The 281,131-nt window shown below is 54.4% G+C and overlaps 5 protein-coding genes across 12 annotated transcripts; 3 read left to right on the top strand and 2 right to left on the bottom strand.

Annotated features, from left to right (window-relative positions):
* The first annotated feature begins 964 nt into the window (after positions 1 to 964).
* Positions 965 to 152,637, top strand: NHSL2 (NHS like 2). 6 transcript variants are annotated; one of them, XM_073360617.1, is made up of 8 exons: positions 965 to 1,477; positions 128,701 to 128,853; positions 129,993 to 130,129; positions 130,654 to 130,849; positions 133,429 to 133,560; positions 137,137 to 139,440; positions 140,854 to 140,986; positions 142,435 to 152,637. In XM_073360617.1, exons 1-8 carry the CDS (start codon positions 1,213 to 1,215, stop codon positions 142,748 to 142,750), a joined length of 3,636 nt encoding a protein of 1,211 aa, XP_073216718.1. In that variant the 5' UTR covers positions 965 to 1,212; the 3' UTR covers positions 142,751 to 152,637. The 6 variants fall into 6 exon arrangements, with proteins under 6 accessions (XP_073216718.1, XP_073216719.1, XP_073216721.1 ...); XM_073360620.1 differs by lacking the exon at positions 965 to 1,477 and adding an exon at positions 71,810 to 71,970 and having other exon boundaries at positions 128,701 to 128,924; XM_073360622.1 differs by lacking the exon at positions 965 to 1,477 and adding an exon at positions 85,147 to 85,237 and having other exon boundaries at positions 128,701 to 128,924.
* Positions 152,638 to 162,845: 10,208 nt separating this feature from the next.
* Positions 162,846 to 167,947, top strand: PIN4 (peptidylprolyl cis/trans isomerase, NIMA-interacting 4). Its single transcript, XM_073360623.1, has 4 exons — positions 162,846 to 163,130; positions 163,363 to 163,442; positions 164,033 to 164,152; positions 167,617 to 167,947. Exons 1-4 carry the CDS (start codon positions 163,091 to 163,093, stop codon positions 167,773 to 167,775), a joined length of 399 nt encoding a protein of 132 aa, XP_073216724.1. The 5' UTR covers positions 162,846 to 163,090; the 3' UTR covers positions 167,776 to 167,947.
* A 6,327-nt stretch (positions 167,948 to 174,274) lies between these two features.
* Positions 174,275 to 180,438, bottom strand: ERCC6L (ERCC excision repair 6 like, spindle assembly checkpoint helicase). Its single transcript, XM_073360624.1, has 2 exons — positions 180,320 to 180,438; positions 174,275 to 178,469 (listed from the first exon to the last, which is right to left on the bottom strand). The coding sequence occupies exons 1-2, from the start codon at positions 180,352 to 180,354 to the stop codon at positions 174,668 to 174,670; spliced, it is 3,837 nt and encodes a 1,278-aa protein (XP_073216725.1). The 5' UTR covers positions 180,355 to 180,438; the 3' UTR covers positions 174,275 to 174,667.
* A 6,153-nt stretch (positions 180,439 to 186,591) lies between these two features.
* Positions 186,592 to 216,300, top strand: OCRL (OCRL inositol polyphosphate-5-phosphatase). 3 transcript variants are annotated; one of them, XM_073360626.1, is made up of 24 exons: positions 186,592 to 186,743; positions 187,169 to 187,230; positions 189,294 to 189,373; positions 190,224 to 190,262; positions 191,342 to 191,452; positions 191,528 to 191,623; positions 192,167 to 192,290; positions 192,379 to 192,540; positions 193,272 to 193,373; positions 193,906 to 194,020; positions 196,152 to 196,268; positions 196,517 to 196,704; positions 198,350 to 198,461; positions 199,554 to 199,663; positions 201,066 to 201,201; positions 202,683 to 202,793; positions 203,364 to 203,529; positions 203,769 to 204,004; positions 206,146 to 206,169; positions 211,397 to 211,516; positions 211,782 to 211,866; positions 213,443 to 213,570; positions 214,047 to 214,158; positions 214,258 to 216,300. In XM_073360626.1, the coding sequence occupies exons 1-24, from the start codon at positions 186,705 to 186,707 to the stop codon at positions 214,401 to 214,403; spliced, it is 2,721 nt and encodes a 906-aa protein (XP_073216727.1). In that variant the 5' UTR covers positions 186,592 to 186,704; the 3' UTR covers positions 214,404 to 216,300. The 3 variants fall into 3 exon arrangements, with proteins under 3 accessions (XP_073216727.1, XP_073216726.1, XP_073216728.1); XM_073360625.1 differs by having other exon boundaries at positions 186,592 to 186,741; positions 187,158 to 187,230; XM_073360627.1 differs by lacking the exon at positions 206,146 to 206,169 and having other exon boundaries at positions 186,592 to 186,741; positions 187,158 to 187,230.
* Positions 216,301 to 262,509: 46,209 nt separating this feature from the next.
* Positions 262,510 to 271,426, bottom strand: APLN (apelin). The gene is made up of 3 exons (XM_073360628.1): positions 271,167 to 271,426; positions 264,838 to 265,009; positions 262,510 to 264,244 (listed from the first exon to the last, which is right to left on the bottom strand). Exons 1-2 carry the CDS (start codon positions 271,381 to 271,383, stop codon positions 264,843 to 264,845), a joined length of 384 nt encoding a protein of 127 aa, XP_073216729.1. The 5' UTR covers positions 271,384 to 271,426; the 3' UTR covers positions 262,510 to 264,244; positions 264,838 to 264,842.
* Between the last annotated feature and the right edge of the window lie 9,705 nt (positions 271,427 to 281,131).

A 281,131-nucleotide genomic window follows, 5' to 3' on the forward strand; every position in this document is an offset into this window, starting at 1 on the left:
GGATCTGGAAGGGAGGAGGATGTTGCTGAGGGGGGTTTTAATGTTATTTGTATTGTTTCAGATTCCTTGGTATCATCGCAGAACACAGCCATGCTTGGAAAGGAAACAGCCCTAGGAAGGCGGAAATCACTTACCGCCAAGGAGGGAATCACATGGATACCATGACAGGAGTGCTCTGATTCTGCACCAAGCCCTCTTCCTTATGGCACTGGGCCTAACCCTGCTCTGTTGGGTCTCTACTCCCCGAGGGTCTGTCCCCAGAGTGAGCTCAGGGCAGTGTGAGGAAGGATGGCAGCACATGGCCCTGTACACAGCGCTCCAAGACAGTCAGGGTTACAGAAATCTGATCCCCCTCCCTTCCGGCACCTGGTGTCCAGTTACCCCTATGGCAAGTGTCCGGCTAATCTTCACTGAGTCCTTCAAGGCCATAAATGTGTCACCCTCCTGTGTGGTCTTCTAGTAGGGCCCAATCCTGCAGTCACCACCAGGCAAAATCAGTGGGACTCAACACAACAATAAGCACTATGGCCGGATGTATCATAGGATCGGGCCCCTGTAATTTCACTGTGGGGCTGGCTGCATGTAGCATCTGGCACAGCACCAAAGCAATGTTAGAACCAGGGTATGGGGCTCTGGAGAGAGAGCAGGCTGGAGGAGGGGACAGAGACAGCCATCTGGGGCAAGCCCTGGCAAAGCAAACCTCCCCTGCAAGCTGGGCCACTACCTGCTGCGTCCCTGGGCAGGGTAGTTGCTTATTGAGGACCCGATCCTGAAGGCACTTGCACAGCCGGGGAGCCTCGCTGGCTTGAGCTCAATGGGAGGGAGTGCTGCTGGGCAGGGGCTTGCAGGATCGGACATTTGCCCCAGTCCCAGGCTGGGAAGCGCCTCACACACCCCCGGGCTCGGTCGGGGCGCAGAGGGCGCAGCATTTATGTCTCCGCGGATCTCAAAAGGCGGCACAAACACTCCCTCCCCCCCGACCGGGCAGGGGGGATCCCTGGCGCCGCGCCCCCAAGTGTCCCCGGCGCCGGGGGAGGGAGCGGCCCGGCAGGCCCGGCGCTACAGCCAGCCCACACCCCTCCCTCGCCGCGGGGTTGGCTCGGGGAAGTCCCGCCGGCCGGAGCAGCCTGGACTCCGCGCTGCGCGCACCGAGCCTGGGCCAGGCAGGGCGCTGCGCTGCCCTGCCCTGCGCTGGGCACCGGCGCCCCGGCCATGCCTTTCTACCGGCGCACGGTGCTGCCCCGCAGTCTCTGCCCCAGCCGCGCCGCGCTGCAGCTGGTCGAGCTGCGGGACGTCTGCAGCCTGGCCTCGCTCACCCTGCTCCGCCAGCTCGCCGACTTGTGCGGCCACTCGCTGGCGCTGCTCGGCGAGATCGAGGGGCACCTGCTGGCGCTGGGGCGCCGGGCCGGCCGCCTGCGCCACCGCATGAGCCGCCTGCAGGGGCTGCTGCACGGGCGCCCTCACCCCCGAGCTCCAGGTAAGAGACCGGGAGGCGGGGAGGCTCCTGCGTCCCCAACCCTCCGACAGCCCCTCCCCGGCCACCGCGCCCCTGGGGAGCCCCGGACCCGAGCCCCCTCGCCGTTCCTCTTCTCTTTCGGGAGCTGTTTTCCTTTAAAAGCAACTTCCTCTCTCCTCTCCCCATCCCCCGCGTCCGCCGCCCCTGCCCAGCCGCCTCGCGGTTCTCCTTCGGCCGGGGAATGAATCTCTCTTCCAGCTTGGCCGGGCAGAGCTGCCGCCAGCTCTGTTCCTCTCTGCCCCTTGGAAGGCGGGACCCTGCTGGGTCCACACGTCCCCTGCCGAGGGGCTATTCCCCGACGGTTCCCCGGGCTGACGTGTGGCTGCCCTGAACGCTGGACTCGTGGGCATGGCTGAGCCCTAGTGGTGCTGGGCACGGCGTAGGAGGTGGCACAGGGGTGTGCCTGGGTCCGAAGGGGTACGGCTGCATGCAGCACGGCGGGGGCACCCGTGGCCTCCTGGGGAGGGCTAGTTGTCATTTCTCCCCTAGACCTAGCACTCAGGGCCTTGGCACCTATCCCTTTATGAGGTTTCCTGGCCTGGTCCTGGCTTCACCCATAGTCTCTGTTGGAGCAAAGCTGTTACGTTCTGGTGACTAGCCTTCGAGATTTGTTAACCTGCTTTAATTTGTAAAGTGATTAATGTAAAACCTGGAACTGTGTCTGGTGTGGCTAAAAGCAACTGCACAATCCAGTTACTGATCTCCAGGAAGGTGCTGCTCCCAGTGTCACCTCCATCCGGTACTGGCTTTATGATTATTTCTGTATAGTATTCAGCTATCCTGTGGGAACTGGGCTCCTTGAAGTCTCTGTCTGATTGTCCTAAGAATTTACCCTATCACCTGTTGTGGCTCTAGTACAGGGGTGGGCAAACTTTTTGGCCCCGGGGGCCACATCTGGGTATGGAAATTGTATGGTGGGCCATGAATGCTCACAAAATTGGGGGTTGGGATGCAGGGGGGCATGAGGGCTTCGGCTGGGGTTGCAGGCTCTGGGGTGGGGCTGGGTGTGAGGGGTTGGGGATGCAGGAGGTTGCTCCGGGCTAGGACCCAGGGGTTCAGAGGGGGATCAGGATGGGGCAGGGGGGTTGGTGCACAGGAGGGGGTCATGGGTGCAGGCTCTGGGCGGTGTTTACCTCAAGCAGCTCCTGGAAGCAGGGACACGTTCCTCCTTCGGCTCCTACGCAGAGGTATGGCCAGGCAGCTCTGCGGGCTGCCCTATCCGCAGGCGCTGCTCCTGCAGCTCCCATTGCCCTCAGATCCCAGCCAATGGGAGCCGCGGAGGCGGCGCTTGGGGCAGGGGCAGCGTGCGGAGCTCCCTGGCTGCCCCTACGTGTAGGAGCAAGAGGGGGGACATGCCACTGCTTCCGGGAGCTGCGTGGAGCTGAGTGGGGCAATGCCTGCTGCCACTCCCTGGCTGGAGTGCCGGAGCAGGGCTTGCCCTGGACCCCGCTCCCCAACAGGCACTCGAAGGCTGAATTAAAACATTTGAAGGGCCGGATGCGGCCCCTGTGCCGTAGTTTGCCCACCCCTGCTGTAGTACATGAGCGCCTTCTGTGTTGTCAGTAGCAATAGCAAAGTCTCTAATGGGCTTAGTTGTGTCTCTCACCCTTCCCCTTTTTTCAGTGAAAGCTCTTCTACGGTCGGGGTGGAGGGCTTGTTTCCGAGGGATGTTGATGGGTGTTTTTTGAGCACAGGAAGCGGCAGTGCTGGAGGTGGCAAAACTGCCCATGATTTATGTGGGGGCAGGACTGGCCCCTTAGCCCCGGGCTCAGTCCCGCCAGGAAGGAAATCGCATGAGGATTCAAGTGTTGCCCTAGTAAAATCCAAGGGACAGGGCATTGCCCAAGGCGGCTCTGGGGCATCCTAGCCCATGCAATCAGGCAAAGCTGCTGGTGCTGGGAGCAGGGCGAGCAGTGGGAACAGCCTAATGTTTGTTAGTGTGTTGGTGGCCATGTAGATCCGCTGTGTGCTCTGTCATGCTGGCACACGCCCAGAACACCCACGCACCCTGTTCTGGGAGATTGGCAGGACACCCGCCGCTCATCTCCAGGAAGGGCAGGGCCTGCAAAGCCCCATCTGCTCTTTCCTCACTGGCAGTGGAGCTGCATTGGGCCTTGCACAGGTACACACTATGCTCAGACTTTGTGCCTTCCTCTCACGCTAGCACCTGACACCCATCCATCATGCTGGCAACGCCATCTCAGTGAGCGACTGATACACTTACGCTGACGATTCCGATTTGCAGCTTGGCTTTCGCCTTCCAATTCTAGTTCCCAACCTACCTTTACGTGATGTCAAGTGTCTCACTACATGGAAGAGGGAGACGCGCAGGTGTTCCAACACTATCCGGCGCCTGTCCTGCCCCATAACATACCCAGGACCCTGGGCACCTCTCGCCCAGTGCAGTAGCAAGGCCTAATGCGGGTGGGCTGAGGACAGAGCAACAGCAGCAGCCTGAATCCTGCCTTTCCTTGACAGTTGTCCAAACACTGGGCATTTTCCAGGCTGCTGGCCAAATGAACGCAGTACAGGGAGCTCCTTAGATCAAAGCACTGCTAGTGACTCCACAGCAAGGTGTGTACTGTAGCTCTGAGTGTTAATGCTCTGTCTGCACTGCTGGGCATCCATGCAGCCCTGTCCTGCCATGCCCCGGGTGCAGCATAAGGCCTGGGCTGGATTTTATGGGGCTGGTTACTTCCCAGGTTGTCCCAAAGCCCTGGTGTGGAACATGGAGGTAAACTTCTCCCATAGACAAAGCCCAATCTAAATCGCTCTCTTTAAAGACTCTAAGGTCCCATCTTTAGGTATTCCACCTTTAGCTAAGGGCCCTCTTCTACTAAGGAGGACAGATTTTTGCTGGAGTCTTGTGCTGCTGCTTAAAATGGCAAGTTGTACTCTATTTGTCCTGTGTGCCCCATCTGTTCTCTTCTGCACTGGAGCTCTACCAGTGGGTTTGTTTTTATAGTGCTTTTATTTTCACTTTCAAATACTAAGTTTTGGCACAAATGTCTGTGTTGGGGTAGAAATGGGCAGTGTGTTTTGGAGGAGTTTAAATACACTCATTTAAGGTTTGCTTGTAAAGGTTTCTTTGAAAATACTTCTTAAACTTGTGTCAAGAGCATTCCCTCTGCAGACTCTGTGCTTTCGTCAGGCCCTTTGGCAATGGTTGTGCATTTTGTGTTTTCCGCATTCTCTTGCATGTGCTGCCAGGATCCTGCAACTTGTTTCCTGTATGCAGAGAGCAAACCAAAGTTTTCAGAGTTGGCCTTTGAGACACGTTTGTGTTGCAGACACTAGCGTGATAATTAAAAAAGCTACCAGGGCAAGCAGAGACAGAGGCCAAAAATCCTGCATCTTGGGTACAAGCTCTGAGGCAAAGGGTTGATAGATTAATAGATTTTTAAGGCTAATAGCCATTACGGTCATCTAGTCTGATGTCCTGCATAGCACACGTCAGAGAATTTCACTGAGTAGTTCTTGCATCAGAACTCTGATATGCTGCATTTAATTCCAGTGGACCAGGTGAGATTGACCCCAGCCAGTGAGGGTGAGCAGAGGATGCCCTGTGGGCTTAGCAGTCTAACCTATCTTGGGCCAGAGGAGATTCAGACTGTGGTATTGGAGCCTGTCAGCGTTGGCATGAGACAGCCACATCCAGCCCAAAAGATTCTTTTTTAAATTTCTTCTTATAAAGGCAGGTGACCGGCTTGGAGCAGCCTCAGCCGCTGGGGACGGGGATGCTGGGTGTGGAGGTTGCCAGTGCCGCACTGGAGAGCTGCTTGGTGAGGGAGTGAAGGCACCTAGGAAGCATGAGCCTGCTGCTGTGTCCCTGCCTTCAGGAGGACCGGGGAGGTAGGAGGGCTGGGCTGGGCTCTCATTCACTGGGGGAGGAGCAGGGAAGCAGGCAGGACTGTGGGAAACTGGAGAGAGGGCTGGCAGCTGCACGTGTGTGACCCTGTCCCTCACTAGTTCTAGGGATGAATATTCGGACGGTGGTGGAGTCAAGACCGGGCTGTCTCTGGATTGGCTCTGATCACCGCACTTGGCTTTGCAGTCAGAGTCGAGTCACCGCCGCTCTATGTCAGAATTGCACAGCGTGTCAGTCATGAGGCCAAGCCACTTGCAAGCATAGGCGCGATGGCACTTTCTGCATACATGTGTGCATGGTGGTGGATCCTCTCCTGCTAGTGGATGATCACGTTGTAGCCATGACCAGTTCAGCTTATACCACCTGTGTCCCGCCAGGAGGTTGCGACCATTTCTCATGGATGGGGCTTGCTCCCATGACCCAGGCCTTTATCACCTGAGACGAAGCAGTGCAATGCTTAAGAACATAAGGACAGCCATACTGGGTCAGACCAAAGGTCCATCTAGCCCAGTATCCGGTCTTCCGACAGTGGCCAATGCCAGGTGCCCCAGAGGGAATGAACAGAACAGGTAATCATCAAGTGATCCATCCCCTGTTGCCCATTCATGGATTCTGGCAAACAGAGGCTAGGGACGCCATCCCTGCCCATCCTGGATAATAGCCATTGATGGACCTATCTTCTATGAATGTATCTAGTTCTTTTTTGAACCATGTTATAGTCTTGGCCTTCACAACATCCTCTGGCAAGGAGTTCCACAGGTTGACTGTGCATTGTGTGAAAAAATACTTCCTTTTGTTTGTTTTAAACCTGCTGCCTATTAATTTCATTTGGTGTCCCCTAGTTCTTGTGAGCTAGAGTAGGAGAAGGAGTAAATAACACTTTCTTATTTACTTTTTCCATACCAGTGATGATTTTATAGACCTCTATCATATCCACCCTTAGTCGTCTCTTTTCCAAGCTGAAAAGTCCCAGTCTTATTAATCTCTCCTCATGTTTCTGGGTGATGCTGCATTTGGGGTCAATCCAGCAACCTTGAACTGGTGCGGAATGCAGCATCTTCGTGCTATGTGGCACCTCTCAATGCTCCGTGATCCTCACTGGGCTGGCTCCTGGCTTCCGGCTGGAGATTAAGTTGCTGGGTTTGATCCCTGAAACCCTAGGTGGCCTGGGACCTGCCTAGTGGACCTGCCTCCCTGCCCAAGCCGTGCTGTCAGCAGCAGAGGTCATTGAACTCGATCCCCTTGTTGTAACAGGCAGGGTCTGCAGGCAGAGTGCTCTCTGCAAGGGTCCCGTCCTTCAGAGTTCTCCGGCTCCCAGGGTCTGAAATAGACTCAGTCTGTAGGTCTGGCGGGCTCACTGCCAAGCCCATCTGTTTGAGCAGGTGTTGGCGGGGGAGAGGGCAGGGAAGGTGGGTTTTGGGGGTAAGGCGGAGTGTGCTAGGGGTATGACTCACATAGCTGGGGAGGAGCGGGGCGAGGGGGCAGGGAGGAGAATGCTGCTGCTTTACAGGGTTTATGCTCTAACTCCTGCCTTGCTGTGGTTTTAGATGTGGTGTCGCAGAGCCCAGGGCGTCAGACGGGGTCCTTGGAACGGAGTTTCTTTTGGAACAAACTTGTAATATAAAAGCCCTGTGTACGTCGTGTGTGTGTGTGTGTGTGTGTGTGTGTGTGTGATGTAATCAGGCAGCTGCTGTTCTTGGGGTTAATATCCCTTGTCTGCAGATGTGATTGCTTTCTTAAGGCTGACAATCAAGATAAAGAGTATAGATCTGAACTAATCCAATCTCCTTTCTGTTGTTACTAACTCAGACTGTTCAAACGGAAGGGATCCAAGTCACTGTGCACATTCCCTGATCTCCATTCATGATTTCTAAACCTTCTGTCACTTTCACCACTGAGGCTGTTTGCTTGGTTTTCGTACTTCATTCAGCCCTGAGAGGGAATCTGATTGGTGAGTTTCTTGGCTGTTCCTAGTCAATCTGGTGTAACTCCTTCCTACTCTCTGGAAGGATGCTGAGGTATCTGGGAATTTATGTCACCCGGAGGGAGCACTGAAATCCCAGCCTCTCTCCCACTACCTTTATTTCAGTAAAAACCCTAAAACGTGAAATCATTTCTATTGATGTTGGTTTGGGCAGTTTTGTTTTTCTAAAGCTCAAGCGTTTGGTATCTAGTTGCTGGATGCTTTTCAGAGAGCAGGAAGGCCGCCTGTAACTCTGCTAGCATCCCAGCAGTGCAGTAGGAACAGGTGAGAGCTCCAGCATGTCCAGAAATGCTGTACACAAGACGGTGTTGCTGTCTGTATGTTGCCTGAATTAGTAATGAGCCCAGGGGGCCAAGGTGTTTGATTGCAATGCAAAACCTTCCATCTTCAAAGCATGCCTCTTGGTTTTATACCCCAGTGTCCCATCTTGAGGAGGAAGCGCTGGGTGGGAAGTGCGGGGTTCTCTTTTCAAAACAGAGTAGAAAGAACATGTGTTGCTTCCAAAAAACACAGGAAACCATCTCCCTAGGCCACGTTCTGATACACTTGAATAGCACCAGGGATTTCAACAGGACTATGCCAAGGCATGTACTGTGGACACTTAATCTATTTGATAAGTCATTTTCCTGGAACGCTCTTAGGAAGCAGGAGCCTTGCAGCTAAGGAACATGCCCTTCGGCTTTTGCTCCACTGTGCTAAAGAGCAGATTCTGCACCCCATTGCATCGTCAGTGACTCGGCCCTACAGCCCCAACAGACGGGAGTTTGAGGAGAGTTTTGTTCTCTGCACCCTAACCCACCGAGGGCTTTATGCACTGGAGACCGAAACAGCTATCTTTTTATCTTTCCATATGATGCACCAATGTGCACCTCTGCCCTGCCTGTGCACTATTCCCAAAAGGGCAACATTTGAGAAATGAGTTTAGAAGCTCATTGTATGTGCCCTGTCCTGCATGGATTGGGGGCCTGAGGGGGGTGCTGGTGTGAGCTGCTGATTGACAGCTATGATGAATGAAGTCCTCCATGCACAGTGTAGATAGAATCAGGCAGGCAGGCAGCCCACTAAGCTTCCTGGCCATACTCCCAGCACGTGTACACTCTCACTCACCCAGTTCGGGAAGGAACCACCTCTAGGAGAGACAGGGGAGTTCATACAGCTTGCCCTGCATACACTCAGTTCCGTGCTCAGTCAGGCATTTGCTCCACTTCTGGTTTCTGGGAGAATCTCCAGAGATCTCTAGTGGTCAGTTTTTGTCACATCCTCTGGTTCTTAGCTGATCCCATATGGGAATAATCGGATATTTCTGTGGTGTTATACTGTGCATGTTTCTATCCAGATGCTGCAGAACTCTAATTGTAAAACAACAATCACCAAGTACTTGTGAAAAAGCAGGTGGTTTATCAGCCAAGCAGAGATTTAACAATGAGGTTCCCTCTCTTTTCCACTTGATCAGTTTCATACTAAACTTTATCTTCTTCACTTCTCCTAAAGATACTTCCATCCCTTTCCTGTGTGGCTGCTTGGCTCTCTGGGTCCTTCCTATAATTCGGATTCCCCATTAGTAGATATATATGGCAGATCAGAGAGATTCCAGAGGTTGTTTCCAGCAATCTGGACAATTTCATGTTCTTAGCTATGGGATCCAGTCCTCTTGTTACCCTGGTCCAGAATGGAAGTGCATGTGTGTGTTTCTGAAACTGCACTTAAGATTTCATTTGTGTGCCTCAATTGTCACTCCATCATGACTGTTCAACACACAACGGGAGAGCAAGGATCTGCTGCAGAGCTTGAATTCAGCCCACTAGTTAAGAGATTGAAATGACAGAATAGATGCATGGGTGCAGGAGGAAAGAATTGTGCTGCTGAAGGCCAAGCATTTAATCAGAACCAAAGACTCAGAAAAGGCAGGTAGCTGGTTCCACTACAGGGCTGAAGACACTGACTTTGTTTTTATTGTCACTGTTGCTTAGTAATGAGGCTTTGCACTGCTTACCCAATGATCTCAAAGCACTTTACAGACATTTGTTATCTCAGCAGTCCTGTCAATCTACCCACTTTACAGGCAGGGAAGCGAAGGCTCGGATAAGCTAACAGGCTTGCCCAGGGTCATGCTAGTTGGTGGCAGAGCTGGGACCAGAACCCAGGAATCCTGGCTCCCAGTGCTATGCTCTTGAGCCCTAGACAAAGCCTACTAGATGTGGGACTAGAACTCAGGACTTCTGACTCCGCCTCCAACCAGTAGCCTGCAGAGGATAGTTTGTGAGATGGAGGCTATTGTAACGTAATGAGTGCTATGCACTGGCTGAGTTGAAAAGCTGCAATCTGATTGACAGCCCTTCAGCCTGAACTCACCCTTTCAGAAAAGCATGGTGCCTTTAAGCCTCATGCTTTTACTGCAGGTTTCTGCTTGGCTGAGGTTCTGGTCTGCAGGCGGAGAAGCAGGTCCCTTGGCATTGGCTGTGTAACATGAATACCAGCAGCAGAGCAAGCCAGCCATTTGTCCCTCTCTCCCCACTGGAGTGACTGGGCACACAGATTGTCACAGACAAGCGCTTTAAACCCAAAGGCAGCCAGCCCCTAGGAGCCGTGGGGGAGCAGACCCCCAGTCTGTGCTCGCAGAGGTGAGCTGTTTACTGGTTTTGTAGAAAATACGTGATGTTTTGGCTGCCCTCTGACCTCCCAGCCTGGGCCTCGAAGCAAACATTTAAGCAAGCAGAGCAAGAACGAGGGGTCAGCTCCAATGCCCAAAAATGGCTGGAATATCCTCCAGCAGCCGTTCAAGACAGCCTCCCCCAGCCCTGCAGGGTGTGCACCCCAAGGCTAGGGGTAGTCAGGATGGGTTACCATTGGCACCCCTGGCTGGAACCCAGGTGGCTGGTAAATGGGTGACTGTGGAGGTTCTTCCCCAAAAATGCTCTAATTGGCTTTTCTTTAAAAAAAGAAATGGGGTGAGTGTAGTGAATGAATGACATGGAATAACTAACAGAGCCAAATACACCCCAAGCAAACACCTTGCCGACTTCCCCATACACTATCATCTCACCGCATGGCTCCCCTGCTGGTTTACTCCTGCCCAACCAGTTCTGCTGATGTCCCTCAGTCCCAGCCTGAAGCGTCCCTGCGATTCCAGATCTGCGCCTCCCTCCCTCCCCGACCCCCGCCTGTGCGCCTCACTTCCCCCTGCTATTACAGTCCTGTTCCCCAGGTCTGCTGTGCTCCTCACTTCCCCCTGCTACTCTAGTCCTGCCCCCCAGCTCAGCCTGTGCTCCTCACTTTCCCCTGCTACACCAGTCCTACCCCTCAGCTCCGCCTGTACTCCTCACTTCTCTCCTTGCTGCTGCCTATTAATTTCATTTGGTGACCCTTGGTTCTTGTGTTATGAGGAGTAAATACCACTTCCTTTTTTACTGTCTCCACACCAGGCATGATTTTATAGAATTCTATCATATTCCCCCTTAGTCATCTCTTTTTCAACCTGAAAAGTCCCAGTCTTATTAATCTCTCCTCATACGGAAGCCGTTCCATACCCCTAATAATTTTTGTTGCCCTTTTCTGAAGCTTTTCCAATTCCAACATATCTTTTTGGAGATGAGGAGACCACATCTGCATGCAGTATTCAAGATGTGGGCATACCATGGATTTATATAGAGGTAATATGATATTTTCTGTCTTATTATCTATCCCTTTCTTAATGATTCCCAACATTCTGTTCACTTTTTTGACTGCCGCTGTACATTGAGTGGATGTTTTCAGAGAACTACTTACAGTGACTCCAAGATCTCTTTCTTGAGTGGTAACAACTAATTTAGACCCCACCATTTTATATGTATAGTTGGGATTATGTTTTCCAATGTGCATTACTTTGCATTTATCAACATTGAATTTCATCTGCCATTTTGTTTCCCAGTCACCCAGTTTCATGAGAAACTATTTGTTCACTGGTAGAGATGAGGTGAACAGGCTGAGCTGGGATGAGCTCTACAAGTGTAAGGGCATGTAAAAAATGCTTTCATAAGATTGGGCAGTGGTTTTGGTGATACCTTCATGAACATGCAGTCCACTAATGCATATGAGCAGGACTGTAACTCTTCTCCAACTTTATGGTTCCTGCTTTTGTCTGTGACAAAAAAACTATCAGAACATCTCTGAAGATGGAGTTTTAACTCTTTGTTGTATTCTGGTCATTTTCTGAGCTACCCCTTCACTTCCATCAGGGTTTCAGAGGGTTGAAAATGTGTTTCAAATGTCATATAGAAGGGTGCTCTTCAAATGTGTCTAGGCCACACCCAGCACAGACGGGGGCCCTTATCTATTTTTAAGACTTAAATTATTCTTAAAGGTTTTTTAAATTTAAATAGTCTGTCAATTAATCACAGTTAACTCACACGATTAACTCAAAAAAATTAATTGCGATTTAAAAAATTAATCGCAATTAATCGCATTGTTAAACAATAGAATACCAATTGAAATTTATTAATTATTTTGGATGTTTTTCTACATTTTCAAATATATTGATTTCAATTGCAACACAGAATACTAAGTGTACAGTGCTCTCTTTAGATTATTATTTTTATTACAAATATTTGCACTGTAAAAATGATAAATAAAAGAAATAGTATTTTTCAATTCACCTCATACAAGTACTGTAGTGCAATCTCTTTATTGTGAAAGTGTAACTTACAAATGTAGATTTTTTTTTCATAACTGCACTCAAACAAAACAATGCAAAACTTTAGAGCCTACAAGTCCACTCAGTCTTACTTCTTGTTCAGCCAATCGCTCAGAAAAACCAGTTTGTTTACATTTACAGGAGATAATGTTCCCTGCTTATTATTTACAGTGTCACCAGAGAGTGAGAACAGGTGTTCACGTGGGACTTTTGTAGCCGGCATTGCAAGGTATTTATGTGCCAGACATGCTAAACATTTGTATGCCCCTTCATGCTTCGGCCACCATTCTAGAGGACATGTTTCCATGCTGATGACGCTCGTTAAAAAATAATGTATTAATTACATTTGTGTCTGAACTCCTTGGGGGAGAATTGTATGTCTCCGTCTCTATTTTACCTGTATTCTGCCATATATTTCATGTTATAGCAGTCTCGGATGATGACTCAGCACATGTTATTAATTTTAAGAACACTTTCACTGCAGATTTGACAAAACGCAAAGAAGGTACCAATGTGGGATTTCTAAAAATAGCTACAGCACTCAACCCAAGGTTTAAGAATCTGAAGTGCCTTCCAAAATCTGAGAGGGACAAGGTATGGAGCATGCTTTCAGAAGTCTTAAAAGAGCAACACTCCAATGTGGAAAATACAGAACCCGAACCACCAAAAAAGAAAATCAACCTTCTACCGGTGGCAACTGACTCATATGATGAAAATGAACATGCATCAGTCCATTCTGCTTTGGATCATTATCGAGCAGAACCCATCATCAGCATGGACGCATGTCCTCTGGAATGGTGATTGAAGCATGAAGGGACATATGAATCTTTAGCGCATCTGGCATGTAAATATCTTGCGACGCTGGCTACAACCGTGCCATGAGAACGCCTGTTCTCACTTTCAGGTGACATTGTGAACAAGAAGCAGGCAGCATTATCTCCTGCAAATGTAAATAAACTTGTTTGTCTGAGAGATTGGCTGCACAAGAAATAGGACTGAGTGGACTTGTAGGCTCTAAAGTCTTACATTGTTTTATTTTTGAATGCAGTTATTTTTTGTACATAATTCTACATTTGTAAGTTCAACTCATGATGAAGAGATTCCACTACAGTACTTGTATTAGGTGAATTGAAAAATACTATTTTTTGTTTTTTACAGTGCAAATATTTGTAATAAAAATAAATATAAAGTGAGCACTGCATGCTTTGTATTCTGTGTTATAATTGAAATCTGTATATTTGAAAATGTAGAAGACATCAAAAAATATTTAAATAAATGGTATTCTATTATAGTTTAACAGTGCTATTAATCACACGATTAATCATGATACATTTTTTAATTGAGCAATTAATAGCGATTAATTTTTTTAATCGCTTAACAGCCCTAAAGTTAAATGGTCATCAAAGAAGGTGTTACAATTTCTTCTTAACTATCTTTGTATAGGTGGGACTTGGCTTTCCGAGTCTGGTAAGGAGTTGGTAATACTCCAATGGCTTCTTCTGTTAGTAACCAGTTATAGCATCAAATGACCTTGCTCTATTTGTACATAGAACATCTTACTACTCACATACCAATGGTATCAGGCAGTTGTTATATATAGACTTGCATTTAGATACAAAATATTTGCAAATATACAACTCAGAAGATGCTTTTCTCACCTTAAGCATTTGAGGGATGATCACGGGGTTTGCCTTAAGTGAAGCCGGGAGTTAGAAGTAACCAACATCTTCCGTGTAGCATTTCCCTGTCCTAAATGTTCTTCCTGCCAGTTCAAGAATGCACGTACCCACGTGCACACACATGTATGCATACACGCACACCCATAGACATGCACACATACACACGTATGCGTGGACACACACATGCATGTGTGCACTTGCACACACACACGCACATGCATATGCACAATCCACCCATTTGTGAGCCCAGTGGCATTGCAGCATATCCTAGGAGTCAGGGATAGGAGATGTCCACTGCGTCCTGCTTGGGTTCCCTCCCTGCAGTGCAAGCTCTTGGCTGGGTCACAAACAGTGCTGGAGTCCTAAAGCTGGAAGGTAACTGCAGTGCCAGAGATCCCTGCTGGGCTGGCTTTCTAACACCTTGTCCCCCCACCTGACCCCCCACTGCTCTCTAGCCTGCCTCCCACCATACCCCACTGCTCTCTAGCCCTGCCCCCACTCCCTTGCTGCTCTCTAGCTCTGCCCTGTGCCCCCTGCTGCTCTCTAACCCTACCCCCATGCGCTGTCTGCTCTCTAACCCTACCCCCTGCTGCTCTCTAACCCAGGGCTGTGGGGGGAGGAGGGTCAGGTCGGGGGAGGGCACAGTATGGAGGGCGAGGGGGAGGGTTGTGGGGAGGGCAAGTCCGGATTAACTTTTTGTGGGCCCCCATGGGGCAAGGTGCAGGGGAGTGGGATGGTCAGTCTGCAGAGAGAAGGGCGGGCTGGGGGCAATGAGGGACAATGCGGCGGGAGCAACTCCGCTCTGCGCAGCCCAGCAGGAGGGCACTGTTTATGAACCTGCAGCTGCCAGACACACACTGGCCATCCCAGCCCTGTGCTGCCAGCATGCCCCTTCCCCTTGAGGGCGGGCCCGCACCACACCACACCGCCCCCCTGCCCAGTGCCCCAACCGTATGCCCAGCGCCCCTTCGCCCAGAGGCCTCCACCACAGATCTCTATGCCCAGCCCCCACCCCTCCCAGACACCTCCCCTGCTGGCCTCCAACCACGACTGCACAGCACACCACACCACTCACCCAGTGCCCCCTGCCCATAGACATCCCCACTGCCCACCATCTTCCTCACAGTCCCACCATCACAGCTGCACAGCACCCCATATTCCTGAGGGGATTCTGCACCAAAAAAATAAAAATTCTGTGCACAATATTTTAAAATTCTACAAATGTTGTCAATAAATAAATGTGGAGGCTCCAACATGGCAGCAGGGAGCACAGGCCACTAGTTGCAGGTAGGTGGGAGATTACCCTGCAGCCTCCCCCAACCCCATCCCGGGACAGGGACTCGGCAGTGAGGCTGCATCGACCCTGACACAGTGCAAGGGCCAGGTCTGCCCCAGAAACACCCTGGGGCCCTGCCCCTGTGCCAGGCGCACCGGCTGAGGGTGAGCAGGCTCAGCCCAGCAGCAGGATCCAAGTGCAGAGAAACTTAGTGGGGGAGGGATCCAGCTGTGGATAAGAGAGTTCTCTGTGGGGCAGTCCGGGTGTGGGTGGCTCAGTGGGAGATCTGGATGCACAGAAACTCATAGGGGGGTTCCAGGTGCAGGGGCAATGGGACTCTGCAGGGGAGCCAGGGAAAGAAGTTTGAGGCTCAGCAGGGGGAGGTCTAGGTGCAAGGGGGGTTCATTTGGATGGGGGTCCAGGTGCAGGTGGTTGGGGCTCAGTGGGAAGGGTGTCTGGGGGGCTCATCAGGGTTGTACAGATGCAGGGGAGGTCGGGCTTGTCAGGGTGAGGGTTTGATGGGCCTGCTTAACAGGGGAGCCCCAGCTTCTGCCAAGGGGATGCCGCATGCTGGGCTCCAGCTTCCCCCTTACCCCCGCTTCCCCATCCCCTTCTCTTCCCCATCCCATGCCCCTTCTCCACTGCCCCATCTCCACCCCACCCCCTTCCTTCCCCCCCGCCTCTTCCCTCCTGCCCCCGCTTCCCCATCCCCTTCTCTTCCCCATCCCATGCCCCTTCCCCACCGCTCAATCTCCTCCCCAGGCTTGAGGGGCAGGGGGGAAAGCACCCCCCAGCACGAGCCGGCGGAGCAGAGAGGGTTGGGGCCAGGTCACCCCACTTCCTGCCACCCAGTGATTGCAGGGCAGGCCCGACCCCGTATTCATGGGGTGGTCGGAAGTGGGGTGACCCGGCCACAGCCCGCTCCGCTCTACTCCCCTGGCTCCCAGCCTTGGGACTTGGGGAGCAGGGGGGAACTGCCCCCCCACACTGACCGGCAGCGCGGGTGTACTGGGTCACTCCACTTCTTGCCTCACTGTGAGTGCAGGGCGCGCCTGACCCCTGCTGCAGTCCCCCAGGATGCCTAGCTCAGGGGAAGGGGTGGAGTGGGGGTGGGGCTGAGGTAGAGCAGGGGTGGGAAGAGGTGGGGCGGGGGCAGCTTTCCTGGCTTGCTCAGCCGGCTGGGGGATCGGGCTGGCTGGGGCCCCTTCTGACTCTGGACCCAGCGCCATGGTAAACCCGGTACTGGGGGAGAGTGCCCTGGAGAGGGTGATGGAGCGCATTGTGGGATAGTACTGAAATGGTGTTCCAGTTCTTCTACCCCATGGGAAACCCCATGTAAACCGGACATACTGGGTACAGGAGAGATGTGGTAAATGTTCTTGGTAAAAACAGCAGGAGAAGCTCTGCAAACACCCAAGGCCTTTGGAAGAAGTGGCCACTTTTATGTGAACCCAGTTGTTTTGACAAAAAGCCAGTTCCTTGATAGAAAGTGCTTCCCCCCCTTCGCGGGAACAATGTTTCCTGGCTCCGGCCTCGCAAAGTTAATTTTCCCTGCCTTTCCATTATGGGAAGGCCAAAGCCAGTCCTCTGGTGCTATGAGGGAGGGGGCCCTTAAAGAAGCTGTCCAGCCCAGTCCCATGTGCAGATGAGTCAGTGCACTGCAAGCTCAGCATGCTCAGAGAAGAGCAAAGGAACCATGAGCAGAGCCCTGGCTGCTCCAGCTGCTTGGCTGAGCCAGCCCCAGCCAAGTCTGCCCTGCTGCTGCTATCACTGATTGTCCCTGGGCCAGGACCCTGCCTGCTTTTGGATGCCCCTCCCTTCCTGTCCTCTCGCAGGGGGCAGTGAAGAGCACTGTCAGGTGCCCTTCTGCACACACCAGTTCAAGGAAGCCCACTCCCAGCTGCAGTGTAGACATACCTTGGAGGCATGCAGTCAGGGTAAAGATCAGATGATGATATCAAACAAGTACCTACATACAGTCTTGCAGATAACGCCTTCTAGAGAATTATCCCTGACAGGCAGTTAAACAGCTACTCTACTTGTATTGAACTCTATTTGTTCTGTTTTTTAAATGATTCAAACTTGTTATCCCAGCAAGCATACAAAGCAGGGAAATTGAAAAAGAGCAGATGTGAGATCTGGCAAGTGTTAGCTGTTCAAACTACTAGACTGAAACGTGCCGGACATGCCTGCACTTTGGGGAAGATCTGTGCTAAGTGGGTTTCCTGGGGAATCCCTGGGGAGTGATTAATGCAAATTACACAACCCCAATTGTGCAAAACCCCAGCCTTTTGAAGCTATGCCCTGAGGAGAGGGCAACTGACTCGTGATTACCTGGGGATAACAGAAGCATGGTGGAGTAGTAGTCATGACTGGAGTTCAGGTATGGAAGGGTATGTGCTGTTTAGGAAAGACAGAAATAAAGGCAAAGGTGGCGGAGTAGCATTGTATATCAATGATGAGGTAGAATGTAAAGAAATAAGAGGCGATGGAATGGATAAGACCGAGTCTGTCTGGGCAAAAATCACATTGGGAAAGAAAGCTACTAGAGCCTCCCCTGGGATAGTGCTTGAGGTGTGCTATAGACCGCTGGGATTCGATTTGGATATGGATAGAGCCCTCTTTATTGTTTTTAATGCAGTAAATACTAATGGGAATTGTGTGATCATGGGAGACTTTAACTTCCCAGATATAGACTGGAGGACAAGTGCTAGTAATAGTAATAGGGGTCAGATTTTCCTGGGTGTGATAGCTGATGGATTCCTTCACCAAGTAATTGCTGAACCAACAAGAGGGGATGCCATTTTAGATTTGATTTTGGTGAGTAGTGAGGACCTCATAGAAGAAATGGTTGTAGGGGACAACCTTAGTTTGAGCGATCATGAGCTAATTCAGTTCAAACTAAATGGAAGGATAAACAAAAACAGATCTGTGACTAGGGTTTTTGATTTCAAAAGGGCTAACTTTAAAAAATTAAGGAAATTAGTTAGGGAAGTGGATTGGACTGAAAAACTTGTGGCTCTAAAGGTGGAGGAGGCCTGGAATTACTTCAAGTCAAGGTTGCAGAAACTATCAGAAGCCTGCATCCCAAGAAAGGGGAAAAAACTCATAGGCAGGAGTTGTAGACCAAGCTGGATGAGCAAGCATCTCAGAGAGGCGATTAAGAAAAAGCAGAAAGCCTACAAGGAGTGGAAGATGAGAGGGATCAGCAAGGAAAGCTACCTTATTGAGGTCAGAACATGCAGGGATAAAGTGAGAAAGGCCAAAAGTCAAGTAGAGTTGGACCTTGCAAAGGGAATTAAAACCAATAGTAAAAGGTTCTACAGCCATATAAATAATAAGAAAACAAAGAAAGAAGAAGTGGGACCACTAAACACTGAGGATGGAGTGGAGGTTAAGGATAATCTAGGCATGGCCCAATATCTAAACAAATACTTTGCCTCAGTCTTTAATGAGGATCTTAGGGATAATGGTAGCATGACAATAGGAATGAGGATATGGAGGTAGATATTACCATATCTGAGGTAGAAGCAAAACTCGAACAGCTTAATGGGACTAAACCGGGGGGCCCAGCTAATCTTCACCCAAAAATATTAAAGGAACTGGCACATGAAATTGTAAGCCCATTAGCAAGAATTTTTAATGAATATGTAAACTCAGGGGTTGTACCGTATGACTGGAGAATTGCTAACATAAGTCCTATTTTTAAGAAAGGAAAAAAAAGTGATCCAGGTAACTACAGGCCTGTTAGTTTGACATCTGTAGTATGCAAGGTCTTGGAAAAAATTTTGAAGGAGAAAGTAGTTAAGGACATTGAGGTTAGTGGTAATTGGGACAAAATACAACATGGTTTTACAAAAGGTAGATCGTGCCAAACCAACCTGATCTCCTTCTTTGAGAAGGTAACAGATTTTTTAGACAAAGGAAACACAGTGAATCTAATTTACCTTGATTTCAGTAAGGCATTTGATATGGTTCCACATGGGGAATTCTTAGCTAAATTGGGAAAGGTGGGGATCAATACGAAAATTGAAAGGTGGATAAGGAACTGGTTAAAGGGGAGACTACAGTGGGTCATACTGAAAGGTGAACTGTCAGGCTGGAAGGAGGTTACTAATGGAGTTCCTCAGGGATTGGTTTTGGGACCAATCTTATTTAATCTTTTTATTACTGCCCTTGGCACAAAAAGTGGGAGCGTGCTAATAAAGTTTGTGGATGATACAAAGCTGGGAGGTATTGCCAATACAGAGAGGGACCGGGATATCCTACAGGAAGATCTGGATGATCTTGTAAACTGGAGTAATAGTAATAGGATGAAATTTAATAGTGAGAAGTGTAAGGTCATGCATTTAGGGATTAATAACAAGAATTTTTGTTATAAACTGGGGACGCATCAGTTAGAAGTAACAGAGGAGGAGAAGGACCTCGGGGTATTGGTTGATCACAGGATGACTATGAGCCGCCAATATGATATGGCTGTGATAAAAGCTAATGCGGTCTTGGGATGCATCAGGCGAGGTATTTCCAGTAGAGATAAGGAGGTGTTAGTACCGTTATACAAGGCACGGGTGAAACCTCATCTGGAATACTGTGTGCAGTTCTGGTCTCCCCATGTTTAAGAAGGATGAATTCAAACTGGAACAGATACAGAGAAGGGCTACTAGGATGATCCGGGGAACGGAAAACCTGTTTTATGAAAGGAGACTCAAGGAGCTTGGCTTGTTTAGCTTAACGAAAAGAAGGCTGAGGGGAGATATGATTGCTCTCTATAAATATATCAGAGGGATAAATACCAGGGAGGGAGAGGAATTATTTAAGCTCAGTACCAGTGTGGACACAAGAACAAATGGATATAAACTGGCCATCGGGAAGTTTAGACTTGAAATTAGAAGAAGGTTTCTAACTATCAGAGGACTGAAGTTCTGGAATAGCCTTCGAAGGGGAGCAGTGGAGGCACAAGACATATTTGGCTTCAAGATTAATCTTGATAAGTTTATGGAGGGGATGGTATGATGGGATAACATGAATTTGGCAATTAATTGATCTTTGACTATTAGTGGTAAATATGACCAATGGCCTGTGATGGGACACTAGACAGGGTGGGATCTGAGTTACTACAGAGAATTCTTTCCTTGGTGTCTGGCTGGTTAGTCTTGCCCACATGCTCAGGGTTTAGCTGATCGCCATATTTGGGGTCGGGAAGGAATTTTCCTTCAGGGCAGATTGGCAGAGGCCCTGGGGGTTTTTCGCCTTCCTCTGCAGCGTGGGGGCACAGGTCACTTGCTGGAGGATTCTCTGCACCTTGAAGTCTTTAAACCAAGAGTTGAGGACTTCAATAGCTCAGAGATAGGTCGGTGGTTTGTTACAGGAGTGGGTGGGTGAGATTCTGTGGCCTGAGTTGTGCAGGAGGTCAGACTAGATGATCATAATGGTCCCTTCTGACCTTAAAGTCTATGAGTCTATGAGCGAAGCTGGATAAAGAACCAGCTGTGTTGTCCAGGTCAGACTGTTCCTGAGCTATAAGCTGACATGAACTTGTAACCAAGGGGGCAAACCCTTTTGAAAGACTGACACATACCAGAGCACTGTGGTGGCGTTGGAGGTGAAAATAGGAAAATCTATTTCACTAGGAGGGTGGTGAAGCACTGGAATGGGTTACCTAGGGAGGTGGTGCAATCTCCATCCTTAGAGGTGTTTAAGGCCCAGCTTGACAAAGCCCTGGCTGGGATGATTTAGTTGGGGTTGGTCCTTCTTTGAGCAGGTGGTTGGGCTAGATGACCTCCTGAGGTCTCTTCCAACCCTAATCTTCTATGAGTCTATGAAACCTCTGGTAAGCTTTTAGCATGCACGGAGGTTCTCTTCTTGTTTTAAAATGTTGTCTCTATAATGTTTTTTCCCTAAGAATGAAGGCAGTGTGCTCTGTGAAGGCTGGTTGGTAGCTGGTGTGCACAGTGGTAGCCCCTGGGCCTGGAGAAAGAGTTAACCACAGGGGCTGGACCCTGCTCCAACCTGCTGGCAAGTCACTGTGATGCGCAGAGGCGCTGCAAGTGTAAAGGGAGCGAGACCTGGGAAGCCTCAAGTAGGTGCCCTCAAAGGAGACTGTGGGAGGGGGTCAAAGGTGCAGTGAACCCTGAAACTGTGACAAGCTCCTCCTCATTACGGATCCTAATCCATCTACCTTATCTTCACTGCTTTAGATGGCCTCCGTCAACCCCGGAGCCACACACACCCATGCTTCAGGGCAGGGCTGTTATGGGGATGGGGAAACCGAGGCCCAGAAAGACTGAGGCATAGATCCCCAAAGGTATTTAGGGATCTAACTCCCACTGAAATCAATAGAAGTTCAGTGCCCCTATACCTTCCAGGGTCTGGTCCTGCGACCTGTGGAGGAGTCAGAAATTGTCACAGGCTAGTGCTCTAACCACAAGGCACCTGTCAGGTGCCCCACTGCTAGTCGGTGCGGAGGGACGTGTGCAGGCCTCACGCATGTAGAAGGGCAGGGCACGCGGGTGGGGGGGCATTGACCTTTCACTGCTAAGGCAGCTTGCTACCTTTCCGCATTCCGCCTGAAGGGAGAAAATAGTCCACTCAGCACACTTGGCCAGTTTCACTTCAGGGTGCCCAGCCCAGGCCTGTAGTGGGAGAGTTGCGGGGGAAGGTCTGGTTAGTAAAATTTTCATTGCAGGTACACCCCCTTGCCCCCATGGAAACAGGGTTTGTTCTGAGGTTCTGCAAAAACTTCTTCTGCCAGAACTTTGAGCCAACTTTGACGTGAAGTTACCCCTTCAACAAGCTTCCCACTGGTCCCAATCAACTCCCCCATGATCAACATGGGTGGATGTCCTTTGTTCCACCTCTGGGATGCTGTCCCTCCTCTCTCCTCTGTGCTGGGATCCCGGGGGGCATGGAGAGGGGCAGTCAGAGCAGAGCCAATTCACAGCAGCAAGTGAAGTGATGAGTCAGTTCCATGGGGTAGTCCCTGCCTCCGCCCCTCCCTGCAGAGCTGGGAGATAGCCGCTGATAAGTGGCCAGGCACCTGGAGAATGCAGCCGTAGAGGTCTGGAGACCTCTCTGCTTGTTGGTAGATGCTAACGAGGTTGTTGTGACCTCTGTGAATAGCTGGGCCCTCTGGAAAAACACATGCATCAGCAGTAATTGCACCTGCCATGGAAGGAGGCAGACAGCTGGTGTCTGCACACATGGTGCAGAGCCTGGTCCTGCTACTGTGCACCTGCGGCTGCTCTGCTGTGGGATGGGGAGACGGACTGGCCGCAAACTCCTGCCTCCTGTGCAGCTAGAATCCCAGCTGTTTCAACAGGCGGGTGCTGGCCCCCCAAGCACATTGTGCCCATCCCAGCTCACCAGCTTCTGCTGCATAGCTGGCCATAGGCCCCACCTCCGGCCTGGAGCAGGCTGCAGGTTATGCAGAGTGCAGCTCCCAGCATGCACGTCTGCCAGACTGCTGCATGTTGGGAGCTGTGCTCTCCACAGGCTGTGTGCTGCTCCGGGTTAAAGATTGGGAGCTGTGCTCTCCACAGGCTGTGCGCTGCTCCGGGTTAAAGATTGGGAGCTGTGCTCTCCACAGGCTGTGCGCTGCTCCGGGTTAAAGATGGGGCTGGAGCAGGCTCTGTGGAGAAGGTGGCAAGCTGGGTTTGGGGCACAACATGTGCGGGGGGCTGTACCTCCCTGAAAGGCTGTGCCTCCCCCCGCTTCTGCCTGGCTTGGGAGCAGGTCCCCTCCCCACTCGGTGCCTGTTTCCCATCGGATACTGACCCCGTTCCAGGGGTGTTGTGTGGCCTGGCTCTCTGATATCGGTGACGTGGGGTGAAGTATTGGGATAGCTGTGTTTTAGTCTGTATCCACAAAAACAACAAGGAGTCTGGTGGCACCTTAAAGACTAGAAGTGGGTTTTTTTACCCACGAAAGCTTATGCCCAAATGAATCTGTTAGTCTTTAAGGTGCCACCAGACTCCTCGTTGTTTTTGTGGGGTGAAGTGTATACTCCCCCCACCCCGCCCATCTGCCACCTCCTGGGCCACTCAGAGCGCTTGGCTCGCTTGCTCTCCAAGGGAAGGGGCTGCGGACAGGGCAGTGTGCCCGGGGGCCAGGAATGTTGGCCAGGGTTATGCTCACAGAGCCAGTGTGGGCCAGCAGTACCCGTGGCCTGGGGTGTTGATCTCTCTGGCGGCTGGGGTGCCATCAGTGCCAAGGCTCCTTAGCACAGGAGGAAGGTACCCCCTCTGTCTGAGGGGCGGGGGGAGCCTCGCTCCGACCTCGCCATCTGCACCATGGCTCACCCCAGGACAAGGGTCCCTGGCCCTCTCACCAGCCTTTGTCTGGGGGCTCTGCGCCCGGCCCCAGACCTGCCACAGGGAGCCTGGCCTCAGGACAAACACCAGAGGAGCATCCAGACTGGCCTCTCCCCATCTCGGTTCCCCCGTGTCCCCTGGCGCGCCAGGGCCAGGCAGCATGTGCAGCACAGGCACCGGCCCGGCAGTGAGCACAGACAGCATGCTCATAGCCCTGGGCAGCGCGGATGGGGCGTCTGCTCCAGGCGCTGTGGAGGAGAAGGCTCTTACACCACTTGCAGTGGGAGCAGGAGAGGGGGAGAGCGGAGCCCAGTGCTAAGTGTGCTGAGGGCAGCAAGGCAGGGGAAGGTTTTGAACTGGACCCTGAAATGAATGGGGGCAAGTGGAGCTGCGGAGTTGGTGGCTGCATATGTGGGCGGTGGACAGGCTGTGATGGTTACTGTTAACCCCGTAGATTGCAGCAGGGCCAGGGGCACCAAGCACCATCCAGGCCCAGATCCCATTGCACTGGGCGTGTGCCATGGTGGCTGGGCGTGGGGCCAGGGCAGGCTGCAGAGAAGGGGTGCTATGGGAGAAGTTGTGGCAGAAGTCTTGAGGCCCTGGGGGTCACAGGCAAATAGTGGGGGACAGGGCTGGCCTGGCTCCCATGCACAGGAGCTGTCAGGTTCCTGCCTATCAACTTGCTGCCCAGGTCCCTAGAGCAGAGCAGGAGGGAGAGGCCAGCTAGGCACAGTGACCCCCAGGCCTTGGGAGGGAGCCGAGCCTGTGTTCTCCCAAGACTGGAGCTAAGAGTCCGGGAGTGGGAGCAGCCGTGGGCCTCTCGGGGTTGGGCACGGCCGGAGGCTGCAGCTGGGTCGGGGGATTCCCCTGGCAGCCTCATGTGCCTCGCGGTTGCAGGACCCAGCAAGAAGGAAGGAAGAAACGCCACATGAATGAGCTGCAGCTCCCGGGAGGCCTCCCTGGCTGCTCACGGGGAGGGGGCTGCCCAGCTCCTAGCACTGGGGGCTAAGCTGACACCCCCACCAGTGCCAGCCAAACAAGGGGTGCGGTCACCGGACCCACAAGGATCCAGGGGAGGTGGCAGAAGGGGGTTAAACTGCTGGGCGAAATGCAGGCTGCCAGCAAGGCGAGTGTCGAGCAGTGAGATCTGAGGAGCAGTGTCCTTGGGGACATTGCTTGGGCCTGGGCAGAGCCCTGGGCATGACTCCAAGGGAGCAACCCTGCCCTGCTTGGTCCCTCCTGTCTGGGATGCTCAGTGAGGCTGTCCCAGACCAGAGCCCATGAGGCATGGGGGCAGCTGGCACAGAGCCCTGCATAGCATGGAGCGGGCAAGGGTGCCCCAGCAGGGAGGCTGCAGCGAGGGCCGAGCCCAGCAAGGTTTGTGTTCAGGGACAAGGCGATAACCACGGAGCCATGACTGCAGTACAGCCTCTACCACCCCGGGAGGGGCATGTGGCTGGGGGACTCTGCTGGGCGAGGGCAGGCAGATGAGTATGGGGCAGAGTTCAGGGCAGTGTTTGCAGCAGACACATCTGGAATGGGGAGAGCTGGGGGGTGGTTATTTTGTGAGAAGGGCAGGGGTGGGCATGTGCAGTCTGGGCAGCACTGGGGGTATGGGCAGAGATGCATGGTCAGGGCAGTGCCAGGAGAGATGGACACATGTGGTCTGGCCAGTGCTATGAGGTTGGGCTCACGGGTGCGCTCTGGGCAGCGTTGGGGCAGGGGGGTGGGCAGAGACGCACAGTCTAGGAAGTGCCGGGGGTGGGCATGTGAGCAATCATGGAGGCACCTTTACTGGAGGTTTTTGAGAGGAGGCTGGAGCCATCTGTCAGGGGTGGTTTAGACACAACAAATCCTGCGTCTTGGCAGGGGCTAGACTAGATGACCCCTGCAGTGCCTTCTAACCCTCTTGTTTTATGATCCTCCATACAGTCTGGGTGGTGCCAGAGAGGGTGGGCAGGGACGCGCACAGTGATGAGCTGCCAAAATCTTAACAACGGGTTCCCTCCTCACCCCATGAGGGGGTCGTTGCCCACCCCCACCCCCCGGGACTCCTGCCCCATCCAACCCCCCCGAATTCCTTGATGCCCCCCCCGGCCCCCTGCCCCATCCACCCCCCTCCGCTGTCCCCTGACTGCCCCCAGAACCGGGCAGGAGGGTCTCGTGGGCCACCATAGTGGGTGCCCACCCCACCCCTAAGAGCCAGAGGCACATGCCGGGGGGCAAGGTGGGGAGTCCCAGTGGTGCTTACCTGGGGCAGCTCCCAGGAAGCATCTGGCAGGTCCCTCTATCTCCTAGGGGTGGGGGAGCGTAGCTAGGGGGGGGAGCAGGAGGAGCAGCCGCTCCCCCCCACTGATCACATCAAAAGTGGCACCTTAGGTGCCGACTCCCTGGGTGCTCTGGGGTTGAAGCACCCACGGGGAAAATTTGGTGGGTGCAGAGCCCCCACTGGCAGCTCCCCGCCCGGCCCCAGCTCACCTCACCTCCACCTCCACCTCCTCCCCTGAAAGCGCCGCCCCGCTCTGCTTCTCTGCCCCCACCCCCCGTCCCGGCTTCCCGCGAATCAGCTGTTCACGCGGGAAGCCGGGGAGGGCTGAGAAGCAGGCGGCAGCTTCCCACTCAGGCCGAGGGTGGCGGACGTGAGCTGGGGTGGGGAGCAGTTCCCCTGTCTCCCTCCCGGGTTACCTGCTGCGGCGTGGGCGGTCCTTCTCGCCGTCGCTCCCCCCCCCCGCCCCAGCTCACCTCCGCCTCCCTGGGCCTGAGCGGGAAGCCGCTGCCTGCTTCTCAGCCCCCCTGGCTTCCTGCGTGAACAGCTGATTCGCGGGAAGCCAGGTGGGGGAGGGGGGCGAAGAAGCAGGGCAGGGCGGTGCGTTCAGGGGAGGAGGCGGAGGTGGAGTGCAGGTGAGCTGGGGCTGGGAGCTGCTGGTGGGGGCTCTGCACCCACCAGATTTTCCCCTTGGGTGCTCCAGGCTGGAACACCCATGGAGCTGGTGCCTAAGGCGCCACTTTTGGCCGGTTAAATTTAGAAGCCCTTTTAGAACCAGTTGTCCCTCGCAGAACAACCAGTTCTAAAAGGGCTTCTAAATTTAACAACTGGTTCTAGCGAACCGGCTCCAGCTCACCACTGGATGCGCGGTCTGGGCAGTGCTGGGGGGGAGGCAGGGACACTTGATCTGGGCGGTGTCAGGGGGGCAGGGACACGTGATCTGGGCAGTGCAGGGGGAGATGGGCAGGGACACGCGGTCTGGGCGGTGCCAGGCATAATGGGCAGGGACATACGGTCTGGGCTGTGCCAGGGGGCATGGGCAGGGACACTCGATCTGGGCAGTGCCGGGGGGCAGGGACATGTGATCTGGGCGGTGCCAGGGTTTGGGCAGGGACACGTGTCTAGGTGGTGCCGGGGGGGGGGCAGGGGCAGGGGCAGGGACATCCGGTCTGGGCGATGCCAGTGGTGGGCACACTTGGGCTGGGCGGTGCTGGGACACATCAGAAGCTATGCATGTTCATGCCATGAACTAGTCAAAGAAAGGAGCATTTCATCACTGAACTAGGTGTTCCTGTGCACACCCCCATTCCTACTAGCTAGGGGCCCTGTGGGGTGGCTGGGCTTGGCCCCCAGGCCCCACATGGGCTGGCAAGGCATCCCTGGGCAGAGTCCTGTCCTCGCAGGCCATGGTGCTGCCCCCTCCTGCTGCCACGGAGCCGGCTGCTCAGAGCAGCCTTGGGAAGAGCTGGCAGCAAGTTGCCATGGCACCCGGCCTGTGGGCCCCACGTGCTGAGGCTGGGCGAGTTAACGGGAGAATGGCTGGAAGGCACTGGGGCTGTGTAGCCCTGCCTCTCGCTGCCACTTGCTGCTCGCACCCTCTCACCACAGGACACTGCCGGGTGGGACTGGCAGGAGGCAGAGGCAGGGCGACAGAGGCACTGGTGGTATTGACAGTGGGCTGGGGTGGACATAGCCACCTGGCACAAGGATGGGGTGACAAGGGGTCTGGACCAGCCCTGGGCTACCGCCCCCTGCTCTGCCCCTCGGATGCCCCTCAGTCCTGACCCCTAGTCCTCTCCATGCTCCCCCACCCCCGGCTCTACCCCTCGGGTGCCCCTCAGTCCTGACGCCTAGTCCCCTCCATGCTTCAGAGCAGAAGCACATCTGTGCTGAGCTGCATGTTTGTTTTTTGATGTGGATAAAGGATTTCTAAAACTCACAGCGAGCTCATCACCCTGGTATTACTGGTGACACCAGCCTCTAAGCCCAGGCTTGTGCCACCTACCTGACCTACCTTGCACACCGGATGCTGTCCCTCCACAGCTGCTCACGGCTGGACTGCAGCCACCCCACCAGGGCTGGGCTAAGCACGAGCAGCAAAGGTGACTGGTTGAGGCCTGGCTCTCCCCATTCCCTGGCTAACCAGATCTCTCCCTCCAGCTTGGAGATAGCTCCCTGCCCTCCTGTTCATGCTGCCAGCCCTGGGCAGAGGCGAGGGCCGCTGGGGTCGCCCAGTCTCCCTGTGGTGCTGCAGAATGAGTGTGAATGTCTCCATCCCTGGGCAGAATGTTTCTTCACCTGCCGTTATTTTGTGCTCCTCGTGTGGGTGTCTGCAGTTCCCGCTGTGCAGCGCTGGGGAAGTGCCGTGTGTGTTTGCCAGGGGCTCCAGCAGCCGAGCCGCTGCAGCCACCCCCCACGCCGCCCCCAGCCCTCCCGTCTCACCACCCCCTCGTCTCCTCTCCATGTGCTGAGCCAGGCTCACTCGTCTGTGCTGTGAGCAGCAGGTGAATGGAGCCGCAACGCTGAGCCAAGCTGCTCCTTCCTTTCCCTGCCAATCCCCTGAGCAGCAGCGCAGAACCGGGAACCGGATCCATGCGCCGGATCAAAGGTAACACCATGGGCCTGGGGCTGGCAGCCAGTCTGTGGGGCCATGCTAGGAGGACACATACGACCTCTGGCACACACCACTCTGGCCCCAGGGATTCAGTGGGCACCTGTATACTGGCTAGTCCCTTTCCTCCCTGGCAGACACATCTCTGGGCTCTCTTGCTGCGGTGATCTGCAGTTCACTGGGTGGCACTCACCTGTCGGGGGCAGAAGGGTACATGGTACTGGTAGAACAGGCTCCCAAGGCAGTGCTGGCGAAGCTGGGAGCTCTGTGCGGTTCCTGTCTGTGTCAGCAGCACCCAGTGGTGTCGTACTTGGGTGCTCAGTGCCAGGTGTGCAACAGCAGCCCAGCAGGGAGCACTGCTCCTGCTCCTCCTCCGGCAGGGCTCTGTGTAAGAAGCCCTCTGTGCCGTTTGTTACAACAAACAAGCAGGGAGCAGGCCACAGCAGAGGAGTATCTCTGTAGTGGAATCACGGGGCTGCTGGCCTGGGGCATCGTGGTGGCCCGGCTCTTTGGGACGAGCCCCGGGGGCCTGCTCTCCACAGCTAGACCCCCAGCTGAGCTCTCTGACCAGCGGGAGGGCTGCTGCGGTTAGACATGGTGGCTTTGTAAAGTCTCTGCAGGACAGTTGCTGAGGATTCGGGCAAAGGTCTTGACCCCAATTGAATGTCCTGGACAGTCACTGTGCTTTGACAGGGCGCGTACCCTGGCCTCTGCCATTCAGGAGCGTGACGTTCGCCATCCGGACCTTTAGAATAGACACCATGTAGGAGGGGCACAGAACAAGGTGTGCGCCCCCCGGAGGCTCTGGCAGGAGCGTTAGAGTAACTCCCTGTGTCTTGATCAGCCGGGCGGCCTCGCTAACCGGTGCTTTGGGCTGGTATGAGAAGGTGCTAGTCGGGTCCAAGAGGATGTCCAACGCAGAGCATCAATTTCAGCTTCATCTCGCTGAGCAGAGTGGAGTTTGCACTGGCCAAGCGGCAAAGGAGACACTCTGTGGGACAGGGGGCTTGGCTCTGCTCCCTCCTGTGGGTGCAGTCAGGAGGCATGACGCTGCAAATGATGGTCACATTGGGGGAGGTGAAAGCTGACTCTGCTCTGTGGGCATCACAGGCGGTAGGGACTGGCACATGCCCTGAAATGGGAAGCCAAAGGATTTGCCTGTCTCGGACTCCAAGCGCAAAATTTTTGTTTCATCGAGTAAACCATCTGTTCCTGTGCAATGAACGGCTGCGGGTTGGCGGGGTTACTTTGTATTGCAGCACATAGATTATATGGGTCTGTTCCCCTGACCGATGGGCCCTGGGCGCCAGCGTGTGAGAGTCTGCGGCAAATCAGCCTGGAAACAGAAATTGAAATTGACACCTTCTTCTTCCTGACCAGCAGGGAAGGGCAGGAAGTGAGCAGCCTGGTGGGGAAGGATTCACTTGATGGGGGGAGGGGGTCAGTCACAAGGGAACTAGATGATCCATGTGGAAGATGCTGAGGTAGGGCAGCTTTGGCGGGCTGTGCGGTGTGAGCTTGTTCCGTCCCTGTGTCTCGTTAACAAGGCACAAGGGTGAAAGTAACTCCGAAGACTTACCGGTATGGGGGCCGGGACTGGCTCTGGTCCCTGGAAGGGGCAGGGCCTCAGGCTAGGGTTACCATACGTCCGTATTTTCCCAGACATGTCTGGCTTTTTAGTTCTTAAATCACCATCCAGGAGGAATTTTAAAATATCTAAAAACATTCAGGAAAATACGGATGTATGGTAACCTTTGGTCCAAAGTCCCAGGGCTGGTGGCGTTTCCTGGTCCAGCTCCCAGCGCCTGCCTGCCGGCAGGAGCCTCCAATGTGAGTGGCCCCTAGGCACAGAGGCGGAGGGGGTCTCTGTGTGCTGCACCGGCTCCCTCCTGCCAAATCAGAGCTGCAGGGGCAGGGCTTGCAGGTGCCAGCAGCGGGCAGAGAGCCCTCTGACCTGACCCAACCCTAGGAGCCAGAGGGACCTGCCAGATGCTTCCCGGGAGCCTCCCCAGGTAAGCACCGCCGGGACTCCCCACCTCGCCCCCCGGCAGGTCCCTCTGGCTCGTCGGGTCGGGGGGGGCGGTTGGAGGGCTCTCTGCGCGCTGCCAGCACCTGCAAGCCCCACTCCATGGCTCCCGGGAAACAGGAAGTGGGCAGCGGGGCTGAGCACCAGAAGTGCGGGCAGCAGCAGAAGCACCAGCAGCGCTGCACCCCCCAGCAGCCAGCTCAGCTCCATGCCAGCTGGGGCAGGGGTTGCCTGGCTGGGTTGCCCAGGGGTTGCCCGCTCGGCCCGGGGCGGTGCTAGGCGGGGACCCTCGTGGCCGGGCTGCGCCTCCACTGCCGGCTGGAGACACGGCGAAGTCAGCCCCAAACTAAGGTTGGTCCACCAAGGGGCAGGCAGTTAGCACAGCCCGCCCCCTTGCTCGCCCAGGGGAGGGGATCGGCCGGGCACGCCCAGCCCCGCTGTCTATCGCCTCCCTGCCCATCCTCACTCCGGCCAGCCCCTCACACGGGGGGCAGAACCCAGCGCTCTTCCTGCCTGCTGCGGCCGTGCACCTTTGCCCTGCCCCGGTGGGCACTCAGCTCTCCCGGGCCCAGTCCACGCACACTTTTCTTCCCCCTGACACGCTCACTTTTCCCCATGCTCACCCTGACACACTCACTGGTTCTTCTCCCGCTCACCCTGACACATTCACTCACTATTTCCTTCCTTCTGACACACTCACTCTTTCCTGTGCTCACCCTGACACACTCACTCACTCTTCCCCCTGCTCACCCTGACACACACACTCATTCTTCCCTTTCTCACCCTGACACACTAAGTCACTCTTCTGCTCACCCCGACTCACTCACTATTCCCTTCCCCCGACACAGTCACTCACTCTTCCCTGTGCTCACCCTGACACTCTCACTCACTCTTTCCTTGCTCCTGACACACTCACTCTTCCCCCCGCTCACCCTGACACACACACTCCGGCAGCTCCCATTGGCAAGACCAGGGGCGGAGCGGGGGTGGACTGTGGGCAGGGCCGACACCCCCCATGGAGTGTCCTCTTTTTTGGATGTTCAAATATGGTAACCCTACCTCAAGTGGAAGGGTTGGGGCTGGGGGTCAGCGTCCCCCAGCCAGCCCTTCCATGCCGCCTGGCCTGTGCCACCCGGGACTCCAGTAGCGATTTAAAGGGCCCGGGGCTCTGGCCGCTGCGGCCGCAGCCAGAGCCCCGGGCCCTTTTAAATCTCTGGCCCCGGGGCAGCCGCTTCCTTTGCCCCCCCCCACCCCCACCCCCACATCAGCGACCCGGTGTGGGGCGGAAGGGAAAGGGGCAGGGATGTTAAAGCACTGCTGCAGCATCGCTTTAACGTGACTGCCCCTTTTGAGCCCCTCCTCATTGGTGGCCCTGCTGGTAGGGTCCCTACCAGCAGGGCGGCCGACGGTGGGGGCACAGCTTCTTACCGTTACGGGCCGGTACCGGCTCACTTTCACCCCTGACAAGGCATCCGGCCGTCTGGAACTCAGGCAGAAGCCGAGGTGGTCTCTGACATTGCACTTTGTATTAATAACAGACGGTGCCCAGTGTCTGGACTAGGACCTTCAAGCCCCTTTGCCATGGGCACTTGGGGCCTCCCACCTGCTGTAAGCCCTGCCCCTGGGAGTGCCTCGGATGGAGGGGCTCCTGGGAAGGTGATGGGCCGGAGTTGCTGGCTCCTCTGGCACCAGGGGTGGGACAAAGCAGGAGGGGGCTTTGCCAGGACGTGCCAGAGCCCTGGCAATCAGGCAGCTGTGCAGTGCCCTTTGGAGCACATTGCCTCCCCCCTCAGCCCCAGGCTGGCCTGGGCATTGGCACAGCCATGAAGCGGGGCTGGTCTGTGCTCTGGGGGTGAGTTCCTGAGGGCAGCGAGAGCGTTAGCACCTGGCACTCACAGAAACCAAGCTCACTCCAGGGGACATTTCTCTCTCGCTCATCCTTCACTCAGGAGACAGTGCCAGTCCTGTGCCATGCATAACGCTCTGGTGTTGCCCCAGCATGTGTGTGTGTGCTCACACTCCCTGTATACACACCCTGCTGTGCCTTTGAGACCATGCCAAAGTTTCAGTGCTTTGTCTCGAGGGAGCACCTGAAGGCCTCATTGGGGGACGGCTCCAGATAGTGTCATGGCAGCGGGTCAGCACTCCAGCTGCCCAGCCAGTAGAGGGCATGAGGACAGAGGGCATGAGGACAGGGACAAGGCAGTGGCTTTGCTGGATTTTGCAGGGCGCGTGAGGCCATGGCGGGAGGGAGAAGGGGTGCCTGGGGGTATTGGCCCAGAGGGAGCGGAGGAGGGATGCACCATGGCCAGAGCAGTCAGCTGGCAGGGTGGGCACTGCAGCAGTGGATCCCCCACCCCTATGGGTCTGGTGTTGTCAGTGCCACTTCTACAAAGATAGTGTGAAATGCGGCCAAGCCAGTGCCCTCCACCCCCACCGTGGGCATGTCACTCACCTGCTCTGCACAGGTGTGAATGACGACACAGGGTCCCTGATAGGGCAGGATCGGGCCCCAGGGTGGGGGAGGGTTGGTCCCACCATGTACCATCGCGCTCTGTGGCATTAGAGGATGAACCAGTTACACCCACCCTGTCGCCTCACACCAGCTCTTGCCTTTGGTTTCAGCTCTTTTTTTAAAAGGAACAAATTCCCTTTTCTCCCCCACCAGCTAATCCCCACCCAGTCTCTGATGGCCAGGGGAGGCCTGGCCGTCATGCTGCCCAGGGAGAAGATCAGTGGGTCTACGACATCCCTGTTTGTGGTTCCAGGGGAAGAGGTGAGAAAATCCCCCTCCACCCCCGAACACCTACTGAGGACACAGTGGGGTGGCAGCACTTGGCATGGTGTCAGGCTCACCAGGGACCTGTCACTGGGCAGCTTCCCCCCCATGCTAGAGCAGGCACCGCAGTCACCAGCTTGCCGTCCTGCCTGTGCCTGCTCTCCAGTGGTGGGCAGGGCCAAGGCTGGAACCCGGGGGCAGGGGCATAATGAGCCGTGGGAACAGTGTACCCAGGGGTGGCAGGGATGCTCCAGCACTGACAATGGTTTGGTCCAGCTCTGCTGTCTTTCTGCAAGATCTGCTGTAAGGGATTACAGGGGCAGCAGGATCACAGTGGGCCCTCCTGGCCTTGGCCTTTCCGAGGGAGCCAGCAAGTGAGTCAGAGTCTCTCCCGTTTGGAGCCAGCCAAGCCCACCCGGCGGTGCTACAGCCTGGGCATGGTTTGTGCGGCACCGGGATGCAGCATCCCCAAGCATCTGGTGAAACTGTCGGTCGCATTGACTCGCCCGCTGTGACCCGCATTGTCCTGCCCCACACCTCCCGGCCCCAGTGGACACTCGTCTCCTTTGCCACAGGACCCCCTTGGTCAGGCCCCTCTGATGGTGCTTGTAAAGCCCCATGCACTAGGACCCGGTCCGAGTACAGCAGCACTGGGGAAATGGGGAACCACACGAGTGAGTCCAGAGAAGGCTTGAAGGCTACAGCTCTACCGGGCACAGGGGCGGCGGTCCAGGGAGCAATGTGCCCACCAGTTGCACCAGAGAGAGGCCTCCTGCAGGAGGATGTCTCCAGAGAGACTGCAGTGGTGGGAGCTCTGAGTGTCACTAAGGGCTGTGCTGCATCGGGACCCTGCTCCCAGGGGGCAGAGTTAATAATGACTCAATTCAAACCTTCAGGACTCTGACCTGACTCGATTTACCAGTGTCCAGAAGCAAGGGGCTTCCCTCCACAGAGTACCAAGCACAGTGTGCCCGCTGGCCCTGCGCCAGGCAGCAGGCCTGGCTTGGGTGTGCATACAGAGGGCATTGGCTGGCGGCACAAAGTGGGGATTAAGCAGGAGTTGGCTGGCAGGCTCTGCCAGCAGCGACACGCTGAATGGGGACGAGTATGCGCTCCAGAAGAATTGGCTGTTCTTCTCGCATGTGCGTGTGTGTGTCGCGGTTGGGTCCCGTCCTCCGGAGCGGCTCCGGGGGGACTGAATGGGCAGTTGTCAGATAGAGCAGCCTGGCCACTGGAGACACAGCACGTGGGGTGATAGAGAGGACACTGGTCTGCACAGATCTACCAGGCTCGCTGCCCGGCCAGCCTGGGATGCATGTGTCAGGGGAGCAGACTGGCCATGTGCGCTCAGGTGGATCCTGGACTAAAGGTACTTGTGTTTGTGTACAGATCTCTGTGTCTGTGCCAGCACATGCACAGGTCTGTGTGTGTATGTGCAGATCTGTGTGTGTGCACCCATGTGCGAGTCTGTGTGTGTGTGTGTAGATCTGGGTGTGCAAGGGCATGCGTGGGTCTGTGTGTGTTTTTGTGTGCAGATCTCTCTGTGTGCATGTGTGCATTGCCAAGCTTTAACCCAAGTGCCTGTGGTGGGTATAAACCTGGCCCGTTGCTTTGCGGTGCCCGGTGAAAGTCCTGTGCGCTCTGGCGACCGAGAGCAGAGCGGCCCCTCAGCAGCCTGGTAACTCTGAGGAACTTGAACAATGAGGAGATTGCACAAGCAGGGGCCCTACCCACAGCCTGGCAGTATGGCCGGGGGGAGTCTAACGAAGGTGGAACAGAGCCGCTAGCGGGAATGAGCTAACTCCCTCAGTTAACCCAGCAACGCAGCTGCTGATCTCACAACTCCATGAGGCACTGAATTACTGAACTGCTTGATATGGCCCTAGCAGGGTCCAGGGCGAACGCATCTGCTGTGTGCCGACTGCCCTGGGACCCGGAGAGCAAGACCACTGGAGGGACCCTAGGGGGATACTGAAATCAAGAGAACACTGCAGCAGGTCAGTGGGGGTGTATTCTGCTGGGACATGGCCAGCGATGGCAGGAGGCCAAAGGCCGAGTTTCCATAATTCTTAAATGGTAACAGGTTAGCAAATGTTATTTCCCACTCCAGGAAGCAGAAAGGGGTTTTTGTAATAGCCTTTGATGGGCCGTTCTTCTCCCCTCCCTGCACCTGGGGTTGTCTTTGCAAATGAGCGTCAGACCCGACTGCCGGGAGAACTGCAGAAGTCTGTGTGTCCGTCCAGCGTGCTCAGGGGAAAAAGGTGCCCAGCCAAGGGCATCGGGTGCAACAAGTGTAACAGAGCTGTGCCCAAAGTCATCAACCTGATTTGTGAACTAAATGCAGACACACGCATGCACACACATGACCGCACACAAACACACACCGTGTGTTTGCACAGCAGGACCGGGGAGATTCTCCCAGCATCGAAGTCTGGTAGAGGAGAGTTGTGGGGGCCCCTGCACTGTGTCCCTCGTATGGAGATGATCTGTGTGGCGCTAAGTAGGGTCACTACGTCCTGTCTCAATGCAGGGGGCTGGACTTGGGGACTTGTCAAGGTGCCTCCTGGTCCCACATTTCTGTGGTTCTGTGTGCATAAGGGAGTGGGAGCAGCAGTGTGTGTGTGTACTGGAGGGTGTGAAGTTGTGTGCACATGGGTGCAGAGTGGAGGAGTTCTGTGCTGGGTGTGTATACTAGTTGTGTACTCCATGGGGTGCTGGGTGTTGTGTGTGCACAAGCTTTGTTCCCCTTTCACCTTGACAGCTCCCCTTGCTCCTGTGCACACTGCAGTCTGGGGGAGGGGCTGGGAGCACACCCTGGGGGCAGGTACTGACTGGCCACCTTTGTCCCGGACACAATGCTGCGCACACTCTCCCTTGGGCCCCCTTCCCCAGCCCGGCCCCTGGGTTCTGCCCATTCTCCCTGTATTTTTCCCTGGTGCTCATTTTCAGTGACAAAGGCCACCCTGCAGGAGGGGCCAGGCGGTGTCGTGTTGGGGGGAGCTTCTACCTCAGCTCAGCTGCACCTGCAGCTATCAGGAGCAGCTGCAGTGGGGTGGTTCCCACGGACCCTGCTAGGCCTGGGACTGGAGCCAGGACAGACACCATATGGGGCAGTGGCAGCTCTTCCTTGCAAGCAGGCATACGGGGAGAGTTTGCTTTGGGTGAAGCCAGGTGCCCCTAACGTGTCGCAGCTCTCACTTCATGCTGGCGGGGTCAGATCTCACCAGATACGTGGGGTTTGGGCCTCGTTCATGCCTAAAGGCAGGCAGTGGGGCGGGTGTCCAACAGGGGGCGTTTCTCCACGTCCGTGCTGCCCCACCCTGGTGCTAGGGGTGCTGTGCTGCGGGAGATGCCAGGCATCAGGTGAGAGGTGGAATCAAGGGCCTGTCTGCCCATGATTGTTAAAGATCCTGGGGCACTTGCACAAAAGTTGGGGCTGTGAACCCTGCGGTCCTTGGCAAACCCCAGCACTGGTCATTATGTTCTGTCCCGCTGAAGTTTGTGCAGCATCAGCTGGGTACAGTCTCAAAATGGTGCAGTGTTATTGTGCGCTGCTGAACAGCTGTCATGTCGTGCCCCAGAGGCAGTTGCTTTTCAGTGGTGCCTGCCGTGATCCCAGTCCCTCCAGGAGTGCTGTGGGGTCCTGTGGGGTGACAGGTGCTAGGAAAAGGGCAGGTGATGTTGTCCCTGGAATATGCTACCCTGAGGCTGGAGAAAGGGCAGCACCTGCAGGCAGATGCCATGGCCCAAGGCCGGTGCCATGGGATTGAGGAGCCGTGTTTAGCAAGAAGGCACCTGTCCCATGACTGCACCCCAGGCTCCTCCCCTAGCAGGGTCCTCTGAGGAGCTGAGTTTGAAGTGTTTTCTGTTTGGGGCTGGAGGGACCCTCCTTCTCTGGGCAGAAAGTTAGAATCTCCTTCCAAGGGCTGCAAAGTGCTGAGATTTGAGTCAGCTTCTCCTTGCTAGCGGGCCAGGAGCCAGCATTGCCTCTCCCCCGGCCTGGCAACAGGAGGGACTGTGCATCACAGGGCTCTCCAAGGGCAGCACCAGGGCAGTGCACCAAGTGGGAGAGGGATCAGGCTGAACATGTGCGGCTGAGCCTGACAGACAGGCACGCAGGGAATAGCAGTTAGGTCGGTTTAGTGCATTTGAAAGGGACTCACGGGGCCAGGTTCTGATGCGCTGGTGTCACTCTATGTGTCAGCTCGCCACACTACCCTACCATGCTTGGATCTCAGGAAGAGCCCTGGAGGTCTAAGAGACCATCTCCAAGTGTTGGGCTATTTGGGCCGGGGGCGTGGATAATGCCCATCACTCTGTACCATGCCTAGATAGCAAACCGTGGGTTGCCCCAGCATTGTGTCTGTTATGGGGCACCTCAGCTTAAGAAATATGTGGGATTGCTGAGACTGAGAAGGGCCAATGGGCTGGTCTGGCCTCCAGCCCGGTGTTATTTGGCAAACAGGAGGAGACAGGGAGAATTCAAGGGTGCTTAACCAATGCAGGGGAGCTCAAGCGGGGTTCAGTGTTGTGAGCTGGCAGAACAAGCGCTGCTCAGTGTCTCCTCCCTATCATCCCCTGCCTATGAGAACAAGAGGACATAGGATGAAATGAATGGCGGGGATGCTTAGACCAGATCAAAGGAAGTGCTGTTTTGCGGGGGGGTAGTAGTCGGAGCTGTGGAACTCACTGCTGCAGGGGGGGATCAAGTCAAAGGACTCCACTGGAGCGATTCCATTTCCTCTCAGCTGGCTTTGAAAAGGGGTTGGATAATGGTGTGATTAGTCATGGCTTTGGTAGCTGAACAAATCTCATGCTTCAGGGCAGGGGTGATCGCAGCAGGGATCAGGAAGGAATCTTTACTGAGGCAGTTACCCATTCCCTACAATGGAACCAGGATTCTGGACTCAATGAGCCAGTGTCTGATGCAATGTGCTTGCGTGCTGCCATGCTCTGTGTGGCAGCTCCCAGGTCTGACCTGGGGTGGCATAGCCCACTGCTTTGTTCTCTGGGGGAGGTCAGAGGAAGGACTCGTGTTCCCCCCCCCCCCCGGGGCTGGAAGCTGGACCCAGCCCTGATCACATATCCCCAGCCCATACTGAGAGACCCGAATGGTTAACTTCCACTCCTGGGGCCAAGCCTGCTGCTATTGTAAATCAGCCCAGCCCCATAGATGTGTGCCCACTTACACCAGTGCCTTTGTGGACATGGCTGAGGAGCAGCTGCCTCATGCATTAGGTCCAGTCCGTTGTGCAACCACATGTGACAATGATACATGCACGGCCAGCCCAATCCCAGCACTGCACTCCCAGGCATCGTGTGTCCAGCACTGCAGGTGTGCATGGCGCTGTGCGCACCAGCAGCCCAAGGGTTGGACAATATGTGCGAGGCACAGCTCAGGCGAGCGGGTTGTGAGTCCAGCAGGGGAAGCTCATGAGGGGCACCCAGTGGGTATTAGACTTCCTCTTTGCCTGAGAAATGTTGCATGTTACTGAGGTCTATTGAAATGTCTGGCTGGGCTGGGTCTGTCCGTGTCCCGGAGCAAGTGGCGTGAGATGGGTTGGAGCCGAACTTGCTATGATGCTGATATGCAGCTGGCGTTTATTGTAATGTGGTTTGGAGCCTTCCCAGGCCATGTGCAACAGAGTGTCTAGTTCCCCGCTCTCAGCTGCGCGGCGCTGGGACCAAGGCTGCTGCAGGGATACAGGCAGATGCCTGTGATTAGAGCCCCAGAGCGAAGGCAGGGAGGGAGGGAGCCGGCGTGTGAAATCTGCCTGCCTGTGCTAGCAAACATGTGCCATGCAATTGGATCAGGCCGATGGTGTGGGGAGGGTTTGTTTGCCAGATGTTCCTCACCCCTTTGTCCCCCCAGGCAAGGCTGAGCTCTCAGAGCTAGGGCGGGGGGTCAGGAGAATATCCAGTGCTCAGCTCAGTCCTCACTGGGGATTTGTCACTGGTCCTGCTGCCGCTGCCCTCCTCCTTCCCCCTGGCGCCTCACCCCTTAGCCAGAGATGTGGGAGTGGGAAGGCCCATGCAGTAGCGTCAGGGTGTCTTGCAGCTCCATAGTAACCTGCCTGGCGCCATCCCAAAGAGAAGCTGCTGTCTTGTTGAACAGTCAGTAAACAGAGGCTCCCTGTGAGCCCTGGACAGGGTCTGGCTGGGAAGGGGTGAATCTGAGCCTGCCCCCGACTGCCTCTCCACAGCAAGCACCTGATGCCAGGGCTGGGACAGCTTAGCTCCCAGCTGGGCTGCAGCTCTCGAGGCAGGAACCCCCACTCCAGGGCAAGGCAGGTGGGCAGCTGGGGCGCTGTGCTAACTGGGTACGCTCCCCCTAGGGTCCGACACCAGCTGGCACCACCCAGCACACAAAGGACTACAGGGCGGGTACCAGCCACTCCGGCCCCACCTTGGAAAATACCCCCAGCCTGAGCATCCATCTGCAGGAGACAGGTCCGTGCAGAGTGAGTCCAGGGCAGGAGGGCGGTGGCTGAGTCCCGAGGGAGAGCTACCAGCTTCCAGTTCAGTTCCCTGAAGTGTCATTGGCAGCACACGAGCGCTGACCGAGGGTACAAGAGAGAGACTCCACAGAGAGGGCCGCTCTCAGTCTCCTCGGTCCTGCTGGCTCCTCGCTGGGTTCAGCCTGGCGTTGCGCCTCCCAGTTGGCACCTCTGCTCGCTGGTGGCACTGGGGAGAGTCAACGATGGCTTTGCCTGTGGCACTGCAGGGGGGCCGTCTGCCAGCGGGACAGTTCAGTGCAGGGAACCGAACCAGAGAAGCCGAACTCGACAGGCCCACAGGAGTGAAGGTGCCAGCTACTTTCCTTCTCCCCAGCGCTGTCCTCAACACCAGCCCTGCTGTGAGCCTGGCCCCAGCAGAGTCAGAGAGGATCCCTGACATCCCAGGAACAGTCTCCCCCAGCCACCCCCGCGTCAGCTCCATCCCCCTGTGACCGCGCCCCCTGTAATGTGGGGACACTCAAGCCCCTGTCAGTAGTGGGGTGGTGGTGACATGTGAAGTGCCCCTGTCACGCTGACCGCCCTGTGTGTGCTGCCAGCAGTCACTGATTGTGCTGGGGCCGCACCCACAGGTCTGCAGCAGGGCAAGCTGCCTGGGCTGGCTTGGGGGAGCCCTCTGTGGGCCGGGGGAGAGCCCAGCCTTCTTGCCCTTGTTGCTGTGAGTGCCAGTCAGGCGCCAATCCGTGTCTGCTGCGTGTTTGGTGACACGGGTACCTGCCTGCTGGGATGTGGGGACGTTTGGCTGGCAGCTGTCCCATGCTGCGTGAGGGGTGGTCCCTGGCTTAGGTGGGAAAAGGGAGTCTCCTGCCCTGTTGAAGTGGAAGTGCTGCTCGGTGGGAGATTGGGGACCTTTATGTGAAGTGGGTGCATGGGGTTCTTGCTCCCGGGCTGGGAAATGGAACCTGGCAGGACCCTGGTAAGGGCAGCCATTTCTGTCACTGACCAGCTTTGCTGGCTGTGGAGTGGGTGCTGTGCATACACATCGCATGGGAGGCTTGCTGTATTTCAGACCACCGCCAGTCGGCCCCGCTCTGTGGTGAGCTCGAGCCCAGAGCCCAGTCCGACCCCTCTGAACTCCAGGCTGGGCAGAGACAGACCCCCGGGCTGCAGCTGGCCAGTGCGGCCCCATGACACCCAGCACCCAGTGACACAGCTTTGCCTTGAGTGTGGTCAGCTGCTGCCACCGACAGGAGAGTATGTGAAGTGCAGATCTTTGGCACCAGCTGCTCTGTTGTGGGGACAGTTCCATTCCTTGGCATTCGCTGGCCTGTGTCTTGCATTGAGGGCGTGACAGATGGCTGGGAGGCGGGCACAGGAGGGTACTGGCTTCTGGAACTGGGCTGTTAGATGCACACACATACCTTGACAGTGCTTGGTTTGTGCGGGAGGCCAAGCTAGACTTGATTAGCACGGAAGGCAGGATGCATTCCCATTAGCTCTGGCCATGCCTTGGGGGATTGGTGCTGCTTATCTGGACAGGGGGACTCCTCACTCCCATGGGTGCAACTCAGGGCACAAGAGGCTGCCTGATCTCCTGGAGAAGCACCCATCCCCTGGGAGGAAAGGCCTGGTCTAGAGAGAAGACTGGGGAGCCAATGAGCATGGGTGAAACAAAACTACTGTTCTCTCAGGCTGATCTCTTGCTGGAGTTCCTGCCTAAGAACATGAGAATGGGTCAGACCAATGGTCCTTATAGCCCAGTGTCCTACCTTCTGACAGTGGCTAATGCCAGGTGCTTCAAAGGGAGTGAACAGAACAGGGCAATTATCAAATGATCCATCCCCTGTTCCAGCTTCTAGCAGTCAGAGGTTTATGGACACCCAGAATATGAGATTGCACCCCTGACCATCCTGGCTAATAGCTATTGATAGACATATCTTCCATGGACTTACTAATTCTTTTTTCAACCCATTTATACTTTCAGCCTTCACAACCTCCCCTGTCAACAAGTTCCACAGGTTGACTGTGTGTTGTGTGAAGAAGTATTTCCTTTTGTTTGTTTTAAACCTGCTGCCTGTTAATTTCCTTGGGTGAGCCTTGGTTCTTGTGTTATGTGAAGGGGTAAATAACACTTCCTAATTTGTTTTCTCCACACCAGTCATGATTTTATATACCTCTGTCATTTTCCCCTTACTCATCTCTTTTCTAAGCTGAAAAGTCACAGTCTCTTTAATAACAAGGAATCCAGTGGCACCTTAAAGACTAACAGATTTATTTGGGAATAAGCTTTTCTGGGTAGAAAACCTCTTCTTCTTTAATCTCTCTTCCTATGGAAGCTGTTCCATACCCCTGATCATATTTGTTGCCCTTCTCTGCACCTTTTCTAATTTTAACATACCTTTTTTGAGATGGGGTGACCAGAACTGCACACAGAATTCAAGGTGTGGGCATAACATGGGTTTATATAGTGGCATAGATATTTTCTGTCTTATTATCTATCCCTTTGTCTGCCTGGCCAGTGTTCTTCCTGCCGTGCCCAGGCCTTCCCACCAGCCTGATCCCCTTTCAGTGACATTGGTGTAAATTAGGAGTCACTGCTCTGGAGTCCCCCTTGGGTAAAGTCTTTGTGAGAAAAGACTTGGTACTAAGCCCGATCCTCTGTGCCCCTCTGCTCTTTCTCTTACACGCTGCACACCTAGACCAGCGACAGGAGGCAGGCAGTCTGGGGAGGTGAATGACCCTACACTGATGCAGTCCAGGACGCAGCCTGTGTGTGAGTGCCCAGCAACTCCACCCTGCCCCAGCGTGCACTGCCTTGCTGCTACCAGTGCCCACACACGGAACTGGTCCTGGGCCAGCCAACTGTGCTTGACACTGCTATGGGCAAGGGAGGCCACTAGAGGGCGCAGTAGACACAGCTATTAGAGCCAGAGGAACAGCTGGCCTGACTCATAGATTCACAGGCCAGAAGGGAGCACTGTGATCACATTTATGCCTTATTGCCAGTCTGAATTTATCTAGTTTCAACTTCCAGCCATTGGATTGAGTTAAATCTTTCTCTGCTAGGCTGAAGAGCCCATTATTAAATATTTGTTCTCCATGTAAGTACTTATAGACTCTGATCACGTCCCCCCTTAAGCTTCTCTTTGTTATGTGAAATAAATTGAGCTCCTTGAGTCTATCACTGTAAAGCAAAAAGAAAAGGAGTACTTGTGGCACCTTGGAGACTAACAAATTTATTTGACCATAAGCTTTCATGAGCTACAGCTCACTTCCGTAGTTGTTCTTGTGGCTCTTGGCTGACTCCTCTCCAATTTATCAACATCCTTCTTGAATTGTGGGCACCAGAACTGGACAGAGGATTCCAGCAGTGGTCGCACCAGTGCTAAAGACAGGTAAAATCACCTCTGTGCTCCTACTCGAGATTCCCCTGTTTATGCATCCCAGGGTCGCATTCGCTCTTTTGGCCACAGCATCTCTCTGGGAGCTCATGTGCAGCTGATTATCCACCCCACCCCAATCTTGTTCAATCCTGGCTTCCCAGGATAGAGTCCCCCACCCTGGAAGTATGGCCGACATTTTTTGTTCCCAGAGGTACACATTTACATTTAGCTGTATTAAAACACATACTGTTGCTTCCACTCAGTTTTCCAAGCGAGCTACATCGCTCTGTATCAACGACCTGTCCTCTTCATTATGTACCAAACCCCTGATTTTTGTGTCATCTGCAAACTCCATCAGTGAGGATTTATATTTTCTCTGCTTTATGGCTAAATGAATGGGGAGCTGGTTCCTTAGTGTGATTTGGTCTTTAGCAGACGCCAACCAATAGCCCATCTTGTGCTTTCTCCGGTAGGACATTGACCCATAAGCATTCAGGATCCTTTACTTCTGAGTTGTCAGTGACTCAGAAACAGGTAATGCCATTTTTGACACAGAGTGCCCCTCCCCCATCTCTTTTGCCCTCGATCCTTCCTAAATAGGTTGTAACCATTGATTTTAACACTCCAGTCAGGGGAATCCTCCCACCAGGTTTCAGTATCACTAAGTTACCCAGTGGCTGTAAGGACTTTCCCAGGGACTTGGTTGAACTTTGAACTCTGCTCTCAGATCTTCAGGCATCCCCTGTGTTGCTGCCCTGTCCTCCAACAGGAGTTGGCAGCTCTGCGCTGATAGGAACCTCCTGACCCTGAACTTTCCTTCTGAAACAGGAGCTGGGATTTGAAAAGTTGGATCCCAGGCTTTGCCCTCACTCTATGGCTGCATGGCGTGTCCATTTCAAGGATGTACCTGGGACACCCAGTCACAAGAGGATCTAGATGGACCTGCTGTGTCCAGCAGCCTTTAAAGAGGCCAGAGGTCCCATCAGTTGCCTTCTCCTGGCTATGAGTGGCAGGCTTACTACTGGCATGGGCAGACTGCCACAGCCCTTGGATCTGAATTTGTTTGTTCTCAGGCTGTGTTGCTCTGAGAGGCCGGACGGCGTGCATCTCTGCTGGGCAGAGAGGGCTGCACCTGTCTGCAGCTCAGAGAAGGCTGGACATGATCCAGACATACCATGTGGAAAGAAAATCAGTCAGATACTGATCTATTATGGCAGCACACAACAGCCAGCTCTGACCTGAGTTGGAGCCACGCGGCTCTTCCCATATATACCCGGCTTCCCCCGGGATTGGTAGTAAGGGTGAAGTCGCACAAGGCACTGGATTCCGGGGTGTTTGCTCAGGCCGGAGGCCTAGAGGCATTAGCACAGGCACTGATGGCCTGCAGTATCTCCTCAATGGTGCATTTCGTAGGCACAGGAGACATGGGCATTTCAGTGTGGCCAATCGGGACGTTCCAGGGGTCTCCAGTTGTGCCAGGACTTTGGTGTTACAGTTCCCTTTGGGTTGAGATGAGTGAGCTGCACCTTCTTGGCGGGGGGGAGGGGGGCACTCCATGTCTTCATTTCCTCCCAATAACAACGTATGGCGAGCACCTTTCATCACGAGGGCTGCCAACAACATCCCCCACCAAAATACTACCACCTCTGCGTTGGAACCTGCTGCTTGGGACCCAAGTACCTCTTGGTGCCAGCTGGGAGAGGGCACAGGGGGATACAGGGACACCCTTGAGTTCACCAGAAGGGCCGTGCAAGGTCTCTGCTGAAAACCTGTGTCACACTGGTCATCATAACCATTGTGAGACGTCTGTACACAAATACGTGAGGGGTTCTGTATCTATGCTGAACACTGTGTTCTCTAAGCCTTATAGTTAAAGGCAGAGCACTCAAAGGCAACATGCTTTGAGAGAAACCTCTCCAGACAGGAAATGGGAGACACCTTTTCCCCTGTGGACCTTTGTGTATTGGAGCAGTCTGTTAGCCTGCTGAGTTACATGCTAATGAAGAGCTTGAAGTGACTTCAGAAGGAAATGAACAGGCACAGGTGAACAGCAGGGGTAGTGGAGGAAGAAGCCCATTTTCAGATGAAGTTCAGTGGTCTGGTCTGTCTAGGGTGCAGATGAAACCCCAGGTATCCTTCAGTCTGTGAAGACAAGCCTCCAGTGGGCTTGATCTTATGGAAGGGAGATCTCAACCCTCCTGCCTGGAAAATGCTGGGAAAACAACTTGGGGTGTCAGAGATGGGGGGAGTCTTGTGAGTATAGCCCTTCTGCCAGGTGGAGTCGGCAGTGACCAGGGCCAGGTTCAGTATCTAGAGGTTCCTTTTCAACAGTACAACACAAAATCAGCTCAAGCCCCCACCCAGTAACCTGCGACAATTACACACCACCCCCTGGGCACCTCTAAGAGGCAATACGTCCCCTCCCACAAGCACAGAGTCTAAGTGGAGAAAAGAAAGAAACACCCCCATGTGTAATGCTGACAGACCCCAGGTGGTGGCAGCCAGGATCAAACCTTGTACCTTTGGAGCCTAATGCCTGAGCTACAAGACACATCTCTCTTAGCTAAAGCTGTAGCAGGCTCGTCAATCATTATCTGGTCTAGCTGCCACTAGAGGGGTACAGAGCGCCACGCCGAGCAGTCATGGGGGGCACAAGTAACGTTTATGCTGTAGAAAGCATGCTACGATTTTTTTATATGTGACAGTTTGTTTCCAACATTCTCACTTACTCATTTGCTCTTTGATAACAATGTCGGGCTTGTTTTGCTAGAGGTGTAGCTAAGTGTTGTGTGCTAAGGGAAGTGGGGATACTGGGGTGTACTGTACACACAGGAGTAGAAAAATCAATGAGTTCTGTGTGTGCCCAGTGGGTCAGGGGCTGGGCACTCCAGGGGGATGCTGGAGGCTGGTGTGTGCCTATCGCTAACTGTGCAGGGAGTGAGGCCGGCAAGGCCCGGCAGGCAGCACTTGTGCCAGAGGCTGGTGGTGTCAGGGAGATGACCCCCAGCAGGCACAGGCGAGGTGCCCCACAGCCCTGGGGGCCCCAGGAAGCATCATCCTGCTCTTTGATGTGTGGCAGGTCCAGACCGGGAGTGCAGGGGACTGTTGGGGCCTGAATCTGGCCAGATGCTGGAGCTAACGTCCCCATTCCCGAGGACAGCGCCATGGTGTCATTAGTGGCCAAGGCCTTGGCTGTAGGTCTCCTCTGAAGAAGGCCCAGGCTGGATGGTGTCAGGGTGCTGTCTCCCCTGGCTAGTTTAACTTGCAGTGTTTTTTCACTTATCCTGCCCCTCTCCTTCCCAGTTGCTCTCCCTCCTCAGCCTGCCCCTCTGGGCAGTGCTAGAGCCCGGGCAGTGCAGTGGCACCAAACCCCTGCAGGGTTGCAGTGTGCCAGGGTAAAGCACGTGACAGCAGATTTGCAGCGTCGCCCACGGGTACGAGGAGCTGATCGAGCGAGCTCAGCTGGCAGCTCTCTCCTGTGCACAGCTGGCTGCAAGGGCTGCACCAGTGCTTTGGGCACCCCACTTGCAGGCTGCAGGGTGGCAGATGGGAGGGTACTGAGGCATAGACAGGCTCCAGCTGGCCACCCAGGTGGGGAGTTGTGAGGAGAGGGTGGACAATGGTGGTGGCCGCCTGGCATCATCCCCTCTGGCAGCACAACAGGCCTCAGTCAGTGGGTGTGACCTGCCGTGTCCAGCTGCCACACTCACCCCCACAGCCCCTGAGCTGCAGGGCCAGGCTCTGCACCAGCGTGTGCTCATGCAGGCTCTGCAGGCCCGGGGCTGAACCTGGACTGCATTGGGAGTCCCCTGCAGTGCTGGAGGAAGCTCGGCCTGTGCGCCATCAAGTCAGACCTTGTCGCTATGCAGGATCAGCTGTGAGGTCAGACTGAGAGGAGATGGTGGTATCTTATCCCCCACCCTACTCCTCCGAGCAAGGTAGGGCATAGTGCGCAGGCAGCCTCTGTGCAGGGAACCGAGGGCTTGTGGCAAGGGCTTTGGAGGGAATTACCGAGCGGCTGGGGTGCTTGGAATTGTTCTCAGGAAAGTGCTTTGAAGCCAGCCAGGAGTGAAGGCCCTGTGTGGGGGCAGGACTGGGGAATGGCAGGATGCGCCCGCGCAGGGAGGTCATTGCTGGCACAGCCCCCGGAGGGTTAACCCCTCATGCATGGGAGACGCTCTGAGAGCCAGGAATGGAGGTGCTAAGGAGAGGCTGAGAACCCAGCATGGGCTCTTCTCGACTCCAGCTCCCCAGGTGCCATGATTTCCCATGTTCTTTCCCTTCCTCCTCTTGCAAGCCGAGTTTTACCTGCTTTTCTGGTCCATCCTTAGCCCCTGCCGGCTCCCCCCCACCCAGCCTCCTGCAGTGTCAGGGCTGTAGCAAAGTGAGGTCAAGACTCACTGGTATGGCACCTTCTGTTGGTCATCTGGGAATTAGCTCTTTTCCAGCATATGGCACGCCCGCTTCAGTCTGGTGTCTTGCCTGCCGCTGGCCCCCGTGTCCCTCCTGGACCCCAGTGCCCCTTTACCTCAGGGTTCTGCCCCAGGAGTACCCCCACTCTCTAGGTCTCTCCTCCAGGGGAACCCCCAATCCTCTAAGCCCACCTTGCCTCAGTGGCTACTGCTAGTCATCATCTAGCCCCCACTCACTGGGGCAGACTGCAGTCTGTAATGGCCACTCATCATTGGCAAGGGGTTAGGACCTGCTGCCTTTGCCTATCCCCAGGCTGCCCCAGCCTATCCCCAGGCTGCCCCAGTACCTTTTTGGACCTTTAACAAGGCCTGCAGCCTGGGGGTTGCTCTGTTCCAGGTACTTTGCTCCCAGGCAGCTAGCCCTTCCCCCTCCAGAGCTAGAGTAAGACCCCTCCAGCTCCTCACCCCAAGCCTTCTTCTAAGAGCCAGCTGGGTCCTGATTGAGCTGGCCACAGCTGTGACTGCTTCCCCAATCCCCTCCTAGCTTGGCTGCTTTTAACCCCTGTTCTCCAGGAGTGGGGCAACTGCCCCACTATAAGGACCACCAGCCCAGTCCGCTTAGAGTACCAAAGAAACCAGCCTACGCATCCTGTGCCTCCTTTCCTCCCAGCCTGGTTCCCACAGACACTGGTGAGTTGTGCAGGGTCAAGGGCCCTGAACCTCCCTCTGTGAGGCTGGGGGCTCTCAGTGCCTGCTGCTGTCAGGAGAGGCTGTCACCCCCTCCCCTCCACTGGCCTTCTGTTAACCTGGCTCTGTCTGAGCAGTGTGTCCTCATCCCAGTAGGGTAGGTGGGGGGAGCCTGCTGGCTCTCTGGGTGGTCCCTCCAGCATGGAAGCTGTGGGGGTGGGGGGGTCTGTTTGTGTGGGCCAGGCTAGGTTATGGTGTGTGCAGGGAGGCCAGGCAAAGTGGCCCCTGACAGCTGGAGTGGTGTTCTGGGAATGGTCTGTCTGGAGGCTGGGCAGCAGGGACGGGGGTGCAATGAGCTGGGGTCAGCTAGGGGAACAGATAGCTGTGACCCATGTCATTTCTGGAAGGCCAGGCAGGAGAGCAGCAGCTCTGGCCAAAGTTTCTTCCCGGAGGGCACAGCCCCTGCCCCTAGGTGAGAGACTTCGGCAGTCAGCCATGGGGACTGGGCTTCTCTGCAATAGGGGCTGGGGCTGGCTTTTCCTGCCCTCTGGGAAGGAGACACAACCTCTTCTGGTTTGGGTGTGGGGGGAGGGCAGGTTATAGCTGAAAAGAAGTGAGGGGGGTCAAACAGAGGGACGAAAGCATAGCGCCCGGAAGCTACAGCCCATTGTTGGAAGGGCATCGCAGCTCACAGTTTGGGGAAGGCCTTATACCAGCACGTCCAGGAGTGGGTGCTGACACTGGGTACCCGGGTAGGGCAGAGGGCGCGTCTGGCAGAGGGCTGAGCCTGAGGGCGCAGCAACTGCTCCTTGTCTCTGACTTGTCAGGCCCATGAAGGTTTCTCAGGCTGGGCACCCAAAATCTGACCAGCTGACAACCCTGTTAGAGAACACTAACCTTGCCACCCTGCTCAAGGGCCCAGAGCCAGAGCCCGCACTGCAGCAGAGATGCCCTGGCTCCCAGTTCTGTGCTAAGCAACCACCGCTCAGAGCCATTCACTGGGGCAGCAGGCATGTTCTTTGTAGGATGGTCCTGTTTATAAAGGGTTAATGAATACTGAGTAACCATTATAGGCACGTTGCAGCCAGGAGCAGAGTGTGGGCAGGCAGCGTACATGTGCATAGGGTGCAAGCAGCTCTTGGCGCTCCAAGACGCAGTCTGGGCTCTTCAGAGCAGAGTGGCTGAGCTAGAGGAGCAAAGGGAGAGAGGTGCGTAGACAAGACTTTCGGGACACAGTAGTGCGGCCCCAATCCTATCCATGCTGTTGAGGAGGAGGGATTTAACAGTGGCACGGTGGAGCTGGAATGCAGTGCCAATACTATCCACTTCCACCTGAGGAGAGATTGAAAAGACTGGGACTGCTCAGCTTGGAAACGAGGACTGCGAGGGGGTATGATAGAGCAGTACTTAATTTGTAATGAAAAGGGTGCTGGGGCTCAAGCAATTTTTTACATTCGTAATTGATGCAGCAAGTCCAGATGTGCTGGGGCTCCGAACTGCCAAGCCCAGAGGTACCTAATTAAGCACTGGGATAGAGGTCTATAAAATTATGACTGGTGTGGAGACAGTGAATAGGGAGGTGTTATTTACCCCTTCACATAACACACAAACTGAGGGTCACCCAATGAAATTAACAGGCAGCAGATTTCAAACAAACAAAAGGAAGTATTTCTTCATACAAGGCACAGTCAATTTGTGGAACTCATTGCCAGGGGATGTTGTGAAGGCCAAAAGTCTAACTGTATTCAAAAAAGAATTAGATAAGTTCATGGAGGATGGGTCCATCAATGGCTGTTATCCAAAATGGTCAGGGATGCTATGGATGTCCCTAAACCTCTGACACTGCCAGAAGCACCTGGCACTGGTCACTGTCAGAGACAGGACACTGGGCTAGTTGATCCATTGGTAAGACCCAGTATAGCCATTCTTATGCTGGTTGTTATAAGCACGTCAGCAGAAGGGCTTAGAGATGGTTGCAAGTGACCTATCGATTCTTCCCCTTATCTTTGTCGACTCTGTCCCTAGCTCTTTGATTGGAATAAGGGAGGGCTCTTGTTCTCCATGTTCCCATTAGGCTGGCGCATGTTACAGTTTGCAGAGCACAGGGTTGTCCTTGTAGATGGTTAAAACTGGCAGCTGTAAGGCCATGTGCAAAACGTGTGTGCAAAAGGCTACGCACACCGTGCATGAGCAACAAGATTATGTGTGTGTAGATGACTGCTCAGGCATCAGGGAGTTTGTCAATACAGTGCCATTTTGCATGCATCTTCCCCCCCCCCCCCCCGCTTCAGAACTGGGCTTCATATTTCTAAAAATGTTTCTAAAGATCACTGCCAGTGTCTGGGTAACAGAGCCAGCTGGGGGTCAGTGGCCTTTATCATCACATGCACTTTCCTGGCGCTCTTCTGACTCATTAACAGTTTTGCTCCCATCTCATTGATCACCCTATCAGGTGTCTCTAATCTCCAGTGGAATTGTCCGATGAAATATGCCCCAGGGATCCACCGGGATCGGGGCAGAGGGCACACCTGGTGTTGTTTGTAGTACAAATGACTGCAGTTGTGATCAGATTAAAGGGAGAAGGATCAAACTAGTGGTTGTGGAAATGGTTCTTCCCAGCCTGGCCACCCGCACAGGGAACTTCTGAGCCTGGCAGATTTGGGGGTTGGGCTAAAATGTCCACCCATATTGGAACTGGCTGGAGGGAGCCTGTTGGAGATTAGCAGTGCGGGCTTTTCCAGCTCAGCTGGCAGGGGAGTTGATATTTGCATTCAAAATAACTGAAATAGCAAAGCATGTATTTAAAATCTTCCCATCTGTTCCCTCTCTCTCAATGTAAAGGCTGATTTCAGTCTCAAAGCCAAATGTATATGTTGGGAACTGATCTTCAGGCTGGGGTGTTAGTGACCTTTCCTGACCGTTTCCAGCTGGTCCCTTTGGAGGAACAGAGACGGGAGGTTAGTCCTAGCTCCGTGAGCAGCATTATAAGTGAGAATAGTGACCCCTCAGAAAGCCTCTGCCTTCGCTGGGAAATGCTGCACTGCTGGGCAATATTAGATGCTAAATAAATGGCTGATTATTATTATTTATTATGTGTATTACCATAGCACCTAGGTCATGGACCAGGACCCTGCTGTGCCAGGCACTGTACAAACACAGAACTAAAAGACATGCCCTGGCCCAGAGTTTACAATCTAAGTATATAAGACAAGAGACAACAGATGGAGAGACGGTTGGGGGAGTACAAGGAAACAATGAGGCAATATTGGCAGTCTCCGCACAGCAGCAGCCTAGCCATGAGCAGCTCTCACTGGAAAGGAGACTTTCCAGGAGGGAGCTGAAGGAGAGCAATGAGGTGGCTTTGCAGCTGCTTTCAGCAAGCTCCTCTCAAGCGGGTAGGGCAGGAGGGGAGAAAACAGGCAAGGGCTTGTTAGGGAATTTAACAAGTGGGCGATGGAGGCTGGGGTCATGGGCGGGAGCGAATGAGAGATGGTCAGTCAGGTGGGGATCGGTTGCAAAGCGCCTTGGAAGTGAAGACGCGTGGCTCATGTGTGATGCAATGGCGCAGGGGGAGCCAGCGGAGGGATGGACAGAGAAGCATGGCCGTGTCATTCTGAATGGATGTGAGTGGGACAAAGGTACCTTTGTTAAGACCATTAATGGAGACATGAGTTGCTGGGGGTTTAGCTAAGTGAGAGACGCTCTGCAGGAGGCCAGCAAGGAGTCCCATGGCTCCTGGAGGTGAATACCTGGAGAGGGTCCAGTTGAGGGTGAGGCCCAGGTTGCAGGCCTAAGCGGTGGTGCCCACAGTGATCAAGGCAGGAGGTGAGAGCTAGTGCAGCATTGATGGGCATCCCCAATGTATGTATCAGGCCGTGCCCCTGTGTGACTCCCTGCAGCCCTGTCATCAGCCTCAGTCACAGGCCTGCTACCCTCAGCCCAGCGAGGCTCCCACCCTCACCTCAAAGGGCAGCACCTCCAGCAGAGGCCAGCCCAGCCAGATCACACCAGGCCCTATGGGCTGCCCCCATGGTTGATGCTGAGGTGGGGCCCTGGGGCACTAAAGCAGCCAGCCTGCGATGCTTCACATGGACGTGAGCAGGCGTCCACTGGAAACCCGGTGGTGCAGCCTGGCGGTCAGGGTGCGGTGGGAGGGGAGATGCCAGTGTTGCCCCATGAAATCTAGGGATGGAATAAGGGCAGTGCTTATGTACCTGGATTGTGTGTTTTGTAAAGGCGGGCAACACTGTGCAGACTGCACTGTTTTCTAAGCCTCCCATGCCCCCAGATCCCAGCCCTGTTAATGAGGTTTGTGGATGTGCCATGTGCTGCTACCATCGTCCATGGCTGTGCTGTGCTGGGACACACACTGCATGGAATTTGCAACCCGTTCCATGATCCAGGTCGTTATAGCTCGGACGGGCAGGACAGTAAACACAACAATACTGTGCAAGGAAATTGCTCCTTTCCTGTTTACATGGGGCCCTTGGCTAGCTGGATGCAACCTCGGCAGCTGCTGCTGTGCTGAAAGGAGAGGATGTGCTAGTGAAAAGTGCCGGACAGCTGGAGGCCTCTGGTCATCCCAGCGGAGCGGAGTTCATGTAGGGGGAGAAGGCAGGATGGTCTCCAGGGTCTGTTCAGGCCTTGCTGGCCTCTGAGACTGCCACTGCAATCACGTGCAGAGGCTTTTCCTCCACCAGCAGGGCAGCCTTGTGGGGCTGTTTGAACGCAGCTGAGGGGCACTCAAACAGGGGGTCAGGCTAGTCAGCATGGGCCCAAACTGTGCGAGGAGGGTGTTCAACAAACGTGCTCCAGTCTCTGTCCCCACCCAGCTGCTCCAAGGCAGTTTGGGCCCATCTCCAGGGCCAGGCCTGCCTGGCCTAGAGCTTTCTTTGCCAGCGGGGACTGTAAAGATGTGCTTCAGGCAGGTGTGAGCGTGGAGGCAGGGCTGTAAATGGGGTCTCGAGCCCTGTGGTGGCAGAAGCAGGTTTGCTCACCCTTTCCCAGGCTAGACTAGACCGTGACAAGGAACCCATGGGAGATCACAGCTTTCAGCCACTGCTGCCCAGTGTAGATTCACTCTGGGGTCCTCAGGCCTGATTCTCCTGCCCCGTCTTACCCCTTGTGTCGTCACTTCCACCAGTGCAGAGTGGGTGTGAACTGCAACCTCCAGTGTGAGTGGAGAATTCTGCTGTAATTCGCCCTTCCCTGTGTCCAGCTGTAAATGACCACTGCATGCAACCCACAGGGGAGAGCCAGTCTGCTAGAACCTGAAGGCTGAGTAGCCTGTGCCCAATCCCAGACACAGCCAACCCGACAGGACGCCCTGTGAAATAAGGCCACTTCTGCTCTCAGTGTTGCCCTGCTTCCCAATATTGTTGTCACAATTCTGGAGTTCTTTGGGAGCCCTGTACCCACTTGCGTGGATGGGCTGTTGCTTTTGGGGGGGATGATGTTTGGTGCCATTATAAAAGAAAGCCCTTTCTTCACAAGCTGCTACAGTGGGGTGACCTGGAGCAGATCTCAAGACCTGCTCTCAAATGCTCTGTCAGGACATAGGAACGCTGCAGGGAGCAGGGAGTAGGGGAGATCGAAAGGGGCTCAAGGGTGTTTTTAAATTCTATAAGCTGCCTGTCACCTTGATCAGGCAACACAAGTGTAAGGAACCAATGTGCTGAGACCACAGACATAATTACCAGGTAAATCATTGATGCACATCCACCCACCCCTCTACTGGGAGCCAGGACTCAGATGCTGATCCTTCGCTTGCCAAAGCACAGGCCTCTAACACGCAAATTAGAGATTAGCACTGCCCTGAGCTGAGAGCAAAAGCAGAACCCCGGACCTTTCAGTGGGCTGAATGACATCACTCACGCAGTCGTCCAGAGCTACTCTGCACCCCAGGCTGGGTTTTTTTTCTCCCAAGCAGGACTAAGATGCTCTCAGGCTGTGCAGGGACTGCTCTTCATGTGTGTGCGTGCACACAGGTATACAGCATGGAATGTGCATATGGCTAGGTGCACCTGTGCATGGGAATGTGCGTGCATTCCCCTGCGTGCACTCATACAATTCACTTCCATGCAGCTGTCATGTTGCAGGTGCAGGAATACAGCAGTGTTAAAGCTCCCGGGAAGTAGAAGGGTGTCTCTTCCCCACCCACAAACTGCTGGCATTTTACTCCTACAGTACCATGGGGCAAGTGTCTCCATCTGGAAGCCCAGTGTCCCCAGCAGAGGTAGCTCTGGCGTGTGCCAGGCTGCATTAGCCACTCCTGGAGATGGTAGGTGGAGACCCCCGAGACACCCCCTGACTGTTGGCACAGATGACTCGTTGGGCAATTGTTTTTGCACTGCTCCCTTCGCCCCAGAACCCCCTGGACGGGAAGCTTTCCCAAGGCATCAGCGTGGTACCCCAAGTGCTGGAAGCTGGGCCTGATGGGTCTGGGGCAATTGTGTATCGTGTTGTGAGAACAGTGGCCCTGCCTGCAAGGCTCCCTTCCAAGCACAGGCTCCAAGCCCATTAACCCAGAGGTGTGGGGAGATGTATGGAGTGGATGTGATGGCTCTGTGTGTGTGTGAGAGAGAGAGAGAGAGAGAGACGCGTATATGTGGAGGGTAGGTGAGTGTGCAGTGTGGGGGGATAAATGTGGATATGGTAAGGTGTGGGGGGTTGATGTGTTTGTAGATGAGAGGGGGAGGAGGATGTGTTGTGTGTGATGTGATGGGGGAGGCTGTGGGTGGAGGGAGGGAGGATGTGGTGTGTCGGGGAAGATGAGGGGTATGTGGGGGGAGGTGTAACGATGCTGGTTCTGGCGGAACCCAACTGAGAGTGCCAATTCAGGACAAATTGCTTTAAACAGGGCAGTTACAGCCCAAAGCTGGGGTTTCTATGCACACCAAGGCAAACCAAACCAGCCAGGCAGAGAGGACTTTGGTTTTACCCCACTGGCTAACCACAAGTCACACAAGCAATTCCATTAGACACTCCAGTTTCCCAGTATCCCCACCAGTGCCACTCGTTATGGGGACGAATGGTTATGGAAACCAATACCCCAGTAAAAGAAAAAAGGTTCTTTCGATCCCAAAGGACCAAGCCCCCAGACCCAGGTCAATATACAAATCAGATCTTACCCACAAATCACGCTGTTGCCAATCCTTTAGAATCTAAAATCTAAAGGCTTATTCACAAAAGGAAAAAGATATAGATGAGAGCTAGGATTGGTTAAATGGAATCAATGACATACAGTAATGGCAAATTTCAGAGTAGCAGCCGTGTTCGTCTGTATTCGCAAAAAGAAAAGGAGTACTTGTGGCACCTTAGAGACTAACCAATTTATTTGAGCATAATATTTATTTGAGCATATTTGTTGCATCCGATGAAGTGAGCTGTAGCTCACGAAAGCTTATGCTCAAATAAATTGGTTAGTCTCTAAGGTGCCACAAGTCCTCCTTTTCTTTTTAGTAATGGCAAAGTTCTTGGTTCAGGCTTGTAGCAGTGATGGAATAAACTGCAGGTTCAAATCAAGTCTCTGGAGAACATCCACAGCTGGGATGGGTCATTCAGACCTTTGTTCAAAGCTTCAGTGTAGCAAAGTCCCTCCAGAGGTATGAAGCAGGACTGAAGACAAGATGGAGGAGCTGCAGCAGCTTTTTATAGTCTCTTGCCATGTGGTCTTTCTTTCTTGGTCCTAAAGACAAGCTCTCCATCACATGGCCTGGAAAAACCTCAGAGTTCTCTCCATAGGCAGGTCCCTGCATACCTTGCTGAGTCGCAAGGCGTGTCTGCCTTCTCTCAGTGGGTCAGTTGTAGAGCTGATGGTCCTTAATGGGCCATCAAGCAGGCTAGGCAGAGCTGACACCAACTTGTCTGGGGTGTCACCCAGAAGCATAGCATACGTTTGAAATACAGACAGTATAGAGCCAATATTCATAACTTCAACTACAAAAATGATACACACATATTGATAGCATAATCATAATCAGCAAACCATAACCTTGTCTTAGACACCTCATTTGACCCCCTTTATATAAGATTTGGTGCCACTACAGGACCTTGGTTGCAACAATGATCTATACGGTCCCAGATTATGTCAATAACATCACAGGAGGGTCTGGGGTGGTGGTGAAGGGTATGGTGTGGAGGGGGAGGATGGGGTGTATGTGGGGGGAGGGTGTGGGGGGAAAGAAGTGGTGTGTGATGGAAAAGGGTGTGTGTGGCGGGGTGTATTTGGAGGGAAGGGGCGGGATGTGGCATCTGGCTGATCTCCTGGGGTCTGACTCTGGTCTATGTAGTGATGGCAGCTGGCTGGTGCATGACCCTGGAGGGCGTCTCTGTTCCGTGTCAGCCATAGCTTTTGTATTGTCCTGTTTGCAGCCCCAGGGTAGGTGGGGCTGTGCGACCCCAGGGAGACCCCCAAACTCACTGCCTGGCAGTGACTCTACTACAGGGCAGAACTCAGCCTTACTTTCAGGGCCCCGATCCAGTGGCCCCAAGGCCTGTGGGGCTGCTGCTATGCATGGAGCAAAGCGGACACCAAACTGTTTTCCCCAGAGCTCCCATGCGTGCATGCCTGTGCCTGGTTCCGACATCCTTGGAGCCTGCTCTTCCAGGGGCCCCCAGGGAACTCATGTGGGTCTGGTTTCCTCGGCAGGGCACCGGGCTTGCGGGCTTGCTCGCGTCTCCCTCTGCAGATGGAGGTCAGGGCCAGATGAGCATGGCGCTCTCACGGAGATGCTGCCTCCAGGCTCCAGTCACAAGCAGCTGGGCAAAGTCCCAAGCAAATAACTGGATCCTGCTGCCTGATCCCAGTTTATTAAAAATGATGTGGGAGAAAACAAATGTTGTGCCAATATTTATAATGGGTAAACAGGATGACCTGGGTTATTATAGGCCTGTCAGCTGGAAGCTGAAACTAGACAAATTCAGACTGGAAATAAGCAGTACATTTGTAACCGTGAGAGTAATTAACCATTGGAACAACTTACCAAGGGTCATGGTGGACTCTCCATCACTGACAATGTTTTAAATCAAATTTGGATGTTTTTTTCTAAAATACCTCCTGTAGGGATTATTTTGGTGCAGGTCTCTTTGTTATCCAGGTGGTCAGACTGGATGATCACAGTGGGCCATTCTGGCCTTGGAATCTATTGGAATAGTATCAAAAGGCCGATAGCAAGGGCTCCAAGCTCTTGAGAGCTGTTTGCCCTGTCAGCAGGCATATTCTGCTCTCCCTGTTTGGCTTTAGACATTTTGGCCCTACTAGGCCCTGAGCACACTTGTTATAAAATCCATGGAAAAGGTCCCAGGGACATCACTGGGAGCAGCGTAGGGTGCATGGCCAAAGCTTTTCCCTAGTCGAGCTTGTCCAAGAAAATTCAGGTGTATTTTTTTGCACATGGCCAGTGCAGAAATTCATTCCGGAGTTCTGAACGGAACCCTCCAGGGACGTGCTCACCAGCAGCAGGCACCGTTGGAGCTGGAGACCAGCAAAGGGCAAACGTCTCTGTGCTGGCTGCTCCCTGCAGCACCGTCCCATTTCACCTCAGCAGATCCCCTTCTGGCTCTGGGCGTGGCTCATAGTGCTCATATGGCCGTGCAGGCCTGTGGCATAGTGCATGGAGCGGGCCATCGTGATAGAGCAGGGCCCGGCACTGTCTCTGGCGGTATGTGTCTGTGCTGGCGGAAATGCAGAGGCTATATCTTTAAGAAGGGCCCAGGCTAGGGGGTGGGGGAATCAATTTCATGCAGTTTCCCTGAAAGCAAATCTGGATTGAGTTTAGGAAGTGAGCAGAGGGGATAGAGGCACTGTGGCCGTTCCCCCGCCCTGCGCTCAGGCATGGTGAGCAGCAGCCTGCTGCTTCTGTGCATAGGCTCAGTACATGGCCCGGGCTCAGATGGTAGGTTACGTGAACCAGCTGGGCACAGGACAGCCTCTTCCCCCTGCTGCCACTCGCTGCCTGTGCCGGGTTCCTGGAGGGGAAGGCGCTCTGGGAGCTGGGTACGTACAAATTTTCTCCTCCTCCCCTGCCTTCTGAGACTTGGTCCCCCAGATCTTCACCCCCCAGAGGGTTCCGGCCAGGACAGAACGGCTGGCACATGCCTAGGGCAGAACCGCTGTGCCTCACACCTTTGGGCACAGGGGTGAGACCTGTCAGCCAGTCACCCTTACAGAGGGGAGGGGGCACCACGCCCTGACTTTGTAGCTCCATGGCAGCGTCTGGGTGCATTTGGAGCCGCTTGCTCTGGTTTCTTGCATGTTCCCTGTGTGCTCCTCGCAGAACTGGCATGTGTGAGAGAGTCGAGTACTCAGGTGGGTGGGGACGGAGGCTGGCGTTGAGGGGCTGTGCGGGACTCCGGCAGTGTTGGGGCTCACGTGGGGTGCAGTGGGGGCTAGTGAGGGGAGTGGGAGGAGCTGTCGTAAAACGTAGGACTGGAGAGGAGTAGCTGGTTGTCAGGGTTGTGGACTTGGGAGGATTCTTACCTAGCTGTTGTGTGGCTGGAATCTCCAGACAACAGAGGCTCCCAGGCTGGACTGGGCTGCGCAGGGACTGAAGTGACATGGGGCTTGGAAGTGATCACAGAGGGGTCACGTCCGTCGTCTAAACTCAGCTGCTGCTGCTCAGGGCGAGCCATGCAGCAACATGCGCACGTTGTGCGCCAGAGATCAGCCCCATCGCCACATGTGTCACGGGGGGCAGCCTGCATGGCACGTTCCTGTCTCAGGAACAATCCTGCTGTCTGCTATCAGCTGCCACGGGCAGCAGCATCAGCCCGTTGCACTGATGTGACCCCCCGGGGGAAGGGACTTGTCCCAGGTCACACACCAAGTCACCAGCAAAGATGGGAGCAGAACTCAGGAGTCCTGACTCCCAGGTCGCTGGTCTAACCAGTAAAGCCAACTTCTGTGATGGGAGGTGGGGGAGCCTCTGCGTTCCCATGGCACTTTCAGTGTAACATCCCCTGGCACCGTCAGGCCTGTAATGGGTTTGTGCCATGCTGCTTTGCAGACACTAGTCTGTAATAATCGACTCTCGTGAATCCTCTGCAAGACTGGCTCAATCTGGGTTTCCCCCTACATGCGCTGTCCTCGCTGGGGATCCCTTTCTGACCTATCCCTGGGAGAGGACAGGAAGCCCCTCAACACAGCTACTGGTATTGCTGCCTCCCCTCCCCATGGCCTCAGCGAGCATGAGGCTAGCTCCTGGCACACGTCCTCCCTGTTTCCAGATGCTCGTCACTGGGGCCTTTCAGCAGTGCTGGGCTTCCACCAGGAATGCGGCACATTCCTTCTTTTCTCCCTCGCTGCAGGGGGGCCCTGTGTGAGTCTTGGGGGCTTGCATGCTGGGAATTCAGGGGGCTCAGGCACTAACACCAGCCCCAGAACTGGCATGCATCTGGCCTGCCCTGGCACCCACAGCAGGACCAGCTTGGCCATGGGCACAGGCGTCCTGCTGCATGCTCTGCAGGTCAGGGCTGAGGCTTGTTGGCAGGGGACACCGTGGGGAAGCTGGTGGACAGAGGCCCGACTCTTGGTGGTTGGGAGTGGCTCCCAGCCTCGGTGCTGGAGTCCCAGTTGCCCTCTTGCAGCCCTCAGGTTGGTGGAATCAGGCTGTGTTTCCTGCTGTGCAGTTGCTGGATGCAGGTGACCTACGCTGCCAGCACCGTGCTGTCTTGCAGGAGGAGTGATGGGGTGAGGCACCGACTTCCTCGCATCCCAATGGCCATCCGAGGTGCGCCCCTCTCTGGATGGGGAAGGTACAGCTGCACCCAGTCAGCAGTGCAGGGGATCTATGCGCTACCCCACCAGAGAGAAGCTTACAAGGGGGGGCGTGTAGAGTGGGTCTCAGTGCAGGGAGCGGGCCGCATTATCACAGCTTTATGCCTTAGGGCTGAGCGCCTCCATCCCCCAATGGGAGTGGTGGGCAGCTGTCTCTGGGTGTGGGTGGCTGAGTACAGCATGGCCCTGTAGCAGTGGGTCCAATGGTGATTCCCAGTGCCAGCCTTTGTCTCTGGGCTGTGAAGCCTGGGGGCGAAACAGGAGCAGCTGTCACCACCATCAAAATAAGCTGGGATTCCAATTAGCATCACACCCTGCAACAGCTGGCTGGGTCTGTGCCTCCCATATATACAGCCCCCTTCCACGGTTACAGACACGGCTCACCACGCAACAGGCCCATAAACCCCAGTCTGACTGGTGATCAGATCGCAGTAAGCTGTGGGAGTCGGGGTCTGTAATTATTTGATTTGCCTCAGATTTCATGGTACATTCATTATTCCCTGGCAAGTGGCAGCTTTAGCTGAATGGTTGGATCAGATGCAGGGTTATTAGCAGCCTGGCATAGCAGAGACAATTGACAGCTCTGCCTGTGCCTAGTCTTAGCTGTGCTTTATTTACATGAGTAAGGATTGTGCCTCCAGGTACACTAGCTAGGGGACAGGCTACAGGGCTCTGGAGCCTCATGCGTCATCATCAAATGTGCATAGTCAACGGACCATTGTGCCAGTCAGAGTGACCACGGCTGATGGCGTTGCACCGGGTATCGTGTAGTAAAGTTCCAAACTCTGGCTCAATCCCGTGACTCCCTTCTCTGGGGTGGCCCTTCAGGCAGAGTCAGGGCGTGTGCCCGATTGCGGGCTGATGGAACGTTTGAAAGCACAGTGTGCTGGGTATGCAAGGTCACTTTCGAATATGGTGAGCGACTGAAGGAAGGCCAGAGCTCGGCGAGACTGTAACATTTTGCACAAAGTCAAACCACTTTATGTTCAGGATTTGGTGCTGACAGCTCCTCTGGAGGGCCTCTAGCTGTGCCAAGTCTGCCTGTAAGAGGATCCAGGTTTCTGACTCATATAGCAATACAGGAGCCTGGCTTTGGGGTGTAAATAGATCCCCCAGCCAGGGCCAGGGAGGAACCCCTCCTTGTATACTGCACATACGTGGGGCTTCTCCATACACAAGAGCAGCCGGCTGATTTCAGCATGAATGACTCATTTTACATTAAAAGAATGTCAGTCAAGTCTGGATGAGAGAGAGCACAGTGTGTGCGTCAACTTAGGAACAATCTGTGCTGAACTCAATGGAGTGGGGCTGCCTGTCTGCAGACAGCAGAGGCCTTTGAGATTTAAAGGCCACAAACAAAAAAATAATGAAACCAATCACAGGGTTAAATAGACACGAACTATGGGAAGCTGACAGCATTAGACACTGTCCCCTCTCAGTCTGAATGAGTCTGGTCTGCTCTGAGGTGAGTCTACATTTCCTTTTATCCCAAATATCCAGTGAGCTAACAGCAGGGCTGTCCCTACAGACAGCTGTCAGCAGAAGTGCTGAGCCTGGAGAAGTTCTCTCCAAGTTACAGAAACAACCCCTTACTGGTCCCTGTTATTGACTCCTGCTGTACATGCTGTCCGCCTGGTCGTGGGGTCTCGGACACAAGTATAAACAGCCACTGTGATACCCAGGTGTCTCTGAAGTGTCAGAGCCCTAATTCAACTGCAGTGAACCCCAGAGGATATGCCTGTATGCTCTCTCAGACCGGGGCTGGCCAGTGATACCGATCAGGTCTTTGGCTGGGAAAGCAAGTACTATTGTAGTCATCAGCATCCTTATTACTGACGATCATAGAATTCCAGACCATTTGCCAGCTGGGTCAGTGGCTCAGTCCATATCACAGACAAGCAAAGAAAGGCAGGAGAACAGCTCATTCCTGGGAAACCACTTCCAGATTTCTGGCCTGAAACATGAGTTTTCCCCCGTAATAAATATTCTGTCATGTGATAATTCAGTGAGGCTGTTCCTGAAATGGATGCAGCCTGTAGCCGTGTGTTTGGAACATGGATATTTTCCTCCTCTTGCTAGGATCTTGTCTAGTAAAAACCAAAACAAATTGGAAACAGCTGCAGTTTGCAAACTCTTTCGGAGATGCTTAAAGCAGGACTGGTGTTAGGGCAGGGGGACAAGGGGCTGGCAGGAGAGGGCCCATGGAGGAGTGGCCTCAGAAACATGAGGTGAGATCCCATCTCAGCTCACAAGTGAAGCGAGTTTGGCAGTCTTGGTCTAGTCACTAGTGGAACTGTGTCTGTGTTACTAAAGCAGCACGGCATCTGGTGTGATTATAGCTCTCTGTTCAAGAAAGGCCCTGGACTGGAATAACAGCTATTAGATGCTACCAGGCGTGAGGGGCATCAGCAGAGCTCTGGGTGCGGGGAGCCCAGGGCTGGGATAGCAGAGTGGGGCTGTGAGTTTGGACTGACAGGCATCAGCAGAGCTGCATGGTGCTGGCATTTGCAGGACTAGGGCAGTGGGGGTGCTGTCAGGGGACGGGTCACTGTGCCAACACCTAGCAAGATAACGCTACTAGTCCTTTGCTTACTTCATCACCAAGTCCACGGAGCTTTCTTTCCCCTCCCATCGGCACTCCTGAGACCCAGCATCAACCGGAGCGCCCCTAGCTGGTGGAATCAGGCTGGGGCTGGGAACCGACTGGCTAACCAGCAGTTCTGCAGAGAAGGACCTGGGGATTTCAGTGGATGAGATGCTGGATATGAGTCAGCAGTGTGCCCTTGTTGCCAAGAAGGCCAATGGCATATTGGGCTGCATTAGTAGGAGCATTGCCAGCAGATCAAGAGAAGTGATTATTCCCCTCTCTTCGGCACTGGTGAGGCCACACCTGGAGTATTGCGTCCAGTTTTGGGCCCCCCACTACATAAAGGACGAGGACAAATTGGAGAGAGTGCAGTGGAGGGCAACGAAAATGATCAGGGGGCCGGGGCACATGATTTACGAGGAGAGGCTGAGGGAACTGGGGTTATTTAGTCTGCAGAAGAGAAGAGTGAAGGGGGATTTGATAGCAGCCTTCAACTACCTGAAGGGGAGTTCCAAAGAGGATGGAGCTCGGCTGTTCTCGGCTGTTAGGAAAAACGATTTCACTAGGAGGGTGGTGAAGCACTGGAATGGGTTACCTAGGGAGGTGGTAGAATCTCCATCCTTAGAGGTTTTTAAGACCTGGCTTGACAAAGCCCTGGCTGGGATGATTTAGTTGGGGATTGGTCCTGCTTTGAGCAGGGGGTTGGACTAGATGACCTCCTGAGGTCCCTTCCAACCTTGATATTCTATGATGCTATAATAATCCAGGAGTGCAGAACCCCAAGGTAGCACAAGGTGGCAGAGCAGCCTCTGCCTTTGGCTACAGCTTCTCCTTCGACCAGCTGGTCCCCTGCAGACTGGGCCGGATTTAGGGGCAGGTGACTTCCTGGGGTGCTGGGCCTGGGGGGCACCAGGCTCGGAGTGCTGTTTTTGTTGTACAGATCCTAGTGTGCAAATTTATCATCTTATATGACAGGGATAAAATTGACATGCATGCAAATTGTGCATTGAAGTTGTGAAATGGGTTACAGTTGCAATTAAAAATAAGTATTCAAAAGTTTAACAAATGGAGGGGGGCACTGAAGATGCTCCTTGCCTAGGGTGCCATTTGGTCTAGGGATGGCACTGTCTGCAGAGCAGGTACAAGAGAGGACAGATGTACAGCTCTGTCTGGAGCATGTTCCTGCTACATCAGGGCCGGGGGGAGGGGAGGCTGCTCTGTGGCTAAGCCACAGGACTCAGTCTGGAGTGCTGGTTCCATTCAGAGCTCTGCCACTGATTCACTGCCTGACCCTGAGCGAGTCCAGTCCCCTCTGTGTGTCTCAGTTTCCTCCTCTCTAATGCAGATTATATTTGAGGTGGAATGGGGTGAGCATGGCCTGAGTTAGGTCCAGGGGAGGAGGGGTGGGGCACGGCCCTGAGGGATAGTGTGGGTATGGGGTGGCCTCAGGGAGGTGGGGTGGAGTGCAGCCTGGTGGAACAGGGCAGGGCAGGGTTCCACCAGGCTGGTCCGGTTGGGTGCAATCCAGGGAGGTGGTCTCTGGTGGGGATAGCAGGGCACAGCCAGGGGGAGGTGGGCTCTGGGGGATTTGGCTGGGAAAGGCAGATTCTGGAGGAAGCAGGTCTGCCCATCACTCCCCAATCTCCACTCCCTCCCTCCCACCACCCGGGGTGATGCCGGGTCTCGCACCTCTACCCCAAAGGCCAGAGCATGCTGGAGTGCGGTCCTTTCCCTTCCAGGAACACGTGTGTGGAATTCTGCTTTCCAGGCTCTTTCTCTGCAGCGCTTGGCTCACACCCCAGCCCATTGTTCTCCAAATGAGCTCATTTCACTCTCTGTTCATTTTTAACATCGTTTCTTGGCAGAAAATTCTGCTTGTGCACGTAGGGGGTGTTTATGACTTCTTCAAAGACGCGGCTTTCTCCATCAGCTCAGGGGCCTGCAAGGCTGCTTTTGACACGGCGGTATGTGGTGGGGAGCGCGGGGCCTCCTCTGGGCCTACTGACATACAGAGTCAGACCCACCCACTCTTGCTCCATCTCGGCCTGGGGGTCCAACTGTCTGCAGGGGAGAGGCTCTGTGTATCTCCTAGCTGCCAGGTGGGAGCTGTAGAGGGGATGATCTCTGCACATTCAGTGCAGCGCTGGACTTAATACAACCTTAGGTCAAGATCAAGTGCTCAGATGTCAGGTAAGGTCAGGCCGCTCCAGCCTGGTTCATTCAGGCCTGTTGCATTTTGCTAGTCCTCTCCCCCTGGCTACCTGCAAGCTGCCATTGGGCAGTGGAGTTCCCCTGTGCTCTGACAGGTTTCAGAGTAGCAGGCGTGTTAGTCTGTATCCGCAAAAAGAAAAGGAGGACCTGATCTCATGGCTTCAGTGTTGCATTAACAGCTTATTTGCCCTTAGTTGGCTCAGTTGCATTACGGGGTAGGGAAAGGCTAGGGGAGGAGGCAAATCTGAGGGCTAGTCTACACGGACAAGACTAAAGTGCTGCTGTGGCAGTGCTTTAATGTGCCTTGTGTAGTCGCAGGGCAGTGCTGGGAGAGAGCTTGCCCAGCACTCTAACAAAACCACCTCCACGAGGGGCACCTCTCCCAGCGCTGGTTCCCTGTCTACACTGGCGCGTTACGGCGCTGAGACTTGCTGCGTGCCGGGGGGTGTTTTTTCACACCCCTGAGTGAGAAAGTTGCAGCGCTGTAAATTGCTAGTGTAGACAAGTCCTGGCGTCTGCGGCTTACTGACCTGTTGGCTTCACCATCACAGCATGCAAGTCCTTCCAGGACAGAGAACAGCTCCCTCCAGCCAGGACCTGAAGTAGGGAGGGATGTCTGCCAGATGCTGGGTCACATGACCAAGAGTCTAACTCTAGCCCCTGCCTGACTGCACTTCTCTCCTGAGCTGTGGGAATCCCCCGGCCTGCACCTGTCTAAGAGCACCCAGCTGCCGAGTTCGCCCAGTGGCTTCTGCCTGCCAGAGAGCCAAGATCCTGGCCAGCTGCGAGGGGCTCCCCAGTCCTTCATGTGCATGTCCCCTCACTACAGCCCCTCTTATTTTTCTGGGCAATGATTGTATCATGCACAGTGCGTGTTGCATCCGAACAGCCTGAAGTCATACTGGGTCTAGTCAGATCCCCACGTCAGGAGCCCGCAGTGCACGTTCCAGGGCTGGCCTCCCGTTCTCCTGCAGCGGCAGCACTTTGGCTCCCTGCTGGCCCTCCCCATCGCTTCTCCACTGCCAGGAACCTGCTCTCCAGCCTCGTCTCATCTCAGACACCAAGGCTGAGATTCAGGCCACTCGTGATCCCAAGCACGGGGCCTCTGTCGGTAGGGGCTTATCCGCAACCCCATCTGCCAATATATGGCCAAGGCAACCTGCCAGGGGTCGGTGCTGCTGGAGACAGGGTGAGGACATACTGACCCAGAGCATCTCCCTAGCAGCTTCTGCCAGCCGGGCCGCTTCCTTAGTACAAACTCCTGTCATGGTGCAAGGGGCCAGGCCTGTACAGTAAGGTGACTGGGCTGGATGGGCAGATGGGAGCTGCCTGCGTCTCATTCTCTGCAGTGTCTCCTGGCTCCCACGGCACATGGGCAGCTGGATGGATGGAGGCCAGGAGGAAATCTATTTTCAGATCAAGCAAACAGCGCTTCCGAAGACCTATCCCGGCAGAGGGCCCATCTCCTGGCAGAGAACCAGTGGTTCAGGGACACCAGGGGAGGCTGGCTGGATAAGGGTCATATGAGCAGCAAGTGCCCCTTCCTGCGGGCAGGAAACACCGATCTGTTGTGATCCGATTGTCCTTCCAGCAACTGGTCTCTCAGCCCCAGGATAAGCAGCCAGCTGAAGGCAGTAGGGTTTCCTGAGCCAGTGAGGCTCAGACATGAGCTTGGTATGTTGGGGGCAGGAGCTATGTAAACACTGCACGGCCTGTGACAATCTGGAACCAGGCTGGAAAGCTCTGGGTGAGCAGCCCTTTGCCTCCCAGACGCTGTCCCATGTTCTCCTGTAGCCACTAGAACGCAGGTGCACACAGAGGCAATTGCTCTGCCCCGCGGAGCGTTCCCAAGCACTGCCAAACACGGACAGAGCCGCAGTCCCGTGGAAATGGTGGATCAGTGCCATCCGCCCTGTGGGGCCAGGAAATTGGCACCGATGCGTGGAGTGACTTGGCTGAGGCTGCATGAGTCCTTCTTAGAGCTGGAGTTAAAGCACGGTCTCCCGACTCCCAGTCTTGTGCTCTGATCCCCTCTACCAGCACAACCAGCCATTGATTCCTGCTTTCTTCTTTTTATTTCCAGTCCCCTTCCTGATCATTTCTTCTAGATGAAACAAATTGCTTGGCCTTACAACGGGGTCATCTCTGGTGTGGGTCCCGCCTCCCTCTCGTCCCTAGGCATTGCTGCACCAGAGCTAGCTGGCTGGGGCTTTGCTGCCAGTCCCCAAGAGTGCTCTCCTGGGGCTGGCAGTGGGGCATCAACAGCAGAAAGCCCTCGGTCCAGAATTCCTTTCCCCTCTTCTTCCGCAGAGATGGTTCGTCTGTTTCAGGTTATGTGCTGAGTTATGTCCATTCATGCAAGTTTGTGCCCCAAAGGGTGCCATGGGGTGATGTGCTGGGTCAAACTGGGGTGGACATGGCTCCTTGGGTTCATGTCCTGCCAGCCCGTTGTGTCACAGAATTTTCCTCCACGTGGGAGGCATCACACAGTCAGAGTTCAGGATGGGGAGGGGCTGAGCTCAGACCCTAATCACATGTGGTATGTGATCTCCAACCTGTATGGCCTGCAGGACCCAGGGAGTTGGTTTTGGGCAAGCACCAGCATGTGACTAAATAGCACCGAAGTGCTGGGTCTACCTAGGTCACAGGGCAGGGAGGGCCAAGGGCTGCATCTGAACCAAAGAATTTTTATGATCAGAGATGATGCATGAGCCCAAAATAACCCAGCTCGGCTCTGATCCCAGCACTGTTTGCACCCGTACGCTGAGCGCGTCTGATCTGGAGTCACTGGGAGGTGAGAAACTTGGAGGCCATGAGGATGACAATTATAGAGTCACTTATCAGAGAGCAGCGCATGCCTCAGAGCCTGTTTGGGGTGGGGCCAGGGGGAGACAGGAGAAAGATGTTTCCATACTGGTCAGGTCCCTGGTTGTAAATGAACTGTCCCAGACGTGTCCAGGTGGCTCATCCTCCTTGAAGCCGGGAGCGCGCTGCAGGGTTCCAATGACCAACTGATTTTTGGTTTTCCCTGCTCCACCCGTGGAGTCTGATCAATCCCAGTTACTTTCTGATGTTCCTACAGCCAGTGAGTCCTAGTCTGTTCTATGGAGGTTCTCATACCGCACTCATCACTTTCGTATCTGAGCCCCTTTCAGACATGCATTAAGCAATATGACTAATATCTGTCTGGTCTCTCATCCTCTGCCCAGTGGAATGTTTCGGTTTGGAATTTGTTTTTATAATGTAGAGCCACACACAGACTCTCACAGGCAGAGAATCACATGCATATTGCTATGTGTTTAGATTAGAGGAGGCAAGGTCAAGGAAATGCACCTGGCTCTTGGAGTGGAAGGTGGGGAAGTTTACGGTGGCCCTCGCTTCCTGGGGGAGTTTGTTTCCCGGTCTTGGACTGACTCCCAAGAAAGTTATTATGGAGAGTTCCATCAGAGGAGCGGAGTTCGCAACCACAGTCTTCATCCTGGAGCTTGAGGCTCTTTTAGATCCCCTGGGCCTAGGCCAAGGAGTCCCTTGAAGATCAGGACGGAGACCTTGACTTGCTATTCTATGGGGAGCCAGTGTTAGTCTATGGGAGGACAGCTCAGAGAAAACTTGTGCTGCTGAGGAGATGCTCTGCAGCGCTCTGTATTAGTTGGTGTTTCCTAAGTGCTGTTGGCTTCCTGCCCAGGTGCCCCACATTGCTGTAGCCCAGCCCAGTGGGGATGAAGGCATGAATGACTGAGCCCGGGTCATCATCTGGCAGGACGGGCCGGAGCATCCTTGCCAACCGGAGGTGACAGAAAGCATTCCTTGCAGGTGCTACTATGTGAGAGCTCAGCACCAGCGAGGAGTCCAGGGGCCTCCTGAACTGCAGACTGAATTGCCCAATTGTGTGGGGGTGAACCTTCAACAACAGGATGCTGCACCATGGCTGCAAACTTCTCAATGTGCAGAAGGTCCACTTAGCTGATGACCTCGCAGGGCAGCATGACTCTTTGCTCCTAGACTGTCCACAATGGGCCCTCTCCCCTGTACATTGCCCCCAGGGGTAGAAACCTGTAACAGATGAAGCGTCCGGGGCAGAGGGGAGAGCTCCAGTGGACGCTGTTCCCGGAGGCTGATCAGTCATGGCCTAGAGCAATTGTCAAACTCTGATGATACGAGGGAGGCAGAGGCAGCTTCCTCTCCTCCATGCAAGCATCTGCGCAGATTTGTCTGGGTGGAGTCCCCCAGGCACTGGACAGCCCAGGGAGTTGTGCTGCCCTCGACTGGAAGCAGGTCTGAGTATTTCTTGCTGTAAGGAGTGGCCGAGTGGCTTGGGCTGAGACTGGCCTTGACTGGGACTGGTATGAGCCTGCCTGCAGCAGGGTGAGCATCTTCCCTGCTTGAGTGTTGCTCAGTCTCAAGGCCTGAGTGTTTACATGGGACATACAGACTGTCTAGGCCTGGTGCTGCCTTCTTTCCGGGGGAGAGGGAAGGTTCCTGCAAAGATGGGTAATTGTTGTTGAAATCTAGTTGCAAGTTGCTTTACTGAAGTATCCTGGCGGGGCAGTGGGTTGGTGCAGCATGTCCTGTGGCTGGGTGACATGGCCGCGCCCACGCCCAAGTGCAGGTCTGCCACGCACACCTGCAGCCATTCACGCCCACCTGTGCCCACGTCAGTCAAAGAGGAAATTTCTTTTGCCAACTTATGCTAAGTACTGATTCAATTTGTTCCTGTTTCCATAACAACCTCCCAGTGCTTTCTGGTCCTCTGTTGTTACACAGACATTGAGATTTGGCATGTAAGTGCTCCACAAAATTCATCACGTTGGGAAAGAGAGTCGGGCTCTGATAAATAATAATTGCCAGACCCTGCAGGTTGGGAATGGGCCCAACCTCTGCCAGTGAGCCCCCCATCTCCTTGCCCTATGGGGCGGTGCTGGTGAGTTCAGATCACTCTGCTGCACCGCCCCCCTGGAAGGCATTAGTCTAGTTTTCTCCCCTGCATGCCTGAGTGAAGCTGATGAGTTTTAGGGATTGTGAAGATGGGAGGCTAATAGCAGTGATGTGTGCCCAGCTTTCCAGGGGCAATGGGCGCTTCCCCACCAACAGAGCTGTCAGTAGACTCCCTTCCTTACCTGCAGGCCCCTGGGCTCCCTGCAACCCTCAGCTCTGCTGGTGCCCCTCAGTCCCAAACCACAGCCACCTGCTGTCCCAGCCCTGGGCTCCCCACAGCTCTGCCAGTTCCCTCAGTCCCAACCTGCAGTCCTAACACTGACCTCCCCTCCCCCAGCTCTATGAGTGCTCCTCAGTCTTGCCTACAGCCCCCTCTCTGAGCGCAGAGTTTTGTCTGGTGTATTTTAACTCTGTAACTGCCACATAGGCGGTCGAACAGCTGTTGGAAGTGGGAGGGTTAAAACAACTGATGTTTGCATAGGCCTCCAGAGTTCCTCTGAGCGTGGGGGTGTTTCTGTCTATATGGGGGGGGGGGGGGACTATAAAATACATGAGTCCCAGGCAGTGACCGGGCTCCTCCAAGAGGCAAGTGATGTCTCCTGGGCTCTGTGCCCAGCTCACTGCATGAACCAGAAGCCCCCTCTGTCTGCATGCCCCTATCTCTGAAGGGGGTGCCGATGCAGATCTTCCCAGGGGTCGCTAGGAGGGGGCGCTCAAGAGCACTAAGGATTCCTGTGCTCCGCAAGGCTCCTGTGCTCAGTGATCTGTGCTGGCTGCCTTCTCCTAGCCCAGGCACAAGATGAGCTCTTGGCTCACATCAGGCCCAGGCTGGGCAGCCTTGGCCATGCCTCCGGCCAGTGACCCTGCTACAGTGAGGATGGGGGTGCTGGCTGGGCATGCGCAGCACCAGGCAGGCTGGATGGCAGGAGGCTGGCACCTTTAAATGTATTTCGGTTGCTCCTGCAGCATGTGCTGGGCCTGCCCCCGAAGTCCACTGAGATACCAGGGCACCCAGCAACGGCACTAGTGTTGGGCGGGATAGTCCCCAGGTGCAGTTCTTAGGGACCCTGGCACCTTGCGGTACTCCCCAGCACAGGCCCACCATTAACTCAACACCCACACAGATGTAGGGATGTCCATTTTTATTTGCAGGGTATTAGCTCCCGCAGGGAGAGAAGACTCCAGTGACCTCCAAACCCACCCGCTGCCTTAACCCTGAGCTCATGGACTCAGCTGTTCCCCATGCCAGTGGCAGTACACCCTCAGGATGGGCTCCCCAACCGAAGGGGTAAAACCCCAGAGAGCCATCCCTTTGTCTCTAGCTGCTGATGCCTCTTGGCATGGGCTGGTCACAGAACAATCCTGCCATGCGGGAGCACTAGAGGGGGCCTCTTGACACCGGGCTCTATATGCAAGTCACTTCCCGTCTCCATTTCCCTTCCTCCCCTTTGTCTGTTAAAGTGGAAGCTCTTTGGGGCAGGAGCCCTGGCTGGGGGCCTGTACTGGGCCCTGGTCTCACCTGACTGCTGCTAGACAAATGATTAACCTAGATACCCTGATTTCTGTTCAGTCCCTAGAGGCTGAGCAGCTTGATCCCTGTTCAATTCAGTTGTGCCTATGCCCTGGGGGAGCAGCAGGTGGGGCCATGGGACTTGCTGCAGGGTCGTCCCCCCCCTTTCCCCAGGGCAGCACAGGCATCTCCAAGCCCAAAGCCTGGAAGAGCTGCCAGGGCAGGCAGTAGCTGAACCTCCCAGACCCCTGAGAGCCTGCAAAGCCCGCAGTGGCCCCGGGGGAGCAGCGCTCCATGTGGGGGGGTGCACACACGCTCGCACGTTTACATTCCTAAAGGGGCTGCTGAACGGAGCCATGCCATTGGCTGCCAGCGATGCAGCTCCTGGGTATCCGGCTTCGCAGCTCCTCGAACAGCAGAGACCCCTCGGCACAGCAGTGGCCGGCCTGTCTCCCCGGAGAGGGGCAGGGCCTGGTTCCGATCTCACTCCAGTTCCACATCTGATTCCCCTGGGGTTCCTCCCGCCTCCCAGGTGTCCCTGGCCGGAGCGTGGCCATGGGGTGTCAGTCCGGAGCGGCTGCTCCGGCGCCGTGGGCGTGAGCGCTGCAGGGACCCCCGCTCCCGGCGCGAGTCTGGCTCGGCGGCAGGTCCCCATGGTGTGAACGTGCCGCGGCCGGGGAGCCGCAGCCTGGCGGGCCCCCTGCCTGGGTCCGGCGCGGGGCCGCCGACGTGCCGGAGCGCGGCGCGGGGGCCGGGGAGCGCGCCGCGGGCCACCCGAGCCCGGCCTGGCCCAGGGCGGCATGAGGGCCGGCTGCCCGCTCCGCGCCCTGGCTCCCGCCCGCCCCGGGGGCCGCTCCCCTCAGCCCGGCGCAGCGCTACAGGACCCCCCGAGCGCGGGGATGCTGGAGTCGGGGCGCAGCGGCGCCGAGGCGCGGTGACCCCCGGGCGGAGCCGCCGGCGCCCAGGTATGGGCAACTCTCAGCGCAAGCCGCCGAGGAGCCCCCGGCCAGGCAAGATGGACTCGGCAACAGGTACCGCCGCGGCGCCCGGGCTGGGGGGGGTCCCTCTCCGTGCCCGGCTCCCCGGGGCCCTGCCTGGGTGCGCTCCGCAGCCCCTGTTCCGCCCCACCACGCCCGCGCCCTCTGGCTGTGTCACCCCCAGCACTCGGTAGTCTCCCCTCCCCTCGTGCTGTGGGTGCAGTGTAAGCCCCCGCTCTCCCCTCTCCGGCATGAGCCATGCAGCTGGGATCCTGCATCTGCCTGGGGGAGGGTGTGGGCAGCACCATAATCCACCTCTTATATTGCCTCTGCCATGCTGTGCTGCCCAGCCCCCTGCCAACCCAGTGTCAGGGCAGGATGAGCCTGCCCCAGCCCTGGCAGCCCAGGCACCGGCTCTTTCTGCTAGCCCCCTGCCAGTGCAGCGCCAATGCAGGGTGAGCCTTGGCAGCCTGGGCACCGGGCTCCTGCCAAGCAGCTTCTTGCCTGCCGTGCACTCCCAGCCCTGCGCCCTAATCCTCCTCCTGCAGCCTAGCTTGCCCTCCTGTTGCTGTCACACATGTTCCTGCCAGGTCACAGGCAGAACACTTCCTCTCCTCTCCCTGGAGACCCCTCCTCCACCTCCTCCTCAGGCCAGGCAGGGGCAGGTGGGGAGGCTGCCTAGCTGGGCTGCAGGCTCTGTTCCCTGGAGTGCTCTGAGTTGCGGTGGTGAGGGGGGGCTGACAATACATGCTGAGTATCTGCAGGTGCTCTGGGGTTTGCTATAGCAACAGGAATGACACTGGGCTGTGTGCTCCAGCAGTTCCCCAGGGAGCTTTCATTCCCCCTGGCTGGCCCAGAGTGTGGGCCTGCTGCATGCAACCCCCTGTTCTAGCTGTGTCACATCTGGAGAAAGGTTAAGGGACTTGCCCAAGGTCACACAGTGAGTCAGAGCCAGGACACCTGGGTTCTGCTCTTGGCCCAGCTGCTAACTAGAATATGTCACCTTCACTCCAGGTTGTGTGTGTGCAGGTGCTGGCTTGCTGCTGCCCTCTATTGGCTGGAATGTGGGTGACTGGCTTCAGTGGCTCGGGGGCCCCCCTGTAACCAGCCCAGCTGTGTTAGCCCAGTGGAGGGAGGCAGGCTTCTCGGTGTTGCACTGTAACGCTGTGTGTGGGAGAGAGACATGCACTGCTGATGCCCTCTGGTGTCTGGGCCTGCAGAGAGGATAAGGCACTGGTGTTGCTGCCAGCTCAGGGAGCTCTCCTACGTGTTTGGAGCTGACTGAGACTGGCTGTGTGTTGGGGCAGTGGCGATTTGGAGAGGAGTTGGACCATCTGCGGCACTTGAATTTGTTGCACATGTGTAGTGTGATATGGGGTCCATATCTCAGCACCCACTGCTCATTTGCAGGGAAACTCCAGCTGGAGGGCCTGGGGTCTGTTCTCTCCCCTCACTGCATGGGTGCAAGTCTCTTACCGACTCCTGGGCTTGAGTCAAGCACCGTAGAGGGTGCGTTACGACTCGCTGTGTCACTGGAGAGACCCAGGCAAGGAGGCAGTGACAGAACCTACCCCCAAGGGACCTGTGCGGGTTACCAGGATTCACTGCAGAGCTCTTGGACTAGCAAACTAGTCCAACCTTGTCTAGCCCTGACCTTGCTTCACACAGGGCTGTCTATTCACTCCTCTGCCCTCCCCTGGGCTGACCTCGGCAATTCAGCTACTTGGGAATCTTGCCTCCATCTCTTTCTGACCCCTGGCTCCAGGAGATGTGAGGATGTGCTCTGCACATGCTCAGATCTTGCCGTTTTCCCAGTGCTTGGGCTAACCTTTGTCAGGTCTCCTCAGACTATTCCGCATTCAGTTCAGCCAATCCTTAGAGCTCAAAATGCTGCCCTGTCTCTTACAGATACCTAGTGAATGGGAATATGACAGCTCAGGGAGAACTTCATGCCTAGGAGTCCTGGCTGATGTTAGCCCTGCAGAGCCCACACAGCTGAGAGAGGGGGAGCTGGAGGCTAGTCTGGCTAGATGCAGGAGAAGGGAAGGCCCTGGCTTGCCCCAGATCCCTGGGGAGCATGCAGGGCCAGCTATTTAGAAAACAAACCTGTATCTCTTTACTTGTTAACTGAGTGCATGTATACCATGGAGTCACCCCCACTAATATGACCCCTCTCCAGTGCTGCGGTTTAATTTTGGGTAACTTCTCACAGCAAAGCTGCCCTTGGATCCTAGTCGATGTGCTATGTTGAGGGTTTTAGCTAAGTCATAATTGCGAATTTGCCTGCTAGAGAATTTTCACACTCATCTCATATGTAAAGTGGGGACAACTGAGACACACCCAGTCCTGTTAGTGCTAGAAGGCTGTTGGGATTCTGATGGCCCAGGCATTCCTCCTGGAAAGGTACCGCCCTAAAACCAAAGCTGAAGGTGAAGCCTTATCTGCTGAGTAAGAAGCCACTGAAACTCGATAGCCCTTAGTGCCTGCTATCCCCAGAAAAAACCAGGCCTTTGGTGGGTCCCCTCCCCAGACAGGTCAGAACCAGATCAAGTGATTGCAACACTCAATCACAGGGCTGGGCAGTGGGACTGCAACCAGTCTCAGATAGGCTAGAAGGGCTGCGGAGGCTTCCATGGACCTGCTGGGTGGGGACATGTTTCCTGACCTAGGAGGGTTTTTTCCAGCAGTGTGGGCAAAGCCTAAGTCAGCCCCTGGGAGCAGAGGAAAGAGGATCCATTTTGGGAGCAGCAGGGCAGGATGCATGGCTGGAGTCCAACCTGAAGCTGACCACTACCCTGGGAAAGTCCAGGCTAAGGGTAGGAAATGCCTTTGTTGGCCTCCCCTATCCAGTGAAGTCCTGTGCTCACACAAACAGCCTGTGCTGTGTGCTGTGCTTGCTCCTTGTGCTCTCCTTAAACAGCTCTTTGTTCTCATCAAATACGCATTGGTTCTGACTCTTCTATGGGGAGCAGCCCTGAGAGCTTGTCAGTCACCTGCCTCCTTTCCAGCAGAGGTGGGGAAGGAAGGGGCTAAGGCCTGCGGGCTGCGGGGGACCCAAGTCAGAACCGACCCACCACCACCACCAAAAAAAAAAAAAAAATACTGTCGTAGGCCGGGTTCTGACCACGTGGGCAACAGCAAGTATGTGGCAGGGGAGGACTGCACTGAGGTTCTGTCTGGTCCGGTGCGGCAGGGCGTGGCCGTGCCGATGCTCTGACCTGGTGCAGCAGGGGCTGTCTATGGAAATGGCCATCCTGAACTTCTGACCCAGTAGGGCAGGGGGGACTGTGCCGATCATCTGATCCGGTGGGGCGGGGGTGGCTGTGCCGATGTTCTGACCAGGTGTGGAATTTCCTATGTCCTTATGAAGACGAAGTGACTGGCAGGGAAAGGCCAAAGCTTTGCAGGGGAGGGGCTCTGTAGTGAGCCAATCTGTCTGTTGTAACTGGTCGCAGTAATAAGGTCTGTGGGAGTTACTAACCATGGCTCCAGAACTCTCACTAACATGCAGCCCCCCCAGTACTGTGCAGTGACTGCCAGTGTGAGGGCAGGGAGATGCTGGTGACGTCCCCCAGGACAGTGGCCGAGATGAATGGCAGTGACATCCAGCACTGGACGTCTGACCTCAGTCCCTGCAATTCAGGTTTGTGACACTCCATCAGACCCTGCATATATGCTGTGGCCTCATTGCAGAGTGACACAGTCTGCATGGACAGTGACTGCACACTCCAGGCACCTGTGTGCAGTGTCTGTGTAATCCAGTGCTGCACAGAGTGACCCTGGTTACCATGTGTCACCCTGGGGACCTAGGGCTTTAAGAGCACGTCTGCACTGCAGCTGGAAGTGTAATTCCCACCTCAGGCACATGTGCATGTGCTAATTCTGCTCACGCTAGCACGCTAAAATCAGTGGTATAGCTGTGGCAGCCTGGACTAGCCACCGGAGTCCAATCCACCCAATCCGTGGGGTACGTACTGGGTGCCTAGCCTGACCCACTTGTGCTGCTGCGGCCATGCTGCTATTTTCAGTGCTCGAGCAGAGCTATCACGGGTATGTCTACCCAAGCTGGGAATCCCACCTCTGACTGTTGTGTAGGCAGGCTGTAACTGTCCTGAGAGCCCCCAAAGTGAGACAGACCCATGGAGACTGGTGGGTTTGGTGGAGGCCTCTGGCCCTGACGGGTGAGTGAGTGAAGCAGAGCCATTTTTTGACTGTGACACTGTCATCTGCGGCTGGAGCTCTGGGCCACAGTTCACTGCCTAGTGTCAGCAAACAGTCTTGAGATGTCTTGGCTGAGCAGGCTGGAGATTGCTGACCTGATAGCGCATGAAGCTGTCTGCTCCGCTGAATGATAGACTCTGGGGCGGAACTGTACCGCTGCCGTCAATGGAGGTACACTGGTGGAACTGAGCAGAATCAGGCCATCTGCATCTAGCCATGGCTTAATCCCTTTATGAGGGGGAGTGGAAGTGCACAACAGCCTCTGCAAACAGCTCCTCTGTTCATGCCTCACCCCAGGACAGAGGGCAATGCAGGAAGGAGTCTTTATACCCACTCACGCTTACAGCTGTTCCCCAGTAATGGCTGGCTTAGCCAGGAATACGTGCTCAGACACAGCCTCCACAAAGTGGAGCTAACATTGTTAAATACGTATCCTAGTTAAAGGTAAAGCATAGGTCTTACAAGAATGCATTGGGGTTAAAAACCTCTGTTGGAAAGTCAGGACACTCTAAGTTAGCGTAACACCTTAAACAAATGTCACTGTTTGGGACCCTTTGGTAACCTTAACTCTGCCCTTCTCCATCTCCCCATGTGTCCTCAGTATACGGTAGAGAGATGTCTGAAACAAGCATCACAGATTGGCATAGGGCCTGATGGCCTAGTATACCCACAGCTCCTCCCCATTTCACCAGGAAGTAAGTGTGTGTGTGTGTGTAAGTCTCCTTAAATTTCTTAGTGTTTTTCACAAATTCCTCTGTGATGCCTGGATGATTCCTAGGCTGGCTTTGTGAAGCAGGAGTGCCGAAGGACAGTCCTTGTAATGGATCTAGTGTTGCCAGGGATCCTGTGTAGATCTGCAGGAGACCTTGTATCAGCTTGACTCTGCATCAGCTCTGCAGGAACCTCCCTTTGAGGTTCCACACACCAATCTGTTGTATTGCAGAGGCTCCCTCTCCTTCCCACTTCTGTATGAACCTGAAACTTCTCTCCTGCATCAGGGTCCTGGACAGCAAAGCTTCTGCAGAAAGGCTGGAATAGAGAGTACAGTGTATGCCCGAGAGCCAAACCCAATCAAATCTCTATTCGACATTGGTGAGGCCTCATCTGGAGTACTGTGTCCAGTTTTGGGCCCCACACTTCAAGAAGGATGTGGATAAATTGGAGAGAGTCCAGCGAAGGGCAACAAAAATGATTAGGGGACTGGAACACATGAGTTATGAGGAGAGGCTGAGGGAGCTGGGATTGTTTAGCCTGCAGAAGAGAAGAATGAGGGAGGATTTGATAGCTGCTTTCAACTACCTGAAAGGGGGTTCCAAAGAGGATGGCTCTAGACTGTTCTCAATGGTAGCAGATGACAGAACGAGGAGTAATGGTCTCAAGTTGCAGTGGGGGAGGTTTAGATTGGATATTAGGAAAAACTTTTTCACTAAGAGGGTGGTGAAACACTGGAACGCGTTACCTAGGGAGGTGGTAGAATCTCCTTCCTTAGAGGTTTTTAAGGTCAGGCTTGACAAAGCCCTGGCTGGGATGATTTAACTGGGAATTGGTCCTGCTTTGAGCAGGGGGTTGGACTAGATGACCTTCTGGGGTCCCTTCCAACCCTGATATTCTATGATTTACATGCATTGCTGCCCTCTACTGGACTCAGCTCTGCTCGTTCTGGGTAGAATCTGTCTCCCTCTGGTGGCTGGAGGCCTGCAAAGAGGAAGAGGCTGAGTGAGAAGCATTGGTTTTGGAGGTTGTGGCCTGGTTCTTTGGCTGATGTCATGCATGCTGTTTGTTTGTAGATTTGCTAGTGTGTGCTGGGGCTGATTAGGGAAAGCTGCCTTTCTCCCAGACTGTTTGCAGTAAGCAGTTCATCAGATGAATTAGCCCCTCTCCTTGTTTGAGGATTAGCCCCAAACAGGCTTTGGTTTCATGGATGTGTTGATTAATCCACAAGTGGCTGTGCAAACCTATTTCAGCCTGTGGAATGCTCGTGAACTCTTCACTGCCACTATTGCTGAATATTTGTGCTGTGAGATTAGTCACAGAGTTGCATGGTATTGTTTCCACTTCACAATTTGAGAGTTGCCAGATCTGCTAAGAACTTTTAAGCTGGCCTGGGGAACATGGCCATTGTGAATAATGATGCACACACCCTCATGTGCAAGTATGCCCGATGCTTTCAGTTTCCACAGGGTTTCTTGAGGACAACATTTTGCTCACAGAAATGTGTGCAAAAAGTGACCGAGGAAGGTGGTGGGTCCGGGAAGTGATGTGTGTATTCTGTCCTGAGCGTCTGAGTGTTCACCTGCTGCCTGGGTGCAGGGTCGCTCGATTCTAAGAGATTGATTGCAAAGGTAAGCCATGCAGCTGTGGAGCATGACGGCTCGTGCAGGGTTGGAAATGGAATTCCGGCACTGCATTGTGAAACCTGCAGAAAGGTCACATCCAGAGAGCTGCTTCTCTTCTCTGTATTTTTCACATTTTGCTTGTCATGTTTGTTGGTTCAAAGAAAACGAACAAAGAGCAGCAAGGAAGATTCAGTCCTGCAGCTACGTGGAGTGTCAGGCCTGCCGTAACCTGTGGAGGAATGCTGGGGAAACGGCAGCAAACACTAGCTCAGCAACACCAAGTCAGCAGCAAGCAGGGGCTGTGCTGAGAGTCCATTCCAGGTGGGCAAAGGAATCCAGTTCCAGTCCCTAGTCTATCTCCACATGAATTGCAGGACAAGAGCCCCCCTTCCTGTCCGACACTTGCGCAGATCCTGCTAGCTAAACAGTTTGATCTCTGGTGGTCACATGTAAACTATGGCCTGGCTAACCTGTGTCTATGGGAAATGGGTTCTGCCCATATTTCCCCACACCTCGGCCACTACACTGGTATTTCTTTGTATTACTGTAGCACCTAGGAGCCCCAGTGATGGGGCAAGACTCCATTATGCTATGTGCTGTGCAAACAGAGCAGAAAGATGGTGTCTACCTCAGAGAGCTTCAAGTAGGCATCTTGGCAAAGGAAAGCTGGGAGGCAGGATCTGAAGGAAGAGAAGGGGTCACTTCTGCAGATGTTTACAGTGAGCTCCTCCCAGATGTGGGGACAGCACGGGGGAAAGCGTGAAGGGGCTTGTTTGAACATGTAACTCATAGGTTACCCATGAGTGATGGAGTCTGGATTCATGGCTCGGCTGGAGGTGAGCCTTGTCATGATGAGAGGTCGGGTGGGGATGGTCTGTGGAGGGACTTGGAAGTGAAAACAAGTAGCTCCTGTCTGATGCAGTGGAGAAGGGGGAGCCCGTGGAAGGATGCAGAGAGGATGATGTGGTCAAAGCTGCGGGCTAGAAGAAGGATCCTTGCAGCAGAACCCATTGTTCTGAATGGGTATGAGTGGGACGAGGTGACATTGGTCAAGGCTGGAGAGAAGGATGTTGCAGTGGGTGAGATGCAAGATGAGATGAGAGCCTGGGTGAGGGTTTTAGCTGTGTGGATGGCTCGGAAAGGCATAGCTTAGACATAGCCTGGATGTGAGGACCTAGAGAGAAGGCCCTGGCAAAGATGATGCCCAGGTTATGGGCCTGAGCGCCAGGCAGGGTTGTGGTGTTGTCCACAGTGATCGAGCAAGGCAGAACAGGGAGGGACTGGGGGACATGAAGAGCTCTGTTTCAGCCATGTTGGGCAGCTAGACATCCCCGAGGAGCCATCAGAGACAGGCTGCGATGGCAGTTTGAACAGACGGAGCCAGGTCTGGAGAAGAGAGGTAGGGCTGGGAGCTGTCAGCGTAGAGATGAGAGCTGAATTTGTGTGTGGATGAGATGACCCATGTCCCCAGCTTACTCAGGCTATCCCTGGGGGCTGGGTGGCAGGGGCGGTTGCTGAATCTGTGGTGCCTTAAATACCGGCTCTCTGGGAGATGTGATGCCCTGGTACCTCATCTTCCGCTTGTAGTGGGCAAGTAGCAGCCAATACCCAGTTTGGGTTGCAGTGGAGTTTCCGTCAGCACCCCTGGGTTGGCTCCTTTCTGAAACCCACAAACAAAGGAGCACTGGGCTTGATTTTGAAAGTGCCTGCGTGATTTAGAATCCACGTCCTAGTCTCAGAAGTGACATGGGCACTGAAGGGCCTAGCCCCCGTTAAAGCCAATGAGATGTAGGTGCTGCAGTGCCCAATTCTCTTTGGAAACAGGCCGTAGACACCTGAATCACTTAGGTGCTTTCAGAAATGTTGCCTGTTGGCCTTACAGCAGGGTGGTTAGTCTGTGGCTGAGGCAGGATCAGGGGTGAGTGGGTTCTGGCAGCCTAAAGATAGAGGAGTTGGTCAGAGTTCAAAACTCAAAACTTCTCCTGTCTTTTTGCCACTTTTGTAGGAAAAAGCCCCATGAGAAGGCGGCTCCCTGGCCTGGCCCCCAGTGGGACTGAGCACCCGGCCCCAGCGATCAGGGACTGGGCATTTGCTGCCCACGTTATGAAAAGGGAGCGTCAGCCCAGGTAGCAGGAACTGGTGTGCTGGCCTTGGCAGGACTGGAAGCAGGAGTCAGCTCTGCGTGGGGGCACCACTGAAATTAGCAAAGGAAAAGGCCCATTTGGTTCCTGACAGTTCAGGAGTATCCCTGACTGTACCAGGGGACTGCATTGTCCAGCCTAGTTTGAACTGTCCTAAGCATTGGGGCTCCTGGAGAGACTTCCCCAGTATTCAGCCTAAATTTCCCTTTAGTTCCACCCTCCTGACCCACCCCAAATAATTTCTCTCCAATTCTGCGGCTTGCACCTTCCAGCATGTGCAGCCTGTTCCCATGTCCCCACCTAGCTGTGAGTCCTCCAAGCTTGTATTTCCTGTACACACACACACACACAGATAAGCATGCACGCTCTGCCTGGCGGTGATGTCTAGTAGCCAAGAAAGAACAAATACAAAGTTTCCAGAAGAGTGAGTGAGAGCACAGTGTGTGGTCACCCTGCCTGCACCCCCTCCCAACTGGCTCTCAGTCTCACATTTAAAGGGGAACGACACTATAAAGTACACATGCCCCGTGAAAGGATCTGAGTCTGCATCACTTAACCAGCACACATTCATCAGTCCCTCCAGATCCCAGTGACATGTGAGTGATGTGCTCCATGCCCACCCCCCACATCTCTGCTACAAAAGTGATTGACAGATACAGAGCTGGCAAGGTCCATGCCCCTCTCTTCTCACTGCACAGAGCAGAGCAGGAAGCATGGATTCACCAAGGGAAGGTCATGCCTGACTAATCTAATCGCCTTTTATGATGAGATTACTGGTTCTGTGGATGAAGGGAAAGCAGTGGATGTATTGTTTCTTGACTTTAGCAAAGCTTTTGACACGGTCTCCCACAGTATTCTTGTCAGCAAGTTAAGGAAGTATGGGCTGGATGAATGCACTACAAGGTGGGTAGAAAGCTGGCTAGATTGTCGGGCTCAACGGGTAGTGATCAATAGCTCCATGTCTAGTTGGCAGCCGGTATCAAGTGGAGTACCCCAAGGGTCGGTCCTGGGGCCGGTTTTGTTCAATATCTTCATAAATGATCTGGAGGATGGTGTGGATTGCACTCTCAGCAAATTTGCGGATGATACTAAACTGGGAGGAGTGGTAGATACGCTGGAGGGGAGGGATAGGATACAGAAAGACCTAGACAAATTGGAGGATTGGGCCAAAAGAAATCTGATGAGGTTCAATAAGGATAAGTGCAGGGTCCTGCACTTAGGACGGAAGAACCCAATGCACAGCTACAGACTAGGGACCGAATGGCTAGGCAGCAGTTGTGCGGAAAAGGACCTAGGGGTGACAGTGGACGAGAAGCTGGATATGAGTCAGCAGTGTGCCCTTGTTGCCAAGAAGGCCAATGGCATTTTGGGATGTATAAGTAGGGGCATAGCGAGCAGATCGAGGGACGTGATCATTCCCCTCTATTCGACATTGGTGAGGCCTCATCTAGAGTACTGTGTCCAGTTTTGGGCCCCACACTTCAAGAAGGATGTGGATAAATTGGAGAGAGTCCAGCGAAGGGCAACAAAAACGATTAGGGGACTGGAACACATGAGTTATGAGGAGAGGCTGAGGGAGCTGGGATTGTTTAGCCTGCAGAAGAGAAGAATGAGGGGGGATTTGATAGCTGCTTTCAACTACCTGAAAGGGGGTTCCAAAGAGGATGGCTCTAGACTGTTCTCAATGGTAGCAGATGACAGAACGAGGAGTAATGGTCTCAAGTTGCAGTGGGGGAGGTTTAGATTGGATATTAGGAAAAACTTTTTCACTAAGAGGGTGGTGAAACACTGGAATGCGTTACCTAGGGAGGTGGTAGAATCTCCTTCCTTAGAGGTTTTTAAGGTCAGGCTTGACAAAGCCCTGGCTGGGATGATTTAACTGGGAATTGGTCCTGCTTTGAGCAGGGGGTTGGACTAGATGACCTTCTGGGGTCCCTTCCAACCCTGATATTCTATGATTCTATGAAGCAGATTACCCCAAATGAAAGAGCTGGGGGAGGGGAAGGGGAACGTCTTTACTGGGTGCAACCAAACCCCAGGTCTGACTCTGTCTGCCTGCAGCAAGCTGGAATCCTGACCCAAATCAGCACCCCTCCAAGGGAGGCTTTTGAGCTGTGGGTTTGCATATGGTCCCCTCTCTACTAATGAGCCACAGCTGGAGCTCAGATCCCGGCCCAGGGCTCGGACCCAGCCCTAGCTGCTGTTGGATGTAGGTGTTTGTTTTGCTGGGAGGTGAGCCGCTGTTCCCCAGCTCTTGCAGCAAGAAGGCCCCAGGCTCACTCCTGATCCCCACCCACCCCAAGCCGAGGGGCTGTAGGAGGAGGAAGTGCAAAGAGAGCTTGGGAATGGGCTCTGGGCCTCTCACCGCCCTGGGCCTGGCCTGGAGTGACTTGTTGGAGGGCTGTTCTGAGCTCTGTGGGAGCTGCACTGGAGCAGTCTCCAGCCACACCTCATGCCGACAATAATCAGGTTCTTTGGGGGTAGCATCATGCTCCAGAGCCCAGACTCCTACTCCCCAAGACGTGATTCCTCGGCAGGAAAGCCATGGAGGGAGGCAGAGTGTGCCCTGCCTGTGCTGTCCCTGCGCTAGGGATTCACAGGCCTTTCCTCTCCAGGGCTCGCAGTCTGGCTTCCTCCCCAGTGCTCTGCCCCTTGCAGTGCAGTCACTCTGGGGTGAGGGGCCTGCGGGCTGGGTGCTGCTAGTCGGCGAATGCTGGTAGGGAGGCAGTTGAACACCCTGGCTGGCTGGCTGGGTGGTGGCAAATGGGCCATGCGATGTGGGGCTAATGAAGAGCGAGGGCTTCGTTCACTGCCCCACGGAGCTCCGGGTCCTTCTCCTTTGAAAGCTGCACGCTTTTCCAACCACTTCCTCCCTCGTCTGGATTAGACCTAGGACAGGGCCATTTGGGTCATGGCTTTGCCAGCCGGGCTCTGCTGCGCCCTGCGTTTGCAGCATGCCTTTGGAGTGACTGGAGGGGGGCTGTGACTGCCATCCTGCGTGGAGGGACAGCCTGGCCGGCAGAGGCCCTGGGGTTCTCCCAAGTGGGTGAGTTGCCAGCACCAGCAGTACTAGGGGTTCGGCAGGGATCAGCCTCCCAGCAGCACGCTTCAGGCAGAGGCCTAACCCTTTGGCAACTCCAGAGCTTCATGGAGTGCCCCCTCCTCCTCCCCCCCCTTCCGCTCGCCCAGGGTTGAAGGTGGCGCCTGCATCTCTCTAGGGGCTGCCTCGTGCTCTGCAGGCCAACAACTCTGCCCCACGGAGCAGGAGCCCTGAGCCAGCCTGGCCAAGTGAACACTGCAGTGCCCCTGCTCCCTCCAGCGCCATGGACAGCCCACAGGGCGGTCAGGCATGTGCAGATGGGGTGGGACAAACGGGGAGTGGCAAGGGGGCTGAACCGCTGGGAAGGAAAGGGGTGGTTGGGCTGCAGTGTGACTCCCCACATTGGCCCAGAAGTCTTTGTGCCAGTCACGCGGTGCTGCCTGGGGTAGGGTCTGCGCCTGTGACCCAACCGCCGCCCCCCCCCCACCTCACCCCACCCCCTGTACACACAGTGCTGGGCAGCCTCCTCTCCCACTGACTTTTGGGGTTGAGGGTGCTCAGCACCTGGCAGCACCCAGCCCCTGCCTAGGGCACCCATCACTGTGGCAGCTGGGTGCAGAGAAATGGCCCTGGGAGTCGACAGGAGCATTCTGGGGCACTGGGAGGGCTCCAGTTCCAAGGGCTGGCATTAACCTGTGTCTCTGGGAGCTGGCAGTGGGCTCCTTGGGGGAGAGCCACAGCCCAGGAACTATTGCCAAGGGGGGAGTTTTAGACGACAAACCTGCATCCCTGATCCTCCGCTGCAGGCCGGGCCAGCCCCTTGGTGCTGCTTGGGGTGGGGGGTTTGATATGGCTGTGGTGGGGAGCAGCTGAGAGGCAGCTCTGCTGCCTTGGGTGGAGCTTCTCCATTTCCCAGTGGCTGGGCATCTGGCCATCAGCGTAGGACTATAGACAGGCCCAGCCTCCCACAGGGGCTGGCTCCAGCTAGGAACCCTGGGAGGGGTTTCTCTGCCTGGGGATAACAGTCCAAAGCAGGGTCCAGATGTGTCTGAGGAGGGAGGGAGAGAATGCAAAGCAAGGCCCCTCCCCCAGCCTCCTGTGCACTTGGGAAGGAAGAGGGGACAGGGCCAGGACAATGGGCTGCAGGGAACTGACTCCAACAGCCGGTTCCTGGTCATTTCCTCCCTCTGTCGCTGGAGCGGGGTGGGGAGGCAGAGGAAGTTCACCCCTCGAGGTGTTTATGACACAGGACCCAGTGGGCACCAGAGGCAAGCGCCGTCCAGCCTGTGAGCGGAGCTGTGGGGACCCCCAGCCAGAGGAGCCTTGGCTGCCGGGGCCGGCTGGGGGACCCGCCCCCTCCCCTCCACGCCTGGCTGGAGCGAAGGCACTATTTGGAAGCAGAGTTGACCCGAGCCGTGGGGTGTGGCCAGGGGTCTCCGGCGCAGACTCTTCTGTTGTTTTGGTTGGATGTTCCCATAATCCCTGCTCTACCGCGGGGGTCGGCACTTTATGTGGAGTCATGGGCAGCTGCCGCACGGCCATGGACTGGTCTGAGTCACTGGTCCTTTCCCGGCACAGGGCAGGTAGGATGACAGCGCGGTGAGTCCCATGCCAGTGGGGTGGAGGCCAGCTGGGCGTTTGGTGAGGAGCACAGGCAGGACACCAGAGAAACCCTGGAGCATTGGGGATGGTTTGGTTAGGTGCCAGTGATGAGCTTGGCACTGGACATGGCACATACAGGGGCATCTTGCTCTCCAGTGGGGCAGCATGGACTTGGGGCCCCTCCAAGAATTCTGAGGTAGACTCTGAATCTGGTGGGGTCCCACCTGTCTGGACTGGGCCCAGGGCAGAGATCACTGAACCTGGCCTGCATATTGGAGGCAGTTTCAAAGACGTCAGGCTGGTTCTGACCACTGATGTGGGGGCTGCAGCACGGGGCGGCAGCCTCTGCCTTTGCCAACAGCTTTTGGGGCTTGTGACATGGCACTGGGTCCTAATGCAGGGGTTCCCTTAGCAGGGCAATGGGGGCGTTGGTGTGCACAAACCAGCCCCCCTTTATAAAGCTATTCTGGGGTGTGCTCAGCACTGGGCTGGAGTCCTGGGCAGAATGGTGCTCACTGTGTGCTAAGGGCTGCACCTGGTGGCGAGTAGCTGGGTTAGCGAGGTGAACTTGATGCCAGAGGCAGCTCTGGAGCCAGGCACAGACATCCTGGTCCACAGCTGCGCACCCAGCACGTCACCCCTTTGCAGGGCAACAGGTAAAAGAGACTGGAAGCCCCCACTCCCAGGGACACTGCGGCGCTGCTGGGTAGACAGAGCAATAATGGTCCCTTGCTTGGGTGTTTCTCTGTCGGGGAAAGTGAGGAGATGCAATGAGTGAGTCGCACACCCAGAGTGCAAACTGCCTCTGCTTCCTTCTGCCCCTCTAATCATGCCCAGACTCAGTGAGCAGCCCTCCCTTCACTGGCAGCCAGGGCGGGGAAGCCACCTGCCCTCAGCCTGGCTCACCTTCATCTCTCCAGTGGGCTGCTGTCTCCAGAGTGGCCTGTGCACTGGGGGCTGTGGCCATGCTGACACACTGTAACTTGTGTTCATTCTGCCCCACTGATCCTAGGGGGTGGGGACAGAGCCGGGATGTGGCATGAGCAGCAAGGAAGTGCAGCGAAGCACCACTTGGAGAGTGTCCTGTCTGGCTGGGACCTGGCAACTGCTTCCAGAGCCTCTCTCCTGCATATGCGATGGGAATATCTCAGGGCCAGATGGTTGGTGGGGCGGGGCATAATACAGCTTAGAACCAGAGCTAGAAATGGGATAGTTGAACCCGCCAGAGCCCAGCCAGGTCCATTCAGCTCCAGCGTTGCCCTGTCAATGGGCAGTTGGTCTGGCTAGTTAGCTTTAGTTACTGTTGGTGACACTGTGCTGTGGACACTCAGGATTTTGGATGTTCCAGCTAAATGAGGGTTCATATTTAGGGTCCAGCTGCTCTGGATTCTATGGGGCTCTCCTTGTTCTGGTACAGGTCCCTGCCAGAGGAAAAACATTGAGCTACGTGGACCAGGGATCTGATCTGACGTGGCAGCTGGTGGGGTGCAGGGCGGATGGACCAGGAGTACGGTCTGATGTGGCGGCTGGTGGGGTGCAGGGCGGATGGGTCAGGCGTCTGACCAGGACTAGACCACATGGAGTCTGGTCACTTGGCAGGAGGCAGGTTTCCAGTCCAGCTGTGTCAGCGATCTGATCGGGAATGGTTGGAGCTAGCTATTGGGCTGGAGGGCCAGAGGTCTGATCTGTGCAGGAGCTGAGAGATCAGTGGGCATGGAGCAGCAATTAGTGCTTCATGCAACTGCTGTGGTGCATCCCCTGGATTGTCCATTGTGCTTTGGGGACGTATTTGGTGGCCAGGGCTCGCACTGATGGATTGTGCAGGGTTCTCCAGCTGTGCTGCCCTCCTCCACAGCCAGGTGATGGGGCTGGTGCCTGGCTGTGCAAGCCAGCACTGCTGTAGTCCTTGCCCTGCTTTCTAGTGCTACCCCCATGCCCCGGGGTTGTAGCTCAGTGCTGCCTTGCTGAACCTGGCCAGGAGCATGAGGTTTTTCCTTCTCCCTCAAGTGCTTGTTTGAGTTTCCCAGCCCCTTGGGATGTAATTACTCTGCTGGCAGCTGTGAAAATGGCAGGGAGCCCTGCTGAGCATGCATTTCCATCCATCCAGTGCTACAGCAGGCTCACAGGCGGGTGTCTGAGAGCTCTGAATCAGGAACTGGCTCCCTCCAGCACTCGTGGCTTCTGCCATTGTACTGTTTGGATGTGCAGTAAAGTACAGGGCAGCACCGTGACCGGGAGAGGAACAGTGACTGACTCCAGGACTCCTGCGTCCAAATGAATGGGAGCACAAGGTGGTCTCCATGACCCATGGTCTGTGGGGCACTAGGAGGAGGGGGATACGGAGTGGAGGGGGATATGGAGCAGCCAGAGGGAATGGAGTGGGTGTCAGAGCTGAAATCATATTGGGAGGATCCAGAGCTGGAAGGCGAGAGAAGGAAGCTCTTTATAGCTATGGGAATGTGCCCCCTTGTTGCTGAGAGGAGGGTGGCACTGCCCTATTGGCACTGAGGCCATGTGAGCCGGGAGGTTCTTGGGACTCCAGGCTTCTGCCCCAAAACAGCTTACACAATACACTGAAGAAAATGGAGAACATGGCTCCATGAAAGAGACCCAAATGTCATTGAAAGGCAGGCGCATTCCCGCTGGGTACGTGGGACCTGCGCTGGGGAGTGCAAGGGCTGAGCAAGGAGTTTGTGTGATCACCAGTGGCAGGGGTGCTTGTGTGATGGCCAATTGGAAAGGCATGTGGGCATGAGTGGGGTATCCTGGGCTGGGTGTCGTCTGGCTTACCGGACAGGTGTGTGTGTCTGAGATGCTGGCTGGCTGCCTGGCCCGTGGGAGGTAAATGCTGGGGTCCCAGAGCACAGGGTTTGCATCCCCTGTGTTCCGGCTCCCCTCCTGGGCTGGGGTGGGAGTTCAGGGCTGCATTATTTGGGTGGGGAGGGGGTGCTGGGAAGGTGCAGGCAGTAGAGCGTCTGCCATGGGTGCTCTGGATGACTGAGTTCTGGGCATTGCTAATGGCTTCCAGCCGATTGTCCTTACAGCTGGGTGCTAACTCTGTGTGCTCTTCCCCACAGGCCCCGCTTCCCTTTCTGTTGGGTAATGGTATTCTCTTCCTGCCCTGCACTGTTGAGCAGTGGTGCTACGTGCTGGTGACAGCCATTGCATCCCCCAGAGGCAGCTGCAGGGCTGGGAGGGGTGGGGGTGGGGCCAGGACCTTTAGGCAGAGCCCTTTGCTATAGACTTGGGGATCGATGTTATTTCAGCAGCTGCGTGCGGGGTCAGGTGTCTGCCCTGCCCTCCCAAGCCCTTTCTGATCCCACGTGTCGTGTCGTGCCTCTTGGTCCCCTTGTGCAGCCTCATTCCTCTAACACACAACTTCCTTACATTGCCCTTGGGGACGGAAGAACCTGCATTGCCGTGAGGGTAGCGAGGTGCATGGGGAAGCACCATCTTCCTGGAGTCTTGGGTTCCCCGCAGCATGTTAGCGCCTGGGAGCTGCAGCTCCCCCAGTCAGCAGCCGTCAGCACTTCTGCAAGGGCAGAGCTCAGCAGCGACTGTGACAGCAGCCCTTCTCTGGGGGACCCTTCCTTTGTGGCAGGGCAGATATAGTGCTGCCCACAAGCGCAGCTGTCCTCCCCCATCGTGCCCACACACTGCCCTGCCAGTGCGCCTCAGCCATGACTGGGGGCATCTCTAGGGGGAGAGGGGAGTCCAGCCTCTGCCAAGACTGACAAAACAGCCAATGGTGGACACCTGCCCTCTAGGAACTGCACTGAGCCCTCCCCTCCCCAAGGCCACTGGGATCCTGAGCAGTGACTCCAGCCTGGGCTGGAATTGCACCAGGGCCTCCATGCCCTACACCCAGCCCCGGGTGTGCCTCACCCAAGTCCCTGCCCATGAGCCTGGGTCTTCAGCACGGCAGTGGAGAGCCTGTGTTGCTGCTAGGCCATGAGGCTGGCCCGTGGCCCATGCCCATCGCAGCTGTCAGCCTCCCCCATTCCATCATGACAGGAGAAGCCAGGCTTTCACTGCTGGCTGGTTTGGTACCGGCATGATGGGGCGTGTGCCGCTTGGAAACTGGGCAGTGCAGCCTGCAGGCAGCTCCCACATCCTCTCCTTCCTCTGTCTGCCCTCTATGGACGAGTTGACAAGCTGCCCTGCTGGCTGCTCCCTCCACACCAGCATGCTTCCACTTTCCTCTACACTAAGCTATTTGGGGATTCTGTGCACTGGAGGGGCTCTTCTGTCTTCTCTGTGCACTTGAGACACAGACAACATTGCTGACCACTAGGGAGGGGGTGCAAAGGGGAAAACTAGGAAGAGCCCCCTCCCCACAATAATAAACCAGGCCTAGGACAGTGAGGCCTGGCTGGGACAGCCTGAGCTGGTCTGTGCTGTGTGACTGAAAGCGCGATGCGGTGAGTTAGGAACCCAACAGCTGTCTTTTTATTAAGTGCTACAAGCACCTGAGGCCTGGTCTCTGTGCAAAGTTGCTCCAGTTTCCCAGTGAACTGGTTTTTATAGAAAGCAATCAAGTGAAGCTAAGTCGATAGGAGCCAGATTTAAATTGAATTTGAATGTCCACACAGGGCTTTGCACCATGGTACCGAAACCGCTTGAAAATCTTGGTGGTAGTGAAAGCAGTGCCGCAGGGATTGCAGGCGAGGCCTGAGGTGTGCCCAGGCGGAGTTCAGATCTAGATCCAGATCCACCCTGAGCGGGTCACTTCTCTCTCGCGGCTGGGCCCTGGCCCTGTGACAGCATGCTGCAGCTAGAAGGCTCTCCGATGGCAAAGTTGTAGGGCTCTGTAGGCTCCCCTGGAGCTCTTGCATTCATCCCCTGGGGTGACTGTGCGTACCTGGCCATGGACTCTTACTTTTGATCTGGGCTTTGGTTCTGGTCCGTTTCGAGAAGTTGGTGTAAATAGATGGCTGTTGGTTGGGGGTGCGGGGCAGCGCCTGAAGGCCCCCTGGGGAATCAGGGCCCCAGCGTGCTGGGCTTTGCACATACAGTGCATAGAGGCAGCAGGGGCCGCTGTGGGAGGGAAGGCGGAGGGCAGTGACCGACAGTTTCCCTGGAGGAGATGGGAACCTCTTGGTGGCGCCAAACCAGCGGGAAGTGTGGGTGTCGGGTTTTTGTTTTAAATAAATAAAATCAGTTGCTCCCACTGCCCCCCCCCCAGGGCCATTCTGGGGGGATCCCTGGGGCCTGATCTGGCAGAGTGGGGACCTGAGCTTGGGGGCAGGGGGCAGACTGACCCTTTTATCCCATTCAGTTTCCAACAAATTCAGCTCCCAGAGCTGCCGCAGAGTGTGAAGTGACAGCGCCCTCAGACAATGAGAACGCAAGCTGGCCTCACTACCATTGGCCCAGCCCTGACCCTGGCAGCTGGTTAGCCCCTTCCTGGGGCCGGTCTGGGGCTCCCAGGCAGGCCCTTCAGCACGGGTCATCCCTCGCTGCATTCTTGGCCCTGGCCCGCTGTTGGCTGGATGGCAGTCATTCTACCAGTGTTTGTGGGTGTCATGGAGTCCCCGGGCAGACTCCATGACACCCACAAACCCAATGCTCTGGAACTGCTCCCTACGAAGCCAGGCAGGACTCTGGGGAAGTCTCCTTTCTGTGAGCAGACTGTCTGCAGGACACACAGCTCACACAACTTCCACCTTCCTGGGTCTGACCTCGGAGCATTCAGCATCCTCTGCCCCTCCGTGCACTTCCCACAGCGAGTCCGCCCAGGCAGGCTCCTGGGGAAGCCAAAGGATCCTGCACCCCAACTCCGCAATCAGACGTGACTCTCAGCCAGCCAGTAAAACAGAGGTTTATTAGACGACAGGAACATGGTCCAAAACAGAGCTTGCAGGTGCATAGAACAGGACCCCTCAGCTGGGTTCATTTTGGGCGGCAGTGAGCCAGACAACCACTTCTGCACTTCACTCCATGTCCCAGCCAGCCCCAAACTGAAACTCCCTCTGGCCCCTCCTCCTCTGGGCTTTCCCCTTTCCCAGGCCAGGAGGTCACCTGATTCCTTTGTTCTCCAGCCCTTTAGCTCTCACCTTGCAGGGGGGAAGGGCCCAGGCCATCAGTTGCCAGGAAACAGGGTGTCGCCCATTCTCTGTGTCTAGACCCCTGCACACACCTGCCCTCTAGGGCTCTTCTATGATCATACACCCATATCCCACCCCTAAATACTTAAGAACTGCATAGGGGAAACTAAGGCACCCCCACACTATTCAGAGGAAACATTAAGGACAGTCCCAGTTCATCACAGTGAGCAAGAGCTGAATGGGGCTGCCCACACCCTGCGCTGCGGGGCTGCCGCCAGCCCTGAGCACGGGCTCGTGGCCTCCCAAAGGGGGGGCAAGTGGGGCAATTTGCCCCGGGCCCCCACAAGAGTTTTCAGGGGCTCCTACAAGAGTTTTCGGCAGCAAGGGGTCCTTCAGTGCCGCTGAACACACCCAGAGTGAAGGACCCGCCGCCGCTTCTTCTGCTCTGGGTCTTCGGCGGCAATTCGGCAGCGGGGGTCCTTCCCGCTCCGTGTTTTTGGCGAAGTGCCCCGAAGACCCGGAGCGGAAGGACCCCCGCCGCTGAAGACCCCAGGCCCCCTGAATCCTCTGGGTGGCCCTGCATGGGTTACAGCTCAGCAAGGTACCCCAGGCGGGGCGGCCAGCAGGGTGCCTACCGCCGCTCTGTGCCAGGCACTGTCCAGCTCTTCGTGCAAAGCTCTGGAGCCCCCTAGTGCACTGCTGCCTGGTAGGACACGTTATCCCCCTACCCCCAGGGATTGTTCCCCAGCAGCTCATGGCAAAGCGTTGTTCTGTATCCCTTACAGAGGACTGGCAGCAGTGGTACAGGTGCCTTCCCTGTGCATGGAAAAGGGGGCTGCTTGGTGCTGGAGATACCAGGGGTGACCTGACCTGCCTTGCCTGTTTCTGCTGGAGCTGTCCTTGGAGGATCAGGGGTCTGAGGAGGTGCTTTCCTTGCCGTCCAAGGGCTGGGGGGCTAGAATCTGTCCCAAAGAGCTTTTCTCCCAAAGGGGCAGTTTAGGCAACAAACCTGCTAATAATAAAACAAACAGCTTGAAACAGCCTGAAAAAAACTACTCCCCCTCTGCAGTGCTCAGTGAGATCCTGCTGCTCTCTGTTTGTCCACAGGGTCCTTCAGCAAAGACAGTCAGGCCTAAAGCCTCCAAGAGTTAAAAGGGCACAGATCTCATTCGTTTCCTTTCCCGGTGATCCTTCGAGCCTTGGGTCTGTGGATCCAGGAGGTAGCAGGAGAGAGTACAGGAGATGAGTGGCTCGATTTGGCTTTCCTGTCTTGGGGGATTGCAGCACCTGGTACCTGCCCAGGGGACAGGAGAGAATGAGAAACCAGGGGACAAAGAAGTGGTAGCTCCTTGCATACACAGCCTCCCTTCGCACTCGGATGAGAGTGGCACAGAACTGCCCCGTCCCAGCACTGGTAATACTCGGTGTGCAGCTCGGTCTTGCCCGGTATTTGTGAGCCATGGTGCCATTGGCAGCCCTGCACCTGGCTATTCCGGTTCTGGCTGACAGAATCAGGCCCCCTCCTCGTAGCTTTTGGCCGTTGCTCCCTCGAAGGGGCTGAGTGAGTTAATTTGATTAATGGCTGAAGTACTAGGTCAGGCTGCATGCCACTTCCATCTCACACAGCAAGAGCACAAGACATGCTGGGCCTGATCCTGTGCCATTGGCTGACTGGGCCAGCTGCTCAGATGCGGTGAAGCCATGGGAATGCGCTGACGTCAGTGGATCAATGGCACTTCACCCCAGCCAGGGTCTGGCTCTGTGGCTCCAGACTCAAATAAGCCAGCCGTGGCATTTCAGTTAGCTACAGGGACTCTTAATGGGATCTGAGCAGCAGGCAAATTAATGCCCAACTTGTTAGCATAAGTAGAGGTGGGCGTATTCCCAAGCTGTACCCAGCCCACTTCCTGCCTAGTCTCAGCTACCAGTGCAAGCTGCTAAGTGCTTCATACTCTACCTACAGCACTCCTCCTTAAAGGGGCAGTGACCATACAGCCACCAGCGTTCCCCTCTCTCCGCCCAGCAGCACATCCTCACTGCCCATCACTCCTGTTACAGGCTAAGGTGCACTAATTTGCCTATGGGCAAATCTCCTGCTAACCCAGGAGGGTTGTGGCTGGCTTCTGCCCTACAGCATGAGGCTTGTGGTTGAAAGTTGTTCAGATCTAGGGGTGAGGTCTGGCTAGGGTTGCCAACTGTCTAATCACACAAACCCAAACACCCTTGCCCCGCCCCAGGCCTGCCCCTTCTCTGAGGCCCCGCCCTATTCAGTCCATCCCCCCCTCCCTCTGTTGCTCACTCTCCCCCACCCTCACTCACTTTCACCAAGCTGGGACTGGAGGTTGGAGTACAGGAGGGGATGCAGGCTCTGGAAGGGAGTTTGGGTGCAGGATGGGGTTCAGGGCTGTGGCATGAGATTGAGGTGTGGGAGGGGGTTTGGGGTGCTGGCTGTGGGAGGGGGCTCAGGGCTGTGGCAGGGGGTTGGGGTGCAGGAGGAGATGCGGGGTGCAGGCTCCGGCCAGGAGGTGCGTACCTTGGTCGGCTCCTAGTTGGTGGTGCAACAGGGCTAAGGCAGGCTCCCTGACTGCCTTGGCCCCATGCTGCTCCAAGAAGCAGCTGGCACATCCCTGCGGCCCCTGGGTGAGGGGCCAGGGAGGCTGTGCGTGCTGCCTCTGCCCACAGACACCACCCCTGCAGCTCCCAATGGCTGCAGTTGCCAGCCAATGGGAGCTGCGGAGTTGATGCTCGGGGGGAGGGCAGCGCAAGGAGACCCCCTCCTCCCCTGCCCCAGGGCCACAGGGATGTGCCAGCTGCTTCCGGGAGCGGGGCCAGGGCAGTCAGGGAGCCTGCCTTAGCCCCGCTGCGCTGCCAGACTTTTAGCAGCTTAAAATCTCCTGGTTTGGCTTCATTGGCCTCCAGGAGATAGAGCCCGATTCCGGGAGACTCCTGGCAAAATTGGGAGGGTTGGCAACCCTAGGTCTGGCTCATTTACAGAGATAAGGGTTATCGGTAAAGTCTGGGCTGAAGGTCAAACATGGGGGGGTCTCTGGAACTGGGGTTTTGCTGGGCCAATCTGTGGTGGAAACACCTGGGTTGGGGAGAGCCTCCAGTTCCCAAAGTATGCAGGGCTGCTTATCTACATACGGATCCCTGAAAGTGGGGTCAGCTCACAGCTAGTCTCTGCCAAGCGGGGGTGTCAGTGGTGGGAGCAGGCAGAGGCATGCTGAGTTCTTTCCTACACTGTGCTGTGTGAGCACCTGGAGAGAATGGTATTGTGGTTAAAGTACTCTTAGGTTCAAGTCCTGGCTCTGATACTGATTTGCCTGTGGCCTTCAGTGGGTCCCATTGCCTTCTTGTGCCTCAGTTTCCCCACCTGTAAAATTCAGCATGCACTGGGGCATTACAGGGCTCATTGAGGACTAATGTTTGTGAAGCATGAAGATTGTACTGTTTGGAGCACCATTCAAATGCCTAGAAGTAAACGACTGTTTTCCTCGTTTTGGCTGTCATCTTCTTACTGGGGTGGGTGCAGCGTCCAGCAGCCTAGGTTACAGGGCAGGCACAGAGAAAATGGTTTGTGGCTTGCTGTCCCACACATCCCCCATGCTGGAGCGAATCACCCGGCTTGGCATGGGAACAGAATCTGGAGTCCCATTTCCTCTGCTATCCAGATTCAGGAGGGTGAGTGTGAGAAAGTGCATGACTTCACCTCCTTCCCCTCCCCGCAGGGGGAGCGGAGCTGCAGGAGGGGTTTGGACAATGTCAGAAGGCAGTTCTCTGAGTCAGGCCAGTCACTGCCCTCCCTAATCCAAGGGCTGAGCAGAGAGTGGTGGAAGAAGTGCTCACAGCAGGCACCGAGGGGTCCAGGGAGGATGGTGGGGCTTTGCCACAGTCTACACAGGGCCCGTGAGCTTTGCCAGGCTTTTTGTAAAAGTGCCACGTTTGATGAGGGGGACAACCAGATTTCCCCTCTCTAATGGTGACCATGGAGCATCTGGAGCTCTGCAGAATGGATCATTCTGAGACCCGAGCAGGATCTGGGTCCTTTAGAAGAGCTGCCTCATGTGGAGCATCCCCAGAATGGAAACCTACCCTGGTTTGTTTTGATTTCCTGACTTCCAGACAGGAATAAATGAATTCTCCTGACTCTGTGAGGTAGGATGGAATCACAGTTTCTCCATGTTACAGGTGGAGATACTGAGTAGGCAAGAGACTCTCACGCAAGATCACCCAGGGAGTCAGTGGTGGAGCTGCGGATAGAATCTGGGCCTCCTGATTCACTCATTCCAGCTCTAACCACAAGACCCCACTCCTCTCCCAGAGCCAGGAGAGAACCCAGGAGTCCTGACTCCCAGCTTTGCCCTCCCCCCCGGCTCTAACCACTAGACCCCCCTTCCTTTCAAAGAGATTAATCTTCACTGTCTCCTTTATGATAATCTCCTTTCCCACCCTCCATACCCCGCACTGTGCCTCCCCTAGGAAGTCGCCCAGCTGGCCTGCGTGGGGCCGTGTCCAGCTGCGCTGTGCTGTGGGGTCTCTAGGACTGTATCCCAGCAGGTTCCCAGCTCTTTGACTGGCAGCGCCTCTTTGGCTGTTGCTGTTTTCACCTTTTATGGCTGTTCTGTCCCTGAGTAGGTGACAGTGCTCCCATTGCCATGGTGACCGCTCCTGAGTACTGGGGAGCAGGGGAGCCTCTGGGCATCCATTGCTCCTGCCAGGGCTCTGGGAAGGAGGGGCTGAGCTGGTGCAGGTTTCAGGCCAGCCCAGTGGATCCTGAATGTAGGGCACTGCCATTGGAGGCCCAGATGGCTTGGGGCATTGGGGATGCACAGGGGGCTGAGGCGCAGGCCAGTACAGCTGGTCAGGGATTGCTAGAGACAGTTGAGGGGTCAGTGGAGGAGGCACTCAGTAGCCCCGTGTCAGCAGAGAGGCCAAGGACTCACCAGGCCGTGGAGACCGAAGTCCTAGCTGAGGCTCCCTGGTAGGGTGGAAGCTGACCCTGGCCCATAGATAAAGACAGACTCCATGTCTCCCGACCCCTGAGCTGAATCAAAGCTTTCATTGAAAAAAAATTGTGTGTCTAGCACAAAGGAGACTCTGAAAAATAGGAGTTTGTATTTACAAATCAAAATAATGGTCTCTTCCCGTTCCCAGGCTGGAGAGGAAACAGTGGGATGCGCCTCTGCGGGGTGGAGGGTGCAAAGGAGTTAGTGAAGGAAAGTTAAATCAAAGAACAAGGTGAGCATTGCTTTCCTGGATCTGTTAACTGAGTGTAACTGCTACCATGTCACCTTCATGAATCTGCAGCTTGAGAAGGGTGAATTGCCCCATTCATCTCTATGATCTGTTAACTCTGAACCCTAACAATGATACTGTACATACTAACATTAACTATTGATGAATATTTTAGCAGAAACAACAACCAATATGCTTATCTCACAATCCCAATTTGTCTCCTACCTACTAAATGCCACAAATGTCCCTTACTCAGCTGCCAAAACCATTCACTCCTCCCACGACAGCTTTGCCAATGCAGTTCTCTCCTGCAAGGGAAAAATCTGCTGCACAGTGAACAGTGGAAATGTGGGACTGGTATAAACTCCATTGAATTGAACAGTAGATTAAATAGCACAGGGCCCACTGTTTAGATTGTATTAATTATTGTCATTGAATTCCATCAGAAGTGGCATTGTTTAATTGAAGTGAAGCCGGTGCAGAAGTTCCAGCCCACTGCATCGGAGTGCTGCAGCATGCAGTGATTTTGCCCTGGAATGATTGGTGCTCCTGGCTGTCCCCCTGGTTGCTGCCTGAGACTTTCTAAGACCGTGTTTTCAGTTGCTTATACCTTTGCAAGGCTTTAACCAGCCAGGCTGAAATGTCCCATGCCGGGGATCTGACTTAGGCTGGCTGAGTTTCAGCTCAAACAGTGCAGCCATTTCTGAGACCAACATTAGGGGAAAATATGCTATTTTGCCCATGCTAAAACCATTCTTCCAACTTTCACAGAGAAGTTCTAGCACCTCCATGCTGTTAAGCAGGGGCTTGAAATTTGGTGGAGGAGTTTCCTTTGTGTCAGGGATGTGCGTTAACTGTCCCCTTGGGAAAATGCCCAAACTAAGTCAAGCCTTTGAAAAATCTCAGTTTTCACATACTCAGTAGAAATTTGTTTAGAGTTTGGTAGCTAAATTCTCCCAAAAGTCTCCCTGTGCCAAGCGTGCTCTAGCCCCTCCCATCTCCTAGTGCTGATCAGACTGTGCAGGCCTGCTCCATCCCCAGGTCGGGACAGAGCATGCTCCAGCCTGGGAATGCAGGGGCTGAATGGGGCTACTCTACAGTTGCTGTCATGTTGAACTGACATGTTGACTGTTGAACTAAGAGCAGGGAGTCTGTCTCCTGTGTTCTGAGACCTCCCACCCCCAGCTGGCACCCAGGCAGCCTGGAGAAGGGAGAGGAAACAGTTTTGATGGGAATGCAGAGAGGTGAGGAATGGAGGGGAAAAGATGAAGGGGACGGGGGAATAGGAGCCTGAAGAGGAGATGGGTTAGGTGAAGGAGTGCGGGGGGAGTATGGGGGCAGAAGCTGGGATGGGGGTTGTAATAAGGGTTTGGGGGGAGAAGGGGCAGGATCTGGGGGTGGGGAAAGGATAGGACTAGGGGGAGAGAGGAAGGATAGGTTGGTGATGGGGCAGGAGTCAGGGAGAAGGAGATGGGAAGGGTAGGAGCAGGGGGGGCAGGAGTTGGGCATGAGCTAGTGGGGAGAGGAGCAGTGAAGGGACAGGAGCAGAGGAAGAGGCTGATGTGCAGGGGCAAAAGGGTCTGTAACCACCAGAGTGCACTTCCCTAACCAGTCTGGAATTGAATGTAACATTTCTGAGTCTCACCAGTCCTCTGCTGTCAGCAACTAGCAGGGAAAGCCCAAAGCAGTGTGTGTCTCATCCCTCTCTAGTGGCAGGTCCCAGCCTTCTCCTGCTACCCGTCACTCCCTTAGCTCAAGTCATGTATCTAAAGATTCTTGCCCTGTCTGTATGGTTCACAGTATGACAGTTTGGGGATTAAATAAAACCTTGGAAATTGCATCCAATACACCTTCATTAAAGAACATTATTAAGGTTGCAAAGCCAAACACTGAAAACATAGGAAATGCCAAATGAAGGTTGCCCAACAGCCTTAATTTGGCCCCTTTGTGCGTGAGCATTATGATATGATCTTCAGCATCCAGAGCTGTTAACTTGGCACATTTAAGTGGGGCAGCTGCACCAGCCTGTGTGTGAGTTCAGTGTGAGTCAGGCTTCAGATGAGAAACGTTCTGTGCAATCCCTTCTAAATCCCGTTGGTTCCTATTTTCTGCTGCTCTCCCAGTGGGCACTGCCCAGCATGCATTTCAGCTCAGGTACCACAGCGAATGTCACCCAGCTCCTCTGACAGAGCGCTGGGGCTGCTTCTCTTCTCACTTACGCTGGAGGAAGCTGAAATCAGTGAGGCATACCAGAGGAGGAGCAGGCCTGTTATTGCCTTGGCATGCCCAGTCAGAGCGAGTGGCAGGAAGGGGGTGAGCGTAAGGCTTGCCATTTTGGCGCCTTTTGTTTCCAGTGCTTGAATTCAGATTGTTACCAGGACTGAGGTCACCGAGCTCCCTGTAACCGTCCTCCAACTGCTCTGAAAATCGGCCATTGTGTTACCATTGCGTTGCTACCACACCACCTGCTGTGGCCACTGGTGCTTTGTTACTGGTGCTCCACCAGCTGGAGCCACTGCAGAGTTTGTTTGTATGTCTGTGCCACCACTTGTTGCTAGTGTCTGGCCACTGTGTGTTACCACCTTCCATCAGCGAGGACCAGAGTGGCAAAATCTGCATTGCTATTGCTTTGTGTTTGCTTTGAGACTATTCAGTGAGGAGAGTTTTGATGGTGCCATGGATTTTCTCATTCTTTGCGCTCTCTGCTGTCTGCTCTTGTTCTCTCCCCACCAGGACTGGCGCCTCAGGTACAGGCAACCATTGTAGAGTGACGCCACCAAATATTAACATTACCCAGAATTAAAATGACTCTCAGGAACTCTGCTGAGCTTTTCTCTATGAACTGGTGATGCCCAGGCACTAGGGAAAGGCTTGGAGGGTCCTGTGGGTGTGATTCCCAGGGGTACCCTCTGGGGGGGTACACACATACACCAGTCCAGGAATAAGATGGTCACCCAGCCTGTAGGGCATGCCCTTCTCCTAGGAATCTCAGCCCAGCACCAGTGCCCAGCCCCCAGGCACCAATGCCTCCTCAAGGATTGACGCTAATCAGAACCCAAGGCAGAGAGCACATGCACCTGTTGCTAACACAGGTCCCCCTGCCCAAAGCCTCACAAACCGCAGTACAGTACAGGCTGAACATTTGCTTGCACACTGTGATAAAGAACTTGGAAGACTATGTGTAGCAGCACCATCTGGTGACCCCTGTCATGCCAGTACCTATTAAGCAAAGCAGTGCAGGCTGGACTGTTAGCCTGGTAACTCATTTAATGATAGCGATATCAGTGCAAGATCCCCTGGGTCTATGTTTGTGGTTGGTACCTCTAGCATGGCTTTAATCCTTAGCTGCAAGTGTGCGTGCAGAGACCCCCTTGTACACACATTTTGGGTTGTCTCTGGTGACATCTTCCATTTAACCATGTGGAGCCAAGTCCAGCTCTGATGCAAATGGCGGTGAAAATGGGTGTAAGTGCAAAACAAATGTCATTGAGTTGCCTGGGGCTGGGAGGGAGAATTGTGGGTGGGGGTTTGAAACACACAAGCTGTGGTATCTTTCACTGCCCCTGATACCTCCAGGCCCTTGTCTAAGCCACCCCTTCCCCGCCCTCCCCAACTTTGGGAGGGAGGAGGAGGCCCCATGGCATTGGCGACTGTAGCTTGTGCTGCTGCTGGACTTTGTATTGCCTGCCCATGGGGATGAGGAGGAGTAGCCTTTCAGTGAGGTGGGGTAGGATCTGAGCAGGAGACTGGGAGCGAGGAGTCTGGGCTGGCTCCCTGTGACACCTTGGCCTTGTTCTGCCATCAGTCTGTGCCTCAGTTTCCCCTGGGTAGCATTCAGATAGTGAGACTTGACTAAGGACTGTTTGTAAGGCACTTGCGGAGCCTCGGGCTAGGGAAGGGCCTGGGCTATTCTTTGCACACCATATTCCTCTGCCAGGAGGAGGGAGGGGGGAGTGGTCAGGCACTGAACTATACCTCCAGTTAAAGGCCTCCCTGTGACAGCCGTCCCTGAGTGACTGGCTTATTTTGAGCTGACCTGATAAGGAGAGGCCAGGGAAGGGGAAAGATGTGTGAGAAGGAGAGAGTGGTGCTGAGAGGTCACAGCAAGGGGCTGGGGGTTGCTGTGTCAGTGGGCTGAGCCTTGCTCTGTGGGCTCTTTGCCTAACTCTGGGGAGCTGTGAAGGTCAGGACTGTGTCAGTCAATCCAGGGCAGTTCCTTGCTGGCTCTGGCTGGGGTGGACAGGCAGGAGCTGAAGCAGGGGGCAGTAAGCACAGTAACAGGAGGCGTAGTGGGGGAAGCAGCAGCTCCAGTGGGGAGACTGCTGCCCTGCAAGTCTCAGACCTGGGGCCTGTCCCAGCCCTGCGCTGACTTGCGCTGTCTGTGGGTGACTGAGCCCCTCTCTCTGCCTGACTGCCCCTCTCTGTGAACTGTGGGTGACCAGGGCTGTCAGTCTGGCTCTAATTTAAAAGCAAACTGTCCCAGTCTGTTAGCATTTGTTCCTGGGCCTGGGGAGGGTTGGTCCTGCCAGCCCCTGCTCAGACCCAAGCAAGCCCAGCTCTTCTCTGTGACACTACCAGCTCCCAGGGACTCCCTCCCTGCTGGCTGGTCTGATGATGTCCCCTTTGTAAAGAGAGCAGCCAATCTCTTTCCTGGCAGAAAGGCTCACTATTAACCCTCTCCTCTCCCCGCACGCTCAGCGTGCTTTGCAAACATTAGGGCAGTGAGTCTTAGCTGTCCCTGGGAGATGGGAACACTGCGGCACAGAGATTGTCCCAGCCGGAGCCAGTGCCAGAGCGGGAGCATTGCTCCGGGGCCTAACTCACTGTAGCCCCAGAGCCACAGGAGGGTGTGGTGGGACACAGCCATGCTGAGCAGTGTGTTTTGTGTGTGTGTGTGGGGGGGGGATGTGGAATGGTTTGTGTGAGGGTGCTGACACACTAGAAATGATTCAGTTCTGCGGGGACCTGGTGGGTCGTTTGTTTTCAGTGTCCATCACCTGCAGACCGCGCTGCCCCTGGAGGGATGCTGTGCAGAAGGGCCACCTCAGCTGGGAGGGTAGAGTTATGGGAGGGGGAGCCTGACAACCGTGGGGCCACCTACGGTGGAAGGTTTGGGGGGTTTCTCACTGCCTTGTGCACCTGGTTTTCGTATCCCCTTGCTTTGCAGTTGTGATGGCAATCTGGATGGGGAATAAAGCTCGCTGTCTGGGCCAGCCACAGCTCTGACCTGACAAGGCCCCGCAGTGATCTCACACCATCATAACATGGGATTCAGAGCCTCTTCAGCCACACAGACTCTATCCGTCTAGCCAGGGTGGTCTCCCAGGGTCAGGGCAGCTGTCACCACTGCTCAGCTGGGGTTAACAGAACTCTCCATCTCCGCTAGTGCTTTCCAGCCCCTGGGCCCCAGGCTGGGCTGAAGGATGGAATCCACAGCTGCTCTGGGTTGCAATCGGAGCGTAGGGGAGGGTCTGTGAGCAGGGCTGCCGTGTGCCCAGGGGCTTGTAGCCAGCGTCAGCACGACAATCCAGGGTACTCTTCCCCTTTCTCGATGTGACTTCATCTGAGCACAGGCCCCAACATGCAATGTGCCCTCTTGAGCTAAGCACCAATGGCTGGATCTCACCTGCTGCAACTGTCCGCTTGGAGGCTGCTCCTCAGCAGGAAAGACAGGGCAGCTGCAGCCTGCTCCTCATATATCCATAGCTGTAACCGCGGCACTTCTGCTCCATGTGAGGGGCCACTGGGGTTACCAGCTGGAGACAGTTGAACTGGAAAAGCAGGGGGAAGGCAGCTTCCAGGGACACCTTTGAGGTGTGAATCCCCCTTCTACTAACACAAGAAATGCCCTATTTATTGCCAGCTTGTGGGGAGTCAGCTGCAGCCAGCAGAGAGGCTGCTGCTCTTATGGAAACACCCGACAGGATTGGATGGGCTGTATGGAAACCTGTTCCAGCCTCGGGGAGGACACGGAGCCACAGCATGCAAGCCTGGGAAACAGCCTCTGCCCTGGCATTCTAGTACACAGGCGCTCAGCTGTTAGTCCTATTGGCTGGCCCAGTCTGCAGGGCATGGGTGGATGGGCTGACACCCTTTCCCCTGCTGGGTCTGCTGCTGCTTACGGTGTCTGGGTTCCCATGCAGCCTCCCTTCCCATGTGGCTCCGCCAGCCACCTAGCGCACTGTGCCTGGTAGTGCTGTCTGAGGATCAGACCACCTTGGAGTGACGGCAGCCCAGCCCCAGGCCTAAGCCCTGCCCGGCTCCTGGGCTGAGCTGGCGGAAATGGCTCCTTTACTGCACAGGTTCCCACTGGGTTTCCATGGGAACGCAGAACTTGACGTAGTGCTGCAAAGTTGCTCTTCGACTGCGAACCGTAGAAGAGCCTGGCCCTGCTGCGGGAATGGGAACGAAATGGCCTGATGAGCCCTCGGGGCTGGCTGAGGCAGCTGATGGGGCTGTGGTATGGGGAGAAGGGGGCTCCTTGGTGCCAGGCATTGCAGGAGCTTCTGCACTCAGTTAAAAATGAAAGATCTTGCCACGTCCATGTTCCCAGGCAATATGGGCAACCCCTGAGCCTGTCACACACCCTATGAGGAGGGCAGCTCTGCCCTGCTGGCCTCAGAACCGATGGAAACCTGCAACTCTGGCTGGAGATGGCAAGCTAGAACATGTGACCCCTGGTGGCTCGCTGGATGAAGAGAAGGGGACAGCTGCAGATTACAGCTCCGTGATTCTCACACCCATCTGCACTGACTCACTCTTTCCTCTCCTGAGTTAATAACACTCGCAGTGAGGGAAGTGAGTTTGAGCGCTCCCATCTCCTTTCCCCCAGCTGGGGGTGTCTGCTCCTCTCAGTTTGTATGGTGAAACTAGAATCCTTGGTCCCACTGATTTTTCGCTCTCAGGCACAAGCCCAGGGCTGCAGGCTTTGTAAGGATCAACAGGACTTGAACCCAGGCCCACAGGGCTATTTGACAGCCCCCACTGCCACCTGGCACCTGCTATTACCGGGCTTCTCCTTGGGACCCTAGTGCAAAAAAGTTACATGCCACAGCAAGGTCAGCCTCAAGTGGTCTTAGCGATCCCTGATTGGCTCCTTGTCCCTGTATTGGCCCATGGGGTATACCAGAAAATGCCCAGGTAATATTGTTGATTCCTAGCTATCTGTTGCGATTGCCCTGCTTTTCCATTGCCAAGCTCCCTGACTCTGAACCTCAGCTCTGACTTGGAGCCTGGCTCCCAGGAGACCCCAGGACCCCCAACAGGGGCCCTGAGACTTGCTATTGCACCTCAGCCAGATTCCTGACTCTTGACTCTGGCTTGACCTGATAGTGCTCTGTCCCTGGCTTCAGTTACTGCCCTCAGTCCTGCCCCCCTTTGCCCAGGATCCCGACAGGCAGGGGTTTGTCTGGGTATTGAGAAAGTTTGCAACTTGCAGGGGGACAGTAGTGACCGCAGACAGAATTTTGTGGGAGATGGGGTTTGGGGAAGTTGGGTTTGAACAAACCCTGCGCTGCGGGGGAGATGTGCCATGGCCCAGCTCCATAGAGGTGTCGAGGTTCTTCCCTTCCACGCATATCAGTGGGATTTAGGAGCCTGAGCACCTCTGAGGATCTGGGCCCAGGTGACTTCTCCAGCTAATGTGAATTCCCTGCTCTGCCATGTGCCAGGCACTGCCTTCCCCTGCCTGATCCCTAATGAGAGGCATTGTCCCCCCATCTGTGTGATTGATTCGTTAACAGTTAGGCAGCACTGGGAAGGTGTTTTATTACTGACTAGCAATGACAGGCCCCTCCCCAGCATCAGCCGGGTGGAGAGAGTGCAGCTCCTGGGATGCTGGCCCATGGAGAGATAGCAGAGCTAGCCAATGAGTTCCATTCTCCGTAGCAAGCTCAGCTTTTCCCCGCAACCCTCTCTTTGGGCTCTGAACACAGCTGATGGGAGTGGGGCAAGCTCTCTACCGTCCCTGCAGGTCCTGGCGGGAGCTGAGCAGCACAGAGCCATAGCAGGGAGAATGGCCTGGAAAGGAGAGGATGGAGGCTGCCGAAGTTTCCAAGAAGCACAGAGACTCTTACAGCAGGGTGGGGCTCAGCTCTGCTCTTGGCCTGTCTCTGCTGGACATGGGGCTCCCCTGACCTGCAAAGGATACTATTGTCAGCGCCCCCTCTCCTGCACTCTGTGGAGTCAGGCCCAGCCTCCGTCTCAGGGGCTCTCATCCCTCACCACTGTTGGGTTCAGTCAGGCCTGAGCTTCATCGATTCCGAGGCCAGAAGAGACAAGTGTGATCATCTAGTCTGGCGTCTCAGGTTAGAAAACCTCCCTGAAATAATCCCTAGGGCAGATCGTTTAGACAAACAGCCAGTCTGGATTTAAAAATGGTCAGGGATGGAGAATCTATCACTGTGACCTCTGGTAAATTGTTCCAATGGCTAATTATTCTAATCGTTAAAATGTTTGCCTTATTTCCAGACTGAATTTGTCTAGCTTCAACTTCCAGTCACTGGATCATGTTAGACCAGGGGTCGGCAACGTTTCAGAAGTGGTGTGCCAAGTTTTCATTTATTCACTCTAATTTAAGGTTTCGCTTGCCAGTAATGCATTTTAACGTTTTTAGAAGGTCTCTCTCTATAAGTCTATATTATGTAACTAAACTAGTGTTGTATGTAAAGTAAACAAGGTTTTAAAAATATTTAAGAAGCTTCATTTAAAATTAAATTAAAATGCAGATCTTATCAGTTTAGTGCAGTGGTTCTTAACCTGGGGTGCACGCACGCCCTGGGGGGGCAAGATGCCCTTTCTGGGGGTGCAAGATATGCCAGATTTTTTTAGAAGGTAAATCATGGAAAACAAATTAAGCACAAGCACATAAGTACAACTACTTTGTTGCATCAAACCTATGTATTTATTAACATTATACATTTTTTAACGATTACTGTAACATACAAACAAAGTTTTTAAGTTTTCAAATTTTTACGCTAATTGTAGTGTAATTTTTGATAAGGGGCAAGAGAACATATTTTGAGAACTCCAGACCATCAGCGGGCTGAGCAGGGCCAGGTGTAGGGTATTAAATTGTTCCCCATAGGAATGTGCTACTTACAGTGTACTACTTAGGGTTGCCAGTCCTGATGCTCTGAGTGGCATGGTAAGGGGCCAGGGAATAGGGGTGGTTGGATAGGTGTGGGAGTCCCAGGGGGCCTGTCAGGGGTGTGGATAGCGGTCGAGGCAGTCAGGGGACAGGGAGCAGGGGGGCTTGGATGTGGGGGTGGATAGGGGTGAGGGGTCCAGGGAGGGGGAGGTCAGGAGACAAGGAGCCGGGGGGGGGGGAGTGGGGATTAGATGGGTGGAGGATTCTCAGGGGGGCAGTCGGGGCGGGAAGTGGGCCTGCTGTTTGGGGACACAGAGCCTTCCCTACCCTGGTGTACTAAATTTCTCCCTGTAGGAATGTGCTACTTACGGTGTACTACTTACAGCTGCCAGTCCTGGTGCTCTGCAAGTAGCACATTCCTACGGGGAGAAATTTAATACACTACACCTGCGGACAGAACCCCAGACCGGCAGCAGGCTGAGCAGCTCAGCCCGCTGCCGGTCTGGGGTTCTGGCCGCTGGCTCCTGCCAGCCGGAGTCCTGGCCGCCGGCCCCTCTCAGCCTGCTGCCGGTCTGGGGTTCTGTCTGCCGGCTCCTGCCAGCCGGAGTCCTGGCAGCCGGCCCCTCTCAGCCTGCTGCCGGTCTGGGGTTCTGTCCGCCGGCTCCTGCCAGCCGGGGTCCTGGCCGCTGGCCCCGCTGAGCCTGCTTTCTGCTGGGGTTCCGTTCACCCAGGCCGGCAGCGGGCTGAGCGGGGGCAGAGGCTGGGACCCTGGCTGGCAGCAGCGTGCAAGTAAAAATCGACTCACATACCACCGGTTGCTGACCCCTGTGTTAGTCCTTCCTCTGCTAGACTAAAGAGCCCATTATTAAATATTTGTTCCCCATGTAGGTACTTAGACTATAATCAAGTCACCCCTTAACCTTCTCTTTATTAGACTCAAGGAGCTCAATCTATGTAGCTTATCTCTCTAAGGCAGGTTTTCTAATCCTTTAATCATTCTCAAGTCACTTCTCTGACCTCTCACCAATTGATCACCATCTTCTTGAGTTGTGGGCACCAGAACTGGATACAGGATTCCAGCAGTGCTCGCACCAGTGCCAATGCAGAGGTAAAATCACTTCTCTGCTCCTACTTGAGATTCCCCTGTTTATGCATCCCAGGATCTCATTGGCTCTTTTGGCCACAGCATCATATTGGGAGCTCATGTTCAGCTGATTGTCCACCACGACTCCCAAATCTTTTTCAGAGTCACTGTTTCCCAGGATAGCATCCCCATCTTGGAAATATCGCCGACATACCTTGTTCCTAAAGGTGTGCATTTACATTTAGCCACAGTAAAATACATATTATTGCTTGTGCCTCGCTTACCAAGTGATCCAGATTGCTCTGTATCAGTGACCAGTCCTCTTTGTTATTCACTGCTCTTCCAATTTTTGTGTCATCTGCAAACTTCATCAGTGATGATTTTATGTTTCTTCCAGGTCATTGATAAAAATGTTTAAAAGTTTAGGGCCTAGAACCGATTCCTGCAGGATCCCACTGGAAATACAGCCATCTGATGATGAATCCCTGTGTACAGTTACATTTGGAGACCTATCAGTTAGCCAAGTTTTAATCCATTTAATGTGTGACTTGGTAATTTTATATTCTAGTTTTTTAATTAAAATGTCTTGTGGTACCAAGTGAAATGCCTTACAGAAGTCTAAGTATATTACATCAACACCATTTCCTTTATCAACCAAACATGTATTCTCATAAAAAAAATCAAATTAGTTTGAAAGGATCTATTTTCCATAAATCCATTTTGATTGGCATTAATTATATTCTCCTCCTTTATGTCTTTATTAATCAAGTCTCATGTCAGCTACTCTATTATCTTGTCTGGGATTCATATCAGATTGACAGACCTATAATTACCCTGGTCATCCCATTTACTCTTTTAAAATATTGGTACAACATTAGCTTTCTTCCAGTCTTCTGGATCTGGAACTTCATTAGTGTTCTGAGACTTATTGAAAATCAATGTTAACAGTCCAGTGAGCTCATCAGCCAGCTCTTTTAAAACTCTTGGATGCAAGTTTTTTGGACCTGCCCATTTACAAATATCTAACTTTAGTATCTGCTGTTTAACACCCTGCAGAGATACTAGTGGAGTGGAAAGGGTGTTTATCATCGATGACTACATCATCTGTTTTTATTCCCAAATACTGAACAGAGATAAAAAGAAAAGGAGTACTTGTGGCACCTTAAAGATTAACAAATTTATTTGAGCATAAGCTTTCGTGAGCTACAGCTTACTTCATCGGATGCCTGTAGTGGAAAATACAGTGGGGAGATTTTATATACACCACAGAGAACATGAAACGCTCACCTTACCTGATCACTCTTGTTACAGTCTGTATGGTAACACCCATTGTTTCATGTTCTCTGTGTATATAAAATCTCCCCACTGTATTTTCCACTACATGCATCCGATGAAGTAAGCTGTAGCTCACGAAAGCTTATGCTCAAATAAATTTGTTAGTCTCTAAGGTGCCACAAGTACTCCTTTTCTTTTTATCTCTGTTCTGTTCTTGTCAACTGCTGGAAATGGCCCACCTTGATTATCACTACGAAAGGTTCTCCTCCCCCCCTACCCTCGCTCTCCTGCTGGTAATAGCTCACCTTACCTGATCACTCTCCTTACAGTGCGTATGGTAACACCCATTGTTTCATGTTCTCTGTGTGTATAAAATCTCCCCATTGTATTTTCCACTACATGCATCCGATGAAGTGAGCTGTAGCTCATGAAAGCTTATGCTCAAATAAATTTGTTAATCTTTAAGGTGCCACAAGTACTCCTTTTCTTTTTGCGGATACAAACTAACACGGCTGCTACTCTGAAACAGAACAGAGATATTTACTGAACATTTCTGCCATTTCTATTGTTAGGATTCTTTTTCTTCCTAATATATTTTTTAAAAAACCCTCCTTCTTATTATCATTAACTCTGCTGGCCATAGATTTCTCCTTGTGGCCCTTTGCTTCCCTCATCAATTTTCTACAGTTCCTAGCTTCTGACTGCTGTTCATTACTATCAATTTTCCCTTTCTTCCTTTTGTTTATATACAGTTTTTATGGCTGTTTTCACTTTCTGTCTAAACCAGATCAATTTTTTTAACCCATATGGAAAACTTCTCAAATTGTGGGATTGTGGCTTTTTGGGCGAATAGTAAAGAATTCTTAATTCCGAATTATCATTCACATTTTTCTGATTAACTTCTTCCTCGCAGTTGACTTGTCTTATAATTGTTTTCAGCTTTGTGAAATTGCCCCTTTTAAAGCACCGACTATATGTATCACTGGTCTGGAATTTATTCTGTTTACACATTGCAAATGTGATCACATCACTTGTACCTCAGTTACCGTTAACTTTTAGTTCTGTGATCAATTCCAGTCTGCAGTCTGTATTCAAATTCTCCCATGTTGGATGCACCCTATGGAGGTAGAAAATAGGAAATGGCTGCTGGCTGTGGCGTTTCAGCACCTCCTGCCCTATCTCCAGCTGCGCTGCCCCTTCTAATTGTCACACCCTGCAGAGTGAGGGGGGCCGTCCGAATCCAAGCGGAGGAATGGATGGGAGCTGCCACCACAGTGGGAGACAGCCCTGAGCCCTGTCCTGCTTAAAAGGATGGGGTCAGCAGGGTGGGGCTAAGGAGACAGTTGCAAGCCTGTTTTGCTAATGCTGCAGCTGTCGGATGCCTCCCTGCATCCTGTGCAGCGCCCCACTTCCCCCTTCTCCTTGCACAAGAAGGGCCGTGGCTCAGCACTGCGGTTTGCACACATGACCAGAACTGGTCGGTTGGATCAGGCTGAGGGTGGGGCTGGAGGGCGCCCACTGCCCTGCAGCACTTGCCGCCCCTGCTCCAGAGTCGCCCAGAGTGACTAGAGCTCGCAGCGAGTCCAAGACTGAGCGGGATCAGGGGCCAGTGGACACGTAAGCAATATGCCTAGCACTCTCACACCCTGCTCCCTATGGCGGAGGGTGGTTGCTTTCATGTCCCAGCTGTGGTGGCTGCAGCTGCCTTGTTTGTGTCTAGATGTTTGAAGGTAACGGGGTCCCAAGAGGGCATGGAAGGTGGATACCCCTGGCAGCTGGCAGGGAGCTCTGCAGGTTCAAGCAGTGCCAGGCTGCTGCTCTCGGCCAATGAGGAGTTCATTTCTGGAATACGGTCCTATGTCTGGGCACTGGTAAATGCTGGTTCACGGCCCATAGGCCAGTGTCACTGATTTAGGCTCCCTGTGGTCAGCCTGGGTCATCAGTGTGCCTAGCTGCAGAGAGCTTAGCGCAGAATGACTGGGCGTTGCCAGCCTGGGGGGTGCCCTGGGCCAGGAATGTACTGCCAGTCTGCCACTGCTCTCCCTTTGTTCCATGTGAGCTCCCAGCCCCCTGCCTCAACCTCAGCACGCTCTCTGCAACCCCTGCCCAGGGGGCGTTTTTTTGGAACACCCTGCTTGCCTAGATTTGCTGGAGAAAACTGTAAGTAATGCTGTGTCACTGGGGGAATGTAAGACAACACTTCCATCTGTGTTCAGATTGCAGGGAGCCAGGCTTCGGCTAGTCTGTGCCGACTGGGAGGAGAGGCAGAGGCATGGGCTCTCTGTCCCCAGGATGGCATTTGATGCTGCTGCCACCACCCCTCTCAAAGCTGCCACAGGTGCCAGGGCCGCAACCCTGGACTCCACCCCATTCTGTGTCCCACTTGCTTGAATTAAACCCACTCTTCAGGCTCCTAGAGGGTGGGGTTTCTGTTGTGATGCTGAAGCAAACCAGTCACATCAGACAGCATTTCCCATGCCCAGCCTTGAGCATGACCTGAACCACAAGGGACGACTTGGGTGGAGCCCAACAGGGCGGGTTAAGCAGGAGAGCCACCCAGAGATCCCCCAGAGGGGCTGGTTGCAGGAATTTGCCTTGCACAGTGACCACTGGGGCATACCAAAGAACAGCAGGCAGGGCTCAGCACCACTGCTGCCGGGCAACCTGGGAAAGCTGGAGCCAGTGGCATTTAGAGTGATGGTAGCTATATGGTTAAGCTAGCAAGCAGGGCAGCTGGGCCCATGCTCTGACGTGCTGCTGGGGCACTCGCTGACCGGTAGAGACACGTGCCTAGGTGTGATCCGTCCAGCAGAGGCAGGGAGCACATACACGCTTGTCAGTGCACGGCTAGCACAATCAGGGCCAGGTCCATGTTAGTGCTGCGCACACACCAGCCAGCATGCCTGGGGCTATAGTGCATCCCCTCGCAAAGTACCTGCAGCCCTTTCCCCCTGACCCACCAGGAGCCACTGTTCACCTGCCTGTGGGCTGCAACCTGCCTCCAAAGGGTTTGATCCCCCTCTGCACTGCAGCAGCTTCACACATGCCCAGCGCCCAGCCGTGCTGCTGGCCCAGCGGGAGAACATGGCAGCCCTACCTCTGCTTCACTCCGTTGCTGGGAGCAGCACTGCACAGACACACACCGCTCCTCACAAACCTGCGGGCGATGCTCCGTGAGTCTCCTCTTCCTCACCCTGAGATAGTTCAGTTTCCAGAGTGGGACCCCACAAGCTGGCACTGACCAAAGAAGGAAAATGCCTATGTGACGAAGTGGGACTGTTCTTAATGTTTCCTCTGAATAGTGTGGGGGTGCCTCAGTTTCCCCTATGCAGTTCTTAAGTATCTGGGGGTGGGATATGGGTGTATGATCATTGCAGAGCCCTAGCAGGCAGGTGTGTGCAGGGGTCTGGACACAGAGAATGGGCTACACCCTGTTTCCTGGCAACTGATGGCCTAGGCCCTTCCTCCCTGCAAGGTGAGAGCTAAAGGGCTGGAGAACAAAGGAATCAGGTGACCTCCTGGCCTGGGAAAGGGGAAAGCCCAGAGGAGGAGGGGCTGGAGGGAGTTTCAGTTTGGGGCTGGCTGGGACATGGAGTGAAGTGCAGACGTGGTTGTCTGGCTTATTGCCCCCCAAAATGGACCCAGCTGAGGGGTCCTGTTCTCTGCACCTACAAGCTCTGTTTTAGACCATGTTCCTGTCGTCTAATAAACCTCTGTTTTACTGGCTGGCTGAGAGTCACGTCTGACTGCGGAGTTGGGGTGCAGGACCCTCTGGCTTCCCCAGGAGTCCCGCCTGAGTGGACTCGCTGTGGGAAGCGCACGGAGGGGCAGAGGATGCTGAATGCTCTGAGGTCAGACCCAGGAAGGTGGAAGCTGTGTGAGCTGTGTGTCCTGCAGACAGTCTGCTCACAGAAAGGAGACTTCCCCAGAGTCCTGCCTGGCTTCGTAGGGAGCAGTTCCAGAGCATCGCCCGGGGACTCCGTGACAGCCTACCAAGTACTTTCACAGAAACTTACTGCTCCCTGGCACCTTACCCTGCATGCTGTGGGCACTAGCTCTCCCACTGGAGTGACAGGCTGTGGGGCCGGTTAGGGGATGCAAGATCAGGTGCTATGGGGCAGACAGTGAGTGCAGGAGTGGGCGCCAGGGGGGCAGGCGGGTAGTTAGTGCAGGAGTGGGGGGCGGCCGGGTGGGGAGCGGAGGAGTGGGCGCTAAGAGGGGCGGGCAGTTAGTGCAGGAGCGTGCACCAGGGGGCCACCTGGCAGTGCAGGAGCAAATTAATGGGGTTTGGTCACAGATGTGTCAGCAGTTTCCATCATCGCTGGCAGGCAGCTCTGGTTTTGCCCCAAGTGGATGTTTGCAGGGCTACGCCCTTGCCAGGGGTGGTTCTGGCCTCAGCGCGATGCTCTATGGATACCTTGACAGTCCCAGGAGCCGTCCCCGACAGAGGCTCAGCCCTGTACACCAGCCCTCTGCCACATGAGCGGAAGGGATTTCCTGTTAGGTGGTGCCTCCACACATCTTGTCCTCTCGCCACAGTACTGAGAGGGCAGCCTCGCATGCTGCCCAGAGCCAGTAGCTCACTGTGTAAGGCAGACAGTCTCTATGTGTCCCGTGAGAAACCATGTTCCTGGCAGGGGGCCCATATTGAACTATACAGAGCACGTTCTGCCCTTCCCACGCTGCCCCCGGGCAAAGACTCATGACACGAAATCCGGGTCGCCCAACTCTGCTCTGCAAGGCAGCCCAGTACACCTGTGGCAAGAGCACTCACTCTCCCGCGCAGGTCTCATGGACACGTCCCGGCTGGGGAAAGGCCATTCTGCTCCATGTTTTTCGGGCACACGTGTGCACGCACACAGGCATATTGACACATGCACACACATGTCTCCATGCGCACGTGTGTGCACATGTGCGTGCACACATGCATGCACACACGTACACCTACATGTGCACCCATCTCTCTGTTGATATGGAAACGAGTCAAATTATTTAAAGAATAAAAAGTCGTCTGCTAAATGCCGTCGTCATGGGAACATGAATTGTGGCAGTAGCTAGGCACAGGAGATGGCATGTTGCTCTTTGATCCCAAGTTTTGTACAAACTCCATGGCTCAGCAAAACCCCCAGGGAGGTGGGAGGGACGGGGTGGCCTGGTAGGGACGAGGGGAGGAAGGCCCGGGGCGACCTGGATGGTCTCTGGAGCACAGAGCTTCTGATGCTGATTCTCATGTCCACTGTGCCCAGTGCTGGTATGGCAGTGCTTTGAGGACATGCTCCCACCCTGCTGTGAGTCCTGTGCCCCTGGGGAGCAGGAATATAGCCCAGCTGAAGCACCTGCATATATGACAGAAATGACCCACGCACTTGCTCCCAGTGTCAGCCCAGCCCCCCTTCAACCCCCAACTCCAGTGGGAGCTTAGGCGGGTGTTAGTGATGTCAAATGCTGGGGGAGGATGAACTATACAAATCAGTAAAAAGAACAGGAGGACTTGTGGCACCTTAGAGACTAACCAATTTATTTGAGCATAAGCTTTCGTGAGCTACAGCTCACTTCATCGGATGCATATCAGTGCAACCTGTGGGTCTGTGCGTCAGGGTGTGCGCATACACCTGTATGGGTGTATGGTTCTGTGCATCTGTTTCTGGGTGTGTTCCTGTCTCTGTGTCTCCCTGTTTGTGTGTGTGTGTGTGTGTCCCTGTCTCTGACTGTCTGTCCCGTCTTAGGTGTGTGTGTGTGTGTGTATTTGTCCCTCTCTCTGGGTGTGTCCTTGTCTCTTAGGTGTCTCTGTCTTTGCATGTCCCTGTTTGTGTGTCTGACCCTGGCCAGGCCTGGGTGTCCCCGCAGTCAAGCAGAATACCACTTTTGTGAAAACCATGCCCAGGCCAGCAGCTCAAGGTGCCACTCTCTCTCCCAGCAAAGGGGTATGGGAGGCGCTGGGCGCTCAGAGGAGGAGGTTCCTCACATTGCTCTCTAGCAACAGGGTGGCCAGGCTGTGGAGGAACCGTGCCCTGTCTAGACTAGTCGAGTCAAAAAATGGTCACTGCAGGTTGTGGCTCTGGGTGAAGGGAATTAGCAGGGGGAATGTGGAGGAGGGGGTTCTGAGACTGAGGGACCCAAGGGTTCCAGCGTTGGGGTTCATCCATTGTAGAAACAGGGCCAGCACTCCTGGAGTTTGGGTGCACCCCAGTCCTCATGGGGCTGACACACACCTGAGCAGAGGGGCAAGGGGGGCCGGCACTGACAGAGCAGGGTTGGGCCGATTGGGTTTTATCCATCTCAGTGTCCAGAAGCCATTCTGCCTCCCACTGGGTGCCCAGCCTGGGGGAGCAGGGCCTGGGCCGTACAATAGCACCAGTAGCCATTCTCTGGAACTGCCTCCCACAAATGAGTTCTGCCCCACAGCAGCCACTTGTGGAATTGCTTTTCCTCATTTCCTCTCCAGAAGCCTCCCATGGGGTGTGCCCTCACCCAGCTGTTGCGTTCCGCCCGAGAGGCGGGCCCGAGAGGCGGCTGCCTTTCATCTGTGGGGACAGTGACATGATCACCTCATTGGAGTGAGGCTGTAATTCTGCACCTCACTCTGAGGCCTGCGGAGGGTGCGCTGTCAGTCTGTGAATAGGACTGGCGGACTCTCTTCCCCATTGTCATTGGCACTAATTAGGGTCAGGCGTGTGGGGCGGGGAAGGGCTCCCCAACAGGCAGCACAAAGCAGTAGGCTGCCTAATTCTGCTTGCAGTCAGGTGGCTGCATCTGAACTCATTGGTTTCGGGTCAGGGAGTCTGGAAAATACTGGCAGGGTGGGAGCTGGGGTGGGCTGGGTTAGTGACAGGGACCGGCTGGGTCTGCTGAGGTCACGGGGGAAAGTGAGACCATCTGTCCTCCTTCAGGCTTGCTTTAGAGGCCACTTGGGGCGTTCCCATCTCCCTGCTGTGTCAGGCCTGCGTCCTTCTAGGGCTACTGCAAAGTCCTTGGCAGTGGGGAGGGGACTTGCTCTGCACTGTTCTCATGGCCCCTGCCAGCACCGCATCCCTAGAGTCAGTAACTCATGTGAGCTTGGCTGCCATGTGGCTCACTGCAGAGTTCTCTAGCTGTTGTCACCGTTGAGCAGCATGTTTCAGGGGAAGGGTTAGTGGTAGGAGTTCTGCTTTCTGACGGGGAGGGGTTTCCTGCATTCCATGGCACCCAACCCTCCCGCTGCCACCTCTGGGACATTGGCTAGGAGTGATGCAGGACCCGGGCCTAGGTTTAGAGAAGAACCCAGGTCAGGTGCTGAACCAGACGCTGCAAACAGGCAGGCCTGATCCTGTGATGTGCGAATACCTCTCCGACAGGGGTCTGAGCACCCCCAGCTCCCACTGACATCAGTGGGAGCTGAAGGTGCTCAGCACTCACAGGATCAGCCCCTCTGGGATGCTCTTCTTGGATAGTTTTCCAGACTTCTTGCTCCTGCTCAGCAAGGTGTGGGTGGCTGGTAGGACAGGGAACAGGCGCACCCAGGACTGCTGCATCCCAGCTAGTGCAGGCTGGGAGCTGGACAGCCAATGAGCCCCGCAGGTGTGTCTGTGTCCAGCAGCCCCCAGACAGCGCTCCCTTTCTCTTCACTGAAGCCCACCCCTGCTCTACCACGAGGATGCTCCGCGTTGGATGGAGGTTTCGGAAAGCCTGATACCTCTGGGGTGGGGGAGATGCAGGACAGTCCCTGAGGAGGGAACTGGCTCCCAGAGGTGCAGAGGCTCATGACAATGGAACATAAGAAGGGGAAGGGGTGGGGGAATAAACGCAGGAATTTCGGTTTCCAAGGGTGCTGCGGTTTGGGGCAGTTTCCTGCCACTTCCTATTTTATCAAAAGCACCTTCTACCCCCTACCTAGGCCAATCTACATGTGTCTGGCCCCTGTAGGCTCCCTCCACATGGCGGGAGAGCTGGCTTGGGAGCTGCTAAGTATTGCTTGGAGATGGGCTCAGAACTGCCAACCCCAAGTGTGCAAAAACCACGAGTCAGGGCCCCCAGCTCCCAAGATTGGCTTAAAAGTCAGCAGATTTTAACAATAATCAAGGCTGGGTTTTTGTATTGGCCTTCCGATGTCAGACCCGAATGGGGTTCTGTGCAGCCAGAGCGCTAGGAATGTACCCTTCTTAGTGCAACTGAGATTCTCACCTAATCACAGGACTCCCGGAGCTGTGGCTTTCATTAAATACCAAATCCTGCGAGCCGTGTGATAAGATTGTGAGAGGTGGTCATGCTGCTGAACTGATCAGAAACCAGGGTGCAGTGGGGCAGTGGATGTGGACTTTTGTTCTGGCCCATTCTGGAGATAGTGAGCCTGGCCCAGTGTTTGGATTTAGCTCAGAATTCAAGCATGCCCAGTTCTGGCGTTTGTGTTTGGGCCCATCGTTTACATTCTGCCGCACCACAACTGAAAGTCCTATAGGAAAAGGGGAAGAGTCAATGGAGACTACACCAAATATGAGCCCCAGGAGGATACAGGATGGGTTGAAGAGGATTACAAGGGAGAATAGGAATGGAAAGAATTTGCAGCCAGAGGGAACAGGGGATAGAATCGGAGAATCGCATGTCTCCAGAAAAGGCAGGTCCACGTGATCGGGGACTCCTTACTGAGAAGAATAGACAGGCCTGTAACCAGAGCTGATCCAGAGAATAGAAGGGTGTGCTGTCTTCCAGGTGCTTAGATATGGGATGTGGACCTGAGGTTGAAAAGGATCCTAAAGGGAGCGGGAAAGAATCCACTGATTGTCTTTCATGTGGGAACAAATGATACCGGTAGATTCTCGCTGGAACGGATCAAGGGAGACTATGCCAGGCTGGGGACGCTTAAGGAAATCGAGACACAGGTGATCTTCAGTGGGATTCTGCCTGTTCCTAGAAAAGGACAACAAAGGTGTGACAAGATTATGACTATCAACAGATGGCTCAGGCAGTGGTGCTATAAGGAGGGCTTTGGGATGTATGGCCATTGGGAGGCATTCATGGACAGAGGACAGTTTTCTCAGGATGGACTTCATCTGAGTAGGGAAGGAAATAGACTTCTAGGATGGAGGCTGGCACAACTGATTAAGAGAGCTTTAAACTAGGAATTTGGGGGAGATGGCTGGGAGATGTCCAGGTAATCTCCTCGCCGGATTTTAGCACTGAGAGGGAAGAAAACAAAGTAAGAAGGGATACAGCCGTGGGTAGGAGAATGGCCATAAGGAGGAAGGGCAGTGTGGATACCAGTCTAATAGGTGATACTGGTGATAGAATGTCTGTGTGTAAATCGAGTGAAGAATGTGAGTGAGGCCAAACAGCAAAATGAAGATGTTTGTACCCCAGTGCGAGGAGCCTCGGTAACAAAATGGAGGAACTCGAGCTACTGGTGCAGGAAGTGAAACCAGGTATTCTAGGGAGAACAGAACCATGGTGGAGTAGTCGTCATGACTGGAGTTCAGGTGTGGAAGGGGATGTGCTGTTTAGGAAAGACAGAAATGAAGGCAAAGGTGGCGGAGTAGCACTGTATATCAATGATGAGGTAGACTGTAAAGAAATAAGAGGCGATGGAATGGATAAGACCGAGTCCGTCTGGGCAAAAATCACAATGGGGAAGAAAACTACTAGAGCCTCCCCTGGGATAGTGCTTGGGGTGAGCTGTAGACCACCGGGATCTGATTTGGGTATGGATAGAGCCCTCTTTAATGTGTTTAATGAAGTAAATACTAATGGGAACTGCGTGATCATGGGAGACTTTAACTTCCCAGATATAGACTGGAGGACGAGTGCTAGTAATAATAATAGGGCTCAGATTTTCCTAGATGCAATAGCTGATGGATTCCTTCATCAAGTAGTTGCTGAACGGACTAGAGAGGATGCCATTTGAGATTTGGTTTTGGTGAATAGTGAGGACCTCATAGAAGAAATAGTTGTAGGTGACAACCTTGGTTCAAGTGATCATGAGCTAATTCAGTTCAAACTGAACGGAAGGATTAACAAAAATAAATCGGCGACTAGAGTTTTTGATTTCAAAAGGGCTGACTTTCAAAAATTAAGGAAGTTAATTAGGGAAGTGGATTGGACTGAAGAACTTATGGATCTAAAGGCAGAGGAGGCCTGGGATTACTTCAAGTCAAAGCTGCAGAAGCTATCAGAAGCCTGCATCCCAAGAAAGGGGAAAAAACTCATAGGCAGGAGTTGTAGACCAAGCTGGATGAGCAAGCATCTCAGAGAGGTGATTAAGAAAAAGAAAGCCTACAGGGAGTGGAAGATGGGAAGGATCAGCAAGGAAAGCTACCTTATTGAGGTCAGAACATGCAGGGATAAAGTGAGAAAGGCTAAAAGTCAAGTAGAGTTGGACCTTGCAAAGGGAATTAAAACCAATAGTAAAAGGTTCTACAGCCATATAAATAATAAGAAAACAAAGAAAGAAGAAGTGGGACCACTAAACACTGAGGATGGAGTGGAGGTTAAGGATAATCTAGGTATGGCCCAATATCTAAACAAATACTTTGCCTCAGTCTTTAATGAGGATCTTAGGGATAATGGTAGCATGACAAATGGGAATGAGGATATGGAGGTAGATATTACCATATCTGAGGTAGAAGCAAAACTCGAACAGCTTAATGGGACTAAATCGGGGGGCCCAGATAATCTTCATCCAAGAATATTAAAGGAATTGGCACATGAAATTGCAAGCCCATTAGCAAGAATTTTTAATGAACCTGTAAACTCAGGGATTGTACCATATGACTGGAGAATTGCTAGCATAATTCCTATTTTTAAGAAAGGGGAAAAAAAGTGATCCGGGTAACTACAGGCCTGTTAGTTTGACACCTGTAGTATGCAAGGTCTTGGAAAAAATTTTGAAGGAGAAAGTAGTTAAGGACATTGAGGTCAATGGTAAATGGGACAAAATACAACATGGTTTTACAAAAGGTAGATCGTGCCAAACCAACCTGATCCCCTTTTTTGAGAAAAGAAAAGGAGGACTTTTGTGGCACCTTAGAGACTAACAAATTTATTTGAGCATAAGCTTTCGTGAGCTACAGCTCACTTCATCGGAGGCATGCAGTGGAAAATACAGTGGGTAGATTTATATACACAGAGAACATGAAACAATGGGTGTTACCGTACACACTGTAAGGTACACAACAGAACCACTAACCCAGGAACCTATCCTTGCAACAAAGCCTGTTGCCGACTATGTCCACATATCTATTCAGGGGACACCATCATAGGACCTAATCACATCAGCCACACTATCAGAGGCTCGTTCACCTGCACATCTACCAATGTGATATATGCCATCATGTGCCAGCAATGCCCCTCTGCCAAGTACATTGGCCAAACTGGACAGTTTCTACGTAAAAGAATCAATGGACACAAATCAGACGTCAAGAATTACAATATTCAAAAACCGGTCGGAGAACACGTCAATCTCTTTGGTCGCTCGATTACAGACCTAAAAGTGGCAATTCTTCAACAAAAAACTTCAAAAACAGACTCCAACGAGAGACTGCTGAATTGGAATTAATTTGCAAACTGGATACAATTATCTTAGGCTTGAATAAAGACTGGGAGTGGATGGGTCATTACACAAAGTAAAACTATTTCCCCATGTTTATTCCCCACCCCCACCCCCGCTCTCCTGCTGGTAATAGCTCACCTTACCTGATCACTCTCCTTACAGTGTGTATGGTAACACCCATTGTTTCATGTTCTCTGTGTATATAAATCTACCCACTGTATTTTCCACTGCATGCATCCGATGAAGTGAGCTGTAGCTCACGAAAGCTTATGCTCAAATAAATTTGTTAGTCTCTAAGGTGCCACAAGTACTCCTTTTCTTTTTGCGGATACAGGCTAATATGGCTGCTACTCTGAGACCTGTCATTCTTTGAGAAAGAAACAGATTTTTTAGACAAAGGAAACGCAGTGGATCTAATTTACCTAGATTTCCATAAGGTGTTTGATATGGTGCCACATGGGGAATTGTTAGTTAAATTGGAAAAGATGGGGATCAATATGAAAATTGAAAGGTGGATAAGGAATTGGTTAAAAGGGAGGCTACAGCGGGTCATACTGAAAGGTGAACGGTCAGACTAGAGGGAGGTTACTAATGGAGTTCGTCAGGGATCAGTTTTGGGACCAATCTTATTTAATCTTTTTATTACTGACCTCGGCACAAAAAGTGGGAGCGTGCTAATAAAGTTTGCGGATGATACAAAGCTGGGAGGTATTACCAATTTAGAGAAGGACCGGGATATCATACAGGACGATCTGGATGACCTTGTAAACTGGAGTAATAGTAATAGGATGAAATGTAATAGTTAGAAGTGTAAGGTCATGCATTTAAGGATTAATAACAAGAATTTTAGTTCTAAGCTGGGGATGCATCAATTAGAAGTAACGGAGGAGGAAAAGGACCTTGGAGTATTGGTTGACCACAGGATGACTATGAGCCGCCAATGTGATATGGCCGTGAAAAAAGCTAATGTGGTCTTGGGATGCATCAGGCGAGGTATTTCCAGTAGCGATAAGGAGGTGTTAGGCACTGATGAGACCTCACCTGGAATACTGTGTGCAATTCTGGTCTCCCATGTTTAAGAAGGATGAATTCAAACTGGAACAGGTACAGAGAAGGGCTACTAGGATGATCCGGGGAATGGAAAACCTGTCTTATGAAAGGAGACTCAAGGAGCTTGGCTTGTTTAGCCTAACCAACAGGAGGTTGAGGGGAGATATGATTGCTCTCTATAAATATATCAGAGGGATAAATACCAGAGAGGGAGAGGAATTATTGAAGCTCAGTACCAATGTGGACACAAGAACAAATGGATATAAACTGACCATCGGGAAGTTTAGACTTGAAATTAGATGAAGGTTTCTAACCATCAGAGGAGTGAAGTTCTGGAACAGCCTTCCAAGGGAAGGGGGGCAAAAGACCTATCTGGCTTCAAGATTAAACTCGATAAGTTTATGGAGGAGGTGGTATGATGGGATAACATGATTTTGGCAATTAATTGATCTTTAATTATTCATGGTAAATAGGCCCAATGGCCTGTGATGGGATGTTAGATGGGGTGGGATCTGAGTTACTACAGAGAATTCTTTCCTGGGTATCTGGCTGGTGAATCTTGTCCACATGCTCAGGGTTCAGCTGATCGCCATATTTGGGGTTGGGAAGGAATTTTCCTCCAGGACAGATTGGAAGAGGCCCTGGGGGTTTTTCGCCTTCCTCTGTAGCATGGGTCACCGGTCACTTGCTGGAGGATTCTCTGCACCTTGATGTCTTTAAACCATGATTTGAGGACTTCAATAGCTCAGACATAGGTGAGAGATTTATTGCAGGAGTGGATGGGTGAGATTCTGTGGCCTGCATAGTGCAGGAGGTCAGACTAGATTATCATAATGGTCCCTTCTGACTTTAATATCTATGAATCTATCTATATCCATGAATCTATGAAAGGTGGGGCCTGCTTTCTGCATCAGCTGGCCCTGGACTTGCCCTGCTCTCTCCTGGCCCATGCCCGAGGCTGGCAGGGCAGCATGATGAGCATGGCTTTGGTTTGGTTTGTTTAATGCTCACTTGGGTGTCTGTGCCATTAAGACGACAGTGCCCTGGTTAACTCAGCAGCAGAGCAGGTGACCAGACAGCCAGTGACTCGTTAAATGCCCAGCTTTACCCTCAGCTAAGTGGTCTGACATGGAATGGGAGGGGAATTGTCTGGGCCCTGCTGCCGTGGGCTGTGTGCGGGCTGTAGGGGACTGCCAGGGGCTCCCAAGCATCCCTTACCTCGGTTGTGTATGCAACCCTGGCTTGCTAATGCAGCTTTGGCTTCTTTTCCCCCTTGCCTCCTAGTTCTTGTGGGTTACACGGGGAAGTGAGGCCAGCGCGTGGCATCCAGACCCAGCTGCCCCTGTGCTGCTGTCAGGAGCCCTGCATCCCTTGGGCATCCCACGGCAGCCAGCCCTAGGGTAGACAAGGCCTTAGGGAGCAGAGCCTTGCCGAAGGGGCTCGTTTGTGGGAGACACTTACACACACATGCAAATCGTGGATGTGTGTGTGTTTGTGCATACCTGTGTGTGTGTACCTCTGTGTGAATGTGTGTGTATACCTCTGAGTGAGTGGGTGTCTGAGTGGGTGTGTATACCCATGTGTGCATGTGTGTACCTCTGTAAATGTGTATGTATACCTGTGTGTCTGTACACTTGTGTGTGTAAATACGTCTTGGTGTGTGTATATCTGTGTGAACGGGTGTGTGCATGCCGTGTGTGTGTGTGTATGCCGGGTGTGTGTGTGTGAATACATGTCTCTGGGTGTGTGTATACCTCTGTGTGAATGGGGGTGTGTGTACCTGTGTGCACTTGTACACGCAAGTGTGTTCTGTGCATGCATTTCCATGTGCACGTGTCTCAGGACAGGCCTGTCGTGTGCGTGTGTGCAGGGTACATTGTGTGGAGGTGCGTGTAGTGAAGATCTGAGGGCAAAGGAAGGGTCCTTGGAGACTGTCCTGTTCCCCTTCAGGCCTCCCAAGGCCAGCTCTGTGCCCTGGCCCGGGTGCGGTGCATTGTGGGTAGGAACAATACCCTTTTCCTCCTGCTCTGGGCTGGGCAGGGTGCAGACCAGGCCATTTCCAGGTGGCCTCGTGTGACCCTGCTTGCGGCTGTGAGCGTCTGGGCAGGGCAGGGCATGTTGCTCAATGCGCCAGTGGCACGGCGGCTGTAAAGAGGCTGGGTGGTCATTAGGGGAGCCGTGCATGGCAGCCTGGTGCTGGGCTTCCTGCAGTGATAATGAGCCAGGAGCCCTCCCACAACAGCTGGCACCGTGCCTCTGCCCCTCAGAGCTCAGAGCCCACGCAGAGCAGGAAGAGAGCAGCCAGGAGCAGCTCCCAGCTGAGGGACTCAGCATCCTTGGACCAGGCTGGGAGAGGGGGAAGGGGACCCCCAGATACATGTGTCAGCCCCCAGCGCCCCCCAAAGTCAGGGTGCTGGGAGACAGAGACCAGCCACAAAGTCTGGCTGTGGATCCAAACGCTCTCAGAACACAGGGGGCCAGTGCAGGCCCTGAACCACAGGGGCTCCCAGGGTGGGGTGGGGGATCGGTCTCCCAGGCTCAATGCATTGGGCTCCACTTCGGCTGTCTCTGTGCAATCGGACTGGGATCAGGGCAGCCGGCAGCCACCGCGGGCCTCGGCTGAGCTGGGGTGTAACTCAGGCAGGTGACACGAACCCACCTTGAGGTGTGCTGAGTGTGGCAGTGTTCATACCCGCCCTTCCTGTCAGTGCAGAGCCCCCGCCTCTTCCCCACCTCCCACCCCCCCAAGCGAGCGCACAGAGATGTGATGGCCCAGGAGCCGTGGGGCAGCCTCATGCTGCAGAGCTGGGGTGGTCTCCACAGAGCCTGTCTTGGAGAGATGTGCTGGGTTGTGGTAGGTCAGGGGCCACGTTTGCAGAGAGGCTGTGATCTGCACACCTGGCACATGGTGCAGACAGGTCTGGGTTTACCTGGCAGAGGATGCAGGAGGGGGGTGTGGATGCCTGGCAGAGGGGCCTGGGCATACCTGGCAGAGGAGCCTGGCAGTGCCTGCAGAGGGGCATTGGACTGCCTGGCAGAGGGGCCTGGGTGCATGCTGTTAGGATGGGGCCTCTGGCAGAGGGTCCCCAAGGGTCCCCAAGCGGGTGCCACTTTCCAAGTTCCCTCTCTCCAGTCCCAGCCGTGCTTGGGGTGGGCCGGGGCTCGATCCCTGGACAACTCTGCTGGCTCCGACAAGTGAGGATCAAGGGGGAGCTTGCCCTCCCGCCCCCATGGGGGTAGTGGGATTCAGTCGCATGTGAGTGCCCTGGCTGACACTCCCGTCCCTGCTCTGACCTGAGGGTGCGGGTGGCACCACTGAGCCCTGTCAGCCCTGCTTGCCTTTTTAATTGATCAAACCAATGGCACACAAAGCTCTCGCCAGCCTCTAGCCCTCTCCAGCTGCACCACTGACTTGCTTCAAACTTGGCTTGTTTTGTAGATCTTCTTCAGACCCAAGAACCCTGGCAGGTCTGCTTGGGCTGGGCTGGGCCTTACTGGGCCTAAGGGTGCGGGGGAGATTCTGGTTGGCACGAAAGATTAATGAACAATTTCTTCTGCTGTAAAAGAGTCCATGTTTTAAGGCACAAGCACAGGAAGCAGAGCTGGGGCTGAGCTTTCCCCTTGCCTGCAGCTCCTGAGTACTTGGTGTCTCAGGGCGGTGGGTTTTGTACACAGATCCTGTGGATTGCACAGCGCTTTGGGAGCTGACTGTTCTTACTGGAGTTCTACTATCTGGGGTCCACCCAGGCCAGCGGGAGCAAAGTGAGCAATGAATCTCCTCTGGGTCTGGGCCACTGGGGTCAGAGGCATAGCCAGTGACTTGGGCACTGAGCCCAGGGACTGCTGGGGAGGGCTCTCATGCCCTTCCCCCTCTCCCCCGCCCCCCGGCCATCCCTGTGCTAATCACACTGGCAGGAAAACATTCTCAGCAGGAAATCCGCTTCCCGTTCTGTCCAGCCGCTTCCCTGCAAAGAGAGCTCTGTGCTTAGCTAGCCCAGCACCCTGTACATGGTCCTGTCCACTTCCTGGGGCGAAGCCAGTCCCAGGAGTCTCTCCCTGCAGAGGGCAGGGCACCAGCGCTGTTACGGAGAATATCTAGCATGCCAGGGGTCCCAGGGACATGCGCCCACCTCGGGGCGGCGCACAGCAGCTTGGAACAGCCATGCACACAACATGAGCTACACCGAGTTCTTCTTCATGTATGGGAAATGTATTCAGAGTGTCACAGCTAAATACAAGATAGAACACATTGTTTAGCATAAGTAGTTAGTACATATTTCAAGGGACCATTCAAGGTGAAGTGGCCTGTAAACACCCCTGCAGACACAGGGAAGAAAGGAACAGAGAGGAGAAAAATAAGAAATTAAAAAGACAGTTGTTAGTGGGGCGGATATCTGATTGTTGTAATAAGCCATGAATCCAATGTGTCTGTTGAGTCTATGATTTTTAGTGTCTAATCATGAATTTAAGCTCCCGGGCTCGTCTTTTGAAGGTGTTGTACAAGTGTGAGAGTGATACAGTGATTGTTTTGTGAAAAGTGTTGGCCCATGGGTGAGAGGGTGTTTTTGTCTGTGTGAGTTCATTCGAGAGCGCAGTGATTGTCTGGCTTCACTCACCTAGTTGTTTTTATTTGGGGCATTCCGTGCACTGGCTGAGGTACACCATACGTTGTGACAGGCATGGATGGGTAGGACCTATGGATCTTGAAAGGTGTATTGTGGGAAATGATAATCGCAGCAGTGGAGCTACATCTTCAGGTTTTGCATCTGTTGTTCTGACAGGGTTTGGTGCGGCTTTGAGTTGGTGGGTCCTGGACTGTGGGGAGCTTGCTACTGATGAGGAGCTTGGCGAGGTTGGGGGGTTGTTTGAAGGCCAGAAGAGGGGGTTCAGGAAAGATTTATTTCAGGATGGGGTCCCCATCGAGTATGGGTTGTAACTGTTTAATGATACTCCCTCTAGGTTCCAGTGAAGAGTGGAAGGTGACCACTAGGGGTGTGTGATCAGAAGGGGTTTTATTTCCGTATTGAAGGTTCTCTCTGGAAATGTGGGTGGCCCATTCCTTGATGCGATCTTCTCAAGATGGCGTTTCCTTGTTTGGTGAAGGCGATTTTAAGTGTGTTAAGGTGTATATCCGTGACTTTCTCCTCCAAGCATATTCTGTGGTATCTGAGTGCCTGGCTGTAGCTACAAGATTTCTTGATGTGTTTGGGGTGGTTACCAGATCTGTGGGATAAGTGTGGTGATCTATGGGATTCTTGTATATATCTGTAGGGTTGGATAGGTGAAGCTGACTGTGGTGTCCAGGAAGTTGAGGCTAGTGTGGGAGTCTTCCAGAGAGAGTTTAATGGAAGCATGGTGGTTGCTGAAGTTGTGGTAGAAATCTATGAGGGAGTTTAGATGTTCTGTCCAGAACATGAAAATATCATTGATGTTTTTCAGGTTTCGTGGTGCATTTGTCCAGGAGATACATTCTTCCTCAAGGTGGCCCATGAAGACCATGGCCTACTGGGGAGCCATCCTAGTACCGTTGGCTGTTCCCATGGTTCGGACAAAGTGTTTGTTGTTGAATGTAAAATGGTTATGGATGAGGATGAAATGGATGAGTCTGGTGCTGTTTTGGGGGTGGTATCTGAGGGGTGTCTATTATCTTGTAGATAGTTGAGGCAGGCAGTGATGCTGTCATTGTGAGGGTTGTTGGTGTATAGGGAGGTGACATGCATGGTAGCGAGGATGGTGTTCTGAGGAAGGTTATTAATGTTGCAGAGTTTCTGGAAGAAGCCAGTTGTGTCCTGGACAGGGTGGATTTAATTTAAATCAAAATGATTTAAATCATGATTTAAATCACTAGTCAGGAAGACTTGATTTAATCATGGTTTTCTACATAAAAGTGCATTCTTGTTGGTTGTTATAGCCTTAATACATATTCTTCACAACTCAGAGATAGATGTAGGTTTCATTTTTAGAAGGTACACACTGTACATTTTCAAACAGTGATTTATTTTGAAAACTTTTCAGATTAGTTTTACAGCAAAATCAGAAAATGAATGATTGTTTAGCTATTTCATTTCCAAAGGTAATTGAAGCAGATATTTATGAAGTTATTGGGAGGTGAACTATCTCCAATTCAACAGGTTAATAATTAATATTTGGAGGATTTTCTTGCCATGCTGTATTAGGAGGAGAACATCACCAGACAGACATTTAAATCGTTTTATTTAACTAAAACAACAACGTTAAGTATTCTGGATTTTTTTCTTCAACAGCAAACATATAATATTTTAACAAAACAAGCATATGTCCCTCGCGTCTCACATTTCTCTCCAGACTTCTTTTCCTTGTCCAGATCTATTCCGCCACCAACAATCTTCTATTCATTGAACTTTTTGAAACTTTGCACTTTTAGAGAGAGGTAAGGGATTGACTTTGTGTACACAAATTTGCAGAGGCACAATAGAGTTGAGGTCTGTTATTTCTCACCTCTATATAATATTTATTTATTTAAAAACATTTTTGCTGTTAACAAGCATGTTACCTCTGGGGAGACAAATCCACAGTTTGAGAACTGCAAAACTAAGCATCTCTGATGGTATCTTCTAGACTGAGCACTGAGTCCCATTGGGTAGAGAGAAAGATTAACCTAAATAATCTATACAGAAGCCCCTGGAACCCCATAAAATGGGGTCCGTAATCCATGAACTATTGGAACTCATTTACAAAACTTTTCTTAAACGTTACATGAATATATTGTCTCATACTATAGAATTATAATTTATAATCCCTATTCCATGATGAGATATCTTTGAGCTATAGTGTATCTTAATTAAAACTATCTTTAGATAGGTTTTTTTCCTCAAAAAGCATTTTATCAAAAAAATCCAATTTAAGTAAAAAAAAAAATCCAATTTTTTTTTTTTTTTTAAATAATTGATTTTTGTCCACCTTGGTCCTGGAGGAAGCCAGCCCTTTGTGTGGTGAGTGGTCCGAGGATGGTTCTATGAGTCCCCATATTCCTTCAGCAAGGATTCCATGGCCAGATATGATGGGTCTGCCTGGGGTCCCTTGTCTGTAGAAGGTCTCTGGGATGGGTTCATGGGGATGAGGTTGTTGAGTTTCTCTTGGAGTTGTTTGGGGAAAGATTCGATGATATCCCTTAAATTCCTGGGTGGACTGTGGTGTGGGGTCTCTGAGTTCTTTATGGCAGGTGGTATTGGAGAGTTGTTGCTTGGCCTTGTTGCTGTAGTCATCGCGGTTGAGGACTGTGATGGCGCCCCTTTGTTTGCTGGTTTGTTCACTGTGTGGGGGTTGAATTTCAGGGACTGTGTAGCTGGAGAGATTGTGCCCGCAGTTTGGTCTGCTGCTATTTAGTGCCATCTAGTGACGCCAGGATGAAAAGCAGGCAGGAAAACCCAAAGCAAGCTCCAATACCATTGTGGTGTAGGGTCAAACTGGGGTGTCGGGGCGGTGGGGGAGGAGCTGTTTGTTTGCTAGCGAGAGTCCGTACGTACGCTGTTTATTACAGCCCGTGCCTGGCTGGTATGATTGCCTCAAATCCTGTGCAGTTCTTTTCTGTTGACATGAGGCCTGACCCCTGCACTCTAGGAGGGGGCTGGAGAATAACAGCTGGCACTGTCCATCCCTAGAGCCCAAAGTGCCTTGCAAAGCCAGGACAGCCCAGAATCCCCATGCTACAGAGGGGAAACTGAGGCACCCAGTGAGCAGTGGCAGAGCTGGGAACAGAACCCAGCTTTCCTGGCTCATGGTCTGGTGCCTGGTGTCAGGCCATGCTGCTGCTTCAGGTGTTGGGTTAGAGGCTGGTTGGTGGGCAGGGAGGGAGGGGATGTGGGCTGGAGCCAAGGTCCGTGACTCAGGACACCAGGGTTTTGTTCCCAGCTGAATCATCCATTTATCATATGACCTTGGGCAGGTCCCAACCCCTATCTGCCTCAGTTTCCCCCTCCTAGCATGGGGATAACAACACTGACACCACCACCACAGCCAGGCGTAACTTGCCCTTGATGAAGGGCTGTGTCCCAGGTGAGCACATCGGGGCCTTGGGCTCCGGGCTTGCAGCTCACCCTTGGCTGGGGAGGGATGAGAGGGTCTGGGGAGCTGCAGCCCGTGTCTCACCCCTCCTCTCCTCTCTGCAGCCACCTCTAACTTGGACCTGGAGAGCAAGAAAACGCCCCACTCCAAATTGCCATGGCAACAGCCCGTGAATGTGTTCCTGGCTGCGGGCAGGTCGCCCTGCGTGGAGGAGCTGCACCAGGAGGCCCAGTTCAATCTCCAGAGCTTGCTGCAAGGTACCCCGCGCCGAGGGGAGGGCTGGGGCTGCCAGGCTGGCTCTCGGCCAAGACACACCCATGGCATGCAGGTACAGGCTGTTTCCGCAGCTCCTGCCATGCAGGGGGCAGCAGAGAGCAGACTGTCCCATTGCTGACAGGAGGGGAGGGGAGAGCAGGGAGCAGAGTGATCCTTGGGGTGGGGGAAACAGGGAGCAGACTGACCCATCGGACACAGGAGGGAAGGGGGAAGCAGGGAGCAGAGTGACCCATGGGGAGGGGGGCAGGAAGCAGATTGACCCATTGCACACAGGGGGGAAGAGGGGAGCAGGGAACAGACTGACCCATTGCTGACAGGAGAAGGTGGAGTGCTCCCTTCCCCCTGTCCTCTTGTGAGATTGGCATCAGCTGCTCCCTCCTCTCATCCCCCCCAAACCCTCCTGCAGGGTGTGGGGCCATGTGGGTCTGTTAGAAACACGTGGGTCCCAGCGAGAGCCACTTCCTCCAGCCAGGGTAGTTGTCTGGTTCCTCTGCCTGTTAAAGCACGTGGCTTACTAGCTGAGGAGGAAGAATACCCGCTTGGGGCTGGTGCCCAGAGGCCAGAAGCCGTGTCCAGGCCCTGGCACTCCCCCCGTGCAGCTGCACGAGGCCAGCACAAGGCTGCTGTGCCCACCAATTCTCAGGAGCTGCCGCCGCCCCCAGAGAGACCTAGGAGCACCTGAAGCAGTGGCTCCCATGTGCATTGCTGCAGGCACCTGTCCAGTACCCTGGGGCAGGGCAGCCAGGCAGCACTAGGCCAGGCCCTGCCCCACACAGCTCCAGTGGTGACACAAATACAGGCCTGGGGACGGGAGGATGAGGTGTCCAGCACAGGCAGCGAGCAGAGGTTTGCCCGCAGCAGGGCTGCCAGCTAACCAGGCTGGGCGGCGCTTTGTGGAGCACTCGGGAGCAGCTAGGAGCTCCTCTGCGCTCTTCTCCCCATGTGCGGGGGGGGGGGGCAGAGAGCAGGGCCCCATTGCTGTGCAAGGGGCCCAGAGAGTGCATTATTGGCACATGCCCAGTGCATGTCCCACTAGCCTTTGGCTCAGCACTGGGGTGGAGAGGGCAGAGCGCATCCCAAACCGCCAACTGTGGAAATGCCCTGGCTGCTTGTATTTCAGAGGAGTATGAGGAGCAGTACACAGAGGCCAGGGTCACTGGTCAGACCTTCAGGAACGCCAGCCACCTGCCTCTGGACGCGCCCCCTGAGCCCTCTCCCAGGGCCCTGCCCGCCAAGCGCCTGGAGTTCGTGTTTATGGTGAGTCCATCTCTGTACAGAGAGAACCCCAAGGCACTGTGTCTCAGCAGCCTTCCTGCGGCCATGGGCTCGGGGACACAGGGTACCAACTCTGCCTGAGGTCACCCAGAGAGGTTACTGCAGAGCAATAGATGGGGCGGCGGGGAGGTTGTGATTCGGGAGTGAGAGGCATCGGCAGAGCTGATGGTAGGGGAGAGCGACAGGCTGGGGTAGCTGGGGGCTGTGGGTCAGGAGTGAGGGGCACTGGCAAAGCTGGCCCTGAGCTGGGATTGCTGGGGACTGCGGGTCGGGAGTGGCATAGGAGGGAAGGATAATCCTGCCTACAAGGTTTTTGACTCAAGCCATCACTTAGTCCCTCATTCTGAGCACTAGATTCCTCCACACACACACAGTCACTCCTGCTCCCCACATGCCCCCCTTTCTCCCCCACGCTCCCACAATCCCTCCCTTCCCACCTTCCCCACACTTGTTATCACCCCACCAGGACACTGGTGTCTCAATCCATTTCCTTTGTTCCCTGACAGCCCGCGGCCCGGCGAGTGAATGAGGATGAGGCCACCACACTGGGTGTGAGGCCCCCAGAGCCATTCCTGAGCCTGCCCACCACCCCAGACAAGCAGCCGGCCTGGACCCGAGCCTTCCCTCTGCCCACCGTGGAGGAGAAGAGGTGGCACCAATCCTGCTCCACCCAAGCCAACATTGTCCCCATCAATGTCTCTGGTAGGGCTGTGCCCCTTCCAGGCCCCCTGGGAAGCATGTGTAGGAGCATGGGGGGGCAAGGGGTTAAATCTGTCCAGTCAGCTCCCAGCAGCGGCGCTGGGGTTCTGAAGCCTGCACAGGGCGGCTGTGGGCACAGCACTGGCTGGCTTTGAGCCCCGGGCGCTGTGATGCCACCTCCAGGGAAAGTGCAAAGGTCCTGTAAAACCAAAATGCAGCGATGTGGGGAGGCAGGGCCAGGCACAGGGAGGTGGGGCTGGCCTGCAGCAATGTGAGGAGGCAGGGCCAGGCACAGGGAGGCGGGGCTAGGCTGCAGGGATGTGGGGAGGCAGAGCCAGAGCCAGGCCCAGGGAGGCAAGGGTGGCCTGCAGTGATGCTATTGGCCCACATGTGCTGTGGGTTATACAGAGGCCGGGATCATGTTCAGTAGCCAGGCCGTGGAGAGCCCTCAGGGGGCAGTTTGCAGGGCAGCATTTCTGTGCTTTGTTCATGTATTTTACCACCCGTAACATCACCCTTCATTTTTGACCGGCTAGCCACATCATTAAGTTAATCCAGTCTCATCTGCATCATCTAACGAGTATCTCTGAGCTAACCGGTCAGTGTGTTCTGTTGTCACCTTGGTTCTCCCAGTGCTTGGGATCCATCCATCTGTGCAAGGGAACTCATGTGTTCGGCAGGAACACGAGGCTGTAGGGCCCTGGCTGCGGGCAGCAGCTCCGCTCAGTGTGGGGCCTTCAGCAGCACCAAACTACCTGGCTTCTGGAGGAAACTAGCTCCCCCACCCCCCATGCTCTCCTCCCCAGGCACTGCATGAGCACTCTGCCCCACAGCTGGCTGGGAGGACACATACCCCTGCACCCTCCCGCTGGCCTCCCTAGCAATGTCCAGGCTGCCATAAGGTCCTGCTAGAGATCAGGCTGGAGCTGCACGAGGCCTGCAAGGAGCCCCAGAGGAGCTTGCTCAGCCCCCTGACTCCTCCCTTCACACCTCATCGGACGCCTGGAGCCAGGCCCTCAGCCCGGCCCAGGGGGCTCTGAGCTGTGTGGTCAGAGCCCCTCTTGTGGGGAGAACCTGCAGAGCATGTCTCTGCCCGTTTGTCACTGGGCTGCCCCTGAGCCCTCCTGCCCAGCACCAGGGTCCCCAAGCTGGGGGGATGGGTCTCAGTGGCTTCCGATACATTGTGTCTCCAGCAGCGTGTCTCCGTTGTCTCTGTATTCCCCCTGGCTGGCTTGCCCAGCAGCATGTGTGAGGCCCCCCTGGAGTCATTTACCCATCCATCACGCCATCTCTCTCCAAAGGCCTGCGTTTCGCTGCTAACCAGCCCCTCTCCCTGAGCACCAACTTGCTCCTGGCATCGACCCCTCAGCTGCCTGGCCAGTCACCAGCAGCCCAGGAGTGGGTAGGGGGGAGAAATGCGGCTGCACGCCAGGGGTGACCTGCTTCTCTGGCGCTGCCATTGCTGGCCCTTGGCAGCCACAGCCCCCTCAGGCAGCACTGCCTGGCCATGCCCAAGAGTGACCCTCCCCCACCCTTCGGAGCCTGCCCTGGGCCACCAGGGCCGCCTCCCGGAGCAGAGAGCAGGGGCTGGCCTGACCACCTGCCCCCTTTGTCCAGCAGGCAATTATAAAATGGCCATTGGCTTGCCACCTAGGGAGATGGGATGCGGGCGCCTGCCCCAAAGTCCAGTACTCCAAACCGTGGGTTTGGGCCACTTGCTGACACACACCTGAGCTCGATGCCATAGGGAGCCAGCAGTGCCCTTTCCAGTGGGACGAGGCCTTGGTTTCTAGCCCTGTGGCTTGTGACCTGGTGTCTGCCCTGTCAGCGCCTTTCTGGGGATCTACATACTCCTCTCCCGAGGCCATGCAGTAGGGCCCATGAGAGTCGGGCACCTCCAGATAATGTCCATAAACACTCTCTGGCTGAGTGACAGATCTGCAGAGCAGCTTGTCTGGAGTCCCTGGCGAAAGCAGAGTGGGGGTGGGCAGACAGCATGTGGGTGACCCACAGGACTCCCCTGGAGTATATCACTCATGACCGATGCACACGTCCCAAGCACAGGCCCAAAACGCTATACCCCGTCTCTGCCTCACACTCACACGTGTGTAAATACATACATAAGTGACCACACTCCTTGTTCTGTGAGTGTCCCCACCCCTGGCCACATGTGCTGCCCTGCAGCCTGCCTGGCTCCAGGACAGCAGCCCACTGTCTGTGTTGCTGTGCTGGTGCTTGCAGTTTCCTAGTGTGACCCCCCACCATGCCTGGGACCTTCCCAAACACCACTCATGAACCCTGGAACCCCCTCCCTACCCGGGCTTCGCCCCACGGCTGCCTGCGTGCTCCAGCATAGAGCCCTCGTGCTCACGCAGGAACGGGAACAATGCGGGGGAAAGGGCAGAGCCCTTTGTTATAAACCCCAAGAGCCAAATTCACTTTAGTACAACGCAGCCTTAGGCAAGCGAGTTGGGGAGCTAACGCAGGGAGAAGGTGGCCTGAGTAGCTGGGCCAGGGCCGGACCAGGCGTTCTCCATGCCCCCTGCTTGCTGCCATGTACAGTGTGTTTGTTTTGGCTACAGGACAGCTCTTTGATAGGCACGCGAGTGCGCGGCACTCCTTGTTTAACACGGAGACCGCGGTGAACCCCAAATCCACGCTGCGGCGGAGAAGGACCATTATCGGATTCCCTAACCTCGCGCTGCGAGACCAAGGTGACAACGACAACTGTACAGCTTCTCTCCCCTGTCCCAGGCTAGAGAGCACTCAGGGACTGCCAGGAACATGGCTCCTAAGAGCAGGTGTCCCCAGGCCATGCTAGGGGCCATGCAGCCAGAGCCGACTGCAGGCCGCCCTCATTTGTAGGCAGGGCCACTCCTGCTGCCTGAGATGTGCTAGCTGAAGGAGCAGCCTGGGGCTCCACACAGAGCCTTGGTTTACCACCCTAGGGAGCTCAGGCCAGGCTGGGCAGCTTAGAGATCTAATCAGCCTTCTCCAGCTCTGAGGCTAGGCAGCCAGTACCCCTCTTTCAGGGGCATGTCCTCCATTTCCCTGGCTGCCCCAGTCCAGGAGAGGGATCCCAGGAGCTACAGCCTGACACCCTGAGCTGGGGAGCAGGGCTGGCTGGTCCATCATGAAGGGGCCTGGAACAGGTGCCCGGGGTGGGATTCCTGGCCTTGCTGGTGCCTTGCCGTGTGACCGTGGGCCAGTCATTTGGGCCCACGTTTTCTGAAGTGCCCACTAGTTCTCAGGGCCCTGGGTGCGGGTGCGCCAGGTGAGTGCCAGAGGCCTGGCTGGAGGGTGCTGAGCACTGGCAGAGGTGGGTGTGCAGCTCCTCTTAGATCTGAGCACTGGGGAGCTCAGGCTGGGGATGGAGTTCAGGGTCTGCTGCCCTGATGGCCCTTGGTTTGCAGCATCGGCTCCCCGCTGGATTTGCTAGTGCAGTTGCTGGGAGTGCTAGGGGAGTTGTTGCCAGGATGCCGGTGCTTTTGTTCTGGGCTCACACGCGCCTGACAGCTCCTCTGTGAAATGCTCTCTCTTGACAAGCGATTAGGGGTAATTTGGGCTCTGTTCACACTGGCTCTTGGAAGGGAGCGGAAGTAAAATGACAACTAGATCTCTGATGGCACAAGCAGCTTCTTCCCCAGATTTCAGAGTAGCAGCCGTGTTAGTCTGTATTCGCAAAAAGAAAAGGAGTACTTGTGGCACCTTAGAGACTAACCAATTTATTTGAGCATAAGCTTTCGTGAGCTACAGCTCACTTCATCGGATGCATCCGATGAAGTGCGCTGTAGCTCACGAAAGCTTATGCTCAAATAAATTGGTTAGTCTCTAAGGTGCCACAAGTCCTCCTTGTCTTTCTTCCCCAGAGTCACACTTCACAGCCCTGGGGTCCAGCCTCTTCCACGACTCCAGAACAGGATGTCGGGAGCCACCCAGCAGCACTGGCTGGTGCTAAGGAGCTGAGGGAACCTCAGGGGGTGTGTCCTGCAGCCTGGGCACAGAGAATTCCCTTTCCCTGCAGCTCAGCCCAGTCCTGGCTCTGCTCACCACCAGGGCTGGTGCTGCTGGCTGGGTTGGAATGGGCAACAGGTAGCAGGGAGGGAGGGTTCCTCTGGGATGGGAGATCGCTCACGGCTGGCCTGTACTCCATCTCAGAGGGGAGAGGCCTCGGCACCGCCCCCCAGAGAGGCGAGAAGGAGCTGCTAGCCGTGCTGTGGGCTGGCCGTTCAGGAGTGAGGAGGGCTCCCCTCTCCTAGGCACGCTGCAAGCCATGGGAAGAGAGGCTCCTTGGGTCTCGGGACCTGTCCTGCTCCCCACACCTCTCAGGATAACAACATCACCCCACCCACATTGGGCTTTGTGAGGTCCAGGCCCGGCCCTGGAGGAAGCTGTAGCTGGGATTGGGACCCAGCTTGGAGACAGGAGCCTGGGGAGACAGCAGTCAGGCTTCCCCACCCTACAGTCCAGGATGCACTGAGCAGAGCACTGGGTCTGGGGCTGGCACCTGCAATGCCAGTCCCTCTCCATTGTGGGCTGGGGGAAGGTTGCCTCCAGTTCACCTCTCTCCTGCCATTCTGGGTCCAGCTGCCTCCAGTCCAGAGGGGCCCAGTCTCCAGATGCAGGCTGGATTTGGCCAGAACCTGGTGAGAACAGCTTGTGAGACTTCAGCCCAGCCAGATCCTGCGCCTAACCTGACTGCAGCCATAACACCCCCACCGCCCTGGCCAGTCCAGGGGTGGGAGGAGCTCCTGCCCTGCAGCCCTTGCTGGGTCACAGCAAAGAGTCCCTGGGGGAGCAGCAACTACATGGCTCCGTGTGCTCAACCCAGGGAACCAGGTCCTGCGAGGTGCTGCATGCACAGCTGTCACTGGGAGCAGAGGCTGCTCTGTGCTTCTCAGGCCTGGCCCTTCCTTAGCCCGGGTGCTGTTGTGCTATGTGGGGAGCTCTGCCCTGAAAGCTCTAGCGATGAGCGGGGAGCAGAGCACGGGGGGTGTCTCACTTTGCTGGGAGCTCTGAACAGCTAACTCAGGAGTGAGGGCAAGTCTGAGGCTAGTGTCACCAGTGGGGTGAAGTACCTCCGCCCTAGGAGTGGGGGCTGACAGTGAGGGGTGATGCCTTTATCAGGGCTCCTGCCCTCCCCCACCCCCAGTGGAAAGGCCCCTGCTCTGGCCCCGCTGGGGGGAACCCATCTGGCACTGGCAGGCCTGCGTGGATTCACCGTGGGGGAACGCAGGGCCTAGTAGGCAGTACTGGACAGTGGGTGCTCTCCCATCCCTGGGGTTAGGGAAGCGATGCCAAAGCCTGCACCCAGGAAGGGGGCTTGTATCCAGTCATGTTAAATCTGCAACGTTGGGAACACCTGGGGGATTCATTCCTGGGCTCCTTCCTAATGTTCAGGGATAAGCTACAGGTGCCAGTGCAGGGCCCTTGGCTTTCCCCAGCATTCGCTTCCTCTGCCCCTGGTGGATTTGGGGCACTGCTGTTCCCCACCACCTCCAGCAGTGGCTCTGGGAGTCAGCAGTCAGGCTGGGAGTCAGCAGTCCCCAGCCGTGCATTCTGCTGCAAGGCAAGGGCTGGGCACATGCACTTTGGACCCGCATAGCCAGCTTGTCCGGACTGGAACCCACCGGTCAGATCCTCCCCAGAGGAACCCTCTGTGCAGGCTCCTAAAGCTGGTGCATCCCCAAGGGTCTGCCTGGACCCTGGGTAACAGGGTCATTCCTACAGAAACCCTGGCCTTCCACACTGTCTCCACTGCAGCTGACCGAGCAGGGCCAGGGTCTCTTGCTCCACCATGGGGGCAGGAGGACAGAGTGGGTCCCAGGCTGATTTCTGCGGAGCTGGGGGTGGGGGATCCTCTGCCCTGACCCCAGCTCATCCATCCCCCAGCCTGCCCTCCCCCACTACTCCCCCACATGAACGCAGGACTGTGCAGAGTTGGGCACTGATGCTGCAGACGGCTGAGCCCAGCTTGCATGATTGGAGAAGGAAATGATCGCGTGGAGGGTCCCTTCTGTTCAGGGCGGGCCCAGCTCTCGCTCTGTTCAGAGGCCAGACAGAGCTCAGCACCGCGCTGACACCCGGTAGCAGGGCAGAGGCAGGCCAGCAGGGGCTCTGGGCGCAGAGCAGACAGGCGCCCGCCGCGTGTGGTGCGGGTAGGCGTGAGCGTGGTTCCCAGGGCTCTCCGTGGGCAGTGGATGAGTGCACAGCTTGGTGGCCCCTCCTGCGGCTGGAGCTCCACTAGCTGCTTGCTCCGCGCTGACCTGTTCTTGTGTCTGTCCTTCCAGGCAGCAGCAACGGCCCCACGTTCACGCCCCACGCGCCCATTGGGGAGTCAGTGTCCTGCAGCTTTGTCCCCGAGGCTGCAAATGGGAAGAGCGCGCCCCGGCATCCCTGCACCCCGCAGCCGCCGGCAGTGCCACTGAGAAAGACGATCAGTGACCTTGGGGGAGGCCTGCAGGCGCGCTGCTACCAGCCTCCTGCCAGGATGGAGGGCACAGCTGTGGCCTGCACCCGCCCTGCCTGCAATGGGCCAAAGGACGCCACCTTCTCCCCTCCCTGGAACACAGCTTCCTTCAACTGCCTGAGCCCGGCCGAGGAGGACGCAGCGTATCCCTCGCCCGGCGGCTCCCCGGGGTCTCCAGGCCTGGGCTCGCCCGAGCGCTGCGATGGCACGGCCTCCTTCTTCATCGCGAAAGACGAGCAGCCAGGAAGCAATGGGCCCTGTGTGTTCCCCTGCACTGCTCCAGAGTCCCCACTGAACGCTGCCAGCAGCGAGACACCTGAGGGGAGAGAGGCCAAGGTGACCTTCCTGGACAGTGGCGCAGAGGGGGCTGCGCCCTCCCGGCTGGAGCTGGGGGGCAGGGCCTGCCCGTTCCGCGAGAGGTCGCTGTCTGTGCCCACAGACTCGGGCTCGCTCTGTTCTGTGGACATCACCTACCCTGAGAACAGGAGAGGCAGCGGGACCTACGCCCTGAGCTACCCCAGTGCCAGCTCCGAGGGCAGCACCAGCACGGACAACATCTCCCTGGGGGTGGAGCAGGATGCCCAGCGGAGGCGCCGCTCCAAGAGCATCTCTCTCAAGAAGGCGAAGAAGAAGCCGTCTCCCCCCATGCGCAGCGTCTCACTGATTAAAGACGGGCAGGGGCTCAGCACAGAGCCTGGCACAGCGCTGCCGAAGGAGCTGCGGCCCAAGAGCCTTTGTCTCCCCTTGGATCCTCAGGGCTGTGCTGTGGTGCCCATGGACACCCAGGGTAACACAGCAGTGCCTCCTGCCAGGGACCTGGACGGCGGACATTTTTCCCAGGACTGGTGCCTTGCGGACTGGAAAGCCAGCGATCCCTACCGGTCCCTGTCCGGTTCCAGTACTGCCACAGGTACCACTGTGATCGAATGCACAAAGGCCCAGGGCAGCTCTGAGTCCCTCCCATCCCCCTCCATTTCCAGGGCTACCACGCCCTCCCAGCTCTCCGCGGAAGTGGAGCTAAAGAGCTCCTCCCCAGGGCGGCCCGTGAGGCTGATGTCCCCCTCCAGTGGCTACTCCAGCCAGTCGGAGACCCCAACGCCCACCATCCCCACCTCGGCAATTCTCGGGCATTCCCCCCACCAGACCGTCAAGGTGAGGCCGCTGGTGCCCGAAAGGAAGTCCTCCCTGCCCCCCCCATCACCGATGGAAAAAAGCCCCAAATCCCGGCTCTCCTTCGACCTGCCCATCACACCTCTGACACACCTGGACCTTTCTGGGCTGAAGATCTCACTCAAGGGGAAGACCAAGGTGAGCAGGCATCATTCGGACTCCACCTTCGGGACCAAGCTCGGCCCGAAGACGAGCCCGATCCAGCCCATCATGCCCGTGGTCACCCAGTCGGACCTGAGGTCCGTGCGCCTGCGCTCCGTCAGCAGGTCCGAGCCCGAGGATGACCTGGACAGCCCAGACCGCGCCGAGGAGCATGAGGGTGATGCCATACCACTTCCAGGAAGGAAAGCAAAACCGCCCGTGGCAGAGAAGCCACCGCTGGCCAAATGGCCCCCAAACATCATGGCCAAGCCCCCACCTCTGCAGAAGGAGTCTACCCTGGCATCTCCCACCTCCCCGCCCACGCTGCAGGGCACCTCTGCCCAGGAGAGGGGGCTGCAGGACATCTACATGGTCATTCGGAAACCCAAGCCTAAGAGGAGCCCAGAGGCCAGGAGCCCTGGAGAGCTCCCCTCTCCGCTGGCGCCCTCCCAGGGCTGCCCAGGGATCTTTTTCTCAGGACTGCGGCGACTGTCCCAGAGTAGCCTGGAGGAGGAGCCCAGGGCCCAGCCAGAGAGGAGCGGCGCCCCCCGTGGACCCGAGGGGGAGAAGAGGAAAGCCAAAGTCCCGCCCCCCGTCCCCAAGAAGCCTAGCGTTCTGTACCTGCCGCTCACCCCTCCTCCGCCCCACCTGGGAGCCTGCCTGGGGGATCCCAGGCTAACGCCCAGCCCCATCATCACCTTGCATGAGGACACCAGCTGCTGCGACCCAGACGCGGACTACCTGCCATCACCCGAGGCCATGGGGAAGAACTCGAGCCCCCCAGCTGCTGCCATGCCTGGGCAGAGTCCTGCAGGTCAGTGTCACAGCTTCTCTGCCCCCCCGGCACCCTGGGCATGCCTTGGGAATCACTGCCATGTGCAGCTCGCCGGGGCGTCTGAATGGCTCACTGCACACCTGGGTGCACAGCCTTGGCCAGGCAGCTCCTTGCGGCGTGGCCAGACCCCTCCCCCCCCCAAGAAACCATGCCGACAGCGTCGGTGTTAGACCTCAGAGCTCTACCCACACCGCTGCCCAGGGATCGTCCCACCCAGCCCTGAAAAGCAGTTAACTCTGGGGCAGAGCGTGGCAGCTGCTGATCAGCCCAGAGATGTAAAAGACCTGGTAGAGAGTGGAATGTGTCTGCAAGGGAAGTGGGCTGCCCCGAAGGGCAGGTTGGGGTAAGCACCGGCAGGCAGGTAGGAGCTGACTAGTCTAGCCCTGGTCCTGGCACTGGCTTGCTGGGCTCCTGTCAGCAGGTCTCTCCTGGCCTGCCCACCCCAGGGGCACTGGCAGGCTCCATTGGCTGAGGAGGGGAAGGGGGTATTATTAGTTAACGCATCCATTGCAATGGTGCCAACAGGCCCTGCTGTGCTAGACGCTGTACAGACACAGCATCGCAGACAGTTCTCACGGACCAATAGCCAGCGCAGACTTGGGGAATGGGCAGAACACCCCAGCAAAGCGACCAATGGCAAGGCAGCAAGTGGGGGGGCACTTAAGAGGGGTGCAGCTACTTGGGAGGGAGGGGGAAGGTAAGGGGGCGGATGTGGAGTGAGGCTGCGGGAGAGAAGGGGGGTTGGACAAACAGCTGGTGAGCACAGGGCAGAGAACGTCCAGCCGTGCTGCAGCGAGTTCTGCGCACGTGAGGAGCCCTGGCTTTGGCTGCAGCTGCTGCAGCTGGCTCTTCTCTGCTGCGTTTCCCCGCAGCCCATAGGAGGTGGGGTGCATTCCCCAGAGCCGGTATAAAAGTGGGAAGTGCTCAACAGAGCTGGCAGGCGGCTACCCATGCCAGGACGTGGCCAGGGCACCCTGGGACGCCCAGCCGGAGACCCCATGGCCAGCAGCCAGAGCTGCCTGTGCGAGGACTGCAGGATCGTTGTCTGAGTCTCATTGTAGCCCAGGTGTCTCCCGGGTGGTGCGTGCGTGCAGGAAGGGGAGCTGTGCGCTTGTGCCGTCTGGTCCGTCGCAGCGCCCGGGAAGGCGGGCAGGACAGGTGCTGCTGGTACTAACTCTGGGATTCTGCTCCTGTTGAGCCACAGGAATGTGCAGAGCCAGGTTACCTAGGGGTGCCCCAGTCCGGGCACACACATGGATACAGATATCCTCAGCTTGTTCCAACGGGCTGATCCCACGCATCTCCTGGGAAAGGCCCCCGCCATGCTGGGAACATTTCCCTCCATCCTGCTCTCAACAAGCCCAGCTCATGGCTGTTCTTCCCTCTGTCTAGGGGATTCCGTGGAGCTCAGCGCTGATGAGAGGAGTTTTGTAAGTGACAAAACAGCCGAGTCGATCGTGGAAGAGGATGATGATGTATTTGTGACAACCCGTACGACAGAGGATCTATTTACCGTCATCCACAGGTACCAGCCCATGTTGTGAACGGAAAACTCACACCCCCATCGCGTTTACCCACTGTTGGCCTCTGGGAGTCTCCAGCCCAGCAGGCAGTTATTGGGGGCTGGTCTCCGCAGAGCTGAGGACTGAGCAGGCCATGGGGCTAAACTCATCTGGGTGAGGCCAGTCCCAGCTCTGAGGATAAACAAGGCCCCTCTGTCTCCAGGGCTACTGGCTTGGCTCCCACCCCACGCACTGAGTTCCCTGAGCAGACCAGAGCAAGAGAGATGACCATGGCATGGCACCCCGGTTCCAGTTGTGTGTCTAAGTGCACTCGGGGCCTTCTGCTGCAAGCCCCGACCACTCTGGTGGTGCTGGGCCCATTGCTCACCGAGAGGCCGGCTCTAAAATCTGGACAGATTTCTCTCCAGGACGCCGGGCGGTGCTGCGGCTCCACAGAGAGCCCTGGGCAGCCAGCTGCCTTTATTTCAGAGCTTGTGTTCCTGGCCTGCTGTCAGCACAGGGCTGGACGCAGAACCCGAGTCTCACCCTGTGCCCCCAGCAGCCCTTTGTGCCTGGGACTGGCCCAGCCGCAGAGCTGACCCTGGGAAGTGCACCAGACAGGGCCTCCCGTCTGTGCTGGCTGGGGCAGCAGCCCTTTAGCCAGGCCCCTTTCAGTTCTGCCAGGGAGCCAGGGCTTGTCACAGGAGCTGGACAGCTCTGTGCTGGTGGGAGTGGGGGGCACCACTGGACTGGGGAGTCTATAGCTCCTCACTGGTCATCGCCACCTGCTGGCTGCTCTGTGGCTTCTTGGAAGGGAAGTGGGTGGATTCAATGCAGTTCCTGCTATCCACAGCGCATCCCCCCATCACCAAGTGGCACCAGTTGTCCCCCTTGCTGGCCAAACACTGGATGTGCCAAGTGCCCTGGAGGCTGAACTCCCCTCCCCTCCTGGTCTGGGCACTGGGACGAGCGGGAGGGTGGCACCATGGCAGAATATAGCACTTCCTGCTTCTGCCTCTGCTCTCCTCACTCCAAGGGGAAGAGGGTCAGGGTCCAGAGCTGCCAGGCCAGGACCTCTCACTGGCCTGAGAATCCTTTGCAGGCAGTGTTGGCCCAGATTCTTACCTAAAGCAGCTCCACTGACTTCAGGGGCTGGCACCAGGGGTGAATTTGGCCTATTCTCGATGATGTTGTGCAATGGAGCTCAGTGAAGTAACTGGGTTCTGCATCTCTCTGCACTGATTGGCCGTGCTGTTGGCTGTTATACGTAAGTTTCCAGTGGATGGAACATTTCCGGGTCGCAGTGAGGGCACGGCCACATATCTGGGGGTCAGGCGTTCACCACAGTTATGGGTGGGATGCAGCCGCCTGCCTGGGGGTTGTGGGGAATGCCCTTTTGTGAGCACCTCTGCCTCAGGATCTGGAACACACCGCCACAGCCACGCCAACCACAGGCTTCTTTTGTCTTTAGGTCAAAGAGGAAGCTGCTGGGCTGGAAGGAGCCAGGGGATGCCTTCAGCAGCAGGCAGAATTCTCACTCCCCGGTGAAGAACCCAGCCGGGCACCCGGCCTGCGAGTCCCCCCCAGCAACAGGAGGCCCTGGCAGAGCCTCCAGTCGGAATGAAGACTTCAAGGCCCTGCTACAGAAGAAAGGCAGCAAGGCCAGTCCCGGTACTCGCACCTCCGCAGCAGAGCTTCTTAAGAGCACAAATCCACTGGCTCGGCGGGTCATGATGGAGTTTGCTCCTGAGTTAGACAACCCAAGCGGTGCCAGAACCCAGCCCTGACCACCCCGACTTCATCCTGGCCAGGGAGGGGTGGAGACAGCATTGCTGGGAGTTTTATGCTGGCTCTTCAAAGCCCAGCTCCAGCCGCAGGGGCTGCACTCTACCAGGCTGGTGCTGTGAGGACATCCTGTCCTGCTGGGATTTGTGTAATTTTTTCCTTTCTTTATTGGCAATTTGCAAATCTTTTTTGTGTCTCCCTGGGGACTCCAGCAGACGGAAGGTAAATGTCTTAACTACAGAGCCCGCACCCCTGTGCAGTCGGCTCCTGGCCTCGTTTCCAGCGGAGATACAGTGGAAGGAGACGCCTGTGGAATGGAGAAGGCAGACATCGGTCATCATGAGCAGGGCCATCCTCAGATGACAGTGGGCTTCCTATTCCTTCCTGCATCAGCCCAGCAGCTTCCCAGGGTCTGATGACAAGTGGGGACTTGTCCTCCTGCTCTTTGGGGCTCTGCAAGTGGTCTCCAGTTCAGCCCCAGTTGTAACCCAGTGCCCACGACGAAGCTAGCTTGAAACTGTTCATTCGCTTCAGCGTGTGGTACTTTAAATAGCTTTGATCCTGCGAAATGTTGATGATGTTTTTTCTCTTTCATTTGACTTTGTAATTTTCCTTCCCCGGACAAAGACCCCAGTGCTGAGTTGAGCTGAACAGATGGCAGCAGAGACAGAAGGGCCAGTTAGAATGTAGGTTGCTTTGGAAGAACTGAGATGCTCCAGACGCACTGTTCAACCAAAGTGACCCTCAGTCACTCCCTGGCCAGGTTCTAACGCTCTTCTGAGAGCTTCCACCGGTGCTGTCCACACGATGCCAGCTGCCAGCCCCTGGCGATGCTGCAGGGAGAGAAATGGACCTGTTGTCAGCCAAAAGGAAGGAACATCCAGAACTGACGCTCAGAGAGGGAGCAAGCCAAGGCCAGGCCCAGCCCTGCCGTGAGTGCTGTATGCTCAGCCCAGGGGGAATCTGTCTGGGCACAAGGGGCCACATGCTCTTAGCAGGACCAAGACCTGAAATGGCAAGTGCCTGGGGCAAACTGATCCATGGTGTAGCCTGGCTGTCCTTGGGATTCTGCTCAGGATGACTTTGGCCCAGCTAACCTACGAAAGGAGGTGCCTTTCTGCAAAGGAAACGGGAAGGCTGAAGCAACTTGCTGAAAATCGAAAGGACCGACTTAGCTAGAGGCACTTGGCAAGTCATTGGCAAAGCGGCTTGTGTCTCCTCCGCTGGCTCTGTGTCTGACATAGGATTGAAGGGCATTGTAGGAGGCCATGGACTCAGCCTCACCAGGAATCTTCACAGCCTGGTTCCTCCTGCCCCTGCTGGAGACAGTCTAGAGAGTCTAGGGTCCTACTGAGCACGGGAGGGACCCACGGCATGGCCTTCCCTGCCCAGACACCAAGCATCCCTGGGACCAGCCCCAGGGGTTCTGCCCAAACCATATTGTAGCTGGCCTTGAAGAACAACACCACTCCTCTCCTGTGAGTCAGATACGAGCCGTGTCTCAGGAGGTGCTAGGCATGGCTTATTTTCCTTCATAAGACAAACTCTCTTACCTATCAATCTGATCTGATTGATCAGCTATCTCCCACTGGTCTGCTCTCCTTCCCTCTAGGATATCTGAGGAGTCTGTCACCTTGCTCACTAAACGCACTTTACCTATGCTCTGGTGTGTCCCTCGGACGCAGGCAGGCTGCTGTTCGGTGGAGTTACACCTGGGCTGAGCCAGGCGCCGCATCCCTGCGACACATGAGCATTGTGTGTGCACACAGCTGGGCCATCCTGCGCCATGCACACTTGTCACACACACACAGTGGGTGTCTGCTAATGTGACAAGGATGCACAAATCCCGGGCGAGTCATGTACAGGCTGCCTGACAGCCGCCCAACCCCCCTTGAATGCGGTGACAATCACTGAAGAGCCGAGGCCCCGGCCTGCTTCCATTCCCACACAGGCAGACAGTGCCCTACACCCATTGGCACTTGCACTGCAAGCCCCCAGGCTGGCTGGCCTGCTCCCTGCTGGACAGCTTTGGGTTGTCTGAGAGGTGCCTTAGCCATAGCTGGATTTCAGACCCCTCCAAGGTGAGGGGTGTTGGGTTGGGGGTTTGCTCTGGCCCCATTCCTGGCTTTCAGACAACAAATTCCCCTCTCCCTGAGCTTCCTCCTGCTGTGCAGACCTGGGTCGGATACAAATGCTTCCAAATCACAACTGGCTTTCACAAGATTGATTGCTGTGAATGCTTCTGTCAGGGTCCCCCGCCCACAGGCATTGCGCTGTGAGCTCCCTCCCCGCGGTACTCTAGCGGAAGGGAATCAGCAGTGGGTTTGGGGGAATGGCTCGCTTTAAAGCAAAGCTACTGAAATGAGCACCAAGCGCAGTCTTTGCATTGCTGAGTCAGGGCCTGATTCTGCGAGCGCCCTGCGCTCCTGATGACTCAGCCCCTTGCAGAGTCCCACAGGCCTGTATTGATGTTTTATCAAACAAGATGCTTTCCCCAGTCTGCATTCCCTTCACTCCCTGTCAGTCCCAAGAGCTGCTGCCGCAGGAACACGCTGATCAAAGACACCCAGACTGTTCACTTAATATTTTTAACATAATAATAAAAGTGGGGGGAAACAACCTGCCAGTGCCACGATCAAAGGTGCAGCTGTCTGCTTCCCATCAGCCCCCCGCCAGGCTCTGGCATGCTCCTTGTCTGAAGCGCACAGCAGGAGGTGGGGGTGACTGCAGCATGGAAGGAGCCAGCAGCACATTCATCTGAGGGCAGCCCCCAGTCTTCAGCATGCCCCTGGAACTAGCTGGTGGGTCTGATTCCCCGCGCAGCAGCTGGGGGGATCCAGGCCCTGGGGAGACGCCCGGAAGGAGTGGGCAGCAATGGATGATCATGTCCTTGTTCTGGTTATATAGCACTCGCTATGCATGATGCTTTGCAGAGAGGCAGAGACAGTGGACACGTGTGTGAGGCTATGGGAATGCAGAGAGAACTCCCTGCTGACAGGCCAGGATGATGCCACACCACCGAGAAAGAGCTTCTGGTAGCCAGGGGTCATCGCGAGCAGTGAATTATTCTGGCTTCATCTAGTGGCAAAAGGAAGGAAAAGCAGACATCATTGGCAATCTATGAGTAGTTAGGAAAGGCCCAGAGACTGAGCCCTCTAGAGACCAGAGCTGGGTCTGCCCCTGAACTACACATCACAGCTAATCCAAGTAATAACTAAAAACAAGCCAGGTGAAAGTAGTGGGAGCCAGGACTCTGCTGAGGTCCACGCGCTATGATGTGACTGCGCGCAGGACTGGACTTGTGAGGAATGAGAAATCAGTGGGGCAACGCAATCAGAGCTGACCTGCTGTGGTAGGGTTATTTATTCTGGTGCAGCACAACTCTGCATGGTAATTTTGAGGATGCTGTTTGTGTAAGCAGAGCTGTCACACGGGGGGCGGTTGTTGGTAGACATTTGGCAATGGCCAGGCACTCGGGAAATGCTTCATGGATACAATGTCCCAGGGATTGTAGCACCAAGGTTTATTCACCCTGCAAATGGTGTGATTCCTGAGTCGCCTGCCTAAATAGTTTCAGTCATCCAATCAGAGAGCAAAAACACTGCCATGTGACTTCGGTGGTGCCCAGTCTCACAAACGAGGTCAAGCCACGTCAGGTAGCCTGGGAGTGGTCTCCGGTTTGGGCATTGTCACAAGCAACAAACCAGCCCCGAGAATAGGGCTCAGGGCTCACAAACCAGAGAGCCAGTTCCAGGGATCCCCACGCTCGGCCAGCTCAGCTCAGCAGCAGCATTTCAGGGGCGCTTGTGCAAACCCATTGTTGGTTCCATTCCCACAAGGAGTGCCATGCGCTCACCTTGTGCTGTCCCTGCACCGCGGCCCTGGAGGGGACGGAATCACAGCAGTAGCCTTCATGCCTATGTTGTGTGCAATGTCCGTGCCTGGCACCTTCCCACTAGCAGCCCCAGCAACAAGGGGGAGACCATCTGATTGTCCTAACAGGCGCATTACAGTTGTGCTAATGGGATGGGAAGTACTTCGGGCTCTGACCATATCCGGGCTTTTCTTTGGAATCTTTCCTTCCATTGTTAAGAATTAAACCCCCCAAACCTAGCCACGTTAGCCAATTGTACTGTAAACCCTCAAATCTACTGCCAGGAGCTCCCCACAGCCAGGCCGCAGGCACGTCAGAAGGTGTTAGTGACCAAGTTAGTGTCTACGCGCAGCCGCAGTGTCAAGTAGGGGCCAGGCACCAAAGCCTGGCCTAGGGTTCAGTTGGCAGTGTACTCAAAATAGCTGGCCCCTCCTGCCAGGCCCGATGCCATGGCTACACTGCTATTTTTAGCGTGCCTGCTCAATTCCAGCTAGCGCAGGTCTGGCTGCCTGAGCTAGAAATTCCCTCTCCAGCTCCAGGGTAGATGTACCCACAGAGACACCATCCACGATCCACACACAGAACAGTGTGGGCCAACAGCGGGTGGGGCAAGGCAGGCAGATATTCACACTACAAACAGCCCCATTCAGAGTCCAGCATTCACCAAAGGGAAACACTAGAGAGTGGCCCAAAAGCAAAGTCCTGATCCCCCAGGCCCAGAGCCCTGGGGCTTGCCCTGGCCTCTCAGGCCCTGCTCTAGACAAAATATAGACAGTGTTTGAAAGCGAGTCTCACAACCACAGCATGAACAACTGGCTTGACCAGGGGGCTCCCAACCCCTGCCAGCCAGTCTGGTAGCAGCAGGTCTTGCCTTGCTCATTTACCCATCCCAGTTTGCAGGGTCTCCACTGAAATCCAGGGGTTCTCTATCTAAACGTTTTCTTGCTTGACTTCATGGCCAGACCTCATTTGGCTCAGAGCTTGCATCACACACGGTCCCTGGAAGACAGGACATTTTGGTCGGAAGGACCCCGGGTGTGAGGCACCAATAAGAACTTTGCATGTCCCATACACGCCTACCAGATCCCTAATGATCAAACCGTGGCTTGAGGGATACAGGGCAATTAGTAGTTGCTGGCTGATGACTAATGGGTGGACAAGAACTTGACATTTAATGGAGGATTTTTGAGAAAAAAAAACCCCCTGGACTTTTCTTCCTTCTGTATTTGTCTAAATACCAATGTGCTGGTGTGTGTGACCCTTTGCACATGGCGAACGGAACTCATCGCAGCAAGTGAGCACACCCCCAGCAGCTCCCCCCCCCACCCCCCATCCAGGACTGGCTGAGACAAAACTGGCATGGGATATCCTGGAGTGATGCCCTGCCATGAGTGGCCTTCCCTTTGGAATCTGGTACAAGGAGGACCCTGCAGCAGACCATAGTGAACGACAGTGACTCAAGGTCCTGATCCTGTCACGCTGATTCCAGCAGGAGCACTGGCGCTTAGCACCGGAGCTGGCTGAATAATGCAAAGAGCTGCGATATTTTCACAGATGAAAGCGCTGGGGTTTGTGGGGCCGTTATTGCCAGCTGGTGAAGATTTGGATGCCAGTGGGGTATGCGGGAAGACACTCACCAGTCCTGGTGGCACTTTGGCACAGGTGGGGGTTTGTCTGGATAGTAACACAGGTGAAGGTCACGTTAGGTGGTGGGTGTTATTCTTCTGTTTTAAAAGTTTCAGGTATCCAGTCAGAGTTGAAATGATACCATGTGACTTCAATGATCAGTCACACCCCATGAATGACAGCAAGTGGCTAGTCACAGTAAAAAGAGCTCACAACCCAGCTGGAAATCTTTGTGAAGGCCAGAAACCCAGGAACTGCTTCTGAACCAGAAAAAGGGCTAAATTCACAATGAATCATTCGACCTGCTTCCCTCAGCACCCCCAGGATCTGTTCAGAATTGTGCCCTTTCCATGAGTTCTCAGGCTATTCACCTATCAGACAGGCCAGGGGATAGCAGATGTTTCCATCTGCACAGCATGCATCACGGGGAGGGCCCTGTGAAGTGGACGCTCCACGGACACTCTGCAGCGAGCGTGGGCGTTAGCTTTATGGCAGCCCTCAGACCCTGAACACCTGTGGGTTGTAACATGAAGCTAAAAGCCCACTCTGCTGGGAGATTTAATGCCGAAGAGTTTCCTGGCTTACCGATCACCGTTTGCTACCTCTCCTTGCTGTACTTGACCATGCAAGGTGCTGCTGCTGTCACCGGCACAGCAGCTGCCCTGGACTGAGCTCTCATGATGTGGTGTGTCTCAGGAAAAGCAACCAAGCTGGTGTCACAGGCTCCTGTGTTGAATGAACTGTCCCTCTCTGACACGGGGTGTGGTATGTGATTGACACAGTGGGCCTGTTTCTGTTCTCTCTTTAATGGATTGCACCCAGCTGACTGTGCTGGCCTGGGCGGGATCACCCAGGTGTCCGTGTGAGGAGAATCAGGCCCCTGTGGCTGTGTCAGGAAAACAGGCTCCAAACCCAGTGCAGGGGAGCTGGGGTTGTGCCCATTCAGCAGGGAGGAAGTGGGGGAGTCAGGCTGTGAAAATGGCAGGGCCATGTGTCCTTAGTGCCAGGTGGGTTCCTGCAGCATGGGAAGATGCCACGTGACCCAGGGGAGGGGCTATGATCAGGCTCGGGTTTCACTGCCACTCTCAGGTGAATAGGCTGCTGAATCCAGCACTGGCAAGAGCTCTGAGCTCCAATCCCCAGCAACAGCCCCACGGCAGCTGACAAGTTCCAGGCCCCTGCGAACTGAGGGGTCCACACAGCATGGTGATGGTGTCCACTCTAGCAGTGCTCCTGGCATGGCCTACACCTGCAGATGGTTCTGAGCCCCAGGGGTGCAGGCGAGGATTGGTGCCTGACCCATCATTCTGGGGAAGGGAATAACCCACGTGAGTGGCTGTATCAGAACCTGAACTGGATTCTGGCTGTTCAGGGGATGGGGAGGAGTAGGGGGGATGCCCGTTCCAGATGAGACCAGACAAAACCTGGGTGTCGTGCATTTGGTGTTGGACAGTTTCCTCCCAACTCTGATTTGACTGAAGCAGCACCAGAGAGTCATCTTTGCGGAACCAGTCTGTAGAGCAAAATTATACTCTTAGACCCAGTCCTAGAACCTCCACTGCTTTCCTAGGAACATAGCACACCCAGAGCGGAGAGCCGGCTCTTCTCCCTCACTAGGGAAGTCCTGCTGGAGAAGCACCAGGCTCTTTTGTGTTTACTCCTTGCTCTGCCTTTATCCCAGCAGAAGCGTTACTGGCCCATTTTTACCAAGATGACTTTGTACTTTGCTCTACAGGAGGCTCAGCTCTTCACGCTGCCAGTTCTGGTCTCTTTAATTACATGTTACTCCTTCCGTTGTCATGGATTTGCAGAATTTCAGCCTGTAGTTAACAGAGCTGAGAAACTCAGGAAAAATAGATCATAAAAATTTCTAAGCTTCACTGTTGTTTCTTCTGCCTCTGCCACCAATAGTCTTCAGCCTGCTGTCTCCACAGGAAAGACTTCAGATGCCGCTGAGGCTGAAGATTCTCCCGGCTGCACGGTAGTATCTGTCTCCCATCACAGACCCCCTCTCTCTGGAATTCACATCCCACATGTTCCTGGAGATGGATTCAGTGGCCCAGAAGGACCTTCCCATCTCTGTCCCCTATGTATCTGAGACATGGAATGTGACTCACAAAGTTGCTTACGTCACATGAAGTGAGGCGAGCCAATCATTGTGCTCTGTTGAATAAGCGCACCACCTTCTGGGTTATAAAGTGCCATGTGTGATCACAGCCATGTTGAGAAGACAAGCGAAGAGTCACTACATACACATCAGTCAGCTGGATCTGTCACCATGCTGTGGGCTCCTGCTGTTCACAGGGTTGCTGACTCCACTGCCAAGGAGCTGGTTTATTTACCTGGTCTCATTTGTGTTGACTGGGTCCAAGCAGCATGGGTCGAGGCTTGAAATGTGGCCCAGCCATTGGTCTATGCCTAATATCTCTACCTTGTAAGGAAGGCAAAAGACACAGCACTGGATCTTCCAGTTGGATTTGCCAGATGGCTCCTCCAGGGCAGAGTTTAGAACCTCTGCTCTTCATCTCAATCTCATGCACTGAACTGTGGCATTTTGCAGGATTTTGGCAGCAGATCAGCATCCTGCTGAGGCCCATGTCTGCCCCCAATTAAGGCCCCGATTTTATTTTGGTTTTGCCCAAACAGGATCTCCAAAGTGGTGTCTGGCGTAGGAAGAACAGGTGAGATGGGAACCCCAGATTTCTCTTGGAACTGCTACCCACCTGGGAATGTGCCATAACCCTTCTGCTGCCAGCGTCCCCTCCCTTGGCCAGCGGAACAAATGAAGAACAATTCCTTTGCCCTATTAACATGCTGTTGACCAATTCGAATGTAGTCTGAGGTCATCTGATACTCCTGCTCGGTTCCAGTAGCTGGATTTGTGGCTGCGAAAACCAGCATGACCTGGGTTCCAGTCCTTGAACAACTCAAACAGGTTGTGCAAAGTTGTTATACAATGAGCGTAATAAGATGCCTCAGCATTTCCATAGACATTTATTCCTCAATTGGCTTTAGGCCAGGCAAAAACGTAAGCCTTAGTAGAAGCAACATGTCCTTAGGGAAGTGTTGCATATTGCAGGGTAAAATCTGAATGGTCAGTATACAAATAACATGTTTAGTTGCATAAAGTTAAAGAGAAGCTACTGCTGGAATTTATGGCCAAGAAAAAATGCCAATAACCCTGTACAGTATTGTACACGATTGCTCAGGGAAAAGATGCTACACCCAGCAGTTAGCAATGGCTTTGTATGATGTGACTGAGGTGTGATTTTTAGCACTTGGATTGTAAATGTCCTGCTAGGAAGGGACTTTGCAAAGCGCTTCTAATGAAAATAGCTGCTTCAGGAAAAGAATCTTCCCTTGATTTTCTTCACCATCAAAAACTCACTTTTTTAAAACAAAACAAAACAAAAAGTTTGAATCTCCGCATCCCGGCCTTAAAAACCCGTGGGTGAAATCCTGGCTCTAGTGAAGTCACTGGGAGGTCTGCCCTAGACTTCAGTGGGGCCAGGGCATCCCCCCCCACAATGCTTTAACAGAGAACGCGGCTCTTGTTTTGCCAAGTTCAACGTCTGCACCTAGTTCTGGTTAAACTTGGATTTATGCTGGAAATGGCCCACCTTGATTATCATACACATTGTAAGGAGAGTGGTCAGTTTGGATGAATTATTACCAGCAGGAGAGTGAGTTTGTGTGTGTATGGGGGTGGGGGGTGAGAAAACCTGGATTTGTGCTGGAAATGGCTCACCTTGATTATCATACACATTGTAAGGAGAGTGATCACTTTAGATAAGCTATTACCAGCAGGAGAGTGGGGTGGGAGGAGGTATTGTTTCATGGTCTCTGTGTATATAATGTCTTCTGCAGTTTCCACAGTATGCATCCGATGAAGTGAGCAGTAGCTCACGAAAGCTATCCGATGAAGTGGGCTGGAGCTCACAAAAGCTCATGCTCAAATAAATTGGTTAGTCTCTAAGGTGCCACAAGTCCTCCTTTTTAGGAAAGAAGTGTCACTTTGCAGATCTGGAGCGCTGCAGGGAATTAATTGGATTGCTAGGGATGGGTTTCCTCATATGTCCCCCAATTGAACTTAGACAAAATTATCGGACTGGTTCTGTGCAGCAAAGATGGAAGTAAGCCCTATAGATATATAGGGCTTGTTTGTCCTAAGTGGGCCAGCCATGGGCAAGATGAAAGAATGTGAACTATTTTTGTGTGTTATGCAAACAGTTCCCCCTCCCCCGGCGTAAGTGGCCTCTTTTGCAATGTCAGCCCAATCCCTGCCCGTGGACAGCCCTCGGAGATGGCGAAAGTCACATTTTTATATTTCTGAATGTTGTACTTTTTAACTATTGCAAGCTTGGTAAACTCCAATAACTGTCACATCCACCGGTTGTACGTGTGCTTTTCTTCCCCAGAGCCACTCAGAGCCTTTGCCTGCAAAGGTCCTAGAGTTGAGCTCTGTGAGGGCAGGGTGGAGGGTGGTCAGACACTTTAAACCCAGTGAAAATATTAAAATCCTATTGACTACACAGCTCCTATCCCAGCCTTGTCAGGTGCACCTGTGTGAAGTTTAAACTGTGCCAGGGCTCTGGGTGGAATAGCAGTTATAGTGTCCAGCCATACACCTCATAGAGGTTTCCAAAGCTGGTATCATTAGCTCCATTTTACAGATGGAGAAACTGAGATCCAGTGAGGTGAAGCAGCTTGGCCAAGACCACTTAGTGTATGTCTGCACAGCCAGATAAGCCCAGCTCTGAGCCTGGGCTCAAGGCAAACCCCTCCTTGTATCCACCCTGCAATTGTGCTAACCTAGGCCTCAGACCCAGGTCCCTGCAGGGCTGGAGGGACTGAGGCTGAGTTAAGCTGGGACCTAGTGCTTTCCTGTGTGCACAGCCTGGCTTGACTCAGGTCCCGGGAGTCCTCCGGATCTATCCCACAGCTCCTGGGGGCAGTGTGCACTGCAGGCAGCCAGCCCAGAGTTTGCCTGCTCTCCCGTCCTGTTCCAGCTCGCTGCTGCCCAGAGTTTGCCTGGAGCAGGGATCAAAGTTGCTAAGTGCCAGCCCCAAAGCTTCCTTGCAGGCTCCTGGGTGCAGTGGGGGCAGGGATAAGGGAGCAGGGGGAGGTGCTGGAGCACAGGTGCTGGAGCACACTGCACCCCAATCCCTGGGGATGCACTTCGCCACTCTGCAGCGGCAACAGCCAGGCTGGGTGTGTGTTTAAGGGACGGGGGATCTTTGGGAGGAGAGCAGTGATCCCCCCAGCTGGGTCATGTGGGCTGGGGCCACACATCTTGGGCGGAGTGGAGCAGGGAAGGAAGTAGCTAGTTCTGGGGTTCCCAGGGGGGAGTGCCTAGCACTGAAGACCTTGATTATTAGGCAGACCCATGGGTCACCATGTTGCTGCTTCGGGAGACTTGTCAGTAAAGTGGGTGTCAGAAGGCTCCAGCGGCTGCACGCTGGGGGCTGCTTCTGCACCCAGGACATTAGCCAGGTGTGGTGTCTCTGATGCAGTGTACGTCCCACCTGGGGCGTTCCTCTGCAGGGGGCGTGAGCTGTGGTTGGCACATGCACACTCAGAGCATCCAGGGTTTCAGTGCAGCCGGATAAGCTGGAGCCATGTTGCAAAGCCATTGTGCCCCCCTCCACCCTACTCACAGCCTTACATTGTTTTCCCATCATGCCATTCTGACTTCCGCTACATAGCACTCAAGATCACTCCCCCCCCCCACCCCCGCAGCACTGCCCTCCTGCCAAAATGAGCCATCTTTTCTCCCCTCCCCAGCACATAACACCATTTACGTCAATGGCATTTGGTAGGAATAGTGGCCCAGCTGGCCCATGAACACAGACAGTAGAGTTTTCCCACAGTGCACCATGTTCCTAGGCCTAGAGTGTCAATGGGGGGAGCATTAGGCATGCTGGGATACAGTTTGCTCTGGATATGTGCACTGCAGTGTGGCTGCCAGCACCCTAGGCTCAAGCATGGGTCAGGAAATTCTTAATCTAGGGTTAAAAGCCAGTGTAGTCACTCCAGCCCAGGATTCCCTGACGTGGGTCAGCTGACCCAAGTCCCACTAACCCTAGGCTTACATTGCTGTGTAGACACAGCCTTAGTGAGTCAGTAGCCAAGTTAGGCATCCTGCATGCACCTGATACATCATAGGAGTCCAATCTGATTACATATCATTTATGGCCCACACAGGATAGGTCCTGGGCATGCTGGTATGGCCTGGGCAGGACAGAGCTATGTCTGTGGAGGCCAGGCCTGCTGGGTTAGGAACCCACCCTAGGCCTGGGGGGAGCAGCACAGGTGGGAGAGACTTCCATCACCTCTGATTGGCAAGAGCAGCCCCCAAGTGCACTGAACTGGCTGCCTCCTGGGAGACCCAGAGTAAGCAGTGACCCTGTGCCAGATTTCCGCCCCCCGCCCCAAGCTCACAGCGGTTAGCCACATCCTGCCAGCAGCATGCTGGGGCTCCAGGGGCAGGGAGTATGAACCACCCTGCTTCTAGGGCAGTGGTGCCCAAACTTTTCCTGTCCTGCCAGTAATGGAATCTGTCCACAAACCACCCCTGACCCCCACATTACTGCACAGTTGGCTCAGCAGAGGAGCTGGGGCTGAAGGCGGAGCTGGGGGCTGAACTGGGGATGGGGGCGGAGCTGGCTTGGGGGTGGAGAGGGAATGAAGGCAGAGCTGAGCTCAGGGTGGAGTGGAAGGGCTCTTCCTCCCTGCCTTTTGTGGGGGCTGGCCCAGGCCCAGCTGTGTGCCCCCAAATGTCTCTCTGCGTCGTCCCCCACCTTAGGGGACGCACACTGTTCTCGGCAGTGTGGCTGAAGAGGCTGGTGTGTGCAAATACACGGTGCCCTCTGCTGGACAGAATCAGACCTGCTCAGCTATGACTGGGAGCCGGAGATGAAGCTACTGACGCCTATGGAGATGCTCTTGGAAGTCCCGACCCCATTTAAGCCAGTGGGCGTTTTTCCATTGACCTCACTGGGCCAGGAATTGCCCTTCCTTGCTCGCCAGTGAACATACTGGCATTTGGCAACCCAGGGCCCTTCTCATGTGATGCCCGGATAGCAGGTATACTGGGGGGGGGGACAGGACTTGTTGCCTAATTAATCACTGGGCTGGCATTCCCCTAGCAGGCACAACCATAAGGGGCATCCAGACCAGAGAGTTCACTGGCAGCTGGAAACATCTGCTGGGAGGAGATGCAGAGACACTGCAGATGGCAACTAAAAGGCAAGGGGCAGGAGCAGAGAGGCAAAGTGCCAGAATCAGCAGCACCTTTCCCAGGAATGACCCAACAGCAAGGGAATCGTAAAGACCCATTGAATCTGAGCCTGGGAATTGGGGTGAACTGAGGGCAGGACCCTGCTGTCTCTGAAAGCAGCCCCTCTAGTCTCCCACAGTGAGAGCAGAGCTGGGAGCAGCAGCCACTCTGGCCCATCAGCATCTGGTCAAGGACAGTGGGAACGTCTCAGAGACTCAGCCAGGCAAAACTGGGAGATAGGCTGACCTCAGCCCTGCTGGTGAGGTGATCAAGCTCTTTAAGAGGTGCTGCTGGGGTGGGAGAGAAGAGGAGAGGGGATCATGAGGGGCAGCTCTCAGAGACAGCAGGGTCCCTTCCTCACACCGATTCAGAGGTTCAGATTTAATCAGTCTTTAAAAGGCTTCCTCTCGTTTGTGTCTTTCCTGGGAAATCGCGAACCAATATCTTACTAAAAATGTTTTTTCCCTTCCCCTAATACGTGTTCTCCTACTCTGTACAGATAGATCAGCCTAGAGCTGCCTTTTCACTGCACAGGGTCATAGCTGGGAACGCAGCTTTTTTTTACAGGATTTTAAAACTCCAAGAAACAGAAGTACAAACATCTAGCTCAATGCAACTCCAAGGCTGCACAACTCTTCTGCGGAAAAGGACCTAGGGGTGACAGTGGACGAGAAGCTGGATATGAGTCAGCAGTGTGCCCTTGTTGCCAAGAAGGCCAATGGCATTTTGGGATGTATAAGTAGGGGCATAGCGAGCAGATCGAGGGACGTGATCGTTCCCCTCTATTCGACATTGGTGAGGCCTCATCTGGAGTACTGTGTCCAGTTTTGGGCCCCACACTTCAAGAAGGATGTGGATAAATTGGAGAGAGTCCAGCGAAGGGCAACAAAAATGATTAGGGGACTGGAACACATGAGTTATGAGGAGAGGCTGAGGGAGCTGGGATTGTTTAGCCTGCAGAAGAGAAGAATGAGGGAGGATTTGATAGCTGCTTTCAACTACCTGAAAGGGGGTTCCAAAGAGGATGGCTCTAGACTGTTCTCAATGGTAGCAGATGACAGAACGAGGAGTAATGGTCTCAAGTTGCAGTGGGGGAGGTTTAGATTGGATATTAGGAAAAACTTTTTCACTAAGAGGGTGGTGAAACACTGGAATGCGTTACCTAGGGAGGTGGTAGAATCTCCTTCCTTAGAGGTTTTTAAGGTCAGGCTTGACAAAGCCCTGGCTGGGATGATTTAACTGGGAATTGGTCCTGCTTTGAGCAGGGGGTTGGACTAGATGACCTTCTGGGGTCCCTTCCAACCCTGATATTCTATGATTCTATGATTCTAACTCAAAAAATACATACATACATAGAACAATCAGGAAAAGTAAAGGTGGGGTTTTTTCCAGGCAAGAGGAACTCAACCATTTCCTACAGAGGGAGCATTTTATATGATTGGTTAGAATGCTATATATCAGGGGTTGGCACACGAGCCAATTTTTACGGGCACGCTGCTGCCAGCCAGGGTCCCAGCCTACGCCCCCGCTCAGCCCGCTGCCGGCCTGGGTGAACGGAACCCTAGACCAGCAGCAGGCTGAGCCGGGCCAGCGGCCAGGACCCCCACCAGTCTGGGGTTCTGTCCGCAGGTGTAGTGTATTAAATTTCTCCCCGTAGGAATGTGCTACTTGCAGAGCACCAGGACTGGCAGCCGTAAGTAGTACACTGTAAGTAGCACATTCCTACGGGGAGAAATTTAATATACTACACCACAGTACAAACAGCTGGCCCACTTCCTGCCCCCTGACTGCGCCCTTAATAACCTCTGACCCATCCAACCTCCCCCTCCCCCCGCTCCTTGTCCTCTGACCACCCCCTCCTGGGAACCCCTGCCCGCTGACTGCCCCCCTCAGAACCCTCCACCCATCCAACCCCTCCTGCTTCCTGTCCCCTGTCTGCCCCGACCTCTATCCACTCCCCCAACCCCTGACTGGCCCCCCAGGACTCCCACGCCTATCCAACCACCCCTGTTCCCTGGCACCTTACCGTGCCAGTCAGAGCATCAAGACTGGCAGCCGTAAGTAGTACACCCTAAGTAGCACATTCCTATGGGGAACAATTTAATACACTACACCTGGCCCTGCTCAGCCTGCTGACCGTCTGGAGTTCTCAAAATATGTTCTCTCACCCCTTATCAAAAATTACACTATAATTAGCCTAAAAACTTTGTATATTACAGTAATCGTTAAAAATGTATAATGTTAATAAATACATAGGTTTGATGCAACAAAGTAGTCGTACTTATGTGCCTGTGCTTAATTTGTGTTTTCCATGATTTACCTTCTAAAAAAAATCAGGCAGGTCTCGCACCCCCAGAAAGGGCATCTCGCACCCCCAGGGGGTGCGTGCACCCCAGGTTAAGAACCACTGCACTAAACTGATAAGATCTGCATTTTAATTTTAAATGAAGCTTCTTAAACATTTTAAAAACCTTGTTTACTTTCCATACAACACTAGTTTAGTTACATAATATAGACTTATAGAGAGAGACCTTCTAAAAACGTTAAAATGTATTACCGGCAGGCGAAACCTTAAATTAGAGTGACTAAATGAAGACTCGGCACACCACGTCTGAAAGGTTGCCGATCCCGGCTATATATGCTCTAAATTAGTCTCCATTAGGTACAATCTGGCTGAGTTAATATTGCTACAGCAACTTTTGTTTGGGCATTTTCCAACCACTGTGCTCCAATTTTCACCCTTTCCACTCGATTAGTGAAGGTTTTTACATGTAATCTTCACTCTATCTGAAATGCATGTGTAGTTCCCATTTGCAGAACACCAAGGAGAGCACACTACTTAACAAATAATTATGACATACATTAGTTTTTCATTCTAGACAGGCTAAAACTAGAATTCTTTGAGTATGTCAACAAATGAGTAGTTGAAGAACCGTTGACATAATTCACTTGGAGTTTTCAAAAAGCCTCAAGCAACGTCCCTCAGAAGAAGCTATGAAGGAAACTAAGCAGTCTGGGGTGAGACGCAGAGTTCTGTCCTGGATCAGAGCGACGCCCCCGCCTTGTGTCCTGTGCTGTTCCCAAGAGCAGACTCTACCCCTTTTTCCTCCATGGGGTAGCAATGCAATATAGAAGGAAACTGAGGCACACATAGAAGCAATAAAAGTATTACAGAAAATTCTCACTTTGTCACAACTGCCACCAAGTATTACTGAGGCCAAGAGCTTAGCAGGCTGACATGGGCAATCTACAGTAGGATTAGGTAGGGTAAAAACATGTAAGGGAGATAATCTTCTGGCTTCAGGCTCTAGCCAGCTACTGACACAGATTTAGGAACACATGCAGCCTGTTAGCAGGTCATTCCTTAGTGCCTCCTACCGAGTTCCTCAGAACCTCCCCCTTCCCCCGAAACAGCTGGTGCTGGGATACTGGGCTAGCTGGGCCTCAGGACAGATCCAGAGTGGCAAGTCCTATGTTCCAATAAACCAACTTTGATTTGGGAAAGCCAGCCAAGCCCTGTTGTCCTAGTGAAACTTGCATGGCCTGGTTCCCTTCAACCCCTCACATGAGCAGTGGATATGTGAAAGAATGAGGGGCACACTGTACCCTGTGTTACCTGTATGTGAGTTATGCAGAGAAATATGGTATCTATACAAATGTGGCTGCTGTGTATTTTTCGGCATACTGATTTATTATATGCATACTATTCCTCAGGTGAAGGAGGCAAGGTGGGTGTAGCAGTGTATCCTACAAAGAGAGGTGAATCTAGGGCATAAACATAGGACTTGATCAAGTGATCAGATACGTACCACCCAAAGAACTAAAGCTACGAGTCAGAGGGAAGAGAAAGGGAGAGCTAGCAAGGTCTAGGGGCAAAAGCTCTGATGTCTCTCAGCTGGTGATAACAGCTTTCTCAAGTAGCAGCAGAGTAAAACTAACATTCTTGTCAGTTTAACTGGTGCACACAGGGATCTGGACAGCAGCTATGAAACTGACTGGGGTATTGTTAATTTCATTCTGCTGTTTCTTGAAAATGCCATGAAGGCCAGCAACCGCAGCAGCACTATCTACTGTCTACACACTGAAGGAGATAACGGTGCTCCAGTCACACGTCACAAAGTTTTATTTGCAGCCATAAGGACTATTATTATTATTGTTGATTATTTGTATTACAGTGGCATGTAGGAACCCCAGTAACAGACCAGGACCTTGTTGTGCTAGGTGCTGTACAAACACAGAACAAAGAGATTGGTCTTCCCTGAAGAAGCTGACAATCTAAGAAACTTAAAAAAAACCAACAAGGTTAAATTCCACAGAAATTGATGGCTTTGGGTCCTTCATGCATCAGTGGCAAGTATGCGACACATTTCAGGTGCTGGCTAACTTGGGGTGGGGTCGTGTGGACCCTCCAAATGAGAATGGTGAAGATAAAGCCAGTGACTAATGTTATGCCTAGGAGTGTTCAACAGGGAAGAAATCTGGCAGTTCCCTAGGCCTGCCTTGTCCACACACACAAATTGCATCAATATAACTTAAGATAATTATACACTGGTTTACTTAAACTGATGCCAAAGACTGTGTGTAGACACACTGATACTGGTTTAAATCAGGCTCAGATCAGTTTAGCATAAATCAATTAGAAAGACAGTTAAATCAAAAAATCAGCATCCACACAGGGTGGTTTGTCTAAAAACATTTTAGGTTAAATCAGCAGTGCAACTTCTGTAGATAGATAAGGCCTCCATTTCAGGAGTCAGATGAACTGAGCAGAAATTCCACTAACTGAAAGTCCCCTATATGCACCATTGCATACCTAGATAGTTATGTAACTGCTTTCTCTCCTTCCCTCAGCAGCACCTAGAAGCAAAATATCAACAGTGAAGGCATGACAATAATTTGACTCAATAATGCATCCTTTACAGCTGCAGTACACATGTTGCAACATTGCAAACAATTCTCCAAATTTTCAAAAAAGGAAGTAAAGCAGGGAAAAAGGCAGGTAAATATAAAGAATCTCCCTGAGATTGTAAGAGGCCCTTGTAGTAAGTGTGATAAAAATGTGAATGCTTAAGGTTTTTTTTTTAGTTATTGAAAAGTAAAGCTTGACAAAATACAGTTCTCTCAAGGTGAGGAAGAGGAATGATATAAGGAATCACTTGTTATAAAATATGTTTGCCAAGCTAGTCCTGCTTATTGTTTTTATTTCTATAACACCTAGATGTGTGTTAAGTACTTTACAGCCTCCTAATGAGAGTTTAGGCACTCAGGCATTAGACGACTGGCAAGGCGCATACTCAGGATACGACACCATAGAAGAGATCAGGAAACGTTTTCTTCTCATTGTCTCATCATCCTGCCCCACCTGCCTAGACAATCTGTACAGTGGGGGTGCCGAGAGCCATTGAACCAAACTGTAAACCCTGCATATGATGGAAACCACTTCAATCCAGGGGATGCGGCAGCCCATTGTGGGGCAGAGAGGGGAAGGGCGCTGGCCAAGGTCCAGTCCCATGGGCAGTGGGGCAGAGAGGGGAAGGGCGCTGGCCAAGGTCCAGTCCCATGGGGGGGAACGGGAGCTGGGTCCAGTCCCATGGGGGGGCAGAGAGGGGAAGGGCGCTGGCCAGGGTCCAGTCCCATGGGGGAGGGGGAACGGGAGCTGGGTCCAGTCCCATGGGGGGAGAGGCAGAGAGGGGAAGGGCGCTGGCCGGGGTCCAGTCCTATGTGGGGGGGGAACGGGGGCTGGGTCCAGACCCATGGGGGGAGAGGCAGAGAGGGGAAGGGAGCTGGCCGGGGTCCAGTCCCGTGGGGGGGGGGGAACGGGGGCTGGGTCCAGTCCCATGGGGGGGCAGAGGGGGAAACGGTGTCAGCCGAGGTCCAGTCCCATGGGGGAGGGGGAACGGGGGCTGGGTCCAGTCCCGTGGGGGGGGGGGAGAGGCAGCGGGGGAAGGGCGCTGGCCGGGGTCCAGTCCCGTGGGGGGAGAGGCAGCGGGGGAAGGGCGCTGGCCGGGGTCCAGTCCCGTGGGGGGGGGAAGGCAGCGGGGGAAGGGCGCTGGCCGGGGTCCAGTCCCGTGGGGGGAGAGGCAGCGGGGGAAGGGCGCTGGCCGGGGTCCAGTCCCGTGGGGGGAGAGGCAGAGAGGGGAAGGGCGCTGGCCGGGGTCCAGTCCCGTGGGGGGAGAGGCAGCGGGGGAAGGGCGCTGGCCGGGGTCCAGTCCCGTGGGGGGGGGGAGAGGCAGCGGGGAAAGGGCGCTGGCCGGGGTCCAGTCCCGTGGGGGGAGAGGCAGAGAGGGGAAGGGCGCTGGCCGGGGTCCAGTCCCGTGGGGGGAGAGGCAGAGAGGGGAAGGGCGCTGGCCGGGGTCCAGTCCCGTGGGGGGAGAGGCAGCGGGGGAAGGGCGCTGGCCGGGGTCCAGTCCCGTGGGGGGGGGGAAGGCAGCGGGGGAAGGGCGCTGGCCGGGGTCCAGTCCCGTGGGGGGAGAGGCAGCGGGGGAAGGGCGCTGGCCGGGGTCCAGTCCCGTGGGGGGAGAGGCAGCGGGGGAAGGGCGCTGGCCGGGGTCCAGTCCCGTGGGGGGAGAGGCAGCGGGGGAAGGGCGCTGGCCGGGGTCCAGTCCCGTGGGGGGAGAGGCAGCGGGGGAAGGGCGCTGGCCGGGGTCCAGTCCCGTGGGGGGAGAGGCAGCGGGGGAAGGGCGCTGGCCGGGGTCCAGTCCCGTGGGGGGAGAGGCAGCGGGGGAAGGGCGCTGGCCGGGGTCCAGTCCCGTGGGGGGAGAGGCAGCGGGGGAAGGGCGCTGGCCGGGGTCCAGTCCCGTGGGGGGAGAGGCAGCGGGGGAAGGGCGCTGGCCGGGGTCCAGTCCCGTGGGGGGAGAGGCAGCGGGGGAAGGGCGCTGGCCGGGGTCCAGTCCCGTGGGGGGAGAGGCAGCGGGGGAAGGGCGCTGGCCGGGGTCCAGTCCCGTGGGGGGAGAGGCAGCGGGGAAAGGGCGCTGGCCGGGGTCCAGTCCCGTGGGGGGAGAGGCAGCGGGGGAAGGGCGCTGGCCGGGGTCCAGTCCCGTGGGGGGAGAGGCAGCGGGGGAAGGGCGCTGGCCGGGGTCCAGTCCCGTGGGGGGAGAGGCAGCGGGGGAAGGGCGTTAGCCGAGGGCCAGTCCCATGGCGGGGTAGGGTGACCAGATGAAAGGGACAAAATATCGGGACAGGAGGAACAAAACAAACAAAAAAGGCGCCTGGAGCGGCCACGGCCGCAGTGCCGGGACAAGTGGGCTCCCGACCGAGGGACAAAGAACTAACAGTCGGGCCGGGAGGCCTGGTCGCCCTCGGCGGGCGGGGGAGGGGCAGGGCGCGGGCCGGGGCCGGGGCGCTGTAGGAGCGAGCGGGGGTCTCGGGCGCTCCCCGCGCCGGGGTCTGTGCCGCGACCCAGGCTCGCAGCCGTTCCCCGAGAAGAGGCGCCTCGCCGCCGCCGCCAGGCACTTAGCGCGGACAGCCCGGGCTCGGGGCGCGCCGCGCTCGGCCGCCGGCTGGGGCCTGAGCGGGGCCCTCGCGCTCCCAGCGGCGTCGCGCGCGCGGCTCCTGGCTGCGGAGATGCCCCCCAAAGGGAAAAGCGGCGGGAAAAGAGGGAAGGGTGAGGCGGGGGGCTGTAGCGCCCCGAGGCGCGGGGAGGGGCGGCGGGCTGTCGCGTCCTGGTCGGGGGAGGGATAGAGGGGGATGGGGAGTCACCCTGCTGGGAAGACCATCGCCCGTTCCCTCAGCCCAGGGCAGCCCGTGTCCTCGCCAGGCGGGCCCGGGTCTGTGGCAGACCCTGGTGCCACCCCAGGAGCCGCGCCCGGCTAATGACGGTCTGGTTTGTTCCCAAGGAGGAGCCGCTGGCGGCGCGAGCAGTGGGGAGAGGCAGGCCCCGGCCCCGGCCCCGAAGGGCGGCGGCAGCTCTGTGAAGGTGAGTGGGGCGCGGAGGGGTAGCGGGGCTATAGGCCCATCTCCCCAGCTGCCGCCTTCCGCCAAGCACGTGGTGTGCCTAGGCGGCACGAGGCACAGGCTGTGGGCGCCCAGGCAGGGGCTGGGGCTCGGGCTCGGCCTGGCTCCGGGGTTCAGGGGTTCGTGCAGGCCCACATGGCGGCAACCCTCGACTGCCCAGTAAGATCCAGGGGGGTGAAGATGCCTCTCAGAGGCAGCTGCTAAGTGCAGTCTGCCTGCGTGACAGGGCAGTGGGCCTGGGTGCAGTGCTTGGGACTGGGCTGCTGCCAAGCTGGTGTGCCACTCGCAGCAGCAGGAGACAGGCTGGGCAGAGGACTGCCTGGCTCTGCCCTGGCTGCTGTTTGGGACAGCAATTGAACTGAATGTCCTGGGCTGGAGGTGAGAAGCCCTCCAATGGACTCAACTCTACTGAGAAACACGCTGTGAGCTGCAGCAGTCAGGGCACAGTGGCACTGACAGGAGCCTAATCAGTTAACTGCAGTAAAATGACTGTTTTGTAGGGAGCTGAGCTGAGCCTCCAAAATGTAACTTCTCTCTGCTTTTGCATTCTAGGTTAGACACATCCTGTGTGAAAAGCACAGCAGAATCATGGAGGCCATGGAGAAACTGAAGTCTGGAGTGCGCTTCAGTGAAGTAGCCTCACAGTACAGTGAAGATAAAGCCAGACAAGGGGTACGTTTCACTGATTGTCAGTCTTGTGCTGACAGCTCTTAGGTGGACTACCTGATGTCAGGGAGGCACCATTGGCTAGTGTAGAGGTGGCTATACGGAGGCCCGTGAGCCACATGTGGCTTTTTTACAGTTAAAGTGTGGCTCGTGAAGCCCCGCACCCACCCTCAGTCCCCCCATTCTCTGCCTACCAGACTGGGGCAGCGGGAGCTCAGGGCTTCTGCCTGTGGCAGAGTGGTGGGGCTAGGAGCTTTTGCCCTGCTAGGGGGCAGGGGGGTCTTGGGGCTTCATCCTTGCAGAAGGAACCTGCTGGGGCTGAAGCACCGGCAGGCACGCCCAGCTCTCGAACTTCGGAAGACTATCGTATGTGGCTCGGAGAGTCAGTAAATTTGGCCATCCCAATCTAGTCGTTAGCAGGAGACTGGGACTCTGGGAAATCTACCAAGTTCCATAGTACTTATAAGTGGTGTCATAGCACTTAGCGGATAAATGATGTTGCATTGGGAAGTCTCTTATGGACTTCTTGGATCTCCTGCTCTTCCTCTTTCCTTGAAATAAGAGTCTTTGGGTGGGCCGTATTTCTCCACCTGCCCCATCAATCTGGTTTTGCAGGGAAATGCTCTGTCACAGAGGAGGGTGTTACAGTATGCACTCAAAGTACTTCAACTCCACATTAGTCTGATCCTCTCAGTAAACTCAATCCATAGCCAGACCCCCTTGACAGAACACTAGCTCTAGCTTTTTACTCCTAGGGGAATTCATCACCAAAAAATTTAAAATTCTGCTCACAATATTTTAAAATTCTGCATATTTTATTTGTCAAAATAACACAATGTAATCACGCCAGTTTCAGTTATTTTAGTAATTTATTTCAAAATGCTTGTCAGCAAGTATGTCTAACAATACACAGAAAGGAGGAGTCATCCGGTGGCACCTTAAAGACTAACAGATTTATTTGGGCATAAGCTTTCGTGGGTGAAAAAACCCACTTCTTCAGATGCATGGAGTGGAAATTACAAATACAAGCATAAATATATATTGGCATATGAAGAGAAGGGAGTTACCTTACAAGTGGAGAACCAATGCTGAAGGCCAATTTAGTCTGGGTGGATGTTGTCCACTCCCAATAATTGATGAGGAGGTGTCAGTACCAAGAGAGGGAAAATTGCTTTTGTAGTGAGCCAGCCACTTCCAGTCCCTATTCAAGCCCAAATTGATGGTGTTAAGTTTGTAAATGAATTGTAGCTCAGCAGTTTCTCTTTGAAGTCTGTTTTTGAAGTTTTTTTTGTTGAAGAATGGCTATTTTTAAATCTGTTGTTGAGTGTCCAGGGAGACTGAAGTGTTCTTCTACTGGCTTTTGTATGTTACCATTCCTGAGATCTGATTTGTGTCCATTTATTCTTTTACATAGAGACTGTCTGGTTTGGCCAATGTACATGGCAGAGGGGCATTGCTGGCACATGATGGCATATATCACATTAGTAGATGTGCAGGTGAATGAGCTTCTGATGGCGTGGCTGGGTCCTATGATGGTGTCACTAGAGTAGATATGGGGATAGAGAAGGCAACGTAGGGATTGGTTCCTAGGTTAGTGTTTCTGTGGTGTGGTGTGTAGTTGCTGGTGAGTATTTGCTTCAGGTTGGGGGGCTGTCTGTAAGTGAGGATTGGTCTGCCTCCCAAGGCCTGTGAGAGTGACGGATCGTTTGCAAACTTATCACCATCAATTTGGGCTTGAATAGGGACTGGGAGTGGCTGGCTCACCTACAAAAGCCATTTTTCCTCTCTAGGTACTGACACCTCCTCATCAATTATTGGGATTTCTTTGCTTCCCCACAGAAAAATGACTTCTGATGGAGAAACAAAGGGAAATCCACAAGAGCGGTCATGTGCCCTTCCCTGGCAGCGCAGGCAGATTGGTTCGGGCGCCTGGAGCAGCTGGTAGAAACGTAAATCACCACTGGGATGGGGTCTGGAGGCTGAGCAGTCATGCATGTAAGAGGGAGAGAGACACTCTGTCCCTCTTGCTTGCTATTGCGGCACGTTCGGTGTGGAGAGGCAGGGCTCTAGGGTGTTTCTGAGGAGGTAGGCATGAGGCAGAGCAGAATGTAGCAGCTTGCCTGCTTAGTGAATTGTTCCCATTGTCTTTGTGAATTCCCCCAGGAGTATAAAACAGGTGTAAAAGTTTTAAGGCTCCTTTACATTGCCAGAGTGGTGTAAAGGACAGTATGGCCTTATAAATTCTTAAGGTGCTTTAGTGACTAGAACTGGTCTAAATTTTTTGGATTGAAAAAAAAATTCCTATCAAAATGTGCTCCATTGCCTGTTTGGTACTTACCTTCTTGGAAATGGTCAGTAACCAATATAAATTGTGAATTTGAGTCCCCAGCCCTCACTTGCTCTTCAGTTGCCTATGATGTAACACTGACCATATGGCTGCATATATTTGTTGACTAATAACTAGAAATAAAGGGTCAAACCTAGCTACATTATTATTTGACAAAGGGGGTTTGGGGATTTCTTCCAGTGCTCTGCACTCCCATTCTCCATCCATTGTATTGTAGTTTAAATAAATTACCAAAATAATTGAAACTGGCATGATTTTATTGCATTATTTTGACAAATAAAATGTGCAGAATTTTGTAGAACTTTAAAATATTGTGTGCAGAATTTTAAATTTTTTGGTGCAGAATTTTTAATACTTTGGCACAGTATTCCTCCAGGAGTAAAGAGACAACTAAGGGGAGAATATGATAAAGGTCTATACAATCATAAATGGTTTGGAGAAAGTGAGTAAGGAAGTGTTAAATGCCCCTTCACCTAAGAAGCTGGGTCACCCTATGAAATTAGCAGATAGCGGGTTTAAAACAAAAGGAATTACTTCTTGACACACTGCACAGTCAACCTGTGCTACTTGTTGCCAGGGGATGTTGTGAAGGCCATAACTAAATTTTAGAAAAGAGCTAGATAAGTTCATGGAGCATAGGTCCATTAGTGGCTATTAGCCAAGATGGCCAAGGATGCACCCATTTTGAGGGTGTCCCTAAGACTTTGATGCTGGGACTGGATGACAGAGAATGGATCGTTGATAATTGCCCTGTTCTGTTAATTTCCTTGAAGCATCTGACATTGGCCACTGTTGGAAGACAGAATGCTGGGCTAGATGGACCATTGGTCTGACTCAGTTTAGCCATTCTTATGCTCTATTTTCTATAGGTTTTTATTCTGAACACATTGCCGTAGTATCTGATGATACTCTCATTCCACACACATCTGTGCAGTAGTAGACAGCTGCAAAGTTTAAGGGTCCAAGCACTGAATGGAAGAAGGTTATTTGTTCTTAAAAACCCTGTTTGTTGGATTTTTCTCTCTGCTTTATAGAAATGTTACGCACTCTGTCTCACAATGCAGCTCTGGGCATGTTTTGAAATGGGATACTCAGACCTGACCATTTTTGTTGACTCTTTCAGGGAGACTTGGGCTGGATGACCAGAGGTTCTATGGTGGGACCTTTCCAGGAAGCAGCATTTGCCTTGGCAGTCAGCAGTATGGACAAGCCAGTGTACACAGACCCTCCTGTCAAAACGAAGTTTGGATACCACATAATTATGGTTGAAGGGAGAAAATAAAATATAAAAAAGAGTGAAGCTGACACTTACAATTCTATACAGTGAATAGGAACTTCCCAGCAGATTTGTTGTGGGAGTTGTTAGGGTTGGGGATATGTAGGACTCAGGAATCTGGACTAGTTTTGTAAATGGTTTGCACTAACAGGTGCCATAAATACCCAAGTATAAATCAGCTTAAGAGACTTGTGTTAAACATCCTTTGGGTGAAGTGTCTGCGAGCCAGTGTTGCTATGATCACTAATTAGCCAGCCAGAGTGAGGCCCTACATTCAGTTTAATGGCATTTGTCTGTAAGGTGATAACTTTTGAAAACCACATCTGATCAATTCCAAAATGTCAGGGGATGTTCCAAGCATTAATAGGCAAAATCCTATTGATCTGGGTAAAAACCAGAAAAGCCTGATTTCAAGTCAAGGCCCCAGAGTGTCCATTTGGTACTGCAGGCAGAGGAAGCTCTCTGGCACCCTCTGCTGTTGCCCACATACATCACAAGCCGCAGTCACTAGACTCTTGTGACTAGAGCATCACACACTTAATTACTTATGTAGGTAGAGCTGTATACCCTTTCTCCAAACTCCCACCAATCCCCCTCAGACCCTCCAGAGTGCACACTCCCCAGACCTGCATTGAACTTAGAGCTCAGCCTCCAGGAGCAATTAAATGTGCAACCCTCTTACAAACCCATATTTGTAATCTGTTTCCTATCTCTTGAATCTGATGTATAGAGTACTTTGTTAGTGTGTTGGCTGTTGCTTTAGCAACATGCAAATGAGAAGCCAGCCGTGTAGATGTTGGTGCTGGGAATAGAAGCATATTTAAAGTTGTCACTTTGGCCATACTTTCAGACAGGCTTTGTGCATTATTGGAGGCAAGAGCTTAGGTGCAGGAGCTGTGAAAGGAGGGAAGACTGCCTTTCCAAAGGTTACATGTAGCAAAATGTTAGACCCAGGCAGTCTGTTTTCCCTAACCTGGGTTTCTCAGGGGGAATTGAAATCTGGCCTCCCCTGAATTCAACCCTCAAAGATTCCACCACCAGCACTGTTCTTAAGAATAGAATGAGTCAGCACCTTTTGCATTAAGTATGACCTATTCCAGATGGGAAGTCATCTCAAGGCCCCACCTCATCACTGCTTGGTTTACAAAATATTTCACTCAGTTACTCAAGCTAGGAGGCCTAGTTGTGTACATGCCTAAGAGTCCTTGCTATTCACATCAGTAACATTATGAAGTAGTATGGCCACAATGCTTCTCACTAAGGTCATTCTCAGTGAGACAAGTGGTTCAGAACACAAATTAACATAAAAACCATACAACTCTAGTTAACCAAGCTTAACTGAACATGGTGCTGAAACACTGCAAAGCAGGCCAGCTCAGTTGTGAGTAGCCTCTGCAGTGACAGGACCCCTTTGCATCTAGTTTGGCCTTTGAACTAGTTCTAATAGGGCAGATAGTAGCTGTTGATTGAAAGGTACTCCAAGAGATTTTTCAGCTGTTGAAGAACCATCTACAGCAGGGGTGGGCAAACTTTTTGGCCAGAGGGCCACAGTGGGGTTGCAAAACTGTACAGAGGGTCGGGTAGGGAAGGCTGTGCCTCCCCAAACAGCCTGGCTCTGCTCACTATCTGACCCCTCCCACTTCCCACTCCCTGACTGCCCCCCTCAGAACCCCCCACCCATCCAACCCCCCCTGCTCCTTGTCCCTTGACCGCCCTCTCCCAGGACTCCACCCCCTGCTCCCTGACTGTCCCAATCCCTATACACACCTCTGCCCCCTGGGACTCCCATGCCTTTCTAACTGCCCCCTGTTCCCTGTCTCCTGACGGCCCCCCAGAACCTCCACCCCATCCAACTGCCCTCTGACAGGCCCCCCAGGACTCCCACACCTATCCAACTGCTCCCTGTCTGCCCCCTGGCTCCAGCCCCTTTACAATGCCGCTCAGAGCAGCATGTCTGGCAGCTGCACTGCCCAGAGCCAGACACGCTGCTGCACTGCCCTGCAGGAGCATGCAGCCCTGCCACCCAGAGCGCTGCCTGTGTGGCTGGGGGGGGAAAGGGGACAGCGGGGGAGGGTCCAGGGGCTAGCCTCCCCAGCCGGGAGCTCAAGGGCCAGGCAGGATGGTCCTGTGGGCCCAATGTGGCCTGCAGGCTATAGTATGCTCACCTCTGATCTACAGCTAACTGTTCTGCAATGGACCTGGGGAACACCTTCTGCTGAAGGAATGGTGACAAGACAGCGATGCATTATCAGTGACTAGAGCAAAGCCACTGAAGAATGGGAAGGACAGAGGGTGGGTAGAGATGACAGTTTTCGCAACTGGAGTAGGGGTGTGATGGAAGCACATCAGATGCCCATGGGAGGATTTGGCAATTGGGGGCAGAGAAGTTTGGTTACTGTACTTCTGACACATGGTGGTTCTGACTCTTGTGTTCCACTGCCACAATGAACCTTCTCCATAACACAATAAGGGAGAGTGACCCTTTGCAATGTGGGACATGATTTTCCTCACACTGGCATCTCTGCATTGCCCTGGATGTCCCTTCTTCACTCCTTCCTTGTGCAAAAGGAAAGAAACCAAGTACAGTTGGGCAGAGACGGCCTTGAGTGGTAGGAAAGTACCAGAGTGGAGCAGTGCAATTCATTGCTGTCAGGGCACAGTGGCTCTGCTTGGTGCTTAGATGACACAGTAGTAGTAATTTTGGATTGCATGGAATAGACAGCCATCTCAAGCCAGAAGGGCATAGATGAGTGAGAAGTAGCTAGCACCTGCCCCCCCAACCACATGCCAGATTTTGATCTCCAACCCACACCTGTAATTTCCACTGAAGGTGCAGGAATTGTCCACATGTTCCAGGGCAGAATTTGGGCCACATTATTTAATATGGGAGATGGGTTAGATAAGCACACAGGTACTATGATACTAAGTGTGCAGCTAGCTGGCTCTACCACTGACTTGTGTAGTTAGGACAAGCTATTTGTGCACCTCTAAGAACCAGGATTGTTATACTTACCACAGACATGCAGGAAGCAGGGTTGTACAGCAGTGGTTCTCTACGAGGGGTACACATACCCCTAGAGCAGGGGTCGGTAACCTTTCAGAAGTGATGTGCCAAGTCTTCATTTATTCACTTTAATTTAAGGTTTCGCGTGCCAGTAATACATTTTAACATTTTTTCGAAGTCCTCTATAAGTCTATATATTATAGAACTAAACTATTGTCATATGTAAAGTAAACAAGGTTTTCAAAATGTTTAGGAAGCTTCATTTACAGCATTGGCCTGCTAAACCCAGGGTTGTGAGTTCAATCCTTGAGGGGGCCATTTAGGGATCTGGGGCAACAATTGGGGATTGGTCCTGCTTTGAGCAGGGGGTTGGACTAGATGACCTCCTGAGGTCCCTTCCAACCCTGATATTCTATGATTCTATGATTTAAAATTAAATTAGAATGCTGATCTTATGCCGCCGGCCCGTTCAGCCTGCTGCTGGCCTGTTCAGCCTGCTGCTGGCCTGGGGTTCCGTTCACCCAGGCTGGCAGCAGACTGAGTGGAGCCTGTGGCCGGCACCCCCGCTGGCAAGGGGCTGGCAGCCAGAACCCCAGACTGACAGCAGGCTGAGGGGGGCCAGCAGCCGGGACCCCAGACCAGCAGTGGGCTGAGCAGCTCAGCCCACTGCCACTCAGCCCGCCGCCGGTCTGGGATCCCAGCCCTGCCTACATAGAGTGGGTATCTACCTTCTCCCTGGTTCTAGCCCATTCTCTTCCTCTCTCTCTGCACTGAGCAGAGGGTGGGAGTGCACTGAGCATAGGGCTGGGGGTTGGGATGTAGGACCTGGCCAAGACCTAGAATGAGGGAGGAGGCTCAGGGTTGGGGCAGGAGGTTTGGGTGTGGAGTGCTTACCTGGGCAGCTCCCAGTTGGTGCAAGAGCTCGTTTGGTGCTCAGGGTGGGGGTTGGAATGTGGGGGGGTGCAAGAGTCAGGGCATGGAGTGTGGAGGGTGCAGGAGTCAGGGCAGAGAGCTGGGGGCATGTGAGGGGGTGCAGGAGTCAGGGCGTGGGGGGGCTGGCTATGTGTGTGGGGTGCTGGAGTCAGGGCTGGGGTCGTGGGAGGTGCAGGGGGCATGGGCTAGGGGCATGGGGGTGATCCCAGCCCCCTGCCCAGAGCGGCTCACAGCAGGGGGCTGGAGGGGATATGCCCTGATTCCACCCCCCCTTCCCCAAAGCCCCGTCCCTACCTTTTCTCTGCCTCCTCCCTGAAGCAGGGAGTGCTTGGCTCCGCTTCTCCCCCTCCCTCTTTCCCCCTCCCTGGCAAGGGCCATCAGCTGACCAAGGGCAGGGAGGGAGAGAAGGAGGGGCAAGAACCCAGCATACTAGGGGAAGAGGCAGGGGAGAGGGGACCTTGCCTGCCCTGCAGCAGTAGCCCGCAGAACCAAGCTTCTTCACCCTGTCCCCATGGGGTCGTGGGGTGGGGGTGGGGGAGAAGAGTGGGCCGGAGCGGGCAGAATTTTTAATGGCACGCTGCTGCCTGCCGGGGTCCTGGCCACCGGCCCCCCTCAGCACACTGCTGGCCTGAGTTTGGCAGCAGGCTGAGCGGGGCCAGCACCGGGGACAAAGCAGGCAGCAGCGTGCCATTAAAAAATCAGCTCATGTGCTGTCTTTGGCAAGTGTGCCATAGGTTACTGACCCCTGCCCTAGCGGTACACAGTTCTTCCAGGGGGTACATCAATTCATATAGATATTGGCCTAGTTTTATAACAGGCTACATAAGAAGCACTAGCAAAATCAGTACAAAGAAATTTCATATAGACAATGACTTGTTTATACTGCTCTACATACTATACACTGAAATGTAAGTCCAATATCTATATTCCACTTACTTTGTTTTATAATTATATGGTGGAAATGAGGAAGTAAGCAATTTTTAAGTAACACCGTGCTGTGACACTTCTGTCTTTTTAGGTCTGATTTTGTAAGCAAGTAGTTTTTAAGTGAGGTGAAACTTGAGGTATGCAAGACAAATCAGACTCCTGAAAGGTGTACAGTAGTCTGGAAAGGTTGAGAGCCACTGCTGTACAGCACTTCTCTTAGGAAACGAGGACATCCAGAACCCAGCTAAATTTCCTTGTCAATACTCCAGAGTCAGAAACTAGGTCAGACTGGAAATAAGGTGTAATTTTAAGCCATTTGGAACAATTTACCAAGGGTCATGGATTCGCCATCACTGACAATATTTAAATCAACATTGGATGTTTTTCTAGAAGATCTGCTCTAGGAATTGGTTTGGGGAAGGTCTATGGCTTGTGTTATACAGGAGATCAGAGCAGATCGTAATGGTCCCTGCTGGCCTTGGAATCTATGAAACTGGCAACCAAACTTAGGACATCTTTGTGCCTAGTTTTCAGAGACTGATCATCAAGATGCATGGCTACTCACTATCTCTGGCAAAAGTCACAGACCTATTGTCTCACAGCACAAGACAACTACAAATGCAGTCCACACAAGTGAAATTTAAGTTAACTCCTGCTTGGATGTTGGGCTGGTCTGTCTAAGCAAAGGCTGAAAACTGGGCTATGGCCCATGCCCCTATAAATGTGTTAGTCTCTAAGATGCCACAAGGACTCCTTGTTTTTATTCCATAAACAAGTGAATGACTCTTTAGTAACTACGCTCAGACAGATGCCCCCCTTAATGTGGTATGGAGAGAAGGCACATCTGATCTTCCAAACAGACTGCAAGGGGGCACAGCAGCCAGGAGGCTTGTCCTCATTTGAGCCTCTTGTGGGAGGGGACATGCAGATTGTTGCCTAGTCCCACATTTAAGTTCATGTCAGAGCATGAGCCTAACCCTGGAAAGGGATGTAGCTCAATTACAACAAACGTGTATTTTGGCTACAAGGATTTAGGAAAAGAGCTCTTGTCCCACATCCCCCCTCCGCAACAGCTAGAGGGGTAGCCATAGGACAAGGCAGCATCTACCAAGACAGTGTACCAGCCTGCGCCCACCACCAGATGCTCCCAATGTGGCAGTGCTTTGCTCTCTCCTATCTTCCCAGGAAAGGCAACTTAAATCCACAGCAGTAGCTGGATGGATTGAAGCTACTCCTGACTGTTCTGCAGGTGTCTGTGCCAAGATGAAAAGTTCAGTAATCCCCCCATGGGAAGTTTGGGGCAGATACACAGCACTCCTAACATAGTTAATGAGGCATAACATCAGGGACACAAGTGAGTAGCAATGGGTACCATAGAACCCTTGTACTAGCCCAGTTCAGGGGCTCAGCAGTAACAGTAGTTTCCCAGCATTAAATCAGATGCCTCAATGACCGACATAGGCTGCAACTGTGAAGCCTAACAGTTTTCCATGCTTTAGTAATCAAGCCTCCCTCTTCACTTGGTCTACGGAGGGACAAAATGTATTGACCAAACTTGAAGGGAAAAGTATAAAACACAGAGGCAAGTTAGTATACTGCAAGTAAGACAGACATGGAGTATAGAAAGTAATTGTTTCTCTTTTTTTAAACTTTAAACATTTTTCTAAACATACAATTAGTGACTTTTTGCCTTTGTGAACTGCATGCAAAATAAATACCCTTCTCTCCAGCACCCAAGTGGAAGTTACAAACTGCTCTTGAAACAATACCTTGCTCAGAGATGCAATTGTAAAATTTGCTCTATCCTCTTTAAAAAAATTGAGTATGTTTACCTCCCAAGTCTCTTTTGTAGTTTTAGTCTCACCTCACTGTAGCTTCTGTCAGTGCCAGCCTTTTAAAAAAGTCAAATCTTGTCCATTATCCAAGTCAATTCGGTAGCTTAGATAAAAGGTGGTTTTTTTGGGTCCTTCCCCTCAGAAAAAGTGAGATTGGGTTTGCGATTGTTCTTTTGGGAATTGACTTGTAACCAAGTCCTCACCTCTGCGATAGTTGTTTATACAAATTTAAAGTTATAAGCATAACTTCAGGATCTCCATTTTTTATGTCAAGAGCTTGCAGGAAACAGTTCAATGCATCTTGTAGTTTTCCATTGTCTTTCAGTTTCTTCCCACACTCTATCAGGGCATCATAATTATCTGGTGCATGAAGAGAATCTACAATAGTCGGATTATCTTTCTGGCCTGCACTCTCCTTTGAAAAGCAGTCCATTTGCTCACCAGATAGCAGCTCAGGATCACCAGTCGATTCCTCTTGAGGCTCTTCCTCAATATCATCTGCCTCAGATATGACAGATTCTGTATCATCTAAATAACTGGTTGTTCCTTCTGTATCAAGTGTTTCTCCAATAGGTTCTTCCTCAGGCTCCACACTATGCTCTTCAGCTTCTTCTACCACAAGTTCTTCTTGTACCTCATCACTATCCTCTGTTTGGCTGAGAGCTCCTATGGTTTCTTCAATATCCTCAACCTCGTCCAACACTGCAATAATAAGAGATCTTCTAGAAGCTGTAGACTTGTTTCCTCTTGGGGAAAAAATGGGGTTTACTATAGATTTATCACATTTAGGAGTAGATGAACTAATCCCCATCAGAGATGGACATAGAGGGCTGTTTAAGGGAGAGGACATTTTTTCAGGCGGATTTTCATCCAAAATCATGACTGAATTATCTTCATCTTCACTATCAGAAACAATTCTTCTCGCCCGCTTCTTTTTGCCAATAGGCATGTCATCACCACTTTCCATCAAGGCTTCACTCACTGGTATAGAGTCATTTAGGTTATCCATGGCTACGTTACAGGAATTCCCAAAGTTGTCATCATCTTCTCTTACCCAAGAATTCATTGCAGAACTACCATGGTTTCCTACTTGGAGATGAAAGCCTGTGTTTTCTGTGTACTCCAGTAATTTTTCCCTTTTTGAGACGTCTTGCTGTCCATCTTCAGAGTCTTCCAAAACAAGATTGAAGTCAGCCTGATACTGAGAAGATGCGACAGATGTAGCCTCCAAACTGGCTTCACTCACATGAGACTTCTGGAGTCCACTAGGGAATTCTGACATGACATTCAATAGACTTTTGGATGCTCCTGGAGAAGCTAGCTCAGGATTTTCATTCCCATCATCTTCTGGGTCACAAGGATCATGAGTTTGAAGTGACATTTCCGCATTTCTGTATCTTTTAGCATCATCGGCAAAGACAGATCCATTAAACGAAGTCTGTGAAAACAGCAAAGAGGTAATTTGGACATCGTTTATGCTTTGTGAGCGATGAGAGTGTCTTCTTGATTCAGGACTATGACTCTCTTTGTTAACAAATGAGTAAACTCCAAGGGAAGAAGGTATAAAATTTGGATCAAGTTTTTGTTCAGGTTCATGTATATTGGATTGTTTCAATACCTTACTGCTAGTATGCAATTCATTAACATCCATATTAGACACATCCTGTGCAGACTTCTCTTCCTCTGAATCCACAATAAGCAAACTTGTCATTCTAGCACTGACATTAGCAACATCTTCATCCTCTGTAAGATCAACAGCTTCATCATTTGCAGGTTCAACTAATACAGGTGGTGAAATAAAGTGATTTGTGTTAAACTCTGGTGATTTATTTTTTGGTTGTGAAGATGATACTGTTGGTCTCAGCCATGCTCCCTCAGTATCACTTTTGATTCTCCCCATCAATTGGTCTTTGAGCTGAGATTCTAACTGGACCAGCTCTTGGGCCTTCTGTACCCTTTGTTGAATATACCGATGAGCGTCTTCATTTTCAGCCTGTTCTTCTTGAGCTATTTCTCGTGTATACATTAAGTCATGATCTGAAATGCCAAACATTTCCAGCGAGTGCAGATAAGCAATATGTTCATCCAGCTCCAAGTCAGTCTTTCTTTGGGTGGCATGCAAGGACTGCAGCTGAATCTGCGTTGCAGAGGTTCGAGTGTCTCCCAACGTAAAGAGCTCCCTTAATTCCTGTTTAGTGAAATACCTAAATGGGTTCTTTTTGTCACCAGTAGTTTGTCTTATTAATGAATCCTTGAAGACTTGTCGCCTATATATTTTTTCTTCTACTGTACCACAGGTAATCAGCCTATAAATTACTACGTTTTCTTTTTGTCCAATCCTATAAGCTCTGTCCACAGCTTGGGCATCAGTAGCTGGATTCCAGCTGGGATCAAAGATCACCACTCTGCTAGCTGCCGTTAAGGTTATGCCAACACCACCTACTTGTGTAGTAAGCAAGAAGACAGAGTAATCCTTATTACTCTGAAACACACCAATCCTCCTTTCTCGTTCCACTAAGTGTGTCACTGTTCCATCAATACGCATGGTCCTAAAATGTCTGTGAGTTAAAATGCGCTCCAAGATATCCAGCATTTTTCTTGATTGAGAAAATACCAAAGTTCTATGCCCCTCCTCTTGCAGCCTTTCTAGAAGTCCCATGAGGAACATCAATTTTCCAGACTCTTGAATCAGAATCTCATCAGAGAGATGATCAATTTTGTTAGTTCCTGAAAATGCACCCCCTTCATTCTCATCATCCTGCTCAGGGTAACCACCTCCTTCCAAGCCAAGCTGGCTACATGCTCGTGCTGACAACAACCTGGGGTGATCACATAGTTTCTTTAAGACATTCAGCTCAGCCAAAGGCGACCGTGTTGTCATTAACACCTCCTTCACATGATCCAAAGAGAGAAAGTTCCTGTATATTTCTTCTTGAACTGGTGCTAAATACACCCACACAATGAAGTCATTTTTCCTGGTAAGAGAGGGCATTACAGGAGCAATGTTCTTACTCTGATCTTCAGGAAGATGGGTTTTAACTTTGTCAGAATTGTACTTCTTTTGTATGTCTTCTTTAGTTCTTCGGAGAAAGTATGGCTTTATAATGGTCATTAGATTTTCAGAGATCTTAAGTCCAAGTGCTTTCTCTCCTGGAGTCGCATCTTTCTCCCTTGCCCTTGTAATAGGATTCTCATATTCCATTTTAAAGGTCTTCGCTGTTCCTAGGAGGGACCCCTGACATGCAAAGTCAAACAAGGACCACATCTCACGCAGATTATTTTGGACTGGTGTCCCTGTGAGGAGGATGCGATTTTTTGCAGGAATAGCATATACAGATTTAGTGGTTTTAGCAGATGGGGACTTAATTTTATGGGCTTCATCAAGAATAATATAGTCCCAGACAAATTCTCGTCCACTAAGGCTAGAAAGCTGTTGCCAGTTATTGATCAGCATTTGATATGTTGTGATCACTATGCCATTCTTTCTTTGGATTCTCTCTAGTTTTCTGTTACGCTCAGTCTTGCTGGTGCCATGAAAGTCTTTCACCCTCAGTCCTGGAGTCCACTTAGTAAACTCTCTCATCCAGTTGCTAACAAGGGTGGTTGGCATGACTAGCAGTACAAACTGTATGAGTTCAGCATCAAACATCCCAGAAAGGAGTGCAATGATCTGGATAGTCTTTCCCAAACCCATGTCATCTGCCAATATACCTCCTTGCCTTCCATCACGGTAGAGACTGTATAGGAAGGCCACGCCTTCTCTCTGATGCTCAAAGAGTTTGTTGTGCATCTCTCCATAGATCATTAGACCACTGTTACATACATCCACGAATCCCTCCTCTTCCTCTGTGGCAAGTGCCAGCTCTGCAAGTGTTTCCTCAAGCCTTTTGATTCTGCTTCTCAGCTTTTCACTGGGATGAATTTCATTTGCAAGGTTGAAGAGTTTAAGAGACTCTTCCAGATTTCCATTCCTGGCCTCTTCTTTTGCCTGAGTCACATACCTGTAGAACACAAAACAAAGGAGCAGTGTTTGCAGGAGTCAAACAATTAACACAAACATGCATAAGTCCATTTGTTTTAACATAATTAAGTCTGATGTTTGTATAGCAATTTGAATATATTAACTGCCCAAGAACTTCATTATAGCAGAACAGCTACTCTGCCATAGTTAAGGTGAAGACCAGCTTTCTGTTTAAAAGCTTGACTGTTTAAGTGCTCTAAACTCCACACAGTTAATCGGATTGCCTTGAAATTTAGTGTTCCTCTTGGGGGGCACAGGATACAATCAATTATCCAAATTTGGGGGCATTTGACCCAGAGATCGCTAAGGAAAAACCAAAACCAAAACAGCTTTTCTTAAAGTTGACACAGTCTGTCAACTTTTTTTGCCCACAGATAGAGATCAAAACCAGGGCTCAGATCACCACACCAGGGTCAAAAACACTTGAGGGTACCCCAACAGAGCACATGGCACCCAACAGCCTGGGGAGGTGGTGGTCAAACAAAACGTTATTTGAAAAAGTTTGCGCCTCCACTCTTGCACACTACAGCTCCCATGCCCATTTACACACCTACAGAATTAGTGAACATTTCCATATCACAGGACCTGGTTGTCTGTGAGGATATGTTGTAGTTATCAAATCTGTGCACCACCCCACACACTGTTCTTCAAATCCAACCCAGAGTAATATCTGAAGTGAAAAAAAGCAGGCATACTGCTCTAGTCTGCCTCCATCAAAGGGCGATTTCTATTTTGTGGAAATGTAATCTAAGTACAGCAGAATACTCCCAAATGGTCACTGGGAGGGGACGGTGATTAGGGATGCACGAGTATGTGGGAAGAGGGGTTTGGGTCTGTAGTAAGCAATGGGAGTATTATGGCAGGTAGATAAATGGGAATGGGTGGGAGAGGAGGGAAGAGGAGTTGGGGGGCTCAGGTGAAGGACTGGGGAAGTAGGAGGGGAGAAGACAGGAGAGGTTGGGGAATATGTGGTGTAGCAGAGGAAGTTGGGGGTTTAAGGGTGGGGCTGTCACCTTTGAAGTTGCCCCTTCCTTGTGTGCTGGGATTAGTGGAGCCCTACCCTGCTGCAGGGGGACGGGGAGCCCTACTTGTTATATGAGCTGGGGTGCAGGGAATGAAGGTAACAAATGGTTGGGGAAGCCTGGCTGAAGCAGGTGCAGGAGTCCCAGCTGGGGGTGGGGAGAGGGAGTGAGGGGCCCAGCCCAGTGTGCAGTTTAGGCTACATAACCAGGTAGCGTGAGGCCCTCCAGTAATAGTCTGTGACAGACGTGTGCACAGCAGCACAAAACAAGGAGGCAGCAAGAAGCAACTTCAGACATGTCACTGGTTTCTGCAGGGCCAGCTCATGGCTCAGGACGGGAAGGAGGAAGTGTTGGAGGGAAGGGGCGGGGAGAAGGTGCCACACCAGCCGGCCACAAAGCAGTCAGGGTTTGGGACATAGAGCAGGGGTGGGATTTCTGTGAGCAATCACAGACCAGCCCCGCCTCCCAGCGGAAGGAGCACTGGCCCAGGACCATGCCAGGTTCCGCGGCTGGGTGGCCTCCGGCAAGTAGCCGCTCCGTGCCTCAGTTTCCCCTCCGTACGACAGGAGATGGCAGTAGAGCTCCGTGAGCCCCACCGCGGACCGGCGGGGCTGTCGGCTCTCCCGCGCACAGCGGCCGATCAGCGGCGAACCCAGCCGGGCCCCAGCCCTGTCCCTGCTCACACGCCAGACTGAGGCGGAGCGAGGGAAACGGGCCGCTCCCAGCGCCTCAGGGCAGACGCAGGGCCCCGGCCCGGGCAGCCCGCGGCGCTGACGCCAGCCCAGCCTGCCGGCAACCCCGGCCTCACCTCTCGTAGAGCCCCGCCGGGCCGGGCCCCGCCATGGCGCGCTGCTGAAGGGAGATGGAGAGTCGCCCGCCGCCGCGCGACCATTCAAAATGCCCGCCGCCTTCCCGACCTGCCCCGGGCGGGGCCGCCCCGCCAGCCTATCACCCGCGGCATGCAAATGAGAGCCGGAAACATCAGCCAATTGGCGCTTCTCGGCCGCCGCAAAGGGAAGAGCCACGGTGAGGCCTGGCAAGGGGGCGGGAGGAAAAGCGCGGGGGCAGAGGAGGCGCGGGGCTGTGTGGACCGCGATTGGTATTTTCTGTGGGTCAGTGGTTCCCCCACCCCAGTCCGAAGGTTTTCAGGCGGGGGAAACTTGGCTGCTGGTGGGGGTGGAGCACCTGCTAATTTTTCCTCATGGATGCTGCAGCCCCGCGGCACCCACGGAGTCACCGCCTACGCCACCGAGGCGTCTTCCTGTTTGCTGGGTTGTTTAGTTCCAGGCGTATACACAACGTAAACGTTTGCTACTACCTTATAACCGGATGCAGATAAGTAAAACCAATGCAAGTAACGTCCCGTTTGTTTTCATGACGTTTCAACTGCAATCTTATACATTTAACAATCACTTTGACCTATATTAATACACAAGTGAGGTGTCCTGGGGCTTTGGCCTGAGCTGGCACCTGGTCTGCCAGTGTCACACCTTCCTGCTGCGGGCAGGTAGGGAGTACCTCTAGCTCAGTTAGGAGTGACCCTCCAGACATTGTGGAGAGTCAGCCCTGAGCCCCTTGTCCAGTGCAGAGAAAGAAACACAGACCACATTCCTCAAAGGAGCCAAGCCACTCTAGGAGGTAAAAGTCCCTTGTATTGTCCATCAGGAAACAAGCAGGAGCACAAGGCAAAGCATCCCCTGTGAAGAGACACTGCCCAGAACCCTAGTCAAGGGTTATCGACCCTGGTACTGGTGCCTGGGCTATTAAGGCTGACCCCTTCAATGGTACAACAGCAGCAGCAGGGAAATCTCTCCTTACCAGGCAGTGGCATTGGAACAATTTGTATAGTGGGGGTGCTGAAGGGTATTAAACAAACCTGTAAGCCCAGGATATCAGGAAAACCTCTTCAAGCTGGGGGTGCTACTGCACCCCTAGTTCCAGGGCCCCTGGTACCAAGAAACGCCTGAGGCCTATGCAGCAGCATAGCATCTGCTCTGTCTCTTGATGCTGGATTCTCCAGTCGTGCAGGAGACAAACTGACTGGGATTGCTTGATCCTCGGGCTTCTGTGACCCCAGGAACCCCTCAATGACAACTAGCAGAGGGTTCCCCATACTGTAACTCACCTCAAACCTGATAACATTTGTTGGATCATATTAAAGAAGTTCTGTATTAAAATCACAAATGAGTTTGATTCCCCATAGTTTAAATTCCAGGGTATTACTAGTTAAGAGGTTTCAGAGTAACAGCCGTGTTAGTCTGTATTCGCAAAAAGAAAAGGAGGACTTGTGGCACCTTAGAGACTAACCAATTTATTTGAGCATGAGCTTTCGTGAGCTACAGCTCACTTCATCGGATGCATGATGCATGATGCACTTCATCCGATGAAGTGAGCTGTAGCTCACGAAAGCTCATGCTCAAATAAATTGGTTAGTCTCTAAGGTACTCCTTTTCTTTTTACTAGTTAAGAGATCTCTTGGGTTTTGGTACTGTTTCTCTCCCTCTCTGTGTGAAACTTGCAAGCTGCTAATTGTGTTAGTACATTCTAAGACAGAGTCTGTTCTCAAACCAATTCTTTGTAGCTACTCACACAGAGAGAGACTCAAAGCAATACTCTGTAACAACAGAAACAGCACCCAGAGACTTCCCTCCCTTTTGTTGTATTCATCTCGCTTTGTTAACAATTGTGATTAAAATAGAGATAGAGGATGTATGTGGATGGATGCTTGGTGTGGATAATAACTGAACGATCAGGGAGGTGCCAGCCTAAGAATCCAGTGTCCATCGGCTGAAGAAGGCGTCAAGTGGAAATAACCAGAGGACCCCCAGAGGGCAGACTGGAATCCACCCAACAGCCTCAAGGATGGGAGAACCAAAGAACAAGATAACATCTGGCAGCACAGAGCCATCAGGAATGTGCCATCTGCTGATTGATTCAGCAACAGCATGATGAAGCAATTCCCATAGACTGGCATACGAAGAAATTCCTATAAAAAGGGACTCTAGAAAGTGAGAACTTTGGGGTCTGATTCTGCAAACCAACTTCCAGGAGCATCAGATGAGCATCTGACAAGGCCCTGCTCCCTCCTCATGTCCAGGCCACCTGGCCAGTGGCTTGGCATGAGCAACTTTGAGGCTGGTAACTATGATAACAACCTTGTAGAACCTGTGTGTATGTGTGTGTGTATGAATAAATATGAAGTTGAATGGAATGTTATAGCTATAACTAACTGCTTACTATGATTCTGTATTCACAATAAATGTGGCATTTTGCCTTTTCCCCTTTAATAAGATCCTGCTGGTTTTTATTTTATTGGTATAACACATTAATTGCCTCAACACACTCTTATCATAAGATATATCCCAAAGGTGTCATGTAAGGTATGATATGTAAACTGGTGACACACTGGTCCCCACATCATTGCATGATGTATGTATGGGTTGTGCATGAGTTATAGATGTGTGCTGAAAATATGTTCTTAATAAAACCAGCCTGCCCTAGACACGTGAATGTGTATTTACCTTTCTGACAGGCTTGGTTACAGGCAAAGAACAATTAAAGTGTGTTTATGTATAAGGGAAACAAAGCCATCAAATTAAACAAATGGGGGAGAAGACCACTCAACAGAATTTGCACCCCAGGAAGACTTCCTGGCTCTTCAGGCAGAGACAATGGACTCTGAGTAATATAAGAGGTGCAAAAAAGACTCAATGGCAGGGAGAGCACAGCAGGCTGGGAGTCAGAGGCACTGGGAAAGATTTGTGAGGCCCCATGACAGGAGCTGCAAGTCAGGATTGAGGTGCATTAGCAAAGGTTTGTGGGAACCTGGCCTAAATCACCAGGAGTCAGGCATCTACGTGTTAGTCTTGTGCTGTTAGATCAGTGCAGTATCAGCTAGTTGAAATTCAGCTAAAAAACAGTCGCCTGAGCTTTTAATGGCACAACAAAAGTAAATGGTTTGTTGCACGCTTTAATCAAAGGTGCTGTTGGATTTTGAGGCCCTGACCCAGGTGCTTTTGGGGTAAGACCAGGCAGCTGATCTGCTCAACCACCACCCAGTGACCCAGCCTTCTCCCTTAGGAAGTAGGCAAGCCTTCTTCTCTTGCCTGATGGGTCCTGATTGGCTACTGCCTCCTCCCAGCCCTTTCAGCCACCAGAGGACCAAGTCTTGTTGGTTCTAGGAGACCACTTGGAGTTCTGAACTCACTGCCCCTCTTTCCTAGGTGACAATTCTCCTTGGGTAGGTGTGTCAGGGCAGCGACGCCTCCAGCAGGGGCAGAGAAGGCCTGGTACACCATGTCACAGGACCAAGATGGAAACAGGTGGGAGTGCTGTGGCCCTGGACAGTGTTTGCACTGGCTGCAGTTTGGAGGACATACGCACTGCTGTATCTCAGGACAGATGTTAGGGTAGAGCTTTTCTGGGAGCCCAAGACTACGCTTACAGGGATGCTATGAGGCCAGGATTCAGGTGCACTGAGCAGCATGCATAGCACCCTCCTGTGGTACAGCCTGTAACTGGCTCTTGTCCATGCTATCAGCCCCTCACTCTCGCAATCATGAATAACTAACTTTCCACAACTATTTAGAGAGAGAGAGACTGTAACATTTCAAACAGCACAGTGAAAAACTTCAGAGCCTGGCAGTGATGCGCACACACACGTGTGTGTGTAACACAAGGGTGTGTGTGTGTGTACCAGGGTGTCCCAGATCAGTGTAGTATCAGTAGGCACCTAGCTGCAGGATGTGACCTGCTAGGCTGCAGTGATTTGGCCCATGCTCTCAGTGCCAGAGCTATCTCCTGCATTTGTACATCTTCAGCCACTAACATGGTCCCATTGGTGTTGTTCACTGACTGGTCACTGTGGGAGAACCTCGTTTTACTGAGTAAGCTGCATGTCAGGACCCTGTTTGGTCATTTCCCTCATGGGCCTGAGTCAATTTGCAATGAAAGGTTCTGCCATTTTTCTACCAGCTTGGGTGTGGATGGTGCAGTGATCACAAGCCAGTGATATGGGGTTGTTCAGTATGGCTTCAGGGTTCGGATTCACAATTCAAGGCCAGTCACAAACAACTGCTCTGCTTCTTGAGCAAGGGCCAGCCTCTCTGCCAAGTACCTGTGACCTCAGTATCCTGCCAGTCACCAATAAGTAACAGGCAGGAGAAGAGGGGTGGGGAGAGGGGAAAGGGGAGCTTCTTGTGATCTCACAGTCCCACCAAGCCATGACTTCCTCATGTGCACAAGCCACTGACGATGTAACTACGAGGGACAGGAACTGTCCCACTCATCCCAATGGCATGTGGATGATTTATTTCAGGACAGCCCTCCTGCCTGTCCACTTCTGCGAGCTCATTGACTCGTGTGACACCACTGGGCTTCCCAACAGTTTATCTTCCTAAAACAATGTGCCTTGCAACTGTCATCAGGATCCCTGGACATACAGGATGCATCTCCATCTGTAATGAGCACTCAGCAAGGGAATGGCAGCAGCATTAGGAGGTACCATGGAGGCCAAGAGCTTAGCAGTGTTGCATAGCAAGACTAGCCAAAGTTAGAGTGGTGAGGGTCTCAAATAATGCAGTGGTTTGGAAGGGAGTTAAACTCTTGTGAATCAGGGCATAAGCCAACCTCTAAACCATTTTTTTGCAGGGGGAGGTTTGAGGTTTCCAGCCACATTACAAAATAACTATAGAACCAGACCAAGATGGTTCATTAATTTTAATACCAGGAGGGACCACTATAGTCATCTAGTTTGTCCTTCTACATAACACAGGCTATAGAAATTCCTCCATCAGCCCCCACAACTAGTGGTTGTATTAGAGTACATGTTTTGGAAAAATAGTCACTCTCCAAGTGCTTGGAGAATCCCTCAGAAAGCTGTTGCAATAGTTAACTACCTACCTCCCTGTTCAAAATCTGCATTTCAAACCCAGCACAGCACTCCCTAGGCATGGTGACAAAGACAAAGGCAACCTGGAGAGGGAGAACTACTGGCTGCAGAAAGAGAGGCTGCTGCAGCTTAAGAAAAGGAATCTATCCCAGAGCAGGAGCTGATGCAACAGCAGGAAAAGAGGCAGCCAAAGAGAGCAGGGTGGAGATCCAGCTGCCTGTTTGTAAAGTCTCCACACCAGGAAGAGCTTCCCTGACATACCTGTCCACTCTTTCACCTTTTACATCTTCTCACACAATTAAAAAAAAAAAAACCACCTTGGGGGATTGGTGGTTCCAGGAACACTTTAGCCTACAGTGATAAAAACTAATTTCACTCCTTCCTACTTACTTGAATAAGACGGAGATGATTTTGTGACTGAACCAGGGAATAATTTGTCAGGACTCTCTGGATAGGATGTAGCAGTGTTTTTATTTGGTAATAACTGCAAATATTTCCACAAGTCATCACCAGGGCTGTCTGGGGTTTGAACAGCTGAGCCAGTATCTGCAATTTGGTTCTCATTTCAGAGCAGGCTTATCAAGCATTTCATTCCTATTAACTATGCAAACCCAAAAGGCAGCTTAACTGAGGTGGTAGGGAGAGACTCTGAGGTTGGTAACAAATCCTGCTGTAGGAACCCAGCATTTCACAGGCCGTGCCCTGGAATCACTCAGCGGCCACCCCCATTTCTGCAGGGCAGAGACAGGCTCCTTAGCATTGCTGTAAGTGGCAGGGCAGGCGCATTTGGCAGAGTTCTAGAGCCTCCATGGTTGTAGCTGGGCTTTGCAATCAGTGCTGGGGCGGTGAGGGCCGTTGCTGCCTCGTGGCAGCAGCCTGTGCCTGGGGTCTCACCCAGCGGGCCTGTGCCTGGATTGCCCTGATGTGAGCCAGCATGTTCCCGGCCGCTCTGTGGCTGGGGTCTCGCCCCGCGGGCCCGTGGCTGAGGGGGGGGTCCCATGGCTAGAGGGGTGTCGCCTGATGGCCCCGTGGCTGGGTCGCTCTGCTCTGAGCCCCGGTGCGGCCCCCGTGCCCAGAGCATCGGAGAGGCGGGCCCAGAGCTGACTGAGGCGAGGGCAGCGGGGCAGGGCGGGAGGAGCCGGCGCGCTGCGGTGAGCTCCTCCGGCCGGCAGGGGGCACCGGCCACTGCGGGCCCGGCCGGCGCCGCTCTGTCCGGCCCCGGTCGCTGCGCGCTCGCTTCGGCCGTGAGTCGCCGGGAGACCGGGCCGCGGGGAGTGGCGTGGACCGGATCCCTGCGCTCCCCATGGAGCCGCTGCCGCCGCCCGCGGCCTGGAGCCTCGATGTATCCACTGGCTGGGACGGGGAGCCCGAGGGGACCCCGGCGCCCGGGGGAAGGCGGGCGGGGCTGGCTGGGGGAAGGGTGCGGGGCGGGCTGGGGGACCCCGGCGCCCGGGGGAGGGGCTGGTTGGGGGACCCCGGCGCCCGGGGGAAGGCGGGCGGGGCTGGCTGGGGGAAGGGTGCGGGGCGGGCTGGGGGACCCCGGCGCCCGGGGGAGGGGCTGGTTGGGGGACCCCGGCGCCCGGGGGAAGGCGGGCGGGGCTGGCTGGGGGAAGGGTGCGGGGCGGGCTGGGGGACCCCGGCGCCCGGGGGAGGGGCTGGTTGGGGGACCCCGGCGCCCGGGGGAAGGCGGGCGGGCGGGGCTGGCTGGGGGGACACTACTGCCCGCGGTATTGCTGAGTTCCTTAGCCGTGTGCCTATGCTGTGGAGGTGAAAGCAGGACGGAGGGAGCCCTGTGTCCTGAGCCTCTCCCAGCGCCACGGGCAGTGCGAGTGAGTAGCACACACGGCTGCCCAGGCTCCGCAGGGACGTTGCCTGCCCACAGTGACTCTTGCTCCCGGGCGCAGGGTTGAAAACGGCTCCAGGCTGGCAGGTGGCAGGGACTCTTTGGGGGCATACTGACAGACTGGAGTCATGGCACGACCTTTTCCTTCCCCCGCCCTCGGGGGGCACATTGGCAGAGTGAGGCAGGGGAATTATTCAGTCTTCGCCTGGGCTACGTTGGCAGGGGCAGCTGTGTAGAGATTCCCACCAGGAGTTAGTGTATTGGGAAAAGGTGGGCATATCCCATGCTATTGTAGGGAGTGAGCAGGCTTTGGTGGGACTGTGTTCCTCTTCTCTACTGTCTGAGCATCTCTGCCCTTGCCCTGATTCCATTAGTATCACTTGCCTCTGGTGTGTGGGCCTGGGTGATTGGTTAGTACAGTGATGTCTTTCTGGAATAGACTCAGCAGCATTATGTGAATATTGTGATTGGTTAGTACAGTGACGTCTTCTGGAGTGTTGCTCCCTGGGAGATGGGGTACATTAGGGAAATCCCCATGGTGTCACCCCCCAGGGTGATGTTATACTGAAGGTTACAAGAAACATTTGCTAGGTTTTTATCTTTTTATAGTAAAGAAAAGAAAATTCAGATGGATTTTTTTCCCTAGTTGCTGTTAGTGGGTAGGCAACTATCTGGAAAGTTTGCAGTGACTCTTCAATATGTTCTTGGGGATGCCTTGCTCTGAGTAGCTGAACTCCTGTCTTGCATTTGGAATTAAGAACAGATCGTCCTTATGCTCTTGAGTGCTGAGGTGGAACACTTAATGTCAGACTGACAACTATTGTTGTGAGCCTATTACAATTAAAAGTTAAAGCTTTAACCTTCATGAAACCAAATTAAAATCCATGTGAAAAGAGACAGTCACTCACATGTCTGAAAAGATGGTTGAAGGTTTTTTTACTTTTTTTCTTTGAGGAACATAAAGAGGAGAAAATAGGAACTTATATTGGAGCTTCCCAAGAAAGGCCCTTTCCATGCAGGACTTAAGGGTAGATCCTTCCCTGCACTGCGTACAAGTTATTAGTTGTAGCTGGAACAGCACTGTGGCCTGTTATACAAACAGATTTTGTGCCAATTTAACTGGTTCACTTAACAAACTGATTTTTTTTAGCTAAAGTTGTTATTCTGCTATAACTGCTAGTGTGGATACAGCCATAGTGTTATACTGGTACCTTGTGTCCATATAACTTATTCCCATACAGGAATAGCTTTACCAGTGTAAAGACCCTTTATACCGCTATAACTGTCCCCACAGTAGAGGAGTTGTACCACTAGATGAGTGAAGTTAAAGTTGATGAGTTAGAGTAGAGTAGTAGATGAGTTAAAGCTGTACAACTTTTGAGGGTAGCAAAGGCCTGAGAAATGGAATGGCCCCTGCCACCGCCATCAGCACATTTGCTCTTGGAGTCTTCCCAATCACTTTGGAGTGCTGTCCTCTAAACCAAAGGTTCTCAAACTTAATTGTCCCGTGACCTCCTTCTGAAAACAAAAATTACTACATGACCCGTGGGGACTGAGGCCTGAGCCCCACCACCCAGGGCTGAAGCCCTTGGGCTTTGGCCCCAGGCAGTAGGGTTGGGGCTTTGGCCCCAAGATCCAGCAAGTCTAATGCCAATCTTGGCAACCCCTTTAAAACATGGTCCCAACCCACAGTTTGAGAACCGCTGCTCTAAACAGACAGAAAAGTGGCCCTGCTTCCTGGTTCTGGGTCCCCAGTCAACTCCCCAGCTCCTCTGGTATAGTTTGTAGACCCATGGCTCGGGAGTTTAGCATGCTTCCTTTATCATGTACATCTTTGGAAGCTGTTCCTCCATATGCATATTTTTGCATGCATCTCCCCGTATGTCATGTGATAAATGCTCCTCCTCACTATCCCCAACAACGTAGAGCTAGAGAGCAGGGCCTGTGGTCTCTTTGGTTCCAGAAGAAATACAGTCATGAGGTCAGCAACACCTTTGCTCTAGAATCTTTTAGTTTCTGTGCTGTTATGAGGCTTCTCTCTGTTTCCAGATTGGTTATCCGTTCACGGGAGAAGGACCCACCTGACCAGGATAACATTCCCATCAACAGCCGATTTAGATGTGTGCAAGGTACTGACCCTAACACACCTACCCCTCAGCCAGAAATCCACTGCTTTTTTTCCCCTGGCTGTACAGATTGGGACTTCCCCATGCAACTAAAACTCAGAGCTTATGATTACAGCTTCCTACCTCTCCCAAACTGGTGTGGGGATTTGGTCCATCTCGATATAAATGTGGGTTGGGGAGCCTCGGTTCAGTTCCTCATTGGTAGGTGTTGGTGTCAAAAAACACTGCCTGGAATGGCATCAAATGGCCCTCTCTACTGGCAGCTCCACAGAGGCCAAAGATAGAATGGGAAATGGGATCTGAATGGGCTGAGGGCTTGTCTGTATGAGGAAATTTACCAGCAGAACTATACCTTATAATTGTCCTGTGATACTTCCTTGAGGGGGGACACTTTTTCTGCAATAAGTGTCCACAAGGGGCATTATACCAGTATAGCTATGGCATGTTTCTGCTGGTAAATTTCTCCATGTAGACGAGCCGTGAGACTTGTTGGTGGACCTGTGTATGTGGGGAGTTAGTACTACTGTTACTGCTCATGCTGCACTTGGGGAGTCAGTCTCCAGGACTGGCAGGCTGGTACCTTTCATTTTAAACACACCGCTGTCTAACTTCCCTGAATTTGAAGAGACCCTTTTGCAGGGGGACCTCTGTCCAGTCTGGCCCAGCCTGTGGGGTCGTAACTCTCTCCAGTAGTGCCACTGCTAGTGGTGAGAGGTATGGAAGCAGTTTGTTCCTTTGCTGGGGCCTGGGATCTCCTTGTGTTGAAGGCAGGCATTGTGCTTGTGTTGTATGTACTGAGTCTCTGCTCCTGGACAGGGTTAAACTTTCCTGATCCTTCTCTCTTGTTTCCCAGAGGCTGAAGAAACTCTGTTGATTGATATAGCTACAAACAGTGAGTCTGTTATGATGAGAGCTTTCTTTAACAAATGTATCATCTCTCCATCACTGACACACACACTTTTCTGTTTCACCCACTCTGCTTCCCCCTCTTGTCTCCTCCCCCTTTGCCCTCTGCTCTACCCCACTTGCTATCCCTGTGCTAGTTGTGGGTTGTAAGGCTGTAGAGGGGTTGGCTGGCTTTGTTACTCTTTTGGAAAATGCTCATTACCACAAGGAGTATGATCTAAATACTTAGATCAAAAGGTGTCACTTGGCTGAGTTTTGACTTCTCCCTTAATGCTTCTCCCAAAACCCCTCCCTGTGAGCCTGTTTGACTTTCCCTGGAACTTAACCTGCCAGCCCCTCGCTTTCCTGCTTCTGTCCTATATTATTGCTCTACTCCTTGCTGCCACAGAAGCAGCCCCATGGTTGGAGTGCAGGGGCAGTACACGATGCCCACATTGGAAGTGTAACCTGATCAGGGCCTCTTAGGAGGTTTTCATACCCTGCAGGGTCCCACAGTGCTTTGCATGCAGCATAGACAAGTATAGGTTGTCTTTGCTTTGCACAGTGGAAGATGGGGAGAACAGATGCACTTGAGGATTAGGTTATCTTTGGTAACATGTGGGCTGCTTGTCTTGGGGATCTGGAATCACTCTGTCTGAAAATGTGTGTCTACTGCTACAAATACCACCTTGGATTCCTGTCTCCATTTGACATTGTGCCTTTAACTGCATTTGGTGCTTGCAGTGTCATTGTTTCCTTTGTGAAGGCAGCTTCCCCTGTTATTTGTGAGTGTCTTTCACACAGCAGCAGGGGAGAGAAGTAGTTTTAAAAATCAGGAAAATGGCATTGGAACCCCTGCCCACCCACAAATTGGTGGGAGTCTCAGGGGCACAAGGAGGACCCGACACTGCCTCAAACTCACTTTTTAAAATAGACTAATTGTCAAGATGATGGCAAATAAATGAGGACTTCCATCATGGGCCCAGAGGAGCAAATGGCAGCTAGTGGCTTGTTCACGGGAGGGGTTTAAAGGTCAAGAAGCCGAACCTGTCTGTGTCTTGGTGTGTGTGTTTTGTATGTCTGAAGCTGGCTGCAAGATAAGAATACAGGGAGACTGCACACCAGAGCGCCTCTTTGAGATCCCCGATGAGGAATGCTGCCTTCGGTTCCTCACCAAAGTGCTGAACATACAAGAAGGTAACCACACTTACAGCCATGTGTGTGTCTCTGGGGCTCAAGAGCAGTTTCTGACAGTGATGTTTCCTTCTCCAGCCCAGTTGAAAGCGCCTCTTCCTGAGCACAGGGAGCCAGCCAACTGGTATCAGGTGGAGAAAAACCTCCCAGCTCCTCCTCAGTCATCTGTTTCAGGTACTGGAATGAGTCCCACCTCGGCAGTTGCAGCCCTGTGTTCAGGGCACAGTCATGGGGCCCTTGTTTTCAATGGTTGGGTGGGATACATACAAAACTATGGCCTCTGCAGGAGCTTTGATTTTCATTGGTCCTGTCAGGTAGGAGCATGGTTAGTGCTTTTCCTTCATCCCCCCACTAACTCCCACAAAAGCCCACCTCCTGCTCCTAGTGTGATGTTACCATGGATTGATGTCTTATTGACGTACTGTATCTCCCTCTGCCAAAGTCCCTCTTGGTTCATGATTGTCTCTCCACTCCCTTGGTCTGTCCATCTCCTCACTCTCTGCTCCCCCTCGCCTCTGTCAGCATCTCTTCCCCTCGCCCTCTTGGCACCATCAGAGTTGGTATAATACTGCTACCCCTTGCCACACCCACATTCCTGTGGGGATCTCTCTTCCCGCTTCCGGAGTTACGTTGCCCCCTCTAGGTTCTTGTTAAGCTGCTTTCTGAAGAACATTCACCTGGGCCTCACTCTCACCACCCAGGCTTCGGTCATTACAGGGGTTCTAGGCTTTGAAGATCATTTCAATGCCATAAGTTTGGAGAAGAAAAGAAACTTACAAAACCAGCAAATGGGATCTCGTCGGGAGCCCCCGCCTCCCCCTCTTCCTCCACAAAATAGGCAGTAAGTAGCATCCCAGAGCTGTTGCCTTTACCCTCCAGTATCCTAGGCAGTAACCCCAGTTTGAAGTCTTTTGTTGTCTCCTGTCTAGGTTTCATCGAGAGAGGGAAGGTGTGGCCAGAGACCAGCCAAAAGTAACCAACACCATGCGCAAGCTGTTTGTGCCCAACACGCAGTCTGGGCAAAGAGAGGGTCTCATCAAACACATCCTTGCCAAAAGAGAGAAGGAATATGTCAACATCCAGAGCTTCAGGTCAGCGCTGCCCCTAGAGCCATAGCCACGAGGCACAGTGTATGTAGGGGTAGTGAGAAGCAGAGATTTTCCCAGCTTCTGTGGGCTGCTGCCTTGAACCCAGCCCAGGTCTCAAAATGAGCTCCTGCTGGTGGATGGCCTATGTGAAACAAGTAGTGGGGTTTCAGTCCAGTTCGTAGGTGGCCAGGTCGCCACAGTAGCACCCTTCACCCATCTTATTGGCACTTCCTGGTGTCCTTATAGGTAATCTCAGCCCAGGGGCTGGGGGTTGAACTCCCCCAAGTAGAACTGAGGCATGTTGGCAGAGGCGAGGTAGTGGGAGCTTGCACTGCTGTTGCCCGTGCTGCATTGTCTTATAAATACAAAGGCCTTCATGGTTGCCAATCTGGTGCCTTTTTGCCAACATGGAATTCACTTTCAGTATGTAGAAAGCATGGTGTGGGTCATGTAGGTAGGCCCCCAGTGAGGTGTCCTTTACTTTGCAGAGCTCTGTGACATCCCTAGTACATTAGAAATGTGCCATGCCCAGAATTCTCTGTGTTTTGCAGTCTTGGACAGAGCTCTTCATGTTATGTGTAGTTTACACTCCTTAGCAAGTTCACTGGCCTTTTTACACAGGACCCTCATGCAATTCAGACACTCCCTGTTTTGATGTTGTGTGCATTAGAGAGTCTGGACCTATTCAGTAAAGCTCTGCCCCAGCAGCATGGCTGCTCTTGTGTGTATTGCAGGTTTTTTGTGGGAACGTGGAATGTGAATGGCCAGTCTCCGGACAGTGGATTGGAACCCTGGCTAGTCTGTGACTCAGACCCCCCAGATATCTACTGTGTTGGGTGAGGCAAGAACTCCTGTTCATTTATACATACACATCTTGTGTCTCACTCCCTTCCCTTGGACACTGGTGGATTTTATTCATTTCAAATTCCCAGGCTTCCTAGTGGACTCCAAACTTTACACTGCTGCCTAGCATGTACCCTGGGACTCGGAAGGGAGGGGATCCTCCTTCACAGGGCTGGAGTAGTCAGGATGATGTAAAGAAGCAGCCAAAAGTCAAGTAGATTTCTTGAACTAACAGAGCAGCTTTCCTCCAGTGAGGCACCAGCTGAGAACCAGCTCATCCTCGGCATTAGCAAAGCAGACCAGACTAATGTTCCTCAGGGAAATAGTCTCTGGAAGGGGCCTGTAAGACACTGCAAGGGAGCCATAGTGCCTTCGTTTGAGCTAGGCCCAGTTGACCTTCCTCCGGGATGAATGATGATAGAGAGATTCAGACTGGGCCTCCTGCAGTGCCATCTTCTGATGGGGGTACAGAGCGGAGACTGGTTTGGGGGAGAGGGGTTGTGTCCTAAATTGACCTGTTTGTAGGTTCCAGGAGTTGGACCTCAGCACGGAAGCTTTTTTCTACTTGGACTCTGCGAAGGAGCACGAGTGGCTGGCTGCTGTGGAGAAGGCCTTGCACCCCAAGGCCAAGTATAAGAAAGTGAGTCCTACTAAACCATCTCCTCTGGCATCCAAGCTGGTGGGACTGGGGGCAGGAATGAAGCTCACACTTTCCCAACTCAGATGGTCCATACGTCACCCAACCAAAATGGCCAAGAGCAGAGTCCCCAAGGATGTGTACCTGACACTGCTGATGGAATAGTTTCCTGGGCAGGGAGAGTCACTGTGGGACTAGAATAAATCTGGAGATAGTTCTAGGGCAGAGATATCCTCCAATAATAGCTCCCTGGCCATTTGGTGGGTGCCTCATGAGTGGGGCAACAACAAAAAAATACCCTCAGAGAGCTGACAGGACAGGTGCTCGGTGTGAGATGTGTCCCTCCTATACGCAGGCAATAAGAGGCAGAGGCGGGTCAAATTCCACATTTCCCTTGTTTTGGTAGCTCCGCAACTATAAAAACCGGGTGTGTCTTGTTCTAAGGAGCCAAGTGAATAGCTTTTCCTTGAAGGAACAAAATTGCTTGTATAGGGGAAGTTAGCTAGGAGACTGTGCCTTGGGAAAGAGTAACTTTAGTTGTAATGTTGCTAGCTGGCTCCTTCGTGAAGTGTCAGGACTGAGTCACTACAGCTTTTCTTGCTGGCATAGCAGGCCTTCTGGTAGGTGGCTCTGTCTTAAGACATTAGTTAATTTCCCCTTCCTCCTCCCCTACCATGTTTTGCTGTGACATCCGTGCACTACTTTTTTATGTAGAGCCCAGTGACACAAGTTACAGGTTGTCAGGGTTCCCTCCCCACTCTGAACTCTGGAGTACAGATGTGGGGACCCGCATGAAAGATCCCCTAAGCTTATTTCTACCAGCTTAGGTTAAAAACTTCCCCAAGGCACAAATCCTTCCTTGTCCTTGGATGGGTACTGCTGCCACCACCGAGTGAGTTAGACAAAGATTCAGGAAAAGGACCACTTGGAGTTCCTGTTTCCCTAAAGTATCCCCCCAAGCCCCTTCACCCCCTTTCCTGGGGAGGCTTGAGAATAATCTACCAACCAAATAGGTAAATCAGGTGAGCACAGACCAGATCCTTGGGTTTTTAGGACACTAAAAACCAATCAGATTCTTAAAAATCAGAACTTTATTATAAAGAAAAAAAGTAAAGCAGCACCTTGGTAAAATCAGTATGGAAGGTGAAGTGACTTGCCCAGAGTCACCCAGAAGAGACAGTGGCAGAGCCAGGATCCGTGCAGCAAGAGACTGTGCACACAGGTGCCATGTTAATGGCTGTAGGATGAGCAGAACAGTGGAGAATGACCTCTCTTCTTCCGTCCTGCAGAAGGAGCAAATGCTCTCTGGGAGGCAGGCATTGCGTAGGACCCCAGAGATGCTGCTTTGTGGTGCCTGCAGGTCAGGCATATCGGACTCTGTGTATGCTTCACTTGCTTGCTGTTTCCCCTACATTGAAACTACTCATGCAAAGAGTTGGGAATTTAAACCGTGAGCTCCACCACCAGGTTGCTGTACTTCTGTAAAAGCAAAGATGAGCAGAAATAAACTCCAGCCATCCTGGGACCTGAGCTCAGGCCTTTTGTGAGGTTCAGGACTAGTTTGGTCAGTTCCTTCTTCGAGGTGTTGTTGGTGGGAGCTTAGTTTAGTATTCATAAAATCCTAGAATATCAGGGTTGGAAGGGACCACCTCAGGAGGTCATCTAGTCCAACCCCCTGCTCAAAGCAGGACCAATCCCCAATTTTTGCCCCATATCCCTAAATGGCCCCCTCAAGGATTGAACTCACAACCCTGGGTTTAGCAGGCCAATGCTCAAACCACTGAGCTATCCCTCCCACCATAGTATTGCTATGTGGCTCCAATCTGTATCCTACAATGCACCTGGGAAGCCTCAAATTTTTCACAGTGGGGCACTGCTTCAAGGGAATACACCAGAACCTGAACAACCATGAGCTCAGCAGCATCCCCTACGGGTGCTGTCGGAGGACCATAGACTTCCCAAGTCTCCACCTGTTGTGCAGGGAGTCCCCAAGCTAGTGCAGTATGTGGAGTGTTGGGGGACCATGGGAGATGGGAAGAGACTCTGGAGACAAGCAGCACAGGGGGTGAGAAATTGGGGATTGTATTACGGCTGACCTGGAAACTCATAGAATATTTATTTATTTGTTTTGCAGGTGCAGGTGGTCCGTCTGGTTGGGATGATGCTAGTTGTGTTTGCCAGGAAGGATCAACTGAATTATATCACGGATATCATGGCAGAGACTGTGGGGACTGGAATCATGGGGAAGATGGTGAGTGGTCTTGGTCTGTGGGTGCATAGCCTCAGAATAGCTGACTCTGGTGTATGTTTGTGTGAAATGTGGTCTGTGGTACAGTGTCTTGCCTTACTTTCTCATCCCTGCTGCCTCTTTTCCTGTCAGTGTGCCTCTTGTTTTCATTGTCTCCATTGTTTTCATTTCCCCAGCTCTCTCCTGTTCAATCTGTTACCCAACCTCTTGTGTTTGTGTAACAGTCTCACCTGTAACTACTCTGTCCCCAGGGTAACAAGGGTGGTGTGGCTGTGAGATTTGTATTCCACAACACCACCTTCTGCATTGTCAATTCCCACCTTGCTGCTCATGTGGAGGACTTTGAGCGGCGGAACCAGGATTACAAGGATATCTGTGCCCGGTTAAGCTTCCTGCCTCCTGACCAGGGCCTGCCTCAGCTGAGCATCATGAAACACGAGTAAGTCTCCAACTCCACATTCCTTCTCCAAGGTCTGGGGAATATTAGCTAGAAATTGCTACCAAGAAGAGCCCAAGTGTAGACAAACCTGCAGGTTAATTGAGATGGTGAGGAAAATGCCAGAGCCTTGTCTACACTGACACTGCTGTTGGTGCAGCTGAACCAGTGATTGCACTAGTGGGCAGTGTTCTTGTAGTGGCTCACAAGGCAAACCTGTCTCTAGTACCTTCCCTTGCAAGAAGTCTGTAATGTGCTCATCTCAGCAGCTGGCACTCTTGAGTCAAAGGCTGATTATTACATGGTTGTGGAAAACCTGGGGCATTTCTAGAACAACAGACAAACTGGGTTTTATTCCAGGCTTCTCTGGTTTGTTCATTTTTGAGCTCTTGTTACTTGGAAGGATTTACATAAACAGCTCACATAGTCTGCAAGGTTTTTGATTCTAGAAATGAGCTCAGATTTGAATCTGTGAATATAAACTTTGTTGTAAAAGGCTAAGAAAATTATGAGAGTGTCAAAGTTCTTGTTATGCCTGTTGGGAAGTGATGAGAAGGCTATAGGACTGTCTGGAAGCCTATGTGTGAGGGGAACAGGAGTTGTCATTGGTGTGGTGATTGCAGAGAGGGATGTGATGGGGGAGGGATAGTTCAGTGGTTTGAGCTGTGGCCTGCTAAACCCAGAGTTGTGAGTTCAATCCTTGAGGGGGCCATTTAGGGATATGGGGCAAAAATTGGGGATTGGTCCTGCTTTGAGCAGGGGGTTGGACTAGATGACCTACTGAGGTCACTCCCAACCCTGATATTCTGTGATTCTATGATTAGTGGGTGGAACAATGAGATAGGACAGCTGCATTTAGATTTGTGAATTTTCAAGAGACCTGCTTGTGTGTCCTGCCAGCTCAGCACCAGTCTGTGTGCTCAGCATAGGTGCCTTGGGTTGGTAATGTACTAGGTACTGGAAAAGCAAACAAACTGGTAGACTTGTGTGGGATCCAAGGGCAGAAGCAAAAGGCCTAACTGCTGGGTAGGCAGGGGACTCTGCTGCTGTGTTCTTATGCGTGCCTTACAGAAGTGCAAGCTCTTCCTTGGGGGTGACGTGTGTGCCTTGTGTTGGAGAGATAAATACCACTGTGCAGTGAATTGTGTTGTTCCTCTTATTTGTTTCATTTCATGAAAACATTGGTGGGTTTTTCCACATTGTTTTCAGGCTAGGGAAAACGTCAGCAGCCCTTCCTGAGGATCCTGGTAGATTCTCAATCACTGGCATTTTTAAATCAGGATTGGCTGTTTTTCTAAAAGATCTGCTCTAGTTCACGCAAGAATTATTGTGGGGCAGTTCTCTATCCTGTGCTGTCCAGGGGCTCAGACTGGATGGTCACAATGCGCCCTTCTGTCCTTGGAATCTCTGCATTGTTAGCTAGCTGACTGCTTCATCCCATATAGATCACCCACCTTTGGGATGCTATCTCTGTAGACACTTACAGAAGCGGCAGCTGCTAGCATATTTTGATTCTCTTATATGTCCTGTTGTGCTCTAGCTATCCCGAGAGACCCCTTTTTCAATCTGACTCCCCCATCTCTCTCTCCCATGGGAGTTCTGATACGAACTGCAGGCTTTTCTTTTCCATGTTTGCCTTTGTCCGTAGTGTTGTCATCTGGCTGGGAGACCTAAACTACAGGCTGTGCCTCCCTGATGCCAGTGAGGTGAAAATTCTGATCAATAAGCATGAGCTTCAGAAACTGTTGACATATGACCAGGTAAGTGAACTTCAGTCATGTGGGTATTGGGTCATCCTGTTTTAATATATCCTTACACTTGGGAAGGCTGGCATGTATCCTGTGGTGATGAGATCTAGACACAGCTCTAGGGTGTTTTTGTTTCTTGCCGTTTTAGTTCCCATTAAAAATATTAAAAAGTGTCTCTGGCCAAAAGATATGATGTTTAGGCTGTAGGAATGTGTATTAAAGCTCAGAGATACACGCTGCATGCTCAACAGCTCCTCTCACCAGCTCTTGAGGACAGAGCGGGAACACTGACCGAGGTCAGTCACAGCTCAGAGGGACCCTGGAAAGTGTGTTGCAGGAGCGCTGGGGATTCCTGCCTGTAACTGTTGTGTGCTCCTCAACAAGCTGGACCTGAGTTCTCTGACGGGTGTGGGCTGTGAAATATGTCCCTGCAGCACATTGGAAATTCTGGGGCAGCGTTAGATACATTTCAAAAAGGGGGGTTTATCCAGTGAAACGCAAAAGGAACAATACAATCAGTGCAGTGTCCCTTGGAGTATTTATGGTGATAGTAAATCTGACTTCGTGCTGCCTCTTACTACTTAATTTCCAGGATGCTGCAGAATTTTGTATTGAAAATAACTAACTGAATTTTTGATGCTGTTAGGGGAACTTAGGAGGTTTTGTAACTGGGTAGGAGACTTATGAGAGCTGGTTTGGCCTTGTCGGCCAAGCACACCAGTTGTAGGTTTCTGTTAAAATGACCAACAGTGAAGTAGTTAGCAATGGAGTTGCTTAACTGTCGTCATTAGGTTTCAAAGTTAACACTTGGTTGAGTTGAACAACTTGGCTCCCTTGTCTCTTGGTTCATGCTGTGTACAGACTCAGGCAGGCAGCACTATGTCAGTTTGCATCTGGTTTGTCTTTGGAAGGTTTTCTTTGCACTCGGAGTAGCTCTGTTTTGTAATGAAAGTGTCTGTCTGGGGACACGGTTCTGTTGTAAGGGGTGGGTTCTGTGACAGAGTCCATGGCTGCGGAGTAAAAGGGCCCTGCCTGTAACTTTGCTCTGCAGAGTTATGAAGACTTTGCTGTTGTGCTGACAGGCTGTTCCTTTTTTGCCTCTAGTTGAATATTCAGCGGACTCATAAGAAAGCTTTTGCTGATTTCACAGAGGGAGAGATTAAATTCATCCCCACGTACAAATTTGACTCTAAAACGGACCGCTGGGATTCCAGGTAAGTCTGTTGATGGTGGCCTGTTAACCTGTGACACCAACAGCATCTTGCCACACAGCTTCCTTCCCTGGCTGAATTATTAGACTCTGATCCTTCTCCTGGAAACATGCCTAGAGCCATCAACATGACATTGAATAGCCTCGTGGATCCCTCACAAATGGACTAGACGCGTTATCTGGGACGGAGCTTTTTGCTGATGCAGAACGTCAGTGAGGCTAATGAATGAAACATACAGTTGATATTCGTCTGAGAGGTGTGGGGAATACCTCTGAGGACAGAGACACAACACACAAGGCACTTGAGGGGTTAGGAGTAAGTGCAGATAGTCTCAGAAGAAGTCAGCTTTGCTGTAGTCTGGTGGGCCTGAGGACAGAACAGTCAGCCATGCCGAACTCTGGTTTAGCCTTCAGCACAGGCTCTTTGATTCCTCTACCACACAAAGGCAAGAAAAATTGACAGGAAACAAAAATGATAGTCCTGTCCTGGGCTGGCACTGCAGGGTCCTCTTCCCCCCAGGAACTCAAGGATCACAGATCTCACTTAGCCTCAGGGGCACCACGGGGCCTACCTGCCCCATTGCAGCCTTCTGCTGCTGCTCAGGAAAGTGTCTCTCTCTACTGGGTCCCCCCCTCCTCCCTTACAGAACTGGGTCCTTACGTCTTCCAGCTGGGAATCAGAGCCAATCATTAGCTGCTGCTCAGCTGGATCCCAACACCTGCCTGTTGGGCTTCTCCTTAGGCCAAGGCTTGCTGCTCCCTGGCTCTGCAGGCCCTTAAAGGGGAAGACTACTCTGCTACTCTTGCCCATGCAAATTCATCTGGGGAAAGATCATCCAAAACACAGACTTGAGGACCCTGGAAGGCAGGAACAGCTGAATAGATTTTTCAGCAGTGGGGGTAGTAAATTAAACTGGAGCTTGCACCAGAGTGTGGTAACAAAAGAAGCTAATGCAACTTGGGGCCACATATGCAGAAGCCTCAGGTTATGGTGATAGCCCCCACTGAGCCCATTCCACTTCTTAGCACTGCAGTACCAGCAAGATGTTAACAGGTGCTAAGAAGAGCAACCTGAGCGATTGCGGGGATGATGAATAGATCAGGGGCATTAAATCCATGTATATGGGCTAGCTGACAACTGGGGCAGGGAGCCTAACTAGGTATGAAAAGGGTGCCACTCCCAGCGTAGGAATGTAGCCCTGGGAGGGGGGCAGAGAGAGGAGAACAGAAGTAATGGGATGCGATTTCAGAATGGTAACATTTCGGATGAGGAAAGTGGTGGGAGCCCTATCACTCCAGATGCTGCCCTAGGAAGTGTGTCCTGCAGGGACCAATCTGGCTGAGGAGGGGAATGGTCAGATGGACAGGAGGACTGTCTGATTTCCTGTTAACTTGTATATCTGCAGTGGGAAGTGTCGCGTGCCAGCCTGGTGCGATCGAATCCTCTGGAGAGGGGGGAACATTAATCAGCTCCGGTACCGCAGTCACATGGACCTGAAAACCAGCGACCACAAGCCAGTCAGCTCGCTGTTCCTTATTGGGGTAACTTGTTTCAGAGTAACAGCCGTGTTAGTCTGTATTCGCAAAAAGAAAAGGAGGACTTGTGGCACCTTAGAGACTAACCAATTTATTAGAGCATAAGCTTTCGTGAGCTACAGCTCACTTCTTCAGATGCATATCGTGGAAACTGCAGCAGGCTTTATATATACACAGAGAATATGTGATGGGCTATCACCAGCAGGAGAGTGAATTTGTGTGGGGGGGTGGAGGGTGAGAAAACCTGGATTTGTGCTGGAAATCACTTTAGATAAGCTATTACCAGCAGGACAGTGGGGTGGGAATAGGTATTGTTTCATATTCTCTGTGTATATATAAAGCCTGCTGCAGTTTCCACGATATGCATCTGAAGAAGTGAGCTGTAGCTCACGAAAGCTTATGCTCTAATAAATTGGTTAGTCTCTAAGGTGCCACAAGTCCTCCTTTTCTTATTGGGGTAACTGTCACTTGATGTGCTAGGGGAGAACGCTTGGTTGAAGTTCCAAGTTAAAGGATCCATCTGCTGAAGCAAGGGATACAAACACCCATGTTTGTATTGATATAAAAGGGAGGGGGGCGAGCAGAAATGAGTAATAGCTGCTCGGCAGCTGGAGCTGGGCAGCCTTACTTACCTCAGTCTCTGCAGCAGGGGACTCATAAGAGCTGCTGTTCTCATATGCAGCACAGGTCGGCTGTGCAGTGCCAGAGCAGCTTTGTGCCATGTTGACACAGACAATGGTTGGCGTTTACACAGCAGACATGCAGAGTATTCAGCAGGAAAGGCTCCAGCCATTGATTGCTTAAATAGTGTTTCTTAGGCTCTAAGGTGTGATCCCAATATTCTGCCACTGGGACGGGTGCACTGAGCTGTTTGCAACTGGCTCCTCCTCGGGGCCATGAGCTACCTGTAAACGATTGCACCCACTCCCATGATGCTGCTTCTGCTCTGCTTGGAGAAACAGGAACTCTGGGGTGCTTCTGGCTTGCTGGGGGGGTTGTGAATGGCTGAATATAAGTTGTGGGAGGGAAGAGACTTGAGATCCCTGGCCTGTTGGGCAGAGCCAGCATGTGTGTCCAGTATTCCTCTCCCCCACTCTCTGAACTAGGTGGTCTCCTAGACAACTCATTGCTTTCTCCTCTTACCCAATCAAGCAGGCTGAAATCCTGAGGAATTTGGGGTAAGACTGCAGAGTGCCTGTGCTACTAGGTGCAGAATGGCCTTAGAACATTTCCTGCAAATAGCAGATCCTTCCTGGTGCCCATTGGCCAGAAAAAGACACCAGTACAATTACTCCAGGTATAATAACTTGCATGAAATTACCCATGAGACTTGGGGGAGCAACTGGACAAATCTTCAGCCTTCAAAGCTGCACACGTGAAATGCCCAAGAATCTCCTCAGCTTCTGCTGCAGTTATTTACAAACCACTAAGGGAGTTTACACTCTTAAGGCCTACACCTTCAGTGAGTGTGATCTGATCTCCTGCAGGTGAAGATTGTGGATGAGCAGAGGTACCGGAGGTTGTTTGAGGATATTGTTCGTATGATGGACAGAATGGAGAATGACTTCCTTCCTTCACTGGAGCTTAGCCGGAGAGAGGTGAGAACAGAAATGAATTCTTTGTCTGCTTCCCAAAGAGCAGCAGCTGCAGAAGGGCTAGAATTTCTCTAAAGGTGTCTGAGGCCCTGGTCTACACTTAAAACTTAGGCTGACTTAGCTGCATCTCTCAGGGCTGTGAAAAATGTCACGCTTTGAGTACCACCATTAGGTTGATCTAACCCTAATGTAGACACAGCTAGGTCAACAAAAGGATTCTTCTGTCAACCTAGTTACCACCTATATCAATGGAAAAACTCCTTCCATTAGCGTAGGAAGCGTCTACATTACGGTGCTTCAGTGGCACAGCTGCACGGCCTATGGCAGCTGTAGTGTAGACATGGCCTGGTAATGTTTTATTAAACGCCAGTGTGGACAAATGTGCCAAAAACTAACTTCAGTCACCTCCACACAACCAGGTATTGGGTTAGAAATTGTCCATTGCCCTAACCTCTCAGCAAGCACGCTGGTAGGTGTACTTACCTCCCAGTGTTGATGGTGATGTGGAGTCCTTATACCTAACTACAGTTCCCTGCAGGTAATAAGAAAAGTTGTTTTCTCTTTGCTCTGTAGTTTGTGTTTGAGAAAGTGAAGTTCCGGCAGCTACAGAAGGAGAAGTTCCAGATCACCAACAACGGGCAGGTCACCTGTCACTTCTTCTTCATCCCCAAACTTAATGATAGCCAGTACTGTAAACCATGGCTTCGGGCCGAGCCCTGTGAGGGGTACCTGGAGCCGAGTGAGTTTTACACACTGTCTCTGTAGTGTCTTGGCTAAGGCCACCACCATTCTGTCCTTTCCCTCTCTTCTGCTGTTTGTCACCATTCCCACCATCACAAGCCGTCTGTCTCCCTTTCCCCTTTGGATTTCTGCCTCTCTGCCCAACTTTCACCTGTGCTCTGTGTCTGTCCATGAGGTCTCCATTACTTTTCCACTGTGGGGTTCTACAAGTCCATGTGTGCCCTTTGCCTGTTTCAGATGAGACTGTGGACATCTCCCTGGATGTGTATGTCAGTAAGGACTCTGTGACCCTCCTAAACTCAGGTGAGGACAGAATTGAGGATATCCTTGTCCTTCACCTGGACCGAGGCAAGGATTACTTCCTCACAATCAGTGGGAGCTACTTGCCCAGCTGCTTCGGCACCTCCCTGGAGGCTCTGTGCCGTATGAGACGACCAATCCGTGAAGTTCCTGTCACCAAACTTGTCGATCTGGTAAGGAGCAGTGGTCCTGAAGCTCCTGGGAACTTGCTTCCTGAGATTTGCACTGTGGTTTATTAACCAGACACTGAACTCTCCCCCTGCTAAAAATGGCTGCATTTCCCAAGGGCTAACCTCCCTCACTTGGGTAATGGTCCTGGCTCGCCACTGCTTCCCCTCCACATGCTGCACCCTGGCTTTCCTCACGTTCCCCTAAGGACTCTTCACTGCTCTGTGCTTTCAACCCCAACCTCTCTTGAGGGCTTCACTTTTCATATTTAATGGGATGAAAAGCTAACCCAGACCCTCATGGTCGTGTTCCTGCTGCATCTTTAGAATTGCCTGGGTTTCCTTATGGAAACCTTTATTCTAGGGGGTGCTGATTGTGGTCAGCTCAGGGCACAGTGTAAGATGAGTCTGCCATTTCCAGACATTGCCTCCAAGCAGTCCTGTGAGTAGCTGTTAGAGTGACTGTCAGAAAATGCCAGAGGCTGGCCCTGAATTGGGTGCACAAGGAAATACAAGTCCTTTCCAAATGCTGCCAGTGACTTACCTGAACGAACTGCTGGGCTCTTCTAAAGCCAAAATCAATTCCCGATATTTATTCTGGCACTGGATTTACGGGCTTGCTCCAAGGCTGAGAGCAAGCTCAGAGAGAGTGATAGCAACAGACACTAGCAATGGCACCCTCAACACACATGATGGCTTCACACCAAGCATGCACATTTGGCAGATGTGCTTGTTCTGTGTATGAGCAGAGTGATCTTTGAGTTCCTCCTATAAATAAATTGCTCAAATAAATTGGTTAGTCTGTAAGGTGCCACAAGTACTCCTTTTCTTTTTGCAAATACAGACTAACATGGCCGCTACTCTGAAACCTATAGATACAGAGACTGAGCTGTAGGAGGTCATGAGAAGAGATCTGTTATCTCTCCGGTGTTGTTGAGTTTAGATAGTGAAACAAGCCTACTGCATCAAAAGCTTTGCTCAAATTAAGGCCAACTTGACTTGGACTGTGATCCGGAATGGAGATAATCTCTAAAAGGCAACAGGACAGAATGGTTGAAGGAGGGTCTGGAAATTGGATTGGTGTGGAATAGCGAGTGTAGCTGGAGACGTATTTGTGCATGGTTCTCTCCAGTTCTGAATGTGCTTGCAGGGGCCAGGTGATAATGATTTGTTGTGGTTTAAGAACTAGCACCATTTCTGCTGTCAGCTGGAATGCCAGTCCAGGACCCAGAGCAGCCTGTTGGAGGGTTTGCATCCACAGGAGCGGATGGTGTTCAGGCAGCAAAATTGAAAATAATTGTTACTCTACTGACCACAGAAAGGGGACAGGCAAGCAGAAGGCTAGTGCCCTGGTGGGACAGGCAATAAAGTGAGCCATTCTCTCTGTGATGTGGCTGTCGGGTGTCACCAGAGCCTAAGATTATATTGCCTATCTCTGCTCCCAATCACCTAGTGCTGTGGAAGGGGAGCCCACTTTGTCTAGGTTTTGGCAGTTCCTGACCCCAGGCCCCCTTGGGCTTTGCTGCCTTTCCATGGTGGCTGAGGCGTCCCTATGTACACAGGCTGGAAGGTGCGGGAGAACTCTGCTATTTGAAAGAGGAGGCGTTATCATGTAGTACTGTTAGGTTGAGGCTGACTCGCTCTGGGCCTTTGGAGCATGTGTTTTCCTGCCCCTGACTGCACAACGTTCCTGATGGTCATCTTTAACTCACCCGCTGCCACGCACACACAGATAGTCACAGGAGAAACTGGGCAGGTCAGATTGTACAGGGACACTTGATGCTGATTGTGAAGACTCGGGGAGTGGACAGAGAAATCTTCCAGGTAGGCGCCTGTTTCCACCTCTGGCCATGGGAGTCTGCTGAGTGCTGAACAATGCTACAAGGTCACTGGGGGTGCTCACTGGAATCCTAACAGGCCTTTACATCATGTGAGCAGTATTCCTGCTAACTGGGATCTAAATCTCCTGCTGCAGCTTTAACAGCAGTGGTGTCAGCAAAACATCTGAGAAGTAGCTGCCAGTCAGTGCTGGTGTGGTCTCAGGCTGCAGAGTCTGTTTCTTTTCTGCTTAATCCTAAATCAGGTTCTTTCTGTTAATCATGCTCTCCTCCTCTCTCTCTCTCTCTCACATCCTGCTCTCCTCTCAGGGAGAAGACAGCTTCCTAGAGAAGGTAATGCAAGCCAATGCTGAGGGGGCTTTCTAAGTGTTTTTTCCCCTTGTTTTTTCCTACCCCGACGTTCTTGTTAAACCCTGGATTTGTGCTGGAAATGGCCCACCTTGATTATCGTACACTTTGTAAGGAGAGTGGTCACTTTAGATAAGCTATTACCAGCAGGAGAGTGGGGTGGGGAGAGGTATTTTTTCATGCTTTGTGTGTATAAAAAGATCTTCTACACTTTCCACAGTATGCATCCGATGAAGTGAGCTGTAGCTCACGAAAGCTCATGCTCAAATAAATTGGTTAGTCTCTAAGGTGCCACAGTTACTCCTTTTCTTTTTGCGAATACAGACTAACACGGCTGTTACTCTGAAACCAGTGGTTTTTGTTTGAACTCACTGTAAAAAATGAGAACTTAGACTTTTTTCCCATTTTCCTGGTGAGCGCAGGGGGAGACTGCTGCAGAGGGAGTGTTGGTGCCAGAAGGCACTGCTGTGGGCCTAGAACAGACAGGTACACTCTACAGTACTGAATTAGCCCCTGTGTGCCTCATAGTGACTCTAGTTAAGGTGGAGATGGCACCTTTCAGGTGTGTGTAATTTCCTTAGAACATTTTCTATTGGGTAAGAAATTCTCCTGACAGATCCCAGTGCCCAAGGTGAATCTGTCTGCAAAATCTGACTTTGCTTTGCCCCCCATGAGTGAGTTGAATCAATGCATGAGAAATGAGTTTCAGAATTGAGGAAGGCTTTCTGAAGGTTATGTTTTTGCTGGGGGAGAGGTCTCTGTTAGCTGCAAAAAGAGTTCGGAGGGATGGCTTCCATCTCTGCATGTCTGTGTGGAGGCCTGGGGCTGGGGAGGGCCTTGCCATAGCTTGAGGAAAGCCCTTAGGCACGCTTTCTGCCTGATACTTGCCACAGCGGCAGAATGAAGCAGTCTGGTAATTCTCGCAACTGCCACTAGCTGAGCAGAGGCAGCAAAGCCAGGCCAGTGCTAGGAACCGTCGTTCTGCATGTGCTGATTGTACTGCAGAGTCAGGGACTCAAATCCCACCGCTGCCTGGGGGAGAGGAGGCAAGGAGCCACTGTCCTTCCCTCTCCCCCATTCTTCCAACTCATCCTCAGAGGATTGCCCCAGTCTCTTGTTTCCTCCTGCAGCTGCTCAGAGGCTTACTAACGTGCAAAGTTGTGCTGCTGCCCTAGGCTCTGCTCACAGAGCAGAGCGAACCAGGAGAGGAGGTGGGGCATCAGGGAGTGATCTTGTGGGACAAGAAAGCCTCTGCCTGTCTTCCAGCAGGGAGGAGGGGAACAGCAGGGCGACCTGTCTCCCAGGGTTGCTGTCTTCGGAGCAGCTGGCTAATGGGGTGAAGAAGGGAGGAAAGGAGAAACTCCTTCCTCCCTGCCAGCACAAGAGGAGAGGGCACTCCAAATTAGTCAGACATCTACAAGCCAAAGTGAAGAGCGCCCTGGTAGGAATCCAGTGCAGCCTGTCACCATTCCCAGCAGCTAGGGGTGGACTGTGCCAGCTTTTTCAACGCTTTAATGTGGCTGTGTAGTTGTGGCACCAGCACTATAAAAAAAAATCACCTCCACAAGGGGAATAGCTCCCAGCGCTGGGGCACTGTCTACACTGACACTTTACAGCGCTGAAACTTGCAGCGCTCGGTGGGTGTTTTTTCACCCCCTTGAGTGAGAAAGTTGCAGCACTGTGAAGTGCTAGTGTAGACAAGCCCTTAGAAATCCTCACCCCTCAGATTTCAAGCAGCAAAGAAAGGAATAATCAGTTCTCCTTAACAGGACTTTTTATTTCCTTCCCCCAGCGTTCAAGCTGGGATGGGATGAGGGCTTGGGCATGTCCCCTCCTCAGAGCTGTGGGGGAAACAATCAACAAAGTCCTTATTCCACAATGGCCCGTTTGGACCCAGTAGTGCTTCGTGATGGGCAGGGGATAACACCTCTTGTGGTGAATGAAAAGGAGGACTTGTGGCACCTTAGAGACTAACCAATTTATTTGAGCATAAGCTTTCGTGAGCTACAGCTCACTTCATCGGATGCATTCTGTAGCTCACGAAAGCTTATGCTCAAATAAATTGGTTAGTCTCTCAGGTGCCACAAGTCCTCCTTTTCTTTTTGCGAATACAGACTAACACGGCTGCTACTCTGATTCTTGTAACAGTACTATCTGTTTTAACTGTACTAACCCACAGGTGAGCCAGAGTCCAGCTATGCATTTTTCAGTGTTCAGTCTTGGCATGAGGTGGCACCTGCCAGTGTTATGCAGCTGTCATGTCGATGTAATCCCTTAGCCCTGGCCTACAATAGGAAATTAGGTTGTTATAACTGTCGCTCAGGGGTGTGAAAAATCAACCCCCCCCCCACGCAACACAGTTAAACTGCCCTAACTCCTGGTGTAGACAGCACTAGTTGATGGGAGAATCCTGTCAGGGAGGTGGAGTTCCGATGCCAACAGGAGAACCCCTCCTGTCAGTGTTGGTACACGGAAGCGCTACAGTGATGCAGCTGCTTGTTAAGTGTAGACGAGCCCTGAGATGGGATAAACAGCCTGTGGTGTAGATTCAGCCCTGGGATAAGGATTTCAGGCTCTGGCCTTTGCTTTGCAGGATAAAAGTTGTAGTTGGAGTATGCTCACTGCTGTCAACGTGCTGCTCCAGATCTGTGGCCCTGTATGTTTAGAGCCGTGAGAGAGAGAGAGCCTTCACCTGCACGTGATTTCTAGCACTGTAAAGCTAATAGGTCCCGCTCCTTCAGACAGCCTCTGTGAAAGTGCGTCCTGTGATTGAGGGGAATCCCTAAGGCTGCGCATGGGAAACCCTACCCAGCAGGTCTGGAAAAGGGCAGTTGCCAGGCAAGTCCACTTGGCAATTGGTCGCCACGCATGTGTGTGTATAGGACAGGGTTCGCTCTGGGTGGCAGGTGCATTCCCAATAGCGGTACCTGCGGGTCAGCGCTGCATGCAGCTAGTGCCACTCCTCCAGGGTGATGTAAAACTGGGAACACACACTGCGGGTGAAGCCCTGTCCCTTGGGAAGTGAATGGAGAGTCCAAAGCTATGTAGTGTCTCAGCTGCTTCACATGGGTAGCCAGGAGAATGAGGCAAAGGGAGGTGTGGGCACTCTGTACGGAGTGGAGCCTGAATATAGCTATTCACCACCAGCAGGGTGGGCATTGGGGGGACCGAATGGGGGCAGTTCAGCAGGCTTGAGAACATGCATGTCAGAGTGCTAAGGGCATTAGTGAATGACTGTGCTAAACCCGCAGTCATGGGCAGCTAGCTGGGCAGGAAGGAAACAGCAGTGGGATTGAACCTGGACAAATGAAAGCCAGTGCGTCTGAAGGGAGGGGAGAGAACATGTGATCCAAACCAGGGATTCAGCCATAGAGCAAAACGTGCCTATAGTATGACAGCGCGTCAGGGCTGCTAGCAACTAGCCAGTTCCGTAGCAGCCAGTGGGACCTTGGGGCTGAGTGTGCAGAAGCACCACGTGGCAGGCCAGAGGAAGTCTCACTACGCAGCGCTTGAGCCGCCAGACAGCAGGGAGCTGGACGTTCGGGATGTCCGCCTGTTAGAATGAAGAGTAGAGCAGCAGGGGCTGGATTAAAAGGAGACATTCACTGGGACTTGCAGCTGTGGTGTAGGAGCTGGAGCCATCTCCCAATCCACCAGACCCTAGTAAACACCCTAGTGTGGCCCGAGGGGGTGTAACTAAGGGAATGGCATTGCCCAAAGGAACAATGAGCAGGTTCTCTTCTGCTGAGATATGTTAGCCTGGCAGAGGCTTGGAGATGCACAAGGAGTCCCATCACCATGTTGGCAATACCTGCCCAGGACCCAGTGTGTATTGCTGGGCCCCCTTCAGCATGCTTTGGGGCAGGGGAATGCTAACTCCCTAGCTTGCAGTGATGGTGTAGATGTGTCAGTCCCAGGATATGAGAGAGACAAGGTGAGGGAGGTTCCTCTTATTGGACCAGCTTCTGTTGGTGCGAGAGAAGAGAGAGAAGCTTTCGAGCTACACAGAGCTCTTCTCAGGCTGGCTAACTGGTTGGCTGCAATTTGCCGGTTTCCTTTCTAAGGATGGCTGATTTGAGCGCGTGAGCAGCTCCTAGGACAGCAGGTGACTTGCTCTCCGCAGAAGCAGGCTGGATGTAGGAGGAGGAGAATAGTGGTCTCCCAGCATGTGTCCAGCCCAGAGTGCTGTGGGTCTCCATGCCTGAAGGTGGAGCTGGGCAGGAAGTTAGTTTTGGCTCTTGTCTTTGGTGGGGGTAGGGAGAAGAAGTTGAGGGTTCTTTTGGGGGGGATAGAAAAGTGCCCCCAAAAGAAGGGGGTGTTTGTGGGTGTTTCCCCTTCTCCAGGTGCAGCGGGGAATCTAGGCCATTGTCGCATCTTCTGGCATGCTGAGTGTCAGCCGGCTTGTCAGGCTTGCTCAGAGGCTGGGGACAGCATTTGGCACTAGCTGGTTTGGATGAGCGCTCTAGAGCCAAAGGTCAGCATACCGCACAGGAGCTGGCTAAAGCTCCCTCATCCTGAGCCAGGCTGTTCTGCCCTGCAGCCGCTGGAGCAGCCTCATGGTAGTGCTTTGACATGCGCTGCCTGCCCTGGGGCAGGGCAGGAGCTGGCCCCCCCAGAGGGGGATCCTCAGCATGGATACCTGCCAGAGCAGCAGAGACCTGTGCCTGTCATAGCTGGGGTTTGTGGGCTCTGGCCTGGCTGGAAATACTGCATTGAAACCTTTTGCATTCTGTTGGAGACAGGTGGCCTGGAAGGGGGGTGGGTTTGTATTGGCCTCTCTAAAAGGTTATTTTCCTGCCTAGCACATGAGCTTTTTGCATTCCCACCCTTGCTAGTTGTGGGTCAGGTGATCCATGCAATCCAGCCTGGTCTGAAGGGGGCTAAGAGGGTGGGTGTGGAGGAGGGTTAGGGTCTAGGGGAAGCTGCATGGTGCAGATCTCAGGTGAGGGGGAGGCTGTGCTGTACGGGGTCCTAACAGGGTTGTCACCCGAGTGGGCGGGGGGAAGAGCAGAGCCTGTTGGAGTGGCAGAATTTATCTAAAGGACTCTGAGGCCCTGGTCTAGCGGGGCTGGGGGCTGGGAAGGCAGGTGGGAGCTGGCTGGCCTGGGTGAGTGCCGGTAGGGCGCATGCTCTCCCAGGTTCTGGTGGTGTTGGTGTCTGTGCTGTAGAGGGATTGGGGCTCCCTGACCCTGGGTCTGCTCTTTCCCACCAGGAGAAATCACTTTTGCAGATGGGCCCCTTGGACAGCGAGGATGCCAGCGAGAGACCCCTGAAGGTGCCCAAGGAGATCTGGCTGCTGGTGGACCACCTGTTCAAGTGCGCTTGCCATCAGGTGAACAGAAAGGGCATGTGCCTGCACGGAGAGCTCCCCACTGTTGGTGACCAGGGAAGACACCCCGGCTCAGTGAGTCGGTAGTACTCAGACCACGACTCAGGCTGGGTGTTTGCAAGGCTGAGGCTGGCTCACCAAGGGCTTGGCCATCGCACCTGTGCTCAGCCTCAGCCCAGGCTGTCCCGGGGCCCGTGCAGCCTCCCTCGGCTGCACTCTCTGCACTGCGGCTCTCGGGAGGGTGCCCTGACTGTGCTGTCGTTGGCAGGAGGACCTGTTCCAGACGCCTGGCATGCAGGAGGAGCTGCAGCAGATCATCGACTGCCTGGACACCAGTATCCCCGAGACAATCCGTATCCTTCCCAGTGCTGAGGGTGGAGCCCAGCTCCCTGCCCTTCCCATGGAGATCCTGCTCTTGCCTTCCCTGGGGCAGGCTCCCTGTGAGGGGAGCTGCCTCCCTCTCACCCCTCTCCAGGGAGCCACTCGAAAACACCAAAGCACCACAGGGCCCTGGGTCAGAAGAAGGGGACCAGGTACAGGAGGTGCTGAGCGATGCCTTCAGGGAGCTCTGGGAGGAGCCTGATGAGAGAGCAGAGATGCAGGTGTGGGCGTGAGGGTGAGGGTGGAGGAGGCAGGGTGGGGGTTGGCCAGAGCCCTTTGCAGCAGCATTTTGGATTGGAGGGTGTGGGGTGGGCTCCGGCATGGAGTAGGGCTGCAGCAGGGATCTGGGGAGACGCTAAAGCCCATGATGAGGGCGCATGCTGGGAGTGGGAAGTGAGGAGGATAGCGGGGCTGTTAACAGCGAGGGAGATGAAGGGGTCAGAGGGGGACGAGCTCAGTTTCGGAAATGTTCTGTTTGTGATGAGACATCCAGGAGGTGTGCATGGCAGGGGGTGCTGAAGGGAGGGTGGGGGTGTGCACAGGGGGTGTGTGTGTGTGTGCACGCGTGCATGAGGGAGTGCCGAGCGGAGGGGTCAGAGGGGGCAAGGGTGGGTACAGCAGGGGCTGTGTGGTTGGAGTACATGACAGGAGTGTTGAGGTGTGCACGGCAGAGGGTGCTGGAGGGAGAGTGAGGGGTGCACATGCACATGGAAGGTGCAAGGCGGAGGTGGCAGAAGGGGCGGGGGTGTGTACGGCAAGGGATGTGAGTGGGGTGCCGGAGGGGCTGGGGATGCATACAGCAGGGTGTCGGGGGGTACATGGCAGGGGTGCTGGAAGGGGCTGGGATGTGTACAGCAGGGGGTGGGGGGTGTGCACAGCAAGGGTGTTGGAAGGGGGTGCGTATGGCAGCGGATGTGAGGGGGGAGCCGGAGGGGCTGGGGGTGCGTACGCAGGGTGTTGAGGGGGTACTGGAGGGGTTGGGGACACGTACTGCAGGGAGTGTGGGGGGTGCCGGAGGGGGTGGGCAGTGCATGAGAATTGAAGGGATGCACGGTGGGGGTGTACGAGTGGGTAGGGGTGTTCATGGGGCATGTTTTCAGGGCCATCAGAGAGGGATGGGGGGTGCACAGCGGGGGTCTCGGAGGGGGCAGGGGTGCGTGTGGCAGGGGGTGGGGGGTGTTGGAGGGGGCAGAGGTGCATGCGGCAGGGTTCACAGCGGGGGTCTCAGAGGGGACGGGGTTCACAGCGGGGGTGTTGGAGGGGGCAGGGGTGCGTATGGCAGGGGGTGTGGGGGCGTGCACAGCGGGGGTGTTGGAGGGGGACGGGGGGTGCACAGTGGGCTGTGCTGGGCCCTGGCTGTTTGGATAGAAGGGGGTAGAGGGAAGCACCGTTGAGGAGGCTGCCTGAGGAAAGGGGGAGCCCAAAGCCAGAGAAGGGTGGGGACGGAGGCTGAAGGAGGGGTGGCGGAGAGACACCAGTCGTGGGGGCGGCTGGGCACTGCGCAGGGCCATGCTGGAGAAGATTGCTCCTTGACTGGGTGTGGCGCAGCGGGCAGCAACCACTCGGTGGCTGAGGCACTCCTCATCTTCCTGGAGGCTCTGCCGGAGCCGGTCATTTGTTACGAGCTGTATCAGCGATGCCTGGACTGTTCCCACGACAGCCGGCTGTGTCGACAGGTGTGCGCCTCCCTCCCCTGTCACAGGGCCACTGGGGCTCCCCCCTGCTGCGGTTAGCAGCATGGCCTTTGGGGCTGGAGCAGGCTATGCCACTGCCCCCTCACCCGCCCAGGCCTTTGGCCCAAGGCCCTCTCCTGGGGTGCGCGGCCGGTGTTCTATGGCGGCACGTGCCTGCTGTGGGGGCTGGGGAAGCTGGCTCGGGAGGTTTGGGTCCCACGGCTGCAGGCACATACGTCTCCTCTGACGTGCGCCTGAGGCAGGGGCTGAGCTTGGAGGGCTCCTCCTCACAGGAGTCCTGCTGCTGAGGAAAGACAGTGAGGCCTGGCAGGTGGTGCTGGGCATCCGGGAGCTGTGCCGGTCCAGGGGGACACACGCAGCCTGATCTGGACCGGCAGGAGGGGCCCTGGCAGACTGTGCGGGCGTGGAGGGAGGAGGAACGCGTGCTGCTGGGGAAGCTTACCTTTCCCCCCTTGCAGGTGATTTCTCACCTGCCCCGGTGTCACCACAACGTCTTCCACTACCTGATGGCGTTCCTGCGGGAGCTCCTGAAATACTCGGAGGACAACAACGTCAGTGCCAATATGATCGGTAAGAGCCCAGCCTGCCCCCGCGCCTGCTGCCATCCATGCAGTGTCCACACAAGCCCTTGCCTGCACATCTAATGCAGGATTTTGCCTCTCTTTGCAGCCACCCTGTTCACCAGCCTCCTCCTGCGGCCTCCACCCAACCTGATGTTGAAACAGAGTCCACAAGACCGCCAGCGAGCCATCAGCTTCCTCCTGGGCTTCCTGCTCGGCGGGGACCAGGAGTCACCTCCCTGCCCACGGTGTTGATGCGTGGGACCCACTGCCGGTGGTTTAGTGGGGGCCAGACCCACCCCATAGCCCTTGAGGGGATATGGGAGAAGTCTCTAAGCTATGCTACGGGTCGTGTTTATCATCAGAAAGGAAGTGGCCTCCCACCCTTCCCCCTGCTGTACCTACACTGCAGAGGACTTGTACGCTCATCACACTGCCACCCAAGCCAGAGCCCTCCAAGGGACGGGGCTGTGCTGGTTCATCCCGCAGCATCCCTTCCCTGGCAGTAGACTTATGTATGGGAAGGGCAGACCAGGAGCTCCCTGAGGGCCTGGAGGTTGGCCACAGTGTCCCCTGGCTGGACTCTGCTGCTCTGTGTGTATATGTATGTGCACACACTGACAACTGTGTGTCTTGCCAGCTGCGCAAAGGGGTTTCCCCGAGTGTGCATCCCTCGTCTTGGGCCCTGTGTGTGCCAGCAGCAGCACTGAAAGGGTTAATCAGTCCTTTGGCCTCCCCAGTCCCTTCAGGGCTGCCTGGCCTTTCCTCTCTGCTCTGTGGTTTGTGTGATGCGACCGCTGCCCCAGCATTGCTCACTCCGACCCTCCCCCAAACAGGGAAGCCTTACTGTGGCTTGTTGGCACCCAGCCCAGTGCTGGGGCAGTGAGCATGGGGACCCTGGCCCAACTTCCTTCTGGGGTGCCAGTGGGAATTATGGGGTGAAGGTGCAGCCTCGCTGGTGAAGGCTGCAGGGAATGGGGGGAGGCATCTGCATAGTCGGGTTGTCCGGGGCAGTTTAGTCTCCCGTGGGAAGAGGGGGAGGGCTGAGCCTCCTGGGGGTGTGCTGGGGTAGCTCAGTGGGACTGTGTGGGCATTTGGCAGGGCTGTCGATTCTCTGGCAGGTCAGAACGCTGCAGCCAGTGGCTGCGCACCCTGCAGTCTCCTCAACGCTCGCCCGTGGCGCCCTCCAGCCCTCTGCTGTCAGCCACTGAGGAGGGGATCCCCCTTCCTGTGTGTGGCGCTGGCTGTGCCCCAGCCCTGTGCTTTCTGCTACAGTTGAGCCCGGCACCTCGCTCCTGCCTGTGCATGCTGGGCCCACTGCTGTCTGTGCCAGAGCCCTTGCCCTGCTCTCCAAGGGACGGAAGATCCCAGGCTCTTTGGCACTTGTTCCCCTTTTTGTGCTGGTGCTCACCTAAAGCTGAGCCCTAGGAGGCGAGGGGGGACGTGCCATGTGCCCTGCCGGGTGCTGGTGGAAGAGACTAGTTGCAGGCCTACATCATTCTCCACTGCTTTGTTCCCTGGTGTTCACCCCTCTGCTGCTCCATTTCCCCCGTGGCGGGGAGGAAGGGCTGAAATGCCGGGGGGTTGGTGTTGCTCCCAGTACCAGTGCTGGTGGGGTGCTCCCAGCTGTGTGCTTCCTGTCTGTGTCTGAGGCTGAGGGGGGTGGGGGCTGCATGGGGGAGAGGGTTCCCAGAACACTAAGACGTGCCAGCTTTGGCCATAGGCCCAGCCTGGGCAGCTCCAGCACCAGGAGCCAAGATGTGGGCCAGAGCCACAGCAGAAAGGAACCTCTGGGTCCAGGCAGCTAGTAGTTTGGGGGGAGGGAGTGGGTCCTGGTCAGCAGTAGGCCCTGGGGGTTCAGTGGCTCTGGTACGTGTCTGGAGGAAGATTCCCCTCCCTCTCCCCACACACACACACACACACACACACAATGCCAGGAGAGGGGAAGGCCCATGTTCCCCCCCCACCAGGGAGGGCTCTGCACTCAGGCTGGCCTGTGGGGCTCTCCCCTCCATTTCCTGTGCTGCTCTGTGCGTTGTCCTGTTGCTCGGAGCTGTCCGGGGCTCCTGTACCTTGGGCTGTTTCTTTTTTATTACATAATTTATTAGAAAACTGTTTCTTCCAAATAAACCTCTGTTGTGCAATGAGTAAAGTGGTGTCACGAGCCCCCAGACCTGCCTTTCCCTGTGCTGCCCAGTGGGGCAGTAAGTGCTTTGGGCTCTCCTAGGGCAGCAGCTCGGAGCTGCACATTGTTCCTAGGCATACATGGCATGCACGGTGCAAGGGGCTTATGCTCACCTCTGCTGCCAATGGCACCTGCTTGCGGAACCTACAGCCTGGCCCAGCCTGGGAGCTGTGCCCATGCTAAGGCCTGGGCCTCGCCGTCCAGCTGGTATCCTAGACAGTGGAGGAGGCTGAAGGTAGGTGATCCAAACTGGAGCACTCCCCAGGGCAGGCTGTGGAGTTGGCACCTCCAGGCAGGGCTTCGGGGCTGGCTCCGCCACTGTCAGTACTGTCAGCAGCAGCTGTGCTTTCTGAGATAGGAAACCTTCCAGGTGTTGGGGGAGAATGGCTGATGGGCAGCCCAGTTGGGGGTTCTCAGCAAGCATGGTGCTGTGGCTGACTTGGGCACTTAGCGGAGCTGGCCTTGCAGCATGCTCCAGCCTCTAGCGTGCTCCTGCTCCAGGCCACTCTACTGAGAAAGGGATCCCCAAAGTCTGCTCCTGAGCCTGTCCCTGCCCCAAAGAAGGGGGCTGGGATCCAGCTGCATGGCAGGAGCTCCCATGTGCTATCAGCTTCACAGCACCTTGCTCCCCTCTCTCCCAGGACTATGTTCTCATGAAACTGCCCTGCTCCCCAGCAGCAAGGAGGGCAAAGTGCAGGTGCTGTAGGTGTGGGGTGGGGAGTCTCCACACAGCAGCTGGAGGCAGGAGTCCTGGCACTGTGTGCCCATCCTCATCAAGGCAAAAGTGCTTGAGTAGAGGAAATAACTACCTTAGCCTCCTCTCCCACTGTCTAGCTCAGACAGATATAGGGGGCTTTGGCGGTGCACAGACCATCCTGCAAAGGCGAGGCCAGATGCCTCCTACAGGGACCACTGAGTGGTCTGGGCACTTGCTAGCTAGCATCCCATGTTGGCTGGGATGTGACCCACGCCCACCCATAGCTCCCTGCGGGGACCAGATGAGTTTCATCTACACATCTGCTCTGTATCTGGGTATGGCCTGTGGCAAATGGTCTCAGCCCTCTGCTATGGCTGGGGCACTTGGCACTGCCTCATGGGCCCTGCCATCTCTTCCCATTGCCAACCCCTTTCAGCCATGCAGGGAACTTAACAGAGATGCCATGTTGGGCTGACCTGCACTGAGCCAGCAGCCTCTGCACCAGGGCTCCCCAGGCTGTGTGCAGCTGAGCCCGCACTCCCCAGTTTGGGGTCTTTACACAACAGCAGTAAACAACTCCCAGCCATGCCCAGCCCACTGTTAATGGGTGCTTCGGTCACGAATGTCACCACCACAGGGCTCCTACTACTGAAAGGGATCCTGTCCTCTCCCTACATGCTGGGGAAAGTTTCCCTGTGGCCCTGCAGCAGACGAGCCCTGAGAGGAGCTGGCTCAGGGCCTTTCAAATCCACAGAGAGAATGCAGCCTCAAAGCCCTGGAGCAGAGCTTCCCCGCCTCCCCCGCACAGCATCACAGCTTCCCAGGTGGGCCAGTTCCTTTTCCTTCTGTGGGCTCACCACCTCTGCGCCCCCAGTGCAGCCCTGCTGCAGGGGACAGGGCATGAGGCTAGCAGTAGGGACAGAGGAGCAGGTGGCCCCAAGGGCTCATGCACCCCCCACATTGGAAACCCCTGCCCTAGAGACCCACTGCCTTAAACCCAGCCCCAAGGGCCATAAATGCTGTAGGCTGTTGAGGGACCCTAGGGCTGGGGAGGCTCCAGGGGCTGGGGCTGGGGCTGGATCAGGCTGTCCCAGCTTCCTCCCAAGGGTTTGCCTTGTGGAGCCCTGCTAGCCAGATCCTGCATCCAGGTAACTCCCGCTGCACACAGTGGGAATTGATCAGCGGCAGCAGCTGCTTAGCTGGGCTCAGCCATGATGCAGGAGGCTCTCATGGCACCTGTGTACGCTCTGCAGGGGTGGCTTGTTGGGGCTTGCAATGGGGAGGGGCACTGGTGATCCAGGGATGTCTTGATGCCCGCTGGCAGAGGGCACAGGGGTGCATTAGGGTCACAAGGAGCCTCTGGGTCTAGTATTTACATACTAGTGTCCTGAGGTCTCTGTGGCTGTTATAACCATGGTGAGATGGATGTGTGGACACCACACAGGAGGAGTTAAGTATAGCTACTGATGGTTCTCTTCATAGGGTCTGGAATGTGGGACCAGCCACGGGAAGTTGATAAAAGAAAGAAACTTGGTTGTGTTTCCTTCTCTCAGGTTGTCTGCACGTACATTGAGTATTGCATGCTTCCTAGTGAGCTCCAAGTTACAGTCTGAGCCACAGGCTCACCACATGACTCAGTCTCCAGGGGAAATTCCAGCCAGGGAAACCCAAGTGGCGGGGCAGGAGCTAGCCTGGTCATAAGTGCAGACAGTGGAGTTTTGGACTGTAACTGTAGGGCCAGAGACTCATGTTGTATCCTTCCCCTAGGCAGTTAGCCAGCAGGGGGTTGCTTCACCAACAAAGTCTCACAGCCAATGAACTGCTGCAAGAAGAACTTGAGGGGAACTGGTTAGTTAAGTTTAGCCTCTAGTACAGGGGTTCTCAAACTGGGGGTTGGGACACTTCGGGGGTTGTGAGATTGTTCCATGGGGGGTCACGAGCTGTCAGCTTCCACCCCAAACCCTGCTTTGCCTACAGGATTTATAATGGTGTTAAATATATAAAAAAGTGTTTTTAATTCATAAGAGGAGTCGCACTCAGAAGCTTGCTGTGTGAAAGTGGTCACCAGTACACAAGTTTGAGAACCACTGCTCTAGTAGGTATGTTGTGACTTTAGTTTATATGTAACCCCTTGGTTTCTGCTGGCTAGCATTTGAATCTCTGGGCTTTGTTTAATACACTGTTTATCGAGAAAGCAGATAAGTGTAAGTTCCATGGTGTGTCACTGCTAAGCTGGGGCGTGCTGTTCCTTTAGCAACAGAGGAGCTTGGGGGCAAGTGTCCAGTGGATCAGGAGCAGCGTGCTGCCCATGGGTGATGGCGGCAGGGAGCTGATTCCCAGAAGGTACAGAAAAGGCTCCCTTGCACTAAGGGCAGGTGCTAGCGAGGTGCCCCACAGCCCTGGGTAACCCTGGAAGCGCCACAGGGCATGGTCCAAAGTGGCAGCAGCCTCAGCACTCCACTCGACTGCCCCCAGGCCATTGTTCACACACGTGCAGTCCCCACCACCTTCGTGGAGCCCATGTACCTCCAGGTGCATCGCCAGATCCATGGGGAAGGCCCCCTTCACTAAGCTAAGCCAGATGGGGGTTGGGGACTCACGCCTGGGCCCCAGCTTTGTAAGCTAGAACATTTCAAAGGAGCACCTGCTTTGGAGACCAAAGTGGCAGCACATTCCACAGTGTCTCCTCAAGTGCCCCCACCACCATGGGCCCAGCTGATAGACTTTACTGCTGTGGGAGCTGGGAGTGGTGCCATGAGTAGCTCACAGGACCAGCCCCTGCCTGTCGTGCAGACAGATGCTCCGAGGGTCCCTGCCATGCCATGGAGGTTTTTCGCTAGTTGTCGAGTTCATACCAGTCCTAGCAATGGGATTCCCAGCCCTGTGCTGGGGAACCTTCCTTCTCCCGTTCAGCCTCCCTTTGTCTTTGCTCGGTTTGTGCCGTGGTTAGTGGCAAGGCACATGTTGTATCATACCCGGCAGCATGGGTGTGAGTGGCACGTAACAGAGAGAACTGAGCCGCTGTCGCTGCTGAGCTGCCTGTCCACGTCTGATGTGCTACACGGCAGGACTGCTGCCAGGAGGCTGCTCCTTTGCGCATGGTGCCCATCATGTGAGCACCCTCCCCTATAAGGTCAGGCCAGCAGGGGAGGCTGGGCCACTTCTGGAGAGACGGGGCTTGTTTTGCCCTCTTCCCAGCTGCGGTAGGCACCAGGCCAGGGCACTTTGAAGGCTGCTGAAATCTGACTTAGTCAACTGCCCCTTTCCTCTCCCCCGCATTGCAAATCTCTGTCAACTCACAGATTATTTTACTATCCCGCCCTCCCTTCAGGCTCGGGGGCTGTAGGTGCATGTGGGGGAGCACTGAGGACAGAGACCTCAGGGCAGGGTGGTGGGATTTTGGAGCTGAGGCCTTGGGAGTGGCCGGTGGGGGACAGGGGTCCTGGGTAGAGTAGGATGTAGGGTAGGGTAGAGCTGGGAGAATAGCAATTCCACACGCAGCCAGCAGATGGCACAAGAGCACTACTTTCCCTGCCCATTACACCGAGCCAAAGGTAAGGCCGGGTGACACACGGGGAAGCGGCTGCATGTTCTCAGCCTGCCTGGTCCCTTAGCCCCTTCTGCTGGGCAGCAGCTTCACAGCCCAGCTGCCTGCCTTCCCCACTCCCTCTGAGCTAAAGCCCCATTGCAGCCCCCAGGACATTGCACAGGTCCAGGTGCTGGGTCTCAGTGCCCAGACACGGGCTTTGTGCTCTGCCTCCCCCCGACCCCCGCCTGTGCTCCCAGCCTCAGGGGAGAATACACCAGACACAGTCACTCACGGCTGGCCCCAGCTCCCGGTTCTGGCGCTGCAACAGGCCCCTGCCACTGAGCTGGAGACAGCATGGAGCCTGGCAGCAGTTCCTCGAGGATCCCCTGGACGGATCTCCTGTACGCCACGCCGCAGGTTGGTCCCGTCTGCACTCAGCAGGGCAGCGTCACTCCCTCTGCGCAACCACTGCCTGCCCCTTGCAGCACACCAGTCTGCCCTGGTGCTGGCTGCTTTCGGGATGGTGTGACTGACGTTTGGAGCAGCCCAGCTGCCTTAGACTGTGAGTGCCCTGGGGCAGGGGCCGTATCTTTGCTCTACGTGCATACAGCACCCAGCACAGCAGGGCTCTGCCCTGGTCAAAGGCCTGTATGACTGTTCCATGACAATAGACGATCCAGCCCCCGGCCCTCTCCACCGAGCAGGGAGAGCTGCCAGCAAACCGGTCCTTCCCCCAGCAGCTCCTTGGCTGCATGCCCTGAGCCTGCTGAGGTTTGAGAGAAGCAGTCGGGTACAGCCCCAGGCAGGCCTCGTCCACCCTTCCCAGAACACTGCCCGGGCTGGGAGCCCAGGTGCAGCTGGGTTTGGCCGGGTCATACACAGTGCCCCGTCGAGTGCCCCCTGGTGTAGAGAGGACCCTGGCACTGGGGCCAATCCAGCACTGACAGGAGGCTGGGCTAGCAGGGCGTCCGTCTCTCCTCTCTGTGGATCTTCAAGAGCCAGGCTGCTCTGAACCCCACAGCCAGTCCGGGCCGCAGAGCTGCACCTGCCCCCTCATAGTGGGAGAGCCTGGGCAGATACTGGCTGGGGTCGTGGCATAAGCCTGTGCCCTGGCAGGCAGCGGCTGAGGCAGCAGCACAGGCCAGACCTGCCCAGCCTCTGCTTTGCATGTGGAGCCCAGGGGCTGGGCCGGGGTGGGAGGCAAAGACCCTGGCTAAGTGGCTCCTGCTGGTCTGTGGGCTGAGTCAATCCCCTGGCCCCCTTCCTAGCAAACCCTGAGGCCAAGCTGCAGGCCCCATGGTGGTAGGGTTGTCAACTTTCTACTAACACAGAACTGAATACTCTTGCTCCGCCCCCAGTCCAGCCCCTCCTCTGAGGCCCCGCCCCTACCCTGCCCCTTCTTCAAGATCCCACTCCCCACTCAATCCATTCCCCCCTCCCCGTAGCTCACTTATCCCACCCTCACTCACTCACTCGTTTTCACTGGGCTGGCTTAGGAGGTTGGGGTGTGGGAGGGGGTGAAGGCTCTGGCTGCAGGTGCTGGCTCTGGGATGGGGCCAGAAATTAGGAGTTCAGGGTGCAGAAGGGGGCTCCGGGCTGAGGCAGTGGTTGGGTTGGATGCGGGAGGGGGTGAGGGCTCCAGCTGGTGTGGGCTCTGGGGTGGGGCCAGGGATGAAGGGTTTGGGTGTAGGAGGGGACTCTGGGCTGGGGGTGGAACCGAGGGGTTTGGAGTATGGGAGGGGGTATGGACTGAGGCAGGGGGTTGGGGTGTGGGAGGGGGTATGGGCTCTGGGATGGGGGTGTGGGTTCTGGGGTGGGGCCAGAAATTAGGGGTTCAGGGTGCGGGAGTGAACTGGGGCAGGAGGTTGGAGTGTGTGTGGGTAGGGTGAGGACTCTGGCTGAGGTTGCAGGCTCTGGTGTGGGGCCAGGGATTTGGGGTGCAGGAGGGGGGCTCCAGGCTGGTGCTGAGCAGTTCAGAATATGGGAGGGAACTCTGAGCTGGGGCAGGGAGTTGGGGCGCAGGGGTTGTGAGGTCTCTGGGATGGGGTTGGAGATGACGAGTTTGGGGTGTAGGAGAGTGCTCTGTGCTAGGACCGAGGCGTTTGGAGGGTGGGAGGGGGTCAGGGGTGCAGGCTCCAGGTGGCGCTTACTGAAAGCGGCTTCCGAAAGCAGTGGCATGTCCCCCCTCCAGCTCCTAGGTGGGGATGCAGCCAAGCCATGGGAGCTGCATAGCTGGCTCTTGGTGCGGGGACAGCATGCGGAGCCCCCTGGCTGCCCCTATGCGTAGGAGCCAGAGGGGGGACACGCCGCTGCTTTCGGGAGCTGCGCAGAGCTTCAGGGGACAGCATCACTCATCAGTCCACACCTGGCACTCCTCACAAAGGCCACTCGCTGGCCTAGAGCCAGGTGCTCCTAGCTTCTGTGTGGCTCCCACACGGGTGCCAGCCTGGGCCAGGGCCTGCCCTGCTGCCCAGGAGCAGCTTGGCAGCCAGCTTCAGTTGTCAGGTCTGGGGACAGCAGACGGTCCCGGCAAATGGGCAGCTCCGGTGGCACACTTGAGCTCCTGGCAGCTCCCAATGGGCTGAGGAGCCAGGGGCCTAGAACACATGTGGACCCCAACAGCTGGGCTGAGGCCTGAGCCCATGTGAGACCCCTGGCCCCAGGGGCCATGAGCAGCTTCCCTGCCCATGTTTAACCCCTCAGCAAGCTGCAAGTGAAACTAAAACCGTCCTGGGGAGCCTTGACCAGCTAGCATGAGGCCAGGTGAGGCCAGCGGATTGAATCCACCCTCAGCTTGTCCGGGGAAAACGGCCCATGTGAACAAGGCCTCGGTGACAAAGACAAACCCACTGTAGCTCCAGCACTGTGCTCAGAGCAGCACCTCAGCTGGGACCCCCCCGCCCCACCGGGGACCCCCCAGCCCTCTGCCCTAGCGGGGACCCCACATGTCTGCTGCACCCTGCCCCAGCTAGGACTCCACACCTCATAACCCCCTGCCCCATCCAGGAACCCCCACCCCCTGCAGCACCCTGCTCCAGCTAGGGTGCCCCCACACACATAGCCCCTACCCCAGTTGGGATCCCGCACCCCATAGTCCCCTGCCCCAGCTGTGAGCCCCCACCCCCTGCAGCACCTTGCCCCAGCTGGGACCTCCCCCCCTACAGAGCCCCCGGCCCCAGCCATGACCCAGTGCCAGGGCCACACACCCCAGTTCCATCTCTGGAGTAGCCCAAGATGGCAGCCATCATGTAAGGGCTAGAAGCTGCATGCCAGGGGCCCAGCGAGCTGGGTGTTTAGGGGCATCTGACCCTGTTTTACTGCCTACATGGGGGCAGAGCTCTTGGGAAACCTTGGTTCCATGTGCCTGTCCCCATGGAGCACAGCCCTGCCTGTGCAATGTCCTGCCAGCCGCTTAAGGGGCTGCACTGGGCCCCAGGGCACATGGGCCTGGAGAATTAGTCATGGTGGAAAGCGCCCAGACACTGCGGTGATGAGCACTGGCTAAGCCCCTGCTGCAGAGAACAGAGTTGCACATTGGAGCTGGGAGCCTGACTGGTCAGGAGGTCCCAGCTAAAGACTTGGGTGCTTGAGCTGGGCCAGCCCACCCTCCAGGGGCCTTGCCCACTGCCTGGGCCCCAGCCGGCCCCCAGAGCCTGGAGCACGAGGCAAGTGCTCTCCTCGGCCCTGCCCTGCTCTGGTCCCCAGACACGTCCTGCCTGGGAGGGAGAGCAGCTGGGGCGGCAGTGGAGAAAGCCGAGTGCGTCCTGCCGCAGGAAGCCTCAAGCAGTGTCATCTCCAGCTGCTTCCTGCCACCTCCTTGCAGGGCTCCTGCAGGGCTGCTCCTGGCCCCCTGCAGCAGCTGGGTGCCCCGGCCAGCATCCCGGAACCCAGGCAAGGTGAGCCCATTGTTCTGCACACCAGCCGCGTTTCTCAGGCTGAGGAGAGGAAATGCCAGAGCAGGCGGGATGTGCCAGAGGGGCCGCAGGGCAGTGCACGGCCACACCAAGGGAGCAGGCAGCGGGCAGCCTGGTCCAGATTCCTCTGTGGGGCCCGAGCTGCCTCCTCTCGGTCCTGTACCAGCAAATCCAACCAAGACTTCTTGGCCTCCGAACAACCAGTCTTCCCAGTAGAGCCCCCAGTGGGAGTCAGGCAGAGGCCAGCCATGGACTCATCCCGACCCCTCAAGCCATCACTGTGGCAGGGAATCAGGACAAGGGCCTTGGCCTGGCTGGAGCACAGGCAGCGCTGGGCTGGCTCTGGCATGAGGTGTCTTGGTGCCAAGGGGTAGGGGAGTGTTGGTGGCTGCACAGGGCTGAATCTATGGGGTATCCTGGGAAGTAGGCGGACTGTGGCATCTGAGTCATGGGGAGCACTAAGTGGTGCTGTGACCCAGTCTCTCGGGCGCTGGTTCCGGCCCATTGGGGGTGCTGCGACCCAGTCTCTCGGGTGCTGGTTCCTGCCCGCAGGGCGTGCTGCGACCCAGTCTCTCGGGTGCTGGCTCCTGCCCGGAGGGCGTGCTGCGACCCAGTCTCTCGGGCGCTGGCTCCTGCCCGGAGGGCGTGCTGCGACCCAGTCTCTCGGGCGCTGGCTCCTGCCCGGAGGGCGTGCTGCGACCCAGTCTCTCGGGCGCTGGCTCCTGCCCGGAGGGCGTGCTGCGACCCAGTCTCTCGGGTGCTGGCTCCTGCCCGGAGGGCGTGCTGCGACCCAGTCTCTTGGGCGCTGGTTCCGGCCCACTGGGGGTGTTGTGACCCAGTCTCTCAGGCACTGGTTCCGGCCCATAGGTGGCGCTAGGGACCAGCTCCCTCTGACATCTGTCTCCTGTATTGTGCTAATCCAGGGATGCTCCAGGAGAGTTCCAGAGTCAAGGTGTGGCCCCCACACCGTGTTGGGGTCTCTGACTGAGCCCAAGCTAGGCCCAGCCCCTCTGATGGTGCAGTGGCGCTTTGCTTTCATTACTGCTGACCCAGCCAGCATGCAGCGCTCCCCTGTCAGGGAGGAGCCAGGTCTGAGGCCACCCCTCTGTGTGGCTGAAAGGGCATTTCACAGCTAAAGTGGGGTTGCCCTGGGCTCCTGGCAAGCTGCCAACGGTCTGACAGAGCTGGGGCATGTGCCACTGCAGGAGCCCTTGGGCCCCAGCCCATTCTGGGCCTTTGCTCTGCCCCCCGCCAGCCTGGCCCGGGAGGAAATGGAATGAGAATTGAAGCCAAGTTGCTCACAGTCTGATCCAGGCAGGGCTAGTGCACAGCAGGGAATGAGCCCTGTGCAGAGGCCCACCAGCACTGGGCAGCTGTGGCTGCATGCCTGCCCTGGGGCCATGGGACCAGCTCATGTGTATGTGTTTGTGTGTGTGTGATTGGGGGGAGGTGTGTGTGCATGTGCCCTCAGGGTGGGAGTGTACATGTGCTCACAAGGGCTGCATCTGTCTGCTCACAGGGTGTGTTTTTGTGTGGTCACAGCATGCGTGTGTGTGTGTGTCAGCTCACGGGGTGTGGGGGGGGCTTGTGCACTCACTGTGTGTGTGTGTGTGTGTGTGTGGGCGGGTGGGTGGGTGCTCACAGGGCTTAGTGCATGCATGTGCTCAGGGGGGTGTGCATGTGTGTGGCTTGTGTGCTCACTGGGGGGTATGCACTTACAGGGTGTGTGTGTGTGTGTGGGTGTGCAAACACATGCTCACATGGTGTGTGAGTGCAAGGTGTGGAAGCTGCCAGGTCTGAGCACAGCCTGGAGCTGTTTCTTGTGTTTAATCCCTCTTTGATCTACAATCCTCAGAGACAAGCGCCCATCCCATTCGATCAGCCCCCATCCTCCAGCATGGAGCTGCCCCCACTAATCTGCATTCTGCTGCAGCAAGTCATTTAAACCTGCCCCTCTGGGTGCAGCGCCCACATTATACTGCCCCTTGGCAGAGGGCTCCACTGTGGCAATCCATCCCACTCTCTGCACCCGGACCCGGGCATGGCTCCCATCCATCTCTCCCCAGCCCCCTGCTGTCTGCCTTGCCCTTTCCTGGCGTCACTCTGGCTGCTTCACCAGCCCTGCTGGCGTCCTGGCTGTCTCATGGCCACGCCGCCAGCCTCCTTCTCTGGGTCTCTGCTGACACTGACTCTCCTCTTGGGCGTGTGACTCACTGTGCCCTCCTGGCAGGGGCACCAGTGCCCAGGGGCTCCTTTAGTGCTCACAGGGCTCCATTCTCCTGCACTCTGCCCCTTTTCCAGGTCATTAGCTCCTGGGTTCGGCCATCACCTCTGGGCTGAGTCCTCAGATCCCCTCCCTGCTCTGGACAGATGACCCTTCTGCTGGGCCCTGTCTCTTGGGCCTATCACTAGCCACCCCGAACTGCAGCTGCCGGGTCTCCCTCCCGCCCACTTCTCTGGCCATGTCTCTGTGGGCATCTGTCTGCACTGGGTTCCAGCCACTCCTCTTCCCTTCCACAGACCTCTGGCTCTGCGTCCCACAGGGTGGCCCACTCCTACTCCTGGTCCACACACCAGCCTCCTGCGGCCCCATCTCTGTGCCCCCCACGCCTGGAAGGACCTCCCCTCTGGCATGTGCCAACTCCTCTGTCTTCCCTGGCTGGGCCCTGTTGGTCTCTGTGGGTGCCCTCAGGCCAAGCACCTGCCTGGCACTGCGTGCCCCTGCACAGCCCTGAGTATGCCAACAGGCCTATACCAGTGATGCCTAGTGAGAGTGCTGCTGTCTGATGCCAGCCCCATTGCCCAGGCAGTGCCCCACCATGCTCTGAATGGGAAGCTTTGCCCCATCTCAGAGCACTGGAACTGAACCTGCCTCCTCCCCATGGTGGGAAGGGGCTCCTTGGCCCCTGCAGACAGGAAGCCACGAGCAGAGGGAAAAGCAGAGCTCAGCTGCTTTTAAGCACAGTGGAGAAGCCAAGGGCTTCGGAAGAGCCCTGCCGGCCCCATCTGCTCGGCCTTGGAGACGCAGCGGAGCAGGGCTGTGGGCAGAGAGCCAGGCCAGGAAGGGCCAGAGATTCCAGCGCTCCCTGCTGGGCTTCCCGCACGGGGAACCTTTTCCGCCCTGCTCCTGCTGGACAATCCGAGCCTTGGGTCCTCCCACGCCCCGGCTGAGTGCAGGCAAACACAGCACAGCTCGGGTCAGAGCCCAGCTGTGTGTCTGGTGGACAGGGACCAAGGCTGCGTGGTGTTCAGTGCTATGGGACACCCTCCCCAGCTGACCCCTGGTGGCCCCCATGTACCCTACAACCCAGCCTGCGGGATCCCCTTGTATCCTGCCCCCGGATGGTGGGGTGGCCGTATATGCCTGCTAGGCTCATGCTCTCTGTACAGGCTGCCAAGTGAGAGCACAGCAACCTGGCTGAAGCACAGACAGCCCTGGCCAGGCCACTGGGCTCAGTGGGGACTGAGGGGTGCCCCAGGACATGCAGATAGGAGCGGGCACACCTCTGCTTTAAGGCAGCTCCAGAGGGGTCAGGTCAAGGTCCTGACCCTTTCCCCCAGACCAGGGCAAGAACCAGGGCCTGCCCCACCAGCTGCCTTTCCCCCGGAGCAGGGCGGGCACCAGGGCCTGCCCTGCCAGCTCTCAGGCCAGGGAGTGTCAGATTTGGGGAGCCCTGCCCCTCCGTGTGGAAGACTGATAGGCTGGGAACACTGAGTGACAGTGCTCCAGCCAATGGGGCTTCAAGCAGTGCAGAGGTTAACTGTGAAGGCCCCGGGGGACTCCCTGCCCCAGGCAAATTGGACCAGGGACTCGTGTCTCCAGCCAGCCTGTGTGTCATCTAGAACAATCCCTCCAGCAAGAAACAGCCCGCCTGGGTCACCACGTGCTGCCTCCAGCCTGCCCCAGTGCAGTGAGGCAGGCTGTTAGCAGCAGGGGAAGCGTTGGGTGAGGGAGGGCAATGTCATGGCAAGAAACTAACCTGTGCTGGTGCCAGCCTGTAGGGGGCGCTGTGACCCAGGCTCTCTAGGATGCTCTAGGACTGGGTCTCTTAAGGGCCAGCCTGGGGGAGGAGGCCCTTGCAAGGTGGGGTCCCCCCCTGCCCCAGCCCCAGCCCCAGCCCCATCCCTCCAGGCCTTTCCCCAGCTCTGAGGGAGGATTGGCACAGTCTCTCACCCTGTGTGGAAGGGAGGCCTCAGTGTCCCACCTTCCTTTGGCAAAGGGGGGGGGTCTGCCCTCCTGAGACAACAGCGCCCCCCACTCTCTCCCCCAAACTGGAACCATCTCACCCCCTCTCCAGATGATGGCACCCCCTCAGCCCCCAAACTGGACCTATCCTGCACCACCCCCCCAGATCGCAACCCCCAAACTAGGCATGTCCCACCCCCACCCCGAAACTGAGCCCAGCCTGCACCCCCCCCACAACTGGGCCAGGTCCGGCCCGACTGGCACCCCCCTCAAGGTCTCCTCCTGCCCTGAGGCACCAGGTATCGGAGGTGCTGGTTCCCCTCCTCCCCCTGGGGTACCTAGCGGGGGGACAGGGGCACTGGGTCCCCTCCCCTCCCACCAGGGTCCCTGAAGGGAGACGGAGGTGCTAGGTCCCCTCCTGGGGCACCAGGTGTGGGGTGGGGACAGGGGCGCAGGGTACCCTTCCCCCCCTCCAGGGCAACTGGCAGGGGCAATGGAGGTGCTGGGTCCTCTCCCCTTCCCCACCGGGGCACCCAGCAGTGTGGGACAGGGGCTCTGCACGCTGTGTCCCCTACCCCCCCCCCAGGGCATCCAGTGTTGAGGGTGGACGGGGGCGCTGGGTGCCCTCCCCTTCCGGGGCACCTGGCAAAGGGGGGGATGGGTGTGCTGGGCCCCCCGAGTCACCTGGCAGGGGAGATGGGGGCACTGGATCCCCACTCCCTCGAAGCACCCGGCGGGGGGTCCAGGTGCGCTTGGTCCCCTCATCCCCCCCAGGTACCTGGCGGATGGCATGGGGATGCTGGGTCCCCTTGTCATCCACCCTGGGTAGGGTGACCAGACAGCAAATGCGGAAAATCAGGATGGGGTGGAGGGAAATAGGAGCCTATATAAGAAAAAGACCCAAAAATCGGGACTGTCCCTATAAAATTGGGACATCTGGTCACCCTACCCCTGGGTACCTGACAAGGGGCATGGGGGTGCTGGGTCCCCCCCCTCCACCCCTCCTCCCGGGGGCAACCTCTGGGGGCACTGGGTGGGGGGTGGTTTCCCTTCCATCCCTGGGGGCAACCTGCAGGGGCCCGGAGGTACTGGAGGGGGGGACGGGGGCACTGGGTCCCCTCCCCTCACCCCAGGGCACGTGTGTTAGAAGCTAGGAGGGCAGGGAGTCCAGGCCTTGCCTCAGGTTTCCTTGTTATCCCTTAGACTTCCTAGGGCTAGGCTTCTGTCGTCCCCAGAACCTGTGTGAGAGGCTGTCATCCCCCCACTCCCAGAGCCACGCCAGCAGAAGACGGGACAGGCCAGATTTCCTAGTTTCAGAGCGTTTACAGACAGATGGGATCATTAGATCATCCAGTCTGACTTCCTGTGTGTCACAGGCCCTGACATGTCACCCCGATATCCCAATTTTGAACCCTGTGACTTCAGTTAAACTAAAGCCCTTGAGACACTACACTATTGTGAATCACAGACAGAGAACAGGAGCAATCCAGGTGTCACTAGCACCCGAGGCCCCTGCAATGGCAGGGAATTGGTTCGGGGTGATCCAAGCAGGCGACCCTCGCCCCGTACTGCAGTGGAAGGTGAAAAACCTCCATGGTCCCTGCCACTCTGATCAAGGGAAAGATTCCTTCCCAACCCCAAATCCAGTATCGGTATGACCCTGAGCTTGTGCGTGAGGGACCAGCTGGGCATCTCGAGAGAGGATTCTCTGCATCACCTCAAACCACGTGCCCACCCCAGCCAAGATCCCATCTCCAGCTGTGGCCAGATCTCTGATGCTTCAGAGGAAGATGGAAAAATTCCCTAGATTACAGTTGAGCATCAGTGGGGGGAAATCCTTCCTGACCTCTTCAGGTGCCTGGCTGAAGCCATGCAGCTTGATAGTGGATTATAGTCATAAGGGTCTCCAGTACGTGTCCCCAGAGCACAGCACTGTGCTTGGAAGAGGAGACTCCTGGGTGTCTTGCCTACTGCCTGTATTCAGAAAGTCTCTAGCTGTGTTTTTGGGTGGAGTGGGGAGGTAGGGGGATAAACACGTGCTCTGTGCCAGCGTCATAAAGCCTCTCAGGGTGGGGTGGGGATACCCTGGCCCTCGGACGGGGCCAGTCACAAAGAAGAGTGCCCTGTATCCTGGGACTGGAGTTTCTGAACATCCCGGTGGGCAGTGGCTGCCATGGAAAGCCTAAGAGAACGTTTAGAGTTGCAGTGTAGAGCTGTGAGTCGTGGGGGAGTCACTCTGAGATGGATGGATGGATGGATGGATGAATTCTGGTTAATTCCTGCAGGGAACGGCCCTGAGCACCTGGAGCCTGTTTAACTCGGAGATCCCCTTTCCTTGGTAGGGCTTGCCTCTGGTTTCAGCCTCCAGTCTAGCGATGTGGGGTCTCTGCACACCTGGCCTGTGTCTCTTAACAGGGAGTGAATGAGTGTCCCTGCTACAGGGAGTCAGTGTACGTACTGCAGCACTAACGCAGCTGATCGCTCGGGGTTAACCCGGTCCTGTCCGGTTGCTGTGCAGCCAGGTTGGCTCTTGATTCCATGGTCCAAGCGTTTCCCAGCTCAAGTCTGCATCCCAGAGGTGATGTGGGGGGTGGCAGGGGGGTCAAGTGCCCCCCGATTGCCCTGCAGAGGGCAGAGAGGGAGAGGGGCTCTACCCTCTTTCTCTGTGTCTCCTGCTCCCCCCCTCCACCTTTGGCTACAAGGGCTGCTCTCCCTGGCAGCCGGGTGGGGAGCAGGGCAGAGCCGCCTCTGTCTGAGAGAGCCTGGCTGGGAGGCAGTGGGGCCCGCTCCCTGCTCCCTGCCTGGGCTCAGCTGGGTGGGGGGGAGAAGAGGGGACTCTAACTCGCTGGGCCCCAGTCCCCGCAGCATGGCCCGGCCCAGTTGCTGGGGACGGGCGCTGAGTGAGCCAGAAGCATGCTGGCGGGGAGGGAGGGGGACTCTGGTTCACTCAACCCTGGTCCTGGCAACTGGGGCGGCAGTGGGTTGCCCCCCGCCCGGGCCCTGCTGCAGATCCAGGGGCTGAGCAAGCGGGAGCCCCGCTCCCTCCCACTGGCAGCCAAGCCCAGGCTGCCTCCCAGCCAGGCTCTGTCACGCAGAAGCGGCTCTGTCCTGCTCCGTGCCCAGCTGCCAGGGAGAGTGGGTCAAACTTGCTTGGGGAAGGGGGAGGCACAGGGAGAGAAAGACAGAACCCCCGGGTCCCGCCTCGCAGGCATGGGGCAGGGAAAACTCGGCGGCCTGGGGCTGGGGGGGTGTCACTCAGCAGGGGAGACACGTGGGGGGTCACATGTCCTCCCCTTTAGCTTGTGCCCTCCCCCAAGTCGTAATTTTCGGGGGGGGGGGGGAACAGCAGAAATGGGATCAATGGCTCCTCCTAGGGCTTCGGCCTCTGGGAGCCCCCAGACCCATCTCCCAGCTTCCCAGAACCCTGAGACACCATCTCCTCATGCTGCCTCCTCCAGCCCTACTGCAGCCAGGCCCACTCTGGGAGGAGAGGCGGTGGCTTGGCGAGGACATACGTATGTCAAGTGACAATGTGAAGGGGGGGACCCCCTCAGGACACAACGCCCCCAGGCACTTGGTGCGAGGACAGGAGCGCTAAGTCCCCACAGCCCCCCTTCTCCCCCCCGCCGGGTCACCTGGTGGGGGGCGATGGGATGCTGGGTTCCCACAGGCCCCCTCCGGGGGCACCGGGCAGTGTGGGGGGGAAGGCGGAGCTGGGTCAAATGTCTCACAAAATTCTAAGTATACTACATCAGTGTTATTACCTTTATCAACCAAACTTGTAATCACATCAAAAAAAGATATCAAGTTAGTTTGAGCGGATCTATTTTCTATAAACCCATGCTATTGGCATTAATCCTATTACCCTCCTTTAATTCTTTATTGATTGAGTTGGATATCTGCCATTCCATTGTTTTGCCTGGAATCAATGCCAGTCTGACAGGCCTACAATTACTCAGGGTGTCCTATTTACCCTTTTAAAATACTGGCAAAACATTAGCTTTCTTCCAGTCATCTGGAACTTCCCCTGTGTACTAAGAATTGTCAAAAATCAGCATTAATGGGTGAGCAAGCTCCTTGGCCAGCTCTTTTAAAACCTAACTAGACGCAAGTTATCTGGATCTGCTGCTTTAAAAGTAGCTGTTGTTACCATTCTTCTTAGTCACTGTTGGAATAGCAAGTCTTTCCTACCATCATATAACATGAATACATTATCTGGCATTTTCCCAAATGGAAAAGAGAACTATTTATTGAACACTTTCGCCTTTTCTACCTTATTATTGTCAGCTCTACCATTTCCACCTAGTAATGGTCAAATACCATTGTTAGGTTTCCTTTTGTTCTGAATATTCTTAAAATGTGTTTTTATTGTCCTTAACTTGGCTGGCCATAGATAATCTCCTTGTGTTCTTTTGCTTCCCTTAGCAATTTTCTACAATTCCTTGCGTCTAATTTATATTTTCCCCCAATATGTTACATATTGTATTTTTTTCTAGCTGCTTTCACTTTTCCTCTAAGCCAGGTTGTTGTTTGTTTGTTTGTTTTCCACCTGTGTAGCCTTCTTTCTTGCTTGGAGACTTTTGGCTTTTTGGACATCTAGTACAATGTTCTTATACAACTCCAAAATAGCATTCACAATTTTTTGATTAAATCCTTTCTCCCAACTCATTTGACTCATCACGGTTTTCAGCTTTGTGAAACTGGCCCTTTTAAAGCACAAGTGTAGATATAATTATACTGGTTTGGACATTATTCTGTTTGCACATGACAAATGTAATCAAGTCATGATCACTGGCACCTAAGCAATGATCAATAAGCCCAAGATGCTGCTCCTTAATAATAAAATAAAATAATAATAAGACCCAACTCTTATCTAGTGCTTTTCATCACTAGATCTCAAAGTATTTTACAAAGGTCAGTAACATTATCCCCATTTTACCGATAGAGAAACTGTGGCAGAGAGCAGGGCAGTGACTTTCCCAAGGTCACCCAGCAGGCCAGTGGTTCCACCAGGAATTCTTCTCCTCTGGTTTCCACCCAAATGCCCCCTGTTACATGATTCCCAAGCAATCAATCACCCGAGGAAAGTGCTCCTTTCCCCCGAGCTCACAATTCACGGCTGAGCCCACATGTCTCGAATAGTATGTGATGCAGAATGTGTCTGGTGGGATGGGGCCCCATGGGCCCAGAAGACATGGCCCTGCTGGTTTCTATCTGGCAGATGGAACACCAGCTGTGATGCCCCCACAGCCAGTGCATGGAGGGGGTTTCTCTCTGTGTGGCTCCAGAGGGTGCCCACTGCTTCACTCGCTCTCCAGTTAGGTTTCCCAGTGAGGACTCTTGAGTTGGAGACACAATCCCGTCATCATCTGGGATAAAGGGGCCGTCTAGGCACGAGCCATCCCCTGGGGGTGGGAGACAGGGAAACTCGGAAATAGGAACCTCACACAGGTGTATCACCGATAACCACTTCTCCCAGGGCTCGAACCCCAGACTTGTACGCACAACATCCATCTGCAGAGGGGAGGAGATGGGAGAGGACAGCTAGGAAAGGGAACAGTGAAGGGAAGGTGACAGAGTGGGGACGGGGGAACTCTCTCTTTGAATCCCTAAGATCCTTTCTGGCTCAGTCACTAGCCACTGGGCGGGATGCAGGATTCTCCAGGGGCGGTTCTCTGACCTAGGTGATTGAGGAGACCAGACTGGATGAGTGTAATGGTCCCTTCTGGCCTCAGGACTCTACCTTTATAATTTGTTTTAGGCTCCAGAAATCTCTGGTACTCAGGGGGCGAATCCCCCCAGGCATGGGTTCGGAGATGCTTTATCCCATCGCTCATCTATGTAGATGCCTCTCAGGATCTCTGATTCCTCAAGGCCCTGGGCAGCTGGGACAAAGGGCTCCTCTCCTCGCTCCAGGCAGGAGATGATTTCAGGCTTGTGAATGGGAATCCCTGCTCATGGGAAACTCAGCAGCTAAGGTCGCAGCCTGCCAAATGTCTCAGCATTCATTGTTCCATTATTTTAACCCAGCCACCTTTCCCGTGCTCACAAGGATGTGGAATCCACACAGCTGGGGAAATACCACGGAAGCCTTCTGGGGAAGCGAAGTGTCTGCGAGGGGAGTTGACGTCCCCTGTTAAGACACCAGCACCTCTGTTAAATGCTGATGGACCCTCTATCTCCAACTCAGAGGGCTAAATGCAATCCATGCACAGCCACTACTGTCCCTCCCCCCTGCCCCTGGACCAGTTATGACTGGGGGGGCACATGCTAAAGGGGAGGACATGTGACCCCCCCCGTGTCTCCCCTGCTTGAGTGACACCCCCCAGCCCCAGGCCGCCGCGTTCTCCCTGCCCCGTGTTACCTGCAGGGAGGGGCCCCGGGGGGTTCTGTCTTTCTCTCCCTGTGCCTCCCCCTTCCCCAGGCAAGTTTGACCCACTCTCCCTGGCAACCGGGCAGGGAGCAGGACAGAGCCAGTTCTGCATGACAGAGCTTGGCTGGGAGGCAGCCTGGGCTTGGCTGCCAGTGGGAGGGAGCGGGGCTCCCGGTCGCTCGGCCCCTGGATCTGCAGCAGGGCTCGGGCGGGGGGCAACCCACTGCCACCCCAGTTGCCAGGACCAGGGTTGAGTGAACCAGAGTCCCCCTCCCTCCCCGCCAGCATGCTTCTGGCTCGCTCAGCCCCGTCCCTGGCAACTGGGCCGGGCCATGCTGCAGGGACTGGAGCCGAGCGAGCTAGAGTCCCCTCTTCTCCCCCCCACCCAGCCAAGCCCTCTCAGACAGATGCGGCTCTGCCCTGCTCCCCACTCGGCTGCCAGGGAGAGCAGCCAATGTAGCCAAAGTTTGGGCGGGGGGGGGGAACAGGAGGCACAGGGAAAGAGGGTAGAGCCCCTCTCCCTCCCTGCCCCTGCAGGGCAATCCGGGGGGGGGGGCACTTGATGCTCAGCTGCGGAGAGCAAACAGGACAAATGCCCAGTTTTGCCTAAAACATTGGGCCAGCCAGGACAGGGCTTAAAAAAGGGACTGTCCCAGCCCAAACAGGACATATGGTCACCCTACACATGAGTGAATCTTCTCCCGCAGCCTGGATAGCTGCAGAAGCTAAGAGTGAGCTACCCAGCTTCTCCTGCTGGTTTCACCTCCCCTTCTTCCCCTTGCTGCTGCTGATCTCCTAACTTTCCAATACAGCAGCCCCAGAATTGCTAAGTGGGCCCAGACCTCTTTTGACGCTGAGCTTTATGTTAGCAAGGGATCATCATCCTGATTTTGAGTGGACAGTCATTATCCCCATCATTCAGTCCTCATCTTCTTCTCCCTCCTCCTTTTCTGAGTTTGGGCATCATCTCCTCCGCCACCCCGCAGGGCCTAGGTGGGCTGCCCAGCTGTTAATCTAAGAACCATTTTCTGACTCCCACTCAGCATAGGCTAGTAAGGGGATGTAAAGTGCCCCAGCCCCCTGCACAAGCTACCCTTACTGCAGGCAGTAGCCTCTCTGGGGCTGCTCCTTTCCCTCCTGCACAGGTGGGCAAGGGCATGGGCAGAGGCTTCATTCTGCTCTCCCTCAGTGCACCAACCAGCACCACTGAGCCTGCATGGAGGGGGAAGTAATCTGTGCCTGTGACAGGGATTGCTTCCCTATGGAGCAAGCTTCCCTACAAGGACTATAGTGAGATTCAGATGTGCTGCCCCTTGCTCAGGTCTGGTGGTGAAGTCACAATCTCACCTTAGACTAGGAATCTATATAGCATACACCATCCCTATAGTATATCTGGCACCGCCACCACCTGCAGCAGTCACAGCTAGGGTTACTTGGGCCAAATTGCCCCCTTCTGGTGAAAAAACCCACAGAAGGGGGTAGGGAGACTTCAGGGTCTCCATAGATGGGGATTCAGTGGATTCCCGGCACAGCTGATGTGGGAAGATGTGCATAACACAACCATTGTCCGGGCTTCCACACTACTCTTGGATTGCACTTGATGTTGGGAGGCTGCTGATCTTCCACCTGGGAACGGAGCTAGGTGGAAGATCAGACTCGTCTTTAAACAAATCGGTGCCAAATCAGCTAGGGCCAAATATTTATGTAGATCTTTACTCAACCTTTCCTGCTAATTCAGGGTATGTCGACACTGACATCACTGTAGCTATGCCAGCCTAATCCCGTAGTGTAGACACAGCCTACACCAAGAGAAGGGGTTTTCCGTTGGTGTAGGAAAACACACACACCCAAGCATGGGGAGCTAGGTTTATGGAAGTTTCATCTACACTGATGGAAGCATTATTCTGTCAACATAGTTGTGCTTACATCAAGAGTTAGTTCAGCACAGTTTTGGCCCCAAGAGTGTGGATTTCTCATACCCCTGACCGACATAATTAAGTTGACCTAATTTTTCAGCATAGACCAGGCCTTACATGTGCAACCTAAACGAATACATGCCAGATTTAAATTGATGAAAGAGTGTCCACACACACAGTTGCATCTGTATAACTAAATCATGAGGGCTTGGCTACACTTGCAAGTTAGAGTGCATTAAGTCATCCCCGGGTGCCTTAACCCATGAGGTGTCCACACTGGCAAGGCATATAGAAAGCCCGGACTTTGCAGCTGGAGCACTCTTGGTAATCCACCTCCATGAGAAGCATAACGCTTGCTGTGCCCTGGCTGGAGGTCTGCGGCACAAGTGTTGACGCCCTGGTCTATTAATGTGCCTGATCGACCTCCAGAAGTGTCCAATAATGCCTGTTCTAGCCACTCTGGACATCACTTTGAACTCTACTGCTCTGCCCTCAGGTGACCAACCGGCAGACCCGCCCTTTAAATTCTCTGGGAATTTTGAAAATCCCCTTCCTGTTTGCTCAGCAAGGCGTGGAGTGCTCTCAGCGCATCTTTCCAGGTGACCATGCCTCCATGCGCCAGGCGATCCCCAGTATGGAGCAATGGCGAAGTGCTGGACCTCATCAGTGTTTGGGGGGAGGAAGCTGTCCAGCCCCAGCTGCGCTCCAGCCATAGGAATTACGATACCTTCGGGCAGATATCAAGGGACATGATGGAAAGGGCCATGACCCCTGGTAGTCTGGGGAGAGGGGTGGGACGGGTCCAGTTTTGGGGAGGTGGCTGCCATTGTCATCTAGGGAGGGGGGCGGGAAGTGTCCATCCTGGGGTACAGGGGTGTCGTCATCATTGTGTAGGGGAGCAGGATGGGTCCAGTTCACGGAAGGAAGTGGGGCCGCCGTCGTCATCTAGGAAGGGGGGCGGGACAGGTCCAGTTTGGAGGAGGGTGTGGGACGCACCATTGTCTGGGGTGGGCCAAGATGCGTCCAATGTGGGGGAGGGGGCAGGGGGTGCCATAATCTGGGGAGGGAGGCAGGACAGGTCCAGTTTGGGGGAGGGGGTGCTGTCGACATCTGGGGAGGGGCGCAGGACGGGTTCAGTTTTGGGGAGGCACCGTCATTGTCTGGGGAGGTGGAGAGAAGTGTCCATATTGGAGCGTCGAGGCACTGTCATTGTTTGGGGAGGGTGGCGGGACAGGTCCAGTTTGGGGGAGGGTGCGGGTGGGCACCGACATCTGGGGTGGGGGGTGAGAGGGGCGCTGGGGGAGGGGCGGGGGGGCGCTGTTGTCTTGGGAAGTGGGTGGGGCGGGTCCAGTTTGGGGGAGGGGAGCGGGGGGACATCTGGGGAAATGGGTAGTTGGGAGGATGGGGGGGCTGTCATCTGTGGAGGGGAGCGGGTCAGGTCCAGTTTGGTGGAGGGAGGGGTGACGCCATCGTCGTCTGGGGAGGGGGTTGGTAAGTGTCCAGTTCAGGGTATGGAGCAGGGGCACCGTTGTCTGGGGAGGGGTTGTGATGGGTCCAGTTGGGGGGAGGGAGTGTGGGCGCTGTCATCGTCTGGGGAGGTGGGCGGTACAGGTCGTTTGGAGGAGGGGGGCGGGGGGCACCATCGTGTCATGGGGGTGGGATGGTTCCAGTTTGGGGGAGGGGGTGTGTTGGGCCATTGTCTGGGGAGGGGGGTGGGAAGTGTCAAGATTGGGGTGAGGGGGGCGCCGTCGTCATCTGCGGAGGGGAGCAGGATGGGTCCAGTTTGGGGGAGGGGCAGGGGGCACCATCATCTGGGGAGGGTGGTGGGACAGGTCCAGGTTGCAGGAGGGCGTGGGAGGGTGCCGTCGTCTGGGGAAGGGGGTGAGGGGGCACCATTGTCTGTGGAGGGGGCAGGATGGGTCCAGTTTGGAAGGAGTGGGTTTTGTTGTCTGGGGACAAGGGTGGGACATATCCAGTTTGGGGCAAGGGGTTCTGTCATCTGGGGAGAGGGGCGGGATGTGTCCAGTTTGGGGTGGAGGGGGCGCAGTTGTCTGGGGAGGGGGGTGGGACAGGGCCAGTTTGGGATAGGGGGTAGGGGGGCGCAGTCATCTGGGGCGGGACAGGACCAGTTTGGTGCGGAGATGCGCAGTCATCTAAGGGGCGGGGGAGGGACGTGTCCAGTTTGGGGTGGGGGGTGCCATCGTTTGGAGGGGGGGGCAGAATGGGACCAGTTTGGTGGAGGGCATGGGGGGCGCTGTCATTTTCTGGGGATGGGGGACCATCATCTGGGGAGGGGGACAGGGTGGGTTCAGTTTGGGGGAGTGCGTGGGGGGCACTGTAATTTGGGGAGGGGACAGGACAGGCACCATAGTCTGGGGAGGGGGGTCAAGGCCAGTTTGGGGGAGGGGCCAGGGGGTGCTGTTGTCCGGGGAGGGGGGGTGGGATGGGTTCAGTTTGGGGGAGTGTGCGGGGGGGGAAGTGTTGTTTGGGGAGGGGGCGGGATGGGCACCATAGTCTGGGGAGAGGCCAGGGGGTGCCGTCATCTGGAGACGGGGGTGGGATGGGTTCAGTTTGGGGGAGGGAGCAGGAAGAGTCCAGATTGGGGCGGGGGGCACCGTCGTTTTCTGAGGAGGAGGGCGGGATGGGTCCAGTTTGGGGGAGGGTGCGGGGGACACAGTCGTTGGGAGGTGGGATGGATCAAATTTGGGGAGGGGGGCGCACCTTAGACGGAGGAGGGAGCGGAATGGGTCAGGTTTGCAGTGGGGGGGCATTGACATCTGGGGAGGGGGCAGGACGGGTCCAGCTTTAGAGTGGGGGGCATCATCATCTGGGGATGGGGGCAGGACATGTCCAGTTTTTGGCAGGGGGGCACTGTTTTCTGGGGGGGGTCCAGTTTGGGGCAGAGGGGCGCTGCCATCTGTGGAGGGGGGAAGGAGGCATCCAGTTTGGGGATGGGAGGGCGGTGTCATCTGGGGAAGGGGGAGGGATGGGTCCAGTTTGGGAGAGGGGCATGGGGCTGTTGTCTGGGGAGAGGGGTGGGGGGCATTGTCTGGGAAGGGGGCGGGATGGGTCCAGTTTGGAGGCTGCCAGGGGGCGCTGTTAGCTGGGAACAGGGGAGGGATGGATCCAGTTTGGGGTAAGGGGGGTCGCCTTTGTCTGGGGAGGGGGGCAGGGGAGCACTGTCATCTGGGGAGTGGGGGCGGGATGTATCCTGTTTGGGGCCGGGGGCTCCATCATCTGGGGAGTGGGGCAGAACGTGTCCAATTTAGGGGAGGGGATGGGGGGGCGCTGTAGTCTGGGGACAGCAGTGGGACAGGTCCAATTTGGGGGAGGGTGCGGGGGGCACCTTCATCTGGGGAGGGGGAGGGCACGGGGGGGTGTCATAGTCTGGGGAGATGGGCAGGAATTGTCCGGTTTGGGAGAGGGGCAGGGGGGAGGCTCCGTAGTCTGAGGAGAGGGGTGGGACAGGTCCAATTTTGTGGGAGGGAACGGGGGGGGGCATCGTCTGGGGAGGGGCATGGGGGCACCATCGTCTGGGGAGGCTGGCTTCCCCCCCTCAGAACTCACCCTGGGGGCCAGACACACACAATCTTTCCCCGCACAGAGCCCAGCTGTGGGGCCCCGCTACCCCCGCCCCCTACCCCCCCAGAGCCCAGCCGTGGGGGCTCCCTGGCCCAGATACACACCCACACACACACACACACCCCAGAGCCCAGCCACGCTCCCCCTTGCCCAGATACTCACACCCCCTACCCCCCAGAGCCCAGCTTTGGCCCCTCCTAGCCCAGATACCCTCCCCCCTACCCTCAGAGCCCAGGGATCCAGAGGGAGAAACAGCCTGATGCTGGGTCCCAGGCTTGCATGGAGTTTCCTGTGCGCTGTCTCCTTCCCTCAGGGCATGTGGGGAACTGCAGCTGCCAGGAACCCTCTAGCTCCCTCCCCGTCTTCTATCTATTTCGGTGGGGGAAAGAAAATTCTGCACATACAATGTTAATTTCTGCAAAATTCTGCCTTGCACAGTGGCACAGAATTCCCCCAGGAGTAGATCTCAGAGGAGGCTGCTAGCCAAGCTAGGAATAGGAGCCAGTGGTCCTGCTTTCCAATCCCTCTAACCACCAGGCTGTGCTGCCACCTTATGGTAACTGTAACACAAGTGCTCCCAACTAGAAAAACCTCAGTGACCTGAGAGCGGCTCCCTTCAGCCTCTCCCAGCCCAAGCTTTCAGGGTGCCAAGCATATGAGCCCTGCCACCCCCCCGAGAAATGACAGCTGTAAACCCAGGGCCCCGCCAGGCCCCTGTCGCCTGCCAGGGACTGGGACAGTGAAGTATGCGAGCACTAGTGCAGAGCTGCGCACACCCCGTGGGTGCAAGCCCCACCCAGGGCAAACGCCTCCCACCTCCTGCTGAGCCTCCGCTGCAGGGCAAAGCCTGGGCCCAGCTGACCGGTCTGCACAGTCTGCTCTGTGCCGGCCACGCTGCCCCCCACTCACCTCCCGCAGGCTGGGCCAGTGCTCAGCGCAGCTCAGCCCCTCAGTCCCACTCTGCCGTGTTAGCCCCACAGCCCCCCAAGTGCAGGAGGGCAGGGCTGAGTCAGCCCTAGGAAGGGGGTGTGTGGGGTTGCAGTAGGTGACCCCTTATCTCTCTCTCAGTACTGTGCTAACACCCCAGCCTGATGCCAGGGGGCGCTCTGCTGCCTTGCTGATGGGCTGGAGGCTCATGGCTCTGAACACAAGCTCTGAGGACTCTCTGTAGGGCCAGGGACCAGCCAGAGCAAATCCTTCCGGGCTCATTGGCCCCCAGCTGAGTCTGGCACTGCAGCCACCTCTGCTGTTTGTCTGAAAGGGGCCTGTTGCTCTGGGCTCTATCAGGGGCTGCAATTCCCAGTCCCCTCCAGAGGCGGCTGCATTTCAGGGGCAGGGGAGTGTCAGGTGCACATTGCTTCGGGACCCCTGGGATGGCTGATTCGTGGAGCAACGGGGAGCTAGACTGGTAACTGCAGCAAATGCCCCCTTGCTGGCTGGCCCTCGGCTGCACGGGGCTTGGGGCAGACCAGCTGCAGATGGGAGTGGAGAGACGGGGGTGGGTCGAATGCGGATCAGGCTGATCCTGCTCAGCAGAGAGGCAGAGCCCAGGAGACCCCGCAAAGGGAAAATCCTGGGCCCGGCCTCTGACTCTTGGCCAGACTTGGAGCTGCGATTTCCATCCTTCTCACTGGCAGAGGGGCAGGCCCTGGGGGCCCAGTAAGAGCCATGGGGCGGACCTGGTGGGAGCTGTGGGGCAGAGGGGCAGACCCTGGGGGATCGAGCAGGAGCTGTGGGGCAGAGGGGCAGACCCTGGAGGGCCCAGCGGGAGCCATGGGTCAGAGGAACAGACCCTGGGGGATCCAGCAGGAGCTGAGGAGCAGACCCGGGGGGCACAGCGGGAGCTTTGGGGCAGAGTGGCAGACCCCGGCGGGGGGACCAGTGGGAGCCATGGGGCAGTGGGGCAGACCCTGGGGGATCCAGCAGGAGCTGAGGAGCAGACCCAGGGGGCCCAGCGGGAGCTTTGGGGCAGAGTGGCAGACCCCGGCGTGGGGACCAGTGGGAGCCATGGGGCAGTGGGGCAGACCCTGGGGGATCCAGCAGGAGCTGTGGGGCAGAGGGGCAGACCCTGGAGGGCCCAGCGGGAGCCATGGGACAGAGGAACAGACCCTGGGGGGCCCCGGAGGGACCCATGGGGCAGAGGGGCTTTTGCCCTGTGACTGAAAGACCTGGTCCACATCTGCCTTTTCTTATGAATTTCCGCAGTGTTGCCAACTTTCATGATTGTGTCATGAGTCTCATGATAATTCTTGTTTTCCTTAAAGCCCCAGCTCCTGGAGCCAAGTGGAGCTGATGATTTCAGCTTTCACACTTAAAGAAAAAGTGAGTCTCTAGCCCTCATGGCTGTGGAGAAAGCTTCCAGATGTGGCCCCAGGGCACCCTAGGGCTCAGATAGCAGGAGGGAAATACAGAGCCCCCCACAGCTGTGAGTTTTATACAATCTCATGATTTTTGTGGTGCCTGACACATGATTTTTGACTGTTTTGGGGCTGGCCATACAGCTCATGGCGCCAGTGATGTCCTGTGGACCTGCCCTGAGCCTGACCCCTCCCAATTCTCTCCCCTGTGGTCACGAGCAGTGCTGGCAGCCGGGGAGGGCTGGGGCTGGCGGTGCCCTGGGGTGGAGTGCAGGCTGAGGGGCATTGGCACTGGGGTGTGGGGTGGTTGAGGATGGGGCCTTTGCCACAGGGGGTTGGGTGAGTCAGGTGCTCTGGGGCAGGGGGCTTGGAGATGGGTGTTGGTGTTGGCGTTGGAGGGGGGGGGGTCTCGCTGGAGGTTGCCAGCATCAGGGCAATTCTGGAGCTGCGTGCGTGCCAAGGTAACGACACTGTGGTGTCATCCCCATAGGAGCCTGAGCTCCATGCCTCTGGCTCCGGCCCGGGCCATCAGGCTGCGTGCCCATTCTCCTTTCTGTCCACCCTTCCAGCCAGCTGAGCACCTGGGTATGGGAGCGCCACTGCTGGCAGTGCCACCGTGCCTGGGCAGGGCAGCCCCAGCCCCATTGCCCATCAGCCCCTTGGCACATGGCACTGGGTGGAGCTGCAAGAGCTGTGCCCACTCTAGCAGCACTGCCTCAGTTTCCTTCTCAGGCCCGTGCAGCACCCTGGTCTGCTTTCCCGGGGCAGGGGGGTCCAGGGAGCAGAGCGTAGCTGGGAGGGGTTTGCCTTGGCGACCTCCCTCCTCCTCCTGTCTGGCTGCAATGCTCAGAATTCCTGCCAGGGATCTGCCCGTCCCTGCCCCTGCAGCCTCAGGGCCGGGAAAGGCCAGAACTATGGCAGGAATCTTAAGGAGATTGAGACAAAGATGCGAGATGAAGCCAGAATGTGCTGGAGCCATGTAAATCCCAGCATGCTGGGGGCTGAGTGTGAGTCCCGGCACCAGAGCCCAGGTGTGGGCCCTCCTGCACCGAAAGGTCAGGTGTACAAAGTCAGGCACTGACCCATCCCAGCCCTAGCCCTGAGCCTCCCTCACGGAGTGGGAAACTGAGGAAGCTGGCAGAGAGCTGTCTCTCCCACCAGTACCCCGCCCGCCCCCAGCTGGCCAGCCGATGGCACAGTGACGACACGTATGCCAGTGGCTGGTCCTGCAGCCTTGCACAGTGGACGGGCATCGCTGCTCCTCATGGCTGCCTCTGCGCAGCCTGACAGACATTCGCAATGTGCCGCTGACTTGCTGTAGGGGCCGGGCCGGGCTGGCTGTGAGCCTCCCCTCCCTACGCAGCAGCATCTCTGCCGGCAGAGCTCTCGCTGTGCCCCGCTCCCCCAGCCGGCTCAGCATCTCCCTGCTCTGCCAGCCTCCACGGGGCCTGGGAGATGCAATAGCCCTAAATTCAGCAGCACAGACACCTCCCAGCCCAGGATGAAGCTGGACCTGGCAAGATGGGGCTGGTGCGGGGGGATGGCTCTAAAAATCACTTGCCCAGTAACAGCAGCCTTGCCGCCACCCAGCAACCTCCTGCCTATGGGAGACCGAACGCTGGCAGCTGGCGGTGCTGGTGCCCTTTCCAGACAGAGGCAGCCCTGCCATGGGGATCCCCATGGGGGCTGGGCTGCTGCCATGCACCATACCCCGCCCCCACCGCCCTGGGCATGGCCTGCGCTCTCCATCAAACCCTTAGCCAGCCCCCAGCGCCGCTGGGTCTGTGCCCCACGCCCCAGACTGCATGCAGGCTTATGGCCATTCTACAGCCAGGGCCCTGCTGCACACAGAAGGTGTGCCTGGACTTCAGTGGGGTGCCAGTCCCCCCGCCTGGGGAGACAGGCGCGCGCTAGAACTAGCAGTGTGGGCCAGCCCCCCTCTCACCAGCCCAGGAAGCAGAGTGGCTCTGCGCTCAGGTGGCCGGCCCAAGCCTCTGCCGGTGCTGCAACAGCCACGTTGCAGGTTTCAGCACACTAGGCTGAGCCCATCTTCCAGTCCCCAGAGCAGCGCAGCTGGAGCCTAGGGCCTTGTCCAGGGACCAGCCCACGGCCTCTCCCGACCCTGGTCTAGCTCTCCCAAGAAGCATGGGGTGTGCTGGGCCTGTCAGTACCAAGTCTGAGCTGGGTCCCAAGGGGCTGCAGAAATCCTTGCCACAGGGGACCAGAGAAAACTCCAGTCTAACCCCAGCACCAGGCTGCCCCCACCTCCCCGGCCCCTAGACAAACACCTGGGGGTTGGGATGCGAGGGGGTGCAAGAGGAGAGACGCCTGCAGGCCGTGGGGAAGGGGCAGGGACTTGGCCGGTACCCAGACTGGGCTGCTTTGCTGGGAGGCCTCCAGGATGCCAAGAACCTGAGAGGAGATTAGCCTGACCCACATGTGACCAGTGACACTCCCTGCAGGCTGCCTGGGACGTGCTCAGGGCCAGCAAGCAGCAGGGGCGGGATGCCTGGCATTGGTGCATGGGGGGGCGTGGACTCCTAGTACAGCCTTCTCCTAGAGCCTGGGGGATGAAATGCACCCAGCCGACTCTCCCGTGGCCAGCCCCAGTCCCTGCACTGAACCCTGCAGATGTGGACTGTCCACGTCTCCCAGCGGCAGGGTTAACCTTCTTCCTGCTGACCTCATGTGTGGCCTCTGCTCCCCATCACGGGAGCCAGCCACCAACGCAGGCCTGGCATGTGAATCCTGGCAGAGTCACCAGCCCCCTGCAGTGGAGAGGGTGAAAAGGCCCCTGTCAAGCAAACGGAGTCCAGCGGGGCCATGGGAACACTGGGGAAGATGGTGGCTGGGGCTGCTGCGTCTGAGAGTGTACTGCCCGTGGGAGGGGGCTGTGCCCGAGCTATGTCCGAGCTGGGCTGTGGAGCCAGACTCCTAGCTGCAGGGTCAGGGTTCATTCCCAGCTGGGAGCACGGCAAGGACACATCCTGCCAGGGGGGAGGAGGAAGGCAAGGCACACCCTTGCTTTCTGGGTGCTCCTGCTCCTGGGAGGTTAGTCCCTGCGTGGCCACCAGGAAGGTCCAGGGCCTGCTCGGGGGAGCTAGGTGCCCACAGCATTCCCGCTGCAGCCGGAGATAGGGGCGGCTCTACCGATTTTGCCGCCCCAAGCAGTTGCCGCCGAATTGCCACTGCCGCAACAGCGGCGGAGCTGCTGCCAAATTGCCGCCGTGCCCGGAATGGTGGCGGAGCTGCCGCCCAAGAGCTGCTGCTGCGGGAAGAGCAGCGGAGCTGCTGCTGAATTGCCGCCGCGGGACACGGACTGCCGCTCCATTCGCACCTGCTGGATCTGGCCCTGGCCGGAGAGGCTGGGAAGTGGCTGAGCCCCACCTCTACAGAGACACCCTGCCCCCCAGCTCCAGCCCAAATGCTCGGGAGCTGCTCCCCGGGCCCTTCTGGGCCCCACCCTGCCCGCGTGTGTCTGCACAGAGCCCCTTGCCCTCTGCTTGGCTGGGCCCCTCTGCCCTTGTCACTGCCCCGGGGCCAGGCACACAGGCTGTGCTGGGGGACAGCCAGTATGGGGGGCGGGAGTGGGAGAGTGGCTGGTGCAGCGACAGGGGGAGGGGAGGAGGTCTGGGGGTGGGGGGAAGGATCTCACCCCTCCCGTGGAGGGAACAGTCAGTGTCTCCCAGCAGTGCCCGGCTGGTGCCACTAGAGGGACCACTGCTCAGCTTCCAGATGCCTCTACCGCTTCCTAAAGGGATGCAGCAGTGGGAAGGGCCCCAGGCACTTGGGGCCATGGACTCTCTGTCCTGGGGGAGTTTTGTTGAGTTTTCTGCTGAGGTGTCCCAAGGGATGGGGGTGGGGCGGCTTGAGCAATTTTGCCACCCCAACAGTGGTGGAGCTCCCACCGAATTGCCGCGGCGTCAGGGGACACGGACTGCCGCCCCATTTTAATTGCCGCCCCAAGCACCTGCCTGGAAAGCTGGTGCCTAGAGCCGGCCCTGGATGGGGGGATGCTTTGTCCTGACCTCCTTGTCGTTCGTCCTTTGCTGCCTGGCTCCAGTTTCTGCTCTCCCAGGGATGCTTGCCCCCTGCACGCCCAGCTTTCGCTCCCCAGGGCAGGGCGAGTGCTGCGGCCGAGTCTGGGGGATCTGCAGTGCTGCGGGTTCCACCCAGGCACCCTGGCACCAAGCTGGCCTGGGCCAGGCTGCTGCGGTGCTGCTGCCTCTGGCCCCCCCAACGTGGGATTAGCATGCTGGCTATGGAGCATGTTAGAGGGGTGCAGTGGCTCAGGGTGGGCTGGCTCAGGAGCCAGAGCCTGCTCCCAGGCTGGCCCTGGCGGTATGCGAGGACCAGGGTGGGCAGAAGTAGAGGCTACATGGGGGGAAATGTGTCCCTGGGGCACCGAGGGGCAGTGATTGGGGTGTGGGCTGGTGTATGTGACCCAGGCCTCTGGGCAGGTGTGGCCATGCTGGGTGAGTGGGTGAACCCCCCATCCCCCGCTGACACCATGGGCAGAGTCCTCTGTGATGGGTGCTCGCTGCTCGCGGGGTGGGGCAGGGGGGGCATGCGCCCAGCTGGGGATCTGTGTTTTTGGCGCTCTGCCTGTGTTTTCATGTGTTAGCAGGAGGGTGAAGGTGATTCTCCAGGGGGGTTGGAACACCGGTTAGGGCTGTGGGGACTCTGCAGGATCCAGGCTATTTGGATTAAGGTATGTGCCGGTTTGCTTGGTTCCTGGGCTGGGGTCACTTGAGCTGTGTTTTAATAAACAAAAGCCTCTGGAGAAGGAAGCCCCTGCCTATCTCGCCCCAGGGCCAGTGGAGACGGCTCGGCAGTGTCACAGCAATGCAAATAATTCTGTCAAGTGCCCTTCATGTCACTCTGCCTGGCACGCGGCATTACCCTCTCTCATACCTGAGCTGAATAGATGCCAGTTAAAAATCCAGGGAAGCCTTCTGGTGCCCATTGGCAGGCAGGGGGTGGTACAGGATACGCCAAAGCTATCTGCTCTATGCATGCACCTGAATCCTCCATGCACGCTGTCACGGAGTCACCTGGGATGATGCTCTGGAACTACACCTCATGAAGCCAGCCAGGACTCTGCGGAGACCATGCCTCCTCTCTCTGAGCATACTGTCGCCAGGGCAAGAAGCTTACACAGCTTCAACCTTCCTGGGTCTGACATCAGAGCATTCAGCATCCCCTTCCACACCATGCGCTTCCTGCAGCGAGTCCACCTGGGTGGGGCTCCTGGGGAAGTCAGAGGGCCCTGCACCCCAATTCCGCAGTCAGACGTGACTCTCAGCCAGCCAGTAAAACAGAAGATTTATTAATGGATAGGAACACAGCGTAGAACAGAACCTGTTTGCACAGAAACCAGTGACTTTCAGCCAAGTCCATCTTGCGGGGAGGGGAGCCTAGAGCCAGGGCTCTGGCCCTCCCCTGTGGCCCAAGCCAGCTGAGACTGACTTGCTTCCAGCTGCCTGGCCCCTGCCCTGCCCGGTGCGCCTCCTCCGGCCTTTGTCTCGCTTCCTGGGCCAAGAATAACCTGGTTGCATCCCCCTCCTGTGTCTCAGGTTATGAAGGGGAGGCCATAGCATCCATGCAGGCATCTGGAGCAGCCCCTGCAAAAGTTACACACCCTTATTCCCACCATCTAGACATTGGTGCAATACACAGGTAAACTGAGGCATGCATAGCAATGCATTGATGCAAAACAGTAAGAGTCACGTAGGCTCACATACAACATAACAAAGGAAAATCCCCACTTCATCACACATGCTCTGTTGGCTTGTCCTTCGGCAGGGTGGGGCAGGGGTGCTCCAGATCTGGTTTGGTGTTTGCTATTGTGTCTCAATTAGACGTTGCTCCAAAATACAGGCGTGGCTGAAATCCCCCAGGGGGCAGAGGGGGTTGCTGGTGACTTACAAAACTCTAGAATGGAAGCGTTTCCTGTTTAAACCAGTGCAGACTTCCTCCTGGAATGCTAAAAACCTGGCCAGAGAGCACCACACTAGCTACATGGTCCAGAGCACAGCAAGAATGACTCCAACACCTCTCCACTCAGCCAGGGCTCACCACTGATGGCCATTGGCTTACAGCCATGGTGCAGCTACTGTGACTGCTGACATTAGGGGAGGATTTAAGGGTGCCCATGGGATTTACCATGGGCTTTGCTGGCTCCTCCAGGCCCCTGCAGCACACTAGTGCCTCAGACAGGTGCCTCACCAGCTCTCTCCCATCCACCACACCGCTGGTACTGAGCTGTAACCCCTTGGGGAGGGTCAGCAGCCACTAGAGGGTGACATGCTCACTCTCTTGAGCCAGCCGGGCTGCATCCAAAGCTGGCTATGCAGCCTCACCGCTACACTTTTTGTCTAGCCTGGTGAGAAGTAGCCAGACCCAGAACCAGGGCCACCATGTTCTGACCCCTGAGCTTGGAATGACTGAAGCAAACTGCAGAGCAGTGATTGTCACCAAGCTCACCCACTTGGGAGGTGCTGGGTGCTCATGAAGTCAGCTCTGGGAGCATTTCTTGGGGGAGCTGCTCCCCCTACCAACGTACGGCTCCCTGGGACACGGATCTGGGTGGTAAACTATCCCCCATGTTGGTATCTCCCACAACACCCTTAGCTGGCATTATGCAAATGACCAATATTCATTGTCTGTTCTACATTTTCTGACCAGCTGGCACTGGCAATTCTACACTCATTAAATACCTTGTGTTTATAAATAGAGAAACACCCGAGCCATGAGGGGTGCGTGAGTCCAGTGCACAGGGAAGTGACCTGACAATGCCAAATGGCTGGAAGAGGGCGAATATTGTGCCAACATCTGAAAAGGGCAGCCTAGGTAATTATAGACCACGAGCCCGGCTTCAATGCAGGATGTTGATCAACTGGGGAGGGGTCAGAGAAGAGCCATGAGACCGATTAAAGGATTAGAAAACCTGACTTATAGTGATAGACTCAAGGAGCTCTGTCTGTTTAGCTTAACAAAGAGAAGGTTAAGAGGTGACTTGATCAGTCTATAATACCTACATGCAGTGGCGGATTAGCCACTGGGCCAACGGGGCCCATGCCCAGGGGCCCCAGCCAATTGGGAGGCCTCTGGAAAAATGGGCACCCCCGCACCTTGACCCAGCTCCGCGGCAGGAGCGCTGTGGGGGCAGAGGGGACTGCAGGTGGAAGGGGTGGGGAGGGGCTCCTACTTGCTGTGGCCCAGGGTCCCACAAACTCCTAATCTGCCTCTGCCTACATGGGAACAAATATTTAGTAATGGGCTTTTCAGTCTAGCAGAGAAAGGTCTAACACGATCCAGTGGCTGGAAGTTGAAACTAGACCAATTCAGGCTGGAAATAAGGCATACATTTTTAACAAGGAGGGTAATTAACCACTGGAACAACTTACCCAGGGCTCAGGTGGATTCACCATCACTGACAATTTTAAAGTCAAGATTGGATTTTTTTCTAAAAGCTCTGGTCTAGGGATTATTCTGGGGCAGCTCTCTGGCCTGTGTCACACAGGAGGTCAGACTAGATGATCACAATGGTCCTTTGTGATCTTGGAATCTATGAGTACAGCCAAAAGCAAAGTTATACATCTAGTAACAAGGAATGAAGGCCATTCTTAGAGACTGGGGGGCTGTATCCTGGGCAGCAGTGACTCTGAAAAGGATCCAGGGATCCAATTGGACAAGCCGGCCAACATGAGTGCCCTCTGCGATGCTGTCAGAAAAGGGGCTAATACAATCCTTGGGTGTATAAATAGAAGAGAGGTGTGGAGGAGCAGGGAAGAGATGTGACCTTTCTGTATGGTGTTGGTGAGAACAATACTGAACACTCTGTCCAGTTCTCATGTGCAAGTTTTAAAAAGAATATTGACAAATTTGAGAGGATGCAGAGATGAGTCACAAAAAGTATTCAAGGGTTGGAAAAATTGCCCTGACAGCGAAAAACTTAAAGAGCTTAATCTAGTCAGTGAATCTAAACAAGGGTAGACAGGTGGCTTGAGTATGCTGCATCAGTTATCTTCACAGGGAGAAAATGGTGGGTACTAATGGGCTTGTTAATCTAGTGGAGAACAAGACCCGATGGTTGGAAGCTGAAACCAGACCAATTCAGGTTAGAAATAAGGCACCATTGGAACAAGCTTCCAAGAGACATGATGGACTTCTCCATTTCTTGATGTCTTCAGATCCAAACTGGCTGCCTTTCGGAAAGGTAGGTGTGACACATTTCAGGGTGCCTGGGGTGCATCACTGCTTCCAGGTTCCAGCCTTATCTGTGCCCACACCTAGTGCCTCCCAATTCTGCCAGTCCCTGGCAGCACAAGGGCTCTGCTAGCCTGCTCTGTCTGGCTTCAGACTAGCAATTTACACACCCCCTTTGTTACACTTGAGTGTCTGGTCCCTTGTCTTCTGGACACCCTTGCTGCCAGGAAAGCAGTACACCCCGGTTTCACCTTAGTTCAACACCCCACTTAGCACAAGGCATGTAGATGTGTCAATAGTAACAAAAGGACAGTTTATTTAACAGAGCTTGAGATAGATTCAAACTAAAGGCAACAAAAAGGATTTGAAAGTAAGGTTACAGGTAAAAGAGAATGGCCAGCCTAGAATTATTAACAAGTAATTTTCCAGTCTAATAAGGTATTTGTCACCCAGTAGTCAGCTCGTACAGTCCTTGTCTGGTCCACAGAGCTGGGATCCACTTTTCATGAGACACCCTTGCTGGCAGAATGTTGCCTCCTTAATGGATAATGTTTGTTGCCCTCTTTCCCTCTCTGCTACAGTCCCAGACCTTTTCTGTGTGAAATCAAGTCTGCGTCTGCCCCAGGCTGTACAGATGAGGCTGGGCTGGGTCAAGGGCTGTTGATTGTTCTCAGTGTTGAGACCCAGCCTGCTGCAGGGGACAAGTTTCACCCCCACCAGTTTTAGAAGCCAAGGTTCTGCCTGGTACCAAACTCTAAAAACGTTTCCTGGACAAACAGCCCCAAACAGCCTTGAGAACCAGCAAACTGTTAGCTTTTGATGGAGACCCACACAGACCCTTGGGTGGAATATTGCAAAGCTGGGCCGACACAGAGGAGCTATACCTGCCCGAGTGTGCCTGTGACACAGTGAGCTATAGTCAAACACACGTTTGTGGGTTCACTACAGAGGAAAGCCTGAAAATGAATGGCCTGTGCTATAAAGGAGGTTGCCCTAGCTTATGGCCTCATGGTCCCGCCTGGGCTTAAATTCTGTGCCTCTATGAAGTGAAGAGCCAGTGGCCCGGACGGGGGAGAAATGAGCTGCTGTGTCAGGTGCGGCTGCAGGAATGGGTGCTGAGCCTTAAGACCATGCTCACAACAGGAAAAGAGTGGTGTCCCTTGAGGAGAAAGTTCTGTAGTTTTCAGGGTGTCACAAAAGGCAGTTGGGGTGTGGGGGAGGTGCTGAAAATCTTATAGCCTAGAGAAAAGCAAATCTCATTTCCCCCACTCCCCGCATGCCCTGCTTCTTCAGGGCTGAGCGTTCTTTGCCAGGCTCCCAGCGCAGCCCTCTCCCCCCCCATACACGCCCCCTCCATTCTATAGGGGTAGCATTGGAATCAGTCACATGTGTTTGATTCTGAGAGCAAAGGTGAGGGGGCTGGGCAAATGGCTGACTCTGAGTCAGGGTGAAGGTTGAGACCCACTTCCCCAGTATGTTTATTGCCAGAAGGCTGCTAGGCCAGGATCGCAGGCTAGGCTGCATTCCTCTTGGCCAGAGGTGCCTGGGAACACACTGTCGTCTGTGGTGACAACCCCATCAGTACAGCCAGGTTTTAGGATGGCTGGGTGGCTTTTTCAGTCCCACACTGTGGAGTCCCCTTTAATCAATACTAACCTTGCTAGGGACAGCCAAGCCTGTCTGGTGAATCTTCAGTGCACGTTTCACTAGAGAGCCATAGACGCTGGTAACCAAGGCAACATTGGCATTTTAAAATACCAGCATACATAACTACACACATGTAAGGCACGATTTAAAAAACTTGTCATTAAAAACAATAATCTGCACACAGAAGCCAGCAAAGTTAGTAACCAGGACATTATTTATTTAACTGTGATGTCCAAATAAATTCAGCCACCAGCCCCAAAGACCTGGTTAAAGCTGAGGGGTGGGCTAACCACCCTAATTCAAGATAACAGGAAAGAGCAGTTCAGCCCCCTCAGGAAGTGAGATAGCTGGAGACAATTGATGCTACCACCCAAGGCAGTCAGCCCCAGGATGAAGGGGATTGCTTGTCGGGGTGTGTAGGAGAGACACAGCCGTGAGCATGGCTCTGAGTGGGAGCACAGACAGAGCTTGCTAGGGGCACAGGACTGGCTGGAAAGGCAGGGTTGGGAAGTATGAGCTAGGAAACTGCCTGCAGCTATTTGTTCCTGCTGTTTTCAGGGAGAGCAACATCTGAGGACGTGCTTGGTGAATAAATGGGATTGTGCCAAAGAAACACCTGACTCGTCATCAGCTTCTACCCCTGACAGAAACAACCTAGCAAGGCCCCTCACTTCTTGGGCCAAGGGGCAACAATATTTAGTCAGCCCCCTTTACCATGGGATCTGGGTGTGTCACAACCTTTACCCTCACATCCCCTGTGCATCAGGGCAGGGCCAAGATTCAAGAACTGAGGCCCAGAGAGGCTAAGTGACTTGCCCAAGGTCACACAAAAAGTCTGTGGCAGAGAAGGGAATGGACTCCAGGTCTCCTCCTGAGTCCCAGGCTCCTGCCCAGACTCTCTGCTTTGAACAGCCCTCTTTGTGTACAGCTCACTGGGGGCTGCTCTACACTATGTAGCTGACATTGGCATAGCTATGGCTCTCTGGGGTGTGAACAGTCCACACCCCGGAGACATGTTGCTATGCCGACCTAACCCCCAGTGTGGACTGCACTAAGTCAACAGAAAAATTCTTCCATCGACCTAGCTACCACCTCTTGGGGAGGTAAATTAACCATGGCGATGGGAGACCCACTCCCACCGCTGCCATGAGTGTCTATGCTGAAGTGCTCGGACACAGCGCCTGCTGTGCTACTGTAACACTTTAAGTGTAGACAGACCCTGAGGGTTAGAACCTGGCTGTCGAGCCTGCCCCTTCTTCATGCACTGTTTGTGAGCACTCACACCCCACAGGGCGGTTGGTAGGAATGTCCGTGAACAGCAGCTTCCGGACAGTAGCCATGAATCACTGACTCAGCAAATACAAGTCGTTTGTGACAAAATTAAATGTTGTTTGCAGTGTTGTAGCTGTGTGAGTCCCAGGATATTAGTGAGGCAAGGTGGGTGTGGACATTTTATTGGACCAGCTTCTGCTGGTGAGGGAGACAAGCATTCATTCAAGCTTACACAGAGCTCTTCAGGTTTGGGAGAGGTACGAGTGTCACAGCTAAACACAAGGTGGAACAGATTGTTAAGCACAAGAAGTTAACACATGTTGCAAGAGACCATTCATGGTGAAATTAGCGCCTCTGCAGTCATAGGACAGAGGAGGTTAGTGCGTTATAGGTTCAAGTTGCAGTGGGGGAGGTTTAGGTTGGATATTAGGAAAAACTTTTTCACTAGGAGGGTGGTGAAACACTGGAATGCGTTACCTAGGGAGGTGGCAGAATCTCCTTCCTTAGAAGTTTTTAAGGTCAGGCTTGACAAAGCCCTGGCTGGGATGATTTAATTGGGGATTGGTCCTGCTTTCAGCAGGGGGTTGGACTAGATGACCTCCTGAGGTCCCTTCCAACCCTGATATTCTATGATTCTATGATTCTTGTAACAAGCCATAAATCCAGTGTCTCTCTATTCAGTCCATGATTAGTAGTGTCTAGCAGAGTTATGAATTTAAACTCCCAGGCTCAACTTTGGCAGGTGTGCAGGTTTCCTTTGAGGACAAACACTGAGAGGTCAGATATGGAATGATCGTTCTGTGAAAAGTGTTGGCCTACAGGTGATAGGGTGTTTTATCATTTTTCTGTTTGAGTTCATTTGAGAGCATGGTGATTGTCTCTATCATAGTCCTCAACCATGAAGACTACATCAAATGAGGCCAACCGACAACTCTCTGACACTGCCTACTATAAAGAACTCAGATACCCCACACCACAGTCCACCCAGAAATTTAAGGGATATCATTGAATCCTTCCCCAAACAACTCCAAGAGAAATTTGACAACCTCACCCCCACGAACCTACCCCAGGGACCTTCTACAGACAAGGGACCCCAGGCAGACCCATCATATCTGGCCATGGAACGCTTGCTGAAGTAATATGGAGACTCATAGAACCATCCTCGGACCACTCACCACACAAAGGGCTGGCTTCCTCCAGGACACAACTGGCTTCCTCCAGAAACTCTGCAACATTAATAACATTCCTCAGAACACCATCCTCGCTACCATGCATGTCACCTCCCTATACACCAACAGCCCTCACAATGACAGCATCACTGCCTGCCTCAACTATCTAAAGACAATAGATACCCCTCAGATACCACCCCAAACACAGTGCCAGACTCATCCATTTCATCCTCACCCATAATCATTTTACATTCAACAACAAACACTTTGTCCAAACCATGGACACAGCCGTGGGTACTAGGATGGCTCTCCAATATTGCAACTTCTTCATGGGCCACCTTGAGGAAGAATATCTGGACAAATGCACCATGAAACCAATGATACACCTGAGATACATCAGTGATATTTACATCTTCTGGACAGACAACTTAAACTCCCTCATAGCTTTCCACCACAACTACCACCCATCAGACTCTCTCTAGAGAACTCCCACACCTAGGCACCATGATCAGCTTCAGCAATGGAACCCTACACACAACTATATACAAGAAACACATGGGTCACCACACCTCCCTCCACAGATCCAGTAACCACCCCAAACATACTAGGAAATCTGTTAGTTACAGCCAGGCACTCAGATACCACAGAATATGCTCCTTGGAGAAAGTCCAGGCTACACACCTTAACACACTTAAAACTGCCTTCACCAAACCCCAGAGAAGTAATTCCCATGCAGAAACAAACCCCACTGACCACACACCACTTCTTGTCACCTATCATCCCACACTAAAACTCATACGGTGTATCATTAAACAGTTACAACCCATACTGGATGGTAGCCATGTTCTGAAAGAAATTTTTCCCAATCTCTCTCTTCTGGCTTTCAAACAACCCCCCAGCTTCACTAAGTTCATCGTCAGAAGCAAGCTCCCCACAGACCAGGACACACCAACTCAAAGTGGTACCAGCGCCTATCATAACAACAGATGCAAAACGTGCAGATGTAGTGCCCCTGATGTGATGATCAACGCCCCCCCCACTACACACCTTTCAAAATCCATGGGCCCTGCACACGCCTGTCACAACGTGGGGTGTACCTCATCCTGTGCACTAAATGCCCCACCAACAATCACTACACTTTTGAATGAACTGACAGAAAAATGATCCTTATGCTTACGAATCTGTTCCACCTTGTGACACTCTGGGACCTTTCCCAGACCTCAGGAAGAGCTCTGTGTAAGCTAGTCTCTCTTGTTATCCACACACTCTAGGGCACCTCACCTTTACCCTTCTGTGGGTTCAAGGCATAACCCAGTTAATTTAGGCACCCCCACCCATAAGGCCGACTTCCCCTCTTTCCCATGGGTGCTCAACCCCCTCCCTCTGCCCCTGGCCCCACCCCCACTCCACCCCTTCCATGAGGCCCCACCCCTGCCCTGCCTCTTCCCACCCCTTCCCCGCCCCCATTCCAACCCCTTCCCCAAAGTCCCCACCCCAACTCCGCCCACTCCCTGCCCCATTCCAACTTCTTCAACAAATCTCCACCCCGGCCCTGCCTCTTCCCCACCTCCTCCCCTGAGCACGCCACGTTCCCGCTCCTCTCCCCTCCTTCCCGAGGCGTGCTAACGCTGCCAAACAACTGTTTGATGGCGGCTGGGCGGGAAAAGCTGGGAGGTAGGTGGAGGAGCGGGGACGCGTCATGCTCAGGGGAGGAGGAGGAGGTGGAGGTGGGATGGGGGTTGAGGGGAGCTTGGCTGCCGGTAGGTGAAGAGCACCCACTAATTTTTTTCTGGAGCATCCTCAGAGTTGGCACCTATGCCCCCACCTTTACCCAGTTCCTAGGGCTCGGGGCCACCCTTACTCAGTTCCTAGGGCTCAAGGCGTACTCTTCTGCGGGTTCATGGGGCCTTTTACAAGTGAAAGGGCCTTATACAGTAATATCCTTTATCCTCTATTTATTAACAGTTACCAAAACAGACACCACACGCTAAGCATACAATGCTTACCACTCCCAATAAGGCAGACAAACTTTTCCTGGTGGCCAGTCAGGATCAGGTCATCTGGGTACTCCAGCTTCTGCACCACATGGTTGGCAGTGTATTGAGGTCTGGCAGCTCTGATCTTGGGCTGTGTCCTGGAGTTAGGTTCCAAAAAACTTCCCTTTGGACTCCAGTTTATATAGTGAAACTTGAGTCCTGCTTAGCTATACCGTAACCAATCATTTTAAATGAAAGTCCTGTAAACCAGTATTTTTCACCCACCCTAGACCACTACTAAACAATTCTTTACCCAGTCAGATCCTACCACCTTAGTTGATTTAAATCTTGCAAAATGAGTGATGCAACAGACAGAAACAATGAAAGAATCAGAGACCCTACAGATAAACAACAGGGAAGTGGGGACCGCAAAGACAAAACAATAGAAGCAGAGATTTCACAATCACAATGGTTGATAAGTGATTTCTTGCCAAGACAGAATGCTATCAAGCAAAGTTTCATTTAAAGGTCTTAAGATCTGTTTCTTTATCTGGTGGCGGTGGGTACTGTTAGGACGGGAGCGCCTTCTTAACAGCCTGATAGTGCACTGTTTTGATGTCATTTAGATGCAATGTGCATATGTGACTTTCTGCTTCTTAGCTCATGGCTGCTGCTGTCCACATGTGTTGCTACTTACTGAAGAAAAAGGCCTCAGTCCTTACACTCTCACCAGCAAAAGTTGGTCCTATAAAATGTATTCGCTCCCCCCCTTGTCTCTCTAAAATGAAATGCTACTGGCAGAAGTGGGAGGAGCATGACTAGACCAGCTGCCTGGTTCAAAGAGCTCACTCTGGGCTCAAGGGTTTGCATTGCCATCTAAGCCAGCATCACAGCCCTCCTAATTCAGTTCTGGCAAGGCAGGCATGGGCCTGCATGGGATGGAGGGGAGGCAGAGGGTTGATTCACTGAACTGCCCTGACTTCAAAGAGGGCTGCAGCGTGGCTGAGGCAGGCAGGCAAGGACAGCAGGGCTTGAACCAACTGCCTTGGCCAGCGAGCTCAGCAACAGCAACAGTAAATCCTGGGAGGGGACTAAGGTGATGGGACAGACTGTCTTCTGCACTGGGCAGGGCCCCAGTTACATTCCACCACCCTGGAGCTGCTCATGAATTCCCACTGATCAGAACCAAATTGCCCCTCACTACTCCACTCCCTCCAGGCTTCGTCCCACATAGCTTCCCGCTGTGCAATGGGGATGGTCCTGACTGACTTGGGGAAAGCCCTTTTGCAGGATCTAGATGCCAGGGACCCAAGGAGTCTTCGAGCCGGTGGAGAGCAGACACTCCTTCCTTCACAAGGGTCATGCCCCCCCACAGACTTGAGGTCCCATGGGCTGGGCTCTGATGGCATGGAGTCCCATGTGGAAATGTGGTGAGTGGATCACTCCCTGCTTGTTCTCGGGAGACAGGAGGTGTGGGCTCCTGGGTGACATGAACATGTGTCCCTGTGGACCAGCTGACACCCGCACTCAGCTGGGGGCTGTGCGGAGTTAGTACAGCCAGGCAAGTTTTTATTTCAATAAGGGCTGTTGACAAGCCGAGTGTGAGGAGAACCTGCCTCTGCCTCCACCACAAGGTGATGTTCCAATGGACACTGCCCTGCATCTTCTCCTGGGGCCCTTCCACCATCTCGCCAGCTGATTCAGCCAGGGCTTAAGACAGTCAGAGCTGAGATAGCTCAGCTGAACTCCAGACCCGCCGCCTTAATTCTTTGGCTTATTCTACGCCCATGGCCAGCAGTACAGGGCCTCAGAGAGCCTGGCACCCTTGTGCCAGGGACACAGATACAGTCCTAGGGCACAGTCAGATCTCTGAGGGGCTCCTTCCCTGTGGCTGGAGCAAACAATCGCTGCCCTTCAGCCTGGGGCGCTGCCCTGAGCCATTCCTCTCCCTGGCGCCCAGTGGGGCTGCCACTTGTCTCAGGTGCTGCCCTGACCCATTTACCAACCTGGCGCCTGCTGGGGCTGCCACCTGTCCCTGCTGCCTGAGCGGTTCCCCTCCCTGGCCCTGCCACCTGTCCCTGCTGCCCTGAGCGGTTCCGCTCCCTGGCCCTGCCACCTGTCCCTGCTGCCCTGAGCGGTTCCGCTCCCTGGCCCTGCCACCTGTCCCTGCTGCCCTGAGCGGTTCCCCGCCCTGGCCCTGCCACCTGTCCCTGCTGCCCTGAGCGGTTCCGCTCCCTGGCCCTGCCACCTGTCCCTGCTGCCCTGAGCGGTTCCGCTCCCTGGCCCTGCCACCTGTCCCTGCTGCCCTGAGCGGTTCCCCGCCCTGGCCCTGCCACCTGTCCCTGCTGCCCTAAGCGGTTCCCCTCCCTGGCCCTGCCACCTGTCCCTGCTGCCCTGAGCGGTTCCTGTCTCTGGCACTCGCTGGGGCTGCCACCTGTCCTCATTTTCCCAGGAGTTTCCCTTTTTTAGGTAGCTATCCCAGGAAACCTGTAAGCCCTCCCAGCCCAGCCCTGGTTGTTGTCAGTCACCCCAATGGCTCCCCCAGCCCTACTGTTTGCACCAGGGGGGCAGTACCTGCGCAGAGGGTGCTCGGGTTCAGAGTGTTGGGGAGGTGGTGGCTTGGGAGCAGAAAGCAGGACAGGTAGAGCTTAGGGGCAGCAGAGCCCAGTGGCTGTCATGTACATACCAGCTGCAAGGGTCGCCCTGGCCAGGAATGGAGTGGATCTGGCTGGTGCCACATCCTGCTTGGTGAGGTCAGTGCCCATGGCAGCCCTGGGAGCAGTAGACAGGATGGGAGACAGGGCCTTGGAAGGGGGGCAGGTGGTGCCCAGGGGGTATGCAGTAGGGTGGGGGCAGGTGGTTGTCCTGCTCAGAGGACGCAACCCTAGCACTCCCTGAGCCACCCTGCATGTAACCTAGATGAAGCTACTACAAGGTGGGTCCATAACTGGTTGGAAAACCGTTCCCAGAGAGTAGTTATCAGTGGTTCAGTCATGCTGGAAGGGCATAACAAGGGGGTCCCGCAGGGATCAATTCTGGATCCAGTTCTGTTCACTATCTTCATCAGTGACTTAGATAATGGCATAGAGAGAACACTTATAAAGTTTGTGGACAATACCAAGCTGGGAGGGGTTGCAAGTGCTTTGGCGGATAGGATTAAAATTCAAAATGATCTGGACAAACTGGAGAAATGGTCTGAAGAAAATAGGATGAAATTCAATAAGGATAAATGCAAAGTCCTCCACTTAGGAAGGAACAATCAGTTGCACACATACACAATGGGAAATGACTACCTAGGAAGGAGTACTGTGTAAAGGGATCTGAGGGGTAAAAGTGGACCCCAAGCTAAATATGAGTCAACAGTGTTACACTGTTGCAAAAAAGTGAACATCATTCTGGGATGCATTAGCAGGAGAGTTGTAAGCAAGACATGAGAAATAATTCTTCTACTCTACTCAGGCCTCAACTGGAGTAGTGTGTCCAGTCTGGGTGCCACATTTCAGAAAGGATGAGGACAAATTGGAGAAAGTCCAGAGAAGAGCAACCAAAACGATTAAAGGTCTAGAAAACATGACATATGAGAGAAGATTTTAAAAAATGGGTTTGTTTAGTCTGGAAAAGAGAAGACTGAGAGGGGATATGATAATAGTTTTCAAGTACATAAAAAGTTGTTACAAGGAGGAGGGAGAAAAATTGTTGTTCTTAACCTCTGAGGATAGGACAAGAAGCAACGGGCTTACTGCAGCAAGGGAGGTTTAGGTTGGACATTAGGAAAAACTTCCTGTTGAGGTTGTTAAGCACCAGAATAAATTGCCTAGGGCAAGTTGTGGAATCTCCATCACTGGTGATTTTTAAGAGCAGATTGGACAAACACCTGTCAGGGATGGTCTAGATAATACTTAGTCCTGCCAGCAGTGCAGGGGACTGGCTTAGATGACCTCAAGGTCCCCTCCAGTCCTATGGGTCTACGTCTGTCACTCCACTCAGCTCTAGGTCCCACAACCTCATCCCTCAGGAATGCTTCTTGGACCCCACTCCTTTTCCTTGTGCCCTTGCCACACCTCTGCTGGCCTAGCAGTAGAGTAATTCTCTACAGCACGTCTGTGATGCTCCTGTTTTTTCTATACCAGTTTACCCACACCCCCCCCCCAGCCACTGGGCAGGTTCAGACATTCAGCCTCTGCGAGTACCTCCGGTACGTGCCTCTGCACGCATATCTTGCCTCTTCTGCCTGGGACAAGACAGTAGGGGCTTGGAAATAACATCCTGTGTAGGTGAATGGGGAGCAAGGCCTGAAGTCCATGAGTTTCTTGACATGGGAGTGTCACTGTAGCTCTGACAAGGCAGCTTCTGGAGGCCCCCTCCAACCACAGAAATACATGCGCTGTCTCAAACACCCACATACTCCTTCAGCATAACCAGCCTCAAGGTGGCTTTCTGCAGTTAGAACAGTGTTAGGATGACGTGCTGGGCCATGCAGATCCAGCCACCTCCAGTCTGCCTCCTTAAATCCTCCACCACCCACTTTGAGCTAGATATGCCATTCTTGTTCAAAACAGCTGCCCAGCCCCAGCCCAGCAGTGGCTGCATTTCAAAGAACAAAACATCCCCAATGGATGGGCTGCAGTGGCACTTGCAGCTGTAGTGTGGTGAGAAGTCATTTTATGTCATTTCTTTACTGAGGAAACAGGAAAGCACCTGGCTCAGAGCAGGGAGCAATGACCCACTGCATGGCTAGCCCAGAGGCCTGGTTCAAGGAGTTCTCTCTGGGCTCAAGTGTCTGCATGGGTATCTAGGCCAACATCACAGCCCGCCTAATTCAGCTAAGGGCTTCCTGGCACAGCAGGCATGGGCCTCCATGGGACAAAGGGGAGGCAGAGGGTTGATTCACTGAACTGCCCTGACTTGAAAGGGAGCTGCAGCATGGCTGAGGCAGGCAGGCAAGGACAGCAGGGCTTGAACCAACTACCTCCACTCAGGATCCAGACCCCTTGATGCCCCTGCACTCGCCAGCGAGCTCAGCAATGGTAAATCCTGGGAGGGGACTAATGTGATGGGACAGACTGTCTCCTGCACTGGGCAGGGCCCCCAGTTACATTCCACCACACTGCTCACGACTACCCACTGATCAGAACCAAACTGCCCCTCACTACTCCACTCTCTCCAGGCCTTGTCCCATGCAGCTTCCTGCTGTGCGATGGGGATGGTCCTGACCAACTTGGGAAAAGCCTTTTGCAAGCTACAGACGGGAAGTCCTGGGGGTGCTCTGCAGTGTCCAAGCTAAGCCAGGATCACACACACACACACACCAGTCCCAAGGGAGAAGGGAATAAACAGTGCCTGGACCTCCTAAAAGAAGGGTTTATTATCATAACTTTATAATAAAGACATTTACATAGACCAATCTTTACAGACGCAGAAAACACAGTGACCAACAGGGAACAGGTTTGTCTGGAGTAAGGCATCCCCATTTGGTATAAATTAGTATTTTATACAAGAATCACTGACGGACACCTGAAATATTACACAGGAGCCAGCTCTGCCTGCCTACTTGGCACCCCTCACTCCATGGAGCCATGCTGGCACCATGGGTCAGGCTGGGGAGCGGTGTGCCCCCCACTGCTGGCCCTCAAGTGACTTCAGTGTGATTGGAGCAGAGATCCACAAGGGGAGACCCCCTGGTGCAGAAGTGTGGGGGAAGGGAGGTCCCTGCCAGACTAGCCAGTGCAGATGCCAGATCCTTCCCTGCACCCTGCCAGGAGAGGGTGCTCCCAAGGCCCACATCATAGTGCCACTGCAGTACCAGGGTACTCCAAAGTGGCAAGCCTCCCAGGCTCAGATCCTAGCCCCCCATGCCTGGGAAAGCCCCTCTTCCCAGGGCTGCTCCTTCACTCCCTCCTCCAGCTCTCGCTGGGCAGGCACGGTCCTTGCCACACACACAGCAAAACAGGATGGGCATGGAGAGACAGTCACATACAGCATGGCCACGCCCAATCCCTCTCCACGGGATCCTTGGGGCCCTGCAAGCACCCCTCCACCCCTGAGCCCAGCAGCTCCCCCAGGGGCAGCTGGGAGAGTCATTGCAAAGCAATGGCCAGGGTGCCAGGCTGTCTCTGCAGCACCACGCACCAGACCGGTTCATCTCCCATGGGGGGGAAGATGGGGAGTGTTCAAAGACACTGAAGGGGCCCTGTGCAGGTTTAGCACCACAAGAATAAACAGACCCGAGCTGACCACCACCTTGTACACATGCAGATAAGGTGCTCAGCTCTCTAGGGAGTGGAGGGGACGGGACAGGACTAATGGGGGATTGCCTAGGAAGCCCAGAAGGATAGTTTCTCCCTCTGTGCTTCTCAGCCCCAGTGGCCTTCTCATGCCAGCCACAGCTCCCTGCCCCTAGCATGACCCCCCCTCACAGCTGCACTGGAGCTACATGCTCCTTGCCCAGCCTCTTGGCAGGCTAACAATGAGCCAGGGCAGCAATGAGACCAGGCAGGCTCATTACAGCAGTGCTCTTCCTCCCCACCCCCTGGAAACACAAAGGGAGCAAGTGCAACCCAGCCCAATCCCCTCAGCCCAGAGATCCCCAAGCAAGGAGTCTGCGGTCCTGCTGCTTCTGTGAGAGAGACACAGCCAAGGGGACAGAGGGAGCTGGCAGTCGGGCACCCTTCCAGTCCTGAGCAGTTTTAAGGGCCCACTCAGGGCAATGGGGCTGGCTAGGTCAAGGTGAGCCCTGGGCAGCATTCCCTCTGCCAAGGGCTGGGAAGAGGCAAGGATCCACCCCAGCCATCAGCAGGGAAAGGGGAAATATGCCAGCAGTTGCACCCAGCCTGGGTGCTGGGTCTGCAGAGACAAGACGCGGAGATGCCTGCTGGGAGTGTGCGGGTCTGTGTCTCCGTATGTGATGGGGGTTGAGGTGCCGACAGCTTCATCTGGGGCGACTGCATGACAGGCTGGCGGATGGGAGGAGCCTGCCCAACCCAGCAGGCGGGAGCCCCGCACTCAGGGCTCCATGACAAGTAAACCAGTCTATAAAGCAGAGAGGACAAAGGGGATGGGCCTTCAGGGGGCCAACAGGAACCCTGCAAGTGAACAGAGGCAAGGAGACAAGTCAGGGGAGGCCACAGCCCCCGCTGGGAGACTGACCCCTCATCCCTCAGCACCCAATCCAGCCCCACACAGTTCACAAACCCAGGTTCTCCTCCTGCTTCAGGGGCTGCCCCCAGAGTCAAATCCAAGGGGTGCAGAAAAATCACATCTGGCTTTCTATTCTATAACCAAGCGAATGGTCCTGAGGGAGCTCCCTCAACCCCTAACCGCAGATACCCCAGCAGCTGTGGCCTCCAGGATAATCTCAGGGGACCCCATTCCCTCTAGTGCAAGACCCTGGTAGTTATGAGCAGCTGGACTGAAGCATTGCACCCATTGGGGATGGATTCTGTTCACATCTGCTCTATGGACAGCAGCTCTGAGCACTGTCCCCCACTCCAGGACAGGTGTTCAGTGTCAGAGGGCTAGGATGGGGCCTGTGGCTGGAGCACCTGTACTCTGTTGTGATCACTCTCCCAGCCATGGTGCTTCCCCACATGCCTGCACCTTCCCAGACATGCCCTCCCAAACTGTGCTGGGCTGGTCCCATGTGGTTCCCCCACCATCCCATGGAAAGGCCCGTTACCTGCTCTAGAAAGGCATGGGGCCCTTGTGGGAGAGACGGGGTCTTGGACGTCGGGACTTTCGCCAGCCATTCTGCCGGTGTCCTGCTCCATTCCGCACCCCCTTGGGTTGCACCAGGTTCCGGATGTTCCCTTTCTCCAGGTCTCTGCCATCCGGCGCCTCAGCCAATGGTGCTGCAGACAGAGAAAGCATGTTAGTGCCAGAGGCCCCTGCCCACACAGCCCCTCAAGTCACACACAGCAGGCCTGACATGTCCCAGGGCTCCAGTGTCCTAGAGCTCACTGGCTCCCAGCTCTTGGTTTCCAGACCCTATATTCTGCCTTGCTGAACATAGGAACACAAGACCCATACTGGGTCAGACCAAAGGTCCATCTACACCAGTATCCTGTCTTCCGACAGTGGCCAATGCCAGGTGCCCCAGAGGGAATGAACAGACCAGATAATCATCAAGTGATCCATCCCCCGTCATCCACTCCCAGCTTCTGGCAAACAGAGGGTAGGAAGGTCATCCCTGCCCATCCTGGCTAGTAGCCATTGATGGACCTGTCCTCCATGAACTTATCGGTTCTTTTAACCCTGTTACAGTCTTGGTCTTCACAACATCCTCTGGCAAAGAGTTCCACAGGTTGACTGTGCATTTTGTGAAGAAATATTTCCTTTTGTTTGTTTTAAACTTGTTGCCTGTTAATTTCATTGGTTGACCCCTAGTTCTTGTCTTATGAGAAGGAGTAAATAACACTTCCTTATTTTTACTTTCTCCACACCAGTCATGATTTTATAGACCTCTATCATATTCCCCCCTTAGTCGTCTCTTTTCCAAGCTGAACAGTCCCAATCTTATTAATCTCTCCTCAGATAGAAGCTGTTTCAAACCCCTAATAATTTTTGTTGCCCTTTTCTGAACCTTTTCCTGGTGCATTTATCAAGGAAAGACCTGCCTGGAGCCATCCCAGCAGACTGCCCACATGTCTGTGTGAAGAGGTCTCCTCCCTCCTCCTCTCCCCCCCCCCAGCTCAGGGCGAGATGGGCAAAGGCAGGGGCTGTTTCTACTGGGGGGGGGGGGTGGCAGGGCTGGCCCCTCCTGGAGTTGGCTCTGTGTCACGCACTGCTGGGCTTCCACAGCTGCCTGCCAGAGGGACTCTCCTCTGGGGAAGGAAAGTGAGCTCAGCTCCCTTGCCCAGGGATGGGCTGGGGTCAGCTGAATCCCCTCACCAAGGCCAGTTCATTTCCTTCCTCCTGAGGATGCATCTTGCGGCAGGGCTGGGGAGATATTCTTGGAAATCCCCTCCTAGGACTCCAGCCTGCCTTGGGACATTTAACCCCAGCAGAGCCCCTCCCCCACATTACCAGCTGCACATCAAACCTGGCCCAGGAACAGCAGAGCAGGTCACTATTTCCTGCTACTTCTCCCACCTGCAGGGAGAGGGACCTGCTGCATTTCCTCCTCTTCTCCGGCCTTTGCATCCTGCCCAGGGCCACAGAGGAGGGGAGATTTCATGGAAGAGCCAATGGCCATCCCAGGCATGGTCCCTCTCCAGCCAGGGTGGAAATTCAGCCCCCACCACAAGTTAAACATTGGGCTATAGCCCAGTGCTGCATCTCAGCCCATCCCCCCAGTGAGCTCACTCTGAGCAGGGGCAGAGCCCAGGGCACCTAGCTGCAGAAAGCAGCCTCCCCATCTTCTGCAGAATATCCTAGGAAGGAGGGAAGTCCCTCTACAGAGCCCCCTCAGCAGACTTCTACCCCCAGGGCAGTCTAGTCACTGCTCTGGGCTCGGGCACAGAATAAGCCAGGGAACGCCAGTGGCTAGTAACTAGTCCATTGCTCTCAGAGGTATTGGTTACTTTGCACTCTTCACACTCTCTCTTTGGATTCAGCGGCTGGATTTTCTGCCTCTGGCTGGAAGCCTCTTGGACTATTGACTCTCACTTCTAGACTAGCCCCTCTGGCCTTCTCAACCCAGGCTGTGGTTCTGGTGTCACTGAAAGGCAGCACATCCCTGCTGGGTGTCAGCGTCCCAGCCAGACCTGCCCATCACCCAAGGCAAGGTGCACAGAGTGGTGATGGAAATGGGCCCAGAGTGTGCAGCCGGTTTCCTGGATTACCCCCAGCAGGAGCCATTAGGCTGTGGAGTGCTTCCTGGAGTGACTTGGCCAGGTCACTTGCAGCCCCTGGCATGGTGCCATGGGGAATTCTCTGGCAAGTGGGGACAGCTCATGCCAGCAGCCAGGGCTCCTGGTATCCCTAGGTCAGATAGCAGCCTCAGCCTATGCTCACACTCACAGGCTCTGCATTCCACTCCCCTGCCCCGCACACAGCCACCCCCAACCAGTAACCACACACTCCTCCCCTCTCAAACACCAGCGCCTGCCAGCCTCCCTCCCTTGCTTGCTTTGGGGCAGCCTGCCTGAGAGCCCCGCATATCTAACTGTGCACACAGCCCCACAGAGCAGCTGTGCCTCTTGCACCACTGCACACCCACTCGCTCATAGTGTGGAGTACAAACATGCAGCCTCCATATACATGCAGCACATGCTGCCCTCACAACAGGCCACACGCATGGGCTGTCCCTGCACCCCACCATTCCCCACCCCTAGGTTTCCCTGCCCTTCCTAGACCCAGCTCACACACTTTGCCATTCCCTGCACTCTTTGACCCCAGGGTCTCATCAGACCCTGTGGGGTGGAGTCTGCATCTATACCAAGGACACCTGGTGTTGGAGCTGGGATGGGGGCACCCATTTCTTCACCCCCCCCATTATTCCTCTGTACCATTCCACCACACTGGGAAACTCAGATTAATTCAGTAAGAAATGCCCTGAATTCCAGCAGTCTGTCCCCTCCCAGGCACCAGGGCTCTGGGCTGCCCCTAATCCCCTGGGGAGTCACACCGCAGCTAGTCTGGGAGGGGTCCTGGGTTGTGATGCAGCCCCAGGCAGGCTGGGCTAGGCCCTGGGATGATCCCGTTACAGGATGATCCTGCCCCCCTCCCGTAGACAGCTTGGCTTGGAGCTTGATCTGGGGCAGGGAGAATGTGGGGTAAGCTGCCTTCCCCTGTGCCAGGGAGACCTCTCCGCATTACGGTCATATGAAGGCAGCCTGGGCAGCCTTAGCCAGAGAGGGGAGATGGAGGCCAGGACTCCCCACAGCCACATCTCCAGATGGCAGCCACGGTTCTGTGCCTGAGGCAGAGAAAAGGAGGGTGGGGGGGCAAACGGCCCTCCCAAGCCCTGGCCTGGTCCCAGGCTCCAGCCCTCTGGCTGCTGGGCGGCACACAGGCTCCCATGGCTGAGACACTCTCTGCCCTGTCCATGTGGTGTTGTTTTGCCTGCCTCTCCAGCCGGCAGTTCTGACAGGATGAGGTTTGTTATCACCATGAAGAGAGCTTTGTCTGCGTTGGACAGAGGAGGAAGGAAGAGCCTCCAATTCCTGTCAACAAGGCTCCATCGGTGAGGTGCTGATTAGCCCCAGGCTAGCTCTGCGTGTTCTGCCCTGCATGCCAGCCAGGGCCAGGCTGACACTGCTTGCATCTCCTCTGCCAGGGCCAGCCATTGCCCTGCTAGCCCATCTGAGGTGCTCTGGCTTACCATCATTGGGCAGGCCCCCTCCCCTACGCTGGGCAGCGTACACTGCTTGGTTGGGGGCTCACCATCTCCAGAGCCACAGGGCCAGTCCACAGTAACCTGCGTGTGGGACACCAGCCCCCCTTAGCAGGCACTCGCTACCCAAGGGCACAGCAGAACTCCCTGGCCTGACCCCCATCCTTTGCCTTTGTGGCTGGAGGGGGTCCTGGAGCTTTTCCTGGCTGCAGCTTGAGACCCTGGGCCGGAAAGACCAGAGACCCTGTGGCTGTGGCCATTGTGCTGTTCAGGACAGCCCTGCTGCTGCCCCCGCTCATGTGCTGCACTGTCTGGAACCCCTCCCTGAGGCAGCACCTGCAAGGGCAGGGCCATTGCACTGGCACAGAAACCTCAGGCACATTTGGGGTGCTCTCCCCTCACGGAGGCACAGTCTGCAGCAGCAGTCCCAGCCCTACAGCTGAGGTCATGATGGGGAAACAACCCTTCCACTCCACTCACAGGGCGCTGGCCTGCAGCATGTGGAAAATCCCCTCGGGAGGAGGGGGGGGGACGACTCCAGGTTGGGGGTCCAGGGGGTCCAAGGCTTTGGGTCAGACTCAATGACCACAGCTCTCCACCTGCCTACTAATTCCCAGGCTGCTCTGTACTGGACGCCAGACACAAGAACCCCTTGCAGCTGGCCCACCTTTTCCATGCCTCCTCCTGCCGCTCTCAGATGCTGGCACTACGGCTGCCGGTCCACTTGTTCTGCCATACAGAAGCTTTCAGTCTCCAGGGCTGTCACTCAGACACCTTCCACCAGCACCAGCACCGCTTATAAGCACCTGTTTTTCTTTCAAGTATCTCCTTAGCTGCATACAAAAATCTGCCACAGCCTGACAGCACCAGCGTTTGGGGCACAGCAGGCTTCTGCTCCAGGCATTCTCTGGGTGCGCCTTTCACTGCTCCAGAGGGTTGGAGGTAAGAACTGGGAGAGAATTTCAGACAGCACCAGAACAATGGTATAAAGCCCAGGGAGCAACTGAACAGGAAGAATACAAAAACAGGCATCAGATGCCCTCTGCGAAAACCCACCTCCACCCTGATGCCAGGGATCTGGGAATGAGGATTTTCCTGCCTACCTGAAAAAGCCCAGCGGCACCTGGTAAGTGGCAGCCACTACAGCAGGTGCAACTGGGCGAGTGCCGGTCTGGCAGCTGGTATCGCCATATGGGCATCCTGCCCATTACAGCCACCAAGGCTCAAATTGGCACCTGTGGGCTACAGGCAGAGGTTACACTAGCCAAGGCCAAAGGGAGCCATCCCTCTAGCTGTGCCAACAGGAGACGTACTGAGCTTATTTTGGCTGGGAGTCACTGTGGGCAGCTCTCCTGGGATCCATTGACACTCAGCATCAGGTGTTCTCTCCCCTTCTGCCTCGGCTGGTTCAAGGGCACACAAAGCAGAGTTTCTCTAGATCAGCCTGGACCCTAGGGAACAGACCCCACAGCTATCTGCAATGCCATTTAACTATGTGTGATCTGGATGCTCTTTTCCTTCACCATGACACTCAGATAAACACACCCTGTCGCTGCCTTGTAAGATTAGGCTTTGAGCTGCTATGTTTAAAGTATTAGCCTGTGACTCCAAAGAGCTGCAGTAAGGCCCAAATGATCTGCGTTTTTGGGCCCTGGCTAGTCTCTAGGAGTGCAGAGTAGCCACATCACAAAGCCAACACACATTGCCAGATTATTAGCAGTGGCTGCTGCAGGGAATGGAATGCCAGGGGAGCTGTGGGGAAGGGCTGGGGGCCAAAGGCCAGACTGCCGGGGTGTGTGTGCGTGCGTGCTTGCTGTGGTCAGGACAGAGCCATCCCTGCTGCAGCTTTGTGCAGGAAGCGTGCATAGCAAATCCCATGCTAGTCTGACCTCAGGCCACAGCTATTACCTCCTCACTTTCCTGACCACTTTCCTGACACACATTCACCAGTTAAACAGAGCTGTTGAAGCCAAACCACCCTTGCAGGGGGAGTCTGTCACCAGTTCTGGTTATTGCACAGAAAGTTAACTCCCTTGGCAATTATGTTCTTGCAACAGGTCCCCTCCTGCCCTACAGAATCACCAGGGGCATGCCCCCGAGGCAAGGGCCCAAATCAGGAATGCCCCTTAGGGAGAGGATACTGCCAAGGTCGGGGCAGCCCCTTGGTGGGGAGGCACAGTGCCCTCATCCCACACTCCCATCCCTGCACAGACAACCTCCTGTTCATCCCCCCTGCCCTACTAGGTCTCCTTCTGGCTCCACACCAGCGACAGCACATCCATGAGCCCCATCGCCCTTCAGGGCGCCTGGTAGGGGAGCTGCCATCAGACCAAGCGGGGGCTGCTTTGCTGCTGGTTAGCAAGACACACGGCCATGCCCCTTAACTGAGCGGATCCAGCTGGGTATGGGAGCAGGCATGGGGCGGTTGGCACTGTGGGCCTGGGGGAGAGGCGGGGCGGATCGGTGCCCCAAGGAGAAGCAGGACGGAGAGCGGCCTCCCGGGCTGTGTCAGGGAGAGCCCAGGCTCGCCTCGTGCCGATCCGAGCTCAGAGCCACCCACGAGAGCCCCGAGGCCGGGCGCTGAGCGCGGCCAGGGCTGGCACGACCCCGCTGCCTGCCACAGGTGTCCCGGCGCCCAGGAGAGGGGCCGCCCCCGGCCGCCCAGCGCCAGCCGCCTCCCGAGCCCGGCCTGTGCAACAAGTGCCGAGCCGGGCCGGCCCCGGCGCACTCACCTCCGGAGCCCGCGCTCAGGGCGAGCCAGAGCAGCAGCAGCGCCAGCAGCCAGCGCCGCACGCTCATGGTGGGGCCGGGGCTGCAGCCGGGCGCGTTGCTCGGCGGGGAGGGGCAGGGCTCTGCCTGGCGGTGGCGGCGACGGCGAATGCACCCGCTCGCGCCGGGGGCTGCATTTGTAGCCGAGCTGTGCGCCTGGCTCCCGGCCCGCCCGGTCATGTGGCCGCGGAGGCTGGCGAGGGGCCTCCCCTGCTCGCTCCAGCACCCACCGCACGGAGGGGGGCGCGGCCAGCCCGGCCCCGCCCGCCCTGGGGCGCTGGAGAGCCGGAGCCCGAGCGCGGCCCGCTGCGCGCCCCCACCCTGCGCGGAGAGACCGAGCCGGGCTGGGGGACCCCAGGGCCCGGCCTGCGCGGGGATGGGATCCAGACACTGAACTCCTCCCCCCTTAGGTGGGTGCCCCCTGCCCCACCCCGAGCCCGCAGGGCTCCCGAATCAACATTCCCCTGCGTTCTGTATCGGCGTCAAATACTGCCCCCCTCCCCGAGGACCTGATCTTCCCCTCCTGGGCCCCTGTCTCATCATCTTCACCTGGGCAGGCTGGGAGTCCAGCACTCCCCAAGCAGGGCTCCCTGCAGTGTTCAGCTGGTAATGAAATAGGTGCAGACCAAGACCAGAGGTGCAGGGGCTCTGAACTGCCAGGCTCAGAGGTGCCAGGATTCAGTCTTGGCAAGCCCTGGCACAAATTACGCACTAGTTCCCTGCAGTGGGTGTTTCACACCTGCAGTGAAGGCGTGGGAATGATGAGACAAGGTGCCAGGGCAGGGAGAGGCAGCCCCTACAGTGAGATTGGCTTATGCTCAGCACGTGGGAAGGCAGGGGAATCTCAGGCAATGGGGTGTGAGCATCCCTGTGAGAATTCCTCACTCTGCCTGGTGGGTGCGAGATCAGCATGTGAGAAGATGGTGATGCTGGACTACTCCCATAGTTCTGGGAGCAGGAGAGATACTGCACCTGGGGAAGATGGGGCCAGGGGTGAGCTGCAGGCTCAGTCATTCCCCAGTCATTCCCCAGAGGTGGCCCAGCAGTGCCACCCCCGGCCTCCCCAAAAGGAAGGGTAGAAAATGGGGCAACCAATACCCCCCCCCCCCGTCCCCTGGAGAAGAGCCACTTCTCTGCGACCCAGGGGATTGCTTAGCAGAATATACTTCTCCCTGAATGACTGCTCTGTTTTGGGTTGACCTTGGTTCTCCAGATCCATAGGGAGCCCCTTCAGCTGCCGGAGGGGTCACCAGCTGAGTGTGGTGCAGGGAAGGATGCAGGGTAGGGCCCTGATCCTAGGCTTGTCCATAGGAATGGGGAATGCAGTGGACAGACGCTTCCCAGTTTTCTGTGTCTTGCTCCAGTGGCCTTACTGAGGCAGACCCCCTATGATAGCATAGGTTTCAGAGTAACAGCCGTGTTAGTCTGTATTCGCAAAAAGAAAATGAGTACTTGTGGCACCTTAGAGACTAACCAATTTATTTGAGCATAAGCTTTCGTGAGCTACAGCTCACTTCATCGGATGCATACTGTGGATGCAGTTTCCACAGTATGCATCCGATGAAGTGAGCTGTAGCTCACGAAAGCTTATGCTCAAATAAATTGGTTAGTCTCTAAGGTGCCACAAGTACTCATTTTCTTTTTATGATAGCATAGTGCTGTATAGGCTATGGGCCCGGTTCTGAGCACCATTCCATTGCTACCAGTCTGGAGGAATAGCATTAAACACAATGGGCCAGATCCTCCACTGTCTGGCACCGTGTACACCTCAACACCTCATGTGTGCGAAAGGAGTGCAGAGCTTGGGCCAGGAGGTGCAGAAAGCATTCTGATTTGGGAGCATTTCACACACTCGTGACACATGTTTTTACTATGGATCAGGGCCAACAGAGTTACAGCTGTGTAAATGTAGACCAGAATGTGACTCTGTACTCTGGGTAGATTCTCGTCACTTGGGATGTAGAGAACTAAACTGAACAAATTGTTCGGTGACAGAATTGGTGGAATAGTAAAAAAGTCCTGATTTGTGAATGTTATCACACACAGAAGTATCAAGTCAGTGTGTTTCTCTCCCTCTATCTAACTATTTCTAAGCCCCAATCACCTTAGAATCTGAGAAACTCACAAACATTGATGAATTTCTGGGCACAGAGAGACCATGTGACCTGTCCAATGACACACGAAGTTTGATTCAGAGCCAGCAATTGAACCCAGATGTCTTGAGACCCAATTCTGCGCTTTAGCCAGGAGCCCAGCCCTCTTCAAAGGGCCATGCATGCTGTTCGTTACTGGCAAGCATTCTGGTGAGCAAATCCCCCAAAGGCCACAAATTTTAGCATGAGCACTTTTCATTTGTCATTGGTCGTTCACTGTTGTTTAAAAGCATTCAGTCATCCAATCATGAAGCAGAAACAATGCCCTGTGGCTTAGAAGACCAATCACAGCACGAATAATGAATATTGACTCTTCAAAGTGAGCTGTTTGCAAACAGTCTGCAGGCTGAAATGTGTCAAATATGCTATCAGGCCAACCCTTCCAAATAACAGTTATGTTTGCAGAAGTCACAAATTATTTGCTAATCGAAACCAGAATTAAATTAATAATAAATAGGTTTCAGAGTAGCAGCCGTGCTAGTCTGTATCCACAAAAAGAAAAGGAGGACTTGTGGCACCTTAGAGACTAACAAATTTATTTGAGCATAAGCTTTCGTGAGCTACAGCTCACTTCATCGGATGCATCACTGCTAGCTAATCCACAGCAGGGACCCATCTTGCTTTGGACATGGGTGGGGTCAATGCCCTAGCAGTATGTGTATTCTATTTCGGATTGCAATGATTCTGTAGATACAGAACATCTCTGTACTGCAACAGCCTTACATTTCTTGTCCAGCGGCTCCTCAGCAGCGCTTTGTGGTCATCGCTTCCCCTGTCCTCCCCGTTCAGCATGGTGTCTGCAGTCAGCTGCATTACATCTCAGCCTAGTCACTTGTGCCCCTCTTTCAGCGACAGCCTCAATCATGAGCCTTGCTGGGTGCCTGCAGAGGATCAGGAGTGTTCCCCTGTATAGGCTACCCACCTTGCTGAACCTGCATGCTTGGGAGAGCAGCAGTTGTCGGCTGCTACCTTCTGCCCAGGTGGGTGAACAGGGGTGGGAAAGGGCTGGAGCTCTGGCTTCACAGTCAGAGAGCCAGGAAACTCACCAGAGCCAGGGCAGAGGGAGAAGTGATCTGTGCCAGCAAACGGGTTGGGACCCATGATTCCTCCCTTGGAGCAAGCAGCAACCCAACTGTGACTCTCAGAGTCAGATTCTGGTTCCGGCCCTACCCCAAGCCCGGCAGGTACACACTGCCCCTTTCTGGGGCTGGACTGTAGGGAGACAATGTCTCTCTTTCCAATCCCTTCCTGCACTATGCCTAGGTTGCACCCTCCTGCCCAGCGTTTGGGGAGCAGCTGGCCAGAGGTGCCCACACAATGATGCCTCTCCTCCCTGCGAGGGTTGTACCCTTTGTAAAGGACGCTCCTGTGCTGAGGGCAGCATCCTCTGCACACCCCGGGGTACAGTAGGTTACTCCTGAGGTCATTCTGTGTCAAAAAATTAAAAATTCTGCACACAGTATTTTAAAATTCTGCAAATTTTGTTTGTCAAATAAATGTGGAGACTCCAGCATGGCATTGGGGAGCACAGGCCACCAGCTGCACAGAGGTGGGAGATCACTGTGTAGCTCCCACCCCAGGACACGAACTCAGTGATGAGAGTACATCATGAATCCCAAGTGTGGGTTGAGAGGGTTCTGTGTGGGGCAGTGTGGGTGTGGGCAGCTCACTGGGGGATCCAGGTGGGGATCTGGATGCACAGGGGCTTATTGGGGGGTTCTGGGTGCAATGGTAATGGGACTCTGCAGGGGGGTCCAGGTGAAGGTGGTTAGGACTCAGTGGGGGGGGTCTGGGTGTTGGGAGGGATAGAGCTCAGCAGGGGGTCTTGGTGAAGGAGCTGAGCAGGCGGGTCTAGATGCTGGGGGAGTGGGGCTCAGTGGAGTTGGAATCCAGGTGCAGCTGGTTGGGGCTTGGTAGGGTGGAGATCCAGGTGCTGGTGACTCACAGGGATTGTCCAGGTGCAGGGGGAGTGAGGCTTGTCGGGGGGGTTCTGGGTGTGAGGGGTGAGGCTCGGTGGGGAGGTCTGGGTATGAGGGGGTCTGGATGCTTGGGGCTTGGATGCAGAGTTTGCAGAGCTTCCTACAGCCAGGGGAGAAATCTGGGGGAGGGTCTGACCTGGCCCCGGATGCTGGGCAGGGGAAGAGGAAGTCCCATCCTCCCCAGCCCAGCCGGGACTAGCAGCTGAGCCCGGCACAGGGTAGGAGCCACCAGCTGGGTCTTCCCCAGTCCCACCCGCTGCCCCATGTGATTTACCTCTCTGCTGGCTGCCCTGGGCACCCGAAACATACTGCTAGGGAAGGCCCCAGGACTGCTCTAGGGGCTTCCCTTTGCTTCCCCATCAGAAAGTTATTTTTCTGCAGGGAAGTAAAGAAATCTTCGGAGGACATAAATTCTGTGCATGTGCAGTGACGCAGAATTCCCCCAAGAGTAAATAGGTCACTGTTGCAGTGCGGCAGGTTCTCACGGGGACCATATTGAAACAGTGTCCCTGCTTTCCCATGACGCACCCTGTGTGGCACTGGGCCAGGCTGCCCCCTGTTGGTTGTGCCCTACCCTCCTCCATCCTGCTTCTCCCCCACTTCAGTAGCCCTAGCCCCATCCCCATTGCCAGCAGAGGGAGCAGAGAGAGACGGACCAGAGGTCACCTGAAATCTAGCATGTATAGTGGGAGGAACTGCAGCTTTCTGCCTCCTGCTAGGCTTGCATGGCACAGCTGAACATGAGGGGGGTTGGCAGTGAGAGGCATTAGTGTCATGCCCTTGGCAGCTCTGAACCCCTTCCTCAGATTCCTATGGGTTCCAGGTCAACGCTCAGGCCTCCATCTTCATGCTGTTCCCATTGCAGTTAGTGAGTCCAATTCCCAGCTGTTTGGGACCTCCAGGAGACCACAGTTCCTTTGCTGTTCTGAGGGGCATCTCGTGTGGACCTGATGATCTATGTTGATCTTGGCCCAAATCCTGCCCAGAGTGCACCAGTGGCAATCCCATTCCGGACCCAGACTGTGGCCTTTGGTAACTCGTCTTTCACTTGCCTCTTCCCCAGACTTCTCCTGTCCCGCCCAGATCCTCTTGAGCTTTCAAGCTCAAGCACTGAGTGTGTGAAACCCTGAGGCAGGATAAATGCTGAGCGGCTCTGCTCCCTCACCATCTTCCTCTCTCTGTGGTGGCACTGCTTCGGCCCTGCAGTTCTACCCACTACCCATGCCTTTGTACAGCGGGTGTATTTCCTGGGGCACTCAGCTAGCAAGATTTCATTCTGCCTCCCTTGCTTTCCACTGATCTCCCCTGCTGCACTCCTACCTGCCTCCCCTGGAGTTCCCTCTTGCCCTTCAAATCCTCTCTGCTAGCCACTCTGGGCTTTTGTTCCCCCTGTTTTTCTTCCACGTTCAACTTCTCCTGCATTTCCTTAGCGTTCTCCTGGAGCCTCCATCCTTCCCAGGCACCTGGCCTATCAGTAATGCTGTTAGCACCGCTGCTTCCCAGGAGACTGGGCACTCCTTGCTTCATTCCTCAAAAGTTACTTTCATGAAGCCAAAACCTCTGGGGTAGCTATCTGCTAATCAGCACTCCCTCTGGCTAGCATCTGGGCTCCCTCCGGCTAGCATCGGGGCTCGTTGGGCACGTGTCCTCAGTCGTTTCATGGTTCCTTGCTTCCCGATTCCCTTTTATCTCTAAGTGCCAGTGATTGATGCAAAGACAAGAAGTTACTATCATTTTAAGCACAGTTCAAGAATGTGCTGCTTGGATCTTGCTGTGTTTGGAGACGAAACCCTCCCATGAGCAACAAGGCCTGTAACATTATCATCAGCAATGGTTAAAGGGCCAGGGAGCAGGGAGGAGGAGTGAAGCTCCCCTTCCTAGGCTGAAGGCAGAGGGAGATTTTTCTCCTTCTCTACCTGGTTTGGGGGTTCGGTGCTGCCCATGGTGCCCACCCCCCCCGCCCCCCGGCTTGGAGGAGTGCTGCGACCCCACAGCCTGGCTTGAAGGTGTAGTGGTGCTGCCCTGCCAAGGTCCAGTAAGCATTCCCCCATTTCCACCTTCCTTCAGCTGGGAAGATCAGACACATTAACCACTCACTTCCCAGGAAAGGCAGCACACAGTGAAGTGCAGAAGGGCACACGTTTCCTGTGAGTCACAGACCACAGGTCTGTGGTGAGTAGTAGCTGCAGCAAGACCGAAATACCTCCAGAGCCAAATCCAGCTTTGTGAGGCACGTCTCTGTCTGGGGACCTGGCTGCTCTGACAGGGCCTGGGAATATGTTCAGTTGCATCTCATGCGGCCTCTGGGACGTGGTCCTTTACCCCAAACATTGCTATTAAGCTGTGAATACAAGGGGACGAGCGAGCTAGATGGTCATGACAGAGGGAGGCTAATGACTTTGCTGAGTTGAAGAGGGGGTATCCTCAAGTGTCACGTCTCGTGAAGAAGGCCCAGCATTATCCTAGTCAGCCCCCCTCATCACCGCACTTCGCGCTGCTCTCCAGCAGCTGGCTGTGCAATGGGAATGCTCACCCTAGAGTCAGACGTCTATTGTCCTCCACATTTGGATGCATCTTTTCTCTTTTCTAATGCAAAAATTCTAGGGCAGGACAAATCTCCTTTCGACTTGTGGTAGCCTCTACCAAGTTTGGAGAAGAGACATGAGTGTCAAGGGACACCTGGGATGGCCCACTTGCTGGTGAGGGAATCCCAGCTTGGCCACTGTATTCTAAAGCCAAGGCAGCTGTGGCTACTGGTGAATGGAACGATCCAGGAACTCCACCTTCTTATTCCCTCCCCTTTGGAAATCACAAATGCTCTGCATGAGGTCAGACCAGCAAGAGAAAAGCATGAGGGCTCAAATGACAGAAATCTGGTGTCCTGGGCCAAAGAGGGTGGATTTTAAAAAGCCATTATTTCTGAAGCCAGAACAGAGAGCTGGGGACAAACGCAACCTGCCTTGACCTGGATTCATGGTGTCCTGGGCTTGAAGCCAGAAAGCAGCTCTAAGGTCATCTAGTTGGACCTCCTGAATAACACAGGCTGGAGATGTTTCAGAGTAGCAGCCGTGTTAGTCTGTATCCGCAAAAAGAACAGGAGGACTTGTGGCACCTTAGAGACTAACCAATTTATTTGAGCATAAGCTTTCGTGGGCTGGAGAATTACACCTGGTGGTTTCTGCATCAAGTCCATAGCTTATGGCTGAGCTAGAGCCTGTCTTTCAGGAAGGCATGCCATCTTGATCTAAAGGCTCCAAGTGTGTGAGTTTCCACCTTCTTTACCTGGCTTGGGGGTTTGGTCATCCCTGTGTAAGTTGTTCCAAGGGTTAATCCCCCGCACCATTAAAAACGTGCACCTTATTTCTAGTCTGAATTTGTCTAGTTCCAGCTTCCAGCCATTGGATCTTGTTGTGCCTTTATCTGCTAGAGGACGGGTTCTCAAACTTCATTGCACTGCAACCCCCTTCTGACAATAAAAATGACTACACGACCCCAGGAGGGGAGGACTGAAGCCTGAGCCCTGCCGCCCTGGGTTGAGGGCCAAAGATAAAGCCCAAGACCCACCGCCCCAGGCTGGGAGGCCAAAGCCTAAGTCTAAGCCCGACCCATGGTTTGAGAACTGCTGTGCTAGGTTAAAGAAGCTTTTAGCATATGATCCCTGCTCTCCATGTAATATAGGACCAGACTCTCTGGTCCAGTCAAGCTGCTCCCAACCCAGGACAAGGGACTGGCTGGGGTCTCATCTGATCCTCCCCTCCCAGACAGTGTAAAGCCAGCTCTAACCTTGCCATGGCCGCAGGGGCCATCCTGGCATCTGGCAATTCCTAGTATGCAGAGGTGCCCCAGTCACATGCTTTTGTGCCAGCTTAGAAACTCTGCTGGATGGCACTAACTGCTCCTTATCAAAGGGCTCGCATGGAGGTCAGCAGAAGTCAGCCTGGCTCCAGTGGGACTTGGATCCAGCCTTTGCCAGGGTGCATGCATATGGAGTGCCTCTGCCTTGAAGGGCCTGATTTTCAGAAGTGCTTAGTACCAGCCAATGAGAGTGGAGGGTGTGCTGCACTTCTGGGTCCTAACCGCTCTCCTGACATGACCAAATACACCTGGCCCATGTGCAGTGCACCACTTTCACTCGCTGAGATGAACCCCGTTTCCTTCAAACCAAGCAAAGGCGTGCTCCTCTGTCCAGGCCCAGGGGCCGCTTTCTGACCTCTGCCACTGCTCTGCAGCTAGCTGTAGACTTCCTCACAGGGAGAGGGTGTGTCCATCTACTGAACACAAAAATAACAGGAGGGGCTGAGCCGGAGCTTCCAGACAAAATGCTCTTTCTGTCAAAGACCCATGGTGGGAAATTTCAGACTCAAAGATTTCAGGGGCTAATGAGTGTGTAAAAACCATTGGGCTGGGTCATGGCAGCACGGCAAGACAATCCATCTCGTACTTCAAACCTTTGCGTCAGTTTTAAAAATCTGAAGCTTCTAGCCTTTATGACTGTGCAGAAAGCCTTCAGAAATGGGAAGCAAGTTCAGTTAATGTAGTGACACCTGCCTGAGTCTACAGAGAGCCTGAAGCAAGAGCCCTGAGCAGTGTGAACTGCCCTCTTCATCTCAATGGGGTGCTTAGACTGGTACCTAATGGTAGTATTTTAAATATCAGCACTGTGAAATATTGCACTGTGAGTCAAAGCTCACCACAAAGAAACGGGCAATGGTCAGTGGGTGTCACTGCATACTGAGCATGGAAGGAAAGCGAGGGGGACACAGACTGGAAAGATCTGCACGATCCGCTGCAGATAGATGGCATCTTCTTTTGGTGTGGTGAGTGGGCGGAGCTTGGGATGTGGGTGGAGCTTGGGTGATGCTGAGAGTTATTCTTCCAATCTGACACCTGGTGAAAATCAGGGGAAGAGGGGCCGTGATGGAAAATGTTTTGATGGGTGCTGCCAAGGTCCTGCCGTGCTGTAAACATCTGCAGCACAGGCACGCACAACAGCAACACAAAGGAGCCACGAAGTGGAGCCCTGAGCTCCCTGGGTGTCTCTCCAGTGTGCTGAGAGCCTGGGGGGAGAAACAGGAAGAGAGGGACTGCTTCTGCAGGAAGGATATGATGCCACAGGTGGTGCTGTGACAGATCAGCTGCCTGGAGTGTCCGGTATCAAGGGATACAATGGGGGATGCGGGAGGGGGGTTGGCACACGTCGCCCAGGCATTCTGGCTCTGCTCCAAAGCCCATTGACTTCAGTGTCGGCTCAGGCCCTTAGACTCCATCTGCACTGAAGCCCTTGTGGGCTCCCTGGTGCCAGACCAAGCCCCTGGAGCAGTCATGGGACCCCACAGTGCGAAAGGCTCCCAATTGTTGCCGTGGCCGGTGTGATTGCACTTGCCCCCGCAAGCAAGAGTGCCCATGTCCAGCAGTGCAACGGGCTCTGGCCCGGTGCTGGGCAGGATGTCCGGCAGGGAGGGCTGCCTCCAGCATGGTGTTGCCATCTCTCCCGATTTCCTCGCGAGTCTTGCCATCACAGATGTTCATCTCCAAGTCCTGGCCGGGGGGATCCGGGGGTGGCAGGAGACCCTGCGCTCCGCTGTACACAAAGTGGACTCCCAGCACTGTGCTGGGCAGGACTGGGGGACCCATGCAGCGAGCGGGAGCAACGGGCACCCAGTGCAGCAGGTAGCTATCCAAACACAACTGCTGCGGTTTGAAAACTGCTCGTGGTTTTTAATCCTGGCGTGTGAGTTTTGAAGCCTGACACAGGGGTTCTGGGAGCATGGGCGTAACGATGCTGCAGCCGGGCCT

The sequence above is a fragment of the Lepidochelys kempii genome, chromosome 9 (genome assembly GCF_965140265.1).
Source record: "Lepidochelys kempii isolate rLepKem1 chromosome 9, rLepKem1.hap2, whole genome shotgun sequence".
Taxonomy (NCBI): Eukaryota; Metazoa; Chordata; order Testudines; family Cheloniidae; genus Lepidochelys; species Lepidochelys kempii.

Coding starts and splice junctions, on each gene's coding strand:
- OCRL (XM_073360625.1), top strand. CDS start 186,705: ATGGAGCCGCTGCCGCCGCCCGCGGCCTGGAGCCTCG. Junction 187,231..189,293: donor CAGCGCCACGGGCAGTGCGA/GTGAGTAGCACA, acceptor CTCTGTTTCCAG/ATTGGTTATCCGTTCACGGG. Junction 211,517..211,781: donor TCAAGTGCGCTTGCCATCAG/GTGAACAGAAAG, acceptor TGTCGTTGGCAG/GAGGACCTGTTCCAGACGCC.
- PIN4 (XM_073360623.1), top strand. CDS start 163,091: ATGCCCCCCAAAGGGAAAAGCGGCGGGAAAAGAGGGAAGG. Junction 163,131..163,362: donor CGGCGGGAAAAGAGGGAAGG/GTGAGGCGGGGG, acceptor TTTGTTCCCAAG/GAGGAGCCGCTGGCGGCGCG. Junction 164,153..167,616: donor AAGATAAAGCCAGACAAGGG/GTACGTTTCACT, acceptor TGACTCTTTCAG/GGAGACTTGGGCTGGATGAC.
- NHSL2 (XM_073360617.1), top strand. CDS start 1,213: ATGCCTTTCTACCGGCGCACGGTGCTGCCCCGCAGTCTCTGCCCCAGC. Junction 128,854..129,992: donor TCTCCAGAGCTTGCTGCAAG/GTACCCCGCGCC, acceptor CTTGTATTTCAG/AGGAGTATGAGGAGCAGTAC. Junction 130,130..130,653: donor GCCTGGAGTTCGTGTTTATG/GTGAGTCCATCT, acceptor GTTCCCTGACAG/CCCGCGGCCCGGCGAGTGAA.
- ERCC6L (XM_073360624.1), bottom strand. CDS start 180,354: ATGGCGGGGCCCGGCCCGGCGGGGCTCTACGAGAG. Junction 178,470..180,319: donor CCGGCGGGGCTCTACGAGAG/GTGAGGCCGGGG, acceptor TGTGTTCTACAG/GTATGTGACTCAGGCAAAAG.
- APLN (XM_073360628.1), bottom strand. CDS start 271,383: ATGACCGGGCGGGCCGGGAGCCAGGCGCACAGCTCGGCTACAAATGCA. Junction 265,010..271,166: donor CCTGAGCGCGGGCTCCGGAG/GTGAGTGCGCCG, acceptor CTCTGTCTGCAG/CACCATTGGCTGAGGCGCCG.